Genomic DNA, 283,526 nt, shown 5'->3' on the forward strand with positions numbered 1-283,526 from the left:
GAGGCTTATCAAATAGATGAGGATTTTGTAAGGAATGGTGAAAGATATTTCATGTATTTCAGAGCAAAACTAATTCTGTGGACGGTCATACAAATTTTCATTTGCTTCTGTAGGGGGCGCTATTGCGCCTACAGTCTTGAATCTGTAGTTATGGATTCAGCCTGGGTGTGTACATGAGTGATTAAATTTTCAGCCTGATCAGACAAAGCATGTGCGAACAAGTGCACAAACAATTTTGGTGGTGAGGGAGAAAAACAAAGGCCAAATGTAATGGCCTGGTGTGACAAGGCCGTTTAATATTTTGTAAAGATTTCCACAATATTTGATGGGCTACTTGTGTAGATGATCTGGAGCCAATTTGGTGTCAGTGGGTGAAATGCCCTAGGACGAGTTCGTTCAAATAGCAGGCGTGGAAATCGCAAAAATTGACACCTTCAATTGAAGATGGCCGACTTCCTGTAGGGTTTGGGGTATGGGTCCAAGAGACTTTTTTGTACGTCTTAGTATGCTACATGAGCCTGTACATTTTCATACATGTAGATAAAACGTAGCTCCGGGGCTACTCAAAAAACATGCTATTTTAAGATATTCCGAGCTGCCACTAGGCGGCGCTCTAACGTTTATGGACTTTATGCATATGAGTGTGTTCAGGGCAGCATGCTTATCACACCACTGAAGTTTGAGCCAGATTGGGCAAGTTGGCTTTGAGTTACAGCCATTTTTGTGTTCATGGCGAATCATCAAACTTTGCCGTCCCATAAGGGTCACGCCCTTTTGTCAAAAACTCACAGTTTTGAAAACACAGTAAGTCCAACTTCTTAAGGCTTTCCAGGTGAAATTTGAGATGGTTCTGCTAAACCACCTTGGAGCTGGACCTCCAAGTGTAAAATATGACATTTCCTGTTCCCACTAGGTGGCGCTGCGACTGATATTAAATATTGTCATATGTATGTGTTCAGGGGGGCACCCTCATCCTACTGGAGAAGTTTAATGCACATTGGATCATGTAGGTATGAATGAGAGGCAATCAAAATTTCATGGCGAATGATCAAAGTTCAAAGGGGCATAAGGACCCCTCCCCCTTGGCAAAAACTCACCATTTTCGAGATTTAGATTCCCCTGGGGGTGTAGGTTAGACAAACCAAATATGAAGATGATAACGTCTAAAACCTCTGAGTTATTAGAAAAAGTGTGAGGGCTGCAAATGGCCAAATTTGCATAATTAATTCAAAATGGCGGACTTCCTGTTGGGTTTAGGGCATGGCTCCAAGAGGATTTTTTGTGCGCCTGGACATGATATACATGTGTATGAAGTTTCATTCATGTACGTGAAACACAGCGGTGGGGCTCCAGTTTAGGGGGCGCTAGCGAGCCATTTGGGCGCGCCCTTGCCCGAGCCCATTAAAATACTTAAATTTTCACCAGGTGTGACGCATGTGCAAAGTTTCATGAGTTTTTGAATATGATAAAGCCCCCAAAAAGCCAATTCATTTGCCTGAATAATAATAATAATAATAATAATAATAAAAAAAAAAAAAAAAAAAAAAAAAAAAAATAATAATAAACGAAGCAATTACAATAGGGCCTTCGCACAGTTCGTGCTCGGGCCCTAATAATAAAGGCAACAAAGGTGTAACAAACCAATAATAAATTCTGAAGCTGTATAATTCTTTACCACTAGAGGGTGACATTGCGTAAATAATCCATTACTTCGATATACAAGTTTTTCTGTGTTGTCCGCCAGCACCACCCCCCGCCACACACACACACACACACACACACACACACACACACACACACACACACTTCAATAATGTACGTTTTTAAAAGCTGAACTCTTCACTGTCCACAAATTCCAGTGTACAGTGTGTGTAAACAGTTCTTGTTGAACATGTGTTGACAGTGACCTCTTTGGTTAGGCAGGCTTAAATAGTTTAGAAAGCTGAATTTCTGTTATCATTGTTTAAGATTTGAAAACTACAAGCAACGATGTATTTGTGGTTATTCTGTCACCTAAACATACAGGTGTTGCGTTTCTATAATTGATCATTTCTGTGTTAACACTGGAATATTTTATGTGTTAGTATAAATGAGAAATGTTTCCTTTCTTCCTCTCAGTCAGTCACACATTAATTCTCTTTTTTTCTTGAAGGCTAAAAAGGGAAGAAAAACTGATACCACTTCCTTTCATCCTCCCAACACATGAAAAGATAGTTATAACTTCAGTACAACCTCACATCAAGGCTTTCACACATTCTCCTCTGAGGCTGATCACTAACAGGACACACTGCAGTCTGTTCACAGCAGCACATGTTGGGTTGTTTTTGAGGGGAAAACTTTGAAAGCTGCTGAGTGGATCAACAGAGGCTGAACAGTGAGCAATGGAAGCTGTAGTTGGACTGCTGTTGGTGTTGTTTGGAGTCTCTCATGGTGAGCTTTTCATGTTGTCCTTCATTAATACTTCATTTTTACGTGTCAGTAAGATGTTTTGTGGCTACAGGGTCCAGTTTGAAAAAAGCTAAATTCAGCTCAGGATGTGTTGAACACAAAAACAGTTTGTGAATTATATTGTTTGAATTCATGAACTTTACATTAATACCACATTCTGAGATTATTTCAACATGAAGATGCACTTGAAGTAAAGACAGGTATAACAGATGAACTGATTAAATAATATGTTCATCTGTTATAATATATAAAGCACTGATAGATTCATTTTGTTTATAGACATTATCTTAGTATAAATTTTAAATGTACTCTGTCTTTTGAATTATTTTATAATTTTATGGTCTTTTTCTTTTTTAAACAACACAATTTTATACTTTCTGGGAGAATTAAATGAATTATCACAATGTTGTAATTGTCTTATTTTACAGCAGGCATTTTTCTTTTTTGTAGAAAAACATGTGATACTTACATTTAAAACATGGACAGCAGAATCTACAGCAGCTAAATAAAATTCAAACATTAATTTTATCCTCTGTATTTGTAATTTGCCGGTTAAACATTTCAAATGTTCTTCCACAAAAATATGAACACTTAAATAAAAACTGAGCTATTAGTTAAATCCTAACTGTGTTTCGGTCAGAGTTGTATAATGCTCATGCACACTCATAAATGCTTCTTTACATAGTTTGTACTGAGACAGACAGACAGACACATTAGCAACAAAAACATTATTTCTGTTCATGGTAAACATTTTCATGTGCTGCCACAGTCCTTCTGGTGGGAACTGAACACTCAAAATTGTGAATTTTTTCTTTTGCTTACTGTTTTATTTTCAGGTGTGGAAACTCACTGTGATGGCAGACAGAACAGAACTCAGTGTTATGGAGCTTTGGGAGGAAGTGTGGACATCCAGCTGATAGACAGCAGTGCAGAAATACCTAAATATGATCTGTTAAAGAATTCATTAAGAATACTAGATGTGAGAAATAATAAGGTTATTCTTAATACCATAAAACATAGCTCTGTTTTTCCCAGTAATGGAACATTTAGGATCAATAACCTGAGCAGGAATGACAGTGATGAATATACACTTCAAACCTTTGATTCAGATGGACAAAGAACAGGCGAGCGGACTCTACATCTGTTTATTCAAGGTAATTTTTCCCCTGTTGGTAAATAAAGCTATTTATAGATATATTTTTAACATTGTTTTGGTGATCTATATATCTCATAATATATCAGATACATATATTTTGTACTTTCCATGTTATTAATTAGAGACTATAAAGAATTATAAAGATTTAATATCAGAAGTCATCGGTGTGTGTTTCTCTCAGCTCCTGTGTCCTCTGTCCTGCTGGTCTCTGAGTGTCTGTCCCAGGGAGAGATGAGGGTGTCCTGCTCCTCTGAGGGAGGGGACAGTCCTCAGTACAGCTGGACTCTGGATGGACGCACACTGACAGATGCTGAGCTCCTTTCTAGAAACAATGAGGGTAACAACATCACTCTGAAACAGCACGTCTCAGGACATCTGGTCTGCTCAGTCAGGAACAACGTCAGTGATGTCTCCAAAGGACAGAGGATATCTACCTGTGGTGAGTGAGATAATTATAAATAAAAGGTGATGATCATCACTTTGATTATTAGGGGCACTTTTGTATATTTAGGTTAATTATCTGTTTGTTGTTCATAGGCTTCATTTTCATTAACTGCACCTCAACCAATGGGACACAGATATTTGGGTGGGTGTATGAAGCCAATAACACTCTATGTGTTAAACCGACAACAAACCCTACAACAACCACACAAACTGCGGGGGGTAAGGAGACTGACAAAGTGTCAATTGAACCCACTAATATCAGCAGTGATACCCCATGGTACATTAGTAAGTGAAAAATAACTCTGCTACATTAGATCCATTGATGTTATTTTCTCCTTCTTTCATTGTCTTTATAAGAAAAAATGTGTTTCTGACACAAACGTCTGTTTTTATGCCTTTTATTTTTGAAACAGGTTATTTGCCGCTGATTGGTGGAGTTCTCTCAGCACTAATAATTTTCTTAGTTGTGGGTGTTGCAGTGATCTGTGCTCAGAGGAAAAAACAAAGCAGCAAACCTACAAAACACAAAGGTACACTTACTTTTTCCTCACTCACTTTACTCAGATTTATTTTTTGCTCTTTTTATAAATATATAGAATTACACATTTTTTAAAATTACAGCACTGTGCAAAAGTCTTGAGTCATGCTTGTCTTTATATTTTGTTGGGGAAATAGGTGATTTATTGTAACATCTGCAAACATACATGGAAATAATGCCCTAAGGCAAAAACAGAGTATGTACAATTCTAATAAGCTTGAAAGTCAATATTTGTTGTGACCACCTTCACTCTTCAACACAGCCTGAACTCTGAGGCAGCCTTCTTGTCATTTTTTTAAGTAGTCTTCAGGAATAGTTCGGGTGTTGACAGGAGAAGGGGAGGTGAAGGAGCACATCTACGATAAACTCTAAAGCTCAGTCATGAAGCATTTTACATGATCTCCAGTCTTTGTGCTGAAACTAACCATTTGTTCTTGCAGCAGACAGTGAAAATTGTTGTGAAACTTCTTTCATAATTCAGTGTTTGGTTTTAACCACCTTCTTGCTCCTCTGCAGAGGAAGACGATGACCAGGATGTAACCTACGCTGATGTCAGAATCATGAATCGTCAGGGGAAGCAAGTGGCTCAAACAGCACAGGCGGAAGTGGAGGTGGAGTACGGCCAAGTCAGGTTTTCAAAGCGATCTCGAAACTCTCAACCAATAGGAGATGATTGTATGTACGCCCAGGTGCAGAAAGTCAGGTGATTTAAGTATCAGCACTGTTATACGGACTGCACCACAGACGGTCCTTAGAGGGAGGAGCTGATGTCAAAATACATTAATGTGTTTTATTAAATGCAGTTTCCCAGAAAAACACAAACCATCGGAACTCAGAAGTATTTTTTTTTTAACAGGGTATAAATGCATCATTTCATATGAGGTTACACAGGCACAGTTAGTTTTGTAGCTGTTTAATACTTCTAAAAATTATTATTCATTTTCCACTCAGTTTTATATTTATATAATAGTTTTATATTATCTATAATTTACTCACATATTTTATTTTGCTGTTGAAACACCGATAGACTGAATTAATAACACAATTTTAATAATGCAATTTGGACTAATTTAATCCTTAAAATGATTACTTTTAATCTAATGCCATAAAGCTTAAATAATAAAAAAAATTCAGTTATGTTTAATGAATATGTAATTATTAAACAGATGTCAGTAATTATTTGAGAGACAAAATACCTCAAATAAGTTATTGGCACAGTGTGATTTGCAAAAACAGAATTATTAATAGTTGGGTGCACTGTGTGGGTGGAGGCTGTCGTCCGTTGGCTCTCCGGTCCAAAGATAAATTTACAACAAAGTGTTTCTCAGGAAGTTCACAGTAAGCAGACGTGTGAGCGGATTTGTTTCCATGATGCACTTCTGCTTTTTTTCTCAGTCGTTAGTTTTCATTCTTTTCTTTCCTGCTCAAACTATTTGGATAAGACAGAAGTGAAATATACACTAAGTGCAATAATACAGTGGAGTGTGTGTTGTGTTGTTTAATTGTGACACTGGCTGTAATATAAAATAATAATACGTTTTGTTCCAGTGTAATGAGACCATCAGTCTTTTCAATACCTGTTAGATTATGTCTCTAAATTGCCTTCAAATACAAAATGACATCATATAATAAACTTTTAAATCTACTATTTAAAGTGTATTTGTGACTACACTAAAATCTGTTCAGTAAACTAGAAGGAAGAAAGGCTGGTTGAAGGAAGAAAACTTTTTTACTGCATGTGAAATGTTTATCATTTAACAGCATCGAGTTATGTTTTCTATATTTAGTCTGATCGTACTTCCTATGTGTTTGTGGTTTCGAGTTTAATATGTACCTGTGAGAAGAGTTTCTTCAAACAGTTCATGGTTTTAATGATATTTATGTTTTAACTTTCAAGTTTGGGGGATTGCTGATATTCATTCAAATAATTTAGAGTAAAAAAAAAGGTCAACTGAACAAAAGCCTGCTGAAATAGATATTTTAGTATTAATCAACAGTTAATCTCAGGATGGAAAGTTATTTTAGCCTTGGTTAAAACCAAACTACATAAAAATAATGGTTCAAATAAATAATGATAAAAGGCGAAACACAGTCAATAATAGGATAATGTACACGTTGAGTCCAGTAACTCCTCAATTCAAGATTACAGAGATTCAGGATTCAAAGGTTTTCTTGCTGATTGAGTGTCAGACAGATGCAGCTCAGTGAACAGTGAACGTTTCACAAACAACAGGTTTTCATACCCGAGCAGAATAAGGCTGTATAGGGTCATTTACCAACACCCCTGGTGTGAGTGTGTCAGTCTGTCTCACAGGAAGTTTAGTATCATGCTCCATCCATCCATCCATCCATTCGCTTCCGCACATCCTGTTAAGGGTCACGGGGGGGGCTGGAGCCTATCCCAGTTGTCACAGGGCGAGAGGCAGGGTACACCCTGAACAGGTCGCCAGCCTGTTGCAGGGCCAACACAGAGTGACAGACAACCTTTCACACTCACATTCACGCGCTCATTCACACCTATGGGCAATTTAGAGTAGCCAATGAACCTAACCCCAGTAAGTGCATGTCTTTGGAATGTGGGAGGAAACCGGAGTACCCGGAGGAAACCCACACAAGCACGGGGAGAACATGCAAACTCCACACAGAGAGAGGGAGAGGCCTGGGCCAAGGTGGAATCGAACCCAGGCCTTCCAGATGGTATTCTAACTGTGAGGCAGCAGTGCTAACCACTGCGCCACCGTGCTGCTCTCTAACTCTGTATCATGCTCTCTAACCCTTTTATTTGTATAAACAATATTTTTTATTGAAATGATGTGCTGCTAAATTAGCTTGCCACTCTTCAGTTTACTGTAACTTCATGTCAGTTTATTTCAGTTCCTCTTTTTTAGATGTTGCTGTGGTTTTAAACTGTTTTATAAAGAAACAAATGTCCATTACAGTTGAACATTTTCACCAAAATACCGGTGATATTTTTACCACCTGAGAAATGTAGACATTTGGTTGCCAGTGTTTCAATAAAGGACAGATGTGACATGTTTGGTTCGATGGTTCATGAGGTTAAAGGTGGATTGGTGAAAGGTTGACTGCCATTATGCTGATTCATGCTGCCATAAAATTGGTGTTTATGAGCCGTTATAGTTGTCGTGTCCTCAGAATTTATTTTTTGATCATGTGATCAGTCAGCAAATGCTGTTTTGTGTGTTACAGCGTGCCAGTTTGTCCAGCATTGTTTCTACTTTTTAATGCATGTATGACATAGGAAAAGCAAAATTAAAAAAAAAACAAAACTGCTGCACTGCACTGCTGCACGAGATTAAACTCTTGTAAGTTTAACCCCGTGAACCCACATGAACCTCTGGTGATTTTATAATTGTCGTGACACATTCATGTGATGCTGCCTCGCTTTGCCAAAGCTGTTAAACTGTAAAACCAGGACTGGAGCCAGTTCAGTTTTTAAACTCATAATTGCTTTCAGGTGTAAAATTTTTTTTCAACAAAAGGAACATCTTTTAATTTGCATTTCAAATTCAGGACATTGAAAGATTTTGTGTATTTTTTTTGTATTGTACAGTTCAGATTGTTTTGTATTTTTATTGATATATTTTTTAATGTCAGACAGAGTATGTAGCACTTTGTTTTCCATAGTTATAGTCACACGTAGAAACCACATTCACACATGCACGCACACACACACACACAGACACACACACACACACACACATACAAACCTAGACCTTTAATTGGCAACTGCAGTACGCTCTGTGGTAGTAAATAATGCAAATTTACTACCACGAACCAAATAATCCTGTGCAGTGCAAAGCTATACTCTGTCTCTGTCTGTAAGGTGTGTTATATCTTGTGTAAATTATTTTCCTGGTTTCATAAACTAATTTTGAAAAATGCTTTGTTATGAGCTTGCGTGCCCTTTATTTATTATTTTTATAGTATAGTATAGTATTATTACATATACTGAAGTCATCTTAGGCCCTATTTTCATAGATTTAATGTATTAGTTATGAACACCTGTATGCAGAACTTTATGGTAATGGTATATTTCTTCATCACGAAGCCTTTCCCAGTGAAGACTGTGGTGCATGAAAAGCAGACTGACCCACAGCTTGTGAAAGTTCAGAGCAAATTCAGAGAAAAGAAACTCTAAACCAATAAACTTTCAGTGCTGAGCTGCTCGTTATGTAATGTACAGGAGCTGGTTGAAGCAGCAAAGTCAGCGTAAACATGAACACAAACACAGTAAAATTCAGAAGCGCTGAATCAGAAAATGGTGGATTTCTCACACTTTAAACAACTGCACACACTGCACAAAGTTGGTAGTTCAGACATTTATTTGGGGGGGGGGGGGGGGGGGGGCATGCTGATCCTCAGCTTATGCACATGTACTTAATTTACATATTTTTTTTGTCACATCTTTCTTTAAAATGACAGTAGATACGTATCAACGTGTGTTAATATTTCGTGCATGTGCAGTACTTTAACATTTCACATATACATACAGTGGGCTCTAAAAAACTGGAGAAACTGACTTTTTTTAAACTTCGTATACATGTATGCAGTTTCATGCCATGGCTGAATGCCGGTGCCTCAGTGACTGCAAATCAAAAGTCATGCGGTTGAGCAATCTTCAGCAGTTTTTTTCAGGATGTGGCTAAACTCTGCTGTCTGTACATCTTATACCAGGGACTCTTTTAAAAATGTTGGTCTAGCTTTGCTATTATTGTAATGCCACAGCTTAAAACTAGAGAAAAAAAATACAATCTAACCATAATCTTTCATATTATCTGTTTGCCACCTCCAATTTCCTGTAACTTCAAGTTGTCATAAAAGGGATGTTAATGCTCTGGTACTGCCTTGAAAATGAGAAGAAGGGCTGTTTTTATACACCCGGATGTTGCATTGTTCCTATTGCTGGATGCTAATGCAAGAAAAAGACAAAAAGAGAGACACTAATCTTCTTCAGTTATGCAGCAGACAACAGCTGACGATTCTTGAGCATGCACTGTAAAAACGCTATCTTGAAGTTGACAATGATTAACACAAGCAAGTGGAACAAATGAACAACAGAGTTGTGGTGGTGACGCTGTAAAAGAGAGGTGATTTTCATGTGAATCCTTTTCATTCATTCTGTGGTGAACATACACAACTGTTAAAAACACTATTTACACACCAGAAACAGTGTCAGTCCTTCAGATGAACTTCACTTAGTACTCCTCTGATATTGTATCTGACAAAACGTTCCTGCTGGGGCTGGTGGTGGCGTTGTGGGCGTCACTGGGTGCACCCAGGACAGGTGGGGTAGGTGTGGTTGTTGAAGCCTGCTGGGAATGCTGCAACTTCTTCCTGTTAATCTTCCTCTCCTTGGCACGCCTGTTCTGAAACCAGATCTTCACCTGATACACAAGCATGAGATATGGGCATCAAAAAGGAGCATCGCGGGTTGTTGAAAAAATATTAGTCAAAACTATATATGATGACATTTTCCGTTCTTCTATCATGTACATAAAAGGAAGTTGAAAATGGCAGTGACTGCACTTTATGAGGTAACTTTGCCTTCCCTTGCTTCATCTACTTCAGCTGAAGTTTAGTAATCTCCAACTTTCCCAGAATTGCTCTGGGAAATACAGCACTCAGCTGTGGTTTTAAGAAGCTGAAAGTGCAAACAATAAGAACAGCATAACGACAGCAACACTGAGGGTTTTACCATTAACACTACTTATGTGTTTGGCCACATATGTTAACATTATGGTTTACAGTTTTTTTTTTTTCTCTCTAAAGCTCGTTTCTCCAGAGGGAATTGTTCGAGAACATTATGCTCACAGGAGCTGCATTAGTATTAACCCTCCATTTAGCTGTGACAATAAGTAAAACACAGCACCATGTTCATGCATGCATTAAAGCTGCAGGGTTTTTTTTTCTAATGCATAATAACATCAACAATGTAAATACCAATTTTCACTCTTTGCAGCACAACCTTCCCTGCGATCTCACTTTACATGAGAAAAAAAAAAGGGCATAATTTTTTACCCCTACCACAAACATCTTTAATTTGTAGTCAATCACCCCCGAAAGGAGGCTATCCACTGAATATAAACCTGGACCTACAGTCCTTAAAGTGAAACTGTGGGGGATTTGAACTAAAAAAGAAAAAAATCCCACGTTCTGTTTCCTAACTTAGTTTCAAAAGGAACAAAAGTTCTTTCTCATTGCATCATGGGGTTTTTCTGCTGTGGGTTTAGATTGTCTTTATAACACAGTCATTCATTTTGAGGTTGGAGTTCACAGGAAAAACAAGATACAGCTGAAAGCTTCAGCTGAAGCTACTAAGTGTTTTTACATGTTCTCAACTAGAAGAGTCAAGGTTACACAATCTTGCTCCAAGTAACCGATAAGACTGAGGCTGACAGTTTCTGTGACACTGCACTTTCATTTGCTATATTTCCAATCTACTCACCTGCCTCTCAGAGAGGCTCAGTGCCATTGACAGCTCTGACTTCCTTCTCATCGTGATGTAGCGGTTGAACTGAAACTCCTTCTCGAGCTCCATCCTTTGGTGGTCAGTGTACACCACCCTGTACTTGTCCTTAGTGCGAGTCTTCCCTCCTGAATCACACAAAAAAATTGCTTTTTAGTAAAAAATGAATAAATAAATCAATTGGACTGTGCTTTGGGTATGTGTGTGTGTGTGTGTGTGTGTGTGTGTGTGTGTGTGTGTGTGTGTGTGTGTGTGTGTGTGTGTGTGTGTCCTACATCTTTCCTGAAATACAAACAGGAATTAATATGTCAGTGAGTCACATAATGTGTGTGCCGTGGCCAAACAGTCTGGTGCCACGTTCAAGTTCAGGCGCCACTTAAAACCTCATCAACTCTATTAATCATGTTAACTATAACTAAGGCAAAGAGTCCCCCCTGCATTGCATCAATGCTTCTCCTTATCACTGTGACTGCTGTCTACATAGATGTTTACACAGGCAGCTATTCATTGACACACATGTTCACATGGACACTTAAGAAACTGTGAGTCAGTTATTGATCAGAAAACTTGATCAAGTGACAGCATTGATCGTGGCACCCCCCCCCCCCCCCCCCCCCCCACACACACACACACACACACACACACACACACACACACACACAAATAGTAAGAGGGCGGACTTCTGCACCACCAGTGTTATCTATTCAGTTTGTCACCATCTCACACGCACCCAGTGGACAGAGAGGGCGGGGTGTGAGACTTCATGGCCTCCACTATTAGCTTTGCATTAATTTCTTACTGTGTACCACGCTTGTCCAAAGACAAGTGAACAACTTGAATGTGAGAGCAGGTTTGCTTGTAGTGTGCCTTATCAAGATGTTGCTTTTCCTGTTTGTGTCACTAGATAACATTTGACACCTCAAATATGTCATAAGGAAAAAGAAGTACTGTGTGTCTCAGAAAACAGTTATTTGCAAGCATGAAACAATAAACCACTGAGCTAAAAATGTTGCAGATGTTGCATAGAATTGTTTCATTCGTTTATGAAATTATGCATGACAGAATCAGCCCACATTCTGACCACAAAGCCCGCGGCCAGCTAATGATTAAGTAAATTCCCACCTGAAGTTGTCTGTTTAACTGGCTCATGAGATCTTTTCCTGGGGCTGAGGGGGTCCTGTCCAGAGATGAAGTTGTACGGGGTGAGCGATCCCCCTCCAGCGGCGGAGGGAGCGCTGCTCAGCTCCGGGCAGGGGAAGCTGACTTGAGCGGTGTTGGGGCTTGACCCCTGGAAGCTGTACGGGTACTCCTCCCGGGGAGTATAAAGGGGGTTCCAGGTACTCGCCGAGAAATCACCGACTCCCGTGAGGTGATGGTGGTAACTAGTGAAGTCATACGGAGGCGGAATGTACTGACTGTTCAGTGACAGTGTCTGAGCCGTTTGTCTGATCGCCGGAGAGCTGGGGTACATCCCGGTATCCTCGTTCGACAGGTAGGGGGACTCTCTGGAAGACCTGGAAAAATCAAACCTCCAAGCGCATGTTAGCCCCCCCTGTTTATCTTCAGCAGACTCTGTTTTCATTTCAGTCTAAGGTTCAGGCTACCTGTGCAGTAAGACTACACACCTTTATAGATTTACTGGCAAGGAGTTCAAAAGTATCATCCTGACGTCACGCTTTACCTGAGAACCACCTGCGTGTTGGTCAGGGCAATGGCCTTGATTTACCCAGTTCGCCCCGACGAATCGTTGAATAATGTCCATGTGTGGCCGTGCACGTATACGTACACGAATATACAGGGTTCGTATTCAGCATTGAGTTTGTAGGCCTGCATTCAAATAAGAGTCAGCTCAGAAGTGGAAAGATTTTTACAAACACATAAACAAGCAGAAAAATACACACGAGTAAAGTTAAGGAATTTAAATATTTGAAACATAAAGTACAAAAAAAAAAAAAAAAATCAGGTCATGGCTCCACATTACCAGACACAATATCAAGTGCCCATGCAAAAGATCCACAAAAGGTACATTTATTTGTTAATTAAAATTTCCTTTTTATGCATTTTAGCTCTTTATTTTTTTTTTATTCCCAACATAATTTTCATAATTGGTCTTTATAAAAAAAAAGACCAGTGACTTCCTTGGCCTCGGTGGTAGCTGTGGCTCTGTCGATGCATTTCAGTATTATTATTGTGGCTCATTTGAAGAATTGTTATATTCTTAAGTTGTTTTAATGCACGTAGTCCTTAAACTATATATGGGTTCATATTATTAAAATTACTTTTTTAATGTCTGTTTTTTTCTTCATTTCTTACAAAACAAAATTGAATATAATTCATATAATATAATATTTTTTTGTTATTCTTTGTGCTTTGAATTCAAATACTACTCCAATACTTCATGTCTGCACTGATGTTGAGACAAATGCAGAAACCGGTCAAATACAAGCAAAGTAGGGTTACTCCCGACTATGTCATGGCTTAAAACATCCACACGAGGGCAGCAAAAAGCCGATTACTGGCAAATACGTTTCTACGTCCAGAGTCTTTCAAGTTCAGTAATACAGCTGACCTGTTTCTTAACAAGATGCAAACGTTCATTCATCTTCCATCTTCAGCTGACACCGTGACTTATGCTATATATTGCACTTGTCAAGCTTGTGCATGAGATCATCTATATCTGCACCTACTAAACAATCATAAAAGATTCATACCATTATCAAAACTGGCAACAGATGCAGCAGCTATCAGCAGGAAGCAGGCTCATGTTAATGGAAATGAACATTAAGGAAAGTGCAACATAAACATCAAAACATATCATCAAACACTTGAAATACATTGATGGCGACCACAATGCAAACCAGCCTGGCTGAAAATAAACATATGTGGTTAAAGCACTTAGACTTATGAGGGTATGTCTTAATGTACAAAGTGAAGTTTGATCCTAATAGGACCATAAACATTTGGACCATAAAAAAGGCCTTATTATGTAAGCATAAGGTGCTTTTCTGTTGCTGTTTGCCAAGCATATAAATAATGATTCTGAGTTGAATATGTATCTAAATGAGTTACGAGCCCATATATAGAGACACCTTTTAAACCAGTGTTTAAACTTAACGCCTGTCTCCTTTTTTGGCTAATTAAAACTTTTCATCGCTTCAAAACGAGCGTGGCTGTAGGAAATACTTTACCCTTTTTAGTCAGCATTTTGCTTAGTTTTATATTTAGTTTGAATTTAAGCCAACCACACTCTCTAAACAGGAAACAGATAGCACATGCATTGGTGTTTTGTTGTCTGTCCCCGCTTTGTCTCCTCTCTTTTGGCATCGTGTTAGACAATATGCAGCAAAAAGCTGCCAAGATGTGAGTGTACAGAGTGGGTTTGGATGACCTCTTACTTTTTTTGGTAATTTTTCCTATTTGGCTTTTAATCTTCTTAATTCCCATAATTGTTTCTTGAAGCATCAGGTCAAAGAAACAGTTGCGTTTGAGCAGCAGCCGTAAAGCAAAAGTTTGTAAAATGACACATCTGGCAAAGAAAAGCACACTGGAGACACCGGAACGAGGGAAAGTTTGCTGTTTTTGGTTTAGTGATTAAAGTAGTTGCTGAGTCTGTTGATCAGCTAGTTGATTGTTGGACTGTTTCGACAGTGAATTTGATAAGCAGAAGAAAGTGGGTGGATGGGTGTTTCAGCATCGCCCGTGATGCTGTTTGTTTTATGTTGTATTTGTTCTGAGAGGTGATTGTTATTGTCTGTCAATTATGTCCTGTTATATTGGTTCATTTTTTAGGTCTACTCCCAAATGACATCGCCTGAATTTAGCCCTGAGGAGCTCCTGAGTCATACATCTTTTTACCAAGACAACCTAAAATGGAGGCAACTGCAGATTGCACATTTCCCTCAGTCCTCATCTATCAGAGGTGCAACAGGTTCGGTTCCAGATCTGGACCTTAGCATCCATGCTCCCTGCTTCTATAGAAGTCCCTTTGTCTCTACTCCTAGAGGCCTGAGCTTGTCAAGCACAGCAAGCTAACGTTCACCGTTTTCTGAAACACGGCAGAAAAACAAACGCAGAGCAGCATATGGCACCGCTTTGCACTCCAGCTATAGCACTAATGCAGATCAGCAGTGAGAGAAACCACTCGTTAGCTGTTAAAACAGGCTGAAGAGGCTCAGCATTGTTGAGGCAGAATATTTTGGAATCCCGTTTATTAGGGGCTGTGGCACTCTGTCAAGCTGTTGGGATAAACAAGGAATGCTGCCATATAGAGAGAAATAGACACCCTATTGTGGGCTCTCTCCAGCGTTCCTTTGTAGCAACATGCTAAAATTACACATGATAATAAAATGCGAGGACCTGGTATCTGGTATCCTGTTAGATCTGTAAATGCCTGCAGGCTGTTTTGACAGAGCGTATGTCTTATCTCCTGCTGATAAGGCATTGTGCGTGTATGAGTATTTACATATGTGACTGTAATGTGTATTATTGCCTTTTATCATTTGTGCCTTCTATTTTATTGACATTTCAAGCAATAAAATACCTACAAATAGATTCAAGGGTTCAAGTAGGTGGATTTAGAGCGAGTTTATTGCAAGGAGGTGATAATTACATAGGTAGAATTAGAAAGATGTCCTTGTGTGGTGTTGCTCCCCTCCTATCTAATAACTGGGGGGGATGGGGGGGGGGGGGGGGTGCTGGCACTCTAATTAGTGCGAGCAGCCCTTTTAGATTTACCCTCACAATTAGAGGAGAACATGGTAGTTTCCAATTTAGCCCCTGTTCCCTCCTCCCCTCTGTCTGCTCCGACCTGCCTGTTAGACAGAAAAGGCCTTTCTTCAGCTGCAGGGCTGCGTTATGAATCTCAAATCATCCCCTCATATCCTGGGAAAGGGCTGAATTAGGAAGAGAGCAAGTATTGAGAGCAAACATATTTACATGGCTTTGCTTGTGTTTATAAAAGAGAGGATAAAAGGCCAGAAAATAAAAGGAGAGAAAGAAGCGGGTAAGGATGGTGGGAAGTGTTGACTTATTTTATGCAGGAAAAATGAAAAAAAGAAAAGACATGAAACAAAAACACGATAGAGGAGGAGATGTGAGGAAACAGGCTCACTGAAGCTAAAACCACGTTTAACCACTTTTATGCCTGTTTCTAACAGCGTGATTATACAAGTGAAGTTATTCTCCTGAGAAACTGAGACTTCCATGTTTGTTTCCAAAGCAGGCTGCAATCAGCCCTGCCAAAACCTCTTTTTTTTTCTCTACTTGGACCTCTCACTCACTCTCTCACTCTTTCTCCTCCTTTTTATTGTGTTTGTTGTTTTTATGGAGGGGTTAGATGCGGTCCAGATTGCTGTTGCCAGTAGAGACCGTCTCAGTTCACCTCCAGTTTCTCTCCGCTCCATTCATAAACAAATCGGTCCTGCTCGGACATCTGAGCCACAACCTAAGAACAACAAGCAGAACTGGATCTGTGTTTTGAAGAAACTTGCCTCTCAGCTCTGTTTCAATATTCCCTCCCTCCTCTCCCTCTTCCTGCTCACTCTCAGCTTCAGCAGGGCTGGACACCGACACGCCGCTCAGTGTGTATCCGTCAGGGGTGGAGTGTGCATGTGTGTGTATGCGTGTTTCTGTTGGGAACTTTTTTTTTTTTTTTCCTTAGAGCACTCTTTCTGAGTGTGAGAGTGGAGAGAGAGAGAAAGAGATAGACACCCATGGTGCTGTGATTTGACTAAACAAACAGCCGGGCTCAGTGCGGTACCTCCTCCAACAGACTCCTGGGACAGCAGAGATTAACCTCAGAGTGAACATCAGAGGGATCTATACATTTGGAGCAGCAGCCCCTGTAGAGACAACTCGCTGGAAGTTTCTCCTTTCATTTCCCTCCGCTGGACAGCAACCTTCTTGGTAAAGGAGGAAAGACCTGCCTATGCTTCTAGGGTCCATCTGAAGGTAAGAAGTATTACTTCTTTGTCACTGTCAAGTATTTTATTATAAGTTACAGCTGTTTGGCAGCTGTTGGCAGAAGTGAAACTGGGCTGTACTGATAAAAATTCACTTATCCTGTATGGGAAGCCCACTGTGATAGATTCAGTTTTACAGCCATCAGAGACAGATGCACCTCATCCTCAACACTGGACTCAAAGTTCATACAGCTTTTTTTAAGCTAATAAGAAAATCAGATTGAATTTGGTGAGAACAGCCCTTCAGTCAGTGTGATGTTGTTGCTAGTTAATTGCACGGTGTCTCTTGGTGGTATTTGTTACCCGCATACTTGAATATGTACACAACAGGCATTGCAACGCAGTGTGAAAGAGTGTGAGGAACCTGTTCAAACATCAACATGGTGATGGTTTGCATCTCTGTACACAGACGCTGTTTGACACTTTACACAATACAACTTTAACACTGTTTATCTTCCCACTAAGAGAATGCATTTGACAAGGTGCCCTGGGGTCTAGCGTACACACAAACACACTAGGCTTTATAGTACACGCTGTTTGTATGAGCTCCACTTTGTGCTTCACTGCTAAAGAGCTTGTTTGTACAGCCCTCTTCAGTCACCCTGAGTGAACTGACGGTCCTCACCACTGAACCATCTGCCTCTTTTCCCTCCTTTGAATGGCCCTAACAGAATCAATCTTCTCTGCATGGATTCATGGAGAAGCTCATTGAAGAACCATGGCTGTGGACTGATATCAGACCCGGCATCTGTCAGTGTCAGTGGCTTCCTCTTTGGATGAGTTTTCTTTAATGTTAATACATACCAGCTTAAATTGATAGTTTTATTGCTCAGCCTCCCTTTTATAATGTAGATATCTCATAAACCGGCAACTCGGTCTCATCTCAGGAATGCAGAGACGGGCAGACATAAACAATAAGTTGAAGCATCTCTTCCTGTTCATCAGAAGATTTTAGTAGCTGGAGCGAGTTACATTATAGCACCGTGAGCCATTTCACGGCTGAGACACATGTGGCACGCATGTCTTTTCGGTATAATCCACCACATGTTTTGCACCTGAAAGCCTTCCCGCTTGACTGTTATGTAAGGTCGCTTTGGTATTTCAGTTGCTGGGTTTGTTAACTGCACATCCATCTTCCGCATACAGAAGACCTTTCTGATACAAAAGCATCTGTTGTGATCATCTGTTGATCAAAACATTGTTGGCATGTGTTTTGTGCATGCTGTTCTCCTCCTCTACAGACAGGAATGTCCTTTTGAAGTTTTTGATCTTCTCTGGCTCTGTGGATGTTTCACTCCAGGCACTGTCTAGCATTGTTGTTGTAGATGAACTGCTGGAAAACTGCATACATGTCATACTTTTACCATCAATGGTGCTAGACTGCACTGCATCATTTCCTAGTTTTAAAGTCAGCTGAATGCCTCATTTTGAATAAATTAATACCAAGTTAAAACATTATATTTGCTCTCACAAATCTTCATTGTAAAATTTGAAAAACTTAGTGAAGTTTAACTTCAGTTCTGACAAGTGGGGATTTTCCTGTTTTGCGTCAGGCTGCTGGTATGTACTGAGCAGAGCTCTTCTCCCCGGCCCCGATGCTGTGCAGCCCAGTCGGCTCCATTCCCCCTGGCCCAGACCTAATCCATCGTCATCAGCTGTTTCCTGGCTTTCTGGGCTCTCTGCATGCCAGCAGCTATGAGAAAATGTGCTTCACATTATGACCATGCACAAAACATGCCAGGAGTCTGATTCAGCTCACATGTGCAGGCAGTGCAGATATGTAACTGTTTCAGCTCAACAACAACTTTTGAAACATACTGATCCCATTCGGTACCCCTGTGATTTATCCTCAGTGACCTCAACACAAAGTTGCTGAGCAACCCTCACCTGGAAAACTTGTTTATATTTGGAGGAAATACTGAGTTAAAATACTTATCTCAAATGATACGCTCAACACACAGATGGATATATGTGTTAGTTTTTTCATATTTATAGGGCAAATTCTGACTCATCCCCTGGTGGACACTCATTGCCTGACTCATTAGCCACCATTCATATTTTTTGCCTGAGCTGTTGTTTTACTATCAGTCTCATGCCCCTCTGGTTCTTTCATACTTTATGTTTGAGTTGCACAGCTTTAATGAAAAGTGTTGAGTGGTTCTACAATAAAGCATCCTGTATGGCTGCCTGTCCATCTGGCCTCCCCCTTGCTCCTTCCCTCTTTCCCTCCCACTCGCACAGAGCTGACAGGCAGCTGCATCTCATCTTTAGCCAGGAAGTGATGTGGCTCATTGAGGAAACATTTATTTGATTTATTATATATACATTTTTTTCTTACAATAGCAAACTTTTGGAAGGGATTATTACACAAAGGTGTAATAATCACACAAAGAAAAAGAAGGTGAGTACAAATGTGAGTATAAATATAAACAATACAATAAATACAATACAACAGAATGTAGAAAACTAAGTACATCTACTTGTACCTTATTTGAATATTTTCAGTTTAATGCTGCTTTACTCCCTTGTCTAGTTGTGTACTCTTTTTGCATTTTCTGTAAGTATTTGATGGTAATTATGCTGTGTATGCATACGCACATTTCATATGAATATTTTTAAACAAAACATCTAAAAAAATAGTCTTATTACTGCTTAAAAGTGTTTTGTTAACAAATATTCATAAATTTGAATTAGAATCTAATAACAGTTGCTGAGTTGTCACTACAGGGAAATATCTGCCCACCACAAACGAATAATTAAAATGCTTTTAATTCAAATATAGGATTGTAACTTTAACCTTTAACCTAGCCTTTACTCAAGTAAAAGACTTGATAGACCTTGTATGAGTGTAATATTAGTATCGTGTTATGAGTTTCTGTCTGGATTTACTGCATAAGGATTCATTCAGACTTTCAACAGGAAGTTTTGGTCTCCATCAGATTTTTAAAGCACCAGACTTTCTGGTGTTTGCTCTGTCCTCGTTCCAACAAAAACATGTTGGAACTGGTGATGCAGTGCAGTAAGAAAAGGAGGACAAGGGAAAACACTCTTTTGTGAGATAAGAATATTTTGCACAGTTAAAAATGGATGGGTTGCATTTTGTTGAGTTATTCTGTGTACTTTAGCTTCATTCAAAGCAAGGTATAATAATAATATGGCAAAACTGCACACTGGATAAAATTTCACCAGAAAGGCACAAATAGCATAAATTGTCCACTAATATGAAATTCCCTGTAACTGTTATTCTTCCTTCCCTGTATTCTTAGTGTTTAGGAAAACAGATGGGATTTAAACCCAGTCAGTCCTAATTGTATTCAGCTGTTTCAGTTTCTTTCCTTTTGGGAGGGAGTACAGGGACTGGAAGTGTGTGTAGGCGTACTTTATTTCTCACGAGGCAGGGGGTCTTATACCGTGCAGCAAAAAGGAGGGTACCACCATGCACATGGGTGGAGACACTTTGGAGGAAAACCTTTAAAGGATGTAGCGTTCCTTAATGTCAGCAAATGTATCTGCATGAGCTGCATGCACCTGTATACCCTATGAGCAGTTTTATTGAATTAACTGTCAGTGACAAAAACATCCTGCTGATCTGAAAACTGACTTCGGTGACAGAGGCTGCTTTAGTTTTTTTTAATTGTGATCTTTTTTCCTTCTTTTGTTTCCCTAACAGGTTATTAAACTGATCTCAAACACTAGCCACATCTAAGGCTGTCATTCTACATCATTCAGTTTCACACAGAAGCTCTTTACATACCCCCCACCCCCCACTGCCACTACAGACAGCATTTACAACTCTGTTTAAAAGGCAGTGAACCAAAATCCGCAGTCTCCTAAACATGTGTTGCCTCAGCATGAGTATAGAATTACTTTGGTTTCTGTGATAAGACCTCACAAGCACTGTGTCCAAGTACCGAACAGAAGGAAACCTGTTACAGGAATACTAGGGAGATTTTTCAGTGCTGATAATGCAAACTTGATATGGCTTCAGTGCAGCTGGAGCTTTATAAGTTCCAGCATACAAGCACTTTTTGTCTAGCAGAGGACTTTTCTAATAGCCAGTGTCCTGCCGTGTATTTGTGAAATCTACTTTGAGGTCAGTACAAGTGAGTCACAAATCTGTTTTTGTCAGCCAGATATTGTCATGAGCAAGAAAAAAAAAAGCTTTGGCCTGGCATGAAAATATGTTAAAACACAAAAAGCTTTAGAGCGGAAAAACATGACATATGTTATTTGTCAGAAACTGTTAGATTCAGCAAAAGTGAAAGAATCAGAGGTTAAATTTGTCCAGCTTTTTTAAAGATGCTAAAATTAGATAGATTAGATCAACTGGAAGGACACTCAGAGAGTCCGATTATATGCTTAAAGAAAGTGATCCTTATGTGGACCAGCATTTAATGGGTTCTTCCTGTGTGCTCTATCCTTCTGCCAAGGCAAAGATGGTAGAGGGGGAGGGTGTGCAAATTTTCCAGGCAGTAAAACTCCTCTATTCACACATGGACATTACACAGACTTTAAGCTGAGGGATGATAGGATGAAGTCTTTTCAATGTCTTGTCTTATTCGCATATCATTTTTATGCAGATGATACCCAAATTTACACGCCTATAAAAAGAAATTCTATCAGCTTCTCTAAACCACTACTGGAGCATCTAAAGGAATGTCAAAGCGTGGATATTTTAAATTTATTTTATTTCAGTGAAAGTAAAACTAAGATTATTTCAGACCTGGTGGTGTCTGTGCTGCTTCTCTTTTGGATTTGTGCCTACCGCAGCGGTAAAACCCACAAAAATAAACCTTGGGGGTCAAACCTCACTGTGATTATAAACTAGATAAGCAGTTCAAGAGTCTTTTATCGAAGGTGAAATCTATCTTATCCTTTAAAAATTTGGAACGTCTTATTCATGCTTTTATCAAAATCCATTTGAAGTACTTTAGTGCACTTTACCCTGGCCTTAGCAACACTTTATTTACACGCTTGTAGTCAGCCCAAAATGGTGCTGCTCATCTTTAAACAGGTACTTGCAAACAGGAGCACTTTCCCCATCCAGACTCCTTCCACTGACTCTGTATTCACTTTTTAAAATAGTGCCAACTTACATACTGTATCTGAGCTATTGACTCCATACTTCCCCTCAAGGTCCATGGACCAACTGCTCCTGGTAATCCCAAAAATCAACTGAAAACCAGGGGTATTGTGGAACTATCTCCTTGCCCATGTTAGGATGGCCTTAAAATTGCCTGTTTTTAAAACATATCTTAAAAAAAATTTTTACTCTGCAACTTTTAACACAGATCGAGAGTGGCGTGTTCTTAACTTGTGTTTATTGCTGTGTTGATTGGTTTAGCTGTTTGGTGTATTGATGCATTGCACAAAGTGCTCTATAAATAAAATTGGCATGAAATTGGCTTTGGATTGGATTCAGACATTGTCACTCTCAGTGCTCTTCCAATGTCTTGAGGAGTTCAGGGGTGCAGTGCATGTAGGAAACATTTCTGGAATAGCTGAGTTCTTACAGATATTTAAATGTCATGGGTCACAGCCAGTATGTTCCATAAAAGTCCACTTCTAGCCAAGTACAGATCAAACAACTGGATGGCTTTTTGCTTCAGATGTTTCAATGAGGATGCTTGGCAATGGGTTGAGAGAAGGGTCTCCAGATGTCACTGAATACAGGCCAAGCTATTCTTGTTGTCAACCCAGTATTGCCAATATGTCACTTAACTATGTTTTGGTATTTTTTCAAGTGCTTTCTGAAATGTGAAGACCCTCCTCCTGGTTGATAGCAGGTCATCTCACGAGATACCCTGGTGGTCATTGTCCTCTGACATCCCTGAAAGAAGGCTCTCATTTCCTTTTTTGGTAATTTGACTCTGGATCTAATGCTTGTAGCGTTATGGTATCTTGCTTGATATGATGTATGAAGATGGTCTCAGAAATGAAATATAATGTTTTTGCTGCTAGTTAATGTGAAGTTAAACATTAATTTTTGATAACACATTGTTGCCTCTGTAGACTCTGGCTCCCTTATATGTACACATTTCACTAAAAACAAATAATGTTTTTAAATGTACATTATATATTTGTGTCTTTTGACATCTTGTCACTGTTATCAGAACACATCCTTGCTACTGGTCAGAAAGAACACTTCTGTTGTGAATGCAAATTTTCTTCCTGCCCTCATCAGCCTGGTGGAACTGCCCAAAGTGGTCAATGACATTAGTTAATTTGTATACAAATGTATGAAAAAGTATTAAGTAAACTGTTCCTGCTAAAAGTTATTTACATGTCTGAATCTTTCAGAGGCCTGCAGTGCATTATCTTTATTACACCTCCTGTAATATGCAAAGTGTGCATTAGTCATATTGGAGCATTTGGAGCTGGTGGACACTGAGGCCGCCTGGGGTGGGAACAGTGCATCATGGGTCTGCTGCAGAGAGACCAGAAGGTTTTCCTCAGGGGGGGATGATCAGTCCAAGATGAGTGATAAAAATGGAGGTTTATTTTAACAAAGAAACACTGGGTCAGTTTTTTCCCACAGAGCTTGCCAAAACCCTGTTGTTCAGAGATACATCAAGAAAATGTCGCATCCTTGTAAAAACAAAAACTAAAGAAGACAAATGTGGCATGTACAGTTATTCTGCGCTGTAGATAGTACATGTCCTATGAGCGTCTTGATTGCCAGCAATGGTTCAGATTCTGAGCTATAATTGTTTTCATTGGAAAGATGTGACTTCTAAATTGGAGAAGTTTAGTTTTTTTCATATTGTGGCTTCCTGGACACTTCAGCAGAGTAAACATCGCTGTCTGTGATGCAAGTCTGCGTGTGTGCGCCTTCTGTTGTCTCACTCTATGGTTTGATGTGGTATAACCCATAAGGTATGTTCCACATGTCTGCATGCTCCCTTTGTTGTTTATTCCACTGTCTGGTGATGTGTGTAGTTTTCTTGTGGTGTGTTAATGGTTTGTCATGCTTTGTCATTGGTCTAATTGGCCTATTCTTGCCTTTCATTGCTGTTTTCTTTCTGTGTTGTTTTTGTTTTCTCATTTCTGGTTGTGAGTTTACATCTTTTCTCTGCGAAGCTTGTGAATCAAACATGTTTTTTTCCTCCTTGCCGAAATCTTATGATAGTCATATTTCTACTCGTTGTTGTTTCTTAAAGCATTTGGTTTAGTGGTTGTGATGGTCTGCTGTGTCAGTGATGCATCATTGCTTAACACCCACACAAGGCCACAAAATTTCCCCGTACAGGAAGTCGGAGCTTTCCAGCTGCACTTTGGGAGCCTTTTCAGAAATCCTTCTCTTTTGTTATAGATTACCCCCCCCCCCTCCCTTTTTTTTTTTCCAAGTGCAAGCATACCCCCCCTTGGGAGACACTCAAGCAAACAGTTTGCTGCAAATGTGGTTCTGACAGCCTTTCCCACCTCACTGAGGACTGCTTTATCATTGCCAGATGTCTAACTGAAACATGCAGCTACAGTATATATAGATAATCCCAGGAGTGGGATTACAGGGTGCTGGGGACTGGCGTTTACACACTTAGCTGTATCCCGAGGCTGAGCGTGGGCTGCGTGCATCCCGATGAGGTTGACTTTAGCATTCTTCCTCATTAGCTGGTGACACTTTGAGTGTAGCGGGATTGTTTATGAAAACCAAGAAGGGTCAATCAGCCACCAAATTCCCAGCATCTGTGGGAAGCCTCGTGCAGAGTGATAAGAATTTATCCCCCGTTGTGATTACTATGCCATCACTAACATAAACATTGTTTGTTTGTTTTTGATTTGTTTTGGATTTTTTCAGACCTCCAAGATTACTGTAGGAATGCAATATCCCATTTCAAAGATTCAAGACACCAATAAACATCTGGATTAGAATTTTTTTTTTTTCCAGATCCCTGAAGGTCCTCTGCAGGTTCTGATTCTCAAATCGGGAACCACTTGACTTAATTTATGGACATTGTGTATATTTCTTACTGTAAATGACTCTGTTGGTTCAGACAAAGAGCTGCCCTGTGGATCGGGGATCAAACTGCTACCAAGACTTATTAACATCTTTGAAAGGTTGCCAAACATTCTTGGCAGATTCACTAGAGGCCTGACCCTTTTAAGGCTTTATAACACTATTTGTTCCAGTCTCACACAAAGATCGGACCAGGACAACAATGAGCATTAATCTCAGTGTTAAAAGTGTCTCTCTTGTGGTAGCATTCCCAAACTCCTGTATAAGTGGTCTTCTGGCTCCTTTGGCCCGAGAGCACATCCCATTTTAGGGCTCCACAGTGTAGTAGTTTACAGGTTTGTCTAACAAATGAAAGAGCACTTTTGAACCTGGGAAGAAACACAAATCCTTTTGCATTAGGAAGGGCATCCAGCATAAAAGCTACCAGATCAAACATGCAAAACTGCCTGCTGTGGCGGCTCCTTGTAACAAAGGGAGCAGCCAAAGGCCTCGGGTCATACTCTCACAATGCCCATTGATCAATGTTGCAGCAACCAAACATTATTTTTCTGTCTCTTATCAAGCCCTAAAAAAAAAAAAAATCTGGACTCTTGTTACTCTCAGCATAATGTCTGCTGTCTGATTTTAGATGTAAAGTCACATCCTGCAGTGGCTCTTAATGTACCAGTTTGTTTTGTTTTACCAAGCATATCATGAGCAGCCAGTCACAAAGACATTTGTTAGTTTTCATGCTGCCAAAAGACACATGCCTTTGGCATCTCTGCGTTTGGCTGTTGTCTCCATCATTGACACTGAGGTTACTAGTACTCGTTGAGTGCTGATGCATGGCTTCCTCAGTGGACCGGACCTTGTCGCATGTTGCTGGGGGCCCCCAGGGATGGGGTGACCCCTCCTCTCTTGCCGTCATCACTAGCAGGGTCCCAAGTGTATCAGCAGCCCTGGGAAAGTTTCAGTTTTTCTGTGGGAACATGAACTGTACACTGAAACCAGTGACAAAAAGGGGAAAAGGAGGGAGAGGTCTGTGTCTGTGTGCATGTGGAGGTAGTGTGTGTATGGCTGGTGGGCTGGACTGTAGTACAGCATGTGTTTGTGTGTACATTATATGCATCCAGCAGCCATTATGTGCCACTGAGAATGTTTACGTGCACATGTGAATGAACTCTGACACAAAAAAAGCATAAAATTTCTCTCACTCACTCACTCACTCACTCATTCACTCAGTCTTTCTGCCTGTCTGTTTCTCTTTCACCCCTTTTTATTGGAAGCAGGAGGCGGGGGAGGAAATGGACCAGTGATGTTTTTGGAGCAACTCAAGAGCTCTGAGCTTTTCGTTTTGGGAGCGGAAGTGCCAAAGGCAGTTAATTTAGAGAGACAACATGTATCTGGTTTGAGTAAATGGCTTTGGGTTAGTCACAAAACTTTTTGTACTTCACCACCACCACCAAAATGTTCAGCTCTGTCATCTTGTTTATGCCTGAAAACACCACCTTTAGTAACTTTGTACAGCTTGATGGATACAGTAAAGGTGGTATTGCCAAAGATGTTCAATTAAATTAAAACCACGAAGACTTCCTGTTCCTGATTAGATTGAGAAATGTAATCTTCAAAACATGTGTTCTATCATGTAATGTATGAAAATGATCCAATTTTTAAAAATAGAAATGGAAAATTGGTGTGCATTTTCTTATAAAGATATTAAATGAGGGTACGATTTCTCAAGATACATTTCACAATTTTTCCACTGCCTCACTCCTTCTCTTCCTCCTCCGCCCTCGCTCTTCTCAAGAATCAGTCTTCCGCCCTCTCATTCTTTTTCCCACCCTCTCACATACAGGCCTGTGATCCATCCTTAACTGTTTCCAGACGGCTGTGTGCTGCAGGCCTTAACCCCTATCCTAAACATAACAGCAAACCACCCCTCCCCTCCTCCCTTTGGCCCCTCACTGTGCTCTCACAATTAGAGCTTCAAGGTCTTTGATAACAGTCTTGATGATGGTAAGCATGAGTCCACTCTGACCTCAATAAGTGCTGAATCGATTGATGCTGATATCACTTTGGTGTACAACACGATACCCTATTAGTTTTGCAAAACCATAGCAACCTTTCAGATCTCCAAATACACTCCTTTGTCTGTGGCTTTGGTGAATGCCCTCATTTTCACTTCTGTTTTTACCAAAACCAATTAATGGCTCAGCATGGCTGTAGAACAGCTCGGATGCAGCATTGTTGCCAGTGAGCGTGTTGCAACGCTGCACACAGTGACCCATTTGTTAGTGGGCAGAAAGCTGGTGAACCAGGAACAAAAAGAGCCAGACATTGTTGCTCTGTCCTGGTGCAGCGAGGCATCAAATACCTCCAGAGAGAGCTGCATCTGTACCTCGCTTTCTCTGTGTGGGCCAGTTGCTACTAAAGAAAGCAGCATGACGACAAACTCAATACTTTTTGTTTCCATTTAATAAGAGAAGAGCATAGTTTGATGTCTTTCATTTGAAGCATTTTGTTCTGACATGCAATAAGATTTATTTTCTCACTTAACCTGACCTGCTGGAGCTTACGAGAGCAGGAACCAATCCATCATGATATGAAGCTCAGCTCACATGGACAGATGTTAACTCTGTTCCACTTATTTTAATTGAGGTGAATGCAAAACAGAATTGTGCTGTTTTGTTCATTTTCTGAGTTTTTCTTCTTTTTTTTAAACTATCAACTTAAACAATCTATGAGGCAAAATATTTCTGAAAATGATCTTTTTTTTTTTTCTTTTTTCTTTTTTGCAGAGCAAAGTGACTCGAAGGGCTCCGTGATGAGGAAGGTGACAGCATCCCCGCTCCACCTGACATTCACGTTTACAGGTGAGGACTAAGTTTCAATTTACAGACAAAAAGTGAAAGGCTGTTAAAGGAAGCAGAGGTGGTTTGCAGGGAAGCGAGAAGCTTGAAGCCAAGCTTGGGTGGAGTGTTTTACAATTAAACCAAATAGATACTGCAAGACTGGCATTCTTTCATAACTTATCAAATTCATAGTTAATATGATTTGGATATACGACATAATAATTTGGTGTAATAATTTGATAAGAATGAGTGGGCCATAACTTATAAGTTATTAAATTTGCAAGATTTGTGGTTAGGACAGGATGCTCAAAGAATAAAGGATCTTTGGTTATCTATTAGCTGTGGGATTTCGCAAGACAAATGATGCATTCACGCTCACCCCTGTCATTTTAAATACATTTATCACTGACGAGGTGTCATCATCCTCGCACTAACTTGCTGCAGACAACTCATATCCTTCATCATTTAGCGACAGAGCAGGATCTGACTTACATTGTTGATTTAACCTTTCACCTCATGCTGCAGTCTCTGTGACCTCCATCCTGACCTTTTTTTTTTTCTTGTTGTGCAAACTGCAGCTCTGCTGTATTTCTGCACCGAGTTGTGCTGCCTGGAGATCACGCCCGGTGACAAAGAGTTTGTTCTGGCCAAGGGCTCCTCTCTTACCCTTACCTGCTCCGGCTCAGGAGAGACCACCTGGGGGTTTAAGAAGGATGACGTGCCGTACTTTCAACTGGAACCACCTAAAATTGGTCATCAAAACTACAAGATTGTGCAAAGCGGTCCCACATCCAGTGTTCTGACCTTGTTCAGTGTGAGCTGGAAGCACACAGGCGTGTATCAGTGCATTGATCGACACACTAGAGAAACTGAGGAAGTGGCTGTGTTTGTCCCAGGTGGGGTCTGGTTTGCTAACCTTTTATTTAACTTCCTGATTCAGAGTTTGCAAAGCTGACTGTAAACCACAATTAAAAAAAAAAAAACTCTCTCAGTTCCATGCTGCACATAAATCAAGAACTTCTGACAACATGCCAATTTTTGAATGAGCTCTTAGTGGAGTGAAAACTCCTGGAAGGTCTCTGAGGAAGAAGAATTGAATCATTAGAAAAACATTTTGTTTGTCATATCTAATGTGGAACAGGGAGGCAGCATTTGTTAGATTCACCAGCTAAAAAAAAAAATTAAATGAGTGATGTGTCTGTCTGCAGACCCTGAAGTGTGGTTCATAGAGAGCTCTCATGGCATGGTAACAAAGACCAGTGAGGAAAGCACCATCCCCTGTGTGGTCACCAACCCAAACATTAGTGTCACCCTGCACGAGAGGGACACTGACATACCCATAAATGGGGTGTATGTTCCCAGTGAGGGCTACAAGGCACTGGTGGAGGACAGGAATTACGTGTGTCGTGGGGAGCTGAACGGGGACGTGAGAGATTCTGAGGCCTTCTATGTTATCAGCATTGTAGGTATGTGTTCAGATTGAAGAGCTTATTAGAGAAATAGTTCTTTCCAAAATACCTTTAGAACAAAATCTTTAAGTTTGATCCTCTTCAGTGTGTGCTTTTAAACAACTTAATAACTTGACCATTCTTACTGCAGACTTTATTGTTTGTTAAATTACATTACCAACTCCTTTCCTCTTCTCCCTCATGTTTTCACTTCTCATCCCAGTCCCAGAGGCCATTGACGCCTACATCAATGCTTCAAAGACAGTCCTGAAGCAGGGTGAACCACTAATAGTAAATTGCACAGTGCACGGCGTGGAGTTGGTGAATTTTTCTTGGGATATCCCCAAGAGAGAGGTGAGTAGGAGTGGAGCAAACCAAGCGCTATTGTTCATCTTTCCCTTTGTGATCACTCTAAGGCCTCCTGACCAAGCCCAAATGATATCAAGATGTAGAGACACGCCTCATAGTTTCTATTCTCCTGTGAAACTCTACTCACAAATCATATGGTGCTAGTATTGTACTAACTGGGTCTGCTTGGGTTAATTTTTGGATAACGGGGAAGTTGGATCATCTGTTTTATTTTTGCTGATGAAGTTGTATTTTTTTATATAAATGTAAATTAAAGGCATAGCTTTACCTTGGCACATTTTTCAAAACTTACTTGCAGCTTTTCCCAATAAGTCTTACTGATCAAATAAGAGCTCTCTTAAAGTCTGATGATGATCAATCATATTAAAAATATTGCATCTTGTTCTTGTCCGTCTCCCATCAAGCTTAATGATATTGAGCCACTGACTGATGTCCTGTCTGCCATGAGCATGCGGTCCTGCCTGATCTTCTCTCACACCACAGTGGACAACAGTGGAAACTATGCCTGCTACGTCCATGAGGGTGTCCAAGACCAGAGTGCCTTTGCCAGCATCAACATCACTGTTCTTGGTAAGACAAAACCCCTTTCCACACCCCCAACCTTTCTCCCACCTTCCTCCCACACACACACACGCACATAGACACAAAACTAAAACAAACTGATGCTGTGAAGATTATTATTACGTTTTGCTGACATAAGGAAGACTGCTTATTATGTCAACCTCTAGCTGTTACGGTGGGAGAGGAGTTACTTTTAAAGGAAATGAAGATCACTTCTGTTTATTTCTGTTCAAAGTGTGAAATAAACCTTTAGCACGGTGTGGCTCCCTTGAGTGATATCTTGAGAAACAGAACTTTAAATCAGTGGGTACAGCAACTTTATATTTAGACTCATAGTGTGTCTGTAACCGAGGTTTGACTTCAAATACTAACAAACAGTAAGTCAGCATCTTAGGTACTAAGGTAGGCAGGATTCACCATATGGTACTGCTCTTAATGCTCTGTCTCTTGACCATCACTGCATGCATTATAGGTCAGTTAATGCTTATTCCACCTGCAGTGAGGTGGGTTATATTTATCCTTGAATAGCTTGAACCTCCATGTTTAGTAGAGGCAGGAGGCCAGCTTAATGGTGCGCACTGGACATCTCAGTGGAAAAGACACATAGTGTCTCACTGCAGAAGTTCAAGAATGAAGAGCAGCATTGCAGAAGCAGTTTAATAAATGGTTTCATGCTAAGAAACGGTCACATAAAAAGGGCTTAGACCAAGAAAAGCAGCCTGAATAGAGACTGAAAGCTATATGCAACTTGAACATAAATTTTATGTAAAAATGCAGCGAGTGTCTAGAGCCATCTGCAAAACACGACTCTGTCATAAAACAAAAGGCAGCCAATGAAAGAGAGAAAGAAGAGCTTTGAATGTCCTTCAAGGAGCCTGGAGACTACTCATGGGGTCTTTCAAGCTCACTGGAATTGTACAAATCCTGTTTTTGCCTTACAAACTGTATTTCTATGTATGTTTGCACAGACTTCAATAAATCATTGAACCTATTTTCCATTTTCCTCCCAAACTATAAAGAGAGGAGGGGTTGCTCAAGACTTTGCACAGTACTGTAGATAATTTAAAGTTATTGTTCCAATGAAAACAATTTACTACATTTAGTAAATTGCATATATATGTGCTCCTCTTTTTCTTATTAGAACACGGCTTTGTGGACATTAAACCTGCTCAGCAGCAAAACGTTTCAGCCAATCTACAAGAGAACGTGGAGTTGAGAGTGGAGATCGAGGCCTACCCTCCCCCACAGGTTCACTGGACCAAGGATGGCGCCAGCATCAAGGGAGACAAAACCATCATCGTTAGACAAGAGCATGAAATAAGGTAGAACAGCCAGCCAGTCTTTAGTTTCATACACAAAGCACCCGATCACTTCTTAGGCCTTGCAACATTTAAACAATTAGCAGGACCTATAATAGGGTGACAGCCTCTACAGGTCATTCTGCTCTTGTCAGTCATCACCAGATAAGGCTCTCCACAGAGAGAAACACAATACTCTCTAGAGAGCTGGACTCCATCGTTCATCAAACAGGAACCATAAACACAGAATATCTGTCACAACTCACAAATCTTTCAAACAGATGTCAAATAAAGCTGCGATTAGAGGGCTGTGTTTCCACATTCTTGCCAACACACATTAAAAATCTAAGGGAAATATCAACTGCAGGGCTGATGATAGGTTAACAGAAATAAGCAACCCATGTTAACAAGTTCTACAAATGCACCACCTATAATAAAAAAAGGGAAGAAAAATATCAAGCGAAGACTTTTTTTTCTACTGGATCCCAACTAGAAAGAGCCAAAGTCACCCCCAAAGGTTCAGAGCCATGTACAGCACATGAGACAAAAGTGCTTTGCTCCTGAACTGTCATGCACCCTGATAGTGAGGTACATCATAAACGTTACATCTTCTTTCATGCTGAAAAAAAAATTAAAACAACAAATATAAACAGTAAACTTCATTCTACTGTTTTCTAGTGTAAAATCATCAGCTGGTGCCATCGCGAGTCTTCTTCTTTTCCAAAACTTACCAAATATTGTCATTTAAAACAGCCCATACTCGTTCATACAAAAATCCAAACGTGTTCCAAAAAGAACCGTTTTTCTGGGTACAACTGCATTTCCACAAATGTTGGAATGTTGTGTAAAATATAAAAACAGAATGCAATGATTTGAAAATCTCATAAATCCATATTTTATTCACAGTATGTCAGAAAACATATCAAATGGTTAAAATTTACACAGCATTCCAACTTTATTGTTGGGGTTGTAGAATAAAAGTCGATATGTAATCAGTGGAGTATTCTGTTGAATGTTTAAGTAGGTACGATCTCATTTCTGGCCTTTTGCCAATCGGCTTTGATTTGCGTTGCTCATTAACTAAATTTCTACAGACAAACATTTGGCAGCTCCTGCTCAGTGTTGGAGGAAAAGATCAATGGATAGTCACATATTTTCAAAATTCATCATATTCTCTTAATATTTCTTGTACCTCAGGTACGTAAGTATCCTCACTTTGGTGAGGGTGAGGACAGAGCAGAAGGGCCTCTACACTGTTCATGTTAGCAATGGAGATGATACAAAGCAACTGACCTTTGACCTGGAAGTCCAAGGTGAGCCATATTTGTTTTTTAAGAAACTAAATTATCCCAGTTTGCATGGCGTTTTGTGTATTTTTGACCCACTGTCTGAAAGTGGTGCTTGTGGATGGAAAAAAAGATTTAGTTTTTTCTCTAAGTCAGTAATGATTAATGGCCGCTGCCACCCTGTGTTTAGTTCCCTCTCAGATTAAAGACCTGACTGACCACAGTCTCACAGGGAAAAGACACTTGGTGACCTGTGTAGCTGAGGGAGTCCCAGCTCCAGCCATACAGTGGTACAGCTGTGACAGCATGCTCACGTAAGTCACACCAGTGCCTATTTCATCACTGGACTGTCACAGAGGGACCACTAGGGGGCTGACCAAAACACACTTTAATTTCAATGTGTCTGCTTTGACTGTAAATATTTTTCCCTCTGATTTAATCTCCTTCTGCAGGTGTAGCAACCAGACAGCGTTGTGGCAGCCACTGATGCCAGAGCCCGAGGTGCTGAGCATCCAGACAAATGTGAGCTACAATGAGACACGTAAGGTCAGCCAGGTGCGGAGCCAGGTGACCTTCCACACGCCTCAGCAGGTCACAGTTCGCTGTGAGACCAGCAACCAAGTGGGGCTCTTCAACAGAAGAGACATCAAACTCGTGTCCAGCTGTAGGTGCCCATGTGAAGAATCTCCTGTTTTATTGTTATTTTTTTAAATATATATTTTAGGTTTTAATTACATAACTATAAACTATACCACTTTATCATTAAATGAGTAATCATAATAATAATATAGGATTAAATTATATTTATTTGATTTAATCTAACTACTTCTAAATACTTAGAAATGAATTTCGAGCATGTGTAGATTTGTGTTATTTATATTGTAGCTAATGTTTTGTGTCCTCTTGCCTATTGCAGCTCTTTTCTCCCAGGTGGCAGTGTTGGCTGCTGTGTTAGCCTTAGTGGTCATTGTTATCATGTCTTTCATCATCCTCATTGCAGTTTGGAGGAAGGTGAGAAAAACTCTAAACATTTTTTGTTGCTTTTAGATTTTTCTTCATTAACAATGCTGTATGGATGCGTGCATGTATAAATATATATTTGTTCTCAGAAACCTCGCTATGAGATCAGATGGAAGGTGATAGAATCTGTGAGCCAGGATGGACATGAGTACATCTACGTGGACCCCATCCACCTGCCCTACGACCTGGCCTGGGAAATGCCCCGCGACAATCTGGTGCTGGGTGAGTGCTCATTTAAAAAAGGAGTCAGGAAACTGGTCCTGATGTAACCATGTTAAGAAAACCTAGTGTGTGGTATGTGTGAAATTTAATTGGATGTGCTGCCAGTTCATGCAAATTAGGGAAGAGTGAAACAGACTTAATGAGCCTCAGAAATTATAATCACAAAGCAATAAATGATCTGACAACTGGGAACAAAGGCAGCAACAGCATAAAATATATGTGTTGTAATAAAAATGTATGAGGCACAACCACATGCAATAAATGTGCAAAAAAAAGATTAAAACTTATTGAACTATTTTACTTAAATTCAAGTTTTGGCTAGCTTTAGCTTGTTATTGGTTTAGTAAACTGGGAACATCTAATAAATTTATTCATGTAATGTGTTTTAGTCCTTGTTTGTCTTTGATTCTGTTGTCTTGCATCATTTTTAATTTTCAGGCGTTTAAGAAAGGTGTTTTGTATCCTTTTTTTGTGTTTAGCTGCAGCTAAATTTTCAGCCTGCCTCCGTTTATTTGTCTAAAGAGACGAGTTAGCAGCCTGCTTGCTGCTTAGAGGAGAACAAACACTTCTAACCGGAGCTATTGCTCACCAGCTGTAGTGCTGTGGGTGGTTTTTGTGTTGTCCGGGCCACGATGGAATACTAAACAAACCCTGTTAAACTTCTCTTATCGGCTCCAGTGGTGCTTCATTTTTAAAGCTCTATTTATGAAAAACTTTTAAACTTTTATGTCTAATGTCATGCTGTTAATAGTCAGCTGTTCCCATACAGACAGGACACATCCCCAAGCTCAAGAAAAGCGTGCAATTTTTGTAAATATTATTTTTTTTGCTATAATCCTACCATCTTTGGAAAATAAAATATATTTACTGACACTTTTAGTTTAATGAAAAATCTTCTCCCTTCTTTTTATGGGTCTGATGTGTGCGCCATTCAGATTCTGTCCTTCTGAGCTCTTCTTTGTGTTGCAGGTCGCACTCTTGGATCAGGAGCGTTTGGCAGGGTGGTTGAGGCAACTGCATATGGTCTCACACATTCGCAGTCCAGCACAAAGGTGGCAGTGAAAATGCTGAAATGTAAGCCCTACAATATAAAAACAAAGCCGAAAGCCATGAGTGTAACTTGTGTGAACAGTACAGAGACCCCTGCTTAGCTGTCAGATGTTGTGACACCAGTGCCATATTCCTGTGGGCTCAGAGAGACCAGAGGCCCGCTGAGCTTTAGTTTGCTTGCCAGCCTGATTCAAACTGCAGCTCACAGGTCATTGAACAGTTTGGCAAAGACACAGTGTGTCCTGTTCTCGGTGTTCTTAGTTCTCTTGTTCTTGTACCTACTTCCAACTGTCCTAAGCTTATGCATCTCCTCTTTCCATCTTCCTCTTCCCTTCTCTCCCCCTCTTCCTACATCCAGCTACAGCCCGGAGGAGTGAAACTCAGGCCCTGATGTCAGAGCTGAAGATCATGAGTCACCTTGGTCCTCACCTCAACATTGTCAACTTGCTCGGAGCTTGTACCAAACATGGTGAGCGTGAATCACAATGAGCACCTATGAAATACTGCGCTACTGCACATGACTGTCTGCTCTTTTTTTTTTTTTTTTTTTAATTTGCTTAATGCTAAGAGTACCTGATATCAGTATTAAAGATGTATTCAAGGGAAGTGTGGAGTTCAGTGATATTTGTTGCTTGTTTGATCCTCTTTTTTTTTTTCGTTTTTTTTTGCCACATTTGCCATCAAAATAATCTGCAAACTAAAATGTTTAAAAAGGGGGGCTATTAGTATGGAAATATGCTTTTAAGGAAGAAAGTGCAGCTGATATAAAAGAAAACTTTTAAAATGTAGAAAAATACAGTTATTAAGTATAGCGACAAATTATTCCTTCCAGCCCCTCCCCCCGCAACCCTGAGCAGTATAAGTGGAAGAGGATGGATGGATGGATGGATGGATGGATGGAAATAAAATTAAACAAAGCTATTTTTCTTATATTGTTGCCCAGAAACAAAGTTACTTCACTGGACAAAGGACAAGGAAAGACATCTCAGCTTTCTTACATATGGTTAAACCAAAACTGCTGAAAAGTGAACATGAGGATAAAAAATGGACAGAATTAGTCTCTTTGTCCATTTACGACAGCGTGCTTTCTAAATGGCTCTTTATACAACCTCACCAGACTTTCTAAACCCTTAAGTCTAACCTCTTAAAACAGGACTTTGATTTACACTAAAATCGCATGCATGCTTCTAAGTATTAGCTAAAAAGCTACCATTCATAGCCACTGTGTTACCAAAAAAGATTGTTATGAAACAAAAATTTGTTTCATCTAATAGTGAATATATTCAGATGACCACTGACTCTACACCAATGAAAAAGGTATCATTTAGTTACTAACTCCTCAATACTTTTGGGTGATGATATAAGAGCTCCTGTTCTACAATAAAAAATTCAAAATTATGGATAATGTCTTAATGAGTGTTGGCATGTGTTGCACTTTAAGTAATTGTGGCATTTTTTTAAATGTAATGAACATAAATTAATACATAAAGTGCATTAACTAATGCATCAGAGCTTACAAGTGTTTTTTATTTTACAGCTAGAACTCTTTTTTTGCAAAGGGAAGTATCAAAAGAAAGTCACTCAGTGCTGAAAGCAAAGACCAAATGTGTGTCATTACTTTTTTATTTCTTATTCTTAGGATCTCAGTTTATAATCAGTACATATTTACTTCTCTGGGAGAGAGAGCATTTCTATGTAAAATATAAATTGGAATATATAATACAGTAACTAACAGTATTTTACCAATAATTTATTTTGTACAAATGAAAATGTATAGTTATTGTTTTTATTATTGTTATTAATTATTATTATTCAAACTATAATGATAATTACAATATAGTCTCATTTGCTATTTGTGTTGTGTCAAAAACAATTTTTTTCTTTTACTTCTTGTTCTCCAATCACAGGCCCTCTGTACCTGGTGACTGAGTACTGTCGCTATGGCGACCTGGTGGACTACCTGCACAGGAACAAGCACACCTTCCTGCAGTACTATGCTGAGAAGAACCAGGACTACAACTGCCTCATCTCCAGAGGAAGCACCCCTCTCAGCCAGAGGAAAGGGTGAGACAAGCAGACTGGAGCTTTCAGAGCTGCACAAAAGACCTTTTTAGAATAGAATAGAATAGAAGGCCTTTATTGTCATTATACAGGATGTACAATGAGATATTTTGTATAATGTGGGGGTTCTTTTTATGAAATATCTGTTCTAACATACCCAGAAGATAGGTAGATATACTTTATTGATTCCTCGAGGGACATTTTAATAGATATTTTCTCTCATAAAGCTTCAGATGATGAGGGGGCATAAATAAACAAATATGCCTTTAGGTCAGTTGAATGCATTTTTAGGTCAGTTTAGTACACTTTCTCAGACACAATATATATATATTTATCCCTCCCTCTAGCTATGTGTCTTTCGGAAGTGAGAGTGATGGCGGATACATGGACATGAGCAAAGATGAGCCCTCAATCTACGTTCCCATGCAAGAGCAGTTAGACACCATCAAATACGCAGACATCCAGCCTTCTCCGTACGAGTCTCCCTACCAGCAAGACCTCTACCAGGAACAAGGTTTGATTTAAGCCCATTTAAGTGGTGTTTTAAAATCAAATTAACCATGAAGGACGGATCATGATGAACTCTACTAATACGGGCTGCAGTTCTGTGTGAAAAGCACGACTTTAAATCAATTAATGTAAGAGTGCATTCCATAATAGATTAATGAATACTTATTATCTTATTTGATCAAATGCTGCAGAGAATGTACAGACAAATGTGGCAGCATATACTGTAAAGAGCCTGATCTCTTTTTAGCCCGCACAGTCACAGGACAGCCGGAGTTCCCCCATCATAACGAGACAATGTCTTCATTCATGAGCTGTTCATCACCTTCCTTTTTTTTCTCCTGTTGGTCTTTTCACCTTGTCATCATGTTCAGGAGGCAACAGATTAGACCTGGTGGTCAGCGACTCCCCCAGCCTCACCTACGAAGATCTTTTAGGATTCAGCTACCAAGTGGCGAAGGGGATGGAGTTCCTCGCCTCCAAGAATGTAGGATATTTTTTAAGCTTAATTTAGCATAAAGGTTAAAAAGGTGGAGGAAACAAGTGGACTGGCTCTGTCCAAAGTGAAACTAAATCCACATTAGAATACATCTTGTTTGTTTAATCAACATCCAATCTTATAACAAAAGTATAAGAAAAAGAATTTGTGGCATTTTCTGGCAACCTCATGAAGTCTGACATGTGACTGCCAGTGTTTAATGATATGTATGTTTTAATTTTATTCATTTTCATTCCACCACAGTGCGTCCATCGTGACCTTGCTGCCAGGAATGTGTTGATCTGTGAGGGAAAACTGGTGAAGATTTGTGACTTTGGCCTGGCCAGAGACATCATGCACGACTCCAACTACATCTCCAAGGGCAGCGTAAGTAGCAAAATGCACGTATGGAAAGTTACTTTGAACAAAAGCGAATTCCAAATGTAGCATGCTGCTATGCTGCAGTTTTCACCTGCTTGGCCTTTTTCAACATATGACAGAATTCTAATAGCAGCAAATAAATGCTAATTGGACTATTTTAACCTGCTGACTGTTGAATGTTTCATATATATTGAAACAATGGTTCTTTATTGACAGTGTGTTTCTTCTTTCATTCAGACCTTTCTACCTCTGAAGTGGATGGCACCTGAAAGTATTTTCCATAATTTGTACACCACCCTGAGTGATGTCTGGTCATATGGCATTCTTCTTTGGGAGATTTTCACTCTGGGTCAGTAAAAACACACACATTGACATGTATAAACACAGAAAAGACTTTTAGTTGTACTTAAAAACTGAAGTGGTGTAGTTATACTGTACAGGATAATCATTTCATTTGGAACTGATTACGTAAGACACTCTGTCCTGGTCGCAGAACGCTGAACCAGCTCTCTAGCCTATCAAAGATCTTTGAGTGTGCGTGCCAGTTTGCCCATGCAGTCTACGTGTGTTTTGTGGACTTGGAGAAAGCATTTGACTGCATCCTGTGGGGGGTGCTGCGAGAGTATGTGGTGTCCCTGTACAACTACAGTGAGAGCTTGGTCCTTAGTGTCGGCAATAAGTCAGCATCATTTCCTGTGGGTGTTGGACTTCATCAGGGCTGCCCTTTCTCACTGCTTCTGTTCATAATTTTTGGACAGAATTTCTAGGCAAAGCCAATTAGCGGAAGGCTTCCGCCTTGGTGGCCTCAGAATTCCATCTCTGCTTTTTGTAGATGATGCCGACCTGTTGGCTTCATCATGTGGTGGCCTCCAGCTCGCAGTGGAACATAGCGCATCCAAGTGGGAAGCAGCTGGCATAAGAATTAGCACCTCTAAATCTAGGCCATGGAAAAGGGTGGAGTGCCCACTCCGGCTCAGGGACCAGTTGCTGTCCCAGGTGGAGGAGTTTAAGTACAGTACCAGTTAAAAGTTTGGACACACTCACCCATGATTATGTCCAAACTTTTAACTTGGATCACAGATACAAGCAGCAGAAATGAGCTTCCACCAAAGGGTGGCTGTCCTCAGATAGGATGAGGATTGAAGCCATTGGGGAGGGGCTCAGAGTAGAGCCACTGCTCCACCACATCGAAAGGAGCCAGTTGAGGTGGTTCAGCCATCTGACTAGGATGCCTCCTAGGCCCATCTTGGGTGAGGTTTTCTGGGCATGTCCTACTGGGAGGAGACCCTGGGGCAGACCCAGGACATGCTAGAGAGATTATGTCTCTCAGCTGAGCCTGGATGAGCTGGTCTTCACTGTTTAGGCTGCTGCTCCTGTGACCTGGCCCCTGATAAGTGGAAGAGGATGGATTCAATTCAGTTTATTTCAGTTTTTTTTATAGCACCAAATCACAACAAACAGTTCCCTCAAGGCACTTTATACTGTAAGGTAAAGACCCTACAATAATTACAGAGAAAACCCAACAGTCAAAACGACTCCCTATGAGCAAGCATTTGGCAACAGTGGGAAGGAAAAACTCCCTTTTAACAGGAAGAAACCTCCAGCAGAACCAGGCTCAGGGAGGGGCAGCCACCTGCTGCGACTGGCTGGGGCTGAGGGGAGAGACAGGACAAAAGGCACACTGTGGAAGAGATTAATAATAACAAATGATTAAATGGAGAGTGGTGCATAACCAGAGTAAAAAGAGGTGATGAAAGAAACACTCAGTGCATTATGGGAATCCTCCAGCAGCCTAGGCCTATTGCAGCATAACTAAAAAAGTAAATGGTTCAGGGTCACCTGATCCAGCCCTAACAATAAACCTCATCAAAAAAGAAAGTTTTAAGCCTAATCCTAAAAATAGAGAGGGTGTCTGCCTCCAAAATCCAAACTGAGAACTGGTTCCACAGAAGAGGGACCTGAAAGCTGAAGGTTCTGCCTCCCGTTCTACTCTTAAGTATCCTAGGAACCACAAGTAAGCCAGCAGAGAGCGAAGTGCTCTATTCGGGTGATATGGTACTATGAGGATGGATGGATGGATGGATGGACTTTGTTCTGAACAATGTTCATCCTCTTGATTTTTTTTTTTTATCACTTTGTGTCACACAAGCACTCCTGGACTCCTTCTAAACTCTAAACAGATATATTATTTACGCATGATAGCAAATGAGAGAATATGAGGCCATGGCAAATTTTTGATTTTATGTCAAATTGCAAGTACGTACCAGTTTGTTTGAAGATTCATATGAGGTCAATTTTCCTATTAGGCACAGTCAAGCTTTGAAATCAGCAATTCTTTCCTCAGAGTATTGTGAGTTCTTTGTTGTTTATTTTTAAACGTCCTCCCACAAATGTTTGAAACTACCATGAAAACAAAGTAGACAGTTTGTAGCATATGTACTCATAACCCCGAGTGATGAAAAACATCCTTACAATCCACTTTTGTAAGTGAGACCCTTACAAAATTCTCTGTACTTCCTTGTCTAAATGTGAAATTAACTAGATTTTTTTGGATTAATTGTTCTCATAGATCTTGAATTCACTCAATAAGGGAAATGTCTTGTAGGCTGAAACAATGTTATTTTGTGTGCTTGATTTAATCTTAGAAATTGTGCAAGGCTAGTTTTATGTTAGATACAGATCTAAATTAGATTGCTATCCTTTGCATGGCTTCGGATTTCTAAGTTAGCATTTGAATTATCTGGAATGCGCTCTGCAGGAGGGACCCCTTATCCTGATTTGCCCATGAATGAATTGTTCTACAGTGCTTTGAAGAGAGGCTACCGAATGGCCAAACCCGCCCATGCCTCTGATGAAGTGTGAGTCTCACTGTCATTTTGATGTTTTGTTGCCTTCTCAACAAATCTTCATACCTCATATAAATAATAAGAAACATGCTTTTTAAAAATATATATATATTATGTTGTTTGTGTTGCAGTTATGAGATCATGAAGAAGTGCTGGGATGAAAAGTTTGAGAAGAGGCCCGAGTTCTCATTTCTGCTTCACAGTGTGGGGAATATGCTGACAGACAGCTATAAAAAGGTACATAATAACACTTCCTAGTGGCTGGATGAGATGCTGACAATCATTCAAGTACTGCACTTTAGTGAAGTAATTGTCCTTTACCCATGAAACTGTACTTCATTTTATGGTTCTGTTATTATGCTTGTGCTTCACCCAAATTCAAATGGAAATATACTTTTTAATTAGCTTGTTTTTCAGTCACCTTATGTCATTAGTAATAATTAGTCAATGTTTTCATTTTTTTAAATAAGGCAATTTTACAGATTATATTCTTATAACTCCAACTTTGCAATTTCTATCCAGTGACACAGCATCAAGTAGTCTAGGTAGTGTTTTACCTGAAAATTCTAAGTAAAAGTATAACATGACCATGTAATACTTTAGTTTTACAATAACTAAAGTAACTTACCCTTGTAAATCATCAGTAGCTGCACAATATTGTCACATAGTAAAACTGAAAAATATTTTCTACCCAGGATGTTGTATCTTGGGTCACTTTTCCAGCACTTAACTGCATCAGTAATTTCCATCCACCATTTGCTCTTCTGTCACCTGGAGTGTAACTATTGAGTGCTCCAGCACTGCTCGGTTGAGTCATTTATTTACATTTCGGTTGCACATCACCAGCTGTTAGCATCTCCTCCTTTGTAGCCTGGTTGTACTCAACAGTGTGTTTTTGCCTCAAGCGGTGAAACATGTTTGTTGTTTCCACCTTTAGCAGCAATTTCCTTGCAGAGTGTTGTGCTTCATTGAAAATTATTGAAGTAGATCCCTTTTTAGGTACTAAATCATCTTCAGAGGCGGACACACAGCTCTCACTGTCAGATATGCCTGGGTTTGTCTGTTGATGTGTGCACAAGGGACTGTATGGCATTGCTAAAGCAACGATATCGCGATATGACACTTTTATATCATGTATATTATATATTGATATTATCATGGACAATATGAAATATCACAGCCCTAGTTACCATTTGTTACACTTAATAAAAAACATAAATTATTGCACTTCAGATGCTCACCACTCACAAGCTCATCAGACTGTCTTTGCCACATGGGTCAGGTGATCAAACTATTCTCTCCTGACAACAGAGATACAGCCAAGTCAATGAAAACTTCATGAAGAGTGACCACCCGGCAGTCGCCCGCACCAAACCCCGACTGACCTCACCCTTTCCAATCGCCAACCCAGCATTTGGCTCTCCATCTCCTGTCACACTCTTGTCTCCACTGGATGCCTACAACCAAAACTCGAGGCCCAGAGACTTCAGACAAGAGGCAGACGCACAGGAAGTCATACCGTCATACAACGAGTACATCATTCCCATCCCAGACCCTAAGCCAGAAGATGCTTTTACTGACGTCCCACCAGAAAGTCCTGCAAGGTACAGAGTCACTGAAAGGATGCTGCAGATGTGTGCCAAGTGCAGGGGTTGAAACAAAGATGAATATGTGTTTTCTGAACAGAAGCATTTTTTCTGCCAAACACCCACTCATCCAGATGTTGAGCTGAAACAATAGCGGTATTATGGAACCAGGCATGGAGAAGTGTTTTTACTGCATATGTAAACACATACTCAGGCAAAGCATTAAATGAGAAAATAAATGTCTGAACCACAAAAGTTTCAGTTATAGTCACATTTAACTTGAACATAGGTCCTGTTTCTTGGGTTAAAAAAGGTAATCTAAACCAGTGGGGTGATTCTTTTAGTTTATATTTGGCTCATAAGTCATAACAGTTTGCTTTGCCAAGGATCACTGATAATTCTTTTAAAGATCACATTCGACAATAAAAACCAAGAATCCAACATGGAGCTGGGATATGAAAAGAGTATTCAGTAATGAGAAAAACAAAAATAGTTCTAGCTAGAGATGAAATTCTTTATGATTTAACCAGTTTGTAGACTGGCATATGGTTAATCAAGTGTGTTTAAGTAACTGACTGTCAGAAAACTTTACAAAGATAACCTGAGTAAATACAAAATGTCATTTTTAAACTGTGATTTCATTTATTTAGGGAGATAAGCAATTCAAACCTACCTGACCCTGTGTGAAAAAGTAATTGGCCCACTAAACCTAATAACTAGTTGTGCCACCCTTGGCAACAAGAACTGCAATTGAGCATTTGTGATAACTGGCAATGAGCCTTTCACATCACTGTGGAGGAATTTTGGCCCACTCTTCTTTGCAGAATTGTTTCAATTCAGCCTCATTGGAGGGTTTTCGAGCCTGAACGGCCTGTTTAAAGTCGTGCCAAAACATCTCAATCTAATTTAAATCTGGTCTTTGACACCAAAACCTTCATTCTGTTTTTTTTTTAACCATTTCGGTGAGCTTGCAGTTGTGTTTTGAATCATCACCCTGCTGCATAACTCAAGTGCACTTGAGTACAGATTTAGAGGTTCCATCAATTACGGTAAATTATTCAGGTCCTGAAGCAGCAAATCAGCCCCAGACCATCACACTACAACCACCATATTTGACTCGTGGTATGATGTTCTTTTTATGAAAGGCTGTGTTAGTTTTATGCCAGATGTAACGGGACTCAAACCTTCCACAAAGTTCAGCTTTTGCCTTGTGAGTCCACAGAATGTTTTCCCAAGTCTTGGGGATCATCAAGATGTTTTTCATCAAATGTGCGACGAGCCTTTGTGTTCTCTTTGGTCAGAAATGGTTGTCACTTTGGAACTCTCCCATGGAAGCCATTTTTATCCGGTCTCTATCTTATTGTTGAATCATGAACTGAAGCAAGTGAGGCCTACAGTTCTTTAGATGTTGTTCTGGGTTCTTTTGTGATCTTCTGGGTGACTCATTGATGACAGTCATTTTGATTGACCGGCCGCTCCTGAGAAGGTTCATCGATGTTCCAAGGTTTCTCTGTTTGTGGATAATGGCTCTCACCGTGGTCCCAAAGCCTTAGAAATGGCTTTGTAGATCTTTCCAAACTGATAGATTTGTTTCTCAGCTGTGTCTTTAGATCATGGCATGACGTGTTGCTTTTTGAGATCATTTAGCCTGCTCCACTTTGTCAGACAGGTTCGTTTTAACTTATTTCTCGATTTAACAGGTCTGGCAGTAATCAGGCCTGAGTGTGGCTAGTGAAGCTGAACTCAGCTTTCCAAAAACTGTGGTTTATCACAGTTAATTATGATTTTTTTTTCTTCACATAGGGTCAGGTAGGTTTGTATAGCTTTATTTCCCTCTAAAAATGACATTACCATTTTTGTGTAATATTAAAATTTGTTTGATAATCTGAAAACATTCAATTGTGAATATGCAATAAATAAATAAATCAGAAAGGCAGTAAATACTTTTTCACAGCACTGTACCTGCCTTGTGGTGCCAAGAAATACATTTGAAAAACACAGCGGCAAACTTCTCATACATTAATAAAAAAAATAAAAAAATAAAAAAAAACTTGTTGGTGATTAAAATTTTGGCTGAGTTTTAAACTTAAAGGATGGATTGTTTTCAAATGTTCTCAAATTACATGAGTTTTACATTTCAGTTAAAAATGTAACTTCAGCATCTAGAACAGCACCTCAGAAAGCCATGTCTGTGTGTGACTTTATGATTTTGTTTATTTTTTTCTACACTCAGCTCTGTGGGTCTGGGCGAGGAGACCGACTCCATGTCCCAGGACACAGCTGACACTCTTCCAGAGGAGGACCGGCTGGAGGAGACCAGCGAGAGAGATGCTCTGCTGGGCTCAACTGGGACGCCCGAGGTAGAAGACAGCTTCCTGTAGCCACACATAGGAGCTCTGAGAAAACAGAGTCCCTTTCTGGGGCTGAAAAGGGAACTCAACTAAAATGTAGCAAACTAGAGACTGAGATGGCAATCTCTGTATTTTCAATAAGCACACAGAAAGTTTCTTTTTTTTTTTAACTACAGTCACATTTTTTAAAAAAATGTTTCAGTTGTATTAGGAAACTTAACACGGTACCCTCCTCACATTTCTTTACACTTAGTTTACGATGTGTAGTGATGTGTTTAATAAGTTTTCCATTTTGCCTAGAGATTAAGGTGGTACTCTAACATATGCAAGGCTTATGAGGCCTTGAGAAATATGTGCTTCATTATTTGGATAACTAATCAACTACTGTTCCCCACATTTACTGTTCATGAGCAGGTTGCAGTTTTGTAAAACTATGAAATAATTAACATAACAATGAAGACTGTCAGTCATCCAGGTCATGGTATTCTTTAAGTGGTAGAGTTGGAGATGTTTCACCTCTCATCTGAAAGGCTTCAGTTCCAACAAAAACCTGATGGGGAGCAGCAGGTATCTAACCTCTAGTGTCACCTTGGAGGTGGTCCTAAGAGTTGTTGACCCACCCTGTCATCATGTGAGTTGTGAGGGTCACATGAGCCAAGTTGTGAGTCCGAGTATGAGCGTGACCCTCACGGCTCACACGATGAGGACGACCTCCAAGGTAACAACCAAACCAGAGATTAAATACCTGCTACTCCCCATCAGCTCTTTCAGACCTGAAGAAGCAGTTCAGATGAGAGGTGAAACATCCTCAAGAACCCAAAAATAAGTTCAGTTCAGTCTTTAACTGACAAAACACACAAAAGATGCACACAAAAGAACAAATGGCTATCTAAACATTATGTCCTAAATGATCAGATACGAAGTGGCGATATTTAAATTAAACCTTTGCCTTGCTTCTTTTTCCTTACCTTAGGTACAGTCAACAAGATTATTCACAGTAACTGTACAGTAAACAGGTTCCATGCACTGTTTTAAATGTGAGATATACTTTTTAGTTTTATATTCCACAGTCTCAGCGTTTTTATCTGTGTATTTTGAATATTATCTTGTATGTGTATGTAGGCTTAACTCATAGTTCTGTGCCAGATTTGCACTTTATGTAGAAACCGTGGATATTCCTAGTTAAAAAAAAAAAAATATTCATTTCATCTATGTGAACGCTAGAAAGCAGCAACTGGGAATCTTTGTAATGTTATAGTTATTATGATGTGCAGTTTCTGTGACTCTCAAGTGAAAACATTGAATACAGCATATCACTGCCTTAGCACAAAATGGCACACATGAGTGCCTTTGTATAGACTCATTGTTGTCTTGGGCTGTTGATGCTTGCATATGAAGGGCTGCTGCTCAAGAAAACTAGATAGCCATGCAGTACGTACACATCTGTTCCTTTGGATAACACTGACTGTGTTTCAGCTTAATCCACTTCAAAGAACACATTTTTATTTCCTGTATCCTTTGCTACTCTATGTAAAATGCACAAGATCACTGTTATCACAAGCTATGGTACCAAAGCTCTTCTTAACGTTTATAAATGTCTTTTTATCTGTGTCATTTTATATGCTACAAATGTGACAATAAAGTGTATTATCATAGTATTGCTCAGATAGCTTGAGTCTTTCCTTAATCTTGTGTTGTTCTTGCTGTTTACACAACTCAAACACACTTAAACAAAAAGAGAGAAAACACAGTCCTGAAAGCTTGTGAGACTAAATTTTTATCTTAGGTGATAATCTTTCTATAATTTACTTTTCTCGCTGTTCATTCTCATTCCCAAGATGGATTTGTAAAAATATTCAGAGAGTCCGTCTTTCTCCCGCATGTTGACAATTCCACTGTGATGCAGATGATTAGTCTCACCTCTGCAGATGTTTCGGGAGTATTGCGCCTTTCTGAGGCAAATTGACACGGCCCTCATTAATTTGTTGGGCATGATTTCCTGAAGCCCCTACCCCACCCGCCCTCTCTCTCTCTCTCTCTCTCACACACACACACACACACACACAGACACACGCTGTTCCTCCACCCTCTACCACTTGCTCCCCAGATGACTTTCTGTTTGCTGTGTGACTTCTGTGGCAAAGAGCCCGTAAACAAGCCGAAAGAAGAAGGAGTGCAGAGACACTGAAAGGGAACGAGGAACTGAGCTGTGTCAGCTCTGGATGCTGGAAACTTCTAACTCAGGGAAGTTATTGGATCCAAGCTGAAGACATCTGCAGGTGGGTACACTGGAAAGAAAGACTGGATGTGTCCATAATTCATAATCCTGCTGTATTTCAAGCTGAAATGACTCTTTTAAGAAACAGAAAAGGAATAATGAAATTCTTTCTCAGGGCATTCTTTAATCTGTTTTATGACCTTAATGTTTAAATATTTTAATGTTGATTATATCACACTGATAATGATAAATAAATAAATAAATAATTTGTTCAGTATTTTTAGTGTTAATTATGGACTGATGAGTCAGAAAGTTATAGAAGAGTAATATCTTTGTTTCTTGTTTTATTTTAATCCCTTACCCAACACCATAAATCTGATTTTTTTTTTCTTGCACTCATAAGTAATAATCTTCAAACTGCAGGTCTGAGTTGATCCAGGATGCAGTCCTCTTTTATGCTGTGGCTGGGGCTTGTGGTCTTTACTGCTTCAGGTAAGACCTGACAAGCACTGACTGTAGCAGTTACAGCTGCTGTGATTTTTTTCCCCTCTTATTAGATATTTTTGTTGCTCTTTCTCTTATTTTTTTTTTTTTTTTGACAGCCATTATAGAGTTACTTTTTGAATGCACAATCTGAAATAAAACCTTAGAAATGAAAGATGACCACTCTAAAAAATAATAATGATAATTGTCACATTCCCTGAAAACCTTGAGGAAAGAAAATTATTGCATGAGTTAAGTAAGTGTGATGCTCTAAAAGATTTAGTCAGTGAAATCACATTAAATCCAATTGCAATAAATAGTATGTTTATATTTTTAAATGTCAAATGTAAAAATGTCAAAAATTTCTTATTGTATTTGGAGTGACACATTTGTACTGAGAGCAGAGAAGAGCTTACAGCTCACTGTGTCTGTTGATCATTGTCAGGTTTGGGGTGATTCTTGTGATACAATTTAACAACACATCAACAGCCATCAAATTGCAATTTCATGTATTTGCAATTTAATAAATAAAAGTATCTGTTGTTTTGCTGAGTTAGGTCTGACTGAATTAGCTCTGCTTTCTGGTGGATTATTGTGTGACGTTTATATTGGGTCATATTGAGGTTGCGTGAAAAGCTCATTTAGACAGCTGAACGAGGACTTTGGGGTAAAGGTGACTGTTTACTCTGCTGTTTACATCAGGAGATCAGAAATAAAATGCTGGCTTGACACAATATTTAATTTTCAGTGTTGAACATTCTGCTCTGTGGTGAATACAAAATGCTGAACATGGAATCTCAGTTCTCCTTCAAGATTCAAAGCACACTGAAAGAAAGGAAAAATGGAAACTTTTATGACCCCTAAGGTTAGGTTAACTGGAAAGACGCTTTAGATTTCCAGTCTTGGTGATTTGCAGCTAGCCATTGATGTAATGCACTATCCAACTTTTGTTATTTCTACAAACTTCCAGATTCTCAGCAGAGCAATCAAAGAGATCAGTGTTCTTTGTTGCAAAAATATGCTTTATTAACCCCTCAGGGTTAGGCTCATTTCAAGAAATTCCTCCCTTAGAAATGTCTGATTCATATTACTCCCTATTCATGTGTAGAAAATCCTTAAATGTGTATCTAGCTTTATTTTTGTGTCAAAAAAAATGACAACAGCAATATTTGAAGTTTCCCATAGTTACAGTTTGATACTTCCACTTCTGAGATATAACAACAATGTAAAAAGAAGAAGTTTCAAGTATAGCTGGAACCAAGGGTCTTCAACGTGTTTCCTGAATCATAGTTTTAAAATAAATCTGAATCATGGAGCAGACGAGGTGATGAAAACAGAAACAGTATCTTGAATGCATTCTCTAAGAAGAAACAACACAAGAAAAAATAAAAACCCTCCGAGACCGCCAGCAACAAATTCAGTTAATTCCATTTTTTCCTATTTCTAATTTGTGCCATCTCTCATTTTCAGCTGAGTTGAGGCATCCAGTGATCAAGTTAAACTCCAAGGTGGTCAAGACATCTGAAGTGGTGGTTAAAGCAGGAAGCCCTCTGGATTTGAGGTGTGAGGGTGATGCTCCTGTAAACTGGCAAACCAGACTACCCAAACACAAACGCTACATATCCAAGTTTGATGGGACTATACGCACCTTCAAGGTGGAACGTTCCACTGCAGAATTCACTGGAACATACAAGTGTTATTACATCAACGATTCGCGTAGTGAACTGACCAACTCGTTGCATGTGTATGTAAAAGGTGAGTTTCTGTTCTACTTTAAGATTCCTAAAGTTTGTATTTAGATGGATGTTTATTAGTCTTCTGGGTAAATGTCACATTACTTTTTATAATGTGACATTTTTTATAATCTATTGCATTTTCCTTCTTCCAGATCCAAGTCGTGTTTTCTGGACCAGCAGCACAGCCCTGCAGGTGGTGGTGAAGGAGGGTGAGAGCTACCTGCTGCCCTGCCTACTGACTGACCCGCAAGCTACAGATATAAGCCTTCGCATGAGCAATGGCACCACTGTGCCACCTGCAATGAACTTCACTGTCTACAGACACCGTGGCATTCTCATCCACAGCCTCCACCCCAGCTTTACTGCTGACTACGTCTGCACAGCGAAGGTCAACGGAGTGGTGAAGACCTCTAAGGTCTTTCTCCTCAATGTCATTCAGAGTGAGAAAACCATTTACCAAAGCTATCCTAGAGCTGTCTTAACCAACACTGTTTTGACACTTAAATGGGATTTTCCTCCTGTTCTAGAGCTTCGCTTCCCTCCGTATGTCTTCTTGGAGACAGAGGAATATGTACGCATTGTTGGAGAAGAAGTCAAGATTCCTTGCACAACACACAATCCCAACTTCTTTTACAATGTCACCTGGAAATATACAACCAAATCAGTCAGTACAAGTAACTTTTCAAGAATCATTGTGTTAGTAATGATGATTTTTAGCTCCATCCTTATCTATTTGTCTTCAGATCCCAGAGGTAGATGAGAGTGTTCACTCCAATGGAGAAAATCGCCTGGACATAAAGAGCACGCTGACCATCCGTGCTGTGGACCTCGCAGACACAGGAAACATCTCCTGCATCGGTTCTAATGAAGCAGGGGTGAACATTTCAACCACATACCTGTTGGTTGTGGGTAAGCCACAAATTCACAGCCTAAAATCCCACAAGTGACAAAGAAGTGCTTGAATTATTCACTTCATTGATCATTCAATAATGACAATAAACAAAGAAAATTGTGTGTCTCTTCATTGTTTGAGCAGACAAGCCTTACATCAGACTATCGCCCCAGCTGTCACCTGAACTGGCCCACAAGGGTCTTTCAGTCGAGGTGAACGAGGGAGACGATCTGGAGCTCAGCGTGCTCATCGAAGCGTACCCCTGCATCACAAAGCACCGATGGCAGACGCCGACTTCTCCCACCACATCCACACAGGAGCGCAAGTTCATCCGATACAACAACAGGTGAACTGAAATAGTTTCATGTGAAAGAAACGCACAATACCCCTACTCATCATTCTAGCATCTCAGCAGTGCAGTTAGAAAAGTGCAAAGATCAAGTGTACTACAGGAAGAGGAAGTTTTTCTAAAGTTAAGATTTGCTGTCTTTGCATTCTGTGTAAATCTGACCACGGTCATTATTTCCTCAGGTCATGAAACTGAAAGAGGGAAGAGGGCTGTTCTCTTTTTAACTCAGCAATGATGCACAGGATCCGTCTGAATTCAAGCCACCAAATTAGTCACTTCTGGTTCTGTAGACATTCCTCTTTTTCTCCATTTTCTTTAGATACCACGCTATCCTGCAGCTGAAGAGAATGAACATACAGGAGCAGGGCCAGTACACCTTTTACGCTCAGAGTGAATTGACCAATGCATCCATTACATTTCAAGTCCAAATGTATCGTAAGTGACAGAATAAACACAAATTAAAGCTGTTTTATTTTTCCTTGCCAAATGGCTGCATATCCTGCAGTTAATCAATCTGAGAGGCCTTCCTGGCAAGTTAAGCGATGTTTTTTCCCCTCTTTTCTTTCCATTGGCAGAGAGACCTGTTGCTGTTGTGAAATGGGAAAACGTAACCACGCTTACTTGCACTTCATACGGCTATCCAGCTCCCAGAATCATCTGGTATCAGTGTTTTGGAATACGACCCTCGTAAGTGTAACTGCGCAGAAAAGAACCCACCGAATCTTCATCCTGATTGTAAACTGTAACAATGTGAATGATTTTTCCTGGAAGCTTTTTTTTTTTCTCTAACTGTGCATGATGTGACGAGGCAGGTGCAAAGAAAACACCACGGGGCTGCAGATGGCAGTCCCTCTCCAAGCTGCTACAGTGGAGATCCAGAGGGAGGAGTACGGGGCCGTGGAAGTGGAGAGCGTCCTCACTGTGGGGCTTTCCAACAGGAGGATGACAGTCGAGTGTGTCGCCTTTAACCTAGCTGGCGTCAGCAGTGACACTTTTGCCATGGATGTTAATGGTGAGAATTCAGTCATTTGTCCATTTTATATTTCTTATTTTTCTAAAGTACATTCCCTGATGTGGCTCAGGTCCAATCTGATTAAACTGTTATTTCCCTCCCAATAAACAGACTGGCCTTTTACCCCCATCCTGATTGGAGCAGCAGCCGTTTTGACCATCCTGCTTGTGCTGCTCATTTTTCTGTTTTACAAATACAAGCAGGTAGAATCAATTCTTAAACCATAACCATCTCAAAATTAACTGAAGCATGTCCAACATCCAAATACATTTAAAGAAAGCAGTCACCCTGATTTTAATTAACTTCCATTCTCATCATATTTATTTTTCAGAAGCCCAGGTATGAGATCCGCTGGAAGATCATTGAGGCAAGAGATGGCAACAATTACACCTTCATTGACCCCACACAGCTGCCCTACAATGAAAAGTGGGAGTTCCCTAGAGACAAGCTCAAACTAGGTTTGCGACATGTCACTATGTTGAATAAAATAACAATAATTGAACATTTTACTGTGAACTGCAGCGCAGGCTGAACTCAAAATGCTCCTCTTTGTATTTCCTCTACAAACAGGGAAGATCCTGGGTGCAGGCGCATTTGGAAAAGTTGTTGAGGCGACAGCTTATGGCCTGGGAAAGGAAGACAATGTGCTGCGTGTAGCTGTGAAAATGTTAAAAGGTTTGGAGCTACTGAAACATTGTTTTTTGAGATGAGCATGCCAGATGGAGAGGGGTTTTTTGTTTTGTTTTTTTTAACACAAGAAAGTCAGAGTGACCAGCAAACCTGTTGTTGCTGCTGTGTAAAATACATCATATTTAGACCTTTTTAAAAACTGTTTCTGCAGCCAGTGCGCATTCAGATGAGAGGGAGGCTCTAATGTCTGAGCTGAAGATCCTGAGCCACCTGGGACACCACAAGAACATTGTTAATCTGCTTGGAGCCTGCACCTATGGAGGTCAGAGAGCACTGATGACATTGTACTTGAAACTTTAAAGTCATCCATATAATGGAAAATCTTGTGTAACTAAGCATGCAAGCTCATTTCAAGGATCATAATATAGTGGGTTTCCTCATCAGGTCCAGTGCTTGTGATCACTGAGTTCTGCAGCCTCGGCGACCTCCTGAACTTGCTGCGCCAGAAGGCAGAGACGTTTGTGCACTTTGTCATGAATATTCCCGACATTGTGGAAAATTCTACTGACTACAAGAATATCAGCAATCAGAAGCAGTTCATTCGAAGGTAAGTCAACAAACAGGCAGCTTGACGAAAGAGGATACGTGAAATATATCCAGTCACTGACATCTCTGTAATCATCCCATTCTGTGCCTCTTTTAATGTGTGTTTTTCATTTAACAGCGATAGCGGGATCTCAAGTGAAACCTCGAGCACCTACTTGGAGATGAGACCCACCCTCTTACCGGAGTTGCCAAATATGGAATCATCTGATGGTAAGCACCATCACCAACCTGAGGTTAAATTAATAAAAAAAACAAAAGATCGGCGTTGACCCTGGGCCACTATTTCTGTCTGATTCTTTCCTAGACCCTGTGTGTGAGGAGACTGGTGACTGGCCGCTGGATATTGATGACTTGCTGAGATTTTCCTTCCAAGTAGCTCAGGGCCTTGACTTTTTGGCAGGCAAAAATGTGAGTGGGCCACGGGTCAGACTCGAACACAGGCCACTGACTTTCAGCCCTAGTGAGGTTAACTGGCAGCAGGTGTAACATGATTTCATTAAGACTTTCAGAAGTAATGATGGGTAAAATGTCATTCTAGGAATAATGTTCCTCAATTTAATATTGCAAATAATGTGGACATTTGATTATCTAGGATACATAATATCATTAAAAAAAAATACAGACTCTAGAGAAATCTTTGCACACAGGGAGCAATGGCTGATCTTTGATCCTTGAGTGGCAATAAAAACTTTAGCAGAACTTTCTTTAGTGGAAATCATTGCATGGGCTCAGGAACACTTCTGAAAACCACTGTCAGTGAACACAACTTGTTTTTAAAACAACAACATTCAATGTACATAAACCAGATTCAGAAACCAAGGCCTCATCTGTGCCTGAGCTCATTACAGATGAGTGAGCTGTGGTCAGGCAAATCAAAAATCTTCATGGAAATAATAGGTGCTTTAAAATGAGTTTAAAAAATGCAAACCCACATTAAGTATGAATTGCAACAGTATGGCTCCCCAGCAAAAGATCCCCTACTGAATAAATATGGGGCATTCTGAGATGAAAAATGTGACAGAGGAGGCGCCTGAAGTTTCCAGTAGCTGAAATCTTGTACCAGCCAAACCTGAATGTTGCAAAAGGTGAGACGACGCTCTGTGAACATGTCCCCAGCCAACTTTTTTAAAGCATGTGGCTGGCATCAAATTCAAAATGGGCATATATTCTTAATAAAACAATAAACTTTATCCACAATGCACACTACAAAGGACTGACAAAATAAAACAGAAAGAAACACCCAACAGAGACAGGCTCGACAGGACACGGGAAACAGGGAAAACTGAAACTCAAAAACTAAAACGTAAGAAACTAGAAAATCAAGCATAAACCCAAAATATCATTACAAGAACATAGTTAATTATGATTTTCTAAGACAACATAACAAACTCAAAGTGGCCAGAACTAAGAAGAGGCTAAATGCAGAAATACACAGATAAGCAAAGCAGATAAGCAAACTAAGAAACAAACTGAAGAACACTAACAATAACAGATCCTCAAAGACCAAAAAAGCACAAAACACTGGGCAAAATGCCCAGGACCAATGACAGTCTTCTGTTTTCATTTATTTTTACAGTGTACTCGGGGCGTTTGAGGGGTATTTCCCACTGCATATTTACTTGTCATCATAATTTGACATTGTGCATTATTTGATGGCGATCTTTCATGCTAAATTAAGATGTGTACTGATTTCATTGTGTTTCATTGGGCAAAGCTGTACAAGCAGAGGCAAACTGTGTGAAATGTGTGTGCAGTGTATTCACAGAGATGTGGCTGCGAGGAATGTGCTCTTAACCAGTCGCAGAGAGGCGAAGATTTGTGATTTTGGACTGGCACGGGACATCATGAATGACTCCAACTATGTGGTGAAGGGCAATGTAAGCGCTTGTACTGATAAGTGCTAAATATTACTTACACAGCATCCATTAGGAATCACTTAATTTGTATGTTGCTGTGTGTGAAGGCACGTCTGCCAGTGAAGTGGATGGCTCCTGAGAGCATCTTTGAGTGTGTGTACACTGTCCAGAGTGACGTCTGGTCTTATGGCATCCTCTTGTGGGAGATCTTCTCTTTAGGTAAGAACGTGTAAACTCATCTCCTGTGCTTACTTACGTTTATTTCATGAACTGCTTCTGAAAATTGTATCATGTTATTCACTATTAGGTAAAAGCCCCTACCCCAGCATGGCTGTGGACTCCAGGTTCTACAAGATGGTGAAACGTGGCTACCAAATGTGCCAACCAGACTTTGCTCCACCTGAGATGTAAGTTTGACACTTCAGCAGCATGAAGCCTGGTTCATTGACGGATGGGTCACTGCTCCCCCTGTTTCTCTAACACTTTATTTTGTCCAGATCAGGGTTAACATCACCTGATTATCAGTTGAGTTTTGCTGGAGTATCAAGTGACTATCAGCAGAGTTTTTATGACTAATACGTTGGTAAATCATCCCATTAAAAGTTTTGGTGCTTATTTGGCTTAGTTGACCTTCTATCAGCTGGCAGCATGTAGTAAGCCGTAGTAGGAGTAATAATGTGGTTATGCTTACTAACTGATGAGACCAGCTTTTAACTAGTAGCACTCAAGTAATTTAAGATTATGGATTCATAAATGTGGCTGATACTGAGTAGGCTGGAGTCCTGGAGTTCAAACAGTCTCATTTCCAAGTGTTCTTCATGAATGAACAAAGATCCTTTTCTCCCTCCTGCAGTCTTGCGACCTATCTAAGATCTGAAATATCTGAAAGATGAGATAACCTCATAAAGCACTGTCAGTATTTGTGAATTTACTTTGCATGTGGGTTATCTCCCAACCTCAAACTTAAAACTAAACAAATCTAAACACCATTCTTTGAGAAGATAGAGAGTGTTTTGTTGTTGTTGTTTGCTTGTATTATTTCTTTTGTTTGGTTTTTCTGTTTTATTGTTTTGGGGGTTTTTTTTGTTTCATTTTGTTTTTTTGGTTTTTTGCCATATAGCCCTAAAATCTGTCTGTGCTGATTTGCCATGGCTGTCACACTACCCAGGAATAACTGTGCTGTGGAAATGGTCTGAATCTGAGTCAGGGTCTAATCATCTGTTGCTCTGCTGTGAGTCAGGCCTCAGTTCTGCCTGTTAGCCACATGATCTTGCAGCTAGGAAGCCATGTAACTGCTATTTCATGGCAACTAAATGGGACTGGAGGGGCAAGGGTCCTTAAGAACAAGTCTCTCTTTTTAAACTGCGTCACCACCTCCATAAGCCTCTCCTTATTCATCTAATTTTGCTTGATCTAGTTTCTTGACTTTACACCACAGTATCTGAGGAGTAAAAATAGGAGTGCAAAGCTCTATTAATGTATACCACAAATTATTTTTGTGAATTGTTTCTCTGAAAGAACACTTTTTAAGTTCTTCCCATTTTGGTTTCAGCTACACCATCATGAAAATGTGCTGGAATCTGGAGCCTACACAGCGTCCAACATTTAGCAAAATCTGCCAGATGATTGAAAGGCTACTTGGGAACCAAACTGAGCAGAAACAGGTGAGTTAGTCTGAATGTCCAGCATGGTTCTAGTATCCAAGGAGAAAAACATGAAATGGTGCAGCCAAGATGCCCTCAGCAAACTCAGTTTCTTTGAATTGAGTTCTCCTTAAGAGACAACAAATTTAGCTGTGCTGCCAAACCAATTACATGAATTAGATTCTTTGCGATATAGTCTGTTTAGGTGTTGTTCCAACTGAAAATACTAAAAAAAAGTACCACTGTTTATTTTGCCATGAAAGCATCCCCTGCCATCTGTTGAATATGGAATCTGTGATCGTGCTTTGTGTAACTCTCACGAGCTTATTGGTGCCTCCCTACAGTTAATGTACCAGAATGTGCAGCAGCAGGTCACAGAGGGTGAAGGGTGTGACGAGTGCTACGATGGCCCCTGTGACCAGTCTTGTGACCACGAAGAAGCAGCACAGCCTCTGATGAAGACCAACAACTACCAGTTTTGTTGAAAAAGCTTTAAAGTCAAATCAATCCGTAAATCAATCACGTTTTAACAACCATCAGAAAACTGTGAGGATTTCTACTTTGTGGCCAAAGAGCCGCAGCTCGTTCCCACCGCCAGAGAGTCGCCTTATCAGCTATTTTTCGCCCGATGTTCCTGCTCTCCAGACAGACAAGCGGCTGCAGCAAGCATGTGACTTGCTCCTTTGCATGCAATGAAACATGAAAGGAAGAAACATGTCAACAAACCACACAAGCATTCAAAGCAGTAGTTTATTCTCAATATTACTCAGTGGCAGACTGTTTATTAGCCCTTCCTCTGTTCTCTGTTTCAGTTAAAAATGATACAGCTTCTCCAAAGAAGAGCATTTTTTTTTTCTTGTGAGCATGTTCTTAATGATCTACTGCACATTATGTTCACTATGCTTTGTATTACTGCCACAGGAGAGTCAGAATTAAGTGTGTTGTCATCAGGTTGGCTTCCTTTTCAAGAGAATAAGTGTGCCGTTTTCCTTTCTGGATTTTGGTCATGGTTGTATTTCTTGTGACACACTTAAGAGCAGCTGTTAGTGGGTTGCAGCATATGATTGTTCCACTTCAATCTAATTAGTCAGTGTGAAATAAGAACAGAGAGTACAACTGAACCAGTTGTGGAAGTGGGCAGATGTGTTACGGAGCAGAAGAACAATGTTTCATATTTGGGGGTTAGTGGAGTTAGCGAGGTGCAACTGAATCTTGTGCTTTCCTGCGGAGTTAGACGAGTGTTGATAAGTGAGCTTCATGCACATCTGTATGTAGCAGTCAGCCTACACTGCCAACTGTGTGAAGATTTCATGATTTTAACATATAAGCTATATGAGAGGTTTCTAAATGTGCTTTCACCTGAATGAAACAGAAGTGAGATGCTGAATAATGTATATAACACATGAATCAAGAATTATCTTTATTTTCACTGTAGAGTAGCTACATGGACATTTCATATATCATATGTGTGTGCAAATGAGACAATCAATTTTTAAAAAAGCTGCAAATTAATTCACTGTAAAACTGCAGAGGCGTTGATAAAAGCTTTCTCACTGAAACTCCAGGTGCGAATGTAACGTTTATATGCTATACAACTGGAATCTTATATGTTGCGCACTTATTTTTTTTCTTTGTGATATCTTATTGTGCTCATAGAAACTGTGCTGCCTTTATGCTCGTCTCTCCTCTCTTCCTGTTTTTATTGGATAGCATCCAGTCCACATTTCCCACAGTGTCTGTCAACAATTGCACAACTCTAAAATCTTTATAGGGAAGTATTAATCCTGCTGCAGTTTCTATATAAGTCTCGATTCTTTTCCTTCCCTGTGTGGGTTCAGCTAAAAACGTATTTCTTTCTCTAAAGTTTCCTGTCAGGTTCAGACAATTTTCAGAAAGTCTTTGTTTTTGTTTGTGTGTTTTTTGTTTTTACCCGGTGCTTAAATTCTGTCATAAAGCTGAGATGTAACTGATTTTGAGCATAATCATCATCATCACTCTCTCTTCTAAAGACTTGTTCTACTCTTTTTGTCAGCTGCTCTGTGTAAAACTTCAAAATGAATCTATTCTTATATACATGATGTGCCTTCTTATTGTAGCTTGAAATGTATGACAAACTGTAGAGTGTCTGTTGTGCCACTGTTTTGGTCGTGTCCCCTTGATAATGATCCTCTTTATTTTAAGTAAATATAAATATGTTTCATTGAAAAGCTGGCTCAGATTTTAATCTTATTTTTCACACAAAACTCAAGTGACTACAATGTTGTAATGGAGTAAATAACACAGCATTTCTCTTTGCACATCAGTCAAGTCCCCTGAGCCCTTAAACCCACAGTGTGACTCAATACCTCATAGATCTATGGTACATCTATGAAGCTCATGAAAACAGCTAGGGCCATAATTTTTTGGACAAAGACACAATTTTTGTAGTTTGCCTCTGTAGACCACCACAGTGGATTTTAAATCAAAGTATGACTGAAGTGCAGACTGCTGGACTGCAAAAATGTTTTATACATAGCTGCCCATTTTCAGAGGCTCAGCATTAACTGGACGTAGATATAATATCTGAAGTCGATTTAATGTGTTGAATTTGTATTTTATCATTCAACTTCACGACATCGAACCAAGTCAAGAACACTCTCGAGGAGGCAGGTGTGTTACTGTCAAAGTCTACAATCAAGATAAATGGAAACACAGAGGGTTTACAGCAGGGTTATAATAGTTTTGGATTTTACATTATAGTTTAGTTTTAGTTAGTTTTTACTTTTTTTTTCTCTAATTCAGTTAGTTTTAATTAGTTTTCAGAGTGGTTTTGCTCGTTTTTATTCGTTTTTATTTTTGGTTTCATGCTTAGTTTTAGTTAGTTTCAGTTAGTTTCAGTATTAGTTTTAGTATTTTCATACCTAATCAGGTGCAAGATTCAAGGCGCAAAAGTGACTATTGTGTAATGAAAACTTGACAAAAGATACAGTTTAAAGAAATATAGTCAACAACCAACTGTTCACAAGACATGCTAAATTTGTGTAATATTAAGGACACACATGAGCATAACCAGGGAGAAACAAAGAAAAACATGAACTCCCAAACTCAATAAATTCTACAATAAACTCCACAATAAACTTCAGCATCAGTGCAGCAGATTAATAACGCCTACATGTGGTGTTAAACAAAAACAAACTCTTTGAAGGAGTCAAAGCTCAAATCCAGCTGCATCCTGATGTTCTCACCACCTGAAGCTGCTTCTGTTTTGGAGCTAGCTTGGTTAGATGCTCGCTAATTAAACCTGCAGGGTCTTTGCGGCCTCTGTACACAACCTACAGAAGTTGCCGACCTCATGTCCGCATTTATGCTTGTGTAGCTGGATTGTGTGTGTTAATTACCTTGTGGTCGTGTGCAGGTGTTTGTACTCAAAGAACCTCCATACGGGACTCGGCAGACCGCAGCCATTACTTTGCGGACCAGCGCGGTGAGCGCACGCACATGCGCACTCACACAGTTGTCCTGTGGCGCTCCCAGCTTAAACTCGGAGAGCGGAAACAATGATTTCATATCAATCCACAAGGCTTAAAAAACCCCCCAAAAAAACAAGTAAATGAAAGTAAGTTTATCGATTATTTCAGTTAGTTTTAGTTAGTTTTGTAAACTCACAATTCAGTTTTAATTAGTTATCGTTTTTTCCTTTTAATTATAGTTTTTATTTATTTCAGTTAACGACAATGTTTTTTCAATTTCAGTTTTCGTTATTTCGTTCGTTTTCGTTAACTATAATAACCCTGGTTTACAGCAAGGTGCAAATCACTGCTTACACTAAAGAACAGGAAGGTCAGATTAGACTTTGCCAGAAAACAAATAAAATGCCTTCAATAAAAATCTTTGGACAGATGAAGCCAAGATTAACAGAGAAGAGAGAAGTATGAGAGGGGGGAAAAAAAAAACTCAGCTCATTATCCAATTATCTGTCAAACATGGTGGAGACAATGTTAAACTACAAAAATTGTGTTTTTGTGCAACAAATTTTAGACCTATTTATCATTATCACATTAATCCCTAAATTACAAATAAAAAAACTAAACAAAACACAAAAGGGGGCAATATGTAGCTCATAAAGTCAAGGAAATAATTTCAACTTTTATCCGATTCAATCTAGAAGTATTTTGCTTGCTTCCATAAATGGTGTCAGAAACCATTCCCTGGAGCTCTTTCACTTCTTTCACTTTGCAGCACTTCAGAAAACCATGCTAACGTTTGAAGGCTCTTCATGTGGTAACTGCTTGTCGTTCTGATTGTCAGCATTTCTAACAGTTTTCATAAAGAAGCAAACAAGAAAACTCTTCACAGACAACAGATTTGCAGTAGCTGACATAAAACCGCTACACGGTTATACAATATTTCCTGCAGTGAAGTCTAATTTAAGTTTTTCAGTTTCGTTTTCCATATTTACATGTTATTTAAACATAATGCAATTTATAATTCTCAGGTTTTATGACACTTTGACCACTTTGTCCCAGAAAAACTGCAAAATTATCCATTTCTTTATATTTATTCGTTACACAAGCAGTTTAATTTACAGGCTATATTTGTATATTATCACTACACATGGCTGCTTTGGATGCACTTGATCAACAGGTGTACCTATTAGCAACTCTGAAGCCTCAATGCTCATTCATTGTTAATTTTAATTGGCAGGCAAAGTGTAAGTTAGCTTTATCCCTACCAAACAAACAAAAATGGAAGCTCTCTCACATACTTCACATTGATAGATATATTACATCTTTTGTGTAGCTGTTTCTTTAACGGCTGACTGTTTCACATGAGTCAACACAACCCATTCAGTGTGATACAAATTAAAGCAAAAGCTACCAACAAGGGTACATCGCCATATTATGATACATTAAAATCAACATTTTAATAATCCCTTCCCCAAAATACACGTTAGTCCAAAAGGCAGCAGATGGCATTTGAGAGGTAAGAGTGTAAAAACATAAAGCAGAAATGGCAAAGGGTTATAAATATACCATATAATTCAAAGCTAAATATTTACATTCATGTATGAAGCAGCTGAGCGAATGAACTCCTGCTTACATTCTTTCAGTCACAGGAAAGCACCAATTTAAAACTCAAGGTTACTTCACCCTACATAGACATTTTTTTTTTTTTACACTCTTAACATCCATCCATTATGTGTTATCACAGGGATAACACAGAGAGACAGGCAACCAATCACACTCACATTCACACCTATGGGCAATTTAGAATCACCAATTAACCTGACCGCACTAACTGCATGTTTTTGGACTGTGGGAGGAAACTCCACACAGAGAGGCCCGGGCCACGGTGGAATCAAACCCAGACCTTCTAGCTGTGAAGCAGCAGTGCTAACCACCATGCCACCGTGCTGCTTAACATCCTATTGCTAAAAATATATATATATACAGAGATTACATTCTTTTAGTCACTTGAGAAGGACAGCTTTGACATTCAGTTACCATCACTCTGATGTACATCTGTAAAACCTTTTTAACAATGTTTGCTTGATCTCTGTCTTAAAAGCTTGCTCTCCTTTGTCAGGGTTAACCCTTCAATCACTACAATCACTAATAGCACCTCCATTTCTTCTTATGATACTTCTTTACCATATATTTACTTACCATTTTGCAGCCATTATACATTCAGTCCACCTCTCTGCCTGCCTGGTCATTTATCTAGCTTTCTAACCTGAACATTTTTATTGATGCAGGACAACCTCAAATGTCTCCATTCCCTCCTCCTGTGCCTGTCCCTCCACCTCGTTTCCTTCATCTCCCTCCTTGTCTGTTTTTATCTGTGCCACTCCCAGTCGGTACAGAGCATCCCTGATCACTACCTCTCCAGGCTGGCAGGCCTTTACTACTTGGTTGATCTGCTGGCTCACAATGTCTCTGCTAGTGAAAAAATCTACCATACGGTTGTATAGGTAATAATAAGCTGTGTTGTTGAAAACAATAGGTTGTTTCAGTGCACGACTCACTGAAGGAAAGTTCTCAGGATTTTCTGTTGATTCACTCTCTGATGTGTCTGATTGTTCTTTCTGTGGTGCCTCTTTATCATCGCCCTCTCCCTTCTCTGTCTCTAGCTCAGCTACCAGGCTAACATAAGGCTCCAGGTCTCTGCAGAGGATCATAGAATGATGCTCGGGAGCAGGAGGCTTCGGGGTTTCCTGTGGAGGATGAACCAGCCAGCAGGAACAAGACTTGGTGATGGGGTGGACCTGCTGGTTCTCTGCTCCTGAGGACAAGTCAGCACTGCACAGCTGATCCTGGAGCTCAGCACATGACACGAGCTAAAGAAGATAAAGGAGAGATTTTAAACTTTTTAATGCAAACTGATATAATAACAGCTTATTTAATGCTTATTTCAACCAAACAAATAAATGCTGCTAAACTCAGTAAAAACAAAAACAACACCAGCTTCTCCTCAAAGTGGACTCACGGTTCCTTAAAGTAATAAACTAAATAAACACTTTACCATTTATATTAATATTTTAAAAGATTTCTACATGATGAAAACAATTCCAATAATTAAAATAATTTCTGTGTGTGAATAAACCTGTACATTAACAGGACAGCAAGTTCAGTTGTTTTGTTTCAAATTTCCCTCCTGGATAAGTGCATTACACTGGAATCACCCACCTCTGGTTTCTCAAAAGGGTCCGAGAAGCAGCCTTGATTTCTGCCCCACATCTGTGTTGCCAGCTCTGGGTACTGTAAGTCAGTACAAAGGGCCACCTCACGAGCACAGTCGCAAACATACACTGGAGGCCAATAGCGAGAAGACAGCAGCAGGTCTACGTGGTCTCGAGCGGTCTCTCCTCTAACCAAGTACTTAGAGGCGCACACGACCTGCACACAGCCGTAGGAGAGAGGCTTTAAAATCACACAGAGGACTTCTGTGTTTTAGTTCTTTACTTGTTTAAAATCCTCGTGTATGATATTTGCAGTTGGAGCTTGAAAATGCTGAATCACTGCACTGGATGTGATACAAGGTGATGCATTGAATTTATTCATTTGTAAAAAACTGGTTCACACACAACCGGACAACAATGAAAGGGCTGCTGTTTTCACCTTGTGGGGGCAGACTTTGGACAGCTTGCCTGCAGTGAGGTGCGCAGGGGGTCGTGAGGAAGTAGAGAGGCCGCTATGAACAAGCGTGTACAAGGAGATCAGAGAGGCCAGCAGTTCATCCTAACTCATTCAGAGGGAGACAGAAAGCAGGATTTTATTGATACAAACTCTCACAAAGATATGAGAATTATGCAATAAGCACAAGAACAATACACAGTAAGAACCCAAATTATTGAGTAATGACCAAGGGAACCTCTTTTTGACTAAAGTAAACCTCATATGCAAAGCATGTTGTGGAAATACAAGACAACATGCAAGGAGCAGCAGGCAGGTGTGGGGGATTTTCTGATCTACAAAACCGAGATCTTAGAACAGTAGTAGTGTTTTGTTCTAACAGTAACACAGTCAGCAGATTCACACTCTGATGAATGCACTGAGGACAACTTGGTGTTCAGCATCTCACCCAAGGATATTTCAGCATGCAGACTGGAGTAGTCAGGGATCGAACCCCTGACCCTCCGATTGGTATACGACCCAATCTATCTCCTAACCCACAGCATCCTCATAACAGAAAAAAAAATACACACACACACACACACACACACACACACACACACACACACACACACACACACACACACACACACACACACACACCTACCTTGGTGGAGTTTGGGGTGATGCTCGCCCCACAGCAGTCCAGGACTGTTCTCAGCTCGTCCTCAGTGTGATCTTCAATTTTGTCGAGTCTCAGCTGACCATCATGAACGAGGCGTACCAAAACTGACGGATCTCCTGAAGCACATGATGAACACTGCTGTCTTAAAATATGACCTCACCCATTTTGTAATGCATTTCATTTTAAAGCACATGACTTTTATTACTTTTACCCCTTGTATCCACACTACTCCAACATTTTTAAACAGACTTCATATTCTGACCCTACCATCTGAACGTTGCAGCAAAACTCCAGGCTCAGCAGACCTGGGATCATTTTCTCCAGTCTTCTATTGTCCAATTTTAGTGAGCCTGTGTGAATTGTAGCCTCAGTTTTCTTTTCTCAGCTAACAGGAGTGGCATTCAGTGCGGACTGCTGCCCATCTGCTTCAAGGTTCGATGTGCCACGTGTTCAGAAATGCTCGTCTGCACACCTTGGCTGCAGTGAGCGATTATTTGAGGTACTGTTGCCTTCCAATCAACTCAAAGCAGTCTAGCCATTCTCCTCTGGCATCAACAGGACATTTTCACCTCTTCTTTAGACCGTTCTCTGTGGCATGTCTGCCAGCCTGTCTGGCAACCATGCCACATTCAAAGTCACTTAAATCATCACTTTGATGCTCAGTTTGAACTTCAGCAGGTGGTCTTCACCATGTCTAGATGTCTAAATGTACTGAGTTGCTGCCATGTGATTGGCTGATTAGACATTTGAATTAATGAGCAGTTGAATGGGTATATTTAATAACGTGGCCAGTGAGTATGTATTACTCTTAAATATTATCGCTAGGCTGCTTTTGAGATTTCATACTTTTTGTGTGGACATAAATTTCCCATTGCAATGACTTCCTCTAGCAATGCATAATGCTCCATATTTCCTTTATAGCCATCCCCCAATCAGTACTCACTGCCTTACATATCTGTGGTGCTCCCATGGTTCAGTAACAGCTGTTATCATCAGTCAAAGCAAAGACGTGCCTGATCTCATTTTTTGCCACTGAGATTTTTCCTGCATAGTATTCTTTTTTAACCCTCTGCTTCCTGTTTACGGACACACACGCAGCACACGTGAATGGTCATGTGACGTGTTTACTGTTAAACTGTTTAAACGATTTCCTGAAAAATAATTTTTTAAAGCTATTTTTGCGGTTGCTGCCTAAGAAGGTCTCCATTATATTTGCATCGTTATCATATTATTATTGGCCCAAACAAACAAAGAATTGAAGTTACATTTTCACATTCATTTCTAAATATTCCCTTGCATTTAGAAATGTGTGGGATCAGGGCTCGAAACAATCACATGATTTATGCATGTGAAGATTAAAGTCAGCGGTAATTTACAGGAAGAACATACCCGGGGGCTGCTCTGGGTGTGACAGGACCTTGTTCTTCTCTGTGTTGATAACAGTGGGACTCCTCATCAGAGGGGGGATGAAGGGAGCAATTATGGAAGCATCTACCCGTGTGATTGGGATGTCTGTGGGGAACGCTGCTTGCTCAATAGCCTCACTCTCCATCGTCAGCCAGAAGTCATCCACATGTACCTCATCTGATACCGAAATTTCAGGCCAGGTAAACTGCAAATAGGTCACAACAGGATGCAACAAAAGAGCATATAGTCAAACACATATCTAAGCAAAGCAGCCATTGCTAAAATTTACATTTTTTTGGCGTTAATTATGATTTTATCACCAATCTCTCACTTCCACATTCTTGAGCTCCAGGACATTGTTTGAGTATCTCTGTGCAATTTCCATCTTTGGAGCAACACCACAGATGCCACAGATCATATCGTTGTAATCTCGTACGGTAAGACACTCAAAGGCCCAGTAGCCACTCAGGAGAAGCTCTTGAATTTGAGATGATTCATCTGGATTGAGAGAATGGACTGGGGCGCAAAAGCAAAAAGAGGAAACATACTGTAAAAACCACTTAAAAGTTGCAGGCCAATACAAAGGCAGAAGGAATGTACAGTGCCCTGAAAAAGTATTTGCCCCCTTATTGATTTATTATTTTCCTGATTTCTTATATTTGTCACACTCACTTCTTTTAGATCATCTAACAAATTCTAATATTAGACCAGGATACCTCAAGTAAATATAAATTTCAGTTTTTAAATTATGATTTTATTTATTAATGGGAAAAAAGCTATCCAAACCTACCTGGCCCTGTGCAAAAAAGTAATTGCCATCTTGTTTAATGATGAATTAACTGTGATTAATCACATTTTTTAGAAAGCTGAGTTTGATATTACTAGCCACAACCAGGCCTGATTACTGCCAAACCTGTTCAATCAAGAATTCACTGACAAAGTGAAGCAGACTAAAAGATCTAAAAAAAAAAAAAAAAAAAAAAAAGCAGCACATCTAAAGAAACAGCTGACAAACAAAGTCATTGATATTTTTCAGTCTGGAAAGGGTTACAGAGCCATTTCTAAGGCTTTGGGACTCCAGAGAACCATGGTGAGAGCCATTATCCACAAATGAAGAAGATTTGGAACAGCGGTGGACCTTCCCAGCAGGGGTCAGCCCATATAAATTACTCCAAGAGCACAATGACGACCCATTCAGGAGGTCACAAAAGAACCCAGAACAACATCTAAAGACATGCAGGCCTAAGAAAGAGACTGGGCAACAAGAGCACCAGTAAGCAGGTGCCACCACTCAGGTGTGTTGGATTTGTAATGGGTTTGTAATTAACACAGCCTTTCATAGAAAGAACATCATACCAACAGTCAAATATGGTAGTGGTAGTGTGATGGTCTGAGGCTGTGTTGCTGCTTCAGGACCTGAATGATTTACTGTAATTGATGGAACCTTGATTTCTGCTCTCTACCAGAAAATCCTGAAGGAGAATGTTTGGCCATCAGTTCATGCCGTGAAGCTAAAGCTCATTTGGATTATGCAGCAGGGCAATGATCCAAAATACACAAGTCCAGATGTGAATGGCTCAGAAACAACAAAATGAAGGTTTTGGAGTGGCCCAGTCATAGTCAGGACTTAAATCAGACTGAGATGCTTTAGCATGACCTTAAACAGGCCGTCCATGCTTGAAAACCCTCTTAAAACCATTCTTCAAAGAAAAGTGGACCAAAATTCCTCCAGAGCCATGAGAAAGACTCGTTGCCAGTTATCACAAATGCTTAATTGCAGTTCTTGCTCCCAAGGGTGGCACAACCAGTTATCAGATTTATGGGGCAATTACTTTTTCACATAGCGCCAGGTAGGTTAGCATAGCTTTTTTTGCCTTAATAAATGAAATCATCATTTAAAAACTACATTTTGTATTTACTCGGGTTATCTTTGGCTAATATTAAAATGAGTTTGATGATATGAAATATGTAAGCATGACAAATATGCAAAACACTAAGAACTCAAGAAGGGAGCAAATACTTTTCACAGCACTGTATGTGGAGTGTAATAAAGGATTTACCAGGATGACTGGGGACGTGGTCTAATATAGTCTTGGCTGCCAGTGAGGGCGACTGGCCTAGTTTGATGCTTGCCCTGATCTTCAGAAACAGGTCAATGCTCACCAGCAGTCTGTTTCCAATGTTGAACAGGCCTGTTAGAATAAAAAAAGAATCATTAACTCGATTCACAAGAGAAACATGGCTGCAGGCCAAACCACAGTTTTAAAAAATGCTTCCGCAGGATAAGCTGTTTATATGCACGTAGTGCTGTTACCATGAAGACACAAGGAAAATATTATTTTCTGTGGTACTTTGCCTACAAGGAGGCAGAATAAGAAGCTGAAACTAATATCTACCTGTTTTTTGTACTATTAAAAGTTACTATGGGAATAAAAGATGATGACAACAGCAGTTTTTGAAAATAATAGCAATGTGCAATATTGCTGTTATCTAGTTTAAAAATAGAGAAGCACCATTTACTGGAATATTATATGTTATGTATATATAATTCATAGCTGTGGTGCCCCTTTTAATGTTGGTAACCAGTAAATGCAACATTATTTTAATCTCTGTCTGACACAGAGATGGTTTTCACTGCAGGAACTTGACGGCTGATTTTAAGGTAATCCACAGTACCAGTCAAAGGTTTGGACACACCTTCTCATTCAATGGTTTTTCATTATTTTAAAAGTGTCTACATTGTAGATTAATACTAAAGTCATCCAAACTATGAAGAAATACATATGGAATTATTTTGTCAACAAAAAAGTGTTAAACAAACCAGAATATGTTTTAGATTTTAGATTCTTCAAAGCAGGCGCCTCTTGCTTAGATGGCATCTTTGCACATCCTGATATTTTCTCAGTTATGTTTCTCAGATGTGCCTCAAGAGTTAATTGTGTTTGAGACCATCAGTTGTGTTGTGAAGAGGTAGAGTTGGTATACAGTGTATAAATCTATATGAGTAATGTTTTAATCCATATTATGGCAAGAACTACTCAAGTAAAGAAAAACAATCGTCCATCATTACTTTAAGAAATGAAGGTCAGTCAATCCGAAAACTTTCAAGAACTTTGAAAGTATCCTCAAGTGCAGCTGCAAAGACCATCAAACGTTATGATGAAACTGGCTCTCATCAGGACCGCCCCAGGAAAGGAAGACCAAGAGTTACCAGGTTCATCAGAGTTACCAGGCTCAGAAACCGCAAGTTAACAGCACCACAGTGTTCAAGTAGCACACACATCCCAACATCTACTGTTCAGAGAAGACTGCGTGAATCTGGACTTTATGGTCAAATTGCTGCAAAGAAGCCACTTCTAAGGAAGAACAACAAGAGGAAGAGAATGGCTTGGGCCAAGGAACACATGGAACGGATGTTAGACCAGTGGAAATCTGTCCTTTGGTCTGATGAGTACAAATGTTTTTTTGTTTTGTTTTTTTATTTAACCTGTCCTGTCCGGCAGCTTAAGCAAGCAAAACTATAGCCTGCGTGCTGTGTTTGATGAGATTTTGATATTTTTGGTTCCAAATGAAGCCACGAGAATGCCAAGACTGTGCAAAACTGTAATCAAAGATAAAGGTGCCCGATTTGAAGCATCTAAAATCTAAAACACATTTTGGTTTGTTTAAGAGGAAAATCTGGAGCTTCTTTGTTTGAATGTCTCTACTTACCTGGATGCAGGTCGGTGAAGCTGTGCAGGGCCAGGCACTGAACATTGAGACACACTTTGAGCTGGAGAGAGACTGTCTGCATCAGAGTTTCAGTGAGCAGCCAGCAGTCCTCCTGTCCTGCAACAGTACTAGAATGTACAAAAAATGAACACGCACACGACAGCACACATAAGGGACCAGATATCAAAAATACATACCAGCACTGAACATACAACAAATCTTGTCATGCATCTTCTCACCTCTGGCCTCCTTTGAAGAGAGGGTAGTTACACAAGCCACAGTGAGTAGCTGCTGACTCGTAGTACTGAGGCCACCTCGACTGAAACAGGGTCTCTGCCTCGGTGCTGTTTTCCTGTTCCTGATCACCCACTTGAACAAAGACAATTTGGAAAGTGTTGAGCTCCTGGATGAGGGTTAACGTTTCCTGAAGTTCAGTCTCACTCTCAGGAATCTGCAAACAACTGCGCAGTAACTGCACCGTATTTTGACGCTGGATGTCTTTTTGAGCAGGAGTAAGAGGATGGTACGGATACAGCAGAGACTCAGACTGAAAAAGGGAAATAAAGAAATCATGAGAGCAATGTTACTGCTAAGGCTCATAAATGTGATTTTAAAAAAGGTAAAAAAAAAAAAAAAGGAAAGGAAAAAAAAACAGCTGGGGGACAGAAGGTTCACCACACTTTTGCTGCCTTGGTATTCTTCTGGGTCAGCTCGCAGCCACATTTCGGGCACACTGCAGGTTTGTGCCTGTTCTTATAAATATAGTCACAAGATGGGTTTTTACACCGACCCCTGCCTCGTGCTGTGGACAGTCCCAAGTCCTTAGAGAATAAACAAGTAATAATTTACTCAAATATCAAGAAACAAGCAATCTCCAGGGACAAAAGTACACATTTTTTTACACAATTAGAGCAGACTAAATTGCAAGCAATATACTCACAAAGCTGGAAACTGTTTGCTGTTTGAAAGGCATAACTGACAGGACATTCACTCTCCTGTCAGTCAGAGACGACGTGGGCTGGCTTTTCTCTGCTGAGCCGGGAAAATCCTATGGAAACGCATGCAGACAATTAGAAAGAAGATTAAATCTGCCTTTTTGGAGTTGTTACAAATCTGTGTGTGTGTGTGTGTGTGTGTGTGTGTGTGTGTGTGTGTGTGTGTGTGTGTGTGTGTGTGTGTGTGTGTGTGTGTGTAACCATATGTCTGTGTTAACCTGTTTGGCTGTGGTTGTTGGGACCGTCTGTCCGAGCTGCTTTAAAGTGCTGGGTTTGAGACCTGAGAAACTCTCTCGTGGCACTGCGGTTAAAAAAAAAACCAACCACATCAACTGGGAGCTGAAACCTCAGACAGTACAGATAAAAGCAGTCTGCATATGCCAACAATAAGCACAGAGCAAACATGTAATAACAGCATGCAAGCTACAAAGCTGATGATTACATGGAATAAAGATTATTTACAAATACAGTCAAATGAACATTACCAGTCGGTGAATTATTGTTGTGTGAATATTGAAATTTCTCTTTGTCAGGTGGAACAGTTATGATCTGAAACAGAGCCCGACCTAAAACACAAACATAAAGCACAGATGCTGATGCTGTGAGAACCTAATTTAACACAGGCAACAAATCGTTACTGGTGGGTTTGCTTTATTTTACTTGTGTTGTAGCAGGCAGGAAGGATGGGTCTCACAGGCCTCTTCTGCACAGTGGCACTGCTCCGTTGCTGACCCTGGATTATGGCACTTTTAGGATTGTCTTTCACTTGTCTAGTAATGAGACAGTAAGTATGTCAAGTCAGATGCGCCCTAGTGTCAAAACATAATGGGGAATAAACAGCTCAGCCACAGTTTCAGATTTAAAAAAGGTCTTTGTACCACAAGTTTTTTGCCGCTCTTCTGATTAAGAGAAATATAGTAAACAGCAAAAAAAAAAATAGGTGTGTATTTGTAACAATAAACAGACACATTAGTGTACGTACAGTGCTGTGCAAAATTCTTGAGCTACCCCTAATTTCTTTAGATTTTACTAGGAAGATGGGAAATAAGTGCAGCGATTGGTTGAAACATCCATGGAAATACAGTATATGAGGCAAAAAGAGAGTTTGTACAATTCTAATTAGCGTGAAAGTCAATATTTGGTATGACCACCTTTATTCTTCATCGTAGCCTCTTTTAGCCAATTTTCTTGTCATTTTTTAAGTAGTCTTCAGGAATAGTTCCTTGAAGGACATTCAAAGCACTAGTTTGGATGCTGGATGCATTTTGTTCCATTCCCTATCGAGATGATCCCACACTGCTTCAGTGATGTTGAGGTCCGGGCTCTGGGGAGGTCAATCCACAACTGATCATATGTGTTCCATTGTGTTTTTTTCCCATCCAGGGATGCTTTTACTGCATTGGCAGTGTGGTTGCGATCATTGTCAAGCTGGAAAATGAAGCCGTTGCCAATCAGACCCTTTCCAGATATTACTGCATAGTGGATCAAAATCTGATGGTACTTTTCTGTGTTCATAATTCCATCAGATTTGGCAATTTCCCAAACACCACTGGCTGAAATGCAGCCCCAAACCATGACAGAGCCTCCACTTTGTTTTACAGGTGCCCATCGACGCTGTTGTGCCTCTCTCCTGACCTCCTCCATACAAACTAGTTCAAACATCAAATTTGTATTCATCACTCCACATGACCTGAGGCCACAGAGTTTCAGTCCAGTTCTTGTGTAATTTGGCATACCTCAGCCTTTTCTCCCTGTTTCACTTTCTTAAGAATGGCTTCTTGGCAGCCACCCTTCCATTGAGACAATTTCTGAGAAGGATTCAATGAACAGCAGAAGGATCAGCTGAAGGTCCTGTGTCAGGGCTTTGCTACATTTTTTTCCTTTTTCTTGAGGACATGACTTTCACATATTGTTTACCCACTACAGAAAGTTTTTTTTAGGCCTGACACTTCTTCTTTTGTCCTTCGATTCTCTAATTTCCTAAATTGTTTTCAAGGATAGGCTGCACACCATGCCGAGATATGCCGTTATTAGCTCTTTGTGAATCACCTGGACGGCTATTTGTTTTATCTTTGACATTTTTTATAGATTCAACTAAAGAAATGGGTAAAATGATGTGTTTAATGCTAACAACTCTCTGAAAAATCACCTTGTTGGTGCAAAAATTCAATTTTATGCCTGTTAAACTGTGTTATTTTTGGCATATTTCCATAGATTTAACTAAAGAAATTTGAATAAATTATGCTGGCCTAAAAAAAAAAAAAAAAAAAAAAAAAAAAAGCAGCCAATGACCAAAAAAAACATTTGACAACACTGGCTCATCCCTTGGGTTAGCTGCCTTTTTTATGCTTGTTATGCTTGAATGATTCAGGGGTCAGTGCTAAGCGACTTAACAAACAAAAAACATATTCTTCTGAAAATGTCAGGCACAAGGACTGGACTGAAAATAAGTGGAAAAAGCACCCAATGTCCAAAGAAAGCTTTGAAAAACCTTCAGAAAGCCTGAAGAACTATTGCTCAAAAACCCTTCAAAAAACTTACAAGAAAGTCTGGCTCCTTTGAAGCAAAACATAAAGAAATGACAGTCTATACTAAAAGAAGTGATCCTAAGACTTTTGCACTGTACTGTATACACTGTTTACCTTCTACAGCTAAAGCATAATGCATCCATATTTAAATCGAGTCCCTTCAATCACGAGTTAAACCATGCAGTCAACTTGCTTCATTAAAAGACTGAACACACTTAATATCCAACTGAATGGCCTCGGGGACTCGGCTCTCGAACAGTAACAACCTGTAGGAACAGCACTTACTTTGCTCGAGTTGTTGGCTTGGTGCTGCTGCCCTCTTGTGGCACTCCAGCTGAAGCTGCACGCTGCTTTCTGGAGCACCTCAGAACCTGACCTTCTTTGTTGCCTGCAGTAATATTTGTTTTCCTGACATCAGCAGCCCCCTCCTGAGCTGTTGCCTGTGTAGCTTGAAGGCTTTCATTTGGTTTGGTTTCAGCTGTATGTTGTAATTGCTTGGAAGCAGCTTGTTTCTCATGTGACCTTTTTGCCTATTATGAAAATTGAAGCCAAAGCTAACTGATTAGAACCACAAAAAAATACTGAATATTTTTTCATATAGTTAACTGACACTTACAGCGGGTATCCATTTACCACCCAAGTGGCTCCCACAGTCGGGGCAAGTTGGTGGCTTGTGACGAGTGACATAGATAAATGAACAGCCAGGATTCAGACACCTCCCTCGACCTCTCCTAGTGTACGTCTTCACAGACTGATGAGAAGAGGAAAATATGTAAGTTCAGGTCTTTCAAGTCCCACTGATCAAATTTATACTTTTCCAGATTCTGGGTTTTTTTTTTTTTTTTAAGTTTGACAAATATTGTACATGTTTACCATTTTATATGAAGGTTTGGCACTTTGCTCTATGCTGGCTCCCACAGGGACCATCACCACTGGGCCCACAGAGCTCACAGCTGCCAAAGACTTGGGCTCCAGCAGGTTCTTAAAGCAAAAGAAATCAGCAAAACACATCTTGTGGTGAAAATGACATGACTATGTAAGTGAATTAACATCATTCTGCTACCTAGCAGAAGGTGAAGGACATTTAGGTCGTACCTGAGTGGGTATGATGGCCACCACCTGTGTGGTTTGTCCCTGTGTCTGCTGCACCATTGTGGCACTGTAACTAGTAGTGCCAGCTCTTGCCTCATTTCCTTTCAGTGTGACCCCATTTGCTAAACAGTCAGCAGAGCCCTGTGAGACACTGGAGTCTGCAGAGACTGTTGCTTTGGGTGAGATGGAGCAGGAAGAACAGGGTGCAATTCCTTGGAGGGCAGGAGACACCGCTGCTGTTTCCTCTGCTATTTCCTCAACAACAATGGGGGGCTCCAAAAGTTCCACTTCACCAGCCATCCCAAGAGGTGTCAACCGGGTTTCCTGAATAAGGGAGACTGAGGGCAAGCCGCCTTCAGCTGGATTGTCCACAGAATCAACACTGAGCTCTGACTGAGAGCTTCCTGGCTGGTGATCTGAAGAGCAGCCTTTGGACAAAACAAAGTAACTGGCTCTAGGTAGGATTTTGCGGAAGCCTGGCAGGTCTTTGGAAGGGCTAAGAGATGACTGAGAAAGAAGCACAATCAACAAAATGTTTTATGGCCAAAAGCATTCACAAAGGAAATAAATAAATAAAACTGACAGGAGGAATGGCTCTTTACTCAACATCCTATACCAAAAGAAGCGCTCTATCAGTGGAAACATTCTTAAAGGATGAGCTTTTCTTTTAAAAGATAAAATATTAGCTTGGGTTGACTCTGTGGAGATAAAAGCAGCTGTCAGGTTGCCAACCAGTTCCACTGCACAGAAAACCTAAACATGCATTACTGTAATAACCATTGTTTAATAAACCACATCTCTGTAACGCTTAAAACATTTACTTGTCATGATGTGACTGTGTGCAGCAATGGGACACTCCTACAATATTAAGAATATTATACTATCATAGTGAGTCTATCATCTTGGAGATGACTTGTATAATTCTAAGGATGATTGCATGTGTGCATATTAACAACAGTGAGATTAGAAACCTGGACTTCACATAGTTAGCTGCAGGTAGTTTTGAATGTGTTCTGACACTATTTCATGTAGAAATATATATACACACTTTGAAATATAGTAAAACACTGTTGAGGAAGCTCTTAATTTTTTTTTCATTGACTGAAATAACTGATCAGCTCTTCTTTAAAAACTAAAAAAAATAAAATAAAAATCTGGAGGCTCTCAGAGTTGAGGGTTAGACTCAGAGTGTGTTAAACCTGCTCTCTGGAATAAGTTTCTGAACATGAATAATAGCCTAAAGGAGCAGCACCCTGATATTTTTTTTATTTGCAACTCGCTGATATTTCCTTGAAAGTGTGCCAGATCCTAATTTTAAAATAATTATTTGAAAAAACTTTTATTCTACAGATGAATGGCTTAAAATATAAAATGGGCTTCTCAGCTAATCTGATCTGCTGGTTTGCTTATGTAAAAAAGTTGAGAATGTGGCTTACTGTATCTATTCCCTCCTTCTCCAGCTTGGCTTTCTCCAGGTAGTAGCTTTTCTCGGCTACGCTGAGTCGTTTCCAGCTCTCGCTGATACGCTTGTTGATCTCGGACTGTGGCATATTAGAGACTCCAAGTTGCATAATCTGGTGAACATCAAAGTAGTACAGCAGATAGGCAGACCTAAGGCAGACAACAGATTCCAAGTCTACAATTAGAACATGACGATTTTTATACATTTCTGATTTCTTTGAAGCTCGGCCAGTGATGAAAGAACCGTTGAAAACCATTTGATTAATTTTACCTAGGTTTCTTAGGCTTCTCTGCACTGTCATCTTGAGCTTTGCTCTTCCTCTTTTTGAGGGATCCCACCTCTGTTTGGCTGTAGGCACTCTCCACCTCTTCCGTCACTTTAACAACCTCAAAAAGCTCCACTTTGTCCATGTTCCCAAAGATCTAGGACAAAAATGACACACAGCAGGGGATCCATGTTTGAACTGTCAAGAAGGTGGAATTTATTACAGGGGTGTCAGAGCATAGCCATCTCCACTTCACTTCTAAAAAGGAAACACCAAAAATAGAAACTATATGGATAGAATACATTTTTCTTACATTTTTTCTTTCAAAAAATTAAAAAGAAAAAAATAAAAGCTACTTTATTTAACCAAGCAAAGGTCTCAATGAGACTAAAAGTCTCTTCTTCAGTTCAAGAGGATGGCAAACGTGGTTGCAAATATAAACAAAAACACTAAGAACAGACAAACATACACAACACATAAAATAATAAAGGTCAAAATGGGCACAATTTGCAAATTTTCTGGAAACATTCCTGTGAAAATTTGTATTTCTTGATCATTTCATGCTTAATAACACAAACATGCAATTAAGACGCAAAGACATGTTTGAACAGCAGGGCAGGTATGATATTACAGAGTAATCCTGCAGTGCTTTTAACTGGGTTTATTTCAGCTCCTTTTCTCGGGTGAAGAGAGAAAAGCAGAGACGCTCATAAAGGCTATAGCTAATTTAAAAAAAAATATTAAAAGTAGTGCAGTATGACTCAAGGCTGTTACCTGAATATAGCACTGCAAAAAAATATGATGCACTGTCATGCACATTCCTAAGGGAGAGCCACTAAACCAAACCAACATGTTAAAACCACTGCTCCTTCCTTGTTTTAAAAGTATGTTTAATGGCGTGTGTTAATACTGCCTGCACGGTCAGTGGGTTATCCAATGAAATGCCTTCTTATTGAAGCCTTACCTACGACGGCCCGAGGTACTACAAACTGCCTGAACAACGTTTAGAAGTCGCCGGAAAAGTCAGACATTGTGTTAATGTGGTACAAAGTGCAACAGATCGCCTGTTCTTTCCATTAGATCAAGAAATTGACGATGCTAGGAAAGCTGTAAAGCAGCTTCATTGCTAGTCGTCATAAAAAAAAAGATGGCGGTTTGTTGCCATGGTCATTGACCAATCACATTCCAGAATGTATACATTAAACCAATCACGCAAGACGTTTTTGACACGTGGAAGTGTAGTGTGCGTCCCACGGAGTAGTGCTTGCGGATGCGGGCAGGCGTAGTTGTTTTCCGGTTAAATGCCTCTAGAGAAGGGGTGTCAAATAAAAGATCCGCGGACCAGAATCGGCCCAGCAAAGTGGGCTGCATGTTTCCCACGATGTGAAATGAGTTTGATTTACGTCCCTGCTCTAGAGGTGCTGCAGTATAATAACAGAGTAGTAGGCGTTAGACGGAGTCCGTAAGAATAGGAATGAATGACCAAACAGTCATGGTTGGGCTGATTAGGCAACAATATAAAATCAGTGACAATCTCAATAAATTAAGTATGGGTGTAATTACATGAGCCTTAATAGAGACGCTTAAAGGCGCTCGTACAGTTTAGACTTTAAAGTTATGAACATCCTTCAAGGAAAATATTTCAGTCTATATTTTAGCTCTCTGCTCATTTTGTGAAACCAATACTGAAACTATAGACTACTAAAGATTTTTTCTTCATGAACTGGAAAATTGGAACACACAAGCTACAATTATATTTATTATTATTTACAAATGGATGAAACAAACAAAACCTCATAATTTCGTTATAGAGGAAATCCAATTTTGCAAAGCAAAATTATTGCTTCCAGTGTTTTGTTTTTCTTTGCAAAGTGTTTCATACAAAACAAAATCATGTCCAGAGACATGCTTTTTCATGATGCACTAACACTATGGAAGTGTTTTTATTCATCAATATTCTAAATATTCAATAATCTAAATAAAGGTGAAAAAACATTTTTCTTTTCTCTCTCTCTCTCTCTTTTAAGATACTTTATAATATGCTAACAGCAGCAGCTTTCCGTTTCTAGATCGTATTTATTACATTGTATTTCAGGCCGTCCTAATCGAGCCGAAACTAAAAACCAGCTGCAGCACAGGCTTATTAGCCGAACACTGATCAGCCCACTGAGCCAAAATGGCGGATGACAAGGTTAGTGAGTGTGTGTGTGGTTTAGCTTAAAAATGTTTTAATTTTACGCGCTTCATCGCACGATGGCTTCTTCTAGAAGAGGACGATAAAAAGTGTTTCTCTCAGTAACGTTTTTACGTCGATATTAACGTTTAATTTCCTTGGCAGGCATCACGTTTAAATGAAAATGGTCGGCTTTAGTTTTGCCGATGAGAAAACTTGGACAGAAGTGTGGAGTTTGGTTAAATAACTTGCGATGCTCGTTTTAAGACCGCTGTAGACACGTTTTGTTTAGCAAGATAAATGAACTTTGAACTATCACATCGTTTCTAGTCTTAATTCCATTACCTGCTGTTCTTCTAGGATCCTCTGAAACAGTTGAAAGATCTAACGCAGCTCAAAAATCAGCTGGAGGACATCCAGAGACGAGTGGAGCGTGAAGTATCCGCAGGAATTCCCCAGGTGAGTTATTACAGGTGTCCCAGATAAGTGGAAGCATGTTCTCTGCGGATCTACTGCAGCAATATGCAGTCACTGGCCACTTTATTAGGTACAGCGTGCTATCACTTCAAGTCAGCTTTCTTAATGAATCGCCAAATCACAACAGTCACCGTTCAGTCACACGTTTTGATCCACGGGCTTTTAGATCAGTTTGAGTTAACCAGTAATCTTGCTGGCTGGATTCTGAACTTCCTAACTAACAGAGCACAGAGAGTTAAAGGAAATGGAGTTCAGTTTGACCAAATCATATCCACTGGTTTACCACAAGGGTGCGTCCTTGCTGTTTATTCTATGTACTAACGTGTGTCAGGCCATGTTTGATGGTAGAACCATTTTAAAGCATGCAGATGACACGGTCATTGTTAGTCTTTTGTGAGGCCAAAAAACAAAACAAAACAAAAAAGCCATGGAGCTGTTGCTGAACATTTTGTCAGGTGGTGTGAAGAGTCTTATTTCCAGCTCAACATGTCAAAAACAAAGGACATGATTGTGGCTTTCAGGGGGAAAAAAATTAGTTGTAAAGTGTGGCTGGGTGGCAGGAAGTTATCCCAACTGGGTTTTACTCAAATCAGCAAAGATGCACAGAAAGAAGGTCAGACACCACCTAGGGAGAAAGAGAATGACAAACGATACAACGTTGTCATCCCTTATGTAGCAGGTTTGTTAGAGAAACTAACAAACCTGCTACATAAGGATTCTTGGAGAAACTTAGGAGAATTTTCTCCAAGAATCCCAGTATACCTCAGACCCAGCCACACTCTAAGACAAAAACTGGTTCATCCCAAGGACAAAACTCCCAAACAAAAACTAACCAACGTAGTGTATGCTGTCCAGTGCAGCGAGGAGTGTGGACCTCTACATTGAAAAAACCAAACAGCCACTGCACAAACGCATGGCACAATATAGAAGAGCCGGCTCGACAGGACAAGAGTCAGCTCTACGTCTGCACCTAGAGGAGAAAGGGCACTCTTTGAGGATGCCAGTGTTCACATTTTGACCTGAACAGGCTGTTTAAAAGAGGAGTAAAATATCTGTCAACTGTGAATGACCATCACTGAACAGAGGTGGTGGTTTTGTTGGAGTTATGGTATAAATTCCATTCTGTTTATTATAAATTATCATATCTTCTGTTTGTATATTTTCTATAAGTTGTTTTATGTGCATATGATACTGTTGTTTTTATGTTTGAAATGGGAACACGTGGTGGTATTTCTTACAAAGGAAGTTGTAGTTATCTGCAGGCTGAGAGCAGCCTGCAGAGAACACATATAGGATACGTGTCTCGTATACGCCATGTTACATGCGCACATGTCACAGTATGCTTACGACCATATATGGTAAGGAAAAAGCCAAGAATGTTGTTTATTACATGCTGTAAACTGTGTTTGATGTAACCCACGTGATCTTATTGTGAAAATCAGAATAAAAGCGCTGCGCAGGAAGCAGTTCGCAGGACAGATAACTTCCGCTCAGCTGAGAGCTGAGTTCAAGGAACGGATCTCTCCTCCTTGCGCAAGTTCAAAAGAGTTGTGTGTTTGTTCTCTGAGTTTTTAAAATGATCTGAACCTATCAGTTTACGATACAACTGTCCCCCATCTACAATGCAGTCCTGAGCGCCCTTTTCAGGAACCTCAATCCCCATTCACACCTCAATAGATTATGTGATAGAGTGGGTGGGGTGGTCCCCACATTGGTTTCACACGAAACCACTGATTGCAATGACCCACGCCTTTTTTCACACCTTGGCTCATGTAATTATTCACATGATCAATAGTGGGTCAATGACCACCTCCAGGGGACACCCCCACTCGGGTTTAATACCTAGGACTCTCCACCATTTATCTTTAGAACTGAATAAGCCTTTCGGATGAGAGTTGAAACATCTTCTAAAAGTCCAATCGTGTTTATTCAAGCTCCAGAAACTGCAATGACCTGGATGACCTACACAGACATCTTGATTGTAATGAGCAATTATTTGAATTACCGTTGCCTTCCCATCAGTCTCCTGTGGCATCAGCAAAGCATTTTCTTCCAGAGAAATGCCACTTACTGAATATCTTCTCTCTTTCTAACCATTCTCTGTGGGAAAATCTCAGTAGATCAGCAATGTCTGAAATACTCAGACCAGCCCGTATGGCATCAACAACCATTCCACCCTCAGTCACTTAAATCACCTTTCCTCCCCATTCTGATTCTCAGTTTGAACTTACATGGTTATGTTGACCATGTCTACATGCATAAATGCAACGACTGGCTCAGTAGATATTTGCGGTCTTAAGCAGCTGGACCTAATGAAGTGGCCAGCGAGTGTATATAATTTCTATTAGGAGTTGTATTTTGACTGATGGCTGTAAATGAACACTAGTCGCTCATTCAGACTGATGAAAGTGAAATCATGATTAGAAAATGTTAAAAAGTCTGTACAGTATGTACAGTACCAGTCAAATGATAGGACACACTCACCCATTCATATGAATGGGTGAGTGTGTCCAAACTTTATGTAGTTCTAATTAAATATCTGTGTTTTGCCTTGTAGGGCGGCTCAGTGCTGGGATCGCCGTTTTTGAAAGGCTTTTTGGCTGGATATGTGGTGGCAAGACTACGTTCATCTGCCTTCCTGGGAGTCCTGCTGGGAACAGTCACTGGCATGTACGCAGCACAGAATTATCAAGTGCCCAACATAGAGAGGACCTTTAAAGAGTACATGAACAACTTGAAAAAAGGACCAAAGTAATCTGGAGTGTCTTTCTGGTGACTTTAAAGACTTTTAAGAATAAATAATCCTGGAGTGCCTGGCTCATGATAGATCAGGATTCTTGTCTAGACTGGCTTATGGATGTCATCGTTTAACTTGAGTTTTACTGGGGTCTGAATATATGCTTCTTTTTTTTCGCGCATTTTTGTTTTGAATGATGTTACATGCTGCTGTTTCATTTCCACACTTGCATTTGTCCAGTGTTAACACTCTGAATCTTTGGATTTCATCACCTTAGTTTTGTTGCAGCTGTCCATCAGATTTTTAACTGATAATGTGTAAAATAGGCTAGAAATCTTTCCTGCACCTTTGTTGTTTAGCTAAAATACATATCTACGCAGAGAAAGATCTAAGTGTTATGAATTACCAATCAAATGTTGTAATTCATTTCTTTTCATTTTAAAGTATCTTAAGTGGGGGAGGGAGGGGGGGGGGGGGGGGGGGGGTTGTTGCACTTTAGCAAGGATTGAAGGTGTTAGAAAATAAGTATTTATTGTGTGTCATCAGTTATGATTGTGATTCAGAATGTGGGGTCCAGTTCCCCAGCAAGGATTAAGAGACAGTGGGTGAAAAGGATTAAGTGGGGTGTTCTCCTGGGGCTGATGGTCCTCATCTATGGCTCTCATGCACCACTCATCACTCTCACCAAGGTAGATGGTCAAGTCCCTTTTAACCCTTCCTCATGCGTTGTAATGATCGAGTTAGCTAAGCTGCTCGTGTCTCTCTTGACTCTTGTTCTAACTGGTGGTACATCAGCCTCACGTGCTGCTTCACGCCTTGCCTTTGTGGCACCCTATGCGGTCCCTGCCATTCTCTATGCCCTCAACAACAACTTGGTTGTTCTGATGCAGGCCTACATGGACCCCAGTTCATTCCAGGTACTGTCAAATCTTAAAATTGCCTCCACTGCCCTGCTTTACTCCTTCTGTTTGGGCAAGAGGCTCCAGCCTGCTCAGTGGTTAGGCCTGGGACTCCTCATGCTTGCAGGAGTGTGCCACAGTTACAGCAGCCTGGATCTGGAGCTCCCTGACAGGGTTGAAGCTGAGGAAGTTCAAAGGCTTCATATCACAGCCTGGGGGCTTTTCCTTGTGCTGATGTACTGCTCTGTTTCAGGGCTGGCAGCAGTTTACACAGAGGGGATACTGAAGAGCCAGAAGCTTCCCCTAAGCCTTCAGAACCTCTACCTCTATATGTTTGGTGTTGCCATCAATGGACTGTCATCTTTCTTTTCTGTAGCAAGTGACAAGGGCTTTCTGGAGGGCTACTCCTGGGTGGTTTGGATCATCATAGCAGGACAAGCGGCAAATGGACTCCTGATGTCTGTGGTTCTCAAGCATGGCAGTGGGATCACCAGACTGTTTGTCATTTCCTGTTCCATGCTGGTTAATGCGCTGTTGTCTTGGGCTATCTTAGGTTTGCAGCTGACTCCTTTGTTCCCAGTACCTGTTGCTATGATTGGACTGGCAGCTTACCTGTATTACAGATAGTGCAATCTCTATCAAAGGAACCGCCAGCACAGTTTACCATACTTCAGTTTGTTTTTGTTTGTTTGTTTTTTTAAAGCCTTATCTTCTTACTGACACTTGAAACTGGACTTTTTTATTTGGAATCCAACATTTCATTTGTGACCATACTGCCGTACGTCACGTTAAGTCATGTTGCCTAATTTGACAATTTGAATCATGTTCAGATGTTGACTTTATAATTGTTACACTGTTGCAGTGGATTCAGATCAATCCATAAGCAAATGTTATATGTGGAGTGAATTATTTCAGAGTGCTGCTATTTTATTTTCTGTTTCTTTTTTTTTTTTTAACTTCTCTGCCAAGAACAACATCAATGTGTTATTAGTGTTTTAATAACCAATAAATTGTGGGGGAAAACCAGTTTATTTGACATTTATTTCTCGTGATTTACAATCAGCACACTTCGTCGTAAAGATATGAGTCACATATTCAGCGTTGACGGGAGATCAGCCACAGCATCACCTCGCACAGATAGAGTATCCTTCAGTTCTCCCAGTGCTGTTTTTAAAAACAAAACAGACTTTTTAAAACATTTAAGTTTCATCATCCAACCACATGTCTAGACGAGCTAATGTAATTTACACTGACCTCTACAGAGTTGCTTATTGTCAGCCTGCAGTTGCTGGTTCTGTGCAGACAAGTAGATGGCATCCTGCACCGCTTCCAGCAGCACGCTTCTGTATCTGCCTTCTGAAATCTTCCTCTGCTCTTCGCTTACCTGACGAAACACTCTGAACACCTGGGGAGATAACAGCATAGGGGTGATGCGGGAAGGATATGATTTAGAAAAGCTTTATATAAGTATTTTTACCAAGCAGCTAGATAGAAATGATAGGTTTGTGTGTATATACATACACACACACACACAGCATCAGTCTGCAAAATATTTGATGTGTGTAAATAATTTAGAAGTGCAGATGAGCTGAAGACAGTTAAAAATTTACACATCGTACTGATCTCCAAGTCTGAGTCAGAAATTCTGATCATTCTTAGGATGAAAAAAATTTTTACTTTGGTGTTTTGAATTTCAGAGGTAATTCAGATTTACATGAACTTGCTAAATCTGCCGTTCAGAGAGCCTAGTCAATGTACTAAGAAACTAATAAAATGTAATTTTGTCCTATTATTTGAATCATAGTTCTCTCACTAACGTAACAAACTCCCACCTGCAGGCTCTCCTCCCTGAGACAGTGTAGCTCTGCTCGGTGTCTCTCATATTGATCCTGTAGGTCTTTTTCAGTCTGCTGGGCCTCGGCACGAAGGGCTTCTATCTGCAGTACCAGGACCTGTCTCTCTCTGGTCAGTACCAGCAGCTCTCTCTGAGGACCTTCTCTCTAACAGAGGAATGCATAAACCATAAAAATATGCAAGAAAATGACATAATTGTGCAGTGAATTCCACTGACTGCCATAAATCCAGCCTTGCATTAATTTAAACTGACTCAGCATCCTCAGCTAAGATAGATCACAAACAGAATAATGTTAGTGTATCTCATTATCTCACCGGCAGGTTTTCCTGTGCCAAGTCTCTCTCCATCTTCTCCACCTCCTCCTGAATTAATCTCCCATGATCCTCCTTAAGTTGCCTCCTCCGTTCCTCTGCCTTTTTGTATTCCAACTGAGACTAATCATTAAATTGGCAAAATAAATGCCTTTGTGTGGGCTTCCCACTCTTGTACACATTGTACACATTAATTATTTTTAGATGTTGAAAAGACTATTGATTCAGCCTTGTTACTGCATTATCCAACCACACGTAAGGCTTTGGAAAATACCCAAACCCCTTTTGCTCTTGCACATTTTACTGTGTTGTCAGAAAACTGAATCTGGATGAAGGGGTTGAAACCTAAAAGTCCAAGAGATCCGCTGTAGAGTTGTATCGATCAGGGCACGAGTGTAGACCATTTTCTAAAGCTTTGACTGTTACCAGGAGCCAAGTTTAAAACTTCCATTAGATGCTGTTCCAGCCAAACTGAGCTCAAGGTCAGCTTCACTCCATCATCGGGCCTGTAGAGAGGCTAGCTGGAATCCGGTCTTGCATAAAAGACAAACACTAATATGCTTGGAGCTCACTAATCCATACTGAAAGGACTTGGTTCAGAAGAGAGAAAAAACTAACACCAATTGCCTGCTATTATCATCCCCAAGTTAAAGCATTTCAATGGCAGCATCATGCTATGTGGGTGTTTCACTGCAGCAGGTGTGGGGCTATATTTCCCATCTACAACAGAGGGTGAAGGGGTCTGAGTATTTTCTAAATTAGCTGTAATCATTCAGCGTTTGTGGTGCCAAATAATGTGCATTACTTGTTGACAGAGAGGAGAATTCCCAGTTACGGCTCCACTCTTGAGTGTCTCCTCCCGGAGAGCCTCCTTTAGCTGCTGGATTCTTGTTACGCTCTCCTGGACTTTTTCTACATTCCCTATTCCTTCTGTGAATATTAGAAACACACAGAATACACTAGTTATGGTTGGCCATGTGGAACTGTGACTTTTGAATCAGAGCATTTTACCTCTAATATGTTCCTCCATTTCCTGTCTCAGCTGGTCCTGCAGATATTTCACTGTGTCTGTGCCCTGTGTGTTGCTGGTGTGAGGATCCCCAGAAAACAGCAAATTGCTATTTGAGGTCTTGCGAGTCTGCCAGATATAAAACATGGAGCTCATTTTGTTATGTTGTAAACACTTTGTGTTATATTTTTTGCTGCACTGCACTTGTGAATAAATGTAAGCAATTGTGGTGTAAACCTTTATTTTCACTTTTATCTTCTCTGATTCCTCTCTTCTCTTCTCCCATGATTGATTTTTCAGCATCTGTTGAGGAGATCACAGGAAACATTTTCAGCTAAACCCACATGTTCACCACACATGGTGTGAAAGCATTATTTTCCATGAGGCTGATTTTAGGAATTACCAGCAGGTTTTGAGTGAGCTCGGCCAGCCTGTAGATGCTGTGAACTTCGCTTTCCCCCTGTGACATTATCACGCTTCTTAGATCAGTGATGCTGTCACGAATCTTTTGCTCAGTTGCCCTTGGACTCCAGCGAGTAATGGTGGCCTTACTTGTACAACTTCTCACTTTCTGGGCCAATTGTAAAGCAGATGGTGTCTCATTATCTAGAAGACCTGAAAGGAGGAGGATTAGGTTTGTTTAATAAATTTAACACCTGTATTTATTTCTATGCACGTTGATGTGGTTGGGCTCAGTACCTCGAGGGTTAATGCAGTAGATGAGGACTGTCTTGCTATTTCCTGTTAAGGCATCATTAAGCAAATGTGGGAGGAGGTCCACGCTGATATTAGCAGCAGGATTTGGGATTTGGTCCAGAACCTTCAGCAGTGGGTTCACTCTGAAAAATATCAATATCAAATATCAACTATCACCACCAAGACCAAAACACAGTGGATATGCCATCCAATCATCTCTGCTTTTTTTTGCCGCTTATCTGGATTCTGGTTGCAAAGATACCCAGACCTCCCTCTCCCCGGCCACCTACTTCAGCTCATCCGAGAGGACATTCACAGACCAGCCGAGAGACATAATCGTTCCAGAGTGTCCTGGGTCTGCCCCAGGGCCTTCTCCTGCTAGGACATGCTCAAAACACCTCACCTAGGAGGCATGCAGGATGCATCTGAACCACCTCAACTGGCACTTTTTGATGTGGAGGAGTAGCAGCTCTACTCTGAGTCCCTCCCAAATGACTGAGCTCTGCATCCCATCTCTAAGGGCGAGCCCAGCCAACAATTCCAAATTACATGCTGAGATTGAAAAGGCTGTTTGTGTTATGTTCATGGTGTAGCACACCGAAATAAGAAACTATATTGTAAAATGTATGTTTAATCATTTTTTAGTTTGAATAAAGCTCCTGGTCATTAAGCGACTTGATAACAAAAATATTACATTTAGGAGGCAAATGGTGTCCTCCCTGTTGATTTGAATTAACAGGTCTATATAGCTGCAGACATTCTGACTCATCACTGCAACAAAAGTACATGTGTTACTAATGAGGTGGAGACTGCAAGATACTTCAGGCAATCACTCTAGTGTACTGCGGCACTCACATGGCATACTTCCCTCGCATATCCAATACCATTTTAATCATGCTGGTATAAGCTGTCAGTTCACTGCTCATTCTTTCACTGCCTGTGCACACTGCTTCCCCAAAAGCTATGATGCTTTTTGCTGCCATTGTTGCTGAACATATTTCAAAAGGCCATCCCCCACCCCAGCATCTACCTGTAGGCTCAGAGTCTAGATTCATTCCTGGTTGGGTTGGAGATGTTTCCTTGCAGGCATGAACAAGATCTGAAGCTAGTTTGCTGAGTGAAATAACATTAGTGCCATATAGCTTCTTGGCTGCTATGGTGATGGACAGACTGACAGATGAGATCAGGCAGGAGTCTCTGTGGACTGTGATGTTGACAGACGACACTGTGATCTACATTGAGAGTAGGGAGCAGGTGGAAGGGGGGGCTGGAGAGGTGGAGGTATGCTCTAGAGAGAAGAGGAATAGAATTAGAAATGAGTACATGAGAGGGACAGTTTGAAGACAAAGTTAAAGAGGCAAAGCTGAGGTGGGTTGGATATGTGCAGAGGAGGGATATTGAATATATTGGACAAAGGATGTTGAAGATGGAGCTGCCAAGCAGGAGGAAAAGAGGAAGACCACAGAGAAGATTCATGGATGTAGCGAAGAAGGACATGCAGAGGATTGGTGTGACAGAGGAGCATGCTACGGGATAGGGTGAAATGGGGTCAAATGATATACTGTGGTGACCCCTAAAGGGAGCAGCCAAAAGAAGAAGAAGAAGCTGGTCCATAGGACAGGCATAACCTTTGACCAGTATATATTTGGCTTCATCACTCTTGCTCTTTAGCTCATTAGGAAGACACCTACTCAGAAATGGATTAGCGATAGTTTCCTCAACCACAACAATCCATCGAATAATGCAATTGTTCCTATTAAAAACAAATGGATTTTCTTCATAAATAGCAATACATACTAATCTCCTATAAGATGTGCCTACGCTTTTAAATCTCTTAAATAACTGCTGTGAGAACCAGAGGGGAAAGAAGTGGTATCAAGCCTTCTTCCAGATGATGTAATGTGACTCCTGGATGACCACAATCAGAATAATGCTTTATCAGTTAGTGGAACATTGGTAGGCATTTTAAGTCCCACTTGCTCATGTAATGGATATCTCAGTGGCTATGTCACTGACCCTCTGAGGTCAGTCCTACTGGCTCCTCCTGCCAGGGTGAACAGCTGAAATCTGCTGCGGCAGACATCTGACTCCACCTCTTGTGGATGGAGTTTCCACTCAACAGCCAGCATGAACAGGGAACTACATCTGAGAGAAACACACAACATAAACACCATAAACATCAAGTTCATGTGGAGATTTCAGGAAAAGGGCAAGCTGTCTGACACCGTGCAGAACAACTCAATCATAAAAGCCAGAAATAAATCTGTTATCACTCAAGCACTTGGTTTTATTATGATTAACCAATTTAATGAATTCATCCAAAGTAATTTTGTAAATGGATTAGAGTTTATGAAAACTGTGCTTTGAATGATCTACCGGCTGGAAATGGAGCCTGCATTGGTCCTCAGTGTCTCCCTGCATGTTTTGTACAGATTATAGGCTTCTTCAGCTGAATGCACACACACCTCACATAAACCTCCTATGAGACTGAGGGAGAGAAAAGTAAAGTGCATGAGATATATCTGTAGCATATACAGTACAGTTTCAGTTTGTATATGTTTTATGTGACGTCTTCATTTATCTTCGGGATGCGCAATTGTAACACACCTTCCAAGCACTGGATGAGTTACAGGTTGTAGAGTCTGTTTGTCGAGGCCCAAGAGATCCACTGCACTGCCGTCTGGATAAAACTGACATTGAAAAACATTAGTTGTCATGGTGTGTTTTATTGTGTCTACTATGCTTTGTGGCTCTGCCACTGAATAGAAGGATAAACCTGAAGAAACGAGACAGAGATGAATAACTCATCTTCCTCTCTTGACTCTATACAGCTGAACAGGTTAGCCATGACCTAGAAGAGAATGAAGGGTGTGATTAAAAATATTTAAAAAAAAACATAAAATCTGCAAGCATTAAGTGCAGTTTTCCTTTTGAGCTCCACCTGTCTGATGAGGCTGTTGTCAACAAGAGCTCTTTCTGTGTCTGTGGAGGCTCCACATATCAACAATGTTCCATTATACCCACTGGATATGCACTCAGTGAGAGGCTGCAGGAGCTCAGGGTGGAAACGCTGCAGATTTAGAGTCAGTCGTTCAGGTTCCAGCCATCAAACTATCAGGTAGTGAATATGTGCAGTGAAGCAGAAAAAGGTTAAAATAAGAGGTCGGGAGCTGTTTTCTACCTCTATGCTGTCAGCAGTCACGACTTGGTCAAATGTGAAGGCCTTTGCATCCTGATTGAGAGACAGAAATTTAAGCAATGAGATCTTCTAGAGAGCAAATTAGCAAATGCTTTCTGAAGCATGCATATGAATTCAAAGGTTTTACCTCATCATTTGTTGGTTTGTAGTAAACGCCACGTCCTTCTTCATCAACAACACATTTTTTATTTTCTGTGCATTAAAAGTGGAGTTAAAGTAATTCCCCAGCAACATAATGGCAAATATACTGATATTTGTCCTAGCTTTACCTGGGTTTGTGGTAAGTACAACTCCCACTCTTACTGTTTCAGCTCCCTGAAACATAAAGATCAATGAAAGAAATTATGAGATACGCCGATAAGCCAGTCTCCATTCCTTTAAATTCTGCATTATTCTGATATAATTATACCCCTCCTTTAAAAATATGCTACATATACTCACAGGTGCATCCATATTCACAGTGGCCATCCTGTGTCTGACAGCCACTGGCTCACCTGGATTTCATTACAGATGGATGAATTATTAAAGACCCAGAAGCTATTTTCACTGGTCTGAGTGAGCAGAGTACTGTTACCAAGATGGACAGACAGGTCGGGAATCGGGTTATCGATGAGCAATTCTGTTTTTAAATAGAAAAAGATAAAGGATGAGGCACACAGGTTTATTACATTATCACACACTGGTGAAATACAAAAGTTAATGGTGAGTGGACTGGATGAGCACTCTGGAAACAACAAGGATGCTTGCATGCAGACTGGAGCAGCCAGGAATCAAACCACCAACCAGATCGCCCTTTTGTGGTTTCTCATCTCTCTCTCTCTCTCTCTCTCTCGTAATATAACCTATATACTAGGCCAAGACAGGAAGTACACTTGGTGAAACAGTGGTATTGTGGTTTGTACTGTTGCCTCACAACAAGAAAGCTCCTGGTTTGAACCCCAGCTGAGGTCTTCCTCTGTGGACTGTGCACGTGTGGATTTCCTCTAGGTACTCTGGCTTCCTCCCACAGTCCAAAGACATGTGCATAATAATTCTTAAACAACTGGGAGAGTAAAAAAGCTCCACAAACTTTTTAATAAATGATTCATAAGTTATCAATGAATGTACTCCTCTGCTCTTCAAAGCTAAATAGACATACCTTCAAAGGAATTCTTCACTTATAGCTGATTTATTTATTAACTATGAAACCACTAATTAGACCCTTTACAGAAGTGGAAAGATGAACCCAAACAAGGATGAGTGCTGCAAATATGAGCAAAAATAAATAGTGTCAAAAATCAAGTGTGATGCTGCATCCTGCTGCTCGGCTTCACATGCTTCAAGACACAAATTCATTATCAGAGTCTCCCGCTGGTCTGCTGGTGTGTCGCATACAAGTTCTCAGGCAAGTCCTCCACATACACACTTGTCTGTGTTATACAGGAAGATGATGACATCCCACTAATGGGGCTACTGCTGGCATAAAGAATATCATTCTGCTCCAGTTCACGCAAAGCTCCAAAGCCTGGTAATAAATACACTTTGTGGGCTTCACAACCGAGTCTTATCCTTGCTTAAAAAGCAAACTGAAGTGGCTGTTCTTAATGTGGTAATGAGCCTCAAATGAAACAGAGGGCTCAGTGACTCAGCAGAAGATAAAAATGCCAGATCTGGGAAAGATATATCATAGTTTCAGTGTTTGGATATATGGTTTCAAATACAACAAAAATGGTTTCAATAAAGGAAAAGAATTCATGTTAATATTAAAAAGGAACTGGAACAAAAAAAAAAACCCTCCACTTTAATATCAGTGATTTCTGACACACAATTAAATTATAATACACTTTTGCTTTAGTTTAGAGTTTGAAATTGCTGTTTGAAGCAGACATGTTTTGTTGTATAATAAATGCAGAATGATAAAATCTTAATGGCCACTTTTTACAGCTTAAGAACTTTTGGGTTCCAAATACAGAAGAAAAGCCCTGCGATGGACTGGACACTCTGTGGCAGCTGATGGATGGATGGATGGATGGATGGATGGATGCAACAAATCTATTCTAAGAACAAATCTATTCTTTTCCTCACATCTTTTTTTAAAGGAGGAATTCCCAAGAACACTCCTAACAAATGTTTTGTACATTTTCACTACTAAGCAAGAGCAAGAGAAATACACAGCTTTGCACCCATCATGCCTGATATGCATGCCTCAACAAATATAAGTAAGTAACTTTACAGTCCCAACATGATTTTGGAGAACTATGGAAACAGCAGGGACTCTGAGAGGAGCAGCTTTCAGCTTTGCCTGTTAGATCATGTTAATATGACTGAAAATAAGACCGGTGCTTAAAAATGAACTGGGTGCAAGCTTTGAATTATTTGCATGAGTATTTTTTAGAAAGTTAGAGACACGTAAATTGCTAAAGGATCATTCAGTTCACTTCTGTATGTTTCAGGTTCTTCAACAGGAAAAGTCTTGAGTGCAGAACTTCTAATTAAAAAAAAAAACAATGCCACAAAATCCAGGACTAAGTGAGCAGTGTCACGACATCTAATCAGGTTAAAGTTTATTCAGGCCTTATTTTGATTACAGCTTAAGCAGTGATTTCTCTTACCTGTAGATAATGTGAAAGATGTAATGCAAGCGGTGTTGTTAGGAAAACTTTATTCAGCTTTCTTAAAATAAACACTTCCAAAAAGAGTAACTTTATCATATTCACATCCTCTGAAGGATGGGTTCACCCAAGGCTATGGTGTGCATGGTCTGTAGAACAGATTTATACTAGCTAGATTTCTAGTTGTAAATCAAAATTTATAATCTATATGTAAAATAGCAACATCTCTTTCCAGAAACAATATTTCCAGCTTTTTGTTTGTTTGTTTCTTTTCAGGGCACTACTTTCTAGTAATAGTACTGATGAAAAACTGGCTTCTGTGAGGTTTGGCTTATCAGACCAGCAGGGGAAGAAATTAAACCATTTACATTGTTAAGTTCATTTTTTTTTCGATGCTGTAAGAAACCAAAACAAGCTTTAATTTTCCTGCATTGTTTATAAGAGGAGGAGATGTGGGTGAACCGACCCTTTAAGCCTTTATCAGAAACAAACATATTTAACACTCACATACTTTAATGTACTTAATGTAGATCTGCATAGACCCCAAATAAATCTGCCATTAAGACAAAAATTTAAAAAAGAGAAAAAAAAATTAAATGCACCAAATGCACCAAGGTGTAACAGGCCTCTACTGATCTGATTTCAAGCAGCCACCAAAATGGTTAAAATCACAACATTACACGCAAAAGGAGTTCATCAGGGATTGAAGCATTAATAATCGAACTACAGCATCAAGTTTATCATTTGCAGAGATTGCTCGATGAAAAGAAACATCTGGCTTCACGCTTTGCTTCATTTGGCATTTTCATCTGGAAAAAAAACAAAACAAAAATGTGACGATGATGATGATGATGATCACAAAAATGCTCACAAGTGAAAAACCATCAAAAACTAGGAAACTAATCTGAGGCACTCACCATCCATGCTGTAGGTCTTCTGCATCAGCCTGGGGGCGACCATCATGCGACGAGGAAAGTAGCCTAAAATAAACAGGAAGAAAAAAAAAAAATCAGCTGTCATTCACAACAACCTCACCAAAATTACACATATACCAACAGACACTTTAATCCGTGCCCTCTACCTCTCTGACAGTCTGGACGGCCACGCATGGTGGTTCCCTCGATGGGATTGCCATCTGTATCCACACACCAGCAATAGCCAGTGGCATGCCAGCACTGCATTGGCTTGTAGTGGCCCTGCTCGTCACACTGGGGCTTGTACGAACCGATCTTGCTGCCTCCGGGTGATGCCTCCATCTGGCATTTGGTCTTGATCAAAGTCGCTGAGCGAAGGGAAGAGTTGAGAATATTTAGACACGTTTGGCTTTGTTTACCAGCGACTGTGCTGCATAATTAAAAACGTTAATAAAGACTGCAGAAAAAGAAAGCATTTTGACATTTTAATGAGAGCTGTATCTGCTGTTAAAGCAACTATCAGGAGGAAGAAAAGAAAGTTGAGCTAACCTGACTGAGGTGTGGGGGTTGCAGGCTGCTGCTGGGCCATCTTGAAGATGAGCCAGTAGCGCATCCAGGTCTCAAAGCTCTACAATACAGAAAGTGTTAGATAAGCATGGCTGGAAAGATCATTATCCATTTTCTATTTTAGCTACGTTAGTAATCAAACCGCTGTGTGTGAGGCTTCACCTTCCACTCGCTGTCGTTCATCTGCTGCTTCAGGGTTTGCAGGTTGGTCAGGAAGGTCTCGTTGAACTGAGGCAGCTCGGCGTCCTGCTCAGAACATTTTTGAGAGCTTAGCAACAGCAACGTATCGACACACAGCATGAGAAATGTGAGGATCGATAGTGAGCACAACCCACCTGCATGAGGTCCATCAGCTGTTTCTCCACACTGACAATGGCAATGTCCTGCACCTTCTGAAGGAAACGAACATCAAAGTTGAAATGCATGATTCCAGTCTCAAATTCAAGCATTAGCAATTCATTTCAAGTCCTAAATGAATGCCAGCTGCACACATATGTAAAGTTATTCCAAGAAGCAGGTGTAAACTTACTGTCAAAGGTGTCTTGGGTGTCTTGGAGTCCTCAGTGAAGTCCATGAGGAGGGGCAGGCTGTTCATGGGCATGGCCATTCTCACTGGAGACACGGCTGAAAAAACAAAACAAATCAGATTTTAAAAGGAAAAAAAAAAATCCACCACAACTACAGCAACAAAACATTTAAATGAGCCATAATGATGAAAGTAGTGCAGTGCACAAATAATTAATGATCAGCAGGAACAAATTGAAAAGTTGAGCTAAATAATAAATAGAACCAAAAATAAGAATTTAACAACCTTTAAAAAGGCACAACTCCAGATGCCACTGTTTGAAATCTTGTCTTAATAATATTATCACCATAAAAATATCACACAGATCATTTCTTCCCCCATGAGTCACCATAAACTTTCCATTTTTCAGTCCGGTGTCCAAACCAGCTTTTTAAAGTAAACTCACTTCCCTCTCTCCCGCTTCAGCCCTCCTCCGCTTCCTCCTGCCTGATTAAGACTATCGCTCAAAATGACTCATCCCCTTAAGACTCTGCCTGACCATTAAGGTTTTAGTGTTCCACTTTACCATGGGATGAGCGGGTCAGCTGTTTGCCCATTCTGTCCGAGTTCTTCTGGAGAGTGTGGATCTGCTGCTTTTGGTTAAACACCGTGTAGGCAGTGAAGACTTGGCTGGCTACCAGCAGGCACGCCAAGGTCGTCAGACCCGCTATCTTCAAGGCGCGACTGTTAGAGCCTCTGTTAGAAACAGAAAAGTGTGTGTCACTTGAAGGTCATTTGGGAATAAACCAGGAGGTGGGGAGACCACATGAAACACAGCAAAAAGTCCAAGAAACAAAAAGTAGAACTATAACAAAAAAATTTCTTGGTATTAAAGTGACGTGAGGGGATTTTTAGAAGTACATTGTGTGGTATCCACCACACAGATCCACACAAAAATACAGCAACAACAAAAAGGAAGCTGACAGTTCTGCAGAAATGACCGTGAACGCCATATAGCAAAATATGGCAAGAAATTATGCTAAATTTTATAATGCGAGAAACAAATCTGTGAAGAAAGCAAGGAGGGGTTTTGTCTCTATCCTGCTTTTGCATCTTTCTTTAAGATTTTTTTATTTTTTAATACATTTTTAAGATATTTGTCTTGTAAACAATCATTTATCAATACTGTAAAGATAAACAACTCAATGTATGTCTATAAAGCTAGAAAAAATGTGTATAAAATTACTGAAATTACATTTTTTTAAAAGCCCAGAGACCTAAATCTAACCACCGCTCCTTCTTTTACTTCAACCAATAGAATGTGAGCGTCACTAGTTACTAGGCAGAAGCCTTCTTCTGGCCCTAGCAGGAAGTACATATTCAACTATGATTTTAGCGAGTAAATAGGTATAAAAGGATTTTTTTTCCACTGATACAAAGGTGTGTGGCCAACTTTACTTTCATTTATTTCATTATCAGCTGGACACAATGAAAAGTGAAAGCGGGAAATTAATTTTTACATAATATAATGCATGTAAACATTTCGGCTTTTTACATTCATTTATTTGTCTGTTAGTTCTAACTTATGAAAACAATATTTTTAAACATACATTTATTGATACTAACAATGTAATCTATGTTATGAAGGAACTGCAAAGTTTGTGCATCTATTATTTCCGTACCCAACAGTTTTCATAAAATAGAGGCAACTCCTTGATTCTTGAATGCTTACAAACTTTTTATTTTTCTGGCTTTAAATGTTTTAGTTTTTAAAAAAGCATTTTTTTTTCTCTCACTATGAACCAATAACCAATGGCTGCATCATCAGTTACTAGGCAGACATCTTGTCCTGGTTCAAAAGGGAGTGCTTGTTCATTGCAGTTTGAAGAAAATAAACATAGTAAAAGTAAATGTTTTACATGTATATTATGTTATGACAATTAACGTACACAATAATATATGATATAATAGATAATAATTACATAATTTTATTGCTGCATGAACTAAAAGGAATGAGTGCTAATCTAAAACAGATAGGCCTACCAAGTTTAAAAATTATAGAATGTATGTTTGGTATTGCTAAATAAAAATTAATAAAATAAACTGCTGCATGTTAGCAACTAAACTTTGGTAAAAACAAACAAAAAACAAACAAAAAACACATAAAAAGTAAAATTTTTAGTCTGCTCTATGAGCTAAATAAAACAGGTGCATAAATAAAAATAACATTTTAAATATGCTTCTGCGCAAACAGCTGTTCTGGATAAAACACACTCTTCTCACCCTCTTGGTGCTGCAGGGCGAAGAAGGGTCTCCTCACTGCCTGCCAGGCTTCCCCTCTCCAGGGGAGCATCTTCTGGAGATTGGGCCATTTGTGCTGGGAGCTTCTTTCCGTTTCTTCAAGCAACAAACTGGAGAAAGTCAGACAGGTCTGTGGCATAAATTGCCTGCAAAATGAGGAAAAGAATACCAGACAGGTTCCACAGAAAGGTCCACTCTTAGAAAAAAGTTGTGGGATGGATCAGTAGAGCGAGCTCTGATTGGCTGATTTAACATCATCACTTGTTGAGAGAGGCAGACAGCAGAGAAGTGAACTGTATCAGATCTAGAATTGACTCATATTTGTTTGATTGTGTGGTTTTTCAACTGCCTAACATGGATTAATTCATTTGTGAACATAGTCAATACTCTAATAATAATAATAATACCACATTATGATGTTTAGATCATTGAATTCATACATCATTGAATAGTATACATACTCTATGTTTCATAACTAAATACTGCACGTTGTCAGATTTGAGTACTTATATTAGTAAATAATACAGTAAATATTTAGCAATAGAATTAAAGATAAATATTAATATTACTACCATAACTAAAACTATGATGAAACAAGGACTATAATAATAATAATAATAATAATGTGCGCTTTTCTTCTGACATGTTTTAGATGTTATAATTCCAACAGTATTAACAATGAATAAATACATGTTTGTTTGTTTTTTTTAATTCAATAATTCATCTTTTTTTTTTTAATGTTGGCCTCTCTCAGGAACAAGATGAGACTTCCTGTAAGCTTTAAGGTGTTTAAGGTCCCCAACCAGGAAGTAAAATGAAAAATCATGAGCTGTGAGTAAATCTAATCAGCACTAAAATAAAAGAATTTTATAAAAATGTAAGTTTACACTCTCAAGGGATTTGGTTGGTCTGCTTCACCTTTCCATAAAGTGAAACGGAAAGACAAACGCAGTTTGATTTTCAGTACAAACCAGATGTCAGGAAACTGGGAAGTTTCTAGAAATCTCTGCACAAAAGCCATCATCACACTACCCCTGAAATAATCAGAGGCTCAGAACGTGTTACAAAGTTACAAACCCTCGAAGTACATAGGGTTAAACTTAGGAGCTTTTTAAGCCACCTAATTATATCCAACATTTTTCAGCCCTCATATAGCCACATGACATTTTCAGGGCTGAAAAACACACTTACACTCCGTTAAAAACTGCAGCAGTTTCTTTTTTCTATTTTCTCTCTTTTTTTCTTCTTCTTCTTCCTCTTTCTCTCTCCCTTTCTCTTTTCTTTCTTTTCTCTTTTCTTTTTCCTAAGCCTGTCAGCTCCAGCACAATTTGTCACATAGCATGTTAAAAATAATTCAAATAAAATAAAGGGTCACACACTAACAAGAGGAGCCTATAGAGAACCTATAGAGCTCATCTTGAAATAGCAAATATGTTTGGCACGACAATGCATTCAGATCACAGCTCTGTTTGCAAAATCTGCCAGACATGACAGGCTTAAAAAAAAACAAACAAACCTGCAGCCACATCCAATTTACTTCCACTTTGTGTTGCAATTTAAAGCCAAAGTCTTCATAATTCACTAGTAAAAAACTTTGAAAAGTACATTTTAGGGAAATTTTCAAGGGTCATGTGTGGGAAAGATGACTAGATAGCATCTGAAAGGTCTCCATTCACAGTCGTGAAAAAGAAAGTACAAAGTACAGCCAACATTCAATAACTAGTAGAACCACCTTTAGCAGCAGTAATTTGAAGCAATCATTTTCACTATGACTTTATCTCCCCTCTTCTTTACAATGTTACTTCTGTTCATTGAAGTTTGCTGGCATTAGTTCCACCACAGCATTTCGATGAGTTTGAGGTGTGGACTTTGACCGGGCCATTGCAACACCTTGATTCTTTTCTTTTTGAGCCGTTCTGTTGCAGATTTTCTGTTGTGCTTGGGATAACTGTGCTGTTGTTTGACCCATTTTTTTGCCAAGTTTAAGCTGTCAGACAGATGGCCTCACATTTGACTCTAGAATACTTTGGTATACAGAGGAGCTCACGGCTGACTCCGTGACTGCAAGGTGCCAAGGTCCTGTTGTTGCAAAACAAGCCCAAATCCTCATACCAACTGTGCTCGACAGCTGGTATGAGGGGTTTGTGCCGATATGTTGTGTTTGCGTTTCACCAAATGTGATGCTGTGCATTAAGGCCAGACAGCCCCACTTTGTCCTGTAGACAGACAAGACTGTCCCAGAAGTCTTGATGTTTGTTCAGATGTAACTTTGCAAACCTAAGCTGTCGTGACATGTTCTTTTTAGAGAGAAGAGGCTTTCTGCTGGTAAACCTTTACACAAGCCATACTGGTTTGATCTTTTTCTAATTGTACTCATGAACTTTAACATTTAACACGCTAATTGAGGCCCGTAGGGTCTGAGATGTAGCTCTTATGCTTTTCTTTGTTTTTGCAATTTCTGAGCATTGTACGGTCTGACCTTTTGGGAGAATTCGATGGGACTTTCACTCCTGGGAAGATTGTGGTAATGTGTTAATGTGCCCGACCAGGAAACTACCAAAACTTCTGCTTTTATAAAGGTGCTCAGGCTTGCTGATGATAAACTAATCAAGTGCATTTGATTAGAAGCAACTAACTGCTACTTGCTCTCTTAATTCCTGTAGAAGTTCATCCAATCTTGTGAAAACTTCCTTTTTCATGACTGCATTTTGACACTAGGTTCATCTAACCACGATTCCTTCAAAACATTTTCTTATATAATCGTAGAATTAAGGTAAAATTTTGCATGACTTTATACAATAAAAGAGCTGTAAAAACAGCTGGGGTGAGGTGGAAGGCAACCTATAAGCAGATGAGAAAGGAGAGGCAAAAAAAAAAGATCAACTACTGAAAAATACAGTGGTGTTTTATTTGCAAATTAAAAAGCACCGACAATATTAGTTACACTGTAAAAATTATTGACAACAATTACAAATCTTTATCATACAGTCCAGGAGATTAGTACCATCGTTGCTGTTATGTATTATCACTTAATACTTTATATGGAGAGACTCAGTACCTTTGTACAACAGTTGGCAGTGAGAGGACATGAGAGGAAACAATCTCAGCGACACACCTCTGCACAATGAGGAAAAAAAAAAAATAAAGATTTCAAACTCTCCTCAGTACAGCACTGACATTTCACACTATGACAATGGGCCGATGGAGAGCGTAAACCCAAACACATTCAATAATTTAGGTCTACAGAGGGTTTTTCGCATTATGTACATTATAAAGTCAGGAAATCAAATACCATCATGTGCATTGTTATAACATCAGAACATCGTACAAAACTATTGCAAGAAGAGCAGCTTTTTGTTACCTACGTTTCACGTCTAGTTGCAGTGGTAACACCTTGACCGACAACCGAATGTCTGCGTGGTCTCTCTGGGCGCGCAGTTGGTGTGCCCGGTGACTTTACGTGTTCGTTATGTCTTAAGTAACCAGAGCCAGCGTTTAACTTCCTGAACAAAACCTCTTCTAGTGAGTGAGTGAAATAAAATCTGAGACGACATAAACAGTTATGATAAAAAAAAAAAAAAAAAAACATCGGTGAAACCAGATTTTTGAGATGCACGATCTTCTGAATCTACTGGACCAGAGTGCGTAGTTAACATACAGTAGCTAGCTTATGATCTTCTTCACAGATTGTAGTAGGAACAGTTTTGTTAGTGTGCTTTCCAGTAACCTGTACGTTTCAAACTTGATCCTCAAACGATGTGCTTTCATCGCCTTTCCTGTGTTCCTGCTGTAGCTGATCAAATGGCCGTAAAACTGACTTTAGAGAGCATGCTGAGCTGAAAACAGTGTACGCAACTGTACTGTACATCCGGCCTATATGAAACCAATGGCGCCAAAGTGTTTAGTTTTGGTACATTCTATAACAATGCATTGCCATCAGCATTACAGAAACGTTAAGATCAAAGTAAAGAAAACAAAAAATAAAATAAGATTTTAAAAAAGAGAGCCATGAAAAGTTCATGTGGTAATAGTTTAAGGAAGATTCTTGTCCTGGCACTTGAAATGTGATAACTAGATTCTACCAAGGCCTATCAAGTAAGGCTACAACATGCAGCCTAAGTCAAGACTCCAGACGTCCCATTCTCCTTTCATACAAACACGTGCATCAAAGGCATTTGGAACCAATGTCTCTCTGTCGATCGGATATGATAAGCCTGCTTTAATGTGCTCTGAACATCAAAACTCGCCGCTGGGGACACAGGTGATAGTCTCCGTCACCTGTTTCCCCACAACTGAAGCCTCAGACTTTATTCCCTTCCTCTGATTTCCAGGAAGAAGTTCATGAGTTGATAAGACAGTTTGATTGAGGAGAACAGGCATATGATTATCAAACACCGACAGTCCCTCGTGTGCATCCTCTGAGTATTCCCCGTCTCTTCTTCAGTGCACACCATTAAGGCTTCCATATTCCTGGTCTGCCCACTGTTGCCCTTTTTGGGAAGATCACAGCTAAGTCTTGAGTTCTAGGTGGATGTCTTCAAATCTCAGTCAAAACTAATTGGGATCTTCAACATTTCAGGCCACGAGGCCAGTGAGCCCCCAGCAGGGAAGATTAGTGGTTCAGTATGAGGAGGTGTGGTTTTCCCCTGTGGTGCTGCTACCTGGTGTGGACCAGCTCTTCTCTGAGCCAGCTGGGCAGCGGCTGTCCCATCCTGTAGAGCAACTTAGACAGCTCTATGTTGTGATCCCTATAGTAATCCCTGAGGAACGCCTGGGACTGAAGAATGCAATAAAAAAAGAAAGAAAAAGATTAATCTAAAGCACAGGAAATAAAAAGATCATACATGCTACTTTTTAAACGAGTGATAATGCATCATACCTCAGGGTCCATGTCAGGGTACCTGCGTCCTTTACTCTTTCCTAAACACTTTGTCTTCCCTCCCTCCAGCAGCTGACACCAGAAGCCTTTTTTAGGGTCAAACCTGGACATAAAAGATACAAGAGTCCACTGAGAACTACAAAACACAATTTTTGAATTCAAATGCTGAAAATCTACCCCCCCCCCCCCCCCCCCCCCCCCCAGTTACTGTATTTAGACCATATTTTCTTTGCTCATATGTCCTTGTGCTGTTTTCTAGCACGTTCTGAGCACGTTTGACAACTCCACAAAAAAAAAAAATCCCAATCCAATGAGCAACTTACAGAAGTGTGATGTTCACACTTAGAACTTCCAGCACATATTTTAGGGAGAGTGGGAGAAATCTGACAAACCTTCAAATTAGCGATGAGACAAATGCGTTTTTCAAAGCAAGGTGATTTTTTTGTGTAATTGATTTTTTTAAATGTCTCAATGCTTTACTAGAGAGAACTGTCAATAGCTGTTTTTTTTTAAAAATATGAGCTGATGATTTCATTTTTTTTTTATTGCTATTACAGATGACAGAAAACAAGGCAGAGGTATAAGAAAACTCCCTAAATCAGTGTCTTTACCTCCAAGTCCCCCCAAAACAGACTATTTAATTTACTGAACATCATCAGAATCTGATGCCTGCCAGGTGAAAACCTTTTAGTGGACCATATCTGACTTTGAACACTGCTAAAAAAAAAACAGATCTCAATGTGGGAAAAAAAATCATGCTGAATATCTATACTGATATGGACTGGGTAATGTGTTAGGAAGGAAAGGATGCCACATCATTTGATGGAAATGAAAATGATCAAAAATGGAAAAAAATGATGCCGCAGGCTAGCCTACTTTGGTGAAATTTCATTGCAGCAACTCAAAATGGTACACAGTAGTTTGTATGGCCCACACGTGCTTGTATGCATTCCTGACACCATTGGGGGAATGCTCCTAATGAGACAACGGATGGTGTCCAGGGGGATCTCCCAGATCTCGATTAGCATCACTGAACTCCTAGACAGTCTGAGGTGCAACCTGGTGGAGTTGTATGGACTGAAACATAATGTCCCAGAGGTGTTCTATTGTATTTAGATCAGGAAAGCATGGGGGGCCAGTAAATGGTATGAAGTCTTTCATTCTCAACGAACTGCCTGCATACTCTCACCACCGAGCATTGTTGTGCACCAGGAGGAACCCAGGGCCCACTGCACCAGCGTAGGGTCTGACAGTGGGTCCAAGGATGTCATCCTGATACCTAATGACAGTCAGGGTGCCGTTGCCTAGCCTGTAGAGGTCTGTTCGTCCCTCCACGGATATGTCTCCCCAGAGCATCGGTGATCCACGACCAAACCGGTTGTGCTGAGCAATGTTACATGCAGAAAAACGTTCTCCACGACTTCTCCAGACCCTTTCACATCTGTCACATGTGCTCAGGTTCATCTGTGAAAAGCACAGGGGGCCAGTGGTGGACCTGCCAATTCTGCTAGTCTTTGGCAAATGCCAATCTGGCTCCACGGTGCCAGGCAGTGAGCACAGGGCCCAATAGAGGATGGTGGGCCCTCGGACCACCCTCATGAAGTCTGTTTCTGATTGCTGAGTCAGAGACATTCACACCAGTGGCCTGCTGGAGGTCACTTTGTAGGGCTCTGGCAGTGCTCATCCTGTTCCTTCTTGCACAAAGCTGCAGATACCGGTCCTACTGATGGGTTAAGGACCTTCTACAGGCATGTCCAGCTCTCTTGGAGTACCTGCCTGTCTCCTGGAATATCCTCCATGCTCTCCTCCAGGAGTTACCAGGATTTTCCTGGAATACCTGTGCAACCTCTGTATGATCCAGGTATTGCCATGCTACCAGTAGTGACACTGACCCTAGCTAAAAGCAAAATTTGTGAAAAAACAGCCAGAAAAAATAAAGATGGGAAAAATGTCAGTGGCCTCCACCTGTAAAACCATTCCTGTTTTGGGGGTTTTCTTACTGCTACCCCTCTAGTGCACCTGAAAAAAAGCAGCTGAAACTGATTAACAACCCCTCTCCTACTTAACTAACCAGATCAATATCCCAGAGGTTTAACTGACTTGATGCTACGCTCTGATTAAAAAGTGTTCCTTTAGTTTTTTTGAGCAGTGTATTTGCATTTGAAGCCAGGAAAGCTATTAATGAAGCTGCAAATTAATCTATAAATTTGGCAGTGATACGCTGGGATGGGGATACTTACGCTAAGATCTTGTGGTAATTGATAATGTTAGTGAGGCCAAGAAACTTCTGGATTTTATCCATGACTGAGGCAGGCTCGGTTTTCAGCATCTGTCCATCCAAAACTAACACCTGGGAAAGATACAAACAGTATGAGAAGAGGAACAAGATGGCTGTGTATGCACAGAGCTGTAATATAACCTCAAATAAATAATAAATACAGCTGACATTTAAAATGGATACCAATACTGATATTTAATCTGATATCAGTTGATACATGAAACATAAGCAAACAGATTTTCCTAACTTTTGTTATGTGTAGTTATTTATGAGTCCTTATCAAGATAATGATGATACTTTATTGATCCCACAATGGGGAAATTACAGTTAACAATGCAATAAAAAAAATATTTTTTTAATGTCACAGGAAGTCATGGATTACTTGTTTACAGCCTGATTCTGTTTGGATCAGCTGGTTGCTGCATTTTTGGCTTCTAAACACATGTTGCAGACAGGGAAGTTGTTGAGTGTCCTCTAGTGGGCAAACTATGCAACCTCAACACTCATAGCATGGTTGAAGGGTGTCTCTCTCGTCTATTCTTTACTTTTTAAATTTCCATTTATTGGCCAGTGTATCAGTATCGGCCAAATGCAGATACTGGTATATAGGCAAATAGATAATATTGGCTGATATATTGGCCTGGCTCGAATATTATGGCAGTTTTTAAAGTATAACTTGATATAAATGCTCATATTTCAAAACTTTCAAAAACTTTCAAAAGTTTGAAAAACTCAAGTTTGAATAAAATGACCTGCTGATAGAATCCACTGGAGCAGATTCTTATTGACATTCTTGTTCAGTAATGCTGCTCACACTTAATCCTAACTCGCTGGTGCAGCTTACAATTTTTGAGCAACAAGTGCTCGTTTTGCTGTTGAGAATTGTCCCTAAAGAGCAGCTCCCTTCCCTCAAGGTCCTTGGATTTAAAACACAGACTACGAGGAATACAAAAGAGAGAACAAGCTGCCCTTACAATAAATTATTTACCATACATAAATTTATACACCCTGACATACACACATTTAAATTGTTGCAGAGTTATTATAGTTTTGTATTTTATAATTTTTATTTCATTTTGATTCTTTGTTTCTTCTGTATTCTGCTTTTATTTAAGTTCACAAAATCGTTTCAGTTTTTACAGTTGTAGTTTAGTTAACAAAAATGCCCCCCCCCAACATCTAGTTTTGTTTTAAATTACTATAATAACCGTGGTTTTAACTATACATTGCCCACCACTAAGCACATCAAGCCCTGCATGGTACCTGGCTGGAATGGTAAAAATTGAGCCAGCGCTCCAGGTGGATGGCATACCAGCCCGGCACCAGACAGCGATTCTGTAGGACCCGTAGTTTGACAGGAGTGTCACGACCCGCAGTGATGACGTCGTGGAAGGAGTATTTCAGTGCCACTGGGTCGTCGTGGGCTCTTTGGTGCTGTGGGCAGATGCAAAAAGTAAAGAGAGAGTCATTTACTTTGTATAAAACAATTCCCTAACTGCAGTGATTAGTGGAGTAGCGGGTGACCAACCTGGTACCAAGAGTAAGCTCTGTCTGCTGGGTTGATGAGGATGGTGATGATCTTGGCTTTGGGCAGGAGAGCTGCAGCCCTCTGGGCTGCCACCTCAGAGTCAAAGTAGTTAGCACTCTTCTCAAAGTAGTAGTCTGAGCTAGTATTGGAGGGCAGAGGGAAGTATTCCATATACCTAAAGCACAAAAAAAATGCACAAACACAGAAAAACATTATGAGCAGCCAGAGTTGATCTGATCCAATTTGCACTCTGCAGATAAGGATAATTTCTGTGTTTACTGTGTGGGTGACTGACCATGCACAACAGCTTGGCACCCCACATACAAAAAAAAACCAACAAAAAAAAAACATCTAACACTATAGTGTTATACAATGTTAATATTTGGGCAGCCCACTCACAGAAATTTCCAGTCTGCCAAGTACATTTTGCATTGGTTTGTTTTCAGATTGTGTGCATTGATGCGTGAAGTGTTGCTTTAATGCCGCTCGAAGTCAATTAAACCTACAGGAAACTCAAAACAGTGACTCTTTAGATGAATAGGTGTTAATTGTGTTGCTCTCAGGAATGTCACAAACGAGCAAATTTGCTGTTTTGAGGTCCTGGCATCGTTTGCATTTTTCTTTTTAAATAACAAAGTGCGAATAAATTATTAACTGCTGCTGGCAGTTTGTTTTTTTCTTTTGCTTTAAATGCAAATGGTCTGCACTCCTACCTAAACATATGGGGAAACGTAACTCCAGATGCAGACGCAGCAAAGTTGTGAAGCAACTGCGACTATAATTACAAGTGAAAACTGCCTTTTTCCACTCACAGTCTAGTTTATATGCTAACATGCTGAAGAGAGATGTTAAAATAAGAGCACTGTGAACAGTTACTGTCAGTCGCTTCGATGCTGCAGCATCAACACCAAACAAGAGGACAAAAAAAAATGTGAACATCAATTATATTATGGGGATAATTTTGGCATGTAAAGTGTTTCTTTACCACTGCACAAAAATGAGGCGAGTGTAAAAATAATTACCAGTCGATGCCTCTGTGGTAATTATGCCCATTGAAGAACTGGATCTCCTCAAAAGTCTCCTTGCTCGGGTAGTTACTGGTCAGGTCAGGGTGCATGCCAAGAAACAGATAGAGAGCTGTTGTCCCTGAGTGAAGAAGAGCACAGCAAGTGTCACTGACATGACTGAGATGGTGAGAACAAGAAAGAGGATGTCTCTAGTAATAGCTCTAATAATAGAATTTTATACATAAAAGGCAACTACAGCCAACCACGATAACAACCTCTCGTGCTGTGACTTCTGCTTTCGAGCCGAATGGCGACTGTCACATTTTATCATTTCTAACTACGCCCTGTAGAGGGTGTTGAAGTACTGCTTCTCACCTGTCTTCTGAGGGCCAATGACGAGCAGTTTGGGAAAGCGGTCACATGTTTTCTCTTTGGACCAGATGTCCTTGTGCCTTTTGTCCTCACAAGGATCCTGTAGCCACCACAAAACACATAAACAACCCTGTGTTACAAAATTCTAACAGATACGAGAGCAACCGAACAGTGTAGTGGTCATAATCAAAGCGTCGCACACATTTTGCTTGATTTATGGCACTGCGTAACTTGTCGAAATCTCACTACACATTGTCGTGATGCGGATCTCAACAACTGCGATAGGTCTGTGTGGCAGTGATATACGGTGTATACTGATTACAACAAGGATGATACTTCTGTAATGGGCTGTAATTGTATCTAGCTTGCTCGTTATGCTGTGCAATAGCTTGTATTCTGCCAGTGTGAGCATATGCTGTTTTTCTCATTTTCATAACTCGTGTGCAGAATACGTGTGCAGACTCAGAGCAGGTTCTGAAATGTTCCCTCCTCGCTGAGTTTCAGTAAAGTATAGAAATAAGTAATATTACGCTCAGTATGTTCTTTTTACCTGCCAGAGGGGATCTCTCTCAGATGGGAACAGGCTGAAGTACTTCTGAGCCAGTTGGACAGGTGGCAGGGTCTGCATCTTCAGGTTGGTCCATGTGTTGACGAACGTCACCAGGCTTTTAAAGGTGTACAGGCCGAGGCGGTCGTTCCCATAGTTGGACAAATGGGTCATGAAAATGCTAATCTGTGGGCAGAAAGGGAAAAAGCACAGAGATACTCATAATGTTTTCACTTTCTGTTTGCTTGTTTCTCTGTGTGTCTGTCACCAATAATATAACTCAGAAGGTTTTGAACCAAAATTGATGAAAATCTGTGGAAATATTCCTTAGGGGCCTAAGAACATATGGTTTTATCTTCAAGGTCAAAGGTCAAGGTCACCACACCCCCAATTGGCAAAATTTTAAAGTTCATATCTCAGTGAATTTTTCATCTGTCACGATGAAATTTGTCACTCAGGTATAAAAAATTACTCTTGATAATTATTGTCTTTTTTTTATTTTAAATTAAAATACTCACAGTAGTGCAAAGTGAACTACAAACCCTAATAAAAGTTACAGAGTCAATTCACATCTCTGCAAATGTTTGTTTTATATTTGTTTTGTTTTTTTAAAGGATGCTATTAGGGTACATACAGATAAAATATATCCAGACTATATATGCCATCATCTGTTCAAGTGGATCTAATTTCTTTTAAAACAAATATAAAATCATATTTTACAGTTTTTAAAAGCCACTAAAATACATTTCTAGTCTTTGAGATCTAGTAATTTATGATGGATTATAACAACATTGGGTGGTACCTATACTACAGTATATACCCTATAGTATCAGCGAGGTATGAGGTGTGTGTGCCCTTCTAGTTTCTTTATGTTTTGCTGCTTTTGAGCAATAGTTCTCCAGTCTTTCTGAAGGTATTTCAAAGCTTTTCTTTGGACATTGGCTGCTTTTCCACTCATTTTCAGTCCAGTCCTTGTACCTGATCATTCTCAGAAGAATATGTTTTTTGTTTGTTAAGTCCCTTAACACTGACCCCTGAATTATTCAAGCATAAAAAAGGCAGCTAACTCAAGGGATGAGCGAGTTTTGAGTCTTCACATAACAAACAACTTAGAGAAGAACCAATTTTAAACTGTATCTTTACACAAACAGTTACTGGCACCCTGTCATAAAAAACACAACTTGTTCCTATTTGAGTTGAATCTATAAAAATGTCAAATCATGTCAGTTTGACAGACATAAAATAGTATTTCTGTACCAACACTGTGATTTCCAAATGAAAAACTTGGCATATCTCAGCATGGTATCCTTAAATTTTTTTTAGGAAACTGGACAAGTGGAGGACAAAAGAAGACGAGTGTCAGGCCTAAAAAAAATACTATCTATGGCAGGTGAAAAATATCTGAAAGTCATGTCCTTAAGGAATAGGAAAAAAAATCCAGCAAAGGCCTGAAACAGGACCTGAGAGATACATCTGGCCCTTCAGCTGATCCATCTACTCTTCACTGAAGCCTCATCAGAAAGGGTCTCAGTGGAAGGGGGTCTGCCAAGAAGTCATTCTTAAGGAAGGGAAACAGGCTGAGGTATGCCAGATTACACAAAAACTGGACTGAAAAGCAGTGAAAACAGATATGATGGAGTGATGAATCCAAATCGGAAATTTTTGGATCAAATTGTCATCAAGACATATGTCAGCAGAGTGGTCCAACAGTGAGTGTCTCCAGCCATCAGTGGAGTGGAAAAAAAGGTGGAGGTTCTGTCCTGGTTTGGGGCTGTATTTCAGGCAGGGGTGTTGGAGACCTTGTTAAAATTGATGGAATTATGAACACAGAAAAGTACAGACAGAATTTGCTCCACCAAGCAGTAACAGCTGGAAAGCATCTGACAGGCTTCAGTTTCCAGCCTGACAATGATCCCAAACACACTGCCAATGCAGTAACAGCATACAACATAATGGAACACTATCATTCATGGATTGGCCTCCCCAGAGCCCGGACCTCAACGTCACTGAAGCACTGTGGGGTCATCTTGACAGAAAACACAAGAAAAAGCAGCCAACATCCAAAGAAGAGCTCTGAATGTGTTTCAAGAACTATTCCTGAAGCCTACTTAAAGAAATGAGAAGAAAGCTGCCTCAGAGAGTTCAGGCTGTGGTGGTCACTACAAATTTTGACATTGAAGCTCATTAGAATTGTACAAACTGTGGTTTTGGCCTTCGAGCCCCCCATTTCCCATTTTCCTAGCAAAATATAAATGAGGGGTGGCTCAAGACTTTTGCACATTGAAATGATAAACCGATTAGCTCAAGAAAACAAGCAGATGAATCAATAATGAAAATAGCTAATAGTTGGTGCTGTACATTTGGCTCTGCCATTCATTACTGTCACTGTAAAGTATAATGGAATTTATCAGTCTCAGTATTAGAGCATCGCTGTCCCTGTTCTCAATAAGCCACACAGATGAATGTTTCCCCATTCGGGGTTAATCATACACAGTATGAGAAAAAGTTCTAGAGAAATGGAAACTAGTAAACTTCTAGTAAAAATTGGAAACGGCAGTTTTAAAACAAAAAAACTGCTGAAACAAAGCTTTATGATTACTCGGTTTAAAAAAAGTCTTGGTTAAAAAGTAAAGCTTTGCAAAAAAAAAAAAATCCAATTATCTGCAGACCTGAGTAACCCATTTATATCATCTCAAAGCAAACATGCTGACAAATAGAAGGAATTCTCAACACTGTTTTGGCTCCAGCAACAGAAGCTTTCACAGCAGAGTAAAAAGAGCGCGCTTGATGCAGACATCTCTGTGTGACTCACCGACTAGTCATTGTCCTGTTCCTCATTTAAATTTCAATTTACACCATCAGTTAAATGGCTTTCCAAGCGCACAAGACAATTGAGGTGTTGTGAGGATGTGTAATTGACTCACGGGGTTCAGGAGAACAGTGAGGAAGAGTTCTCCCCCATTGATGAGTTTGTCCAGCTCGTTCGGACTGCCTGGGTAGTCTTTGTAGAAGATAGTGTGCGTGAAAAGACCACACGTCTGCCTTGGCAGCACCTGAGACATAAACAAACACAAAGTCACCAAACCAGCAACAAGGAAAAAAAAAAGGGAATGAAATTACACACTCGCGTAAAAAAGATCACGAGAGAACTGCATTGTCACAAATAAACACACACCATCAGCCCTCCGCTGAGAGCCGAGCGAAGCTGTCAGTACTCCAGGCAGTTACCCCACACATTGTTTGCTTTCAATAACATTCATATTATGCAGCTCATCTAGCCAAAGCAAACCTCTTATTCACTCAGAGTCTATATGGAAATTCATGGAAATGCGTTTACAGTTTGGAGTGTCTGGGGAACTGAATATCAATCATCAGTAAGCAGTGGAGACTGTCCACTCAGATTGCTCTATCTCAAGGACAGGAACAGAGTTGTGGGACCACACAGGCCGACTGAATGCCAGCACTACAAAGCAACTGGACCGAGGCTGCACTGCTTCTTATCAGCACTGAAGGTCAACCTGGGAAAGAAATGGATAAGATTTTTTTTTTTCCCTTTTGAACCTCTTGAATGTATTCCATTCAACTTTAATTTTACTCTCTTCAGCACCAACTAGGATGTGAAGCTGAATAAAGTGCGGGGTGGGGGGGGGGGGGGGGGGGGGGGGGGGGGGGGGGGGGGGGGGCACGACCCAGACAGGTGTCTCATGCAAGACTGGTTCACTTGACTACATTATCATTTGGCACTCGACAGGAAATACAACCAAACAGGACTGGCCTTTTACAGCGCTTCTGATTCCTTAGACGAAAAATAATAACACTGTCATCATGATCATCATCTTTAGGTACGAGACGAGAAAAGCAGACATGCTGAGAAATGCAGGATGATGGAAAAAGAGCAGGATGAAAAGAAAGTGCCGGTCATAAGAGAGGAATAAATACAAAGGAGGTGGAGGAGGAGGGGGCGATAAAATATGTAGATGGTGGGAAAGACCCCTGAAAGGGATTACTGGCTCAGAAGGTAATGGATGTTGAGGAGCCAAGTGGAGAGAAAGCTAACAAGCCAGCGGTAAGAAGATAACGAGGCCTTTTGAATGCCTGGGTGTACGAAAAGTTGCCTTACACTAATGCCGCTATGGATGAAACCTCGCCGGAAGCGAGCTGGCTTTAGATGTGGATATTCCTCTGTGCTGGTCACCTTGATGCCCCACACTTTCTTCCAGGCGTCGTACAGCTGCATGTGTACAGGGTAGACACCTGAGTGGTGAGGAGCCACCGCGTAGCCCATGTTAGTGGGGATCCCGTGCTCCTGGGGACAAAAAAAGAAATGGAAATGTATCAAAATGAGGCATAGTGTGACAGCCCCTGTCAGGCTCTGTGGGTGTTAAGAATCCTCCGAAATCAAGGAAGTGGTCTGCGTCTTCTTTGCTGTATTCACACTGACTGTATAAGCAGGAAAACAATGCAGCGCGTGCAAATATATGCAACTAATAACGGCCTCAATGTTCTGTTGCCCATATTACACCATTTAAGAGCTCTACCAAACCTATAATTTCCTGTTGCTGCTCTGCAGTTAAATCTTTAAGATATTTTTTTTTTTTTTACTGTGAAAGGGGTCACAGAAAATGCCCCACGTATGCTAACACAATTAGAGTGGACGGAAATCATTCCTCATCAAAATGTGTGCGCAAAACTTAATTCTTACAAGTCTTTGTTTACGGACTAAGTGAGCGAGCAATGAGACGAGAAGGAGCAGCCACAGTGAGATATTAGATAAGAGCTTAACAACGCCTCAGCAAGCCCACTCCCACAGCATCCTCTTATATGGAGAACATGCAGGTCTAAATCATCACATCTGATTGAAATCGCACTATTTTTGCATTCTTAATCAAAACAATGCAAGATTTATGGCTACAGGCAAGCAGATGCAGAAGATTCCCTCTTGTATTACAGACAAAATAGCTGCTCAAGGCAGGTGTGCTGCTAAATCAACCAAGCTTCAATCTCTCTCTCTTTTTTTTTTTTTCAACTTGCAAAAATGTGAACAGCTTGCCCGAGACTGTCTATTTAAATCAAAACAACAGGCTAAGCAAATATAAGCCTGATCAGCGTGTTTACTCAAAACTGTGATGTGACCTTTGCCCCCCGTTGACTCACCATGGCAAATTTCTTGTTGAGCAACATCTGCTCGGCCAGCACGGACTGGTTATGAAATAGATGGGGCTGCATGTGGCTCCACATGTGAGGAAACCACCAGAAATCCTTCACATAGGAAAGCAGCAGGTCATCTCCCAGGTCCTCCTCATCAGATCCTGGACATGAGAGATAATCGGATGGGAGAGGAAGAGGAGAAGATGGAGGGAGAAGAAGGGGGTTGGCAGAAAAATGGGGGTCGATGGGTTATGAGGAAATTGAAGATATAAAAATGGGAGATGACAAAGAAGAGGCAAAGGTAAAATAGAGCCAGTGATGACAAAGAGAGGAAATGAAAGTCAGCGAGGCAAAAGGGAAGACAAAGTTCAAATATAAGAAGGAAGCATTTGAGAAATGAGAAGCAGGAAATAGAGACAGCCAGGGCATGACAGAGAAAAAAGATGATATGTGAACTTAAAGAATATGAATCACAACTTTCCCAACTTGAAGAATTATTTATTTCAGTTTATCTCAGCATGAGTTAATGACCAAAAGTTCTCTCCGGGTTGCGTCTTACCAGCGTGAAAGAATTTCCCTGAGAAGCCCAGATTGAAGGTGAAGTTGGGCACATGGGTGCGCAGCTCCCTCTGCGTCTCCAGCAGGGCCTGAAAAAGTAGGAGGAGAGCAGCATGAGTCAATACACGATGCGCTCAAAATGGTGCACGAGCGCATTAATGAGAAAGCGTGAACACCCGGTCGGTCGTGTGCCCACATACATATTTTATTCTGCAAGTTTCTTTCGGTAAACATCCAACATCCACTCCCAGTTGCCTCACTCCTCTCCTCCATTCTGTTTGATATTTTGCTCTCCTCTGATTCGGGTGTTTGTTTCATTTGATCTCCGTGCTGGATGAGACTCCCAGCACATACCCCTTCTCACTCTCTCAGATTTCTCCATCATGTCAGGGTGTGATGCGTCTCTACAAGCAAGCTGCTGTGCTGCCAGTAAGGAGGCCTTGATGCTTCTTCCATAACTTTTTCTCATACCCTCTGCCTCCACATGTGAGGCGAGTCTGTTCTGCTCTGAGGGGACGCAAGCAAGGAGCTTTTCAACATTCTTTGTATGTCTCTGGGCCCCTGAAATATTCATTGCTGTGGAGCTTCTGTGACAGTGTGAGCAGTGGGGCCTGTCAGCTTTGAGCAGCCTACTGGGACGAATGCATTCAAAAGGAGTGGAGGAGCGAGAAGAAGGGGTTTCTGTATGACTGGCAGAGGGTAGAACATGCTATGTGTGAGGCAATTTTTTTTTTATATTTCAGCAAAGGGCTGTTGAAAACATCAGTTGATGAATAGATAAGTGGGTTCAGTTTCTATTCTGAGCATCTTTTTTTCACTGTGAAACATAAACTCACCTTTACATCAGGCACCTTCATGCGGGTGCCCTCCCTGCCCACAAAGATGTCATCTATATCCACAAGGATGTAGCGCTCCAGGGACAGCGAGAGCCGCTTCCCCGTCAAAAAGGCCACAGCATCCACAAACACCAGCTTGTGCAGCCAGAAGGCCAGGTTGTTGCCGAACAGGACCCTCTGGATGCCATCGTGAAGCCCCAGATCCTGCACCACTGACGGCAGCAGAGCAGCATTCTGCCCCATCGATGCGACGCTCTCAGCCGATTGGGTCTTGGCCAGTAACACAGGTTCGTATGTCGAGTGGTTGGACTGAAAAACAGTCCAGTCATCTCCGGGGAGAGGACCTGGCAGCGGCTGCCCGGATCGAGTGATAAAGAGAAGCGGGGACTTGGGGTTGACTGTGCAGTCCTTGAGACCCAAGTTAGAGTGAAGAAAGAGGGGGAAGCCTTTCAGCTGTGCACTGAGCAAACTGTTTTCATTGGCCTGATCAACACAGAGAGACAGAGACAAGAGAGAAATCACACAGATTCATCATACACCGGAGTGATGAAGACAGAAATGTATTGGAAATAATTCCCCAATTTCTCCAGTCATGTGTGAAATAAGGAATGTCAGGCCTGCTCAAACGTGAAGGCATGAGGCAGCTTCTACCTGCTATGCTCAATCTGGTATGCCCTGAGATTGCAGTCAAAATGAATAACCTCCTGCTGTGTTCTCAAAGACTCTGAGACTGAGGCTTCAGTGAAGGCTCAATGAAATTTCCCCACCCAAACTTGTAATTCCCCAATTGACTCTTACTTCATCTTGCACTTCATCTTAAGTCTTCCTTGGAATTTATTACCACGTGTGGGTGTTAGTGAGAAAGGTTAATTAGCATACACTGTGTGGTGTCCGCATGATGGTTACCAGTGTTGCTCTATTCATGTGTGCGAACTATAGGCTGCATATTTGACAGCTGAAAGAAATTCATTAAAAACAAATCAGCTGATATTCTTTAAGCAGGGCCATTTGTTAATACAGGCTTTATTTTCACATTGCTTGGAGTTCCATTACCTCAAGGCTGTGGATGTAGATAAAAATAATTGCAATGATTACCTATGTAACTGAATGTATTTCTAATATGTAGAAAAGCATACAAGTACACATACAAGCACACTCTCCTTTCCCACAGATCATGAGAGGGAGCCCAACTGATAAAGGATTTCTTTAGACTGAATCAAATGTTGATATTTGATGATTTAAAAATGTGATATATATTCTTTCAGACACACAAAATATAAACAGATTTCCCTAACATTTGTTATGTGTAGTTATTTATGTGCCCTTATTAAGATAATATGTGAAAACAGTTAATATAATCTTGTTTTGCTGTCACAACAAATCATGGATTACTCGTTTACGCTCTGCCCGACCAGCTAGCTGTCAGTTTGTGACTGATACTGATATATCGGCAAATGGCTAATATCCGCCAATATATCAGTCAGGCTCTAATTTCATTTAAAAAGAGCCACTTCATTCTCCATAAACTACATTTGACCAAATATGTATTCATTTTGTTTGCTGTGAGGTTATTTACATCCAGTCCTACAACATGTAAAACGATGTTACTTATGTTTGCAATCAAGTAAACCCTGTAGAGTTTTATGTGTAATGGGCAAAGTGTTGTAAATCACCAGTAACAGAAATCTAAATAAACTTAGCAGGGCTACATTAAAAAGTACTGTCAGAGCCAATTACAGATATAGAGCAGATGTAAGTCCATTGTTGTACAGCTGGAGTCTAATTAGAAGCAGTGCATCTGCTTCTGCAGAGGACCTCTGAAATTTGTATGAAACAAATATGCTGATGTGCTTTGGGGGGGAAAGCCAGAACAGGACAGTGATATTAATTGGGCAGATATATAAATGCACTGATTGGTTTCTCCTTTCTCCTCATGCTAAATTCCACCAGGAAACCATGATTTAACTCCCTAACATCTCCGTATCACCACCCATGCCTCCACAACTCCTTGTATATTCTTTACATGGCTCAGAGATGGTGATTAAAACTATAAGACCTAAAAAAAAAACTGGCCTTGGGCAAACATGAGCATCTAGGGATTTACTGATATAGAGAAAAAAGGAGAACATACAAGAGAAACACAGAGGGAGAAGAAGGTTGGGAACTGCATGGCTAGATTAAAACAAAGCAGAGAAATAAGACGCTGAGGAAGAAAAGAGAAGAAGGCCAGATTGCAGAATAAAGAAAAAACAGAGATACAGAGAACATAAGAGAGACAGAAGACACTGCAGTGGGACTGAATGATATTGAACCAGGCAGGTCTTTCCAACTCTGTGAATCCCATCTCCTTAGAGACGGTGGAGCCAGATGGACAGGGCAGAAGGTGTGAGTGAGAGAGGGGAGAGAAATGAGGGAGGCAGAAGGAGTGTGGTGTTGTCCTAACCTTGAAGAAGCCAATGATGCCCACTCCATATTCCACACAGTATTTGTCCAGCAGCTCTCGGTTCCAGGCGTCCAAGTTAACATACTTGAGAATGTTCTCATAAATAACAAGTGTAAAACGCCCTTTTTCTTTGTCTGTCAATGTGGGCATGTCCCCTTTACCAGGAGAGATCTCAGTCCGGTACCTGAAACGGCCAGACTCCAAAATGGCCACAATCTCCTGCCCCAGTTGAGAATATTGGCTTTCCACAAACACCAGAACAACAGGATCTGTCCTTGCCCCTCCGGGATCTGCCCCGGGGCCCCCTGAGACGCTCCGCAAAGGCAGCAGTCGGGACGGAGTGACCCGTGGGTCGTCGGAGTCGGCGGACGCTCCCTCGGCTCCGGATACACCCCCTCCTGACGGCTCCAGCTCCCGCTTGACGCCATATAGGAAGTAGGCAGAGATGAAGACGCTGACGGTGCAGAAGAGGAAGAGTAGTAGCAGCGAGGTCTGCAGGGGGAGGAGACGGACCTGCCGACGGAGGCGGGTCACACATCCCAGCATCGTCTCACGCCACACCGCTCTGCCGCGCCGGCTCAGCAGCACACCTTGGGGACAGTCTCTCTCGGTGTGGGTAGAAAACAGCGAGCAGGGGTTATTCAGAACAAGGTCAGTCTTGTTATGGAGCTAAATACAAGAAGCATTAAGATAGCAGCTGCAGCAGCTACTGGAGAAAGAAATGAGGCAGTTTTGGCTCTCCCTCATATTGCAGCACTGCTTATGTCACCATGGCAAAACAAATAGGGGGCCTTGGACTGCTGGTACACACTTATGCCTCGCGGGGAGAGCTGGCAGGCCGAGTCACTGGTGGAGAAAGATGATGGAAGACTCCATCACCTGTCCATCATGTAAACCTGTCAACCATGTCCTGGCTCGATTTTGCTCCACTCTTTTGATTGGAGAATAATCTCTTGAGGAAACAAAGGCCACGCAGGTCATCTCAACAGCATTCCCCCAGGATTAAATCCTGACCTAGAAAAACGGCAAGACAAAAGGAAATAGTGTTAAAATCTAACAGCACAGCATCAGCTCCTATAGAACAAATAGCATATCACATTCTTTTGTTGAGTGGGATTAGCGGTGTGTGGGAGATGTTGTACACTGCCAGTGCCAGCACTCCAAAAGTTCGCTCCAAAGTAGTCCTTGCACTCACCTACACAAAGTAAGAGCTGCCAGTTTCCCCCTACACACACACACACACACACACACACACACACCACACACATACACCTAACCCCTGTGTGTGCAAACATAACACACACACACACACACACACACACACACACACACACACACACACACACAAATTGCCCGCTCACGCAGCCTTCACACAATCAATAGGCAGAATTTGAGTGACAAAGCTTCAGGGTGAGCCAACTCCCAATTCAGCACAGTAGAATTGTGTGACTGCACGCAAGTGAAGCCATCACCCATGGGGACACTCGCCTTCTATTTCTCTCAAATCCTCACAGTATCGGAACCAAAATGGAGAGAAGGAAGAAAAACAAGCTGATGGAAGGGAAGCAATCCAAGAGCAGAGGAGTGGATGACAGTGACAGACAGACCTGGCAACAAAAGGATCCTTTACTCTTGGAGAAAATCCCTTATCACACTCTCTATACATTTCCATACCCTCGGCAGACCTAACATAATATACCAGCCCTTTAGGCAACCTCCATCAAGCCAAGTGTGAAAAGTAAAGCATACAGCATGAGAATGGTGTGAGCGAGTCACTTACAAAAACATCATTTCTCCATTAAGACTCCTGGTGGAGAAATGAGACGGAGCATCATTACCTTTGCATGGAAATGGTCTGACCATTAAGCTGGAGAGCTATTGCAGCGTGCATGCAATCCTGTATAAAAACCATAGATGCTGCATTAGAGACACATACCCCTCAACCCAAAGACATTAAACAGTGACCACGAAACCCAGCGAGACACAAAGTGGACATAAAATAGATGTAATAATGCCATCAAAGGGTTTATTAGTAACCCAATAAACCTAGGTTTAATTAAAGGTAAGCAGTAACATCAAAAATACACAAGTGGCCACACTGAGCTCATCTCAAACAGAAATCAAAAGTGGAGAAAAATCAAGTGCATCCTGTGTCCTTTTAATGAAATCAAGGTCAGCATTCTGGCAAGTGTCTCTGCCCCAGCTATCCTTCCAGCTAAGCTTAACAGGATGCCTTAAATCTCCCTCCTGCAAGAGCAGTGGAAGAAATCGCACTTCTTTTTCTCTGAGTCGTGTCCAACTTCCCTCTTCATGGGGATGCAGAGACTAATGTAAAGAGAGGCCATGAAAAAAAACAGTGGGTGTTCAGAGAATATATCACAGTGGAGCAGACAAAAACCAACAGAGCTGGTTGCTTGAAGATCCCCGGGTACCTTGTTTGTTCCTTTCTTAGGGAGCCAGGGTTCGTGCCACAGCATATCAAAGTATGATTAGCCACAGGAAGTGACTCCTGATGGAAACAGTGAAGCAGAGGACATGACCAGGGTTACAACTATTACCAATACAAAGAAGCACAGTTTTTTTCTTTTTTGGGTTTCTTAGCCAAAGTACCTCAAACCACTTCAAAAATGGACATAGCTCCAATAATGAGAGGCAGAATATTATTCAACAACATCATTCACTTGCGCTCAGTGAACTCATACCATGATGATGTTATTGTTCACCGAGGTGGTGTTTCAGAGTTTGACGTTGAGTAGACACAAATGGCTGAAGTGATTTTGACCAACCTTGTCACACTGATTGATACATAAGGTTGCAAACATAAGGTACACCTGTTCAAATGCTCCTTAACACAAATATCTAATCAGCCAATCCCACGTCAGCAAGTCAATGCAATTTGGTGGGTAGACATGATCAAGACAACCTGCTGAAGTTCACACCGAGCATCAGAACGGGGAAGTAAGGTGACTTAAGTGACTTTCAGGGTGATGATTCAAATAGTCAAAATTTGGTGAATTAGGTGACTGAGGCCAAATCTGACTATTTCAGAACCTGCTGAACTGCAGGGATTTCCCCACACAGCTATATCTAGGGTTTCCAATGAATAGTCAGAAAAAGAGGAACCAAAAAAACTGCAGTTCTAGGAAATGAACAGTAACCAGAATAACCACTCATTACAACCAGGGTATGCAAAAGAAAATCTCTGAATGCAGAGCACATTGAACCTTGAAGCAGATGGACTACAGCAGCTGAAGACCTCACTGGGTGTCACTCCCATCAGCTAAGAACAGGGCAAAAAATAAATAAATAAATAAACAAAAAACACTGCCAGAATTTTGTGAAAACAACAGGAAAGCATGGATCCATCCTGCCTTGTATTGGTTCAGTCTGCTGATGGTGGTGTAACAGTGTGGAGATATTTTCTTGGCACACCTCGGGCCCGTTAGTATCAGCTGAGCATCGTCTAAACACCACAGCCTACACGAATATTGTTGTTGACCATATCTATCCCTTTATGACCACAGTGTGCCCATCTTCTGATGGTTGCTACTAGCAGGGTGCTGCACCAAAGCTCAAATCCTCTCAAACTGGTTTCTTGAACATGACAATGAGCTCACTGCACTCAAATGGCCTCCACAGTCACTGGAGCTCAATCCAGCAGAGCACCTTTGGGATGTGGTGGAACAGGAGATTCACATAATGGATGTGCAGCTGACAAATCTGCAGCGACTGTGTGATGCTCTCTTGTCAATATGGACTGAAATCTCTGAGGAATATTTCCAGCACCTTCCTGAGTCTGACATGAATAATTAAGGCAGTTCTGAAGGCAAAAGGGGGGTCCAACCTGGTACTAATGAAGTGCCCGGTGAGTGTACATCAGCAGATATGCAGCAAGGATTGAAATACAGGACTGGAGAAAATTTCATGAAACTAAAGATGCATTTAGTGTCCTGTTTTTTTTTTTTTGACAAACAGTCAAAAGCACAAAGATCTGTTTTTAAAACAGGAAGAAACAGAGAAGAGCGCCAAATGAATCCTAACACTGAACACACTGGAGGAATTGTTTTGGTTCAACGTTAATTAGTGAAATGTTTTTATTCCCAATTGAGTAACCTTTTAATTATGTATACATTTCAGATTTTTCTATTTTCAGCCATAGTGCCCTGCCCTGATTGGAGCTATGCTAAAGTCAATTCCTGTTAATGTGTAATCAGACTGAAGGCATGCTATCTTTGGCCGTGTCTGCAGGGAGACAATAAGCACTGCTGTTACTCTAATGACACTGTTAACATGACTTGGAAGCAGATCTAATGGCAACACAAGACTGAGCAAAGTCACAGGAAACCACACTTCTTGCCCAAATCACAGTAGAGATGACCGCCTCCCAACGTTGACCTTCACACTGTGATGCAGCAAGCTACAGCTGAGGGAGGGAGAGAGAACGAGAAGGTGATGGCCTGAGAGGCGGAGTGAGAGAGCAGCTGACACAAATAAAGGGAAATCTCAGGGCCTTGAGTGTGAAGCAGTGAGGTCAGGCCTGTTAAATAGAGAGCACAATACATTAGACTATGATGGGGCTGACGATAAAGCACCTAAACAGAATAATGGCTAATGGATCTCAAACGTCTGCATGCCCATCTCACCTAATGTGCTATGTATACCTTGGAAGAGGCCAAGCTACAGCTGGAAACGTGTCTGTACTCCTTTCTCCAAAATAATAGATTCAAAAATGCAGAGTGGGGGGGGCAAGGGGAGCATGAATATTTCATGCTTTGCAGAAGCTGATGAGAGGTATAGCCAGCAGACATATTGGTAAGGTGAAGAGAAGGCAAAAGGTTCGCAGACACCACAGTGTTCCAGTCTGCGCAAGAGTCAGAGTCTTAACTCATGCATAAAGGAGAGGCAGAAGGAGACTAATGCAGATCCCATAGCCAACCTTTTCATTCTCAGTGATGGAAAGAGCTCAGACCAAATGTGAACTCTGTAATTGCACATGCGGACTAAAGTCTCCCTAAATAGAGGTGGGCAGGCGGACCAGCGAGAGGAAAAAGACTCGAGTGGAAAGAAAGACAATAGCAAAAGAAAGGACAAGTTGGTCAACTTGGAAAGAAAAAAAAAAAAAGAAGAAAAATTAGCAAGAAATTTATCCTAAAGTACCACCATTAATCTCAACGCTTTGAAAACTACAATTAAAACACTTGGCTCATTATTTTATAGCAGCTGAAACCGAGTGAAATGTAGGCATAAACAATAGCAGGTGACGGCTGAGGGGACAGACTAATGCTTTTCCTCAGGGTGGGTGGTCACTTAAACCTGCTCGCTCTACATCACTGGAAACAGGCCAGAGCCATACTGATAGATTAATGAGAGACAAAGAGGAGCAGGGGGATGGAGCCTAGTCCTCAGCTGTAACAACTCTCTGGATAAACAATGCTACGGATGACCATATGCGGCTTCACACGTCTCACCCCCCCCGTCCCTCCCCGACACTGCTGTTGCACTTCTTTTAAAGTGTGAATAGGACTAAGCGTTTAGGGGATTTGCGAGGACAGTCAGTACATTAACACCAACGACCAGTGTCAGACTCCCTGTAGGTGATCCCTTGGACAAATAAACTTTTAAAGGAGCTCTAGGCCCTCCACATCCCCTCAGGACCCAGCAGTGACCGATCTTGTCCCCCTGCTGCTCCCCTCTCCAATCTGTCCCCTTTGCTCCTGACTGACAGAAATAAACGATGACCCTCTGTGCTCAATCGCCACAGGCCTTGGCAACTGCACGTTTCCCATGGAAACGCTGGAGTTAGGTTGAGTTCAGAGGCACGGAAACTGTGCCGAAGGAAATACAGTGAGAGGAGTAATCCGCAGGACGCTCATCGAAAGGCTGCTGGTTTGACCACAGCTGGGACAGACATGAGAGACTTGACAGAATATCTGCTTGTTTGTCTTTATTCCTGGGCAATATTCCCGAGCATTGTGTTCAAACACTAACACTAAATTTGTTCTTGTGTTTGCAAGGCCGTAAATGTCTCAGTGGGGCATGCGTCAAGGTTAAATGGGGAAGAATGACACAAGTGTAATCCATAATCTGTAATCCTGTTAATCTGCAAACAGTACCAAATGTGCTTATGGCAGCTCTGTTACTGTGTGAGATGCCTTGAAGGGATTAAGAAATGAGACACAATAGAGCCAATATGGTGAAGTTTGAGCAGTATATGAGGAGGGAGGCTAGAATGGCATCCATCTTTCTTTTTTTTTTTTCCATTTGAGAACGGAGATGTGCACGAAGCTCACTTAGAAGGCTCACTCAAAGCCTGACATTTTAGAGATGCTGACGGTCCGCGGCTACAAGATGCCCAAGTCTCAAGCAGAAAATAGCAAAGCTGAAGCAAATTTCTGCATTTGCATTCTGCCTCCTACCCTTTCTTGAGAAGAGATTAAACTTCAAAAAGCAAGAATTTTCATATTTTGTTTGAAGCACATCTAAAAGCAACAAACAGGCACATGAGAGCAGCAAGGACTCGCCTTCTTAAAGAGGTTACATTTTAAAAAGCCACAGTCACAGTTTGTTGTTTTTTTTCCCCCCCTTAAGCCAGCCTTGGCATTCATCAATATAAAATCAATCAATCTGAAATTTGAATTCCATTTTATGCATTCATTGTGGTTGCTGCGATTAAAGGCTTAGGCCGTGAAATAGTGTGAAGCGGAGCACCATATCCTCACTCCGGCTACCGCCTCTCACCCTTCAGCCAATCTGAATGCACAAGCAGGCAGCTTCATTTTAGCTGCAAACATTTACACCGACACTTCCCTCTCCCTCCATCTCATCAATTCATTTCATGCCACTGCGTGAAGGACAGAGGACTCGGGAGGGAAATGTAGTTTTGCCTTCTAATTCTCCAGAAAGTGCCTTTCAGACAATTTCCCCTAGCAAACCATGTGGCTGAATTATCACATCATTTTTCAGCACCTCAATTTACTGTCCCCAAGACTGAGGCAATTTCGCAGAAGAAAAATGCCTTTCCTCGGTTCGCCCATGCCCTTCCAATTACTTCTCGAGGCCCTACTCGAAGACCTCGATCCCTGTGCTGTCATAATTGAAATGATTGCAATGCTATTCTTTGACATAGTAACGGGACAAAGCGGGAATTATCTTCAAATACGCACGAGGTAGTGCAATCTTTACCTAAGAGCAATTATGGTGAGAATGGGAAGACGGTAACGACTATCACATAGAACCACTGCAGGACCCTGCCCTTAGACGTCTATTTAAGAGATCGTGTCAGATCCCATCAACACACAAATCATCATCAAGGAAGATAACCTAAGCAGGCACTAGCATAATGGCATGATTACACATTTATAACTTGTGAGCATGATTAAGCCTGAGATGACTAAAAAACAGGAGGAGCAGAGACTAAAATATACATGGCACTCGTGAATCATTTTCATCTTAGAGGCTCGCAAACCTGCAACCTTCTTTAGTTTTCGAGCAAGGATCTGAGAGCATCAGGAAGTGTAAAATGGACCGCCTCACACTGGGAAAAGCTGTGTGGAGTTGGGAGCTATGGGAAAACTGTGCCTGAGTGGAGACGGAGTGGAGAAGGATCATTAGGGAACAGTCTAACTGAGATGTGAAATGGTATTACACCTCTGGGCAGCTAGATAGAGGGGCACCGGCAGAGTGGAATCGACACCCTCATCAATAGCCTCGATCGCTTCCACGGAACATGTGAAAAGCAGCATATACGCACGCACACACACGTACAAACACACACACACACACACACACACACACACACACACACACACACACACACACACACACTCAAAACTTTACTCCTGTTGATAACTACCAGCAGGTTGGTGCCACAGTATATCTGTTTATAGACACTGTGTCCCATTTACAGGCACAGGGGGACACTGGATCAGAAAAAAAGAATCATAAAGAGCTGAACTTCTATTAACGTGAGCAGACAAACTGTTGCTGATCCAAAATGTCATGTATGCATGAGCTACAATCTAACTCGTGTAATTTACACAGGGGACAAATTAACCAGATAATAATTAGATAATGAGACAATGGTCTGATTAAGCCAAAGAGAAGGAAATAATTGACATCCTTTAGGAAACTGTGCATATGATTACTTCTTTAAGTGACACAGCAGACTATTAGATGCAGTAGCCACAGGGAGAAGTGATCCTACACTGTCTGCCATTGAAATACATATTAATTTCCTTCATTTGTCTTCCTTGATGGTCTGACATCACGGATATGGATGTCCTGCAGGGTTGAAATTATACCAGTGACATGTTTATGTGCGGAAATTATAGCAAAAATCTGTAGCGGTGAACAACCTGCACACTGGCAAAAAGTACACTTCAGAGAAAAAGGCAAGCACACTCTATTGGATTTCTGAGGGTAGAAAATAGGCTTGTAGAGCCTCGGACAGCCAACGTGAGGCAGAGGGAGGTGGCGGCAGAGGGAGGAAGGGGTTGGTCATTTATCATTTTTGTCAGTCCTGGTAGAAAAGGAAGGTGGGGCGGTGTGGGGTGGGGGGGCTTCATATAAATTGAGTGTAGGTGGAATCAATGTGGCGTTGTTGGTGAAAGCAGGGAGGGGTGAGCGAGCCAGATCAATGCTAGTGGGAGTGACTGTTTGTTCCCATTGTTTATCTACTGTCATCTCAGGACGCTAGTGAAGGACAAGGGAGCATGGCGGGCAACCCGATGTCTCCATTGGGGACTGAAGATTCGTTATGGGTCTCTCTTTACACAGACAATACACATCACTCAGAGGTCAAAGTCACGCTGTTCGTGAATGAGGCACGTCTACATGAATGCGAGTGTGGGAGTTGGGGTTTCTGAGTGGAAGGGGCAAATAAGATAACAGCACTTAAGAGTCAGTGTGGTTTCATGCTGCAGGGTCTGCTGACCAAATGCCCGTTCAGCTGAGAAAACCCTATGTAGAGCCCCACAGAATGTCTGACTAAAGCACAACAGTTTTATTAGGACTTTCACACCTGCAGCAGAACAGCAATAACAGATTTGCTGACCTGACATGAACCAGAGATGCTATCAAACAACAACAGTGCTCGTGATGGCCGCAGACGAATAAAAAGAAAACTATCAAACTAATAATAAAATCCCCAGGCATGCTGTAACAGGAGCCGTGGCACTCACATAAACAATATAACTGTCTAATCTGCTCAATCTGTGAGAAACCGGGGGGAAAGCAGCCGAGGTGAGCTTGTATCCTGGGCTGCAAAGAGGAGAAGTACAATACCTGCTCATGAAACGATGATGAGCTAGATTCAAGAGCCCCCCCCCCCCCCCCCCCCCCCCCCCCCCCCCCCGCCCTGAATTTCAGGTATTGCGATTCCCAGGGGACCTCTTCCTCTCCTTTCCTCCCTCTCTCTCCCTCACTTTTACACCTTCCCTCTTCCATCTTCCCGTCTTTCATGTCCAGATAAGAACCGGCCCGCACTGATCTGTCTGTGATTCGCGCAGCAGAAATGCGTTCCCATGGGAATATCGCAGCACGGAAGAATAGCTGACACAAGAGATGAGATTCTGTTGTGCTGCCCATATTTTTGCCTGCAAGATCAAATAGATAGGATTCCCCCTCCCCGTATGAAAACACACTCATAATCATCAGCTCGCTTTCAGCGCACAATCAAGAACAACAGATAAATGGAGGGAAGTGGAAATTTGTCTACAGTATATTTTACATAAACAAACAGCGCACAGTTGACACATCCAACTGCAGAGAAATACCGAGCCTCGTGATTGGCTTATCACAATAACAATAATTACACACCCAACTGTAGGCCCAGCCATGAATCTTATTACAAATCCTATGTGTTGCTTGAAACTGAGCCTCGACTTTTTTCTCTTCTCTCTCTTTCTCCGTCTCATTCTTTCTTCCACAGCAGCGGTTTGAAAAAACACAACCGCAGTTGAGCTCAGCTATACTTCCAGATTTTCCAACGTGGCAGCACGAGCCCCCACAAGTGTCCTTTCCATTTTCTTAATTGAAATAAAAATGTGAACAATTGTAAGAAATGTAATTGCATTTGGATGCAACTGCATGACATGTTTGTATTAGCTCCACTTGATATTAATGTAAAAAAAAAAAAAAACCCACATGAAGAACTCATAATTTTTAAGTGTTTAGATGAGGTAGAAAAGGTGCAGGCAGAGTCAGAAAGTTGCATTACATACTGAACGGTAAGCAACAGTGAAAATGCTAAAAAAAAAAAAAAAAAAAAAAAAAGGAAAACAGTGAACAAGCAAGGTCAGCGACTGAAAAAAGGAGTTAATTCACCACAGCTGAGGAGGCCGCCTTCAAAAACAGAGCATCTCTGCATTGAAAGACACTACTTTGAGGCCCACCAGGAGGTCTGCAGTACCTCTGAAGAACCTGCAAGGTTTCATGGCTGAGAGATGAGAGACAATGTGGCCAGGTGGTTTACCAGCTAGTTTTATGGCAGACTGGAAAATCACTGTTAAAACTGATGACATCTCAGCTAGTGTGTGCCAGAAGGCATGTGGGAGAATTTGGAACAAAGCTGAAATAGTTTTTGGAATAGAGAGAAAAATGAGCTTTTTTTTTTTTTCTGTCACACTAAACGCTATGTTTGGTGTAAATGAAAAAGTGTGATGTCATCATAACTCATCCTGCCACCACAAAGCCTGGTTGCTGCAGAATCACGCTTGGAGAGGCTTCCTTGCAACAAAACTTGGGTTTCAGCAAGACATTAATCCTAAACACAGGCCAACAGCTACACAGGAGTGGCTTTAACACAACTATGTTATTGTCTTGAAGTGGCCAAGTCAGGTTTCAGACCTCAGTGCGATGCAGACAGTCCCAACATTAGCTCATAACTTCTAGCAGACTTAAGCTACAAAATCCATCCCATCCGTCCATTTTCTTCCGCTTATCCAATACAGGGTCATGGGCAGGGCTGGAGCCTAACACAGCTGCTATAGAGCAAGAGGTAGGGCACACCCTGGACAGGTGTCCAGCAAAAATTGATATAGTTAAATCCTGCTTCTTTCTGTGAATCTGTCGATCCGTGTTAACAAAAGTAGGCAAGCATCTGCACAGCACTACCACACCTCTGCCACAGCTTTGGCCTTAACCATTTGCCCCTCACTGAAACGCTCTAGCTGCACCCTGACACGCTGCTTTCCCTTCCTCTGGTCTTCATCCTGGAGGAGAGTGTGAGGCATGTGTGGGTGTCACAGAGCTGACAGGTCTATCTGGGCTCTGTCTACTGTGCTGGCTATTCCCATTTCCCCTCTTCACTGCCTCCTCTACAGCTGCTGTGTATCCGACTGTGACACCACGGGTGCACACGTGCACGCACGCACAGACACACACACACACACACACACACACAAACTGATATCAGTTTACAAAAGGGGGAGGATGGGGGCTATGCACGAGGTCAAGCCATTACTGGGCTAATGCACTCTGTGTATCCTGCAAAACACCTTTAAAATCAAAACTATATTTTAGCATTCGTGAGAAAAGAGAGAAGCAGGGCAAAGTACATGCATTTAAGTACAAAGGTACACTTTTCCTTGTACTTTTAACTAAAGCCTGCCAGACCTATGAATTAAACACCACCTTGCAGTGTCCCATACACACACATACTGTATCTACTGCTTGACAGTTTAATGATGTGTATATGCATGTGTGTGCTCATGAGTGCAAAAGTGTGCTGATTGGCAGTGGGTTCCGGGTCCTAGCACCCAATCGGAAAAGCAGACTGTCACGTAGTGTGTTAGCCCCGTAAAAATCTAAAATCTGTCTCCTGCCACGCATCCATAACAGTCCAGCAGCTGCCGAAGTCAATGGGGTTCAAGCACACGCTGTCACCATAAACCCTATGTAACACATTTCTCATTTGATACGCCTCTCAGCCGTGTGCTCTCCTGAGCACACAAGCAGCCGCTTGCACAGACACATGCGGATTTGCACGCACAGATGGGCAGCGTGGTTTGTGTTCTTGCTAGCTGTAGCAGGTGTGGGGACGGAACCGGGGGTAAGAAGGAGTAAGCTGATCCATCCGTGAAAACCCACTCATAATCCCACTGCTATCCTATAACTCCTAAAGGAAAACTTCCAATCAGCTGGGCAGATCAATACACCCAAGCTTCAGGATATGAGGCTCGAAAGCTAACTAGAAGCACTTAAGGTGAGAGGAAACGTATTGATTACAAAGGGTTAATGAGACCTTATGTGCTCAATACTTTTTTTGTCTTCCTACAAATGTATGGCTTGGTCAGCTTATTGATACAAATTGGTATTGCTTTACTCTTCAGTCTGCGGCCTTGTGTTTTGATACTTAAAAGTACATCCATCCATCCAGCTGTCATAGGGCGGGAGGGTACACCCTGTACAGGCTGTCAATCTGTTGTAGGGCTCTTAAAAATACAAATGGGTGAAATTAAGCTGAATGATAAAAAAAATAAAATAAATAAATAAATTCTAAGAGCTCCTCAGTCAGAGAATAGCACGTGTCACAATGAATCACTGCCAACTGAAGTAGATGACCAGAAAGCAAACTGGTAAATCTTTTATCTGCGCTGCAAGTTAAAATACTGAGCACAATGAAGATCAGGATGCCATGACATCTTTGCTCCAATATCAATTATTCAGCATTGCCTTTTCTAACCCTTTAATTATACATCAATGTTAGAATAACAAAGGCTAAAGACGCTCACTGTGTTTCTGCTTACAAAGGCCCTGACAATGAAACCGGATGGGGAAACTTTAGCCCTTAGTTAAGGGCCGGAGGAAGGCGGAAGCAAAACGGCCTCCAGGCTGCTTCTCCCTGCTGTCGAGCTGTCATTTAAGATGTGTCCACCTCACCCACTGTATGATCAGAGATCAAAGGGTTAAATGAAACTCTGGCCTATAGCCCTGTGCTTACATTATTCAGCAGCTTGTTGCAACAGCCTGTTCACTGATCTCACACACAGGGAGACAGAGCTGGAAACTCCAGGGAGGGGAACACTAGGGACGAACAGCCAGATTTAACAAAAAAGGGATGACAAGAGAAACCAGGAGGCTGGAGAGAAGAAAGAATAGAATGAGGGGTGGACCTGAGGGATGTCTAAAAAAAAAAAAAGGGTGAGCTGTGGTGAAAAAGGAGGACTTACTAGGATGAAAAGAGGTATTGAGAAAAGGGACGGATGAGAAAGTGGTGAAAGATTGTAAGCACAGGTGGATGATCTGCCTGTTGCCAGGGGGAGAACCTCTGAATATGGATTTTTAACCTTTGACCAGAATTTGTTAGCTTTGCTCAACATCTATTTATGCACATCTCAAATATGTTGAAACATAATGGCAATGGAAGGTATTCTGAGCTCTCCTGACAAAAATGTTCAATTTCTTCCCCTTCTTTCACGTCTCATCCTCAATAATAGACAGCAGAGTTTTGTCTGGCTGGCAGTGTGTTCAAACAGATAACAGTATCCATTTGCTTTAGACTGCTCTGAAATAGTCCTCTCAGACGTGCACTTACACGCGCGCAAAGCAACAAAGCAAAACAACATCCATCAGTTGAGCGCTGAACTGACAGTGACCATGTTTTGGGAGCGCCCTGTTTATAGTCCCAGACTTGCGCTGCTGCTCAGCGAGCGGTCTCCTTTGTTCATTAATTGATTGGCCTCCCCTGCTGGGCCTCAGTAACTAGGTTACACAGATCCATGAAAAGAGGAGGACTGGCCCCCCCGGTGAAAGGCGGAGGATAGACAGACAACTCCAGGGCAGGAATCTGTGTGTTAATATAACTAATGGAGTGAGGACGACGGTAACTTTATTGAAATCACCCTCATCTAATTAGAGCAAGCAGCTGATGAGAGTGAAGAGGGACTGCAAGGAAGGCTGGATTCCATTATGCAAAGGGTGATGTCACCATCAATCGAAAGAGTGAGGCTGAGGAAAGGTAAAGTGATGGCTGAGAGAGAGAGAGAGAGAGAGAAAGCACAGACAGGACATGGAAGGATTTTTGGGGAGAAGGCAGGGGTGATGTTTGAACTTCCCTCCCACATCCCACATTACTCTGACTGAAGTACCAGACCTTTGGTAGCATTATCTGAAAACAGGCGACCTCTGTGGCAGGATGAAAATCTCAGCAGCAAGAAACACGATGTACCGGTTTAGGCAGGAAAGCTGGCAAAATATTAAGTTTTGCCTTCTCTATTCCGAGGTCATGATTAAAAAAAAAAAAAAAACACTGGAGAAACATTTCTCTTTGAAGCTCTTAAAATATTAGCAGGCCTTATACAGAAAAGGACACGGTGCCAGTGAGTAGCAGATTGCATTCCTTTAACTCACTCTGTATACTCTATACTGTCGCGTAGAGTAACAAATGTAGTGCTGTGACTCCTTGCTCATAATTAGCTCATTCTCTGTGATGTAATGTATAAAAAATATATTTTTGGTAATTAGTCTTTAGATAAAATATAACTAAGTCTAGAGTTTAAGGTAGTTTTTAAAAAAAAAGGAAGGAAGGAAGGAAAAACTGGCACCCTGCCGTCAGCAGTACAAGCAGGCTGACCTCAGACCAGCCGCTATAGCCATCAAAATCCTAACCACTAACAAATGTTTTTGAAAAACTCAGTCACAAGACATTAAAGTCAGAGCTGTTTAGGGCAAGTTGATTTTTTTGCTGTTTTTTTGTTTTGTTTTGTTTTTGGTGGGGGAAAAAAAGACCAATGCAAATGAAATAATACACAAGTTAAATAAAAGCGCCCCTGCAAAAGGCCCGCCATGACCCAATTTTAGATTTAAAGAGGCGTGAAAACCTCCTTGCAAACAGTAAATGTCTCACCCAGCCCCGTAACTCCTCCAATAACAGAGACGCAGGCGTGCTTTGCCCTCCCTGTCTGCACAAGGCACGACAGCTGAACCAAATGAGGGTCTGCATCTACCCTGCATACCTCAGAGGATACAAGTTTCCACCACACAGTTTATCCCTCAGGTGACAGGCCTGAGCTCCCTCCACGAGCGGAGAGGAGCGCAGACAGATGGGGTGGTGGGGAATGTGGCAAACACTGCCACTATCAGCCTGATGAATATGGGCGCTCTGTGTGCTAGTGGCGGTCAATATGGAGGGGGGAGGGTGGGGAGGGGATAAGTGGTGTGGATGTCACTGGCAATAGGTTGGAATCTAAAATAAAATCAAACAGGGCCTAAGGCAGCCTTTGAAATAAGGCCTCATCAGAGTATGACTCTGCAGAAAAATTGTGCTAACGTAGCGCTTCTCAACCCAAGCTCGCAACATAATATTAATATATTATTTGATCCGCCCACCCCCGAGCGATGGAGTCACAAAGCATTACGAGCTTCAGAGGCTCGAGACCCTGAGCAGCAGAACAGTTGACCGCTTCTCACAAGGGATGACTTCCAGGTCACATGAGTCCCATGCAGCAGAGAGGAGGTTAATATCACTGTCACTGGTAGCTGGAGGGAGAAAGAGAGGGGAAGAAGCAGAGAAAGGGAAATACAAAGCACGCTACTGGTATTTCCTTTGATTCCAAATTACCTGCTTGGCAAATTGAAAAGATGGTGGGGGAGAAAAAAAAAAACCCTGTCCAGCTTCTCCTCAGAGCTCCTCTAATGGTGTTGTCTTTAAAACCTTTATCACTAATTCATTGCTTCTGATTTCCCAGCAGCAAGAGTTGAAGCTTTGTCTTCTGTCTAATTGAGAGCCAGAGGCTTCAGGCCCTAATCAGTCAAAGGTACTAACAGCTTTTCTTGGGTGAGGATGAAGTCAAACAGAATTATTGCAGCAGCGTGTGTAACTTCAAATGACTTTAGTTTCAAGTTCTCCAAAATGGTGCTCTGGCAAGAAGTAAAAATGTCAGGCTGTAACGAACACAGGGGATTTTTTTATTTTTATTTTTGGTTCTTGTCAGAATTTGAATTCTATCACTGAGCGACATTCAAAGCATATGCCCCACATACCAGCCAGAAGTTTGGAGCAACTTTAAGTACACGTTGAATGAATAAAAACTTCCAAAACCCACCCCCCACCCCCCCCCACCCCCTTGCTTTTTTGCTAGACCTCACTTCACCCCCACCTTTCCCCTTGCTTATGGAAGAGTACACTAGTCTAATTAGCTGAGCCATATCCCTTGATGACTCCGCCATTTCCTCTCACTGGGAAGATTAACCACCACAACACTCCTATCAGCCTCCACATCAACACAATTAGGTGAAGAGTGAAATGTGAGGCATGTCGTCACATTTCCCCAGCTTCATTAGGGCAAAAGACGGCTCGACGACAGACAGGCTGCTGCATCTGCAGACTGGGCAGGCGCTCGAGCAGGTGTACTTAGCAACCCGATCGACGTGGGATGCGGTTAGACCTTGTATTACATTTGACTGGCCAGGTTTATTGTTGATATCAGAGATAAATATTAACATTAAAGTCAACTGCTTTAGTTTTCACCTGCCTTACAGCTGATTAGAGCACAGCAGTGCCAGCAGATCAGCACATTATTAAAATCTACTCATGGGCTCAAAAAGGTATCATTTCCTCTAGAGATGCATTGATGGACTGTCCATGTCCAATTACAAGTCGGTCCATTTTATGTGTGTGAAGTGGCACAGGCAAGCAGTCACGCACACGCTCAGAGTGAGCGAAGACACAAAGCTTGCCACCACGAAAATGTTCATAACAACAAACCTAGTCCAACACATAAATCACCCTCACCCAGCTAAACATGGACATTTTACAGAATCTAACAAAGGCAAAGTGGCTAAAGCTAGAGATACACAGCACTCAGAGCCAGAGGGCTCACTCATATGGGATTATATAAATTTGGGGGTTTTCTTTCTACTACTGTAGAGTCTTAACTAGGGCTGCAACGATTCATCGGGTAACTCGAATAATTCGATTATAAAAAATCCTCGACACAAACTTGCTGCTTCGTTTAAACTCTGCAGCGCTCAGGTATCTTCGTATTTTTCTTCTCGTGGGTGTAATGGCGGTAGACAAACCAGCTTAGAGCTGCTTTACCGCCACCTACTGGACTGTAGTGTGAATCAGGCGTTTTAAAAAAAAAACTTAGATTCTAAAAAAACTCTCACTCGCTGCGACGGATTCCCTTTGACACTTAAAGTGGATCATCGCTGACATGGTTTTCCACGCCTCCACCGCTCTCTACCATGTTTGTGTGTTCAGCTTCCAGTTTAACCGCGGTTTACTAGCGAGGGCCGCCATTAAGCACAAGCGATCGTCAGGTACCGGAAGGACCCCGTCCCCCATCATAATTTAATCGATGATCAGTAATTAAATATAGACCTGCAGTAGAAACGTGTCTAGGATAATGCTAGTGAATACAAAGCATTACAACACTGCGCTCTTGCAGCCCCCAGTTTTTTTCAACATAAACACTGATAATAAACAGCAGTCAGCTGTTCTAAATGCAGTCTGCACAAGCGCAAAGAGGTGGAGCCGGTGCTGGACGGCGAGCTCAGATGGAAAGAAGCTTCCAAAAGAAGCTTTTTCGCCCCTGTAACCACCATTAAACCTTTACTGGGAAACGGCTGGAGGTCCTTCATCAACCACCTGATCAGTAAGTGAAGAAAAGAGAACTTTATAGTTGCTCCATCCACCCTGTTTGTTTCACACAGGGAAAAACTGCAGTACAGAAGTTAAAATATGCAGATGAACTGTTAATACGAAAAAAGTATTTCTTATCCGATTACTCGAGTAATAATGGAATAATCGATAGAATACTCAATTACTAAAATAATCGATAGCTGCAGCAGTAGTCTTAAACTTACAATATACAGCACCTTGGGGTAATGGAATTAATTGAAAATTGGAATCTACCAAAATCAGTATAAGCAGGTCACACAAATACATATTTTCCATTAATCTGTGTTACTTCCTGATAATCTTTACAGGGGTGTGTCAGGCTGGGCTGCACCTATATTCTATATCTTAAGTTTTGTAGATATGCATCTTTGTAGATTTTATGCACACTTAAATTGCACATGACTGGAATGTGTTTTTACTCTGTCAGGTTTGGGTAAAATCTGCAAAGATTCCTATCTGTCAAACCACCAAAACTATTCCAGCATGCACGAGGATGATGATTTTTGAGACGAATATCAAATTAAAGCATAATAAATCAATCACTAGCATTGTCTAAGATCCCCCAAAGTTGTCTCAAGAGGCCCAAAACTTAAGAATGTCAGGAAAGAGAAGCATTTATGCAGTCTGACAAGGAGCCTCCTAAAGACAATCCATTGTTTCAAATTGCTTCCAGATGCTCGGTTACTTTAAACTGTTGCATTTTCTGGCTATGACTTGTCATTCTTCCAGTCAATACTGGGGCTTCCTGTTAGCCAAGCCACCACCCAAAGCATCCACAGAGAGCAAGTGAACTCCAGGGACATTTGGGTGCATTTGTATTTGCTTTTGTAACAAAGCATGTTTCAATTTAATACAAAGAACACAACAATACTCTGAAACAAAACGAAAGGAACACCCACTCCCCGCAGTCGACTTGCTGCTAAACAGACAGCCTTTTCAATACTAAGAAAACATTTCTGGGAGAAAACTGAGTATTTGTCGTTTCATGGCAGGTTAACTGTCAAAACAAAACGAGACTTAGAAACAAAAGTATAAAAGTCATAAAGAAACTTAAGCTGTATCATATTACTCCACAGCCAGCATGCTATATTATACAAATCCAGACAGTTGTTCTAATGATGCCATTAATTAAAAGCCCCATTTGTCATCCGAATGTAAACCAACTCCATCATTAAAACTCAAAACACTGAACGGGAGCCTACTATCATTCATTAACTAACGAGACACACAAAAATACACACGGCAGCAATTCAGTCTCACAATTTCCCGCGTGTATTGAAAGATTTGCTTTTCTTTGTCACATGGTAGATGTTTGGGACACAATGAAGAGCTCAACTGTGAGGCTGCAGCGCAACACCACATTTCACATTTACTGACTTTATAATTGGGAGGTTAAGTATTTTGTGAATACTAATCCACACCAGCTGACCAACACACACAGCAGCACTGAACAAACCATTAAACCACATTGAAGAATTTTATACAGGATCGTTCAGTATTCTTCAATGTTGATGAAATTACCTTAACTACCACAATTAATTAATTTATAAAAGCTACATATCCTCAAATACCTTTTCTCTGCCTTTTCTGTTAAAAAATTCTCAATTGCAGCTCAGTGGGCAAAGGATAGGAGTCAGTGGTTTGGCACAGAATGAACAGCCTGTGGTACAAGCCAAACTAAAAATGCCACCCTTTCTTTCAGTGAATCAAATTTTGTTTTGAAATAAGAATAAATTCTGAATTGGAGTCAAATCGGTAGACTGCCAATGATTACCATCCTTATGTAACAGGCATTTTTGACTCTTTTGTAATGCTTTATAGACCAACTAAAAAAAAAAAAGCAAAAAAGATTAAACAAAAATAACAGTTACTCACAACTGTGATATTATCCTTTGAGTCGCAACACAGGCTTTTATTTATTGAGTGCCCTAAAGTCAAATCAGATGATTTATGCTGTCTCTTTCGCATTTTAGCAAAGTGACACAAGCACATGCTGCAGTGCTAACATGCAGTCACCGGCCACTTTATTAGGTACTTAACTGCACAATAATGTAAATATCTAATCAGTCAATAATAATAGCAGCAACTGCATCCATTTAGGCAGGTAGACATGGTCAAGATGACTTGTTGCTGATGTTCGAACTGAGCAACAGAAAGGAGAAGAAAGGAACTTTCAGTGACTTGGCATTATTGTTAGTGTCAGACAGGCTGGTCTGAGTATTTTAGAAACTTCTCTCTCTTTTTTTTTTTTTTTTTTAGAAATTTCTCTTTAGTGTGTACAGAAAATGATCTGAAAAAAGAAGATTCAGAGAACCAGAGAACGTCTCTGGAAATGCCTTGTTGATCCCAGAGGTCAGAGAGTAGACAGACTGCTTTGAGCTAATAGGAAGGCGACAGTAACTCAAATAACACTTATTACAACCAAGATATGCAGAAGAGAATGTCTGAATGCACAATACATCAAATGTCAAAGCAGATGGGCTACAGGAGCCGAAGACCATACCAGGTGCCACTACTGTCAGAATACTGAGGCTACAGTTCACATGGACTCACCAAAATTGAACAATGGAAGATCAGAAAAATGCTGCCTGGTCTCATGAGTCTTGATTTTTGCTATAACATTTTGATTGTAGGGTCAGAATTAGGTATAAACATCATGAAAGCATGGACCCATCCTGCCTTGCATCAGCAGTTCAGGCTGCTGCTGGTGTAATGGTGATATTTTCTTGGCACACTTTGGGCTCTTTGGTACTACTTTATATGCCACAGCTGACCTGACCATGTTCATCCCTTTATGACCTTCTGATGGCTGCTTCCAGCAGGATAACACACCATGTCACAAAGCTCAAATCATGTCAAACTAGTTTCTTAAACAATGAGTTTAATTTACTCAAATGGCCTCCACAGTCACCAGATCTCAATCCAACAGCGCTCCTTTGGGACATGGTTAAACAGGACATTAGTATCATGGATACGCAGCCAACAAATCTGCATCAATTGTGTGATGCTATCATGTCAATATGGACTGAAATCTCTGAGGAATGTTTCCAGGACTTTATTGAATAGCTGTCGCAAAGAATTAAGGCGGTCCTGAAGGCAAAAAGGGGGTCAAACCCGGTAACAAAGTAGCCAGTAAAGTGTATGTTAACAAAAGTATCTTTGCACAGTGTTTTTATTTAAACGTTTGGACCACTGAAAAACTTTTTCACTGCATGCAAAACAGTCAAGGACAAAAAGAGCCAGACATCCTCGTGATCAGACATGCTTCCAACTGACATAAGAGTACACGGAACATATGTGCCGCTTTCTGGAAACATCTGTAGGCTCACAGAAGTCTGTCAGGCAGGCAGAGTAAACAACATGGTTACTAGCATCTCACACCCCCATGCTAGCCAGGCCTGTCAATCACATGAATCAAACTAGTGGCTGCAATTCATGTGGATGAAAGAGGCCTGATGCCATAGGACACACGAAACACAATATAGCAATTTATTTTAAAAAGTCAAGTTTGAGGTTTAAAGAAAACCCCAAAACACAACAAATGTGTAACTAAATGAGATGTTTAGCTCAAAGAAGTGCTGCGGTGATCGCTGGAGCAGCAGGTTCAAAAATATGTAACAGAAGAAGAAAGAGAAAGCGAAATCTGCCACTGAACAGAAGAGGACACAAACGAGCAGAGAAGGAAAACATGCAAAAGGAGGAAGAAGAGAGCTAGAACAGAGGAACTCTAACAAAAGACAACAGAACACAGTCGGAACACAGCGAAGCCGAGCACAACACACCAGAACAGGCTGTAATTGTGTTGTGCGGGACTGACCCCAGCGCATCCCAGCAGGCACTGCATGATGAATGGGCCTGGCGATGACTACATCCCACCCCCCCACCCCCCCTCACCTCCTCCTTCTCACATGCTCTTTTCTCTCTCTTCTCTGTCGCCACTGTTAGCCCTTCTTCTGTCCCTCCCTTCTCTCCCCTCCTTTCCCAAAACCACACTCTATTCAGCTGCTGCCATCCCACAAGATTAATTTGCATTCAGTGCACTTAGTCCTCGTATTGTGCTCTGACACAATGACATATTACAGTGCACAGCACACCTATTAAACATATAGTCTAGCTTGAGGGACGATGCTTTTTCTGCTCGATGGTTATGATAAAGTACAAATGTGTAAAAGCGAGAAGCGTGAGGGTAGAGCTTGATTGGTTACAAACACTGAGAGGCTCTGACACACGAGTCACAGCGGAATCATTACAGGAACAGTTAGATAACCTCAATTAATGATTCACTAGACCCAAACTAATAAACTGGGTCAGATTGTGTTAGCGGTGGTAGCAAGAGCAGAGAGACCTTCAGGTTAGGCCGCGTGAGAATGAACACCAGCAGTAAGAGCGAACTAAAAAAGGAAAATTACAGAGGGAGAGAGAGAGAGAAAAAAAAGGGTGATAGAGGTGTTGGTGTTACTCCATTGTAGACCCTAAGGACAGAGACAGTAATGCATGGGAAATGGGCTTTTTTCCTTCTAGCTTTCCTAGCTCCTGTTCTCCTTCTGCTGTTCCATCTTACCCGTGTCCTGGGAGCAAAAAAGGGATACAAAATTTAATTTGCTACACTGTCTCTAGCCATCACCCACTGTGCCTGGGGGCAAAAGAAATGGATTCTGGAATTTATAAAGATGAGTAAAATAAAGAAATAAAACAGGGCACTCAGGAGAAGGCATCAGAGACAATAGCACAGAGGGTGGCAGGGAGAAATGAGAGCAGAGTTTGAGGGAAGCGGAGGGGCGGGCAAGAAACTGGGAGAGTGTTATATAGGCCAGACATTAACTGTATGGTTATCATAAACCAGCACTGAGGCCGGGCCATCTGGAGACCACGGGGTTACTCAAAACAATCAGATGAGGGTGGTGATAGCTGCCGTTCCTGACGCTATCATGGCTAAACATGGAGGTGGCTGAGGGGTTAACAAGCCATTACCTCACCCTGTTGCACTCCCAGGGGAGACACGGTATAGAGTTGTGGTAGCTGTGTGTGTGTGTGTTTTCCTCAAAGCCTGAAGCGCACCTTTGAGCTATTACTCAACAAAGGGGAGCTCAGCGGAGTGACGTCAGTACGGGGATGAAGCCTGTGTGCGGGAAGAAAATGGGAGACAAGGGCGTGGAAGATGGCGACCGGGGAGGTTTCGGACTATATAGCGGAGTCACATTACTCCCCTGCAGCTCTGCTCTACCTGTCACATAAGCACTTTGAGGACTCAACACAAAAGCCAGAGCCTTCACAACTTCAAATGCCTTCTCTGCTGGGGCAGATCACAGGCATTGGAGGGATAAAGGAAAGAATAAAGGAAGACATAGGAATCTGAAAAAATGCCAGGCTTGCTCAATGTATAGCCACAGAATCCCAGTCATGAATTTCATTATCAGATTCTTCACTCTATTTCATCCACTACCCAGTCCCACAGTTGAGGGGGAAAAAAAGGGGGGGGGGTCCATCTCGGCCCATTGAGAGCCAATGAGCTCGGTCAAGCTGCAGCAGAGAGTTGGAGGCCATTACCAAGAGAAAACAAACACAGACCTCTGGCCGGGCACATACAGCCCGGCCCAGACACCTGTGTCCCATTCACCAAACATATCCGGCCACTTAACACTTCACAGAGGGGGTAGGGTTGTGTTTGTGTTTGCAGGCTTGCACACCCCACTAAAGTTCCTTTAGTTTAGTTTCTTTACCCAAACAGCCTCCAAGCCTCTCTGTAAGGACCAAATGCTTGCTGCTGTACGCTTTCCACTGGGAGCAGCCAGCCGTTACGCCACCTGACTGTCACAACTGACCCCACTCGAAGCTGCGCCCTTTGAATAAAACTGGCCAAAACCTGGCAAAACAAAGCTCATTCATCCTGCTGTCATTTGCAGGCTCCAGCTGTCCTTCTGTCTAGGTGCCCCAGCTGTGTCTGGACCAACCTCCGGGCCGCCAACACCTGTCCTGCACAAACAGGGACTGCTACACACACACACACACACACACACACACACACACACATAGGCACATACCTCTCTGCCACCCAGGATGGATGAGAGACAGCGGGCTGGGCAGACGTGGCACCGCCTCGGATCAGTGGAGGGGTGCACACAGAGCTGCCAGAAGCTAAACCTGGGGTCGGCACCATCACAATTCTTTCCACCTCAGCAATTCAAAACGGAATATGGGTGTGTCATCAGCTGTGGTCGCTTTGTAAAGCTGTATTCTGATTTTATGAACTGATATGGGGATGACCCATAACCCTGACAATGACTCATAGTTTCCAAACAAAGATGAGAGGGGGGAAAAAAAGCTGGGCTAAGCTGTTTAGATGTATTAGTGGCCGTTTGCATGCTAGAATGTTTTGTTTGCACTGAAGTCAAATACACTCACAGATGGGAGCCGACTGGACACCAGATGACTTGCTGTGATGTGGTAAAATTGTCTGCTTTGGGGCCAAGAGACGGGGGAGAGAGGGAAAGAGAAGAGAACAGGGGCACTGGGCACCAGATGCCCTACTAAAGTCAATGCAGTCCTGGTGGGATGCCACCACTCTGGCGTGGTCTACTCTCAAGCAACTGGACAGAGAACAGAAAGAGTGTGCCACAGATCTGCCTGCTCTCATGTTGTATCGCTCTCCTAGCTAACAACAAACTACCATTACAGACTAACAAAGGAAAACTGAAACCTCTACCTGACTTTGTGTAGGTGTTTGCTCCCAGCTTTTCTTTTTTCTTTCTTTTCACAGTATCATGGCTCATCATGACAGTGCTGTAAACATGAGTTGGCAAACAGAAAACACGAGGTCAAAGCTGTGATCTTGTTTAGGCTCGAGGAAGAGCCATCAAACAGCATAAGCACAAGCTTAAACGCTGCACAAATACGGACAGTGATTACACTGCCAGTTATCTGCAAATAGGTACGCGCAAGTCAATCTGACACAATCTAATACAGCAGTTCTCCTTCCTTTGTGAAGGTCACAACATTCAGTATTTGTCTGAGCTACTTCAGAGAATTAACTTATGGCTGTGTTAGAGGCTGGAGTCTGTGGTGCTGCTGAATATGGAAAGGTTATTCTCAATTTATTTTAACTGCATATCATTAAGAAATGATGGGATCTCTGTACTTGTGTGGCATGTGTGTTCTTTATTTTTCTTGAAAGCGACTTCATTGAATCCGTTTCACACTTGGTGGGCGGATTACTAGAGACCCAAAACAATGCAGAGCAGAGAATGAAGTAGTTTCTATGGCCTGTAGTCAGAGAAACATAAAAGAGGAGCACTTTATAATGACAGCGAGTGACTATGTTAGGGGCGGTGCAAGTCATCAATGTAATCAAAGCCTGGGCAATGCATTCCAATGACTGGAGAACAAGCTGCAGCTTAAAAAAAAACTCACTCATGATAACTTATAGTGAGTACTAAGACAGAGACCCAACAACGTGGCGCTCTACAAGCACTGCAAATTGGAAATGGCTTATCACAAGTAGGACTGCTATGCACAGGCACTTGAAGAAAAAGCATCCCAGAGTGCTTTGTCAAGACTGCAGCGAGAACAAGACACAATATTGTTTACTTTCTGTCCTCATCCTAGCACGGTATATTATGATTATAAACACAACCACTCGTATTCGTAGCAGACACTTAAAATTGATTTTGAGAAACTGGCTTAAGCTAACGACTGTTGGTAGAGTATGTAAATCATTTCTGTTATTTTCCTTGCCTACAGATTATTTTATCTGCATATTACTTCAGTAATTAAATTAATGACAACAGTTTTTTTATGACAACAGGTAGGCCAAGCAGTAAAGTAAACAAACAAAAAAAAAAAAACCAAGGAGAGGGCTGCTGTGGCATAAATTAATCAATGTGTCACAGAAATACTTTTGAATTTCAGGTCCAATTTAAGGTCTAATCAGGCCTATTTATTATGGCTAATTTATTATTATTATTATTAATGTCCTAACAGTGAAGTTAGTGAAATTAGATGATGAATAAATAACTGAATGCAATATTTACGTGGGTAAATTGTCATATCAATAATGGAACAACTATTATATGAATTGACCTATTAATAAACAATTATTAGTTTGATCAAAACAATGCATAATTGTTAAGAATACATGACAAGAGCAGCACAGCAGATTCTAGAAATGACCACAAATTTGAAAAATCTCTCTAATTTATAAAAAGTATATATTTTATAAAAGTACATTTAAAAAGCAGTTTTCATTGAAGGGTTTCATTAATTTTGGCATGGTTGCAAATAAAGTGGCCAAGTGTATATTTGGTGCTAAACTCGTCATATGTTATTATGTAATCTTGCAAACCCTGCAATTCCTCTTTAACTTTAAATTCACCCACTTACTGTTTACTCCTTAGTGACAGCCGTGTAAATAGCTTGAACTTCTCCATTTACGGGATATCTGCTGGATGCTATTTCCAACTAAACTGTATACAACGTGAGACATGCACGGGTGAGGGCGTACACACACGCTAGTTCTACAAGAGGTGAGCGCACGTGTGTGGTATGCGTAGTGCAGCCACACTCGGCCGAGGCCACGACAACTGACTAAACATAACCCCCACCACCACCACCACCACCACCACCTGTCTTCCCTCAGTGTTCATATCAATGAACTCAACAATGTAAGAAAACACTTCAAGATGTAATCAACCTAGATTTCCAGTATAACACGTATTACAAGTTTAAATTTTTAAATACCTGGATGCAGTAAATGCATTTCTCAATGCAACACTAAGACACTGACACAGCTCTAACTCAGTCTGATAAAGAGCAAACCAAACAGCTAAATGGACAAAGGAGGAAAAGAATCTAATCATATCCAATGACTGATAGCACTTATGATGAGGACGGGGTTAGAATATCCGGCAGTGAAGTGGTGCGTTCCCATTACGGCATCGCTCCATCTCTGAAAATGGCTTCATTAACAGGCCAGTGCCGAGAGCTCCCTCGCCGAGCGTATGAACGCGCAGTACCCCGAGGGTCCACCGGAAAGGCTGAGGTGAAGTCCATTAACACCCGACAGCTTGTTTTTTGACCACTAAATAAAACAGGCTGCTTTTTTCTGTGTCTGCAGTATAAATAGCCTTTAAGCTTAGGGGCTGGAGAGCACAAAATTCTCCACTCAAAGCAGAAAATTAAACCCATTGATTTAGTGGTGTTGATCTAGAGGAAAGTGAAGTTGTAAAAAGCCCATATGTAGAGCAAGGTCATGCAATATTCAGAAGCCTATGGACCTTAAAAACAGCTTCTTATCAAAATTTATATAGCGAGTAGCCAAGCGAGGCTCTTTTGTCATTCATTAGAAGCAATTTAACAGCCAATCTTTGTTCAGTATAACTCCTGCTGTGGGCCTAATCAGAACACAATTGAGTTTAATGTACTAAAGACAACTGATGGTTTTCCTACCACGTCATTCATTGTATCTTGTTCTGGATGAGCGTGCCAACTAAATGGCCTAAAGAGATGTAAATGTCTCTATCTTAACAGTGGTAAAGGGGAATGGGTGTGATAAGACGAAGAGCAAAAAAAAAGAAAAAAGAAACAGTGTTCTGCCATATCTCATAACCTGTCCTGCCCTTCTGGCATACATTCTGACCCCTCAGGCAACCAGAGCTAGCTAACTCTGAGCCTATGACATAGGTCTTAATTTCCCAGCACTTATGCCCCAGTCATGTGTCATTTGATGAAACACAACACCCCCAGTTACCATTATTCGTCTGGATACAGGATCCTCTGGAATGTATCGGATTCCTGCCTCAGGGGGTATGCACCTCGGAAACATGGGTCCTACCTCCACCAGCTAGTCTCTCTTCCACCCAGCCCTCCACCCCCACTCCCTGCTTTCCATTCAGTAAAATTCCACTAGAGGCCTGCTTGATTCTCACTGCCTCATCACCCATCAGCCTAGGACGCACCACAATAGAGGAACAGTACATTGTTTTGGTGACAGGTTTCCTCCTTTGCAGCACACTGTCAGCTGAAGTGTAAACACCACACTGAACTCTACCTTTCAGGCAACCAAAGTTGATGCCGGGTCACCACTGCCATCTGTGCTTGAAAGCAGGTCTCAGAGCTCATAAAGAAACTCAAAATAAAAAAAATATATATATTGTGGTCTAGTGCAACGGGGGTCATAACATATCTCGCCTCTCCAGTTATACCATGCAGTACTCAGGCCTGTAGTATTGAGTATCTCTGAGTCACTGGCCTGCGTAATTCAGTCTAGGGAATTATGACAGTGGAAAATCATTTCCCCGGGCCGGGGATGGGAGGCCATGGCTAATAGTTCAGTAATCTGATCTGCCTGCATACTGTAGCATTCAGCCGCGCCGCTAACCTAGCCAGCCACTCACACATGTGGACACCCCTACTGCCTGCCAACTGTCTGACGGAGGCAAGCACTATTCAAAGACAACTCTCCAGGTTTTCCTGAGGATTACAGATGCTATCGGATCATTTGCTAATACTCAGTTGCGCTGTGCTGTTTGAAATGTATTTACTCTGCTCTTGCTCTCCAATAACCATCATGATAGCACAGCCTAAGCCCGAAAATGCCACCGCCACATCCCGGCCAGAAAACACACTTAAATGCAAACTACTTTAGAGGCAACAGTGGGACAATCTGCCTCTTGAACTCTGGCATATTAATCCAAAAGCTTCATTTTAATGAGGAAACATCTGACTTTGTCTGTCAAACAGCAGGCTACAGTGGGTATACTTCCAATTGCAGATTCCAGTATCTAGTGGAACCAGTGGTGTTGTAGTAATATGTGAGTAAAAACCATAGAGAGCAGCTCTGTGGCACAAAGCAGTGTTTATAACCAGCAGAGAAGGTTGGGGGGGTGGTTCAAGTTTGGAAAGATGCCTGGCTTCGGCCTCACACTAAAGAGAGGTCTGCCCCCCACACACTGAGTGGAGCTACAAGGAGCAGTGACATGGAAAAATACAAGCGCTGGCAAGTTGTCGGGCCCTGCAGCTCCCAACAATTACCGTGCGTAGCTTTAAATGTGATGGTAGTTACTGCATACAATTAAATTTACATCCGCCTCTATGCGGAGATAAGCAACAACGAAGCAGTGAAGGCTCTGATCGACAGCCTTTCTCTCTCTGCTCCTTGTTAAAACCTAAAATCTACAATGACAAACCGCCTGTGATCATGCCTCATCCTGATAAATGCTCAGACGCGGCTCGGTGACGCGATCTGTCATACAGCATCATACCCGCGCTATTTTATCAACCACTGTGTGTAGGCATTGTAACCCAGCCGCGCCGTTTCACAGGTATATCTAAGTGAAAAGATGCTGATATATGATCAAATGGATGCGGCAGCAGTGGCAGCCTTCATCAGCTGAAAGCGCTAGATCACAGCATGGTTGGCAGCCAGTGGGAGCAGTCAGATGGAGGGTTAGAACAACCAGACAAACAGTTGGCACGGATAAATAGAACACAACTTAGGATTCAGCTTTCCACAAAATTTGACAAACAAATGACAGCAACCTCACTCCTTTTTTTAAAAAAAAAAAAATATAATCTGCAAATGGAATAAGCCCCACTTTTTTTCTTTTTTTCCCACAGATGCAGGGTGGGACATGTGATAAACAACACATGGCTTGGGAATAGCAAAAGAAAAAAAAAAAGTGAAGCAATGGTCAAATAAATCTCTTGATACATAAAATCAGCAGGACACCACTTTTCACTTGCAAGAATGTGTTCTGCAGCTGAGGCGAAATGCAGGGAAAGTCCTTGTGACTTTGCCAAATACATTCTGAGCGTGAGTCACTGTTCTTTAGTAATCTCTTAGTCACTTGAGGTGCACACTTGCATGCTCCAACGCCCAAAGGCAACAGATTTCAGGCAGGTCTGGACTACCTCCCTCCCTTTTTTTTTTTTTTTTTGTTAAAGAGCACAGTCAAGTGTTTATAGTATTTAATAGATGCAGCTCTTGGTGGAGACATGCATTTGCTCTCTTTTTACACCAGACGGAGCAACAAAGCAACCTCACAGAGAGAAGACACAAATCTTACTTGAGTCTTCACTCTGTGCATGGCTGGAGCCCTTTACAACAGCCACCAAGCCACATGTAAACATATTAAAACTGGGTGTCTCTCTTGGCCTCTTGGTTATGTTTGAAACTGCCCCAGTTTTCCAAAAAGAATCCCTTTGGTTAATAATTTGACCTAATCAGTTTCACGTTATTTGTTGTAAGCAGTTAGTAAATTAGAAGAAAAAGAACAGTCTTTAGATGGACTCCTACAGGTATCTATATGACAATCTGATGCATGCCATATGAGCTGTTTTTAATAAACAAGTTTGAAAAACAAAACAAAACACTGAAATCAAATTAAGTCATATTAAAGCACTAGTTACATTCTGGTGCTAATCTTTTGTCCACCTCTGCCATGTGCAGCAGACAATCGCATTAACCTGTATTTTTATTTACGCACAGCACCGTTTGCCCCTTTAACTATATCACTGTAACAGGTCTGTTGTTACGCTGCGGCCGGATCGTGCAAACTTGGGGCAGTAATTTCATAACCCTCTGCACACCGACGCTGCTACAAAGTTCCAAAAACCAGTCACTCGGCGGCCGCTGGTGCCGAGCTGTATTGTCGGATCCGACTCGATAAAGGAATTCCAATTAAATCACAGAGCGGAGCAACCGGACGCAGCTCTATCCTGAGCACAAACTTCGACCCGACCCGCTCCACAACAATAACGTTAGCTCCCGATCTCCGCTGCTACGTGGACGAGCTGAAAGCTGAGCCGGGCCGCCACTATAACGCCGGGGCTTTATGTTTCCAGCCGGGGGGGGAGAGAGAGAGGGAGACCAGGCCGAAAAAAACTGGCCTCATCTCCGTCTGCACCAGACAACTAGCCTGGCCTGGGAGACCGAGCGACGAGGCTTTCGGTCGCGTACCAAACACCGCGACGGTCCTTGTGCTTGCGTCGATTTTACTCACCTTGTCCGGTTGTAGTTAGGTGTGGATTTTGTGCACACGAGGCCGGCTGGGTTGAATGTGGGATTTAAGCGCGCTGGGCGCGCGTCGTCTCGGTCTGCTGTCGCCCGTGATGTGGAAGCGGCAGAGCGGACTAGGCTGGGAGAGATCGGGAAATGTGAGAAAGACCCTCTCTTCTGCAGCTCTGTGCACCGGCAGTAGCCCATAACTGTCGTCAGGAGGCGCCAGCGCGGCGCATTTTTCTCTGATATGCGCATGCATGCATACTACAGAACTCAAAGAAATCACTGTGCGATCATATTCCTGCAGGAGCTTACTGCGGGACCGTCCCTGCTCTACAATGCTGATATTATTTAACTTAGTATTTCTTGTGCTACGACGCTTGTCGACATCTGTTAGAAACTGCACTTAAAGTTTTGATATTTTGAGGGAAAAGAGCTGAGGGAAAGCCATGCTGTGCGCAACAAGGAGCCAACATTTAGGTTATTTAACTGGTTTTGCATCAGTCTCTGTTTCCTAATAAAAATCACTTACACGGTGTTGAGTCATACTGGCTTTATCACTGTATTACTACACTTTCCCTCTTTAACTAGTTTTACAGAGTGTTTTCATTATCTCTTGAAGGGTATATCTAATATATGTAAATTTTAATTACATTTATGCTGTTGCTTATTAATACAAAATATTTCACAGCTAGCATCAGCATTTTTGAATGATCTGCATTAAAACTGGTAACAACAGTCCAAAATCTACCTAAATGACAGCTAATGTCTTATATGCCACACAAATTCATCCAGCAACAAGACAATCATTTCTTGAATCAGCTCTGCAACATGAATCATTTGTGATGTGGTAGCACACCTACATGACCTCTGACCTTGTGACTCTTGCGGTTTGTGAGTTTAATTACAGGCTGGCTAAATCTGAGACAAAGCTGTCCTTCAAAACAACTTTGGCTCACATGATCGAGGAGAAAGGGTCACCCAACTCATTAGGACAAAAGGGCTGTGCCCAGAAGGTTTGCTTTGTTGTGCTATAGGGCAAGAGACTGGCTGTCCACCCAGTTTAACAAAAAACAACCGGAGAAGGCCAGTGGAAATTTCCATCTGCTCCGCTGTTATGTACATGATTACTAGAACACTCAATGATTAACAATTAGAGTCACAAATCTGATAAACACAATGCATAAATCTAAGTAAGACATCTAAAGGAAAGGAGGCAATTATGGATATTTTCCACTTGGAGGTGGACTAAAAGCATTCCAGACTCTTCACTTTGGCTTGCTGAATGGCAGCTGCACACTGAAAGATTCACCAGTTCTCCAGACCTGCATCTAATCCCTGCCCTCTGACTCCACAACCTCGCTCTGACCTTAAATAAACATTAGGGACTTAGTTTCCATCTGTAATCTTCAACATCCTTTGGCCCACTAATTGGAGTTTCACACTGCAAAGACACCCTGACCTCAATCGGAGCAGGTGGATAGATAAACTGTGCGTGGAGGACACAATTGGCTTACACAAGCTCTCACACATCAGCCAACTGGCCTGTCTGTCTTCTCTCTTTCCCTCTCTCTGGAAATAGCACTTGCAGCCTTTGTTTACTACGAATATCTCTGCATTAGTACCTCAGTTAAGCAAATAAAGTATTAAAGTCATTATAATGTCTCCCCTTTCTCTCTCTCTCTCTCGCTCTACAAGCTGTGAAAGATATATCACACCACTGATTTTTTTAAGACCTACTCAAAAACACCAAATCATAATGAAATTAATATTTTTCTCTGTTTTTAACATACATTACTCACAGGGAATATGATACAGCATAAAAACAGTCAGGATTACACCTAAGCTGCACATGGAGGAGTTAGGTGCAGCATTTCTACAATACTCGTAGTTATTCTCTGATGTTTATGTTTCTACTGTATTGTAAGATTTCTATGTTTCTATTGTAAGCCTGATAGTTTCTTGAAATAGAGCGACACCCTTGGGTGAAACGTGGCTCTCTGCCCCGTTGCATTGTGGGCTTTTGTAGTCTCGCAGGCTACACAACATGCCTGCATCCCGCTAAATCAAAAATCACGATTTAACCAATACTAATCTAACCAAAAACCTAAAAGTGAAAACATATATTTACTTTTCCCTAGAAGTGTCGCTATTTGCTAAGTGCGGCTGGGGTCTGCAAGGTTGCCAGGTCTGTGGTTTTCCGGAAACTGGGCTACAATGTTTTATTTTTTTCCTTGCGGGTTGAGTAGCCACATTTTAAAGGAAATTACTAGTACATCAATAAATAAAAACACATATCTGAAGTAAAACAATTCATACATGATTGTGTAGTTACACACATCTTCACCAATCCCACCAAACCGAGTGTAGCTCACATGTCATCCACGCACACGTATTCCCTGTCAGCTGCTGCCTGCCTTGCTACCAGCTTTGGGTGCCGTGGGACATGTTTAGAGGCGAATATTGATTGGCTATGTAGGTGGGTTTTCTTTCACATACCTGGCAACCCTTTCCGGTTGGCCCACAGTCTGCAAAATGGCGACTTCCCTGGGCTCCAACACCTACAACAGACAGAATTGGGAAGACGCGGTACGTTTAATCGGCGCTATGCGTTATCAAGCGGTTACTATGACTGGAGCACTGTATGTTCTAGCTACATTTCATGAATTAATAAAATCGTAAATCGTGCCAGTTTTCTACTAAACTGCCGGGTTTTCTTGGTAGTTAGCCTTCCGTTAGCTAGCATTAGCTAGTTGTAAAAGCGTGGCTGCTGGCTTCTTTAGCTCGCCTTTAGCTACCGATATTGTACCTTAGTCATGAAACATACCTGTTTCCGCTGGATCCAACCCGAGCAATTGACAGATGACAGACAAAAACGTCCGAGACTGAGATCAAACTATCATTATTAATGTAACCTAAACCTGGGCTGTGTGAAAGTTAGCTGCCTACAGCTGGAAAGGCTAGCACCAGCAGGCTAGCAATGCTAAAACGATAGGCGGGTGAGAAGTTTGCTTTAAAAATGGAACCGAAAAAGCCGCACCATCCTGGGTGGCGCCGCTCTCTTGCAAACACGTACAGGGAAGATGAAACTGTAGCTTTAATAAAGTACAGGAAGCCCAAAACTGGCTGTCTAGCAGGATTGACAGCGGGCTGGTGAAAACGTCAGAAGAAATTTGGTCTGTAAAATAAGTCTGTAACAAAATTAAAGTTCTGTACATAACTGTGATAATTCTACGGTGATTGATTGTTATATAAGGATATTCACAGGTCGGTCCTTAGTTGCGCATCAAGATGAGTTACCCTATAAGGCAACAAACCAGTTTCCCTAATTGAGCTATGACACAACAGGGCATTTGTCCAATGTTAGTTTTGTTAAGACACTAGACTATAGACTTTGCAACCCTAGATTATGGAGATGACGTTTCAGCCACAAGATCTGCTTATATTTAGATGTTTGTCTGATGCTGTCTGGGAGATGGATTAGGGCAAGGTCGTTTTCAGCAGCCAGCACTTGGACTGAAACAGCATCCTTAAACAGATGGCAAAATAGGTCTCATAGCGCTCCCTGTATTCATTCACACGTGTACGTTTGCCAAGGTACCCGCAGCAGAAGGTGAAGCAGAGATGGAGGCCGAGTCGCGTTAGGTAACTTACACCAATTTATTTATTTTCCTTACTGTTCTCCTTTCTCCTCAGGATTTTCCCATTTTGTGTCAGACATGTTTAGGAGAAAATCCTTACATCCGTATGGTGAGTGAGCATCCCTGTGTCTTCATAGTGAATTCAAAATTATTTGCTTGTAGTGTTAATACCAGGCGCAAATCCATTCATGCTTTGTTTTACAGACCAAGGAAAAATATGGGAAAGAATGCAAGGTATTTTTTGTTTTATTAGTTGTTTAAATGATGTTTGTGCAGCCCAGATTGTACTTTACCTCATATTACATGGAGGTATTTGTAAATTTCATTTTTTTGCCTATCAGATTTGTGCTCGGCCCTTTACTGTGTTCCGATGGTGTCCAGGAACACGAATGCGTTTCAAGAAGACAGAAGTCTGTCAGACATGCAGCAAAATGAAAAATGTTTGTCAAACATGTCTGCTGGACCTGGAGTATGGTGAGTTTCTCGGATTAGCTCTTCTGGGTTTTGCCGGTGTGCAGCTTTTGTGAGCCCCTTTCTCGTGTGTCTCTGAGCATAAACCTCTTGTATCTCGTGTTTGACAGGTTTGCCTATCCAAGTCCGAGACACCGGACTCTCCATTAAAGATGAGGTTCCCAAGTCAGATGTGAATAAAGAGTACTACACACAGAACATGGAGAGAGAGGTATAATTGCTTTATTACCGTAAAAAAAAAAAAAATAATAATAATTTTTCCAGTTTCTTTCAATTGCAGTAACATACACTGGTTTTAATTTTTGCACAATCTTTCATTGCACCTGAAAATTCTATTTACTGGTCCAATATTTGATCCTGTGTTAAATTCTTTTTTTTTTTTTTTTTTTTTTTTTTAAAAAAGAGAGATTTTTCATCCATCCCGTCTCTTTGGACCTCTGTGTTTACAGATAGCCAATTCCGATGGCACTCGGCCAGTGGGCCAGCTTGGTAAGGCTACAAGTTCCAGTGATATGTTGCTGAAACTGGCTCGGACCACACCATATTACAAGAGGAACCGGCCACATATCTGCTCCTTCTGGGTGAAGGGAGAGTGTAAGAGAGGGGAGGAATGTCCCTATAGGTAAGTTCAAGGATGGCAGTTTTTCAGTGTCTTGGTGCTTTGAGTTCAGCATTGTAAGGTGGCGCTGATTGTTTCTAATCTTTAAATATAGACTTACATATATTATTCATCATTATGGTCTGCTTTAACTTTCATTTATGAGTGTCATCTCTCTGGTGGGGAAGGAGCCTGAGCTAGTACGTGAGGTTGAGAAATACCGGCTAGATGTAGTCGGGCTCACCTCAATGCATGACTTAGGCTCTGGAACCAGTCTCCTGAAGAGGGGCTGGACTCTGTTCCAGTCTGGAGTTTCCCTCAGTCTTGATGTCTTTTGTGGACCTGGAGAAGCCATTCGATCGCTTCCCTCGGGGTATCCTGTGGGGGGTATGGGCTGTCTGGCCTGTAGTTACCGAGCCATGCAGCCCCTGTACAACTGCAGCGAGAGTTTGGCATTTATTGCCGGCAATAAATTGGACTCATTCTTGGTGGGTGTTGGACTCCACCAGGGCCGATTCTGTTCGTAATTTTTATGGGCAGAGTTTCTAGGCGGTGCCAAGTGGCGGAAGGCTTTCGCCTTGGTGGGCTCAGAATCTCATGTCTGCTTATTGTGGATGATGGAGGTGGTGGCCTCCAGCTCACAATGGAGCTGTTCACAGCTGAGTGAAGCGGCAGGTATGAGAATTATCACCTCCAAGTCTGAGGCCATCAGCCAGAAAAGGGTGGCGTGCCCACTCCATGTCAAATATGAGTTGCTGCCCCAAGTGGAGTAGTTTAAGTATCTTGGGGTTTTGTTCGCAAGTGAGGGAAACGGGAGATTGACAAATTGGAGATGCAGCTGCAGTGATGCGAATGCTGGACCAGTCTGTTGTGGTGAATAGAGAAATGAGCGTAAAAGCAAAGCTGTTGATTTACCGGTCGATCTACATCCCTTGCACCTTCTGAGTGAGGTGGTCTGAGCACGTCCTACCAGGACGAGGCCCTGAGGCGGACCCAGGACATGTTGGAGACATAATGTCTCTCAGCTGGCCTGGAAATGCCTCAACGTTCTCCCGAATAAGCTGGAGGAGGTGGTAGGGGAGAGGGAGGTCAGGGTTTCGCTGCTTAGGCTGCTGTCCCAGCGACCCAGCCCCGGATAAGCGGAAGAAGATGGATGAATGTTATCTGTGATATTGTCATTCAGTCTGTTTGCCTTCTTCACATAGGCACGAGAAGCCCACAGATCCTGATGACCCACTTGCAGACCAGAACATAAAGGACCGTTATTATGGCATCAATGACCCAGTAGCGGACAAGCTACTAAAGCGGGCTTCAACTATGCCCCGACTGGACCCACCAGAGGACAAATCCATCACCACTCTCTACATTGGGGGGTTGGGAGATACTGTTACAGATGGAGACCTCAAGTAAGCATTTCTTCCTCATAACAACCTCTTTTACAACTTGCTGTGATAATTTATTGTTATGCCTCGATGCCAGGACAGCCATTGCTCGGGGCATTGTGTTTTTGGCTGTCTGCTCATCCATCTGTCCCATTCTTATCTTATCTCTCTTGTCACTCTTTAAATGTGGCACAAACAAAGATGAGCTGATTAGAATATTACAAAACATGTCTAATATAAAATGATTCTGGGATGATCTGCAAGAACAATTTGCTGACTGTTACTCAGGGAAATAACTCAAGAAATGAAGACATGGTGGTTATATGTCATGTTTGGTCAGATACTGAATTAGTGACACTAATTGTTCGTGCCCAAAAATTAATTCTGCAAAAGTCTTCACTGCATGTATTATTAGGCTGGACAGAGGGTTACAACCATATGGTGGTTATTCCAATTTATACTAATTTTATAAATTTGCTGTGTTGTTTGGAAACGTTTAATTTCACTATTTTGGGTCTGATGAGCTCATATCGGTGTCATTGCAGGAGTCACTTCTATCAATTTGGCGAAATCCGAACCATTACCATAGTCCAGAGGCAGCAGTGCGCATTCATCCAGTTTGCCACGCGGCAGTCGGCTGAAATGGCTGCTGAAAAGTCCTTCAACAAACTCATTATTAACGGACGAAGACTCACTGTCAAGTGGGGAAGGTAAGAATCTGATCAAAAGGTCAATGTTGTCCAGCTTTGTGAGCGTCACCAACAACACTACTGGATACTGAAACCATTAGAGTGCTCATAATGACATGGATTGTAAAGAAAACCATCCTGCAATCTGACTTTGAAACTTAACCCCCATATAGCCCCACCAAGGAGAGCCGTTTAGGTGAAGATGTGAATTTACAGTGATAATATGCCGTTTGTTTAAAAATAACAGGCTGACTAATAATGCTAGATGCAAAATATAAATACTTCTCTTATATTAGGAGTTTAATCATATTATTGCTAGGCAGGAGACTTAAAATTATCTCTCCTGGACAGTATTCTGCTGCTGACACGTTTCAGTGACGGTGAACGTGGCAATGTCATTAGTATATCTGACTTGTGCTGTGTGCCCATTTAGGTCTCAGGCAGCAAGAGGAAAGGAGGGAATCAAAGATGGTGTCAGCGAGATGGGTACCAGACTTGATCCTGTGCCTGGACTGCCTGGAGGTGAGTCTGGGAGAGTTGGAGAATGAGGGTGTGGGTGTGTGTATCTGTGTGTGTGTATCTGTGTGTGTGTGTGTGTGTGTGTGTGCGCTTCAGGGTTAGAGCTGTCTGAAAGTTTGAGAACATTTGGAGTTGGTCTTGCGCTGCTGAGGGTTTTTGATTGATTATGGGCAGCATTTCAGCTGTGCTTGATTCACAGTTGAAAATATCCCTTATTTATCTTGTATTGGGCCCTTCAGTTTATCTTCTGTCTCAAACAAGTCGTTTTAAGTTCTCTGCCTTTAAGACTTTGGATCTCAAGAGCGTGTGTGTGTGTGTGGGTGGAGGGGGTTTGAGGAGGTGGAAAATATAGAGTAAAGCTAAGCTGAATGAATGTGACTTTTGTAGTCAAAACCAAAAGTCTACCATTCATTTTTTCCTGAATGTTTCAAGGCAGTTACACTCTAGAGCACAAATAAGATTATGTGCAGCTCCACACAACCCTGGAGGAAGGTGCCACTCTTCCAGATTTTGTGTGAATGCAAGTGGAACAGACATTTCATCTGCCGCGTCTGCTTAGCTGTCTGCGTATGTGCTGTAGCTCGAGTTCAACCGTCAGTCACAGAGAGCAGAGAAGAAAGCTGGTCGACGTATGCTGTTTGATGTTTACGCCTAATTTTTAGTTGTTGTTTTTAACCATTTCTCAATAAATATGACATCTGTGAATGTAGAATTCAGGCTTGAGAGAAGCCTAAAATGGCAAAAATCAAACATTTCACTGCTCTCTGGTTATTTTCTACTTAGTTTGTGAAACTTTGCTCTTCTTTGCTTCTTTTCTTCTAGCTCTCCCCCCACCGCCAGCTCTAGATGAAGAGGCTCCTGCCAACTACTTCAACCTTGACCCCAGCTCCTCTCCTGCTGTCATGAACATTGCATTACCCCCACCTCCAGGCATCAATCCACCTCCTCCAGGTAAAATTAAGATTTTTATGTCTTGCAATCTATACTAAGCTTATTAATGTGTATTTTTATAGTACAGTTTATCAAAATAAAATTAAAAACAAGCCTTAATTCTTGGTTTAGTCTCTTACAGAGGCTTACACAGTTTTTAATAGTCGATACTTAGCATGCTCATTTCTTTCGTTCCCGTAGGTTTTGGCCCTCCAATGTTTCACCCGATGGGTCCTATGGCCCCACCTATGCCCCCTCCAATGAGCATGAGACCTCCTGGTCAAATCCACTACCCCTCTCAGGATCCTCAGCGCATGGGAGCTCATGCTGCACACGGCTCGCGTCACGGCGATTAGCCGCCAGAGGGAAATCGTGCTGTGTTAGACCTGGTCAGATGCTCTCACATCGAAAACTGGGCCCGAAGGCGACGTCTGTAAGCGAGACATCGCATAGAAACCAATTTTTTTTTTTTTTTTTTGAATGATTCACCTTCAGAGCAGTGAATGATGTGAACAAGAGCCTTCTGTGTTTGGAGAGGGGACAACCAGGATCTTACAGAACCCGAAAAGTACCCGAACAGCATCTGAACAGTGGAGCTGAACGTTTTAAGACTTTAAACTCAAGAGCACACAAGGGTTTAAAAGGCTCCTGTGGTAGGAACCATCGTGTGTATATACAAAAATGTTTTTCCTTAGGTTAAACTTGTATTTGTCACATTGTGCGTAGTGTAACGTAAAGTTGGATTCTAAGAAAACACCTGTTAATTTCAGTTGACTTTATTTTTTTTATTCTACATCATCTGAGTATCCCACAGCATAACGACTTACTTTATCGTAAGATTTTCTTTGAATGTTGTTTTCACTTGTCATTAAAACAACTCACTTTTTTTCCATCCATCATCTCTGTGCGTTATTCATCATTACTTATACAACAGCATATGGCAGCTTCTTATTAGTAGAGAAGAAGATGTAAAGCTGCAGAGTGAAAGGAAAGGAGAGGGCAGGCAGGCATTGAGACATTGATGGGATCAGATACTGCTCGAGGTGACAAACAGGAACAATAGGTAGGACTGATCAGCCTGTGGCAGCATTGTCCTGAACTTGACTGAGTGTGTAATGAACTCGAGAGTTCGACTCAGCTCATCAATCCACTCAGCAGTAGAAAACCACTTTGTATATCATGCAGGAGTATTTATTTTTTCCTCCTCCTCCCCTGCAATGTGCTATCATTAACAGGCTTCATCTTCGTAGGAGGAGGGGAGGGAGCACAGGCCAGCGTTTCAGTCTTTAGCTTGTCAGCTTGTTTTTATAGTTCATTAGATTCGGGGCAGTAATCGAGTCCCCATCCCCTGGGCGCTCTGTTGAAGTTGGGGCGACGGCACATGCGCTCCAGAGCGATGCCAGGAAGTTGCTGGGATTCCACCGCCTCAAAGCCAATCACTGGGATCACCCGTTTGCTCGCCGTAGCGCCCCCAAATGGCATTGGAGATCTGCGAAACAAAGACGAGTCCTTACTGAGCAGGCTAAATGCTCTGTGATAGAACACGATGACCTAGAAGTCTTAGCTTACACTCCTTCCCATAAAGTGGATATCTTTCACATGATACATGATATGACTTTGGGCATCCCTGCTTTCAACAGAAGACTCTTAACAGTTAAAAAATAACCAACAGGCACTGAGGAGAAACTGGGTGTGTGGTGAACATGACCTCCTTTGCTCACACTGCTGCTCTGACCATTAGTTGAGTTCAGATTTAATTAAGGCCTCATAATTTCATAATCATAAGCGTGTAAAGAGATCCTTCCACGTGAGCTCTAGTTTCAGACTGGCTGCCATAATGTGTTTAACTGACAGCTTTAAGTGAGTAAAGTCAGTTTGTCTTTCATATATTCCCTATTCGTCCATCTGCCCAAGCGTAACCTTTGTCCTGCCTCGCTTGTGTGATGCAATTCCTTGTGTGCCATGAGAAACGTGATTCCCTTTCGTGTGCAGTTTGTCTTGTGGGGCCATTAAAAGCTTGCAGCCGCTCAGTAGATCATTTTTCAAGAGCCAGTGTTCAAAATAGCCATCACAGAACGTCACCCCAAGGAAGTGCAAGCCAGAGACTGGATTAATTTTCAAACCATGGAAACATGGAGCGGAGCCGAGGGAAGATTTGATAGTGATGGATAAGGTAGTGAGGTCATCTGCGGGTCTATTTGTAGAAAGGCGGGCTTCCAACGGAACAAGATTCACTGCCTGATGATTTATTTGGTGTGGAAAGGCAGATTTACCTGTTGAAGCACCTGTAGTTGGCAGGTTGTCGTCTTTGTGGGGGCTGAGGCAGCTGGGTGTTGAGGGTGTTCAGGAGCTCCTCGTCGTTTCCCAAAGCTTCCCTCCACGGGGAGCAGTAGGATTTGGGGATTACTGTTGTGTTGAACTTCTCACGAGGAATTTCCTTCAGAGGGCCAGAATATCCTGACATGAACAAAAATTTAATAACAGTGGATAAAAATAGCATACCGCTTTGGGCAAAGTGAAAAGTGCGACTTCAGTTTTGAGTGTGTTCTAAATTCTATGTAGATCGGCTCAACTGCAAACTCAGAACCCACTAGATAAAATTAAAAAAAAGCTCTTCCTATCAAAGCACACGCAGATCTAATATAAATATGTTTGATATCACCCCTGTCAATAGGAAATAGGAACTACAGTAATTAGATCTCAGTGTGAATCCCTGATAATAAACAGTGCTTATCTCGCTGTCAGTCAGAGTGTAAGCGGTGCCTTCTGTCAGGCCAAATACACAACAACACCCAGCAAAGATGCTCACACTTAATTGCTTTCTACAAACTGCCAACTCTCCTGGCACAAATAACGATAAAACAAATCCATGTGCTCAATGCATTTCCAAAACAAAGGTGAGCACTTGCAAATCAAATGCGATACAATGCCCATGCATTGCTTAAGCGTTCTCTTTATCCAGGCACTGGCATTACAAAGAGCAAGCCTTATAGCTTGTGCTTTTGCCAGTCCTTGGCCATCCTTTCTCCGTCATGTATTACCTGGAGCCAGGACATCAGGACTGCCCTTCTTTGCTACAGTCTTCTGAAGGTTCATGACCAGGCTATGCTTACCAGGGATGGAGAAAGCCTGGTTCTCTTTTCCTGCCTGCAGCTCAGGGATGATTTGCTGGGTAGGAATGGGCTCTGCATAAACCTAGGAAATACACTGGATTAATTTATTTACCCTCCAAACAAGAGGCCCCCTTGTTATGTTGATATGGCAATATTTCATCATAATGTGAGAAACCACATAACTCTGGGATGGATTTGTTTGTTTTAAAATGTGGTAGAATGGCCTCTTGCTATACTAGAACTAAACAGCAAATGCTAAGAAAGGTCAGACTTTTTTTTTTTTTTTTTGCTGTTTGATACATCCAGCACACCAAGCTGTTATAAGTGAACACACCTGAGAAACATTTTCTTAATTTTACATGTAGATCACTGCGTGGCGAGCTCCATCTCTCGCTTTCTTACATTGCTGGTGTCGGCAGCACTCTCCACTGTGAATCTCTCAGCCCTCCTCTGTCTCTCCTGAAACATGCGAGACCCCCGATTAGAGAGAAGATTGAGCTCCTCCATCATCACGTCTTTCGGGACGCTGATCTTCTTCCCCAGGTTCAGACCTTTGGCAGAACACAAAACTTAAATGGAGCCTGTTTTTTTTTTTGTTTTTTTAAAATAACTGATTACATGTGGCATCCTTGAGTTACAGTTCATGCTACAGAAAATTATTTGCTCCAAGAATTTGTGCAGTGTGGCAGTGTGGATCTGACCCTCTATAAACACACTGATGAGATTTAGTTGTTAGTGCTAATTTGGAAAGAGAAGGGCAGTAACAACAGGCTATTAAGGACCTTTGGCAAATCATAAAGTCTCCTCTGACCCTCTCATTTCTGTCAGCATTAAACAGCTGAGAGGGACGTACGTATAAAAGTAAAAGCATGGGAAGCCTCACTAAGTTGATATCCTCAGAGCTTTCACTCAGGGTCTCTTCTTGTGTGATATCCCAGCACTCTGGAGGGTCTGAAATAGCCTCAAGGTGATGTCAAGAGGTGTGTAATGTCTGTTGTGGTCCAAGGTTGCATGGGTAACCGGGCATATAAATAGGATCTTTGGATGAAAGACTCATGTAAGAGCAGCTCTCTTACTTGCACATGATAAATGTTCAGGGAGGTTTGGGCATGTGCCATCCTCGAGGAGCTGCCTTTGATCAGCTTGTGTAAAATTCAGTGGTGGGAGTCACATTTTGCTGAGTTTAGGAGACTTAGTTTCAAAGCCTTGCTGGCGGCCAGGACTGGAAAACAAACAGTGCAACTGGGATGGTCCCTGCTGGAATGTGCAGAGAAATTCAACAGCACATTGGCACTCCTGGGATTTGGGTATACCACAGACCACTCCAGGCAGTGGGCTAGCATGCATTGATGTTTAGCTTGGTTACATCTTATGGTCCCAGCTATGAGCTCATACTGTATGTCAGACAGAATATAAATCCACACAAGTTATTTTATCAAATATGAGGAACTGCGGTACTGCATGAAGAAGTCAGGAGTGGCAGAGAAGTATGTGAGGGTGGTGCAGGACATGTATGAGGACAGCAAGACAGTGGTGACGTGTGTGGCAGGAGTGACAGTCGGGTTCAAGGTGGGGGTGGGATTACATCAGTGATTGGCTCTGAGCTCCTTTTTGTTTGCAGTAGTGATGGACAGGCTGATAGATCAGGTCGGGCAGGAGTCTCAGTGGACTATGATGTTCATGGCGGACATTGTGATCTGTAGTGAGAGCAGGGAGAAGGTGGAAGAGACCCTGGAGAGGTGAAGGCATGCTCTGGAGAGAAGAGGAATAAAAGTCAGTGGAAGCAAGACAGAATACATGTGTGTGAATGAGAGGGAGACAGGTGTAGCAGTGAAGATGCTAGGAGCAGAGGTAGTGAAGGTGGATGAATTTAATTTTACCTGCAGTCAACCATCCAAAGCAATGAACAGTGCACAAGAGAGTTTAAGAAGAAAGTGCAGGCAGGGTGGAGTGGGGGGAGATGTGTGCAAGGGCAAGAGTGAAAGGGAAGGTAGTGAGACCTGCTGTGATGTATGGTTTAGAGATGGTGGCACTGACAAAAAGGCAGGAGATGGAGCTGGAGGTGGCAGAGTTGAAATTTTTAAGATCTTCACTGGAAGTGACCAGACCCGACAAGATTAGGAATAAGTTTGGACATGTGCAGAAGAAAGATAGTGGATGTATTTGATAAAGGATATTGAATAAAGGATTTTGAATATAGAACTGCCAGGCAGGAGGATAAGAAGACCACAGAGAAGATGAGAGAGAAGAGGAGAGGGTTGGTGTGACAGAGGAGGATGGTAGGGATAGGGTGAGATGCAGGCAGATGATCTGCTGTCAGACCACTAAAGGGACCAACCAAAAGAAGAAGAAGAGGCAGACCAATGTCAGTTCTATTTCCTGATGTTTGGAGGCAGCAAGTAACAAAACTAATACATCTAATATACACTCACCTCTACTGGCCTCCTTAGACAGAGCCTTAGCCTGCAACATCCTCTGCTGAGTCATGTGATTCATGCCTGACTGCATCATCATTCACAGCTTCCTCTATTGGACACAGAAATATTCATAATTAGTATAAGGACTAATGTATGTTGTCATTTTGTTATACAGCATAAACACAGAATATTTTAACTGCTTCTGATATAGTGACACCATAGGGATGCCACTATATCAGAACTGATGTTGATAAATGCAGCCAAAACAAAACAAAACAAAACAAAACAAAACAAAACAAAACAAAACAAAACAAAACAAAACAAAACAAAACAAAACAAAACAAAACAAAACAAAACAAAACAAAACTTTGTTTAAAATGCAAGAAAATGCAAATTTTAAAAATTGACAAAGATTGAAACCCTCTATTAAATATATCTGTCCTGTGGTCAGATGAATGAAACATTTATTTGTAGAAACTGTCCACATCCTGCTAAAGAAGAAAGGGAGTATCTGTGTTATGCAAATTTGGAGAGGCACTGTTGATGCTGAACATTACATGCAATGACAGTGTGTTTTGTAGTTGTGCCTCTTTACACCACTGGAGTGGATTTTAAAATCACACAGTCAAGATGTGATTGAAGTGAAGACTTTCAACTTTAAGTTGAGGGGTTTAAAATTTTTTTACACTGACTTTCTGGGAATTACAGCCATTTTTATGCATAGTTATCAAAGGTAATTGGACAAACTAACATAATTTTAAGTATAAGGACTGTTTTTAATTCTTGGATGAAAATCAAATTCTTGCCTGAACCCATGAACATCATCAAATGTTGTATTTCCTCCCTTAAGATGCACTGCCAGGCCTGGCAGCCATACGTGCCCATGCCACAACATTAACTCCACCATGTTTGATAGATAATGTGGTGTGCTTTGGGTCACAAACTGTATCTCTCCTCTATAAATTTCTCCTACGATCATTTTTGGTTTCATCTGTCTTCTTGTTCTTGAGTCTAACCGGTGGGTTGCACCTTGTTGTGAACCTGCTAATGAAGGTATCTCTTGATTGTCGACCTTGATGGCGATACAAACGCCTCCTTGAACGTGTTCTTCACTGTAGATGGTGTGAAGTTGTTTTTCTTAACCATGGAAATAATTCTGTCATCATGTAACTTATTTATCTTCTTTGGGTGGTCAGTACATTCATTCTTTTTAAGAATGAACCAGATTGTTGATTTGGACACTCCTAAATTTTTTACTATCTTTCTGATAGACTTATTTTGATTTTTCAGCCTAACGATGGCCTCATTCTCTTACACTGGCATCCTTTTGGGCCTCATAATAAAATTACAGCGAAAAGCTGATAAGCCACTTCAACTTCAAGCTACTTCAACACTTGAAATCAACTTCGGATCTTTTATCTGCTTCATCATGGAAAACAAATGATAGGCCTCACCTGGCCATGGAACTGTTTGCCAGTCAGCTGTCCGATTAATTTGGATCCTTTGAAAATGAGGAACTGTGAATGAAAATGGCTTTAATTCCTAAACAATTATGTAAAAAAAAAAAAAAAAGCAAACCCCTTGAATTAAAGCAGAAAGTCTGCATTTCAGTAACATCTTTATTGTTCTGCTTTTGTGCTGCACAGAGGCAAAGTTACAAAACTTGTGTCACTGTCCAAATACTTATGGACCCAAGTGTATACAACCATTCAGATTATGTCTTTTTTAGGGCAGGCTTTAATTATTTCAGCAAGACCAAACCCCATTCTGCATGTATTGTGGCATGATGGCTATAAAGTTAAAGAGCCTGGTTTCTAAACTTGCATGCCTGCAATCCAGGCCTGCCAGTCGCTGAGAGCATTAAACCCAAATTATGATAAGAGAGACCACACGCAGTTAAGCAGCTGAAATCCTATATCGATGAGAAGAGGAAAACATTTCACTTTAACCTGGCCAGTAAAGTCCTCAAACCTACAGAGTGTTATTCAAAGAAGAGGCGACAGAACATGCCTTTATTTTTTGAACAGTTTTTGTTGAAACACATGTAAAATTCAACAAAAATCTACCAGTGCCAACATTTAATATGCTCTTTGCACTAATTTCAAGCACGTACATCATTTTTAATGATTTGCAAATGACTGCGCTCTGTTTTTAATGACTTTTTACCAGGTGTCCCGACTGTTTTGGAAAAAGTTATGAGCTGCAGTTTTTTTTTTTTTTGTGTGTGTCTAGATGACTGCAATCACGTGTTTTACCCCCATGGGTCTGAACAATGCAGACAGATTACTTCTCTAAAATACTAATTTACTTGTTCAGTCATGTCTTTTATAACTAGGAAAATCAAAAGTCACGCTACAGTTAAACGCACCTTTAAATTTTATATGAGCTTTTTCTGCATCATAAAAATATATGATTTTCCCTGTTTAACAGTCATTTATGAATGCAGTGATTTCCGTACCTAACAGTGCCTTATATCACTGCTTATTTGGATCATATAAAGGTCTACACTTGCCTGATTTTAGTCCTTACCTGCTTCTCCTGCCTGCCTGTATGCCGGGTGTTTTAGCTGCTTGGGGTGGTCGTATGTTTGCTCCTTTACTGTTGCTGGGATGCTTCCACACTCCACTCTGACACTCCTCAGCACAGACGGAGCAGTCTGTATAAAACTCATCCCAAGATGCCTCCAGTGCTTACCTCACTGAGTTTATTTTAGCAAGAGGGGGTAAGAGAGTGAGGATGGATCAAGGGAGTGTTTGAGAAAGGGGTGGGTTGGGGGTATAAGCGATTTAGGGAAAGGGACAGGCACAAAGATTTACATCCTGACCTCAAGCTTCTGTGATGATAAAAATTGGATCCCGTCAGCGCGTGTGTTTGATAAGAGCAGCTGTCCTGACACTGGCGCACGGAGGCCGAGTACCCAACTGCAAACTTGGACACCAGCACACACAACGCAGCTCCACAGAAACAGCTTTCATGCTGATGAGCCGAGGTTGTGAGTTTCTAAAAGTGGGAGACCTTTCACAGCTTTCCTTATTCAAACTGCTCTGAGGTATTGTGAGTTATTCACTCGTCTAAATGACTGCAGTAAGCAGCCATGCAGTGTTTTTACTATCATGATTTCATTTATTTGCTGGTTTACCAACTGCAGAGAAACTCTGGTAATGACTTCTACATAAATTCTTTTTGTCTTGCTCTATAATGTAGGTAATGACCTTTAACTTTATATTTGGTTGCCCTTTTTGAACTCAAGTTAATTTTATCAAGCAGTTTTCCCCCCACAAATTGATTCATTGAGCTCAGCAGGAGTCTGTACGGGGGAAAAAAACAAAACATTTTCTTTATCCCTGCTGAGATTGGATATCGATTTCGCACTTGCCCTGCTCCACAATACCACTATCTCCCAGTGGGAAGCCTCCCGGCCTCTGAAAGAAAATGTGAAGTCATCCTGAGTCACAGAAAATCAGCTGCAGGCACACAATAAAAGCTGAAGAGTTGCTGCCCATTACAGGTTTATTTAAGAATGTTTGTTTAGTAGAAAAAAAAGCAATTTTGATTTAAAAAAAAAAAGCCCAAGAAGGTTTAAACACCGAAAGAAAAAAATAAATCTACTTTTGTGTGGTTCAGTCACATGTAGGGAACAAATGAAAACAACTCATGACTCAAGTCTATTCTGAGATAGATAAATGAATAAATAAATAAAAAACACACACATTTAGATTCTGGGCACTGATAATTTTAGTACGAACAAGAGGATAACAAAATGAAGGTGGAAATTTCTCATATTGGTGTCATCTGTGCACAAGAGGCTTCTTCCGCAGTATGTTTGTGTCACATTGAGAGGTGCAAAGCCAACAGGCACTGACAGCTGACACAAGAACAAAGGAGTCCCATTCAGACTTGAGAGTTTGCATAATTAAGGCACCTTTAAAACCGTTTGCCCCGCTGGCCTTCAGATGAATCCTTATTGGCAGAGCGAAGAGCCAGAGAAAGCAAAGGCAAAAGCTGCAATATAAGTACATGTCTTTTTATAGCTTCACGCTGAAAGCTAAATGCATTAATATTCAGCTTACAGCCCTGAAAAAGTCATCATTCTGAACTTTTCTTATCGCTTGCAGGTGCCTTGGGGAGGACTGTTGCAAGTCAATCAGCTGGGGAGCAGTTTTGCTAGTGTTAGTCAGTCTGAGCTTCAATCCGGTGAGAAATAATGTATGGGCTGCTGTGTGAAAGTCTTCATGACTTCATCAAGGAGTCGTACGGAGATGATGTGTGGAAGCTGGTCAGAGAGAGAGCTGATGTCAGGTTACACTCTTTTGTCACCCACCAGGTACAGTGGCATGCCTTCATACTTTATACTTATCCATATATGTGAGGTCTAAGTGAGAGTGTTTGCATTTGCAGGTTTATAGTGAGAGTGTTATTCCCCGTATTGCAAAGGCAGCCAGCGGAGTGACAGGCACACCCTACAATGAGCTGATGAATTCCTGGGGTGTCTACTTCCTGGGTTTTGTTGGGAAATATGGGTATGACAGGATCCTCAAGGTGAGAAAAGACACAGATGACAAAACTGTCACAACTGTGGATGTAGCACTGCAGATGTTGAGTGTTACAGTGGGTTCTCTTAGTGGGTGTTACATGAATTTAAACCACGTAGCTTCTCCCAAACTCAGAGGATGTGAGTGGGCTGTTTGGACTGGTTCATGCACCAGCTGTATAAATGTAATAAAGGACTAATTACACTTTCACACAAATGGAAGACTAAAAACTGGACTGTTAAATGAAAGCTATCCAGACATAAGCTGAGATAATATTATGAAATATACTGTGTTATTTTTGGCATGGGTGAAATATGACAAATATGATTTAAACAGCACTGTTTGTGTATAATTACTATACTTAGCAAAGTCACTGTGACAGAGTAAACTCGGCAGGTTCTCTGTGTCTCTGCCTCCAGGTTCTGGGCCGACACGTACGTGACTTTGTCAACGGCCTTGATAACCTTCACGAATACCTGCGCTTCAGCTACCCCAAGGTGCAGCCTCCGACCTTCTTCTGCCAGGAGGAGTCTGCAACCGGAGTGACCCTCCACTACAGGTCTGCAACAGCAGGGGTGGGGGAGGTGGTCAGGGATTGACTACAGCATTGGACTGTGGCAGAGAGGACAAAACATCAGACATAAAAGCTGAAATAGTGACAAGAGAAACGGAGGGAAAGCTGTGTGGTTAATCTCTTTAGAAAGACATTAAATTTTCCTTGTATGGCCCCTGCAGGAGTAAGCGAAAGGGCTACCTGCACTATGCTATGGGCCAGCTGAGGCAGATGGGAAAACAATTCTACGACACTGACATCCACGTGGAGGTCCTCTCTGAGCAGATGATTGGGGACTACTCCCATGTCACCATGAGGTATGCACACAGAGAAAGTGATGGAAGGTACACTTTGTTTTTATTTTATGCTATTTCATACTGTTGCTCCATTTATTTTGCAGCAACACTTTTCAGGTAAAGATATGTAACATAAAAGCATGAAATCAGGTTACCAAACCCTTTTGGTTCATTACCTCCTGCCCAAAGTTAAAATCATTTTACTTCTTTCACTATGTTTTTTAAACTAAACTTTTGAAATATGCGTTCATCTGCATCTCTACTCAGGCTGAACTTTGACAACTCAGCCTACCGGTACATCATGAAAGAGGATGAAGAGGAGCAGGAAATTTTGCCCATTACCTCTGACTTCTTCTTTGAGGTCTTCCCCTTTAACATCGTCTTCAGACAGGTAATTATTTTAAATTGCCCCCTTTATATAACCCATGGCAGTGGGAGAATGAAATGAAGACACACTCACTGATCCTTTAAATGATTTAGGACATGGTGGTGCACAATGTAGGCTCAGGCCTGGCTACAGTCTTCCCTGATCTGGATGGAAAGAAGATCAATGACGCCTTCTTGCTGGCTCGCCCCCTGGTGGAGTTCACCTGGAACATGGTCAGAAATTTCAAACTGCAACAATGCTCATGTTACTTGCCAGTTAAGTTCAGACTAGAGGCTCGTTAAACTACACTACAGTCTTTGAAATATGAGCTTTAAACAGGGTGCCGATGAGTGTTCAGAATACTGATCTAGTATTCTGTAAACAGATTATCTCCCATCCCAACAATCTGTTTGAGATCATATCCAAGGAGCCAGTGAAGAGAGAGAGGAACCTTCAAAACCGCGTCCAGAGTAAGAGTGGAAGCCATGTAAACAGTCACAGGGGTGTGTGTCTGATGGAGAGGACTTGTGGTCTAATCAAATTTACTGCAGTCAGACACAAAAGAATTTATTATATTTATTTTTATTTCATTCTTTATTGTTCTTGTACGAGGGAATAAACATTGCACCTGTGTGTGTTTCACACCTGTGTAGAGTGGCATTAAAGTTTTCGAGGTCCTGCAGTTGCAGAAATCCGAATGTTTGATGTTTTCATTCACCTTCGGTTGACTGAATTTCTTGTAACTGATCCGAGCCTGGGTGAAACACGTTTATGAGTCTTGATGATTCACCTTGTTTATCCACAGATTCTGACTACGAAAATGCCAACCGCTCTGCTGACGTAGATGTGGAGCTCATGGCTTTCCAGTCCATCATTGGAGATGATTATAAAGGTCAAGTCCTCTCTCTTATTCACAAAGACACACAGCAAGACTTGCACAAACCAAAGTAGCCTGGTTCTTCAAAATATTTATATATTTTCGGTGCCTCTTTCATGTCTATTCAACATGAAACTGGAGCCAGCAGCAAGATTTTGAAGTCCAAAAGCAGCCCAGAACAAAACCCAGTCACGCTAGCCTTTTCTTTTTTCACTTCCTAAGCCAAGCTGCTGAATCCAGCTTCACTCTGAACACACAGATATGTGGTATCTATGTTTTCATCAAACTACCATCAAGAAAATGAATAAAACTATTTCCCCAAATGTCAAATTAGACTTTTAAAAAATGCTCAGTCCATTAGGATGACGTTATTATCACAGCGTGCAGCCATTATCGCCTGCTGAAATGTACTGCTGAGTATCTACAGTTAAAATCTAACCTAAAACACCTCTCTGACTGTTTGTCTTCTCGGCATTTGATTGCCCCTCTTTCAGACGGTAACAGTGCTAATGCAATGGAGAGCTGGGGTGATGGGAGCCGCTGCCTCAAACTAAAAGGACAAATGAGATACATGCCAGAGTGGGAGTCCATCATCTTCCTGGGAACCCCTGTGTAAAATCCCCAAATACACACACGCACACACACACACACACACACACACACACACACACACACATACAAGCACGGAAAGAGAACTTTATTAAAAGGCTGCAGTTGAAAAGTAAAACATTCTAAAAAAGCAGCAAGAGCTAAAGTGAATTACGAGCGAGAAATAAAAGCCTGGGCAGTGAATCAAATCAGGGGCCCATTCTAACAGCACTTACCATGCATGAAATGAGCTGCTAATTAGCTTGTAATCAGACAGTGCAGCTCTTGTGAGCCTAATGGGAACCCATTTGCAACTGAGAGTGTTTTCCACAGAGTACATTACAAAAACATCTCCCTCCTCTTCTAAAACATTTTGTTTTGCAAGCAAAATGCCCTTATAAGCTAGTGAAATATATAATAAATATCAAATGCCACACCGCACTGCTTACATTATCGATCTTGCAGGAAACTAAAAATAATGCGTCCCATGATTATAGTCTTTAAATTCTACAATTTTATACATAACGATAATCTAATTTGACTTTATTACAACTAACTACAGTTATCGTTGTTAATTTCTGTCTCTTCCCCCGCCACTGTTGTTAACTGTGCGTGTAGGATGGAGAGCCTCAGTGCGATGTTTAAGACAGGCCTGTACATCAATGACCTGAGCATGCACGACTCGAGCAGAGACCTGGTGCTGGCGGGAACACAACAATCAGAGGAGCTAAAGAGAGCTCTCATACAGGTACTCTGTGCTAAAGTGCAGCTGCATTATATGTGAGTGATCAGCTCCCTTGTCAACCTGAATTATGCAAAGTTGTTCTGAGGCCCTTCTTTCAGCCGTGCAGCCCCAGATTACCTTCTGCAAAGCCCAGATACAAACTAAACAATCCCTTTCTCTCTTTCTTCCCATTGGGAAGTCCAGGAGCAAAAGAAGTCTAGTAAGCTGGAAGAGAGCATGAAGATGCTGGACTATGAGATGAAGAAGACTGACGACCTTCTTTACAGGATGATCCCCAAGCCAGTGGCTAAAAGGCTGCGCAAAGGAGAACCGGCTGTAAACACTTGCGAGGTTAGGCTTATAGAAAGTGTTATATACAGCTTGTACTGCTGATTTTCTACTCTGTGTACTAAGCTAAGCCGAACATTACTGTGCACAGGGTGGTACTGTCTTTCTACAGCATGCAGGGAAGAAGCCTTGAAGATAAAAAGGTCATTTACTCACAAATGTTCTGGTAAAGAATGTGGTTCCCTGTCAAAACACGTTTCTTCTTATTACACAGAAAAATGCAAGTGATTTTAGATTATCAGTGTACCTTTGATAAATTATATAATGTTGTCTTCAGTGGACTCAGCTTTCCTCATCAACATTAGGATACAGACTCTGCCCTTAAATGCTCCACTTTAATTGGCTCTAATTAACTCTAAAAGAAATTGAGATCAAAGAAAATGGTCCATCCATAATGGAGATGGGAGTACTGAGGGTAGTTGTCATAGCAGCATGATTTGCTGTGGCTGCACTAGGGAGTAAAGAATGCCCCGAGACTCGTGTGCTCTGTACTCGGTGCTTACTTTAACTCACATGCTTGTACTGAAGCACTTAAAAAACACAGTTTTTGGATTACATCTTTAATCTTGCATTTACTAAAGCATAAACTGAGATGTTAATGTTGTAAAGAGTTCCTGGGAACTTAAACAGAAGTGCATACATTTATTGAAAGCATTTTCATTCGCCTGGTAATGTATTTTGTTAAAAATGGCCCATGAATTTCTTCCTTTACTGCCGTGTATACCAATCAGCCTGCTCGTCAATGCTCTGGTCACTTTTCTCCCAGGTCTTCCCAGATGTGACCATTCTCTTCAGTGACGTGGTGGGATTTACGCGCATTTGCAGCCACATCACTCCAATGCAGGTGGTCTCCATGCTCAACACCATGTACACATTATTTGACACGCTCAGTGAGAAGCACCGCGTCTTTAAGGTTACTGTGCTTTTTTTTTTTTTTTTTTTTTCTCCCTTATTGTACGACACGTTATGTGCAAGTGTGTTTGGGTAACAATGCTTGTCCTTGTATTATCCAGGTTGAGACCATTGGAGATGCATACATGGTGGTTGCTGGAGCTCCAGAGAAGACTAAGTATCACGCCCATAACATCTGTGACATGGCCTTAGACATGGTGCGCTCCATAGATCACCTCAAAGATCCGTCTAATGGCAATAACATACAGATTCGTGTTGGTGGGTAGAAGCTGTACTGACCTGCAGGTGTGTTTATGTCAGTGTTTGACAAATTACATTTACATGCTGTTTTTGGTTGCAGGGATACACTCTGGGATGGTTGTAGCAGGTGTGGTAGGACACAAGATGCCACGTTATGGCCTGCACGGTGACACAGTTCACACAGCTTCGGCTATGGAGAGCAATGGCAAAGTGGGTAAAATGATACGTGGCAAAACTTTTGAAAGCTTAAAAATAGGAAAAATATGTAAACTTACTGATATGGAAATATTTACATTTGCCTACTTGAGATAGTGAGTTAGAATAACTTGTTGGTTTTGAGTAAGCAACTGTTAAATTTAGTAGAAGAACAATTAACAATAAAAGATAAGTCACACGAGCCTAAGCTGGTGTTTCGAAATAAGTCACCCTTACTTAATTTTAGGTTAAATTAAATTAAATAGGACACCATGAGGCAGAATAAAAGTCCAAGAATCCAAATCATGCTCATGCACAGAAAAACGGGGAGGGGGGGCAAACAAATCCAGTAAAATGCAGGCAAACACAAAAATCCAGAAACCAGTCCGAAAGGTCATACACAACGCCATATATTAAACACAAGAAAACAATGAACACTATGAAATGCCAGGAATGCTTAACTCAGGAAAACAGTGATCTGGCTCATGATTCTGACTAATGAAGGTGGGGCAAATAATCGAAAGAAACCTTAACTCACCATAGTTACACTAATTTAAATAAAATAAATAAATTCAGAAATATGATTATGAATACTTAACTTATATATTTTAGGAAGCTGAGAGTACTGAGAGAGTAGGAAACAACTGAAAATGGATCACTGGCTGGAAGTAATTAATTGCTGTAGGCATCCCAGTCATAGTGAGCCCGTTACTAACGAAATCTTAAAACAAATCCACAACAATAAACATCTATAAAAGAAAGAAAAAGAAAGAAACAACAAAACAGTACCAGACCCAGACTTGCCAGTGAGGAAATGTTCCTTGCTCAGTATTTATGGTCAGAATGTCTCTACTCAGTTACAGTTGGTGATTTTGGGAATTTTCTTGTGACCGCTGACTCTGTGTCAATCAGGAGATGCACATTCAGCTGAGCAGTGCCACCTACGAGCACCTGAAAGGAAGCCACTTCATCTTCGAAAGGAGGGGCATCATTACCATCAAGGTCAATGATCGAAACTCTCACCATAGCAACTGCATCCACTTCATTCATTGCATGTAATCAGCCGTCACAGAAAGATGTAATCAATTATCCATTGCTGTAGAACAAATAAGTATTACAGTTTAAATCAATTCCGTTGGATTTGCTTCAAGAACTCGTTTAAAGCAGCACATGGTACATGGCACACATACGAACACACAAAAAACACTGGATGAGCCGATGGAGCAAAATAAAATCATTTGGATGTTTAGAAAAGTATAAAGTGCATATCTGCATACTGTGGATGGGCCTTATGAGACCAAAAGTCTGAGGCTTTCATTTGTGTTAATGGATGCCTAACAGCAAACAGACAGGATAAACATTTATGAACCTCAGAATCATATGAAATAATAATAACTGACAATGTTTTGGCTCTAGGGAGTCAGCACACTCAGTATTCACAGCTGGTAATTGCAGCTTGCTTGTTGATTTACCGCTTTATCAGGAGGCCTGACTTTGAGGCTGTACATTTAGTGATAATGCCAGCAAAGTGACTCCCAAAGGTTTTTGAGGCACCTAATTACATGCGCCAATCTCAAGAAAGCAACAGTGGCTCATTTTTCATCAGGGAACTGAAAAGCTGGCAGCTGCCATTTTAACTTCCAAAGCAGAAATTGTGCCTCTGAATCTCTGTCTTTGAATATTAGTGCATATATTTTGCATATTTATGCAAAAAAAACCCCAAAAAACAAAACACACACACATCAAATCTTTCCTCTGCTTTTTTCTTCCCTTTGTACATTTACAGGGAAATGTTGAAATTGAAACCTACTGGCTGAAAGGAAAAAGGGACAAGGATGGTAATGCTCAGGCAGCGTGTCCTCAGTTTGAGACTCAGACCATCAGTAAAGCTATCAGCAAGGCCACCATATCGGACCCCGAGGCCACCGGGGACGAGGAGGGACCGGTAAAGGTTCAGCTGAGATACGCTTGAATGGTCTCCACTCTCATTTGCTTTATTGCCACCGTCATTATCTCTGATTCCTCGAGGCTCCTTCTGTTTCTGTGCCCAGGTTTTCCCGCTCGTAGCAGGGGAGGACGAGGATGATGTCAAGTCTGTTCACTCTCATCGTATCAAAATGGAAGTTTCAGGCCATTCTCTGGAGGAATCGGTAGAGGAGTGTGGGGTGGAGGAGATGACTGTTCATAAGGTGAGAGAAAAAATTGTGGTGCAGGGGTTTTTAAATTTCCTCACTAAACTAAAAAATTTTTTTTTTCTTTTCACATACACACAGTTGAATCACACTTGCTCTTTTGTTATTGGTTCGATAAAATGACCTCTCCCTTCTCCAGTCTCCAGTCTCACTATAAGGATGCTTTTGCAGGATGGTCTCCAGGACTCTCACCTTGAACTGGACTCACCTGGGTCAGAGGACAGAGACTCCACCGTGGAGTCCCATGACAGCTCCTGTGATTCCCGCTCCTCCAAAAGTGCCATGTGCTCGCTGTCATGAATCAAGAAGTGGTAATGTCGTCCAAGCTGATACTGTAGCTTATTCATATGTATAACTGTATCTTAAGTGCCTTGTGTACAGCTAACTAGTGTATTAAATGTTAGCCTATAAATGGCAGGTAGAAAAGGAATTTTGCTGTTTTTTTTTTTTTTTTTGCTTTTTCGATGGCATTCTTGTGTTGATGTTGATGCTCAGAATTGTGTTAAATGTTATATATAAAAATAATTCATTTAGCTCCAAAAACAGAAATCAATTTCTATTATTAGCGCTGATTTAAACAGGGCTTTTGCTTCACGAGTGAACACACAATTCTCTTTTTCAGCCACTGCAAAGCAATTGCCTCTGAAGCTCTGCAGTGTATCGACAGTGTTGTCTTTCAGCAAGACACAAGCTCAGTAATTTCCTGCACTCATTGTTTTGCTCCAAATGTGATATCTCGGTTCACTCTTTAAATGACCTATCTCCCCCCCCTTTCCTTTTCCTTTTCTGCCTTTCATTTGTTAGAAATACACAGCCACGGCACAATGAAATCACCTGTCACCTCAGTGAAAATAAAGCGAGACTGCTGCTGAGCTGCGTGTCCATGCATTCGTTATTGTTTTTCTTGTCATTCAGTTGTGGTGGCATTCAGTACATACATTTATATATATTCAACAGATTTTTATTGAACACAGTAGATGTATATTACAAGTGTATTTGGATTCATCTTACTTAAATTCTAATGAAATTAAGAGGAACTCGACTAAAAATACTTTTATGGAATTATGCTTTTAGTTCAAAATGCATCTTAACCTTAATATAGTTTTCCTGTTACTGCAGACAATCCCTAAGGAAGCTGAATCATAACCACACAGTTATCTTGGTTCAGCATCACATTCAGACAACATTCCCGACTGACTGGTTATCAGATGAACTGCATTTGTATGTGGCATCCTCATGATCTAGGCTGCATCCGTTAGCTGCATGTGAGTCTTTAAGTGATGAACCGATGGAGCAATGGAAGCAGAAGGCATAAAAAAAGGCCAACAGGAGCAGGAAAAAGACCACGCAAAAAATGACGACAATCAGGATGGTGAATCCTTCTATGTGAAATCTCTCACGTGGCAGAAGTGTTGTGGTTGTCAGGAGGGTGAAAGCTGTCGGGCTCACATCAAAACTGGGCTGGGGAGTGAGTGCTGGGAAGGGTGGCTTCATGGAAGACAGGTAGGCGACTTCTGGCATGATGGATGTGTTCCCTTTAGTGGGTTTTGGAAGATTTTTTTGTGGCCTTAAAGAGAAAAACATTTTATAACATTCTTTCTTTTCTTTTTTTTTCTTTCTTTCTTTCTTAAGATAAGCATATAGATTGCAATGATAAACCAACCTGCTAAAACAAAAACATTTAGGTTAAAACAGTTATTCTAAATCACTATTAACATAATCATATTTAGTCATTTATTAACCTACTCAAACAAAATGTGTGATTATTAATTTCAGCATCATCTTTCTGTTCTGTATATTTAAACCAGCAGGTTAATGAACTTTCACTCAGACAGCCAAGTGCAGAAAAGGGCCTTTTGTTCTTACCTGCTGTGTGAAGTTGCAGCGGTCCGGTCTCTGTGCTGGATTCAGGGTTTTTGGGTAAGCCGAGCTTTGGAAAATGAAAGAAATGGAAGACAAGAGGGAGCGAGAGAGAAAAAGGGCTGTACTGAGGAAGATTGGAGGCTGCTGCTGGACCACGGATAACAGGGAGGGTTGCTATGGCAACATTTGCTGAGGGGCCACTTGCACGAGAGTGACATCATACCTCTGTAAGATTAAAATATGTTTTTGTCTTATAGAAGTTGAGATTTTGAACCATTTTGAAATGAATGCAGAACTAAAGCCACTAAAGTGTTGCCCAATCACCTGAATGAAGTGCATAATTTATTGGTACTTACAGGCAGGAATAAAAGCATATGCTCAGTCACACCTGACCTTTCAAACTGCAAACAAAATTAGAGGAATTAGAGAGTGTCAGACCACTTATGTGCAAATAGAAGACTCCTTGTCTGCGGTGAGATTGATCTGACCCTCTAATGCCGCCACCTGTAGGTGACAGAAGCAGCACTGAAAAGCCCATTTCAAACCTCATCTTATCACCAAAGACTGCATATAAAGAGCTCACCGCCCTCCCAGCCCCTGCGCTGTCTGGTCTCTTTCAGACTGCCATAAGGTTCTTTAGTACAACTTGTAATTGGTCCCACACACCCCTGCTGTGCTCCCTCAAAAGGCATTGAAGCCTAAAAATGTTTTAGGGCTTGCTCCAGTATTAATCACCATGGAGATGACTCACTTAATCAACCAATATCAAGCATTTTATTAACACTTACCAAGTAAACAAACATACATTTACAGTTTTCAGAACTACTCACAAATGTCAGACAAAAAAAAAGGGGGGGGAAATATTAATTTGCATAATTTAATGCAGAGCAGAACACAGAATAAAGCCTGCCAGCTGATGTGATTTTAGAGTGCTTTCAGATGGCTAATTACAGCTCCAAACAATAGAAACAAAAGATCCATTAAATCCAACTGCAGCAAAGCAGGGCCAAAATGGCTGAATGGAGGACTTAGCCTACACCAAGGTCAGAGTAAAGGACAAATATGTGGAGAATGACCACAGGGGTGTGTGGGCCTGTAGCTGCTGGAGCACCAGGAGAGATGAACTCACTCGGCAAGCACACATCTCAAGACAGAAAGTGAAGATTAGACTATTTAGATTTCTGCTTGAACACATTGCATTCACAGCTGGATGTGAGATGTGTCATATGGCCAACTACCACCATAAAGCTGCAAGTCAGGTTGCATATTAGTGCAAAAGACTTAGAATTAACATATAAAACATCTGAGAAAAAAGTGTCCCTGCTGAACATTTAGTCAACCCCTCTCTGTGTAATTTCCTTCTTTGTTCTGCTCTGCCTTGAAGATTTGATATCTTCTTCTGCCACGCAATGTGAGTGCGTAATTGTGAACCCTTTTCCCTGCAACTTTTTGCGTTTCAATTAGTCCCTCGCTCCCTCTATAGTGTAAGTGCTTGTCATCGTAGTGTGGAAATAAAAGCAAGATGACAGCCGAGCAGGAGGAGATCGGCTCGTTATTGTTCCTCTTGTCACTCAGCAGTTGATTTACAGTCACATTTGTGTGTTTCTGTCACTGACAACTATTACTTGACCAGTCAGTGTGCTTGCCTTTATTGTTTGTGCATGCACGTATGAATATCTGAACAATCTGATTATTGATGACTACATTTGATTTGAAAGCAACACGACGGAGACACGACGGCAGAAATGACTAATTGGTTTAATTGTCAAAAATCTCATAACACATACGTTACACTCATACTGAACTGGTGTTTATGTAACTGACAGATCACTACATGGCTACACACACCAGCTTTTTCTCCTCTGAGAAAACAAACAGGTTGAAGAAATGTGAACACAAGGAACAAAATTATGCTTGTAAAGGACAGAAGAATGATTAATAAATACCTAAGTCACTCTCTGGGGCTAAAACGATTCTTTATATCAGCTACCTGTGCAAAATCTTCATAAAAATGTCACAAATTGTAAAAACAAACGTATTCTTTAAATCTGTAATGGGCCCTGAATCTGTTAGAAGTGATGTCTGGGGATATTACATGAAATGAAAGTAACATTATTTTTTAAAATTCCCTCGTGTGTTGCCTGCACTGTTTCACTCCAGTCAGTGTTGCTTGGGATGATGGTTCACTTCTTCTTATTCACAATGTTGTTGCAAATCCAGTTCATCCCATCCTATTGGAAAAATGAAAAAAGAAAAATCATCCAAACAGTCTGAGCATGGAAAATAGTGAAAACCATCCAACTAAGCAAGTTAAAGACCTCACTGAAAGCAACAGAGCCTCAGTTTAAACTGATTGTCAGCACAGTACTCTATAAAGCAGGGACACACAAAGCATTGTTGGCTAATTAGGTTCCATCTGAAGGAGAAATCGATGAATCAAAGTCGGGCCTTACCTGAACTCCCTCGCCAGAAACAGCAGAGCAGGCCTGAATCTGCCACTCACGGTCCCGGTATGTATGCAGGTTGAGCCCCTCAGCGATCTCACTGGCCGGTGATGCTGTGGCCAGATCCTGCTTATTGGCAAAGATGAGCAGTGGAACGCCTTTCAAATTCTCCTCATCAATCAGCTCAGACAGCTCCTGCACATGCATACGTGCATATGCAACTTTTGTTGTAACTGCATTCATTCTATTAATGCAATTTTTTTTTGTGTGTGTGTGTGTGTGTGTGTGTGTGTGTGTGTGGGGGGGGGGGGGGGGGGGGGGGGGGGGTCTCAGAATGGAATTGCACACTCACCAGCCCTGTCTCCTCAAAGCGCTTCTTGTCTGCACTGTCAATAACATAAATCTAAAAGAAGAGCCAGATTACAATGTTATCATATCCAAATTTACTGTCATTGTTATTTAACAATAGAAAACGCTGTGGTTACATCACGTCAAAAAACAAAAAATATCTACATTAATCTATGCTTATATGTGGGATAGTGTCCTAAGGGTTAAGAAGATATTAACATAACATAAAACTTACGTACTTTGCTATGCATTAATTTGAAATGGCTTTAAGTAAATTAAACCACTCACCAACAAGTCTGTGTTTTCCAGGTACTTTTTCCAGAAGGGCCTGATCTTCCTCTGTCCTCCAATGTCCCAGACGTTAAGTTTCATCCCGTGAGAGGCAACGCTCTTTATGTTGAAGCCCTGAAGTAAAATCACAAAGCTAGAGTCACTGTGCTACCTTTGATTTAAAATCCATTTCCACCAGGAAAGTCTTGCAAATGGCTAACAGGTAATTCATTAAGTGGCACTGTACTTGATCGCTGTTTACTCATTGTCGAGACTTTGTTATGCCTCAGTGGGAGTGTGTAGGAGTGCTTCGGTTATTTATAAGGATATAGTCGCTCTTCATAACACAGCTCCTCTGTTTCAGTTGGCAAAGTTGTATAACAACTTTATCCTGAGGGCCATCTGAGGAGCAAATCTGAGGATAAGACTTGAAGGATCAAGGGAAGTGTATGTGTTCATGTGTCACGTCTGATTTAGCTCTGTGCTGACTATTGCCGCACCGGGCCGCATCCTCTCTCTGTGTCTGATGAGCTTTCACACTTGCCCAGGACCGGACCTGGCAGTACATCAACTCAGTGTTGTCTTGTCTTGGTAAAGGAATACAAGGTCGTTAGATAATGACATTAGAGCTTAGATAATTGCATCAGAGGAAGATGAGGAAAAAAAAAAAAGAGCCAGTCATAACGCCGGCCAGGATGTTCTCAGAAAATGTGTTGAGAGCGTACAAATCAACAAGGTCATGTGGGGCAACAGTTTATCTCCCCATGAACGGTTATTTAACAGTGTAACAGCATGATCTGACAAATCTGGTTAAATCATGTTTGGTGTGAGGCCAATGATTTCATTTCACTGTGTGTGGCAGGAAACCCAGGGGCCATCTGAGTCCCATTATTTTAAATGTGCTCTGATTTAGGTGATTTTACAAGATTAGACACAATCCACTCACCTGTTATGATGCTGGGTCACAGTATCACAAACATACAAACTATGTTCTGGCAGTTTTAATTAAAAAAAAGAGAAATCTATTATCATAAAATGTGTTTTTGAGAAAGTATTCAGAAGAGCATTAATGGTAAATTACTTGTTAACAAACTGATTGCAGATTTTTTATTTGATATACACTTAATACTAAAATCAGGTAATTAAGTTAAAAAGTGGCTTGAACTATTTATGTTATGTTAAAATATACTTAATCATAATAAGGAGATGAAAACACCACAATCATCATGTGTTATAATGTTATATAAAGTGGACACACATGTGCCTTTAAACTCACACAACTTCCTCTCACCTGTGTTGGTGTGATAGTGTTGACATCCTCAGAGGCGAGGCTTTTCAGTAGGGTGGTCTTTCCAGCATTGTCCAACCCCAGAAGCACTATCCTGACCTCCTGCTCTGTGGATCCCTTCAGTTTCTCTATGACAGAGAGTAAGCCCTGTAGAGAGGCGGGGGCAGGAGGGGGAGGTGGAGCAATAAGGCAAAGAAAGGTGTCATCTTTCAATACTTAAATAATAATTTTATGGAACTCAAGTATTAATAAGTATAAGTATAAAACCACTCCACTGCATATCTAAATTTGAGTAATTAATACAGTCACAGGCTCACCCAACTTACTGAGACCTAAAGACACTGGTTTGTAGTTTAAAGAAAGCGATCTAGAACCAGACCAAAGTTCTTCATTTCCCCACTTTTCTTTATACCAATTTTGTTAAAATTCAGCCGCACTTTCACTGTTTTTTTTTTGCTGACAAACAGGAAAACAAATGATGAAAGGCAGTCATCACATTACTTTGTCCCAGCTCTAACCTTAGGAGGTAAACAGAAAACACATCTTTATTTTTCTCTTGGGTGCTTTCTCTCATAAACATACTGTTACTATCCAAAAAACTATTAAAAGTTAAATCAACAGACAAAAATAGCTTTAGCCTCAAAAATAAAATCCCACTGACTTCTTTCTGATTTGAGGTCAAAGCTCCCCTCACAGGGCCCTATCACGCTGTGGAGCTCAGAGGCCTACCCATTTTTTGATTCTCCAAATCTCATGTTTTGAAGATACTGTATTACTACCACAGCCATCCTGTAAGAATCAGTGTTTTGCTTCATTTAGAGAAGAACTGCTGTAGAAAAGAGCTCCATTCATATGACTGTACACTGCTTAATGTGATTAGTCTGCAGGATTGCACAACTGCAGACTGTGCACTAAGACTGCCATGTTGTTGTCTACCGGCGCCATAGCTTTCAACATCCGATTTGTATTTCTGTTTAACTGTACAATAAAAGAGACCCCATTCAATAATCTTGATTATTATTCTGTATTAACACAAGGAATTCAGATAATCTATCATGGCTCAGTCAGAGTTGCATAGACACACAAAATAACTGTCTCATAGCCTACTGTTCAAATTATAGCTATTTGTAAGAAATTCTTTGTCCCGCAGACCCTAAAGGTTCACATTTGATTGTGCAAGACATGCTGCTCCAGATCGGGTCACCTACCTTTTGAACTTCTCCCATGTTGGTGTGTTTCCTGTGGCTTGGCTGGAGGGCTACAGCTACATTCTCCAGTGAAGCTCACACAGGTGTGTTATCCAGGCCACCCAGGTTAGCTGTCCAGAAAAGGTACTAACAGCCTCCGCCTTTTCTCCCTTCCTTCTCAGTAAACTTGGGTGGGTTAAATGAGGTGTGTATGTAATAGTAATGTCTACCTGGACATAAACTGCTCCTCAGTGTAACTGTACAGTTACAAGAAGGAAGAGGGGGAGGGTGTATGGGACTGGGATTAGGAGGCTAGAATTAGCCCTAGTCATCCATGCAAAGGCAACCCCACCCCACCCCACCCCGCCCCAGCCTTCCCCTTCCTCTGCCCATCCCTCCATCTCCACTTTGCAGTGGCTTTACCTGGATTATCCCTTAGCCACCTGTTATAAAAGGAAACTGAATAAACAGTCCTTCCTGACCCACTCATGCATGCGGATAAATACGTTTTTGCCATATGGCTGGGAGAAAAAAAAAACAACCTCACTGCTAATGCAAGACACTGAAGACTGAGCTTAACACATAAACTTCAAAAAGGATTGCATTATGTCATTGAATCAGGGCACCTAACGGTATTACTATGTTCAAAAGTCAACCTTCAAATCCCGCATGCATCCCTCTCATGGAGAGGGGTAGACGGCATTACTGTCCCATATATCCATTACATGCAGGCTGCTGTAAAGCTGTGTAGTGTGCACTCCTGTGAGTAGAGCATTCAGCAGGATTAGTGTGAGCATGCTGGTCCTGAGTCTGGATTAAAACATTTCGAGGTTCTTTTTCTCAACTGAGCGAACTGACAAATGCCATGTTACACTGTGTAACAGGTAGACACACGTACACACGCACGCACACAAAAACAGAGATTAAAGGATATTTATTGAGTTTTTTTAGGCATGAAAAAGTCTGTATATATTATATTAAAGCATTTATTATATTAAATATGAGATAATGTTTCTTTGTTAGGTCTCCCTGGGTGCGTATGGAAATGGCCCACCAGCCTGCCCAGCCTGTACCCTCTGCCTCATCCTCTCCTTGTGTTTCTCTGCAGAAAGAAAATTTAAATCAGTAAATCTGTAAATCTAAGATCTGAAGAGTGCACAGATTCAATATCATCACCAATATCCCACAAATGTGTGACCTGAGTCACCGGCCTGTTAGCTTAGCTTAGCACAAATACTTGGAATTAAGTGAAAAAGCTGACCCAAAGGTATACAATTCACCCGAATAATCATCATCTCTTGTTTATGTAGTTTGGAATATTGATTGCAATAATGACTTCAGGCTCTAGTTTTCTGTTGAATCCTGTTGAAAGGCTAATGGAGTTCACATTTAATTTAACTTGTAGTGAATTTTTTGTTTAATTTCACAAACAACTTAAAATGAGCTCTTACCATTGTCTCTTTTCAGCTTACACTTCATAATCAGTCCCATGATCAATACAAGGGCCAAAGCTGAAATACCACAGATCACCAAGATGATCACATTGTTGCCTGGACAGTGGTACACAAACAAATACACAGACAATGAAGACACGTGCTTTCAAGGGTCGTTGAAATGTGGAAGCATGTTATTATACATATGTCTAAAATCATAACATATAACAGATTCTTCAATTTTGAAATTCTGAGAAATAACATTTTGAGGTCCACTGAATGGATGCTTACTGTCCACGGAGAGCTTGTATGGCGCAGACTCACAGCAGAAACACGAGCTGTTCACAAAGCAGACGTAGTCGCCATTATCAGCTGTAGTCACACTACTGAAAACAAGCACGCTTGTGTTTTTTCCTGTCATTACCACCCCATTCTTCTTCCACTGAAATGTCACATTGCTACAGGTTACTTGGCATGTTAGAGTGACATTTTTACCCTCCTCTGGTTTGGATGATGAGGGGATGATGGTCACATTGCCTGTTGGAGCAGGGTAAACATTAAAGGGAAGGGAACCAGCAGTGATAGTGTTAGATAATCAAGATACGGTCTTTGTTTTAATGCATGGCTTCAGACAAAGATACGGTTAGATTGCTGCACTGTTCCTAAAGAGAATAAACATGCAGAAGAATGAATACTGTCACATTTAGCATTATAAAAAAAAAAGTATACATGAAAAGTTTATTTTTAGGTCAGTATCATATGTATGTATACTTTTTTCTGAAGTATCCATACTTGAGCCTATCCCAGCTGTCATAGTCGCACCTATGGCTCACCAATTAATCTAATCCCACTAAATGTCTTTGGACCCACCCAGGGAAAACCCACGCAAACACAGGGAGAACATGCAAACTCCACACAGAAAGGCCCCAGCTATGGTGGATTCGAACCAGGACCTTCTTGCTGTGAGACAACAGTGCTAACCACCACACGTCACTGTGCCACCATACAATAAAGGGTAATAAAATGTATGAATATTTACTTTATATTTAATTTTAGTGCGTGATACAACCTTAGGCTCATACCACACCTCAAACAAAGAAATAAAAAGAAAGTGAGGACTAACCATCGCACCCAAGGCTGTTTGTGCATAGCACAGAAGTATCTATGGGGAAAACAGATGGAAAAAAATAACATCAGGAACATTTTTCCGATGCATCTCATCTCGCATTTTATTGGCAGGCAATGTTCAGGCACATTAGCTGCGACATAACATTTCCAGATGTAGACTATAACCCCAAACCCCCCACCCCCACCCCCAGACCCCGTCTGCCACAGTATACCCTGTAATGATACATTTCAAAAACTCAACAGCAACACAGGCAGTCACACAGCTCTAATATCAGAATATAGAGTGGATTGTTTAGAGCTAAACTGGCATATACACTAATACAAAATAAGAAAATATACAAATACATAATTTATACATGAATTTAGGTGGCTCCTTACCTGTGAGGAGACAACCAAGCAGAAAATATATGATAACCATCCTCTACAATAACAGACTGGGTTTATAACCAGTAAGAACAGTCTGAGAAATTAATGGCATGAATACCTAAAAATATAGAGTATTTAAAAAAATTAGGAACAGCAAGTTTCATGTCAATAAAATACTTTAAACCTTCTATGATATTTAAAGCATTAAATATCACTTTAAAGTTATACCTATAGTACTGCAATGCTCTAACCTGGGTTGCCTCTTGTCACCAACACCAGAGTGATGAACTGCTCTGCTTTGCTTAACCGAACAGTCTTTTCATTGAAAGAGGCAGGACCGAACTGATTCTAAACACTGATAGCAATGCAAATAAGTCCCTGGGAAATTATAGCATAAACAGTGCAGCTGTTTGTTTTGGAGGTGGACGTGATGGCAACAATGACGGTAAAGCTGCTGCTTCTGCTGGTTCCATGTAAAGTTAGTAACTTTTAAGTTAAAATGATGGAATTTCTAAAGCTGTGATCAAAACATTAAGACACAGGGATGCATGCTGAGAGGCTGCTGTGCTGTAGCACAGCAGCCTCTCAGCATGCATCCCTAATAAAGGCTGATAACAGGCTATATTACAATATAGCCTGTTATCAGGAAAACATTGGTTTACTTAGGCAAACTACCCTCTGCCTCTGCCCACACTGTTTATTATGACATATACTAAGACTAACTTTGCTTAGAATTTGGAGGATTATGGTCCAAATGACTGAGTTTTAAGAGCAGCTTAAAAATACATTACTGTCTTTTACTGAAATCATGCGTGGCTCTATACACAGAAACATATTCAAAAAGTGGCCACTAGAGAGTGCTGCTGATCACTGAATATTTTTCCCCTTTTTCTTAGGCCCTCCCATTCAAGTAGATAGAAGACTGAAACTTCTCCTGACATGTCAAAACACATCACAGTGTTAAGGCTAAGAGATTCTAAGCATATTCAGAGTTTGAATTTAATGAAACCTCTTTGTATTTTGGAAAGCACACACACACACACACACACACACACACACACACACACACACACGCATACGTGTTTTTCCTCAAACGTGGGGACTCTCTTTAGGCCCCTGACTAGGTGGTTACACGTGGGGACCCAACTTTCTAAACGATCTAGAGGCTTGGTTTTAGGTTAATTTTAGTCTTCTATTTTTTTGAACATGAAATATCATCTTTAATATAAAAAATAATCAAATTTAGAAAATTTTAATCTTTCAGGTTTTTGGCTCCACATGGGGACCTGCTCATTTGACTTATCCACCAGGTGGCACTGTTAAGTTTTAGGGACCACTGAGATATATGAGGATGTCAAATATAAGCAATAAATAAGTCAATAAACCACATTATATTTGATTCTTTTTTGTTAAAAATTATTTTTAAGTACTGGTAACCTGTTTACTGCCAACCATCAATACTGGACTCTCCTTTCTGGTTTTATGCAAACCATTTTATTGCACAGTTTATAATATTTCAATCTTGTGGCAAAAAAAATATACATAAAAGCCAACATGTAAAACAAATGAAAAAATAAAAATTTATGTATTCATCAATACGTATTCATAAACATGAACATGCAATATGTATACATACTTCTATTACAAAACCTGACTGCAGCTGTCCCAAAACTTCAAAACTTTCAATCTCCAAACAGAACTGGCGTGGTTATGGTACTAACAAATGGCCCGTTTCCATTCACTTTAATAAAAGGTCAACGCTTACCTTTTTGTGAAAGTCTCTCGTTTTAATGCATCTATGCGATTTTTCACATAGAACTTAACCGCTTGCCATGTCCTGTTCTCAAGGGCCACTGGTGAGGCTTCAATGCACTTCATACACTGGGCTTTCCCAGGAACCGTTCCAGAGTCAATACAGTCCATGAGCGTTTTCTCCACCGCCTGGATTTCTTCTTGGCTCCACTTCACTCTCTTCCTATGTGATGGCCCTGTAAAATGATTAGAGGGCGTAAGCATTCTTCAGTGAAAAAAAAGGTTTCAATCTTTGTGACAGGGCAAGTTATATGCTATTATGAAAACATTTCTTCACCACAGCAGCAGCACACTGCAGTAAAAGTATTATTGGGGGTGGGTGTATTACTTGTTGAAGCTGACAACTGGTAATAAATCAAGACACAAGTTTCACCAGCACTTATAAAAGCATCAGCAGGTACAGGAGAGAAATAATTGTTCAAAGTACATCACAAGAATAAATGATTAAGGTCAGGGGCATGTTAAAAAAAACAAAATTGCTTAATATATCAGACATTTCCAAAGGATTTCACCAAAAGAAAGGTTTTGAGTGATTTGATGGTGGCTAGAGACTCTGTGGACTTGAGTTAAGAGAGCATCAACATAAGTGGGGCACTCTAATGGATGAAGCCCAAATTTCCCTTTTTCACAGAGTCCAGCCTGGGAAAACTCAGCAGGGCCTGCGCAGTTTTAACACTACAGTGGAAAAAAAGTGGTGTTGAAAATGTTATTGGTGCAGTTAAACAAAAAGATTAAGCTAATCATCCAAACTACCTTGGATGATGCTAGTTAGTTTGCTGTTCCAAGACAGTTCAAGGCGAAATTAGTGGGGAAGAAGGGGAGAAGAAATAAAACCAAACTATTGCTTGAGGGTATGCAGTCAAATGAAAAAAAAAAGCTATTCTAAAGTTTTATGTGTAGAGACATCATCTGGTCTTCACCAGGCTGCAAAACGAAGAAACCTCAGATTAACACCACACAGAAAGTGTTGTGAACTGTTAATAAATTTCCCATTGGTTTAGTTCAATAACAGATGGAGGAAATATTGGAAATAGGTTTACACCTGTTAATGTGAAGTATTCATTGAACAGTGACAGTAAATGCTTGTAAAAAATAAGTAAAAGTTTACGTGTTTTCAAGCCTGGCTTACAGGAGGAAAATTCAGTTATCAAGACATTGGACCCAATGGGTATTATTCTTTTTATGATAACAATTAGAAGTCAAGTAAATTCTTCGGTTTGAAAGATGTCTGTCTGGCAACATTTTTAACGCTTCTGCCCATTTATAATCTCCAAGTTTGAAGACAAACTACCTTTAGTTGTGTTGGAGTTGCCAGAGACTTCCATGGCCACCGGTACCTTGTCATTTGATCTCTCTATGAAACAAAACAAAACTCAGAATATATGCAACTTTGAGAAAATCATCAGGTACAGAATAAATTGAAAAACTTAGAAGCCAAAAAGAACATGCATGAAGAAGAGTAAGGATACAGGACAGTGGCCTCTAAAGGTCCAATATTTATCAGAAATCTGCAATCTCATTTTCTTTCCACTTAGAAATATTCTTACCTTTGGCTGAAGGCAGATCTTTGTTTTGTCCACCTTCAGTGGTGCATCTCCTGGTCACCCCAAATTGATCTAAATAAAGCAGGTCTATTAAGTACATGAGTATTAAACAGTAAGCAGTCAGTGTGTTTGCTTTATACAAGCATCTTAAATGACTAGTTTAACAGCTGACCTTCTTAGGAATTCTTAAGAGCACTAAATCAGAAGCTGCTGACATTGTAATCTAATTTTCACCATCAACATTTAGTTTTGCGCTGTTAGCAACAGTTTTTAAAACAGTCTTCCTTTTATGGATGAAACTGTCAATCATTAGACAGGTTTCCATGATCCCTGGATTTGCGTAAAACCAAATATCAAAAAAAGAAATCCTGTAATGGAAACTGCACTAATTTTTTTTTTTCAAAACACTCCTCAATATCGAATTAACCTTTTTATGCTTCCAGGAGGTGGGTTTTCAGGCGATTTGAAAAATGTTAAAAGTGTTATAGAAACACTTTTTTCACATGTCCACATCTCTGGCAGACCTGGATGTGACATAGTCAATCTAAAGTCATCAAAATCTAGTTTCCAACTGTTTTTGGCCTAATTAATACGATGTAGTTGTCCTGTAACACGACCTAATCATTAGTCCATTTTCTTCAATGTTAAGATTTTGTTTTTCATTGTTTTGAAGAGAAGTCTCACAGGACAAGATACAGAGAGTTACAAGAATTACACACACACTCGAAAAACAGCGATCAGTGGAAACACTGACCCCCTGCAGCACTGTCTTTATCGAACTTTCAGAGATAGAGGGACAAACAGAGACTACAGCGCGTTGTGCACTCTGCTGAGAAGGTGATTGGCTGTAACCTCCCATCTCTCCAGGACCTGTACACCTCCAGGACACTGGGGCGTGCAGGTCGGATCACAGCCGACCACTCTCACCCTGGGCACAGACTTTTTGACCCTCTCCCCTCAGGCAGGAGGCTACGGTCCATACGGACCAGAACCTCCCGCCATAAGAACAGTTTCTTCCCCTCTGCTGTTGGACTCATGAACAATAACCCTAAGACTGTTACCACCACCCTCCACAAACGCTGATGACCCTATGTCTATGCACCTGTCTGACTGCACTGATGTACATATTAGTGGAATATAGTCTACATTCTTTTATCTTTTAATTAGTCTCTGCACTGTATATTTTGTAATTTTGTAATATTGTGCTATAGTTATAGCTCTAATATCTCTGTATATTTGCAATTTGTATACTTGTATATTGTCTTATAGTTTTTATACTTATTTGTTTTTTTTTTCTGTAAGCACGAAGTACCGCAGCAATTTCCTAATGCTGTGAACCTGTTCACCCATATGGCAATAAAAACCTTCTGATTCTGATTCTGATTCTGATATGATTTTCTTTTGTGCAAAAGTGTCATGAAAATACAGTTATCGTTAATTGACAATTTCATCCATACCTGGTGATCTGGAAGATGAAGTTGCAGGATCCCTCTCAGCTGAGTCAACCTCCTCTTCAGTGTCTGATCCACTGTCCACAGACATTTTCTCTGAAAAACAAAGTAACATCATCCATCATATTAAACTATTAGATGTCTAAAGCCACTTTAAGCAAAACTAAAAAGGCCAAAAGAAGGAGTAATGATAGAGCTAGTACTAAGCAACTAATAATGAAATATATATATGCTGCCATCAAAAAGTTAGCGCTATTCCTTGTTTTATTACCATTCAAGTGAGCAATTTGCAATGGGAAATTATGTGGTAAATTGACCAAAGGTTAAAACAAACAAAACAATAACAAAAAACTTACCAAAGACTACAAGAATTAGACTATATAATATGTAAAAGTGCCCACTGGGCTACTTGTTCCTACAGGTGTCAATTTCTCACATGCAATTCATTTATAAAAAGTATTGTTATAATTCACCAAATTCAAAAAAAAAAAAAAAATTTCAAAGAGGAAAAAAAAAAAACATCATTAAAATAAAAATCTGCCATGCCAGGAGGTCAACTTAAATCTTCACTAATAAATCACACCAATTTACCTTGTGGATCAATGCTGATCTCATCCAGATTTCTTCCTTTGAAGTTGGAGAGCTGTCCTCTTTCCAGCGCCAGCAACACTTTACTGATTTTTGCAAGCTGTAATGTACCTTCAGGCAATCTGTAGAACTGACGATGGACTCTAATGTCATGGCCTAGGAAGTCAGCCAGGTCATTCATTTCATTGTCCTTTAGGTTAAGAACCTTTGACATGGTGGCCATATGCTTCCTGAGTTTGGTTGAGGACAATGCTTCTGGGTGTTTTGCTCCACAGCTTTGAGCTATCTCACGAATAATATCAGATCCTCTGAAGTGATTGAGAGTCTGGTCTGCCAAACATGTACGGATTTTCATCCAACACATCACAATGATGACGATTTTGTACAAGCAACTCCATCGATGAAGCCATATCAGGAGTGAGGAGAATGGGAACCTTTCGGCCGCGTTTGCCTTTTATCTCAATTCGCTGGAAGTGCTTACACAGCTTCTTCTCAAGTTCTGACAAAGCAAGCTCCACATCTGGATGGGTGACAGAAGTATCTCTCAAGGTAAAAGCATTCTGAGGCATCTTGGATACTTCTCCCTCTCTTCTCCGGTTGAATATTATCACCTCACACAGTGTGATCTTGGCAAGTTCAGCCCAGTTCTTCTTTACTGCTTCTTCCTTCAGGTTTCTCTGGCACTCAATCCTTTTTGTGTCAAGATACTGATGCATTTTTCTGACATCATCAGCAAAGGGAATAAGCTGAGGAGCATTCCATTTAGCCTCATTCAAAGTCCTAAGGGCATGGGAAGAGACACACTCACTCCATCTGGTCTCACAGATCTGTTTGAAAACTCGCACATTCTGAATGGTATTCTCATCGCCTGAGATCATAGCCTCACATTCAAGAATACTGGCCACTTTGTTGAGGTTGTGACCCAACTTGAGTGCTAAAGATGGTGTTTTGAAGACTTTTGTTCTCTCGTCCAAGCCAGCCACCTTCTGAACGGCATCTATGACGTGAGGGAAGTTAGCTGGCACAAAGAAATCTGACAGCATCTCCAACTTGCCATCTTTCTGTCCTTGCAGAACAACTCGTGCGGTCTCACGCATCTTCTGTCGGATGTATTCGTGTCTTGTAACATCTTGGCCATGTTTATTGAACAAATGTTCTCCTAATTTCAAGATGCACTTCTCACTGCGGACAACCTTTGTTATGTCATCATGGTGCATGTTAAGTACTAGTTTCCAAAATTGTGCATTGACACTGTCAGGTACTGGCTCTGCATATTTACAAAGGGCTTGGACTCGAGATGTTCCTGGCTTAAGTCCTTTGACTTTTTGACTGAGGTTACACCTCCGCATATGACTCCACAAGGATTTCCGCTTGAAGTAACCCTCACAGTAGATGCAATGCAAGTAATCAGCAGCTTTTGCAGGTTTGGTGGATTGTTGACGGGGTATGACCATTCCTTTTCCCTCTTTAATCACTTTATTATTATGGGCACGGTTTCCTTTGTTTCTCAATAAAGAGAACTGCAGCCATCGCTCTTTAGAGCCTTTGGGGCATTTCAGTGCATTTGCCACTTCTGGTTTATCACTGTGTTTTGCTTCTAGATGGCGTGACATTTTGCTATAAGGTTTATTACAAAATACACAATAATACCTTTTATTGTAAACCCTACTGCCATCTTCCTTCTTCTTCAGGGTCATGACTGTCACATCAGGTGAAGAAGATTCTCCATGGTCATTCATATCAGCTGAAGAAGATTCTCCAGGGTCATTCACATCAGCTGAAGAAGATTCTCCAGGGTCTTTTGCAGCCAAGGAACAAGAAGTGGTCACACGCCTTCTCTTAAGTGGTTGGACTTCCAGAGAAGAAGCTGAAGTTGTTTTCTGGGCTCTTTTCTTCCTCCCCTTAAGCTGTTTAACATCTACTGAACTGTCACTGTCAGATTCAGGAACATACTCTTCCTCACTGATCTCAGAACTTGATGGAGCCTCTTCTGTGTATCCAAGCATTTGTTCGTGTAACTAAAAGGATTAAAAAAAAAAAAAAAAGAATACTTTAAGATACTCTCTCAAATATAAAACCAAATCATAAGAATCTAAAAATTTACAACTAGTATTTAAAGAAAGTTGAATAAAAAGAAAAACTCCCAATACTGGTATGATTTTTTTATTTTTCGGTGCTTGGAGCTCAAATGTTTTTTCAACTTTTTTAAGCATCCCCTGAACTTTGTTTTCAACCATCCATAAAATCATAAAGAGACTAGCTAAACTGGAAGTTGCTGAATGTTTTACAGCAATATGTCCTATAAAGAAGCTTAGATTTTAAATGCTACAGTTTTCCCTCCATTAAAACTTTTTTTTGTGTGTGTGTGTAAAATTAACTTGATTTTGTATCTCTAAATCTGTGACTAGGAAAGCTCTTTGGGAGTAAATGTCTTACGCTAAAAACAAGCTTAGGTTATTCTTATGGTACAAATAATTTTAATTTCTTTGGAAAGAGAGTCAAAAATAGAGGACATATTAAAAAAATAATGGGTTCCTTTGATTTATTAATTTTCTTCACTTTTTTAAAAAAATTGTCTTTTTTTTTTCAGGAAAATGCATCACAATCCATATTTAGAGAAATGAAATTAACTTACTAATCATAATCAAATCATGAGTAAAGATTCCCACCAACAAACAAGGTTACCCCAAAAAGTGACAGATTTACCAGCACATGGCCACTAACTGAGTTAGACAATTTGTTTTTAAATAGTGTAATAAAACAATACAATAATCCAGGAAAAATAGAATTTCTAACCCAAGTGAGTTTTAATATTAGGGTAAAATAGTGATACCAGTTAAAATAACAAACCAAGTACCTCCTAGGTTAGACTATGATGCTTGTAGATAAACTTACAATCACACTGTTGGTTCTGGCGAGCTCAGGCACACATGTCCTGGATTACTGCAGCTGGTGTTGGACCAAGGATGATGGTATCGTCACTCTCACTGGATGACTGTTGTGATTGCTAAAAATTGAGAAGTTTAACACTTAAATTAGTCCACCCCAAAATGAAATGCAATGCTTCAATACAGAGCTAACTTTAACTGTATCAAGGTATTTAAAAATTCCAAAGATGTCAGTTCTCAACAGCACCAAAAATGCAAAGGGTCCTTCAGATTAAACTTGAGTTTCTGAATCTTATGGTGTACAATATCACAATGCACAGTACTTTTTTACAAAGTGGAGAAATAAAGCAATGCCTCCAGAAGGGGGGCAGCAGGGCCACAGTTCACCTATCACCCACACAGGAGGTAGGCACTGACCACTGCCAAATACTTCTGGATTTTGGTATTCATTGCCGACTAATCCTACCCACCAAGTTTAGGTTAAAAGACACTGAAACTATGTAAATTGATTTTATAGTTTAATTTGACAGGCCATGAAAATTTCATAGACTGGCAGATAATAAATCCTTCAGAGTGTTTTGAGTTTAGTCCTGATTAGTCCATGTTTGTATTGTAATGGACGCTATATAAATAAAATTAATTGAATGACAAAGGTGGGTCCCCCTCAAAGAAAGCTCCTGTGCACGTTCTCAAATTTCATGTTGCAGAGATTCATCTGCAACGTGATTTTGCTCAGCTGCCACCACCACATGCATTTCTTCTGATAACCACAGTGTCTGCATCATGATGTTGGCCATTTGAAGTCTTGTAATGGATAACTGAATGCAATTTTTGTTTAATGAAAGTTTTAAAGTTGAAAAGACTGTTTTATCAAACATTAATTATGGCTGTTTAAATTTGAGTTGATTTCATAATTATAGCAGGTACTAAGAAATTTGCAACTCCATTTTACAAAATATTTTTACAAAACTAAGTCAAAACAGCTCAAGCCATACATACTCTGGTACATTTACTGATGACACACCCATAACAGTTCTCATCTCTGGGATGTAAATCAGAAAAACGGTGAAGCAAAACTAACCATTAAACCCTTCTCATGTAGACAAGACGTCCTCTCCTTCTCTTCATTTGCCATCTTTACACAGGCTGCCTTGTAATGAGCCTCACATTTATCATGATGGGCTTTGAGTTTCTTGAGGTGACAAGTGTGACGTGTTTGATCCTATAAAACAGAAAACAAGCATTTGTAAATGTCCACATTTGTGAGGTGAAACAGACCGGAAACACAGTAAAAGACATCGGATGGAACTGAAACCTGACCACAATGATGCATCCAGTTGAAACTTTAAGTCAAGGATCAGCAACTCTTGTCCTGCAGCAGCACACCTGATTCAAATCAAATGGTTCTCCACTAGCTTGTTATCACACATTTGTTAAAGATCAATTTTGGTCAAGTGCAGTGGAGCAGGCAAACATCTAAAACAAGCAGGAAACCAGCCTTCGGAGACCTGAGCTGCAGATCCCTGTTTTAGGCATTTATCTACTTGACAGTTTGAACACAGATAGTGATCTCATGTGTCTCAAACTTCTTGTGATCAATTTTTAAAAAAGCCAAAAAAAGTGAAGCAGTGTGGCTTTAAAAAAAATTCACATTATTTTCAAAATCAGAGACATCTTAACGGGCCTGATTTCAGTGGTCATCTATGATTCAGACATAACATCTGCTTTACACCTGAAATGTCAGCTTGGTTGGAGGCATATTTTCAAGATATAGCTTACTCCCAAACTCAATACCACAAGCTTATATCACAAGTCAGGGACTTTAGACATCACCTTTTACTCCAGTTTATCTTTTTTAGGCATTTCTCTACATAACAATATAGGCAACCTCTCTACAGTGAAAATAGATATCACCACTGTAGGATTTGAAAAGTATTATTGAAAATACTGATGAATACTTTGGTCAAGTTCAGTGGTTAAGACTAGAAAGCAACCTTTCCAAACTTAAATTTAGAATAAGATTTAAATCAACTTTGCAGTATGTAGAGTACAAGTGAGCTAGAATTAAACTGAAATAGTGTCACATCATTTGGACCTCTTCATAGGCACACTTACCTTTTGCCTCTGTTCAGGATCAAGCTCATTTGTCTCATCAGTGGCTGAAATTTAAAAAAAAAAAAAAGAGAAAAAAGTTAATTGATTTAATAACTGGTCACCTTGAAGCCATTCAGAGGTTGTGCATCTAGATTTGTTCTTCTCAAAATAGTTCTGGGCCTTATCCCTAGGTCACGAATGCTAAATTTGGGATTAGAAATTAATACCCTCCCTTAAGGATTCAATAATTCAGGTAATGCTTTAAGATTTCTCACTTTATCCATTTAATATTAAAGGTTGGCAACTATGAAGGACTGAAACTGACAATATAAAATAAAAGCAGAAATATATATATTTTGTTTTGCCTTTTCCTTATTCAAGCATTTGTGCGTTTTACATTTCCTTGTCTCTTCTTTTTACTTTGCCATCTGCATTTCTGCCTCATTATGCAAAGGAGGAGGGCTGCCTTCTTGGTCCAACTCCTCTACTATTGGTTAATAAACGGGAAGGAGCAGGATCCATGTACAGATCAATTGTGTATCCCTAGTTTTTGGCCGTTTCAGGACAATGCCTTATTTGAGAGGAACTGAAGTCCTCGCACTATACTTAGGTTGCCTAACTGAAGTCAAGGGCGCAGGCATGCACAATCGATCTGCACATGGATCCTGCTCCTTCCTGTTTATTGACCAATAGTAGAGGAGCTGGACCAAGAAGGCACCCCTCCTCATTTGCATAATGAGTCAGAAATGCATAAGGTCAAGTAAAAAGAGGAGACAAGGAAAGGTAAAAAGTACAACTCATATAAAGAAAAAAAACATACATTTCTGCTTTTATTTTTAAATATGTCAGTTTCAGTCCTCCATAGACAACAACTAGACTAAGCCTAATTAAATAAAATTTGCAAAGCCATGACAAATCAACAATGGAAGCATGCAAAAAGTAAAGCAGTTGAGCTGGGTCCTAACAAAACATTATTCCCCCGTCAGAGATGACATCACTAATCTTTATTTCCTCTGATATTCATAAACAATTGGCATTTGAAATAAAACTGTTGAAGGACAGATGTGCTGAGTCTTTTCTGGTTTGACAAGAAAAACTTGAGAACTCTTAAACATTAACTGATATTAGTGGTACCTTCTTCTAGGCAACTAAAACCATGTGAATAAAAATTATAATTTTATTAGACTTCTTGTTACACCTCCCTTCTCTCACCTGTCCAATTATAAGTCACATTATATTAATTTAGCATAAACGTTTATGCAAAACAACTTACAAGTGAGAAACATATTGTGGGCTAATGTATCTTTCCCTAGGATAATTCACCTTTTGAACTGGGACAGCTGGGTGTAGACTCGTCAAACCTCTCCCACGCTACCGGCACTTCCATCATATGATCTAAAACTCTGGTTGGCATTCTTTGAAGAAAAAAAAAGTGTAATGATTAGAAGTCAGTGTCAAAGCCCTGAAATTCATTTTTCTAAAACAGGTGCCCCTGCCCCCAAGTTATAATGCTGAAGTTAGTTCCCAATTCACAGCTCCTGATTCACAATAACCCCCCAAAAGACAAAAAACAAAAAAAAACTTAACCTTTATCATTCTACAAATAATGTAGGGTCTGGTGTAATGTGGTCTGCAGGCCCCACCCCAGCATAATCAACCTTTATGCACAATGAGTCATCCATTAACTTCAGCCTCATGTTTTAGCATGCCATGTCTATCATCTCTCCATTCAGAATACATGCAAAAATTTATAACCCTTTTCAATAACACAAGTGGGCTGACTGAAATAACTTGTATATTTCATGATTTCTATTCTATTAGCTTTGCAGCTGTCAAACCTTTTTTTATTTTACATTCAAGCCCTTTTTGAGAGCAGTCATATTTAACTAATTTAACCTTTTTTAGGTTAATTGTCACTTTCATTTCTATTTATTTGCTGGACCTCATTAAATGGAAAGTAAAACATGCATGCGTCTCAATAGCTGTAGCTCAGGTAATTTCAGCTAGCCATCCTAGCGAAACTCGATTGAAATATAGCTTTTATGGATCAATACGTATAAACAACATTTAAAAGTATATCTAACTGGTACTATGACATATAGATAATAAATAGGAGCTTGTTAAAATAAGAAGAACCTTACCATTTTCTTCAGTGTGGCACAGCTAGAATGCTCCTCATTCCTCAGACATTAGCATGAAGGTCTGAATGCCGTCGTTGGTGCAGGTGTGAGGCAGTGATAAAGGAGCGCTTGATTTAGGCTCCGGCACAAACCGGAGTTCCTGCTTGGATACAAAAAGCAGCTAGCTGAGGCTGACGGCTCAGCCCTGTGTAAACAACTAATGACACTTTAACTCAGCCTTCACAACGTTACCACGCATCAATTAAGTAATAAAACTATGAAATTAATTAATAAAATTCGATAATCTCCCACAGTAATGCTTCAGGAGACAAAGTTATTCGTTATAATGGACATTTTGTAGGTTTCGCACCAGTCAAATCTGCAAGATTTGAGAGTTTCAGCAAGCCATGGAGGGAGTGTTGAGGGGGGATGGGCGTGGGTGCGGTGGGGACGTCAAATCTCAGGATGCGTGTGAGATGGCAGCCATTACAGAGACTGGGTGGAGGGGCTACAGAGAGTGGGGGCTCCACTGAATTATAAAGGGGGGTTCTGAGGTTTTATAAGGGGGTACAAAACATTTTTTACACCTCCTATCTCTCACCTGGCCAGTTATGACTCACATTACATTTATTTAGCATAAACGTTTATGCAAAACAACTTACAAGTGAGAAACGTTGTGGGCTAATGTAGCTTTCCCTGGGATAATTCACCTTTTAAACTAGTACAGCTAGGTTAACTCAGCCTTCACAACTTTAACACAGATCAATTAAATAATAAAACTATAAAATGAATTAATAATATTCTGTAATCTCGCACAGTAATGCCTCAGGAGACAAAGTTATTCATTGTAATGGAGATTTTGTAGGTTTCACACCAGTCAAATCTGCAAGGTTTGAGAGTTTCAGCAAGCCATGGAGGGAGTGTTGAGGGGGGATGGGCGTGGGTGCAGTGGGGACGTCAAATCTCAGGATGTGTGTGAGATGGCAGCCATTACAGAGACTGGGTGGAGGGGCTACAGAGAGTGGGAGCTCTACTGAATTACAAAGGGGGGTCCTGAGGTTTTATAAGGGGCCCAAAAAAATCTTGATGCAAAATAAAACAGGAAGTGACCAACATAACATGCAGACCTTGACACTGAAAACATTACACAAAGAAAGAGGAAGGGCACTAAATACAGAAGGGCCACACACAGACAATGCACACAGGTTCTGGTTCTGGGGATGCAGAGTAGACCAGAACCAAAAGACCTGAGTGGTCTTGAAGGTTGATACAATAACAGGTCTGTAATGTATTTTGGTGCTAAGCCATTCAGTGATTTATAGACTAAGAAGTATTTTAAAGTCTATTATCTGAGCTACAGGTAGCCAGTGGCAGGACTTTAGAACTGGGGTGATGTGCTCCATCTTCCTGGTCTTAGTGAGAATATGAGCAGCAGCATTTTGGATCAGCTGCAGCTGTATCTGTAATGGTCCAGGGCCCTTTTAACCCTGTGTGTTATTGTTTTATTTTTTCTGTTCTGGGTTTCTTTTGGTTGTCGGGTTTAGTTGTTGCATCACCTGTGATCCCACCTGTTTCCATTCCCTCGTTATCCCTCTGTGTATATATTGTCTGTGTTCTCACTCGTTCCTTGTTGCATCCTCATCTCTGGTCAGTGTTGTCATCCCTGCCCTGCTGTGTGCTTCGTGATTCATGCCATGTTATGTTCATAGCTATGTTGAAGTTTAGTATTGTGTACTGCTGGCACCCGACTAGCCCCACTTTGGTTCAACGTTATAAAGTTTAAGCTTAAGTATAAGCTCTGCCTCTGAGTCCTGCTTTGGGGTCTTCTGCTTTGCCTGCACCAGCAGAACGTGACAGTAGCACTGTGACGAAGACGTTTTTCATTATTTGTTTTTTATTCATTTGTATGGTTTGGGTATTAAATGTTGGAACACATTTACACTTTATTAGCACTCAGCACTTTTTGACAGACTCAAAATGAGGGCTCCTAAATATTTATTGATTCTTTATTGAGTATTTTACTTAGTATGGTTCTGTCTTCCAGGCACTTGAGCAGCTACTTGGTGTGTGGCAGACAGATGCTGTAAAATAAACTAGTGTTAGCCACAAATGTAATTGACATGTGGTTAAGAAAAGTTTGGGTATTTACAGTTGTGTTCAAAATAGCAGTCCAACATGAGTAACTAGATCAGTCATTTTACTACATGGCAAACAATTTACCAGTAAGTGTAGTAGAGTCATAGAAAACCAATAGACCCAACATTCATGATATGCATGCTCCTGAGTCTGTAATTGAATAATTAATTGAAAAAGGTGTGTTCAAAATAGCAGTGTAGAGTCCAATCGGTGGTCATTCATACTGTGAAAAAACAGGTGTCAATCAGGTGGCCCTTATTTAAGGATGAAGCCAATACATGTTGTACATGCATTTCTCACTGAAAACCTGAGAAAAATGGGCCGTTCCAGACACTGTTCAAAAGTAAAGCGTTCTTTAAAATGTTGACTGAAAAGGAGAAAACAAAGTGCAGAAAACGATAGGCTGCTCAGCTAAAATGATCTCCTGTGCTCTAAACTGGAAAGCAAAGCCAGAGAGAAATGGATGAAAATGGAAGACTACCAATTCATTGGCTCGAATAGCCAGGATGGCAAAGACTCAGCCAATGATCAGCTCCAGGGTGATCAGAGACAGTCTGATGTTACCTGTGAGTACTCTGACAATTAGAAGACACCTGTGTGAAGCTAATCTGTCACCTAGAGGCCCCCATAAAGTCCCACTGTGTAAAAAAAATAAATAAATAAAAGGCATATGCTAAGAGGTTACAGTTTGCCAAAGAACACATTGACTGACCTGTAGAGAAATGTAGAAACATTTTGTGGACTGATCTCTGGAGCTTGAAAAAGGCGACTGGACTTCTTTTTGTTTCTTGAAGACGTTTCACCTCTCATCCGAAAGGCTTCTTCAGTTCTCAACCAAATGGTGGAGAGACCCAGGTATTTAAACCCCTGTGGGCGTAGTCCCCTGGAGGTGGTTATGACCCTCTATTGATCATGTGCTTGAACACATGTGCCCAGGTGTGAAGGGGGCGTGGGTCATATTTAATCAGTGGTTTCAGTTGAAACCAACTTAGGACTCCGCTCCATTGTTTCCTGTGGCCTATTGAGGTCACTGGAACAAAGGTGTGAATGGGGGTTGAGACGTCTGGGAAGGGAGCTCAGGACAGCACTGTAAGCGGGGGAAAGTTGGTGACGTAATCCACCTCCTCTGTTCAATGATGGTTGTTCACAGTGGACATAGATGGCTTCTTTCACTCCTCTTTCAAACCATCTGTTTTCCCTGTCCAAAATGTGGACATTGGCATCCTCAAAAGAGTGCCCTTTTTCCTTCAGATGCAGATGTACTGCTGAATCTTGTCCTGTCGAAGTGGCTCTTCTATGTTGTGCCATTCGTTTGTGAAGAGGCTGTTTGGTTTCACCAATGTAGAGGTCCGAGCACTCTTCACTGCACTGAACAGCATACACTACATCGCTGATCTTGTGTTTGGCGGGTTTGTCCTTGGGATGAACCAGTTTTTGTCTTAGGGTGTGACTTGGTTTGAAGTATACTGAGATGTCATGCTTGGAGAAAATTCTTCTGAGTTTCTCTGACAAGCCTGACACATATGGGATGACAATGTTGTTCCTCTTGTCCTTCCTATTCTCTGTAGTTTGTGTTTGGCCTTCATTCCTGTGCATCTTAGCTGATTTGATGAAGGCCCAGTTGGGGTAACCGCATGTTTTGAGGGCTTTCTTAATGTGTGTGTGTTCCTTATGCTTCCCTTCTGCCTTAGAGGGAACACTTTCCGCACGGTGTTGTAGGGTCCTGAGGCTCCAGAGACTACTATGACCTGGATAACTGAGAATCTACACAGACATATTGTGGACTGATGAAATTAAGATTCTTTTTTTGGTCCAAGGGCCCCTTACAGTTTATCAGATGAACCACAAGCACCGAATTCAAGCCACAGTATGCTCTGAAGACAGTGAAGCATGGTGGCGCAAGCATCATGATATTCAAATGTTTCTCTTACTATGGTGTTGGGCCAATTTATTGCATACCAGGGATCATGGATCAGTTTGCATATATCAAAATCCTTGAAGAGGTCATGCTGCCTTACGCTGAAGAGGAAATGCCCTTGAAATGGGTGTTTCAACAAGACAACCCCAACCACACCAGTAAGTGAGCATCATCTTTGTTCCAAACCAACAAAATTAAAGTTATGGAGTGGTCAGCCCAATCCCTGGACCTTAATCCAATAGAAAACTTGTGGGGTGCCATAAAAAATGCTGTTATTAAGGCAAAACCAACAAATGCAGAGGAATTGTGGAAAGTTGTCACATCCTCCTGGGCTGGAATACCTGTTCACAAGTGCTAGAAATTGGTTGACTCCATGCAACACAGTTAAGAAGTTCTAAAAAACAGTGGTTATACAATTAAATATTAGTTTAGTGATTCACAGGAATGCTAATCAGAATCAGAAGGTTTTTATTGCCATATGGGTGAACAGGTTGACAGCATTAGGAAATTGCTGCAGTACTTTGTGCTTACATAAAAAACAAATAAGTATAAAAACTATAAAACAATATACAAATTACAAATATACAGAGATATTAGAACTATAACTATAACACAATATTACAAAATATACAGTGCAGAGAATAATTAAAAGATAAAATGTAAACTATAGTCCAGTATTATACACATTAGTGCAATTCCTAAAGATTTGTCAGTTCATAAAGTGAAATTTGAGTTTATAAAGAAAAATGCAGACACTGCTATTTTTTTGAACAACCCAACATTCATTTTTTATTTCCTGTTAAGTAATTGGAAAAATTATACATTTTTCTTCTTGTTTTGATTTAGAATATAATGTGCAGTGTTCCCAATGCCTGTAAATAAAAACAATTTAAAGATTCCAAGCTTTACTCATGCTTTTAAATGCACTGCTATCATTTTGAATACAACTGTAACTTGTGCAGTGATTGGATGCGGATATAGTGCAAGTGGGTTTGTGGTATAGCAATTACTCACCTGTTTCTTCTTTTGTCTTTCCAGGGTGTGTTCAGGCAAAAATGTTTCCTAGGCTGTCTGAACACAATTTAAAGGTTCCGGGAGAGACCAAGGAGGAAATTGGGTGGGGAAGTTGCTTGGGATTTTTTGGGTATTTTTGTAGATGTTTTGTAGGGGTATCTGGTTTTATTGTAGATAATGGTTTATGGAGATGTTTGGGTGATGGTTTTAATTATAAATGCTGTTGTCTAACTGTTCGTGTATTTTTATTGTTGTAGGGAAAATGTGTGATTCTCCTGCAAGATGTGTAGCAAGGTGTGGCTCATAAACAGCTGGGTATGAAAGGGGGTGCTAATTGCCCAATTGGCAACTTCTGCTTTACTTGGCTTGGGGTTGCTGAAAAGCTTACGCCTGCCTCACGAGGCAGCTGAGTTAATGGTTTATATTAAGCCTTGAGAAATAAAATGGAAAAAATGTGGTACAGAAAATAAAGTCTGCCTGCAATGATTTAAAGCCTTGCCGCTCATGGTCTTCTCTGCGTCACAATCACCAATCACCTTTAAGAGCTTGTGGAGAAAACCACTGGAAGAAGATAAGGGAAGTTGAGCAAGATGTAATACTAATTTGTGCAATTATGTTAAGCATATGTTATTGAAATATTCATAAGAGCCTGTTGATTGATGTAAATATGAAGTGCTTCATGTGGTGTCAGTCACAGCTCAGTTCACTTTTATAGATAATTTCTTCAATCAAGGAGGATATTAAAGGCAACTATGAGATCTCAGTTGGGTTAGCTGTCTTTGATGTGTTGTTTGATGGCCATTAACAATGGCCAAAAATTTTGGGGGACCAGGCATGATATATTTTTGACTGACAATGCCTACTAAGCAGAAACGCAGTCTGTCAGCTCTGAAATTAGATTTTTGTTTATGTGAAATTTTGTTTTGGTGAGCCGCGCAAAGCTGCAGTATATAACTTTCATAAAAACAATATTTTTCTACATATTTATTGAAATTGTCACTATTTCATGACAGTAAGGTAGGAGACAGATAATCTGTGTCTCAGGGAGGAGGTGGAGGAGATTGATCTTTTTACAGGTTATCTGTCTCATAACATATTGTCACAGCATGGTGATAGTGAAATATGTGGAATTTAGAGCCAAACGTATTGCAATGGCATGACATCTGACTTCGCCACGCCACCACGGCCAAGCCCTCTAGTGAAAACCTTTTGTGCTTTAAAGCAAGTGAGACCAACTTGTTATCTGTCTTCTGACTCAGGATCATCTTGATTAGGTCAAGGGGATGAGATGGAGCATTCCAGGAAAAAAAAAATAGACTTCCTGTTCTGAGGGAGCAGGTCTTTGATAATGTCAGCATATGACCACATAGTATCGTTGGGGATCCCACATAGATGACTCATACCAAGATTGGTGTAAATCAGTCTTTCTTTATGAAAGTTATAGTGTTTCGAAATTTGTGGCGTGTACGTCAATTTTGAGACCTGGCCACGCCCCTTTAACTTGCACGAAAGTTCATTGTTTTGATAGCTATTACTATCTAATGTCTTAAGAACGTATTGACCAACTTTGAAGCTCAAAATCCCTAGGAGGAGTTCATTAAAGTTTAACATTTAAGAAAAGTCAAAATAGCTTAAAGAAAGCCCTTTGACCCAAAAAGGCTGACTTCCTGTTGGGGTTAGTGCATACTTCCAAGAAACTTTTTTTTAATTGTTTCAGTGCATTCTACCTACATACCAAATTTCAGCTCTGTATGACTTACCAGTTGGCCTTGCTCATGTTAGGGGGTGCTGTAAAGCCATTTGGCGACACCCACTTTCAATTCCATCAGTTTTGGGACAAGTTTAGTGAGTTTTCAATTATGTTTAGTCCCCCAAATTAGTGCTTATTTTCAGAGGAGAATCATAATAATAAACATTTGAATAACAATAAGCCTTTACAATAATTTTGTTAAAATAAAAAAGTAAATATTCAATTTAAATAAAAATAAAATAAGCTAAATGAAAAATACTGTATTAACCCCAGACTGTAAGAAATAAAGGTAAAAAGTTAATTATAAAAGTTAAAGTTTAATTTGACCATTAAATTGCAATACCCTTTCTGACCAATAGGTCAGAAGGGCGCTAGAGAGTGAGCAGGCAGTTACGCACACTTCCCGCACACCAACCTAATGGGGACTGCAGTACTCGTGTGTGACCACAAGGAGCGCATGCCTATACACTTCACACAAATTTTGTCTTGAAATGACGTTCATGGGGACTTTCTAGAAAATTGCATGGGGCATATCTACACACTATTTTCTGCTTGAAAATGGGGTTGTGCCGGTGGGGACCTCAAATGTGGTCCCCACGGGCAAACAGGTCCCCATGTGTATGTATAGAGTCAGGCCAAAGTCCCCACGAATGAGGAAAAACGAGTACACACACACACACACACACACACACACACACACACACACACACACACACACACACTGGACATGCAAATGCCACACAAAAATAGAAATACCAGTTTTGCATTCAAATATTCTCTGAGTTGCCTTAACCAAAGTGACCAGGTGGGAAATAAGGTGAACAAGGCTGAATAATGTGGTCTGTTGTTGTTTACCATTTGATTTGTATGGAGTATCACCTTAGGATCAACCAAAAATGTTCCTTACTGTTGTGACCAGTCACCTCAGAGATACCGGAGCACAACTTACAGAAGACAGAGAGCAACAGTTCAGTGAAGGATGACACAGGCCTCTCTCTAATTTCCTTGGCCTTCTGACAACTGATTAAAGAGAAGAGTGATTTGTTAAAAAGAAGAGATGTAAGGTGAATGAATGTGAGCAAACTGGTGTTTTCCCAAATGTGCTCAGGCTGCTCCCATTTAAGCAAAGCAAACCCAGTCTACTTGGACCTCAATGACCTTTCAAAGCAAACAGCTTTAGAAATAGTTTTGAATGAATTTAAAGTGTTCTTGAGGCAAATATCAGCTTGCAATCTGTGCTCACTAAAGCACCTAGGCAGCTCTAGTTAAAGTTAGAACTTTCTATTTTTAAGTGTAATGACTGCAAATTCATGTTAGAAACTAGCAGAGCCCTCTCCAACCCCCAAATTACATGGTGAGACCATACATAGGTTTTACACCTTGGATTCAGAAATGTTTATATTTCATTTCATTTTCAATTCCTCCACCAATCAGCCTTGCTTAATACATTTCTATTGACGCTGATCCTTTACTTTTCATATATCAAATATTCAATTAGAATACTTAACATTATCTGGCTACAGTAAAATGCTTAACATTAGAATAAGCATGATACAATGGTAAACTTTAGGAAAATTAGATAAAATTTGCATGTTAGAATAGATTTCACACTTGCTCCTTAAAAACAAATTATTAAAAAATAAATACAAATATCTCCCTCTCACCTCTTGGCACAACCTCTGATGTTGTGCCTGGAATATCTTCCAGTTTGGGGGTTACAGCTCCTAACGCTCCTATTACCACTGAGAACACTTGGGACTTTAAGTTCCACATCTGCTCCAGTTGTTCCTTCAGCCCCTGGTACCTCTCTATTCTCTCCTGCTTATTCTTCCAGATGTTGCTGTCCTTTGGGATTGCCATATCCATTGCAACTGCAGTCTTCTGTTCCTTGTCAGACACCATGTTGGCCAGCAGCTACATGTATGTCTGGAACTGGAAGTCCAACAGGATATATAAATACTTTGCACAAAAAGTAAGGGAATTTGTGTTTGGTTGATTATTTCTTTGTTGTAACGATGCTTTTTTGGAATAAATCTTATACTGCTAGAAAGCCTGTTTATTTCTGCTTACATGGTGCCACATTTATAAGGAAAATGAATTTGTGGGTTGAGCAGCAGAGTTGAGTATGTGGGTTGAGCCCATGAAAAATTTGCCAAATCCTCTGCCATTGTCAAACAGCTCACCGTGCTATTGACTCTTGTTTTGAACTTCTGGTACCCCAGGTGCTGACAGTCAGGCTTGTCATCATTGGAGGCAGAGAGATATCAGGATGAGATTCTGCAACCAGTGGCAAACCTACATCTCTACAGTCTGGGACCAGACCCCGTCCTCCAAGATGACACAATGCTCGCCCCCCAAAATAAATCAGCCTCCACAATTTGGAGAGGATGGAGTAGTCTGCCTGCAGTCCTGACCCCAACCCCACTGAAAACTTAAGGGATCAGTTTGGATATGCTATTTGTGCCAGAGTGACCAACACAACCACACTGGCTGACTCGCAACAAATGCTGGTGTAAGAATGAGATGCCATCCCACAGCAGTGTGTGACCAAGCTCTTGACCAGCATGAGGAGGAGGTGCCAGGGTGCTGTGACTGTGTATGGTTCTTCCACATGCTGCTGAGGCCCCTGTTTATTAAATTAACACATTGTTGAAATACCAATATATCTTGTTTCTTCAGACTTCAATCATCCAATCCAATAAAGGCTAGCAAACAAGAGTCAATAACAGGATAAGCTGTTTGGGGTCGGCACAGATGTTTTTCATGGGTGCGCCACATAAATGCATTTTCCTTACAAATGTGGCCCCATTTAAGGGGAAATAAAAAGGCTTTCCAACCGTATAAAATGTATTGCCAGGAAGCATTGTTGCAACACAGAAATATTCCACCAAACACAAATTTCTGTACTATTTATTTAAAGCAGAATTTCTCCAGGCCTAGCTTACCGCTAGACTGCTTGTGCGCATGCCCGGCCTTCATTAGTTCTCACCTGTTAAATAGCATTTTGCTGTATGCTATTGATGCCTTCTTCTGCTTTGTGTTTCATAGTATCGTAGACCATGGTCACTTTTAGCGGAGTGTATAACAGGTTTTCTCGCCTGGCAAAGGCTGCAACACAAAAGCAGCAAAGGAAATATAGCAAACTGTGTACCATAACCAGCAGCATTTTTACCAACAACAGGAAGGTATGCCAGACGCACTGAAAGCTTTCGGGGTGTGCGTGACTCTGCAGTTCAGCTTGAACTTTATCTAGATTGATTTGTTTGTTATAGCGAGAGAGGTACTCTCGTGGTGATCTTTATCTTTTATCTTTTTATTTTAATCTGCACAAAACCACATGTAGCAAGTTTTGCTTTTAAACGATCCAGAACAGTGGTAAATGATAGCCTTTAGCGCAATTGTACGTTGGCGAAGACAGGCGTCCTTCACAGGCTTGTTTTGAAGACTTTAAATGTGTGTACCTCCAGGCCTCACTGACTTAAAAGTCAAACTGAGCCATTTTAAAACAAAAAGTCTGAGTTTAAAACTGAAGCTATCACTTTTATTTATAATGGCAGAAAGCTGAAATAAGTAACTTGTTCATTGACTGCGTATAAAAAGCACAATGACGCCTGCGTTCCCACATCACAGCGTTTCTCAAGATGTAGGCTGAGAACAGTTTGATCATAGTAACCATACTTCCTCTTTTGTGGCTTGTTGCTATGGTAAGACTTCCCTTCCAGGCAGGAAGTGACAGGAAGACCCAAGTGATGAGTTTTTTGTGTGTGAGTGTGTGTGAGGAGTGTGCATCAAGTTTGGGTGGAGCACTCTGCTGCGTCCCCTGACAGTGCGCACATCGTAAGACTTCAGCTTTGAAACTGGTGTCTGGGCCACCATGGCGAAGAACAGCAATTCTTTAGGGGTCCCTATTGGCCACATGGTGAGTTGGCACCATTCTTGTTGGGTCTGATTTGGTTTTGTGGCTGTGCTGTGGATCCAGTAGTTCTTTCATGAACTTGTTATGTATACAAGTAGGCTTTGTCAGGCCTGACACAGTGAATATTAAAGGAATTTTAGTGTTGATTACCTCATTTTGTAGCCGTGCAATGACTCTGAATACTCTTTTGAATTTTGCCCCCCCCCCCCCCCATATCCTGTTTTGATCTGCTTTTTATTTATTTTTTTATTAATACTATTAAGCTGACTACCAATCCAGAGTATCAAGAGTGCGGTTGAGCAGTTGTCTTGTGCTGGCTTGGGTTCTGTCTCCAGTCTACGGTAGTGCCAGAACCAGCCTGTGTAGCTACACTTGGTTGCTACTGAGAACAGGCTGGGCTATTCTGAGCCAGAAGGAGAAACTGAGCCATGCATGTTGGCCAATCTGTCATGTGTAGGCTGAGTTGGCTTCAGTGTACTTAGTGTGAGACCATTACGTTTCTTGAAATAGTTCAGTTCTGCAAAAAAAGGTGTGAAAATGTATCAACGGAAATTAAGTCACAAGTGCAGGATGTTGCTATAAGTCTAAAAAGGGTGCTTTCAGTGCCTTGCATTTTATGAGTCAAAAAGTCCCCATAATTTCTGCTGCACAGGAGTCTTCTCTTGCATACAGTATTTCTGTATATCTATATCTCTGCGTTAAATGATTTTCAGAGAATCAAAAGTGCAGTTTCCAAGAATGCAAGGTGCACAAATAAGACAACGCCAAATCATTTGTTTTCATCGCCGTGTCTCGAAAGTGTACTGCTGTCTTTGGAGTATTTGCATAGCACAGCAAGTAATCGAAGAGGTGGAGTCACAGAGAGGGTCACACCTGCAGAAACAGACAGCCCATTTTCATCCATATATGGTTAGAATTTAACTATAGACAAAAGCTGTTGTCAAGAATAGTCATTATTAGTTACAATGACGCACACACTGCATGCAGCAAATGTAAACCAAATGAAAGATTGTATCAAATGTCAAGCGTAAATAAAAATAGTGATGTATGAAAGAGGAAGAATTAGGCATAATTTTCTATGGTACAGACCGCATGAGGAGCTTTAGAAGTGACATTCACCCACTGATTCTGTTTCAGGAATTCAAATGGATCATTTGCCCTTCTTCATCAGCCACCGTCACCTCATTTCTCTGCCTACATTTCACTGGTGTAACTATCTGTTACTATGTAGAAGATGGTTTTGGTTTCCTGTGGGTTGACCTAAAGTAGCTGGGTGACCTTGCAAATTGTGTATTGCAGGACTTCCTAATCGACGCTGGTTTTAGGGCCTCAGTTTTTGGCATTGCTTTTTGTGAGATCAAGATTAGCTGGACGTTTATTATTTATTTTTTTAACTTGGCCTTCATGTAGTTAGTAAGTAAGTAAGTAAGTAAATAAATAAATAAGCAAGCAAGCAATCAGGAAGCCTAAGTCTGCGTCCATGACTGGAAAAGTTGGGACATCAAGCAGCCATCAGGTCACAAAGAAAGCTCTATTAAACACAGAGAACGAAAATGAAAGTCATGTATTTTTTTAAAAAGGCAATAACCTCTACCCTAAAACAAAACGAAAGTCACAGTAACCGTACAGGTTTGTGACTTGAACTCAGTGAAGGTTTTTGTTGTTTGCTGTAATGTAAATGATTCGGTTACTTCAGTAGTATCAGTGGAAAAACAGAGTGTGCTGTTTACTTAATTTTGCACTGACTAATATGGCACTCACAGCTACCAGTTATGATGACACTGATACAGTATTCATAAACCTCGCATCCCCACACTCTCTGGGCTTGTTACTCCACACAAGGTGTCTAGACATACAGACACACTCACAATCACACCTCTGGGCAATTTTAGAATGAGAGCCCACACGTCTGTGGACTGTGGGAGGAAACCAGAGCATGTAGAGGAAGCCTTGACGAGTACATAAAATTATCAATCGATGTTCCTCTATGGACTGTCGATTTTGATAAGTACCAAAAATTCTGCTGTGAGCCCTGTTTAAACAATATTTCCATAGCACTGGATTCTTTTTATTTAATTTTTTTAAGCTGAAGCTTTTCTGTGTTTACATAAGATCAGTATCAAGTTGTCTTCATAGCTGGGTGATGTGAAAATTTGTCATCACAGGTTTTAGGTTACAGGTGTATAAATAGTTTGCAGAGTTCAGTTACTGCAAAAATGTGTCAATTGAAACACAGCATTTAAAAGATGTGCCTTTTCTGAGCTCTGAAAGCTGAATGAGGGTTATTGTCACCAGTGTTGCAACCACTTCCTGTAAAAACAGCTTTGGCTGATTGCGCTACACAGTTACACTGCGGTAGAAAAAACAAAAAGAGAAAAATCATGTGCAGCTGCTGTTCATGTTTCTCTTCCTAAATGTATGCTTTCTTTCTGGTGCCTTATAGTTGTTGCAGTAATATTGAAATGTAGTATCTGAACATGGCCAAAGTAAACTTTACTTTCATTTTGACTGTGGAACCTTAGATAATATATTTGGCATAGTTTTGAATCAAACCATCAATGTCATAGTCAGTCCATAACAGTATCAATGAAGAGTATTCAGTGTTCAGCTTTTTAAAGTTTTAGTTTTAAGTCTTGTAGTAAAGTTCCTTGACATATTCCTCTCTCTGTTCACAGAGCCAGGCAGTGTCAGATGGAGGTAAGCATGAGCAGCCAGCCTGCATGCTGCTAATCCTGTTACATAGCTCAGTTCTACAATGTGAACATGTCTGTGCATGAAGATATCTGATTCACCTTCACTCTTGGTCATGCTTTTGGGTGCTGATAAATGGGTGTGTTTGCGCCTGGATGTGCTTTAGATTTGAACATGTCCACACGCGGCTGTGGAGGCAGCAGCTCCAGCCTTCCTGGGACTCCAGCCGGAGAGCACGGTCCAGCCAACAGTGTCATGAGCTGGGCCGTATCATTTGAGAAACTGTTGGAGGACCCTTGTGGTGTCCGCTACTTTACGGTGAGACAACCTGAGGTAGACAAGTTCAGGCAGAATTCAAGTGCTGATGTTTGCTAATGTCGTCAGAGTAAGTGTGGTGTATATTTTCATACAGTGTGCATGTTTGTTTGTCTGCAGGACTTCTTAAAGTCTGAGGTGAGTGCAGAGAACATTTTATTCTGGCAAGCTTGTGAAAAGTTCAAGAAGATTCCGGCCACTTCATTGGTTGAGGTACAAACTATTTTTTTAATGAATACTTTTTTAATGAGCTACTGCAGGACCAGGTGTAAAGTACAAAGTAAAACTAAGTCAACTAAACTATAAATTTGATTCTTGAAGGGTTCGCTCATGCTTTTGTGATGACCTTTATTAAAATTTGATTTGGATCATGTTTTTAGTTTGGTTTTTTTTTTCTGTGTGGTGGGTCTGGCGTGTGAGCTTTTCTGACTTCTGAAATGGGATATGCCAGGAAAACCTCTGTAAACCCCTGCCCTGATAGCACACACTTTTCTTAAAACATATTTGATGTAGAAAAGAAGTCAAATGCTTAGTGAGGACAGGGTTACCTTGTTGCTGTAACTGTAGGTGTCTGCAGCTATCCTTACATGGCCATGCATCAGTATTTCAGTAATGTTTTAGCTGCTTTTCAAGTATCATTAACCAATATTTGGCACATATACGCTAGTTTTTATGATAGTTTCTGCAGCTTTGTCATCTTGTGAAATTTAGTATTCACAATTACCAAAAAAGAGGCAATTTTGAACCAGTAGATTTTTCCTTTTGCAAACACTGCAGAATGGTTCTCACATTTACCAGCTGTCTGGCATAATTCCATAAAACAGCTCAAAATGTTTCTCATGTATGCATATTTAAGTGTTATATATAAGCCTGTATGATATCTGTCACCGTTATGGACACTACCACCTGCAACATGCTGCACCAAAGTCATCACACAAGCATGTAACATAACTTGTTGTTTAGCCTGCTGCAATGTCTCATGCATGGGATATATAGAAGTTCTAAATACCCCCCCATCCCCTTCCAGTATTAAACATGTATTTGAAAACTGGTATTAGAGGAAATGCAAATGAGTTCCCACAAAGTCGGGAGCATAAAATTGTCCAAAATGTCTTGGTATGCTGAAGCATTAACTTCACTGGAACTAAGGGGCCGAGCCCAACTCCTGAAAAACAACCCCACACCATGATACCGCCTCTCCCACCAAACTTTACACACCTCCACTGCTCTGGCTTGGATACAGCTGCTCAGCCATGGAAACCCGTTCCATGAAGCTCTCTATGCACTGTTCTTGAGCTAATCTTAAGACCACATGAAGTTTGGAGGTCTGTAGTGATTGACTCTGCGGGAAGTTGATGACCTCTGTGCACTATGCACCTCAGCATCCGCTGACCCCATTCTAGTAATGAGGAAATTTCATGACTGGACTTGTTACACAGGTGGCATCCTATCATTGTACCATGCTAGGATTCACTGAGCTCCTGAGAGCGACCCATTCTTTCACAAATGTTTGTAGAAGCAGTCTGCATGCCTAGGTGCTTGATTTATACACCTGTTGCCATGGAAGTGATTGGCACACCTCAATTCAATATTTGGATGGGGGAGTGAATACTTTTGGCAGTATAGTGCATGTTGTACCTCCTGTGGAGATGAACAATGTTGGAGATGGGCTGAGGAAATTTTGGGGGGGGGGGTCGACCGGATCCACGTCTATCCATACATCAGCCTAGTTTCTGGAAGATGACCTTTACCCTTGTCCTTTAGAAAACTGTATGATTTGCATCATGGAAACTTGGAAGGGGTTAATTTAATTTATGCTACAGGAAGTGCACTTAATACCACCGTATCATTTGGGAGCTTTGCAAACACTGAGTGGATTACTAGATGATTAGAAAACCTAAATGTTATGAAATCCACAGGGAAATTAACAGAGTGTCTGATCTTACTTATGCCTAAACACTTTATAAACAGTAATTAAGAAACAAAGTTTTAAGTGATAGCTGATAAGCAGAATGGTTCATTCTGATGGAGCGCCTGCTGTTGTTTCCAGCTGAAAGCAGAAGCTCGCTCCATCTACAACACTTACCTGTCTGAGAGTGCTCCCTACTGTGTTAACATTGATGATACAGCAAAGACAGAGGAGAAGGACCTTGAGCAGCCCACACCTGACATGTTTAACAAAGCTCAAGCGCAGGTTGGTATGAATCAACCCAACTATTTCATCTCGGTAATAGTGTTTCATTTTTGGTACCTTAGATGACCGTGTCCCCCCCTCCCCAAACCCTTGCTTCATTTCAGATATTTAAGCTGATGAAAATGGACAGCTACAGGCGCTTTGTACGCTCTCCTCTTTATCAGAGCTGCACCTTGGCAACAGTAGAAGGCAAAGGTCTACCTCAGCTCTCTAATGAGCCTTCCCGCATAGGATCCTGGGAGGATGTGGCTTCCAAAAGTCTCTTAAGGGATAAGAAGGTAGATGGACTGCAAGGTGGGAAAAAGAAAAACATGTTGATTCTTGTTTGACTTTGTCAATAATGGCTTTTATCTCAACACTGTTTCAGGGCAAGAAGTCAGACTCGAACAGCTTTCAGGGTGGTAAGAGTGCCTCAGAGAAACACCGACAGAAAAGAGGATCCTGGGGAGGTAGTCTGCCAAATGACACATCTTGTGCTTTTGTGATGTCTGACCTATATCTTCTGACTTCATTCTGCAGTTTACCACTGTCTTACTGTCTCTTATTTTTATTTTATTTTTTCCATCTCATCAATAACAATAATGATTCCAACTCCTATGGCATGGTTCCCTGGAAAGAGACCCAAATGTCAATCAAGTCGACCAGTAGTGTGGAGCTTGGCTCCCTCTACAGGCAGTTAGAGGTCAGTACATTCACAAAACATTTGGAGCTTATTGGAATTATGGTAAATGGTAATTTAAAGTTTTTATGATTGGAGGCGTACAACTAGCAAAACTAATCTTTGAGGTGGCAGTCTTAGTTTAGAGGAAAATGTGTAATTGGGACCATATTTTAAATCTTAGGTCCTTTTTCTTGCTTCTCTATCTGATGTAGAATGGCTGCTCGAGTCCCCGCTCCCCCGAGCAGGGTGGTGGAGGTGGGAGTCGTATAGGATTGGAGGGGGGATACTGCTGTGTCTTCCTGCCCGATGGCAGTGCCTCCTTGGCACCCACGCGTAATGGCCAACCAATCAAAGACATGTTGGCTAGCCTGTGTGAGAAAAGAGGCTTCCCACTGAAAGATGTTATCATTTACCTTCATGGCAAGGACAAGGTGAGGACTTCTGCTGTGCATCGGCTGCAGCTTTAAATCAAGGTGTTCAAAAATACCTCCTGGGTCACCCTGTAAAGTTGTTTGCAACAGGGAGTGTGACAGATGACTGCCTTCCCCCTCTTCTGACATTTTCACACTGTCTTATCTCACCCTCTTCATTTCTGAATCTTAAAGTATTCCCTGTTGATGTTCACATTTATAAAAATCCCTCTTGTTTTTTCCTGCAGCAACCCTTATCACTGGACCAGGACTGCTCCGTACTGAGAGATCAGCAGGTCTCTTTAGAGCTCAGAGTGACGTTTGCGTGAGTCAACCGAATCACTTCCTTCACAGCTCATTTTTTTTTTTCCTGTCTTTGTCACGCTAGCAGGCTTTCACACCCCCACTACAACATGTTACTTCTCATCATATTAGAGGGAAGTCTTTGTGTTAATATGCAACATAAAGTCTAGCTCTCCGAGCAGTAGTCATTGTAGTCATCCTTTGCATTGAATAAGTAAATTGTCAACTGAAAGCAGAATTAGATCTCCTGCTAAGTTACTGCCTGTCTGGTATTTTTGTGGCTGCAGACTTCGCCTGACAGTGATGCTGTATTTCTGTTCCACTGCATTTGATTCAGTTTGAGACACAGGGTGAGGGGGAAGTTATAGAGAGATGTGTGCATTTCAGGTTGGAGATTGCCTTCACTGATAAAACCATGGGGATTATGGCAAAGTCTAGTAAGACACTGCAGGATGCCCTCTCGGTGGTGCTGCAGAAGCATCATATTAAGCCACAAGAGGCCTTGGTCACCATGGTGAGTGTTGCATATGAGTCAGATTATAATATGCTGCCTTTTACTTGAGCAGTTTCCAAATAAAGATTAACAGTGTTCTTAGTTTTAAAGGAATGATTAAATTTCTTTAGTATAATTATACAACCAAAGCATTTCTGAAAAGCTTTTTAACCTTTAAATATTTAGAAAAATCACTGCATATTTATTTGTTCAGACCTGTAATTGTTACAGCTGTGGTTCTTTTCAATAATGAACCCTATTTTACATATTTTTCAGCCTGTATAGTCTAGGATTATTTTGAACTATGAATCATGCAACGCTACATGTGTAGCTGAAAATGAGCGAGTGGGGAACCTTTAAGGATGAACTTTGAAATCTGTCGCTAAATTAATGGTGAACCATTTTTGACAGCATCGTTGTAGTTGCGCTGAGATGAGTCTCTAAGTTGAATGTAAAATTCTGTGAAAACTGCTGCGCTTCACTGAGGACCGTTGTTATTCTCAGTAACAGGGATCCAGCTGCACTGATCAAACCTTTTCCACTCTTTCATTTCTTATAACAGAAATAAAGGCTCACACAAACATGTAGACCACTTTGTCCTGTTTTCTCAGCTGCTGCATTTCAGTGGCTCATTTTCTTGATTTGTCATAAATAGACAAAATATGTTTTGGTTTATATTGTTTTGATTTTAAATTATTGCAGTGTACTTGTGTTAAGAATTATGCATTATTTGGATTATTAAGCTATCAGCTTGAAACAAATGTAAGCGCCTCCTGCAGTATTCCCAAGTTACTGACGCTGCTGTTTAGGAAACATTACACTACATTGCAGTGAGTAATGAGATTATTTTAGTAATGTATTAATACCTTTTCTGAGTTATGCAAGTCTTATCTACTGCAGGGATTATTGATTCCTATAGGACTTTTCATCTGAGTCTGTCTGCATGTATCCTTTTGTTTCAGGTTGGAAGTGATGAGCCCGTGAGCATGAGCAGCACTGTGTTCAAACTGGCCAATAAGACACTCCGACTTGACAAAATCAAAGGTTAATATACTTGACCTTTTTAGAAACCCATTCATTTACTTCAGTGTGAAACAGGAAGAGTCATGTTTATAACATTTAATCGAATACAGCGCGCAGCTACCAGAAAAGCACAATCAGCCACAGGATGAAAACAAACCTACTTAGCTGATAAGTAAATGAGAACAAACCTCAGTCAAATCTGATAAAGGCACATTTTAGCTTTCCATCAGCTGATTATGTGGGTGATACAGACCATTATTGTGTGTTCTCTGGTGCTGTCTGTGCCTCCTTATTGATTTAATTGTTTCTTAATGGCTCCTAGAAAGTGTTCTTCGTTTCATGATGCTCTCACCCTTGAGGCTAAGCCGAAGAGTCTTTTCACTGTCCATTTTACTGTCATGGTTTTTCTGCATCACTGTCTGCATGTTCCTCTTACTTTGATTTCTCTTTTGTGTGTTTCTTTTTCCAGCCTCTCTTTTTTTTTAAATACAGTTGAAATGTCTGAGTCCATTTGGTTTGTTGAATGTTGTGCCACTTTCACTTCACTCACTACTTTTGCCCAACTGCTGAGTCCAGATCCCACTTCAGTTTAGATCAGTCCTCTCAGCCTCAGCTCCCTTTTATTCTGTTCAGGATGAGCAAAGTAGATTCAATTAGAGTGGTTGTGTCCCAGGAGGACCAGTTTAATTCTTCTCAAGATGTTTTATCTGACTAATATCAGTGTTTAACATAATGGGTAGGTGAAAGTTCTGTAGGATCATCAGCTGCTTGCTGGCTGCTTTTATATTGAAAGTAGAAGTTCTGTTAGAAACTGATTTCCATCTTTGTGTGGATGCAGGGAAAGAGCAGACCAGCATCTCCAGAGGCAGTGCTTCTTCTGCAGCCAACCAGGTGAGGCAGTGTTTATGGAAACATCACAACACAAATCATTTTGCCATCTGTGATTCTGAGAAAGTCATACATGTTATTTGATGATGGCGATGATGTTTTGGAACAATTTAAAAAAAAAAAAAAAAGGGGGCTCTAGATTTGAAAGAGTTTGTGTATTTCTCTATTTTTAAATAAATCCAGTCAAACCTTTTGTTTGAAGGCTAAATATGAACCATTTTGAACAGCCTTCATTATATTCTTATTTGTAAAGAGTATATATCACTATATTGTCTTTTATGTTTGAAAATTATAGGGACTGTAGATCAGTTTCCTTTATATGTCATATTCTATAAATCTAATAGGAGTGGTATGTTGCGTTGTAACAGTGGGCCTCTTTCACAAACACTACGTACAAATCTATATAAACTGTGTGCAAATGTTTAATATGTTGGTGCTGCCTGATGATGACCAGATGGTCTTAGAAAATGTCAATGTACATCTTTGAATTCAAGATAAGATAAAATGTCAGAAATTAAATGTTTACTTATAGTTTTCCAAAACAGTGTTAGCAAAATGCTTATAAAATTGAATTAAAAATAAGGACTTCGCCTGCGTTTATAACCCATTCACTATGAGGTGTCACCAACATAAGGACAAAACAAAAGACAAAGTTTGAATACAGCATTCACACTGCTGTGCATGAAATGTCTCATTTATTCATTTGTATGAATAAATGAATGCAATGAATAGAACTTCCTTCCAGGATTCCCTGCTAACCACATCAAGGTCATTGTGTTTCCTTATTTGCATAGGGTGAGAACATTCTCACACACACATTAGTGAATGAGGCTCCCAGTCTATAGAAAGTGATGTGCACATAATTAATGCTACTCTTTTGTCCAATCGTAGAAGTTGAGTGCAGTACACACAAATTCTGTATGCAATGATCTGACAATTATAGTGCACTTTGTTTATTAAAAAAAAAGATGAGATCACACAGTTTTCCATCTCTGCAAATAAAACTCAGAAACCATGTTGGGTGTTTTTAAAATTTGAACTCCCCTTTAGGTGGTCTTCTTGTGCACCTCTGGACTGTTTTTGGTTCTGATGCTATTTTAAAATTGCTCCCTAGAAGTCTTTATGTAACCACTCCACCCATATGCTTCAAATTGAACCATAAATATGCCACAAACGTTTACAGAAATACAAACCTCAACTCCTGTGTCAAGCCAACCTAACTTTTTATGTTGAGGATCATCCCTAATAAGAGTTGGGTTTCTGTGAACACCCCCCCCCCCCCCCCCCCCCCCCAACACACACACACACACCTTTTCTTCAAAATGAAATTCAAATTTTGAGGGTGACACACTGCAGGAGATTCAGTGTCTACTGCAGTCGTGCAGGTGCTTGAGTCAGAATAGAGGAGCGATGTAAAAATAAGTCATGCTGGAAATGGTCCACTGTTGCACAAGAAAGCAACCTTGAAAGAAAATTTGTATGGTATTTGGTGTTAATTTGCTAGGCAGAGTTGCACAACACACTGATTGCAATCTTGGCTAATGAGTGGATTTGGATCCAACTCGAGGGTTTCTGATATCATCAGATTCAGTGACGAAAAGTTTTCTTTGTTGGCTAGAAATGATTCAAATCACTCGGCGTTACTGAGATTTAAAACCTGTGAACTGAGAATTTGTATGTTGATGGTGCTGAAATATGTTTTGGTTTCAGGCAGGAGCAGCGAGTACATCGGGCCAAGACAGGGCCAAGGCTCAGCCCAGGCCTAAGAACCGTGAAATGGATGGTAGGATGACCTGGCAGTAGTTAGTGTGGTTTGGTGTACAATTACTGAATTAAATTAAATTAGTGAAATAATTTTCAGTCATATCACAGTTTTTATCAGCATGAACAATGGAAAGAAATATACTTGTTGGTATTACTTCATATTAGAATATACATAACTGTTGCACTATAAAGATGTATGACTTTAGATGGGCTGGATGATACAGATAGACAGGATGGGGATTTTTATGAGGAATACGCTGCTTAGCTTTAGGACTTGTTTTATATTATTACTGAAATGTTGTTCTTTACTGTAATATATCTAGACTGTTGTCTACATATTATCAACTATTATTGAGATAATATAGCACAGTATTATTTTGATCTGTTTATCAGAAAGAGAAAACAGAAATAACATAATACTTTGCCCACGTCAGGTTTGTTGGACATGCTGACGAGGGTTCAGAACTCCAGGGTGGATGATCAGCGAGGTCTTCTCACCAAAGAGCAGCTGGCGGTTCCTTCCTTCCTGCAGCTGCCTGCAGAGCGGGCGCAGGACTCAGAGGATCCCAGTACAGCCAGCTCTTCCTCTACTGACTCCAAAGCAAAGTCTGAGAACCAGAAATCGTTAACTGAGAACTCAGCCGGAGCAGTGAAGAAAGCCCCTGACTCTGCTAAATCTGAATCTCCAGACATGAAGGAAACAACCGTTTGAAAGACAGTCAAGAAGATGGGAAGATGTGGTCAAAAACTACGATGAATATTTCAAAAAACTGTGATGTGACTAATTGAAAAAAAAACAAAACAAAACAACCCTGCAATAAATCATTAGTCCAGTAGCACTTTTTTCTAATTGTATAAGCTCTGAGAAAGCATTGTGCTACCACACACTGCTGTATGCTTATGAATGGCCTTTTTTTTTTATTAGTAAATAAGGCAGATCATGGCAAGCATTTAGTGTCGTCCTGAAACACTACACATCCTTATGGGAAAAATGTTTGCTATGAAATGATTAATGCACCCTTATATGAAAAAGTTCAAGTGTGACCCTGAAACTTATTTAAACTTTTTGGTATCGTTTTCCCCCCGATGCTGTACAGTTCGATTTATCATTCTGTTGCTTCTGTTTTTTCACAGCCGTAATTTAGTCATTTTTTTCCCCCCCTTTAAACTAAAACTGGTCTGCACAGGAACTTGTGAATGTCCAAAATGGGTTTAAATGTGTTTTGCACTATTGTTTATTTGCTTGAACTTTTATTGAATATTTTATGCTGATTAGTATTTAATATTTTAGATTTATTTTTTTTGTGTGTGTGTGTGTGTGTGTTAGCATGCTTCCTTTTTCTTAAAATCCAAATGTTTGCTGTGATGGCACTTTGCAAAGCCCTGGGCATGTCCCGTATTCCTGTTGCTTACATCTTAGAGTACAGATCAAAATCCAGCTTATTAATGAGTAATGGGATTTTTTATTTTATTTTTTAACTGAAACAGTTGCTGTGTCGCTAAAAATAATCCACAGGGTGTATCTAAAGAATTAAAGTGTTCTATGATAAATTGTTATCCCTCTGTCTGCATTTTTTTTTTTCTTTTTTGATTGATATCAGGTGTTATCTTGAGTGTTTTTTGGAATCACTGAGGTCAGTTTCCAGCTTGACAAATGCTATGTGGTTGGAATTTATATGCAGTGCAGTCAGACCTCACATCTCCCATGAACCAACTGTGTGACTCATGCAGGGTAAAATAAGTCTGTGTATATATATATATATAAAACATACTTTGATTACATTATTCATTCCTAAATCTTTTGGTGAGTTCTGGTTAAAGGAAAACTCCCTTTGAAAGCGCTGTCATATAATGATGTCATTTTTTTTGTTTTTTTTGGTTTTTTTGGCCCCCCAGAACCAATCACAGCACTGCAATGCTATGATTGGCTCTTCAATTTGGTTTTGTGGCCAATGACCTGCTTAATCTGTCTCCAGACTTGTTGCTGGAAGGTGATTTCCTGTTGTATTTGCCTATTGTATGGGTTACAAAACTATTTGGATGAGTCATAGATGGTCTCATCAACATGAATGCTGTCAGCATTGTGCATGTTTCAGAGTATATGTGGTTTGGAAAGACACTCAATCAAGCCAATTTGTATGCACCATTATCTGGTGGATGTGATTGTCATTGAAATAACCTAAAGTAATGATCAGAGCTATGGATGTCAGCATTGATCTGCAGTGTACAATACCTGTCTGTCACACCAACAGCATCCCACTGTCAGGCTGGAGACATTAGCATACAGAGCTTTCAGTGACACACCTGGTGGTGGTGTGTGTGTGTGTGTGTGTGTGTGTGTGTGTGTGTGGCTTCATCCATCCGTGAGTGGTGCGTCGGCGGAACTATGAATGGGCAGAGAGGGGTGTTTTCTCACAGACACCATAGCAGCAGTGAGATGAGGAGTGCCATTTACCCCACTGCACGTCTACTGTACTGAGAGGAGAAAAAGAGAGGGAAGGAGGTGAGTGTCTGAATTAACCCTAAGCATGTCATTTGTCTCATTTCTGATGATCGCTGGGCTCGTTCAGTCAGTAGATGTGCTTGCTTTGTTGCCTTTTTCTTTTCTTTTTTTTTCCCCCTCTGTGTCACCCACATCATTCATCCTCCACTCCCGTCTGTCACTCAGTGCTTTACTGTGCTTGATGAAAAGTCTTATGCCTCCTTCATCTCATTCACAGAATAGCATATTTTCATTCAGACTGTGCCAGTGCTGTCTCCTGTCTCTGTTTTCCTATTTACATCTTTCTGAGCATCATGAATTCGTCCATTTTTTTTTTAAACATCTGGATGGATAACAAAGAGGTGCTGGATATCTAAGAGTTTATTTATAGTCCTGCTAATGGGAGCTCTGAATAATCCTCACTATGCCTTTGAGAGTCCTGCAAGGAATACATAAGTGCTGTAAAACAAAACCTATTCATCCGATCAATGCAAGCACATTAATGTGGATTGAAAGATTCTGTTCAGCAAGTGAAGGGCAGAGTCTTTCTTCAGTAGGTTAAGAATGAAATGATTATGGAGTCAATAACTCCGACTTGGGTAATAGGTGAAGATGCACATGGCTCAGATGTTATTTGGACAGGGAGCAGCTGTGCTGGGCAACTACTGACTAAATTCATCCAGCTGGGGGTAGTTGGGATGTGTGCATGTCACACCTGAATGTGCCAGAACAGGCAGCACATCATCAATTACACAACATAATGTCCTTGAGACTGAGACATCTTCATGTGCTCTCTGCTCAGCTTACATCTCCCACTGCTGCTGGTCATATCCTGACCTTGGTGCTCCAAACATCTCTATGCAGACGTGTGCGGCAAAATGGCCCATTTTATTATACATGGACTGGGCATGTGAAGATCTGTGATCAGCATGTTTACAGACACAGACACAAATGTCAGACCAAGGCACTGATTTTATCTTCTGTTTTGAATTCCCCCAAAGACTAGAAACTATCAACACATGGCTGAAGCGATGTTGGCTGCTAGTATCATCACTGTTTGACTAAATCAGTGAATGCAACTAATGACTAATAATTATGTCTTCAGCAGTCATTTGGCAGATGGCCAGGCATTTTAGGGTGAGCAGGAGGAAAGCAGGAATGATGACATAGAGGCAACACACACACACACACACACACACACACACACACACACACACACACACACACACACACACACACACACACACACACACACACACACACACACACACACACACACACAAACCAACTTAAGCTTAAGGAGTTCTTGTTCTGTTTCTCAGTTAGGGAGTTAATTAGTGTTGACCCAACACGCAGAGATAGGCCAGTGTCAGGCTCTGCCAGAGTAATGGATCCAACCCTCCAGAATAGATTTGGTTCTTATGTAATGCAGCTGTTAACAGCAGCATTTTATTAGGGATTGTAAAGGCTAAGTACTCATTAAACTTCTCTGCCTTATCTTCCTTCTTGTGCTGCATCTCAAATTGAGGCTGTTTGCCCATCCCTGCAGACAAAAGTTATTGACTAGCTTTAAACAGTAAAGCTTGTTTTGCATGTGGATGCTCTTTCCTGTATGAGCATTTTGTGGCTTTGTGCAAGTGCATATCTTTGGCTTGCTCGTGTGGATAAATGGATGGAGAAGTGTTTCTCAAAGCCACGGGGCTTTTGCATTTCCTCTGCAAAGGCGATGAACTTCCACCCGCCTCAGTCTAACCTATGTGGTTCTCCGCTCCTTGGCTTCATCTACAATGGAAGAATTTCTCATCTAGACAAAGAAGAACAGACAGTAACAGAGGAAACTGGGGTATAGACAGAGTGAGACAAGCAAGCAAATCATTCACATTTAGGTCATTTCCTTGAGTAGGTTGGTCAGAAAGAGCACTCAGGACTCACTGAATGCCTGCCCAGCCATCAATGCTCAGATTATCCTCAGCTGTCCCTCAAAGGGCTATAATACACATTTTAGAGTAAGTGCAGGGAGTTCAGCATCCCTTGTACTCCTCCTGGCTGTGCCTGCTGAACAAACATGTCTGTTATGTGGTAATGGAGTTTGTATGAAAGAAACTGGAAACTCTACCAGTACTGACCTAGTGGAGTGCTTCTGCCTTTGTTGAATAGCACATATATTCCACTCCAAGTAGGACTTTATGCTAGAGTTTCCTGCAGCATCAAAAGTGATGCCACCATGATGTCAGCCATCACAGTGAGTGAGCGAGCTCCCGTTGATCATCTCCCATTCATTCTTTATGAGCCCTGGGCTAAATGCTTCCTGTAAGCTTAAGACTGAACTGGAGCCCAGAATAGTAGACAATTTGACTTCAGTCAGAGTTGATCTTTTTTATTTTAATTTGGCATTTTAGTCCCATCAGGCTGGACCTTTAACAGATTAATTTATTAATTCATTTGTAAAAACATACATCTTGGGAAGAGATATATTGCCAGATAAATGATGCACTGCATTGCTTTAAAGGCTCTGAAACAGACAAACATAGCTTTTTTTTTTTTTTTTTTTGTAAAATGACTCAGTTACACAATAGTAATGTCACATACTTCTGTGCATCAATCAGGATTTAGGAACAGGTATTTATGTTCATATAGAAACATCAAGAATACGATGTCAGGTGGTGGTGGTGGGGATTTCAAATACTTTCAGGCCATTTTGTATATTTATTAGGTTGGTATTTATATAGTACCAATTCACAACAACAGTTTCCTCGAGGTGCTTTATATTTTAAGGTAAAGGCCCTACAATATCAGAGACCCCAATCACATGACCCTTTGAATAAGCACTTGGCAACAGTAGGAAGGAAGAACTCCCTTTTAACAGGAAGAAACCGCCGGTAGAACTGGGCTGAGGGAGGGGCGGCCATCTGCCATGACTGGCTGGGGGTGAGGGAGGAGAAGAGAAGAGAGCAGAGAGAGGCAGGACAAAAAGCAACTATGGAGGGAGGGAGAGTCAGAGTTTTATACCAATCTTTAAAAAAATGAATACATACTGGCAAAAGCAAGAGGGCCCCTTACATGATGCTTCTGAGGCTTTTGCAGCTATTCTCTGCAAATAGCATCCAGTAGTCACACCACTGTTGATGGCCAAGGATGCAGATAAAAGCTTCAGAAAACTATAATAACTTGACCTTCTGTTAAGATTTTTGTTTTCAAAAATGTGGCTTCCATGTTCAAGCAAGAGCCTTTAAGCTCAAGTCCTTTGTTTGAAATACCTATAAAATATTTCATTTCTTCTTATTGAAGAATTTTTGTGCCTGACAGCGAGAAGCAGACATCAACAGGGAGCACTGAGGCTGATGGACTGTTAAAAAAAGAAAAGGAAAAAAAAATCAGTCCCTTGTTCACTGAACCAACCCCAGAGGTGTTTTGTCCCTTGGCCAACAGGGCTCATGACTCCAGCTGTGGCTCTGGCTGTGACTGTTGCCTTGTATTCTCTGTGGCCTTTCAGTTCTCTAGGAATCACCGTTTGTGTAACTGTGTGTGTCCTCGCTGAGAGTGTGTCCCCTCTTTTCATGATTTTATTCAGTTATTTGCTGCTTCCTTCTTTTTCCCCAGCTAATGTTGAATTTAGGGCCCACGCAAGCACATTTTTTACACTAACTTTTTATATTTGATGAAATCATGTGTAATCAAACAAGGTCACAAGAAACACCATCAAGCACAACCCTTTTTTTAGAGTGCTTGTAATCTGCCAATAAAGCAAAAATTGAGCCAAGCTGACCTGCAATCAGTTATATTTTTCTTTCTAGTGAAAACCAATAATTGGAAAAGCAGTGTGAAAATCACAGCATGACAAATGGCACCGAGCTCATGTGAATCCCAGAGCCAAAAACAAGCAGCAAGACATTTAAATGAGCAGCGCTGTATCTGAGTCTGAGACGCCCTCTAGTGAGAAGAGCTCATAACTGCACACTTGCTTCAGTTTCCCTGGGATCGCTTGTGGTGGATCAGACTGCTTAGGGGGAGATTAATTAGGGATCAGTTTAACTTTCATTTGTATTTCAGTGGAAATATAAATGACTTTCCCTTGACTGTTGTTGTTGCATGCAGTCATGTGGTTTGAAAGTTTCTTTCTTTCTTTCACCTAACCTTTTTAGCTGTACAGCCAAGAAGTCTGCAAGAGAACAGAGTGATCCATCCTAAAGCCCCAGCAGACCTGAACTTCTGAGAAAAACCTTCAAGTCAGCTATGGAGCAAAAGACAAATGAGGTACGTGAGAACCCGAAACTCATGGCGATTTTAAACATTCTCTGTCTCATGCGGTCCTTCCCTCTGTCTAGTGTCCCACCACCACCTCCCCTCAGAAGCACATGAAAAACAGGTCTAAATCCACAGAGGAGGTGCAACAGTCGAAGAAGGTGAGCCCACAGCAGCCTGACATTCATCCTAGCACAGTGTTTCTTTCTTCACCCAGTGTGACGACATGTACAATCTTACCTCACAGGCCTTTTCCTCACAAAAATCCCTGCCAGGCAGGCCAGAGCTGGAGAAAGTGAAGGTGAGATGTATCACTGTACCACTGTGTTGCCAGTAAAGCCTAAAGTTGTATTTAAAATCTCAAATGTAAGCTGAATATGAGTTTGACTTTATGTGTTGCAGGAGTGTCCCGATGGCTCTGACACACCATCATCCTCCAGTGAAGAACTAAAATGATAAACAACACCGATAACATGCCATAAAGCAGCAACATCATCGTAAACACGAGACATTAAATGTACACAGGGGAACATACAGAATAGTGAGGTAGACAGAAAACTGGAATATGAAACATGCAACCATGAACTGATGAGTTTAAGAAAATTTATAAAAGGAGAGAATTGAACTAAAACACACACACACACACACACGCACACACACTAATTTACTACTGAAGCAACATGTATGTAAACAGGAGGACACTTGTGATATAGTTTCATTGTACCGTGAGTGGTGTATACATGCCAACTGAATGTGCAGTGACATTAAAGTGATGATGTTGAATAAATCTGTATCTACTAACCTCTGATTCAAACCAAAATTAGTGCCAAATAATGCATAAAGAGCCTTATTAGGGTACAGTTTAATAAAACAACCATATAAGGTCTTGGAAAGAAGACAGACAGATGGTGGTGTGCAGCAGAGGGTGAAAGAAGCACCGTTTCTTTCTTTTTAAGCAAAATGATTAACGGTCTTAACTCTAAATCTTTGTGAAATCACCAGTCATTGCAATCAGCTGCAGCCCCAGTGTAATTATAAAACCAGACTTCTGATCAGGGAGAAATGCTCAGGCTAACATATAAATACTATTAAAGTAAGAATAAAGGTGCTAATGTGCAGGGAGAGGAGCTCACTCAGCATACTGTAAATATATATATACAGTAGCATTAAACGCAGCTGTTTCAGGTTTCTTTTTTTAAAAATTGCTTTTATTCCAGGGTACCTTCTCGTGCAGTTATTTCCAGACTTACAAAGTCTGAGGCCAAATTTAAAATCTGGCAGTCTTCTGCAGCCCACTTGATCCTTTAATCATAACTCTGATTACTACACAAAACTACCGTGAAGTGTTTTCTTCTTTGTGATTTATTTTGATTTGCTTGTTGAAGGTCTGTTGATTTATTGAAGGCTGATTCTCTCTTAAGAGCTTTACGTCTGCCACCTACAATAAGATGTAATTTAAATTTATTTATTTTTTTAAAAACAAATTATGACCCCTCATGGCCTGCCTGCAGTAACTTGAGGACCCACTAGGGGGCCACAGCCGCCTCTTTGGGAATCAAATAATCTGAAACTGACCCGACGAGTTGCGTATTTGAGTGATTATTTCAGCTCTACTTCAAACTGACAAAATATGAAGCTTCAGTTGAGGGTTCAGCTCCTGTGGCATCAACTCACACGAACAAAGACACAAATATAAAAAATCTGAATGCTTCAGATTTTTTTTAACTTGTGCCAGTGAACAAGGTGAAAGAGAGGTATTAAATGGAATGATTTTCTCTGCAGAGTGCCAATAAATATCACCTAGTCAGCCTAAGCAAGAAGAAAGTCATTAGACTAAGGCACACACATGTCCAGAGATAATTACCTCCCATATGTTTTCATATTGTTATGGTCCCCTTTGTTAAAAACACAGTCGTTTGGTATCTGTTTGGTGTAAGATTAACACAGGCTTTGAGGGGCAGAGCACCGGCAGGATGCCTTCATGGCAGGATGTAGCCTCTATGGTTCATCCACAGGCTGTGCAGTGGCAGCAGCCATCCTGTGACTTGCACATCTGGAGATGGGATTAACTGCAACGTGGAGTGCTTTTCACCAAAGAGCTGTAGAGCCGCTCCGTGTGTGTATAAATGATTACGCGTGTGTCCATGTGCGCGTGTACATCTGTGTTTCTCCTTTTCTCTGCTTAATTCTGCACCAAATCTCAAGGATTTCTCCTCCAGTGACCACTGACTCAGCTCCAGGCCTTCTCCCTGAAAAACAACAAGACTGTTATTTCTCTCTGGCTCCCAGCTCTCGTAACAGATTGGAAAGCAACAACTTAGACTAAAGGGTTATTAAGTTCATGGATGCAAGTCTGAGGTCAGCAGGCTTGGGAGATTTGGTTGAGAGCACTGCTGATATGACAGAACCGTGGCTACACTAATTATTAACAATTACCCCACAACGCAGGCCAATGCTGCGTGTGGAAAGTGGTGCATGCGTGTTAAGAGTCTCTTGGAAATCTCCTTGATAGCATATTTCCAATCAAAACAGGCTTGATGTTGAGTGCTGGCAAAGCACCTAAGCACCTGAACACTCTGTACAAGTCAAGCAGATTACACTTTGCGTGTTTGCAATACTTCCACTGACTTATCTCGTGGAAGAAGTGATCATTTAATACCCTGGCTTTAATCTTTGCCAGACTAGAAAACGTGATGAAAACAGCTGCATGAGAATGTGAGTGGACTTAAGAAAACAGAAGTAATCTCTGAGGTTTATCTGAAGTACACCACTAGATGTCAGCTTTCTCCTGCACGTCGGCCTAAAACGGGGAGAAACTCAAACAACAAGGGGTGATAAATCACATCAAACAGGCCACTTCATCTTGTAATATTTATCTGGCCCCAAATCAAGTGAAAAATAGCTGGTTGAACAAACATCATTTATTACCTAATACACAACAGGCATTTCAAACTTATGCATCATTAACTTAAGACATTGTGTAACTGATTAACAATGCCATCTCTGATGATAGAGCAAGTTAATAACCAAGAGATCACATAGATGTTCCTCCTGACACCTCCAGACTCGGTCTATTTAAAGATGTTTTAGTGTTCAGTTCGACACTTTCCTTTATGGGGTCATAAGCAACACCCAAGACTGTTTCAGACAAGGTAAGAGGCACCACTATCAAATCCTTTCAAACATCATCTCGGTGCTTATACATGAATTGAAAGCCTCTGTTGTTAATACGGCAGCTTACTGAATTAATCGTCTATTTCAAATTGAATTCTGGCTTTTTAGTTTTCGTGTGTCCATTAGAAAATGCTGCCACGTAAGCCGACGCTCACTGACAATATTAACCAAATGCTTCAGTATTCAGTGCTTCAGTTTTTCTACAAGTGAAACTCAATTGCAGCAGCGTTAATCAGGAAAACATCCACGTGAGTCACAGCGACAGACTTAAACACAAACTTGCAAAACCGCAAGAGCTGAGACAGAAACGGTGGCAGACTGACAAACAGATGAGTGCAGGGCAGCTAGATTAGAGGATGACATTCAGTACACACACTCACAAAATACATTCAGAGTTTGTCCTGCTGCAGCCTGAGGAAGCAGTTTCACATGCTCCCACATACGGACAGATGTACATATGTTAACAGGGCCTCTGCGCACATCTCAACCTGCAGGAGGAAGACACGCCGAATGAGGATGATGCAGTGACTGTAATCACTGTAATTTTGGCTGCTGTAATTACTTCCATCCTCTTTGCTTTTAAGAGACACATTAGTACTCCCTCCTCCACTGGAGTCCCCAAAGTGTCTGACAGAAAGAAGGGGGGAAAAAACGGTCTCTTTAAATCGAGAACATGAAAGCCTTTGAAGGGAGTTGCAGCTCTATAGATGATGGAGAGTCCCTTGAAGAGCTGGCTTACAGCTGTGGGAAATGGGGGACAGGATAAGCTACATGGATCCTAATGTTTTCTTCATGATCTGATAAGGGTTTTATTTACTGGGAGGTGAGATGCCTCCCGGTGTGTGCGATTTAAGTGTGCGGTCTGACCTCACATCAAGGATAGCTGCCAATTACAGACCATGTGGGCTGCCTTTGTTGTCTTCTAATTGCTTGTCTGTTGATCACAGTACTTCTGTGAGAGATGGACTCATGTACACATTTGTTGGTCTCTGTTGGCTTCTTTTTTACTGCTGCAGGTGGCTGATAAATACATTCAGATCTGTTCCCTCTACAGTGGTGGCATCTTTTGATTTTAATTGCTTATGTATTTTCACACAGCACTCAGAGCGCCATGTCCTCTCGATCCATAACCATAGTGTCCTCTGGACGGAGCACAGAGCTCAGCTTCAGTGGTAATTTACTAGTTTAAATTCCCATCATTCTAGCTTTAGGTCTTTAAAATGCCTGACTTTTTTTCTTTACTACCAGGGGTGAGGATGCACTCTACTCAGCTCCCCTCACAGCCCAAACTCCCACTGGAGGAGGACAGGGAGTCTGGCATTGGCTCAACCCTTGACCTCACCGGCAGCTTTGAGGGCTGCAGCCAACATACCAATCACCACTCCAGCAAACCTTCACTAATGGAGACAGGCACATTCCCCAGGGAGAAAGGTACAAGAGAGGCATAAAGAGGAGAGTGACACATACATCTCCTGCTCTGGCAGCAGGTTTGACCTCTTTGAGGAGGCAAATTACAACAGCAGAAGCGAGCCGCATGCTCATTAGATAAGGGTATGCTCAGAAGACACAGAATGCCGGTGGGATCATGTGGCCTCTCACTCAGCAGTGTTTGGCTGCATATGGGTTATGAATGTACCATGTCAGATGGCTTTGCTCTCTACATGTGAGAGGACACAGACATCACAGAGAGGCGTGCAGTGGCCAGAAATCTGCCACAGTTTTGTTTTATCAGTTAAAATCTCTTGAAAAGATTCCAGTCTTACCCGCTCCTTGCTGTTTTGAACAGACAGATGTACTCAGCCCTCAGGAGAAAGTCCAAACAACATCAAGAAGGCCCTTATCAGTCTATCCAAGATCCCTCTCCTTTTCATCCTCCTCTTCCTCTTTGTTTGCTCCTTGGACACTCTGAGCTCTGCCTTCCAGTTAGCAGGGGGTAAGTACAATGACCCTTAATGCCCCATCAGCGGGTTGATGGCGACTCAGCCCGTTGATGTTTGACAAATAAGTGACACTGAACACCAGTTCACGCCGTCCTGCTGGACTGTGCTGCTGCATAATATACTGCAGAATCTGATCTGGTGACCTTCTTGAAATTGGGGAGACAAACTATTTGATTTTTGCTTAACATTGCTCTTGGTAATCAAATCAAATTAAAAAAATAATTAAAAACATTGCTCTCGGTAACCTCTTGATCCCTTAGACTGTTTTCCCTCATGTGCTTCTGTGTTTCTGTGTATGTGGGCGGCATGTCTAACCAGGTAAAGTGGCAGGGGACATTTTCCAGGACAATGCAGTGCTGTCTAACCCCGTGGCAGGGCTGGTGGTGGGCATCTTAGTTACTGTGCTGGTTCAGAGCTCGTCAACCTCCACCTCCATTGTGGTCAGTCTGGTGGCCTCAGGACGTGAGTAGGCACATAAAAGCGTGTGTAAATGTGTGAGTGCCAGTGTACGACTGTGTGCATATGTGTTTACTGTACTGTATGCATAGTAGGTTTATTTGTCTGCATACATGCATAGAAACGTCAATGAACAGAAAAAAACCCATTACCATAGCAATAAAAGCAGAGAATATAAAACTCCCATGGTGCTTTATTGGCAGTGAAATCAATTTGCGGTCTATAGTTCAAATCAAAATTTTCTCCCTCAAAGTCCAGTACCAAGCTATATTCCCTGTAGAGCCTAGAATCCATTATGCTTGGCTTGCTATTGAGCATTAAGGGTTAAACTGGCAAATACAGTTTGTATTACATTTCTAAATGTTACCAGATGACTGTTCTTTAGAATGCAGGAAGATTTACTTGCGTGCATTCATCCGGCAGTTAAATGCAAACTAGCAGATAAAGAGCCGAGAGCCATGTTTCCCATCATCTCACATAATTCAAACAACCCACTGAAAAAAGCCTAAAACAAGCATTGTGTTGACTCATCTCTCCGTAATTCACATTTTCATTTTTATTAATCTCCTGAAACTGCTAGGCAATCCAGTAAAAGTGTGTTGTAAATTATTTATTTGTTGGGTGCTACTCTTGGCTGCAGATTAATGCACTGTTGTTGCTATTGTTGTTTTTCTATCTTTCCACCGGATTTTCTTATCGTAAGAATAATGTAAAAAAAAAAAAAAAAAATCTTTTTTTTACATTTTATAATGAAAACATGGTACATGAAAAGTCTTGAGTTACCCCTTGTTTTTTTTTTTTTTATATTTTGCTTCAAATGAGCCAGACTTTATTATAATTTGTTGAAATGATGTTGAGCAATAGTTCTCCAGGCTTTCTGAAGGTCCTTTAAAGTTTTTCATTGCTTTTTCACTCATTTTCAGTCCAGTCCTCATACTGGACCATTTGCAGAGGAATTTTTTTTTTTTTTTTTTGAATGCTTAACACTGACCTGTCAATCATTCAAGCATTAAAATAGGCCCCTAACTCAATGGATGAATCAGTATTTTGGTGTTTTGACATTTTTAGTTCAATGGAGGAGGTCAGGAGAAAGGTACAACAGTGAGTGCCTACAGCCATCTGTAAAATATAGTTGAAGCTCTGTCATGGAGCTGCATTTCAGCCAGTGTTGTTGGAGATCTTGTCAAAGCTGACAGAATAATGAACACAGGAAAGTACAGTCAGACTTTGATCCACCATGCAGTACCATCTGGGAAGACTCTGATTGGCAACAGTTTCATTTTTCACCATGACAATGATCCCAAACACACTGCCAATGCAGTAAAAGATAGAAAAACAAACAATGGAACACCATCAGCCTCCCAGAACTGCAACTTTATTGCAGTGTGGGATCATCTTGAAGGAAAATGCAACAAAAGGCAGCCAACATCCAAAGAAGATCTTCAAGAAGCCTAGAGAACTATTCCTGAAGACTACTTCAAGAAATAACTTAAAATTGACCAAGAGAGTTTAGACTGCACTGAAGAATAAAGCTGGTCACACCAAATATTGACTTTCAAGCTCATCAGAACTGTATAAACTCTGTCTTTGTGTTATATATTGCAGTTTCATCTATGTTCCTACACGTTTCAATACATTGTTGCACCTATTACACATGTTCCTAGCAAAATATAAAGAAATCAGGGGTGGCTCAAGACTTTTGCACAATACTGTTATTCTTTCCTTTGTGTGTCTGTTACTGCGCACTAACTGACTGACCTAAAACAGACATTTTGAGAATGCAGTACTGCAGTTGCAATTTGTAAAAACAATGTAAAATAACTGAAGTCTAAGAGGGTGAACAGAGATTAGGGGCAATCAAATCCACCCCTTGTTACTCCGGGTAATATCCCATCATCTCAGTTAGTCTTGTTTAAGACCATTAAATGGTAAGGTTATAAAAATGTTGAGGCTTCTACATGTAGGTCTTCCACCTTTGCTCTAAGTGAATTCCATCAGTATGCAGGAGTTGCCTCTCTGCTTCCAAAGATTTGTTTTAAATACAAAAGCCATGAGGATGATTATAGGTAATTACTAAAGATTGAAAGATATGGAAAGGCATAAATGTTTGTCTTCCTGATGTCTGCCCTCTAGGTCATCACCATTAAAGGCTTATTTAAAAAATAGCCCATCTCCAAAGCTGTCCCCACTTAGCCTAGAATTACAATCACCTCTCATCACCATTAAAACACATGTTGCATCCAGAAAAAGGAAGGTCATTCTGTGTGTGTGTGTGTGTGTATACATTTACAGTGTGTTTTTTTTGTAACATGCAACTTTCATTGTGGTCTTATCTCATAGTGTTAGAAGTGAGGTTGGCTGTTCCAGTCATCATGGGGTCCAATATTGGGACTTCAGTCACAAACACCATAGTGGCCATGATGCAAGCAGCAGAGCGAACTGAGTTTCAACGGTGAGTGAGAAAACACGGCAAGACCGAGGAGCAGAGTGGAGGTCGAATGGAGTGGGAGGTTCAAGGAAGAAGACACTGAAATGGAAAAGTGAAGTGGATAAGTGGTTAGATGGAGGGAAGGGAGGAGGGTGTTAAGAGAGCAGAGGAGAAAGTAGAGGAGGATGATGAGAAAGCATCTGCAGCTGTAGCAGCAACTCCAGACTATAATAATGGCACCAGTCCACACTAATCCCATACCAGTAACTGCTGCGCCAAACAGATGGCACTTTAATCTATTCTTGCTAAAATAAATATAATTTATTAACCTTTCATAATATACACACATCAAAATGGAAATATTCATTACATCACAGCCAAAAAAAAAAAAGTTGAGCAGTGAAAAGGAGATTAACAGGCAATCACTCTGAGTAGTTTATGATGCCGGGGGTGCCCTTGGATAACTAACACAGAAAATTATTGTGATCCATGATAGTGCTTTTGCTGGAGCAACAATCCATGACTGCTTCAACTGGCTGTCAGTCCTGGTTCTGTTACCCCTGGAGGTGGCGAGCGGGTTCATGACTCGGCTGTCTCACCTGCTGGTCACCAGCTTGAGGCTCCAGCCGGGGGAGGAAGCACCTGAGCTACTCAAGGTTATCACAGAGCCAGTCACAAAGCTTGTAATACAGGTAAAACCATCCATCACCATTTTTGTCGTCACCAGTAAATACTGGTTGCTAAACCCCTCCATTAGACAGCAGCTCTCTATAATCATAGCTTATTAACTTTGATGTTGCTCACAGCAGGTCAGCAATATTTAATTTTTTTGTCCATCCAAAACCAAAAATCACAGGAGCAAAAAATGTAAGAAACACAATATGCTACAAGGTAATCCTTCGCACATGAGTAAGAATACATTACTTTCCAGTTTATAACAAGTGGGCCATTGTAAGTTGTGTAAGTTGATCCTACGATTTCTGACACTAAACTGCTCCTTTTTGACTTTGTGGAAGTTCACTCCCCAGAAACCCCAGAAATGTAACCAGATGTGGTGAATTTGGCAAACACAGTGGCTAGTCATGTATTTTATTGGCCAAGCAGAACACTGTGAAAAGCTAGGCAGCGAATGGCTTTGTTTGAACCAAACAATCTGATCCTGCAATTTTGAATTCTTTTACTTATAATGCTTGGACTGTCGCGCTACAGAGCCAAGCAAGTGTAAAGTTATTCCTTTCCTTTCATTTCTTTTACATAGATCCACAAACGGTAAGGCATAAAATAAATGATGCAAGCATCGACTTCATATTTAGTATTTAGGGCAAATTTTCAAGGAAATATTAATGTTATTTTCAATCATCTAATATAGCAGTTACCTCAATTAGCACATAAGCTAAAGCTGATACTTGGTGTACACTGTCTATAAATAAAGGGCCTGTTGTTGTTTATCTTTATCTGAAGCACTGCTTGTTGTAAAAGAAAACACATTTAATTTTAAAAGTTATGTCTGCTGTCCTTAGATGGTAAATCTGAGGGATGGGGCCCATGTCAAAGTGACCAGTCAGTTGTTTTTTGCTTTCTGCTCTTCCACAGAGTGCATCATGTGGTGAAAAATTACATCTGCTATGAGAAGAAAGTGAACCCTTAAAAATATTTCTTTTTTCATCCTCAGCTGGATAAGTGTGTGATCACAGGGATCGCCATGGGAAAGGAGGGCATGAGGAACAGGAGCTTGGTGAAAGAATGGTGCCAGACTGACCTTATTATGGTAATGTCTCATCTCTAGCTCTGTCTCCTTCACATGCAGACACACTCTGTCACTGAGTACTGGCGCCAAATGGAGCCTGTCACAGATGCCAGTGAAAATGGTCTGGCTAATCTATCTATCTATCTATCTATCTATCTATCTATCTATCTATCTATCTATCTATCTATCTATCTATCTATCTATCTATCTATCTATCTATCTATCTATCTATCTATCTATCTATCTATCTATCTATCTATCTATCTATCTATCTATCTATCTATCTATCTATCTATCTATCTATCTCTTTCTTTCTTTCTTTCTTCTTCTTTTCTTTCTTTCTTTCTTTCTTTCTTTCTCTTTCTTTTCTTTCTTTCTTTCTTTCTTCTTTCTTCTTTCTTTCTTTCATCAATCCATAGTCTGATCACAACTTGACCACTGAAAACTGTGACCTCAGCCACAACTTGTCATCACATGTGAAGTGTGAGTTAAAACTCATTCCTATCTGAATCTGAATTAATTATACAGTGAGCTGGAACTATTCTATGCAACCTCCAAGGAAGCTGGCTATGCAAAATGGTAGTAAACTGAAACTAAAATAGGTAGTGAAAGTAGTGAACTAAAATGATTTGCATGAAATGATTGCATTCTGTTTAATTTGCATTTGCACAGTGTCTCAACTCATGTCTTGGTCATGGCAAAAAAGCAATGAAATTATTATTGTGGCTCTCTCTGTAGGTAGACATTTGTTTGCATCTACTGAGATGTCAGACCTCACAGTGGGCCTTATCCTACTAGCAGCCTCCCTGGCTGTTCTTTGCACATGTTTGCTGCTTCTCGTCAAGCTGCTCAATTCTCTTCTTAAAGGCCAGTTAGCAAAGGTCATCCACAAAGTCATTAACACAGGTCAGTATAATTTTGAGCTTCTAATTTTTGTTTATTTTATTTATTTTTTGTACAAATGATTATATGAAATTAGTCTGCAAGTGACCTTAAAAAAGGAATATCCTGACTAGTTTCTCTATAGTTCTTTCTGGAGTTAAACGAGAGCCTGTATTTTTGCATGTAAGTGGTAACAGTGGAAAACAGCTGGATTAATTTTAAGGTAGCAATACATTATTTGGTTTATTTGGTGCTGTGTGCAGTTTCTGGAAGTACTGAACATGAAAACAACCAGTGCTGAGTGCCAGTGCAACCACTGCTCTCAAAATAGGAATGGATAACACATTACTTGCTTTTTGTTTGTTTGTTTTTTTAATGCATTATGTTAGGAGAAAGTAATTGTCTATCCTACTCAGGACACACGCAAGATCTTTCTTTTGCTGTTTGCATTTGAATCCAAAGAAAAGGTGAAAACCAGCCCACATGGCACCTCACAGCTATTACCAATCATATTCTACTTTAGAAACATTTACAGGTAGAAATGTAGGCTAAAATGCTCACTGCTTTTTTAACTGTTGAAAATCTGGCTCAGGTGACTGGGCTGGGGTCTGCATACACACAGCCATATTGCCACTCCTCAAATGTTGGAGACACACCACCATTTTTCTCCTCCCTGCAGAAATTGCATGTTTGATGATGTGTTCTGTCACCCAACCAACATAATTGTAACTACAATGAGATTACTGGTTTTATTACACTAATACATCCCATTAATGCATTACAGGAAAATATAATGTGATTTCAGAAAGGCCTTATTTTACAACACTCATAATAGCAAAGCTTAAACAGACATCGGGCCAGTGTTACTAAGCTGAAAGAAACTGGAGTGAGACAACAATGGGAGTGGAAAGCTCTGCGGGGATATGCTAACAATGGAATAATTTACCTATGTAGATGGAACAGGTTCAATTCCATAATGACCAAAAACTCTACCAAGAGAAGCGCAAATTAGAAATGCAAATGTTTGTCCAGATTGCTGATGGAGCTGAGAAACTCCATCAGCAATCTGGGCAAACACTGTGAGCTGTCCGTGTAACTGAACTGGCAAACACAATGGTGAATTTGATTTTTTTTTTTTTTTTTTTTTAAATGTGGCAATATATTATATATAGAGTTTTTTATGTGTTGGGGATTCCATGAAGCCTCACAGAATTTATATGTTTTCATACACAGTCTTCCAAATGAATTAACATGTTCTCCCCTCTATCATGTTCTTGGTGGTTCCTCTGCTTACCTTCAACTTTTGCATCCATGTCAAGCACAAAATGGGTTAGGATGTGCAAAATTAGTAAAGTGGCCACTGCAAATGATAATAAGTCACACTGTATGAAAGCTCCAAATATACATGTTTCCATGCCTCTTAACCCATAAGAGGCTGTTTCTGATGAGCTTTAGGGGTGCTGGTAGGTGATTGGGATTGCCTTTGACTGCCAATTGCAAATTGGCAGTCAAAGTCAATCGACAGACAGATGACTGTAAAATTGATTTTCTAATTAAACTCTTCACCAGGACTCCTGAATTATGGGCTATGTGGAAGGTTTAAGTGTTATATTCTTAATAGGGGTGGGACTTGATTAAAAAAATTAATCGAATTAATTACAAGCTTTGTAATTAATTAATCGAAATTAATCGCATTTTAATCGCATTTCAATATTTGACATGAGAAATATTAATTTAAGTTTAGTTGATGAATAAATCAATATACATAAGCTTAAACTTCAAAATTTTGTTTATTTTCCCACCAGTCTACTACACAGACCAACAAAGGGTGGAAGTGCTCCTGTGATAAGCAAACTCCTGAAATTAAAGTTAAGCATCATAACTGGATAGTTTTATTCAACATTAATGTCTCACTTGTTATAGTTGGAAATTAATCATTAGCTCAGCTGTATTCCTTTATGTTGAAATGTGTTATGCTTGTTTTAACAGCTTATTTTGAATTAAAGACTTAAAATTAAACCACAAAAAGGAGAAAAAGTTCGTTCTCCGTTTAACCAGCTGCTTTTACACAGCTGTGCTTCACACTCACGGTTGCTAGGCGACATGAGCTACGCAGAGGTGACGGCAGCTGATATGAAGGCTAGCCGCTCACTTCCGGCCTTTGTGGTGTTCGTGGGCTGCGAAAGACGTGGGCCGGGTCCTTCGCAGGATGCGGCCCCTAATTTGGACATTGTGCGTCGATATAATCTGTATGCCTGGAACTCGTGCACTGAGAAACGTTCCACGGTGCAAAGTGCGATTAAAATGCGTTAAAATTTTTAACGCGTTAATTTCCCCATAATTAATTAATCGAAATTAACGCGTTAAAGTCCCACCCCTAATTCTTAATAATTTCTGTTTCTCTTGTACATCACTGCAGACCTTCCCTATCCATTTGGGTGGCTGGCAGGATACATCGCCATGTTTGTGGGTGCAGGTGTGACATTTGTAGTGCAGAGTAGCTCTGTCTTTACATCAGCCATGACTCCACTGGTAGGTGAGTAATTCATGCTTTTGTTGTTTTGAAAGTCAAAATCTTCACCACCTGTGAATTAAAATGAAGACCGTGCGCACAAATCGCATGCACATTGTTTCATTTGGTGCCACCCATCATGGAGATTACTTCTTTATTCTTTATAACTTTAGTCCCATCAGTGTATGGTGTCAGTCAGGGCTGCATAATTATGGCCAAAATGATAATCATGATTATTTTGTTCAGTGCTGGGACTGATATTAAGATGTGATTATTTGTCAGGATTATTCACTGATTTTAGTGACAAATATGTTTTTAAGGGAGTGCTTGGGAGGCCAAAATTATGATTCAGTTTAAAATGGGGTTAATTGTGCAGTCCTAGTGTCCCATTAATAATAATAATAATAATAATTTTATTTATATAACATCTTTAAGAACAGTGCTTACAAAGCAGAACATTATAGGTTTAGTGGCTTAAAGGCCATTCAGGGGTCAAAATTTGTGCATATTTACCAGCCATATCCTATTGGAAAAGCTTCCTTTTTTGCCAGCTAATGCAGAGGCCAAGCAATGCCCACAAATCCTCTTACAAAGCTCCTATAATAAGAGGCTTGGCCTGCGTAGCTCTAAAGTTCCAGCTGATTTGTTGGAACAGGCCACTCTTAAATTGTCTCCCTTTGCAGAGATGACGTGGTCTGGATAATAGACTTGCATGGAAAAAAAATGTCCTGCAGAGATTGTTTAGGTTCAGCTCATTCTGACCTGCAATGGACCACTTGTTTAGTTTAATTGGATGTTATACTTGTATTTGGTCATACTTTATACATAGAGTATACTTATAAAGACTGGCTTATCGTTAAGGGATCAGCTTTAGCCTCCGAGGAGCTGCTGGCTAAATTAAGTGCTGAGGAGCAGTATAACTAATGCCTTAAAGTCCATTAATCCTAGAAGGGGGGCATACGTGTTTACCAGTAATCATCATTGTGTTTCCTCTAGATGATGCAAAAAAACAAGTTCTACTCCATTACTTTGACACAAAAAAACCACTGAGTACTTAAAGGACAAATTATGACAATGGAAAGCATGTGCTTTAAATTATTAGTCACTTACTGCTGTATCTTAATTGATGTTGCACTGATCTCAATCTCACTGTCAAGTAAATCCTGCCTAAGTCAGTCTCACCTTAACCCTGGTGCAATAACTGTGTGTGGCTCAAAAATATATCAGCAAGGTTACGTAATGTTTCTCCATCCACTATCTGCTCACTGCTCTACCTCATTCTCCACCTCAGTGTGAGTGAGAGTGTGCACGCCTTCATTCTGCTTTTCAGCGTTAGGGGATCAAGCGTTTGGGGTCTTCAAATGTGTTATGGGGTGTTATGCTTGCCATTCTCACCCTAGCGAAAAGGCATCCTGCAACAAAAGTGACATCACATCCTCTGGCTCAATCCGCCACTTTGGTGTTATTTTGGCCAGTTGTGCGTCTCTCAATTTTTGTAACTTCGTGCGTTGTGCTGCTGTAACTGCAGCCAGGTTGAAGACACGAGTGTATGAGTTTTTACCACCATTATAATGATATATCAGTACAGAAGCTCAGAGATTCACAGATTATACAGAGGTCCATGTTGCAACACTGTGAACAGATGAGGCCTTCTGGAATAAAGCTAAACGCTGAAATAAATGGTAAGGAGCTGCGGTGACGTCACCGTCACCGTCGGCGTGCAAAGTGATCAGTGCAGCAGGTATCATGGGGCCCTTCGGCTTAGCAGTTTGTGGTCTCCAATTCCAACATGTGTTGACCAGTGGTTTAAGTTTCATAGGCTATCAAATTTCCAAACAGCATACCTCTCAACCTCTGTGTGACCAAAGAAGGTTCATAAATTTTAATCTCAATATTGACATCATCTAGTGGCTCAGCCCAGTCTGACCACTCCTGCCCTGTGCCAGAAGGTTTCTGATTTGAATTGGCTCAGGAGGTATAGGCTGACTAGCAGATGAGTACACATGTGTCTGACTTGTGCCTTCCTCTGGACTGTACTGGATTATTTTCAGGCTGCGATATTTTGAGCTATTCTGCCACTGCTGCTGCCATTGTAATAAATGTGGGTTCTGCTATTGGCAAGAATTTTGCTTTTAAAGTTTGATCCTTTATATCATCAGCATGAACATAGATTTATTTACAAAAACAGTTATTTATTATACACAATCACCTATTCATGGAGCTAAGAAAAATGATCTATCATAGGAAGATCATTAACATTCTCCAGAACAATCAATACCTTCGTGTAAGTTAATGCTGCTGCAACCCACACACAAGGCTAGACTGGATACTTGCACATGGCTAATCACTCCAAAATCTAAACCTCCCCCATGTAGAGGAGTGTAATTAACCTATGCAATATAAGAGAATCTGTAAAGTTGTCCCTCCTGTTAAATTACATTCCCAGTTATCATTCTTCCATAGATATTAAAACATATGCACATAGTATATAGCTAGGGTAACATGCGGATACAATGATAGACAACAGGAGAGCAATACAGGCAGCCTTTGTGGCCATAACTATTTTCAGGAGGCAACAGATCTCCCTACCTAACATTGGTCCTAAACAGCTGAGAACAGCACAATCCCTCCATGCCTCTCGAACGACCCGCTTTTATCTCTTTTCACCATCTCCCCTCACCCTTAATTGTACACATCTGTTCCCCATCAGATTCTCTCACTCATGAAACCAATCATCTCGTATCTGGCAAGTTCTGGCCATCAGTAATACCACAGTGCTTATGCCATATTGTGTACAGATTAAATTGTGTATAGAAAAAAAGCTGAAACACTCAAAAATACCAGTATTTCAGGGCAGATTTATTACTTTAACTTCAGTAATTTTGACCATTTGGAGGTCAGGATAAACAAGCACCTCTGAGATTGATTTCTGAATTTCTAAATCTTTCTTTTGAGGTGGGTGTTGAGCAATAAAATCACAATTCAGAGGTTTTTGAGCATAGCTAACTCCGTTTAACATCTGCACAACTTTTCTTAACCTCCAAAATAGTGAAACAGCACAACATTTTCCATCTGGCTGACACACAAACAAATCTGATCCAACCACATCTTCTGTGGTGTTAATTCAGGCCAAATCTAGATGGTATTTCCTCCAAGTGGAGCTGCCTTCAGTGGAGCTTGAACAAGAAGTATCCTCAGAGTAAAGGTCTGCACTCAGACAGTTTTCTTTTACCCAGACCGCATCACTCTAAACATTGAAATTTTATTATAAATACTAAATACATTAAATACATGATGCAAGGCAGGATTAGAACTGATTGAAGTTTCTCAGTTTGGGTCTTTGTTTTTTAGATTGAGTAACTGCTGAAAATCAGTTCTTATCCTTGAATATGACAGCACAGTGTATCAGTGAAAGACTTCAAGTTACTTTTCAGTTCTTACAAGGGGGCACACACACGCACACACACAGAGAGAACTGCAGTACAGCGTCTCTAATGTCAACCAAACCTGAGAGAATTATTGTTGTGGTCTGGCAGCTCATAAACCGCACTCCCCACCCCCCCAAGGCCACTGGTTTCTGCTCTAAGATATAAATTCTAACACCACAACCTCTAAATAGACATTTACTGTAAACCCGAGAAATTATTAACAGATGGACCAAAGGTTTGCTGTGTTTCTGTTTCATTTAGTTAATAATTAATATACTTGTGCGCTCATGCTGATGAGAAAATACCATAAAACAGCTGGGCTGGTGTCTCATTCCATATGTACGGGGTAACTCTTTAAGACACCACGAGAGGAGATGGTGCAGCCCAATAGCCCAACCACCACAGCTTAAGTAAACAAACTATGCACAAATGTATATATTTACATGCCAACTAGGCCAGGACCCTACAAGATGCAAAAGCCAAGCCTGAGAGGCAGAGGGGCTATCAGTCTGCAAAAAACAAGACCAAGAAGACCCTACAAGATGCAGAGGGAAAATCCATAATGGTGTAAGCACTCTGATTGGTCCACAAGACGCTAGATCGACCGTGGAGACATTGCCCAGTTGGCTACCACTGAAATGCACCCAGCACCCACTCTCTGAAGAAGGGACTGGCTGCCACATTGAGGTGGTAGAATCGTGGACTCACACGACCATGTCACAGCTGCACAAATGGCCCTCCACAAGGTCCATGAAGTGGCCACAGCTCGGATTGAATGGCACCTTATTTTGGATGGGAGGACAGTACCCGAAAATGTATACGCCTGCTGAATCGCCTCTACATCCCAGTGGGACAGTCTATGCTTTGACAAGGATCTGCCCAAGACCCCGGGGTTAAAGCAGACTAAAAGCTGGTCTGTCTTGCTAAAAGTCTGTGTGCACCTGATATACTCTGCCGAGATCCGGCCAGGTCACAGAGCAGCCTGGCGCAGAGCTACCTCCTGATCTAAGCCACAAGTGGGAAGCATCCATAGCTCAACAGACTGGGACAGGTGGATAGAGCCTTTGGTAGAAATGCAGAGTTAGACCGAAGGATAACCTCTGATCCTTCAGGCAAAATCCTGCAGCAATTCCTGTGAACTGACAGCATCCTTGAGGGGATCAAAGAGGGAATCCTGAAGAGTGCCAAGGGCTATGGGGGTTCCATGGGGGAACCAAGTTCCTGACATGTGAACTGTAAGCCTCTGGGCACCTTTAAGAAACTGGGAGATCAGAGATGATTCATCCTGATTAAGTGCTGAGTGACCAACATGAACTGCCTGATTCGCTGCCACCATACCACACAGGGTAACTGTAGATTTGCCCACCTCCAGCTGGGACTGCAGAAATTGCCGGGATTTCAGGGCGGCTGATCTGACGGTCTGCACACCAGGAGGCAAACAGTACCCAGCGGTATACATAGCGAGCCCTAGTGGATGATGTAAAATCTTGGACATTTGCACTATCTTGTACAGAATCCTCTCTGTCTTAGTCCTGTTGCGTACAAGGATTAGGTATCAAAGTACATAAAGATGTCCATTACAATTGACATTTATTCAAAGACCATTATTTCAAAACAAACAAACATAATCATATATGATAACCATGATTAAAACAACCAAAAAGTAACAATATTTGACTTACTTCTCCTCTTTCCATAAAATGTGCTTGCTGCAATACCAGCCATTTTGAATTGGGAACAAAATAAAGTTCCCAACATGCCAGCCTGTCATATGACATATCCCCAGAAAGTACAACAGGATTTAACTGAATTTCTTGAAAAACTGCATTTTCATGCACATTACATTGTGCACGAAAATCTAATGTCCACTACAGAGGACAAAAGTCAATGGCCGGGTCCCAGGAGGTTAAAGATGTTTATCACTGCTACAAAGATGACATTCAGTTACATATCTCTTTTACTCCAAGATGTTTCTAAATTACAGATCTTGTTCTGGTGCTTGAACTTTGTTAAAAGTTGGATGGCAGACAGTTTTCTCCAATTAAGTCCTTGTTTCTGCTCCAGATAGATTTGTGTCTAAGTTAATGGAAATTCTGGGTTATCTGGTCACTTTCAGTTTGGACACTCACATTAAATCTCTGGTTCACTCTTGATTTGATTGCTTTTATCAAGAAATATTGCCAAGCTGAGTACCATTGTGTCATGCACTGATTTGGAAATTGTTATTCATGCCTTTATTTTATCAAATCTGGATTATTGAAATCCATTGTTCAAAACCTCCCCGGAATGTTTGCAGATTTTTCGGAATGCTGCTGTGGGGCTTCTAGGTCTTCCGAGTACTTGCATATCATGTTGCTAATTCAGTTACACTGGCTTTCCTGTAAAATCAGAGCCCACTTTAACTTTCTGCTTTTGACTTTAAGAGCTCTGTGTGGCCAAACACGAGCATACATCAGTGAACTTTTAGTGAGGTAATGTGAGCAGGAGACAGAGATTTTGCAACAATGGCCCCCAAACTCTGGAACGCTCTCCCTCTGAACTTGGGAACTGGTCTCTTTTAAAAACCAGCTAAAAAGTCATCTTTTAAAGCTGCTTTTGGGTAATTTTTTGCTTTTATGTTTTTAACATTTTTGCTGTGAAGCACTTTGTGATATTTATCTTGAAAGGTGCTATACTGTAGAAATATAAATGCACTTACTTTACTTATATAAATAATAAGAGATGTGGTTTCCTTCTTTTCAGTTGTCAGTTGCAACCTCTTTTTTAACAGTCACTAGCCATCTTATCTGCCAAAGATATATTTTAATCTCTATAACTTGGCTTAAATAATTATTAGGGGCTGCTAAAAGACTGTCTGGTGTTCATCTTAAACACCACATATAAAAATAATTCCTATTTTGTCTCTTTATCTGTGATGTCTTCCATTGAATACCTCAAATTAAAGTCACCTGGAGACCAGTTTTCAAAACTCCCAGCAGGGTTCTCATAATATTTACCTTGCTTATAATTACAACTGGATGCATTGGGGTAATTTTTGAGATTTATTATCAATGACGTTTGCATTTGTCACAAAAACATCTTAAGAGCTTTCAGTGCAGCTTAGTGATGAGCTATAAATATTTCAAGAGGAATACAACCTAACAGTAGTTATCTTTTTGTGTAAACCATCACTGTATGCTGTATACATGTTTTCTTGTTTCATTTGACGTAGCCATCTGTCATCTTCATCAGGTATTGGTGTCATCAGTTTGGAGCGGGCCTATCCTCTAACCCTTGGGTCCAACATTGGCACAACCGCCACAGCCCTGCTGGCAGCTTTGGCCAGTCCTGGGGACAAACTTGCAGCTGCTATACAGGTATTTATTTTATTTTTTAAATTAGATACAAAGAACATCCATTGATCCATTTTCTTAATTTCTTGTTGCCTAACAAATGGGAGCATTTTGAAAGCTGTAACCAACACATAGCAAGTGATAGCTCGGCTTCAGAAAAATTCCACACAGTGAGTTTATTTATAATACAGTGTTACAACGAAGCCACCCATGAAAGGTACATTGCATAATTGGAATATGTTTATTAAATAAATGTTACATTATAATAAAACCATAGACTCTTCCTGCTGATATAACATTGAATTAACATCAACATACATTACAGTAAGCATTTGAATTCTTATTTACTGGATCTCTTTTTCTTCTGTGCACATAGATTGCTCTGTGTCACCTCTTCTTCAATGTTTCTGGCATTCTGCTGTGGTATCCGCTGCCATTTATGCGTCTACCGATACGGATGGCTCGTGTTCTCGGTGAGCGCACCGCCAAGTACCGCTGGTTTGCAATCTTGTACCTCCTCCTCTGCTTCCTGCTCCTTCCATCACTGGTGCTGGGTCTATCACTGGCTGGTTGGCATGTTATGGCTGGAGTTGGGGCTCCTTTCTTGAGTGTTACCATTTTCATTACCATGGTAAATGTAATGCAGGCCCACAGCCCCCATCACCTGCCTACCAAGCTCCAGACCTGGGACTTCCTGCCCAAGTGGATGCACTCTCTCAAACCACTGGACCACCTGATCGCCAAAGCAACAATCTGCTGCAGCTTCTCCTGTGAACGGAGACAAGGAGAAGAAGAAGACGAAGAAGAAGAAGAAGAAGAAGAAGAAGAAGAAGAGGTGCACATATCGCCAAGCACAACTTCTTGCAACACACACACAGAGTTTGCATACGACAACCCAGTCATAGACTGCCTGGATGAGAGAAGACCAGGTGTACCAGTTCTTAAATTAAAAGGTTTAGAGAGGTGCAACAGCACTCCTCTATAATTCATCCAATAATGAGGCTGTTTATTCAATTTGGTTAATGACAATGGCTTTTAGAAAAATAATAATTTTTTTTTTTTTTAAATAAACAGATTCAGACTGACTGATCATTTGCAATGGAAAGCCAAGGGAAATATTACAAGTTCTGGATGAGATCTGAGTTCAGAAAACACCACCTATGATCACTGAGCTCTGTATCAGTCTGTGCTTCACATATTAAAGTAACATGTGATCTCTTAAGACCAGTGAAACTCACAGTGATGCTCCATTGTGTGGCTATACCAAAGCTAATAAAAAACAGTTGGCACCATAGGGTGACTGTTCTGTCAGCTTCTGTTTATATGTTCAAGAATAAACTTATAACTCATAACTCATCATTATCTACTTAATCAGTACACAAAATCAAGACCAGGCTCCAGTAACAACACTGCAAAGCACTGCAAAATGCTTTGCAACCCACCTCCTATTTTTGATTTTGGACTTAAATAATGTAATCATTATTTAAGTCCAAAATCAAAAATAGGAGGTGGGTTAAATAATGATTACATTATTTAAGTCCAAAATCAAAAATAGGAGGTGGGTTGCAAAGCACTTTGCAGTGAGAATAGCAAGTGTAAACAGGCTAAAGCAACGTATGGTATTTGCTAACAAGGTGTGCTGAAGGGTGTCATCTGAGCCATAAGCTTGATGTGGGCTGGCACTGAGCGCTGTTATCACCTTATATAATGTGTAGGCTCATTAAGAATCAGTGGTCTGCCTGAACTAATCTTATAACAGTTCAGAAACACTGAAGAAGAAATGGCCACTCGGTAAAGATTAATCGAAACAGTGCGGGTGACATTTTGAAAACACAGCTTGTTTTAATGATGAAGGAAATGCATTTAACCCCTGCATACTGCTCATATTTCATACCATCACAGTACGGTCCAAGTCAATTTTGTGCCGGTCCAACAATCCCTTCTTAATAAGTGTCTATACTGATTTTTAACTATAAATCTATTTAGAATGTATAAATATCCTATCTGACATTAATAAAGGAATTATTAGTCCTTAATGTTTCAGAGCACAGAAAGAATATTTTTCTTTTAGATTTTACAACACTCATTTTGGAAAAAAACAGCTGTTCCCAAACAATATCATGTCCTGTTTTCTGTAAAACCTGAAAACATCAACATATTTTATTGAACGCAATAATGGCAAGATCATTCAGGAACTGTTGGTTTATTATATAACCCCGTATAACCATTACATCCATTAAACACTGTCCTCACTGCTATATCATAAAAAAAAATCATTTTATAATATTTATAGTTATTGATGATAATTAAACATTAATATAACAGAACACAAAATCTAAAAAATTGCTTATTGCAAACTAGTCTGTGCAGTGGCAGTGGCAGGAAACCTGCACATGTGTTTCCCACACTCACTGAAATGGCACCTCAGGTTTTGTTTTGTTGCAGGTGCTTGTAGGTGCAAACATCATGTAAAGTTCTCACATTTATGTAGTACGTTCCTAGATTTATTAACCACTAAAAGCATCTTTAACTGCAATTCACATTTTAACCAAGTATACATAGAGGTCATTATTCTATATACATCCAAAGCCAATTAGCCTAACATGCACAGGGGGGAACATTCAAACTCAACACAGAAAGCCCCCAGCGTGGCGTTTTCTAGCCAGGAATCTTCTTGCTGTGATGTGACAGTCCAAACCACTCCACCATGGTGCAACCCTATTACAGATCTTGTTTCTGTGTCCTCGTATGATCATTCCTATGCTGTTTTACTATTTGGCTGTTTAGAAATTCCACCATGATCCTTCAAAGACCAGCAAGTCCCTGTCTCTAAAGGAACCTTGAAAAATGTGGTGGGAATACAGAAACTGTCAAAATTCCCTTTTAACTCTGTCACAACTGTCCCATAAAAAAATACACACAGACATGGCACGTACAGTTTCACAGCTTCAGGATCCCCTAAAGCCAACATTTTTCTTGATTTTTACACACATTGTTGCATCTAAAATCCATTTCAATAGATACAGGTCAAATTAGACCCCAAATAGCCTCAATGTAGCACCTGTACAACAGTATGAAATTTTAAAAATATTTTCATTTTTGTGTATTTTGGGGTCACTTTAGGAAAAGTCATCAGATTTCAGGCTAAATTAAATTACTTTTTTTTTTTTTTTTTTTTTTTTATTGCTGTCAAACATCAAAACGGGTGAAATTTGACCCAAACAGTATGTGAGGGTTAACACACAGACCTGTAGGTTAAAATGTGTTTTGATGAAAAAAAAAAAGTGAAGGTAAACACAACTTTTGTTTATTTACAAGAAAATTACAAAGTTTTACCTTTTTTTTTCTGCAAAGAAAAGAAAGTTTTTTGTTTTTTTTTCCAGCTTAAGAAGCATTAATAAAGTCCAAAGAGCAGTCATTAAATAAATATCCTCATGTGTAGGAGTGTTAGAGTGAGTTTAAAACAATAATAATTATTAGATCTTATTTCCCACAGAATACACAAATGCTTGGGAAATGTTCATCCATTTATTTTATCCACTAATGTTTGGAGAAAAAGACCCAAAAAGAAACGAGCACTGTTTAGTCCAGAGTTTAATAAAACAATCGTATTACCAAATGGAGAAATGTTTGATCATTAAGTGAAAATACCATGTACTCACTGGTTATATAAGTCTTAGTGGGCGACTGGATACACACAGACTCTACAAGGAATTCAAAGAATCACCACATTAGCTGCTTGATGTTATCTACAAAGAAGTGTATGAATGTGTTGCAGGCTCTGTGCGTTGTAGTGTGTGTGTGTGTGTGTGTGTATGTGTGTGTGTGTGTGCTTTTCCAAGTGGGTGAGTATGCACACTCGGGAGGTGTTGCTGAAAGTGTGAATATGTGCTGTTTTCTCTGCTGCACTTAACAATTGATAAAGAAAGAAAAAAATAAAGAAATATTGACTCCCTGGAGACCGCTGATGTAATGAGAGAACAAAGTCACACACATTCACTTGTAAGGTGACAGACAATATCAAGACAAACTGAAGAGCAACTGTTTGCCTAGTGGTAAACTTGTGTTCAGAACGGTCAAAATAAGACTTCCTTCATTAAGATTTGTCTTCTTTGTACTTTTCTGTTAGCCTCCCAGCTCCTGGTTCAAAGTTCAGAGACCTTTTCTTTCATCAAAAGGATCTTTTTGTCTTCATATCCCTCTGATTTTGCTATAGTATTTAGTTAAGATCTTCTAAATAGGATTCAAAAGTCACCACCACACACAGCAGTCTGGGTGGTTTGCATCACCTTGCTGAGTTTGATTTGAACCTTGAAGGCATCTGAGCATTATGAGAGGAGAAAGTCCTTGAACCTCACTCTTGCATGCACTCATAAAAATAGATACCCAGCTCTGTTCCATCTCGTGAGAGGTGATGTGAGTACTGACAATCATTTACGGTATATGGGTGCAGTTTGGATCAATGCTGGAGTCCAGCAGGGCAGGATCACACTCGAGCCAAGCCTTTTTGAGTCCAAGGATTCACAGTGAGGACCAGGAGCTGCCGGGGCTTCCTGCTGTTGTTTCTGTGCTGTCTCTGCGATATTAGAAAGTAGCACGATGATCCACACATTCACGCCTCTAAGTGCCCTTTTTCTTCATGTATCTGAAATGTGTAAAGTGTTTCAGTTGTTTTTTCCATTTCTCCCAGTGTGATCATTGTGATTCCATTAACGTGAAATCTGTTACTTCCCCCTTATGCTCTCTCGCACTTATTTACTCTACATTGCATTCCAGGTGGTGTGAAGCTCTATGTGCACAACACAGAGAAAATCCCTAAGTCTTCCTAGTCCTCAAGACCCATAAAAGTAATTTGTGTAAGGCTGAAATCATTCTGCATTTGTTTTCATGAACCCTTTCAACCCTCGGTCCTTCAAATGTTGATTCCAGGGCATTATGCTTCACCACCCAAGTGCTGATTTAGCAATAATCTCTATCAGCCTTTTCTCACCGTGTTGGATGTTGATTATTTCTCAGAGGCATTACAACATACTTAATCCACATAATCGTCTAGGGACATCATTACAGAAGAAGTAAGGGCAGAAGAGGTCCTTAGGTTTCATGGTGTTTTGGATTTAGAAGTCATTAATCAATACATTTGTGTTTGAGTGAATTTTTTGATTCCATGAGATTCCTGGTGGTGTTATAATTGGCTCTTTGATTACTGACTATCAGTTTTGCAAGCCCTTGCTTTGGTACATGCTTTGAGTTCTTTTTTAAAGTACTGTCCTGTCTGGCAGCTTTTTTAAAATGAGAATGATGATCCGAATGCACTGTTGTGTCAAACTCTTTATGGGTCCTCTTGTTAGTTTTTTCTTTTTCTTGTATTTATTTATTCATATTTATTATCATTCACATGTATATATGTACAACAAACACCAGAGCTGACAGGCCAAAAAAAACAAAAAGAAAGAAAAAGTGAAAAGAGAAATGGGGAGAAAATAAGTAAATCATCAACTGCTGCACCTGCAAAAAACCACACACACACACACACACACACACACACACACACACACACACACACACACACACACACACACAAACACACACAAAAAAAAAAACAGACCTTGATAATGAGGGTAAGAAGCCACAATAATGCCCCCCGGGAGCCAGAGACAGACAGAGAAAGACCCAAGAGACCTGGGGAAGCCACAGCCCCCCAGGAGCACTGAAGACCCGAGGCCACACATCCCAATGGCAACAGCATGTGCACCCCAGAAGAGGAAGGAGTGAGGCCCTAGATTCAGTTCAGTTCAATTTTATTTATATAGCACCAAATCACAACAAACAGTCGCCTCAAGGCACTTCATATTGTAAGGTTAAAAACCCTACAATAATTACAGAGAAAATCCAACAGTCAAAACAATCCCCTATGAGCAGCACTTGGCAACAGTGGGAAGGAAAAACTCCTTTTTAACAGGAAGAAACCTCCAGCAGAACCAGGCTCAGGGATGGGCAGTCATCTGCTGCGACCGGTTGGGGCTGAGGGGAGAGAGACAGGACAATAGACACACTGTGGAAGAGAGCCAGAGGTTAATAATAACTAATGATTAAATGCATAGTGGTGTATAAACAGAGTAAAAAGAGGTGAATGAAAAGAAATACCATAAACTATAAGCTTTATCAAAAAGGAAAGGATTAAGCTTAATCTTAAAAATAGAGAGGGTGTCTGTCTCCTGAATCCAAGCTGGGAGCTGGTTCTACAGAAGAGGGGCCTGAAAGCTGAAGGCTCTGCCTTTCATTCTACTCTTAAGGAACCACAAGTAAGCCAGCAGTCTGAGAACAAAGTGCTCTATTGGGGTGATATGGGACTATGAGGTCTTATGCAAAATAACAGCCATCCTAGACTATCAGTCATCACTAACTTCAACATTGTCCTGAAACCAAACATATGCACATACAGCGTGTTTAATACAAAGGCTTATGGAACTACCAGTCATGTGAGTACTGTATGCCCAACAGCACTTAATGATAAAGAATAAACATTCAAAGTAAGAACAAAATGTATTATGCATGGGAAAACAACAACAACAAAAGAACAGATCTGGCTCCATATATCCTGCTTTTGTCAAAAATTGGTTGAATGTATTTATTTATTTATGTAATTTTAAAAAGCCTTTTGCTTAGATTTGTGTATTCCTACTTACTGAGAGATTTCACAAGGTGATTTGATGTTATCAAAAAGCTGCTACTACCTTGTAGACTAAAGGATTTCGATGTTTATTAGGGCACTCAAATTCAACGGATTCCACTGGAGCTCAATTAAAAAGCAAAATTACTGCATAGTTTTACTAAATCTCTTTCCAGTCAATTTTTGACTGCAACAACAACAACAAAAAAATGATACAGTAACAAAAAAGCCCCAAATCCTTTATTGTTCAGCCTGTCATAAGAAAACAAACTGATCTTTCATGGCCCGTGGCTGTTGGTAAGTCAGTACAGTGTGGGCCTGTTGGGATTACATGTTCATCCAAACATGCAGAAGCTTCTACACACACACAGTTTACAGATCTCTTTTAAAACAAAAATATTCTTACCTCACTATTATTTTACCATGATTCCAGTTGGCATCTAACATAATTTAATAAAACACATGCTGTGTTTAATTACTTTGCTGTTGTAACAACTAAATGTTTTCACGAATTGGTATCACGAGGATAATTTTTTTTCGTTGTTTGTAGTTGTTGTTGTGTTAGCCTGCAAATGAATCACTGAAATAATGAATCAAAATATAGTCAAAATGCAGGGATGCTGTAATATCTATGACCCCGTAGTGCTTTATGGGGAAGCACATTAATAGGTGTCACATAGGAGAGAAGAGTCACTTCAGCATTACAGTGCAATCCAGGCCACCTTCCACTTCTCCAGCAACTGCGAATAATGAGAAATGTTCGACAACATCCAGAACTTAATTATCACTGAAACCTTAATTTCAAGTAACTGTGTTAATAAAAGAACTGCTCACCTTTAGACTGCAAAGGTGCGCACATTTTCAAACTGTGCAAATTAGGTATTTTTGCATTGTGTTGGAAAAGTTCACAAACACTGTAACCCACTGCCATAGGCAGATAAATACAGTAGTCTAATGGTACTCTAACGGGAAGAAGTGGTTCTGGATCTGTATCTGTTTAGGGAGCCCCCTGGGTGTAAAGTGGACAACCAGCCTGTGCCATTTAGAAACATTAGCATACAGTTTTGACTCCATACCCTTTAAATTTAAAAATGGCCCTTGGATTTTCACATTTTTCCTCTCCCCTCCTCAGAGAAATAGGGAGAGAGAGCGAGAGAGAGAGGCAGATGGGAGTGTTTGGGGGTAAAACTGGCTCTTTTGCTGCTGGGTAAGGTGGGTGGTTGATTTGAAATATTCAGTGCTTTCAGTGCTGATGCTGATATTGTGTACGAGCTTGTTGTGAAAGCTGTTTATACAGCACGTTGGGTGTTACTGAATGCTGGCTGATGCAATGATACTTCACTTCAGTTTCCTAGCATGCACAGAATATGTAAATTATTCTTGTTTAAACAGGAAACCAAACAGTATTATTATCCTTATTCAGGGCCATTTGTGGCCATCATTTTACATGATGGAGCATTTTAATGACTGCAATTTCTCAAATGTTTTGATACGTTGGTTTGCTTTTTTTGATAAGTTACAACAACATGTATGTGTGTGGTTGGAATTATACTAAACTCGAGGTCATGCTCTATTTGTATTGTGTTCTGGAATAATTCAAGCTCCACAGGTTCACAATAAATCTTGCCTTATGTGCTTTATGTGTTGATATTTTCCATTAACTCCAGCTGGGCTAGGGTTTCCACCATCACCCAGCATAATAATGCACATGACATGATTTTGCAATGCTGCATAGATAGACTTGTATACCAAAAAGTCTTGTATACCACTGTGAAATGGATGCATCTAATAGCATGATACGAGGCAATGAAACCAGAATTTATAGAACAAGAATAAGAATGAGCTGAAAAGTAAATAAGTGCAATAAAAAAGAAGGGCTTGAAATCTGAAGTCTATAAGGCAAGGTGGTTTCTATTTTTAATCAGCCAAAAGCTATGTGTTGCCTGGTCCTCATGACATGCATAAAGAATATAAACACAGCTGAATGTAAATTGCAAGATTGGAGGGAAAAGTAGAAAACAGCATCTGACAAGCGGGAACATTTCCAGACAACGAGACAGAAGCAAGAACAGGAGGACAAACAAGACTCTTTGACGTCATGCAGTGCAAGTTGGAATCTAAAATTGCATATGGATCCCGACTTTCAGTACATTTAGCTTAATGTAGATTTGCTAAAATGACACACACACACACACACACACACACACACACACACACACACACACACACACACACACACACACTGAAAAGTATATTTTGTATAACAGTTAACATTTAACAGTGTTATAGAATATTACTACACTTTTGATTCATTCATGATGCATGACCTAATATGTCCATATATGTAATATCAGTATGTCAATGGCGTTCTGTATAGTTTCATAATTTAAATTCTCATGGACATCATTACAGGCTTATCTGATCTAATTCAATCTAATTTTAACATTTTTTTTAAATTATTATATATTACATCACATTTTCAATGTTATATTTCATACCTGTTACATTTTTTTTTCAAGTAAACTTAGCGTCCGCCTGGAGGATGCATGCATAGTTGTTGCATAATTGTATAGTATCTGCACAAGCATAGTTACAAAAATCTGGAGGGGACATGGACATCTGTTTGGAGGCTCACATTCATTTAAATTTGTGTCACTCTGACCCAAGTGGACCCCAGCATATGTGTGGACATGAAAACTATAAGCTTCCTTTAAGAATGAAATAGTGATATTAAAATAAAACCAGAGTGAAGTTGACAAAAAGCTCAATGTGTTAATGGACTTATCAGTATCATGGTCTCATCACTGAGATGTGGGAAGATGAGACTCTGAGTACAACTCTGAATTCTGTTAATTTACTGATTTGCTTAAATTTATTGCATTTTATGTCACCCCTGTTCTTCAAATGCAACCATCTGACAGCAAGTAAAAATATAAAAACATAATTTTTTGAGCAGGATTACTCACAAGTTTTATATAAGGTCAACAAGTAACGGCTTAGGTACCCTGTTTTAGAATCTTATTGCTCTATTCAAGCTTATAGAACAGTGAAATTGCTTTGTGGTTTTGCTGATCTCTTATTTCAAACATAACTTAGTCCAGAGCTGCTTAGATCTGCAGTATAAGTTACTGTAGTGATCCTGGTAAAAAGCGAACCACTTTCATAACCCTGAAAACCCAGGGTGAACCTGAATTTATCTTTCTAATCCCCAAATCCTGCTTCATAGCACAGACCACTATAATCCCCTGGTTTACTATCGCTTGGCCTCCCTTCACTTCTGTTGGGTGCAGCTGATAGTGTCATTCAGTGCATACCTAGTCGAGTGCCTTGTTGTTGGCTGACTTCTGCCAGAACCCCATTGTTGTCCTGTCTATTTACTGGTTCCCAAAAGTGGTCAATTAAGTAACAACATTTAAAGTACATAGACAGCAGAAAGGTGGACCCTAACTAGTATTTGTTTCCTTTTATGGAGTCACTGATGCAGTTTTGCTTTAGTGTTTTGCCTTATTCTATCTTGTTTTCTCCTGTTTTGCTGTAATTATTATTACTATCTTATGTTTATCTTAGTTTGGGTTTTGCCATCTTGGGTTTTCATGCTTTTCATACATCCCGACTGTATGTGTCCGGATGTACAGCATCCTCCGGCCCTTCACCTTGTCTATGAGAGGAAAAGTTAATTAGATGTTAGTCAGGTGTGCCACTCTCTACAGTTGCTGGCACTGCTCCCAAACCACTCCACCCCACCTCTCCCTCCTACAGCTGAGCCAGAAAACCACACCCTGCTGCCAGAGTAGATTACACCATTTCGTGTGCATTGAGGATTGCAGTGGAGCACTTGTGCTGAGTAGTTGGTAGCACTCCTGGGCTGTCATCAGTGTAGGCAGTTCTTCAAATGGTCTCCACCTCTAGGCTGTTGGTTTTAGCTCTTTTAGTGGCCATGCTTTTAGATTTTGTGCTTATTTTTAATCATAACTTCAGTAAAATAGGATTTTAAATCCTTATTATTATTTTTGCAACTTTTTGTTTTTCGAACTGTTGCTTTTCTTCTCCAGCAGTCCTGTCCCCTACCCATTTGATTTATCATAAACTATCATAATTAATTTGACATCACGTCTCTGTCTCAACAGTAATGAATCCTTATGTCTCTGTTAATCTGCAATATAACTGAAAGTTGTTATAGTTAAGTTAATATTTCCTAGGGTGCAATTCCCTGGTGTTATTGCTGGCCTCCTTCCTACTTTCCTATCATTTCTCCTCCCTACATAATGTTTTTGGTCTTAACTCATCAACCTCGTGCTTTTACTGGTAGCAGGTGGCAATTATTAACCTTGTTATTAAAAATTAAGATGACTCTGACTTAACAGATAATAACAAACTGGTTCCTATTGCGCCAAACTTTAGCAGTAATTAAAAATGCTGGCTGCAACACGGTGAGTCACATTTAACTTCATAAGTACTTTCTGAGACATTAATTGAACTGAACACATACAACATACAACTTAGACGTTTTCTTCCTGAGACAGGAAGGAGAAGCGGGGGGATATTAGAGAAAACATAAAAAAAAAAAAAAAAAGGCATGAAAATTTTGTTATCCCTCTGCAACATAAAACAAAACACATGCATGTCACAGCAAAAATAAATAAGCAAGTAAAGAAAAAGATAAATAAAAGGTAAGTACAGGCATCAAAGTTTGTTAATTTGAAACGACACAAAATTAATCCATTAAATGAGCTCTAACTAATTACCTCAGCGTGCACTCATCTTCACTGTGCCCCAGCTGCAGTGACTATGAACTATGAACCCTTCATAAAGCATTTGGCTGGGGTTATTTGAGAGGTTTTTTTTTTTGTTTTAATTGAACTGTAATTCATTTAAAAATGCCTGTCTGTTAGTGTACACCCCCCCCCTTCCCAAAAAAAAAAGAAGAAAAAAAAATTAGTCAGTGTCTGGAAGTCTGTTGTTTTTCCAATACATGAAGGGGCATATACTGTATCTATTGTATCTCAGCCAAAACTTTTCAGCAGATGAGATAGCAGTCAGTTAGCTACAGCTGACAAACAAACATAGTCTCTGGTTTATTGTTTTGTCTTTGGACCAACAGCAAATACTTAACCAGCATAATGAAGCAATAATAAGCAAACAGAGCTGAGCCACAGGACCGGTGCTACTGTAACTTCCAGTGTGTGCTGTTTATTTTGTTAGGATTTATTTACCAAAGCAGGCTGGAAGCTTAAAGCATCGGCCTCATATATAAAAATATATGACAATAACACAAAGCAGCAGAAGTAGAAATGTGTTCAGTTACTGATGATTTACAGTGACATGTGTATCAGCCAAAAAATGTGCAATGTAATCAAGGTTTTAACCAGAACTGAGGCGCGTCACACAAGTAAGGCTAGATTAACAAGTTACTTTTCAGTCACAAGGTGGTTCTCTCTCTTTCAGCCTGGCTGCATCACTGTAGTAACTTATGCTGAGCTAGAGCAGGCCATTGTTGCTGCCCATCACGGCAGAGTTACAGAAACATTTCCAGACAATTTGAAGTTCATCATTTTACAGTGAGAAAAGTATTCACAAGTGGAAAACATTCAAGACATTAGCAAATCTTCCCAGCAGTGAACGTCCCAGCAAATTCACCCTGTCGTCAGACTGTGCAGTCCCCAGAGAAACTGCAGAAAACCTAAGAGACATCTCAGACTCTACAGGCCTCAGTTAGCATGATAAATGTTAAAGTTCAGGACAGTACAATTAGAAAAAGACTGAACAAGAATGGCTTATTTGGAAGGGCTGCCAGGAGAAAGCTACTTTTCTCTAAAAGTAACATGGCTGCACAGCTTAGGTTTGCAAAGCTGCATCTGAACAAACGGCAAGATTTTTTGGAACAATGTCCTTTATGACCAAAGTGCAGCTGCTTGGCCATAATGCACAGCACATATCAGCACAAACACCTCATAGCAACTATCAAGCATGGTGGTGGAGGGCTGATGACTTGAGTTTGTTTTGCAGCCACAGGACCTGGGTACCTTGCACTCATTGACTCATTAGACACACCTGTTCCAGATCTCATCAAGGCTTCTATTTAAACTGGTGTGCTGCCATTAGTCTTTGCTGGATTGTTGACCGGATAACAGTTAGCGCTGCTGGCTCCTGCACTATGCTTGCTATTGTTTTGTTCATTTCACCTGACCACATTTCTTGTGCCCAGAACCCCTGAAGTTGGAGAGGACAGCTGAAGGAGAGACGTTATGGATTCCTTTGTCTGGACCAGAGCAAGGATTCCTGTGCCACTGAAAGACACCTGCATATTCTGTTAACCCTGAACTCTGTAAATAAACATTGCCAACTTTTCTCCAGAGTCCATCTGTCCACTAGTCATGACATTTTATTATGCCCTAATATGTAAAACCTTACCATGATAATAAATGGTAGCACTGAGGGTACACAAAATAACTAACTACACAAACTACACAGTCAAGAGGAACAGTTCATTTCATGCAGAAGAAGAGAAAAAAGACGAGACTGTCGTAATAGCTCTGATTGGGGTTTTGGGTCAAGGTAGCAAACAAACAAGTTATGAGAAACTTTGGTAGATTCAAAAGCAAAATGCTGGACACAGAAACAGAGTTCAAAAAGTTTATTATCTAAACACAAAGAACTGTGAGGTGATGTTTTGGAGGAAAGCAGAGGTCGAGGTGGTGATACACTGTGGCTGAAGATGGCAGCTGGTTACGCGTTTCCCTCTAGAGAGAGCGAGCCGGCTGGCTGGAGATGTGATGAGCACTGGAGCACAAATTGAAAGAAATTGTTTCACCAAAGTAATGAAAGAGTTTACTAAACAAAATGTTCCAGCTATGACTGGAAAAATGTGGCAGAAAGTGGATGAAAAAGCTGGACAATATAATGAAGATGGAGGTGATTAGATTATGATGATCAGATGCATCAGCCAGGAATCCGGTGGGAACTGGTGAGAAGCCTCACCTCCAAGACCTCACAAACATGACACACACACACACACACACACACACACACACACACACACACACACACACACACACACACACACACACACACACACACACACACACAGAGTAATGTGGTAGGTGAGAGATGATGGCCCCATTAGAGGCATGACGGGTCAATGATAAATAATCAAATTTTCCTTTTACAGATTTTTTTCAAAAGCAATGTTCGTAAAGCAAAGCTGTTATTAGTGTATAGAGCTGAGTAACTGGTTTGTTAGTGGACTACTTCATGAAGTTCTGTAAAAAAAAAGAAAATGGCATGTTTGAAAAATGACTGCAGTATAATAGGGGTGGCTGTCAGCACAAGAATAAAAATCTTGGCAAAACAATAAAGTGCACAGGACATTTTGCCAACATGTGATAACAAAAGCATCAACAAATTCCAAATCTTGTCAAGGAAAGATTGCAAAATTACAATCTTGTTAGCTTGAAGATATTCTGATGTCTTCTGTTAGTTTCAGAATAAAGTTATCATTTTTAAATCAGGTTCTTGTATGATTGTAATACCACCCACTTTTCTGCTTTTGTCCCCCCCTACCTTTATTTGGTGTTGTAATCAGAGGTTATGGAAATCTTTGCCTGAGCCCATTTGTTTTTGTTGATAGCCTTCTAATCACATGCACATGCTCACAATCAAGCATAACCAAACATGGAGAAAAAAGTAATACACACACACTCATGCAACACAGCCCAAATGATCCATTAAAATACTGAAAGGGGAGCATTGCATGTGTTTGTTTATCCTCAGGATCTTAAAGGGAAACAGAGGGCAATTAAGAGCAATAAATAATTAGTTCGGTCCAAGGATATTTCCAGAGGTTTTTCAATAGGTGGCACAGAGGGTTAAGAGCAAGGTACGGAGATGATGATCAGGTTTATGTGCAGCACTGAGTCCTCATACAGATTTATCACAAAAGTTTACACATCTTTTTTTTTTCTATGAAGTAATGAAACAAGTATTTATTCATTGTGTAAGTAAAAGTACAAGCCTAATTAAGTAATACAAATGTTTAAGCATCAAAATAAAGTACCCAAAGGTAATGTAGTCATTATGAAGAATCATATACTTGATACTACTGGATCATAATAATTGATTAATTAATGTCGATGTCACTTTAATGTTGTAGTTGGAGATTATTTTAATTACTTATATACTCATGGGTAACTCGTATTATTTATAATACAGTTACATTGTAAATTCTGCAAAATGTTTAGTAAGTAAAGCTTTAAAATGTGATTTGGAGTACAGATTATGATATTTCCATCTAAAATATAAGTAGGAGTAGAAAATAACATAACATAGAAATACTTAAATAAAGTACAAGTGAAAGTAAAACTGTGCTTCAGTAACTGTATTGGAGTCCATGCTGACATCCAGTGGTGTAAGATTACCAGTAAACAACATTCATCCCGGACGGGCAAAAACTTTGCAAATGATACTGCAGTGTGATCGTGACAGTTGGGTGATTTAAAAAAAGAATGAATTTACTAAAGTGGAATTTTATAATAAACAGCATTTTCTAACGCCCCATATCAATGTGATTCTACTCAAGATATTAGAAATAAAATTTGAAACTTGCCTCATGTTGCATGTCTTCCAGCACACTGACAGAAGCATACTGATAAATAATTTTATTTTGCAAACTTCAAAAGACTGTTTACTTTCAACTTTTTATTTCTATGCAAAGCATTATGTAAAAATATACAATTAAATGGAACCGTGGTAATTTCTGCAAGCTGGCCAATTTACACAGCTGATTACCATAAAGACATAATTTCTTTCCGTACACACTGATTGCTTTTAAGACAGTTTAAAGTCCCTATGCGATGTTCCACACAAATAATTGTGTCCTCATCTCTAACATTTCTCTAAATCAGACTGTTTAAAAAGATGGATACAGCCACCTGTGATGCCTCTTGTTGATTTGCATTGGAGCAGGTGTGGAGCTGAGAGTTTGCAGTTTATTGTTAGCGCCATCATTTTCTGTTAGGTGACTGGTTGGGGTTGAGGGGAGAGAGACAGGACAAAAGACATGCTGTGGAAGAGAGCGAGAGATTAATAATAATTATTGATTAAAGGCAGAGTGGGGCATAAACAGAGTAAAAAGAGGTGAATGAAAGAAACACTGCATCATGGGACCCCCCCAGCAGTCTAGGCCTATTGCAGCTTAACTAAGGGATGGTTCAGGGTCACCTGATCCAGCCCTAACTTTAAGCTTTATCAAAAAGGAAAGTTTTAAGCTTAATCTTAAAAATAGAGAGTGTCTGTCTCCTGAAGAGGGGCCTGAAAACTGAAGGCTCTGCCTCCCATTCTACTCTTAAGTATCCTAGGAACCACAAGTAAGCCAGCAGTCTGAGAGCGAAGTGCTCTATTGGGGTGATTTGGTACTATGAGGTCTTTGAGATAAGGTGGGGCCTGATTATTCAAGACCTTGAATATGAGAAGAAGAATTTTAAATTCTATTCTGGATTTAACAGGGAGCCAATGAAGAGAAGCCAATATGGGAGAAATCTGCTCTCTCTTTCTAGTCCCTGTCAGTACTCTAGCTGCAGCATTTTGGATCAGCTGAAGGCTTTTCAGGGAGCTTTTAGGACAGCCTGATAATAATGAATTACAATAGTCCAGCCTAGAAGTAATAAATGCATGAATTAGCTTTTCAGCACCAGTCTGAGGCAAGATTCTAATTTTAGAAATATCGCGCAAATGCAAAAAAAAGCAGTCCTACATATTTGTTTAATATATACATTGAAGGACATACAGTATCCTGGTCAAAAATGACTCCAAGATTTCTCGCAGTGTTACTGGAGGCCAAAGTAATGCCATCCAGAGTAAGTATCTGGTTAGACACCATGTTTCTAAGAACTGTGAGGCCGAGTTCAAGAACTTCAGTTTTATCTGAATTTAGAAGCAGGAAATTAGAGGTCATCCAGGTCTTTATATTTCTGCAGTTTAACTAATTGATGTGTGTCATCTGGCTCCATGGATAGAATAAAGTACAATAACTTCAGTTTTATCTGAAGGTTTATCAACATGTAGCTGATAAACAGGCAATTTAAATAGCTGTGGACACAATATAATGTAATAATAACTCAGCGATCATTACAAGCTGCTTTACCTACATTCCATTTTAAATGGAAAGGTGTGTATAAATTTTGTTGACAGGATTTTTTGAGCTGTCCTTTATTTGGTAAAATGTGGTTTGCTGTATCACTAAATTCTACACAATTTATAATTTTATCACTCTTTACAATGTATCCTCTTGCTGCATTCTCTTATTGTTACCCAGCTTTAATAGTATAATTTTCTTTGTCAATATAATTTTTTTTGAAGACATTTAGTTTGAAAATAATCTTTCAGATACCATCTACTATGTGCTGTTATTAGAAGATATGATCATAAATTACCAAGCCTAAACATCGCTCTGAGTCAGTACTTACCTTGTTTGTTCTGTAATTTTGCATTTTTTTCCTTGTTTTTTTCTTTTCTTTTTTATGGTTGGAATTTGGGAAGGTCACCTCCTTAATTTGTAAGTTTTGCACTAATACGTACAAACTGTTCTGTGGAGCTTCTGAACTAGGAAAAATCTGCATTATTCTGCATTAATGTGCCCCATTTATACATTTAGAAAATATATATTCCACTTGAATAACCAATTATTGAAAAGTAATAAAATTATTATTGGCAATTTAAATGCTCTTTGGCTGTAAATTGTGTCGCTTTCTACGAGCTTAAGTGCTGTTTTTCTAGCACTTTGTGAAGCGCTGTTATGTCATCCCGTGTCTATCAGTGGCTCTATAAAGAGAACACTCTTCATTCAAATGGACCAGAGGTGAGACCACATGTTTTTGATCTTATCTTAAAGTCAAGAGGCTCTGTCTGCGGCTCTCACTCACTCATTTCATCCAGATTCAAAGAAAACTCTTTCATGCTTTACAACTGGTACTGAAGCTGAAGCTGTTTAAACATTAAATGGCGAGGCATCTTATGTAGGTCTGAATTTATTTCAGATACCCACTATGGTTTTTACACTCACTAGCAATTTCATTAAATACACCCGTTCATCTGCCTTTTAATGCAAATATATAATCAGCCAGTCTCATGACAGCAATTCAATGCATTTAGGCATGCAAACATGGTCAAGATGGCATGCTGAAGTTCAAAGAGAGCACCAGAATGAGGAAGAAAGGTCATTTAATAGAGAACATGTGAAACCTTTGAGCAAATGGGGTACAGCAGCAGAAGATCACCTTGGGTGCTCTTCTGCAGCACAGCTTATCTGAGTATCGTGCCTGATTATGTGAATCCCTTTATGACCATGGTGAACCCAGATGGTTGCTTCGGGCAGGATAACGGACAATGTCACAAAGCTCAAATCATCTCAAACTGATTTCTTGAACATGACAATGAGGTCACTGTACTCAAATGGCCTCCACAGTGCTATTGGATCTCAATCCAATAGCTGACAGTTGGTCAATATACCGTCACCCACACTGAGACAAGCAGTGTGAGATAATCCATTTGGATCTCACTAGTATCCATTGACTGGGCAGTCACTGGTGTTATTTTCATAAGGAGAACAGCACTACACAAAGGGCCTTGAAGGATTATTTTTATTATTTCTATCATTATTATTTTTGGCGATGAGAGGAACAAGCTGCAAGGGAAAAAATGTTTTTGTAAACACATTGGATTTTGATAACTTTTGACTTGGCCAGCTTAACAGAGACTGAAATCTACTGAACATATATTAAGAGTGAGCTCCAAAGTAACTTTTTACAAAAGTTCACTTTTTGGTCATTCAGTAAAGCAGTTTGCACATCACAGCTTAATAACCAATATGACATGTTGTCTAAAAACAGTAGGGTAATTTTTTCTGTGTTAGGACAACTTTTGCGTTTAAGGTTTAAGGCTTTGAGTGTGAACATCACTGATTTGACACATTTGGTCCGTCAGCTTCATGGGCTCCAGCGTCTTAAAAGAATGGCTCATCACTAAGAGAATCCATGCCAGTCAAATTCAGGTTGTGATGCTGCCTCCACTTAATTACAAATGAAGACAGACTGCAGACAGGTTGCTGCTGCCTTTGTGTCTGCGATTGCCATGCAGATATGCAAACAGACAGATGGAGAGAGAGATGTGAGCTTTTCAGTCCAAGCATGTTGCTTTTCTGGGTCCCTCTTTCCCTGTTGTTGACAGTTTTTTGGCAGTCCTGACTTAACAGGGAATTTCATTAATTTTGCCAAAAAAAAGAGCAACACAGATGTCACAGGAGAAAGTTTCTCACTATTTGGCTAGACTGAAATGATCTCCCATTGATGGAAATTATTTTTGATACACATCTAACATTTTTTTTTCCACTCATCAAAAAAAAAAAAACAAAACAACTTTTTCTGTTTCATTTTCAAAGTATTTTCCCACACTTGGGGTGGCGACTACAACACTTCATTAAACTTGTGATTGTTGAGAATAAAAGCTGTTATGCCAGAGCATAATTCTGATGAAATTATTAACAACTTCTGATTCACCAATAACTGTACATATGCATGTTGCCAAGAATGGTCTAGAGTCATAAAAATACACTGTTTGATGTTTTGCTTACTATAAACACACATTAGGAACATAATTTTGAGATTTCTAGACAAATGGTATTCAGGTAAAATCATTTAAACCTCATTTCAGGGGTGGCTGTGGCTCAGGAGGTAGAGCAGGTCATCTGCTAATTTGATGGTTGATGGTTCAATCCAATTTTGCTCCAGTCTGCATGCCAAAGTATCCTTGGGCAAGATACTGAACCCTGAATTTCTCCTGATGTGTTCACTGAAGTGTGACTAAGTGTGTGAATGGGTGAATGATATGCTATATAAAGCACTTGAGTGTTCATGTAGGGTAGAAAAGCACCATCCTACTGACACATTTAACACATATGGAGGACCAACTGGGGACGCCAAGAGCAATTTAGCAATCCGTATTTCCACTCAAAGCATTAAAATTACAATTAATTTACATATTTTGTAAAATGAAAATCTACAAATTTCTTTACTGCAACTTGCAGCTTTTATCCCAAATTCAATCCATATTATTATTTAAGAACTTTTATGATCTCATGATTTTGGTACCACTTAGTTTTCAGTAATATTAAGTAAACATTATTTGTCATGTATTTATATGATGAAACCAGTCTGGGTCATTTTGACCCTAATATAAAATAATTTAAATGAAGATGCAGCCCGCCAGCCTAAGGATGTAATCTCTCTGGTGGGTCTGGTATGTCCCGGCAGGACATGCCTGGAACACCTCACGCAGGAGGCCTCCAGAAGGCATCCTGCCAGATGTCCAAACCACCTCAACTGGCTCCTTTTGATGTGGAGGAGTGGAGGCTCTACTCTGAGCCCCTCTCCTGAATGACTGAGCTCCTCAATCTATCTCTAAAGGAAACTCAATTCTGTCTCTTGCATCCGTGATCTCATTTTTTCAGTCATGACACAGAGGTCCTGACCATAGGGGAGGGAAGGAATGCAGATCAGCCGGTAAAACAACAGATTTACTTCAATGCTCAGCTCTCTTCACCACAACAGGCTGGTGCAGCATCTGTATCACTTCCAAAGCCACACCAATCTGTCTGTCAATGTTCTCCTCACTTGTGAACAAACCTTAAGATACTTAAACTCCACTTGGGGCAGCAACTTGTTCTGAACCCAGAGTTGGCACTTTCCAGCTGAGAACCATGGCCAGTGCAAGCTGGAGGTTATGGCTCAATGAAGCCAACAGAAGCACATCATACGTATGTGATAACCTGATACCCTCTACCCTTCACCATCTGAGGAACCCAGACCTCCCTCTCCCCAGCCACCTCCTCCAACTTTACCAGGGGAACAACAGGCCAGCCAAGAGATGTGATCTCTCCACCATGTCCTGGCTCTACCTCTGGGCCTCCTCCTGGTGGGAAATTCCTGGAACACCTCAACCAAGAGGCACCCTAGTCAGATGCCCAAACCACCTCATCTGGCTCCTTTCGATGTGGAGGAGTAGCGGCTCTACTCTGAGCCCCTTGCAAATGACTGCACTTTTCACCCTATCTATAAAGGAGAGGCCGCCAACCCTTGGGAGGAAGCTTATTTCTGCCATTTGTATCCGCAATCTTGTTCTTTTGGTCACTAACCACTAACTGGTCACTAACCATAGGTGAAGTTAGGGGAGGCCTGTTCTGTTGATTGGCATGGATTGCTGTTGTTGGTTCAAAGCAGGAGAATTCTGTGGCTGGCAGGTGTGGCTGAAGCTCTCCAGCCAAGAGCCATTCATTGCACAAAGGGAACTTGCTGGGGTCCATTACGTTGCTCTAGGACCTTGTACGCTTGGATGATGTCTCTTCCTAACAGAAGCAAAATCTTAGCCTTGGCATCAAATGGGAGCATCTTAGTAGCTAGAGACCTGAGATGACGAAGGTGCTTTGCAGCTGCTGGTGTGGGAATCTCAGGCAGGCCACACCAGATAAGTGCAGGGAGGGCCATACTGGTTTTCTTGTTGGCCGATTCCACAGCGACCCCCCTTGCTCTTCGGCCGGCAGTCTCTGACACCACCGCACACATTTTGAGTGTGTAAGGAGAGGTGCCATTGCCAGTGTCAAACATCTCGAAGAAGGCTGATCTGGCCAAAGTACGGTGGCCGGGAGGTGCAAACCAAAATTACAAAATCTGAAACACTTTTACAAGTGGCAAAACAAATTTACATTTTAGAAACAAAATCACATTTTAGAAAACAAATTAACAATACGAGAAACACTTTTACAAGTTCAGAAGAAATTAACATTTCAGAAAACAAATTAACATTTCAGAAAACAAATTAACATCACTCGAAACACTTTTACAAGTGGCAAAATCAACCGGAAAGGGTAGGTACTAATTCCAAGGCTGACCCGGAAGTGATAACGGAAGCGGGCATTTCAACCCAAGATGGACAGCAGTTCAGTGGCGTTTTGCCCGTTTTGCGGGGCACATATGAGTAGATTAACGCGGTTTTGTTTTTCTTGTGGACGGTCCTTAGAGTTTTTAAATGGGACAGAACAGACGGAAGGTCCAGAGGCACAGGGGATATGTCAACAGCCGGATAATGCTAAACAAAGTAAGTGCAGCATAGCGCTCGCTATCTGAAGTAGCCAATACGAATGAAAGCTATTAGTGTCATTGGTTAGCTCATTTTGTTTTTTGAGACAGAGCTTTGTTAATTTCAGCAGAAAAACCTTGCTCGTCATATAAACAGTTCCTGGAATACCGAAGCTCGAAGTCCAAAGAGCGTCAGTCTTTTAACTACGGGCCTAGAGGAAGACACCGGGCTAAAGAACAAAAACACGTCCAGGTAAGTTGTATAGTACTGATCGTGTAATCAGTACTGGACTGTCTGATTCGGCTCACTGTGAAACTGTGGTGGCACAAATTAGCTATTGAAGCTATTAGAAACTGCTGATAAATTTATGCACTTTCCTCACAGGTTTTTGAACTCCCAAAGATAAGTCTGAAAATGAAAGGTAAGTAGATTTTTGCATCTAGCCTTTTTCACAGAGAGAGAACCTTTCTAATGATTTATCAACCAAGAGGAATCTGTCATGTACTTGTTTACATTCTTATATGACTATTGTGGTAATCATTTTATTATTTTCATTGTGTTTAAGAGATGCACTGGGACATCAAGCTACAATTCAGCCAGGACAGGTAATGTCATTTTCAGACGTTCATCATATTCTGAAAACTGTGACATGCTGGTCAGATTTACCGATGATGCAGGTGTTTATGAGGAAGGGATTGACACAGGTGGTCCAAGATGAGAATTTTTTAACTCTGCTAATGAAGCACCTGAAAGACCGGCCAATTTTTGATGGACCAGAGGGACATCGGTTCTTGGTCTATAATGCAAATGGTATGCATAGGGTTAGATATGTGCTATACTAATGGATGGTTATTAGTAAACAGATATGTGACACAGAATATGTTTTTTTTTTTTTTTTTCCCCAATATCTTAAAGTAAATAATGTATGTTTTCATTTTACAATATGAATTCATTCACAGCTGTTAGGGAGGATGAATACTTCCTGGCAGGACAGATGATTGCAGTTTCAGTTGTACATGGAGGTCCGGGACCCCATTTCCTGTCAGAAGATCTTGTACAGTATCTTGCTGGCCAGCCTTCATTCAAACCAACAGTTAATTTAATAACTGATGAAGAAATAGGGAAAGCTTTGCGAGAGGTGGGGATAACATAAATCCAGTGTGGTAGGACAGAGTTTAACATAGTTCCTGCACTGTTCAATGATGATGTTTAGTTCCCACACATATACATTTGCAGAATTATGAATTTATGGTATTGTAGGGTTACAGCATGCTATATATGTCACTAAATAAAAATGGTCAAGATTAACACATAGTTATTTAATGTGTTGGGTATGTCTCTTTGTCTTTCAGATTGAGAATGCTGCTACATTGGATGCTCTACAAGAATGTATCATGAGACACAGCACAATGTTGCAGACAGCAGGCTGTCTTAGACATGTGGCTGCTGTGGACGAAAAGACAGAAATTGTGGCCAACTACCTCCAGTGGTATATTTTTGACCGCAACTCATCTGTAATTGACAGGTAAGATATTTTTAATGATGTAATTTTCTTTTTTTTTTAATGTAGGAATGTTTAGTTTGTAATGCTCCATGGCACGTGTATCTGTTATCAGTCACTGTGACAAACAATTTTGCCTTAGTGTGCAACATCTACATATCTGTGTAACAGTGTGTTCACTTTGTAGATTGAAAGATGGTCTTTCAGCTCTTCAGTTCCTGACTGCACTACAGCAACACCCTACTTTGCTGACCCCTGTCCTGTGCCACTGTGAAAAGCGACTGACTGCCTTTGAGCTTGAGAGACTCTTCAAACCTCAACTCAGCCCTTCAGGGAGTAATAGGAGACTGAAAGAAAGCCAAACCTTGGCCTGCTGGGCAGACTATCTCCTTGATTGTGAAGGTTTGTAAGGTTTTATTTGTACCTACTTGGAAAACCACGTTAGCCTGGTATATTTGAACATTTATTTCTTTGCAGAAGGCGAGGCTGCTGTGTCTGTGGAAGACATTTTGATGTTTGCAACTGGGCTGACATCACTTCCCCCATCTGGCTTGGAACCACTGCCACAAATAGAGTTCCTGGATGACGTTCCACTCCCAATGGCAAATACATGTTCAAACTTGTTGAAATTACCATTTCTGGATTCATATAGTGTGTTTAAGTCACAAATGGACTTTGGAATTCAAAATAGTCCAGGATTTGGTTGTCTATAAACTATATAGCTAGATAACCATTAGAGTAGTGTTTTTCAAACCTGGTCATCCAGGCACAATGCCCTGCACGTTTTAGATCAGAGATCCTAATCCTGAATAACTGATTAACAGGCTTTTTTTTTTTTTAAACTGCAATCATCTGAATCAGGTATGTTAAAGCAGGAAAACTTGGACTCAAAATGTTTTTTGTTCTTTGTTGGTATTATGTGCATTTAAAGGTGCAGTTACTTTTGTTAAAATACTTTAAAATTGCGGTAAGCAAGCATGTCTTTTTTTTTTTTTTCCCCTCAGACAGCATTTGGACAATTGTTTTTCATTCATTTATTTCCAAATTTTAAATACTGAAACTGTGGGTGACAAGTTGTGTACATGTTCCACCATCATTACAATAAACTTCCCTTCAATTCATAGCTGAGCAATTTCTTTTAGTTTCAGATATAGTTCAGTTGAAGACTGCCACTGTTCTGGCTTCTGTAAATGATTGTGCTCCACTGCAAAGTCCAAGTATTCTTGCATGTTTGGGTCCCCACATGGAGCTCTTGTCAGATGAACGTCAGGAAAGGCATCCAGTTCAGTCATTTCGATTTTAAATCCACAGTCTCTGGAGCCAAACCTATATTACAGAGAAGATATGATTACATTTAAATTTATGATAAAATGGAAAATACCATCTATCACCAAAGTATTACCTGTGTGGTAAGTAGTAGAGCTCATTTGGCACTCCTCCTGGACATGATGCTGTTCTGGAGGGGCGGATCCTGTGACTGTTCCACAGTCTCATACACTCATCCAAGTCCCTCTGAATAACATCACCAAAGCAATATCTCAGCAGACACTGATGCTCGTGACTCCCATTTAAGTATCCAGCTTCTCTAAGGTCTGCAAATAGCTCCATCCAGAACTGACACCTATAAAAAAATCAGTAATATAGTGTTATAATTTTCATATCCATGTTTAAACGATGGTCACTCAAAATGAATTTAAAGTATGAATACCACTTACCTTCCCTTTCTGAATATGGACCACCAGAACTCAATCCTCTGGTTGGTTGTGGATGAGCCATACATGTGGCTGGACGCTCCAGAGTAGTAGTCATTGTGGTGGTGGCGTAGCGTGCACTGAATTGCGGCCATGGTCCCGTTCTCCGTGCCGCAATCGGTTCTCAGTCTCATGGGGATGACACCGAGGTTTCGCACACATGACAGGAAATAGTGAGCGATCACAGATGGGTCATTATTTGTTGCGCCACATATAAGCCACAGTACTTTACGGGAAAATCCATCGATGCACCCTGAAAGTGCCAGACCGAATGGCTTGAGTTTATCATAACCATCCACGTGCCACATATAGTTCGGTCCCATGGAGTGGTAGATTCTTCTTATAAACCTTCTGCGTGCTCTCCTCTCGCACCCTTGAGGATTAAGCTCCCGGAGCAAATTCATTACATGATCCCTCCTCACTCGCAGATTGTACTTTTGTCTGAGTACCTGCCACATCATGCGGTAGCCAAACAGCTGTCCAGGTCCACGAAGTTCCACTCGTATTGCTCTAGTTATGACGTCGGTAGAGGACAAATCCTTTCTGCGATATAACCCGGCATCATTCAGTTTGCTTTTCAGCGACCTTAAGCTGATGTGTACACCGTGTAAACATGCCATCATGTCTACGATTACAGCGTATGAGTGACCCTCATTAAAATATCGTATGCACTGCTGCAGCATATCTGGTCGTTCTGTCTGTTCTGTGCCGTTTAAAAACTCTAAGGACCGTCCACAAGAAAAACAAAACCGCGTTAATCTACTCATATGTGCCCCGCAAAACGGGCAAAACGCCACTCGACTGCTGTCCATCTTGGGTTGAAATGCCCGCTTCCGTTATCACTTCCGGGTCAGCCTTGGAATTAGTACCTACCCTTTCCGGTTGATTTTGCCACTTGTAAAAGTGTTTCGAGTGATGTTAATTTGTTTTCTGAAATGTTAATTTGTTTTCTGAAATGTTAATTTCTTCTGAACTTGTAAAAGTGTTTCTCGTATTGTTAATTTGTTTTCTAAAATGTGATTTTGTTTCTAAAATGTAAATTTGTTTTGCCACTTGTAAAAGTGTTTCAGATTTTGTAATTTTGATTTGCACCTCCCGGCCACCGTACCAAAGAGCTATTGCTTCGATCATCTGGAATGACATAAAAAAAAGAAAAATGGCCACCTACAGGATGCAGAGGGTAAGTAATGATACCCATAATACATAAAATGGAATAGGCACCACCTAGTGGCCACTGAATGAAGTAAACATCTCTTTCAATTCCTTTAATGTATTTTGTCATGATTCCTGTACTCTAAAACTACTCTGAGTGCCTCTTTAACACAAAACATAATGAGCTCACATTTTAAAGAAACAAAACTAAACATTACACTTCACATGCAGACAATAGTATTTGTCTCCACATATATTTTTAAAACAATGTCCTTAAACTAATTTTTTCTGTCTCTTTTTTTTTTTACACTTTTTTTAGAGAAACCAGCCACCTTGATGTGTATTTGAATTCAGAGCAGTCACTGATGTCATGTCAAGTGAAACAAGTTGGCAATTTTAATTGGGTAGCCTCTTCTGGGGGTGTGGTGAAAGCTATCAACCTCAAGGACTGATGGAAATCAACTTCACTTCTGAGAAGGATGACTCCAAGATTTTCAGACCATGTAAGTGAATCCACGTCCAACATTTTACGTGATGAATAATGAATTTCTTCGAAAAGGTCCATAAACACAGTGATAACTGATCATATTTTAAATGAAAGTAGTCACATGACTACTATTGCTTGCATAATGTAAAAATGAACTAGAAACTTAATTTAATCACATTAACATGATAGGCATTCAGAGGGGAAAAAAATCCCATTCCCATTCTTGGTAATTTAACTTCACAGAAATATATTTAGAAACATATACTCAAAGACCAAAGGGATGTGTTTTGTACCCACAACCTCAGTATTTTTAAAATCTTGCTGGGGTAAAGCTCCTAAACCACATGACTGACATGGTTGAGATAAGGAAAAAAGAACAAGTACTGAGAATAACCACAACAGGCACAATGATTAGAGAATCTTCAAATGCATGCGTGCACGCACGCGCGCACACGCACACACACACACACCTACTTCTATTTCCAGTTTCAATCCCACTCACTTCCCAAGACAGAGGAAGTTTTTGATTTTAAGAAGGTGTGTGTTTGTCCATCCAAGTGTGTGTGTCTATGTGCGTGTAAAAAACCCCAAGAAACAGAATTGGGCATTAAAATTCCATTTATTATTTATTATTTGGTTTTTCAGCATGTCTAATCTTTTGTTAAAGCCAACAGAAGATTATTGTTGTTTCATTCATTTCATTTAGTGATCCAGAGAGAGAGATGGTCAAGTTGTGAATAAAGAAACTGGAAAATGTTGTGTGTAGAAATTATTGTTGGAATTAATGGGGTGCTCATATTAAATCAATAAACAGAAGGCAGGTAATGATGGATGGGGGCAGGGTCAGAGCTTGGGCCCAATGGGAGTCATGCTCTGTGAACAAAGCCCCTTTCAAACATGCACTCCTTTCCACTAATGTGATGGGATCTCAGTCCATCAGCTTCATGTCTGAATGAGCAATCTGGTCATTTTTCCATGGTTTGAAGAACAGGACCTAGTTCTTTCCTTAAAAGGAAGGGGTTCACTAGTCTCACTCGTGTGGTCAATGTCCTGTGACTCTCATCTCGACTTTCTCAGGTGTTACTGAAAGAAGCAGAACGATGCTGCTTTCCAATGATATATGTAGTCCATGCCTGAAAAGGGCTTTGGTTTTAAATCCACAACACATGCAGCCACACTGCTACACATGCATACATTACAGTATGTGGGTCTGTGACCTAGTGAATAGCTGCGATTGTTTTTCTATGTGCTCATGAGGACATTATATAAAAACTCTCTCCCCTCTTCTCCTGTCCTGTTAGCTCTTCTAATCCCCAGACCTCTCCCTTCTCCACCTTTTGGAGTTGAAGGAGGTGCACAATGGCCATAATGAAATCATTTTAATTGACAGGTTGCTGTTGCACTGTGGTGTGGCTATGTGCAATGGGTAATGCATGAGAGACCTGCCTGGTTTGGTTTCCAATGAGAAATGACACATTTAGGCAGTGTGTGTGTGTCTCAGCTAATCCAGCACTGGCTGAGCCAAATGTCCATCAGATGACAGCTTGCATGTTAGAATCTGTGTATGGATTCATTTGGCTTTTATTGTGTGCTTCAGTGGGCAGGGGTCATGAATAACATCATTTGTGGAGGCACGATGCTTTGTATCTGGAAATGGTTTCCAAATCATGGTCTTCATCAGTGGAATACAAATAGATTACAGATAAGCAGATTTTAAGTGAGGCATTCATCTGTTCTCTACCACCAAGGGAATCACAATATTAAATCACCATCTATTTAAATATACAGGAAGACATGAAAAAGGATTTTAGGATAAGAAGGAGTACAATGAACAGAATCACACTATTTAAACACAATTTAAAAAGATAAACTGGATGTAGGTAAGACCTGAGTGCCCTTTTCTCTTTAAGCTATATGTCAATTTGTTCCTTATTCATGAAAATTCATTGGCATTGTGGGAAAACAAGATGGCGGGGTCATGTGAAGTGTAGTTATTCCAACAAAACAATGAGAAAATAATAATGAAAACTGCTGAAAACAAATTTAAAAAAGGCACCAACAAAAGACAATAATGCAGCTGAAGAAGAGCTGGAGGAGATTAGAAAATCTCTGAACTTCATGTCAGAAAAGTGGCTAAACAAGATGCACTGATTGAAGAAAAAGACAAGATAATCACTGAGCTGGATTATACCAAAACAAAGTTTATAATATTTAGTAACAGGCAAATGTAAATTAAGTCAAAACTATGAGGAATAATGTTGAATTAGAAGGAGTAAATGTTTGTGAGTTTGTGGAAACACCTACAAAACAAACATTAATCTAGCTAATGTGCTACAGATCGGATTATTATGAACCAACCTATTCATTGATTTAGTTGATTTCAACACTGTAGTCATAATGTACAAATTACAAACTTACAAACTGTCAAAGGTGTAAACTTTTGTAATAATTGTGACAAGAAACTGAGATTATGCAATTCACTGTGTACATTAAAATCAGATGGTAAATAAATATAAAATGAAGGTATGGTTATTGATATAAAACATTAATGTTTTTGCCCTTGTTTAATATCCATCCGTCCATCCATCCATCCATCCATCCATCCATCCATCCATCCATTCATCAATTCTCTTCCCGCTTATCACGTTCAGGGTCGCCCATCTAGAATATGCTGTATGTAAAAAGGGTAGGTGTAATAAGGTGTATCTTTTCAATTATTAACTTGTGTTTTTTTTTTAAATTTATTTTATTTTTTGTTTTGCCCCATTTAATTTAATTATTTGTTGTCAGCATTTACTTTATGGGTATTTTTTATTTCCTGTAGCAGTTTGTAAAAATAATGACCGAAATAAATCATCATTCAGTTATTCAAAAGAAATACATTAGAAGTATCAGCACCACATCACACCACTGGGCTATGCCTTGGAATACAGTCGCAAAAAATCATTTGCACAAGCAAAAGAAAATTATGAATTAAAGATAAGCTGATTGTGAGGAAGGAATCAGAGCTGTTGAAACTAAACTCATGTTACATCATTTTCTAGATTTACTTAGGCTTTGTTTGCAGGTTTGGAGGTTATCATAAGCTGCTTGCATAAGTTGGTGTTGAAATAAGCAATGATGGGGGTTTGAATCACAGCATTTCACATTTTCCTGTATACCTAATCATACCATCATCTCTCAGCCTGTGGTTCACCCACATCTTATACAGCATCTTAGTTGAAGAATAAGCTGAGGTTTATTGGGCTGTCAGCTCTGAGCTCGCAGAGGACTGCTGATAGAGACATGAGATACAATACAAGGGCTAGAAGTGCACTGCTGGGAGAGAGAAATGCTTTAAAAAAGTAGGATATAGAGGTCGATGGTTAGGAGATTTAATGACACACACAGTGTGAAGTGCCGTTTCTCCCTTAAAATGAGATTTCTTTCAAAAGTAAGAGCCCTGATTGCAATGGGGATTTCTTTATTGTGTGTTTTATTGGGTTTTCATTCATTACATCAGAGGTTTTGTAGAGTGAGCCTACTCTTTTTTTCGTCGCATTCAGAAACAAACTGGGACCGCTGCAGAATGCGGTAACTTCACTTTTATTGCCTGAACTACTCTGTTTAAATCTCATTCATATGAAATCAACCGCGTGCACCACACGAAGGTTCACATTTATTTTAAAAATGCTTTGGACACAGGCAAGTCTTTTTCATGTAATTTGAAGAGGTACTGCAAAGAGGGAGACACATGAAACTCAGACATGCATTCACACTTTCTGGGCCATTATTTCATATGTTTCATTTTAAAGTCCCCCTCTCCCTCTCCCTCTCCCTCACCTTACACAATACGCAAGCCTTACACTGTGTGTTGCTCATCTTGAATCATCTGGTCTGCCTTCAGTCCATCATGAGCAGAACAAGTAGTACTGAGCAGACATGAGATTTTTATTTTATACACTTACGGATTCTCATCTTTTGCCATTTATGTTGAAGAACCGCAGTGGACGGATAAAAGAGTAAAAACAGTGATGTCAGTATGACCAAGGACCACTGTAGAGCAGAATCAACAAGAGATGACTCTGTTGTTAGCCATATGCTTTCACTTTCACATTGGTTAAGAAAAAAAACAAAAACAAAATTAGTATTATGTCTGCATAAGGCATAGGGCTGTATAACATAGATTTAATACATCAGTAATTCCAGAAACAGGTGATAGAAAGTCAAGCAACCCATTCTGTGTGCTTATATCTAAATATCCTCATTCTTCAAGTATATTTTGCAAACAAATGAAGCTGTAATCAGTCATCTGCCTGCTCCTGGGTGTTTGGCTGCTAATCTGTTCTTACTTCCACTTCCCATACTGTCATACTCGATGCTGACATTACTGCTCTAGTCCAATCATTTTCTTGCCTGCCTTTTCCAATCCAATCAGCCTCCATTCTCTGTGCTTTAAATCTCAGCGCTCTTCTGTCAGTCCGCTTTTCAGAGGCCCATTTGTGAAATCCGAATCACCCCTATGTCCTCCTCACCCTAGTGACTCAGAGCCCCGCCCAAGCACCCATCTTGATATACACCAACACCAGCATCATGAATCCAGAGGGTCCTGTCCTAATTCCTATCTGGGATTCTGTTCTGGTATGATGGGTCATCGCAGTCTAATTGCTAAACAGCTTAAATGGATTCTGTAGCTCAATAAATCATGTTCTTCCAAATGATTTACTTACTGTACTTTCTGTACTTTACCCTGTCTGTTTGTAGAGATGGCATCATTGACCATGCATTCAGCCATTACAGATCAGCAAGACCAATATTTTAAGCACATGGTTGCCCTTTAACTTCCATTTCATCAGGACACTCACACTAACAACTCAAAGAATAGAATAGAATAGAAAAGAATAGAATACCTTCATTTATCATTTTACGGAATGTACAATCATTGTACTCCAATCTCATTGTACATTCTGTATAATGACAAATTAAGGCATTCTATTCTATTCTATTCTATTCTATTTTTATTGTCATGTTCTGAGTTCTCTGGGTGTGACTTGAGTCACTTTTCAGAGTTGCTACTTTTAAATTACTTGGCAGTGAGTTGCTTGGTTGTGTTCCTGTTATAAGAACATAGAGGTGTCATGTGTTTACTGTACAGAAAAATAGAACTTTAAAAAAAAAAAAATCACATTCATTTTCACAGAGAACATTACTGTGCATCAATTTTGTTTGTACAAAACCTGACTTCTGCCTTGGGTATTTATGCAGTGATACAGTATTTGCTCAAACTTTAGCTGCATAAGAAAACACTGCAAATGCCACCAAAAATGAAAATACTGTTTAGGTATGCTGCTGAGAAAATTAAAATCATTCTCCTTTCATTGCCAGTGTGATACAGGACTAAAGGAAATTGTATCCCTTTAGCAAAAACAACAGCACCGGCTTAACACCTGACTCCCAAACTGTCTCTGAATATGACACAGATATACACACAGACACAAACACACAATGATGTCCTGCTTGTTTCCCTTCTCGTGTTTACAAATCAGCTTTCCCAGAAGAAGAAGTGTTTCAGCACGGCTGCCTTTGTGCGACGTGCGCCGTGGCCTCCACTTCAGTGTAATGTGATCATTTTGACCTTTTCTGCTTCGTGGGATAGGGACCGAGCTTTCATAACCAGGTCTCCTGTCTTAAAGATTACGACAATGTGGATCTGTATAATAGTTATAGTGGATAATATAAATAATAATATGAATTTCAAATATAACACCAATCTGCTGAAAACTGCATCTAAAAATTGTGCAACAATGTAAGAATAATGCTTCTCAACATAAAATTGTGAGGACTTTGAATATCTCATCATCTACACTGTCCAAAGATTCTGAGAATGAAGACTGAAAATCAGTAATGGACGCCTGTGATCTTTGGGCCTTCAAGCAGCACGGCATTAAAAACAGGCTGGATTCTGTTATTGAAATCACTGAATGGGCTCAGAAACTCTTCCAGAAATCATTGTCAGTGAACAGAGTTTGCCCTGCCATCCACAAAATGCAAAAAAGAAGCCATATGTGAACATAATCCAGAAATGCTGCAGACTTCTCTGGCCTGAGTCAACGTGGAAAACTGTTATGTGCTCAGACAACTCGAAATTTGAAATTATTTTGGGAAAACATGGACCCTGCATCATCCCTAGACTAAAGAGGGGAGAGACCACATGGCTTGTTAGCAGTGCTTAGTTCAAAAGCCTGCATCTCTGATGGTATGGAGGTGCATCACTGCCTGTGGAATTGTCAGCTTGTGTAACCCAGGTGACAGTGTGCATGAGGTAAAAACCTGATTAAAATTTATTTTTGTTTATTATTTCATCTGGAAAAAAACTGGTTTAAAAATATTAAAAACAAACATTCAATCCATGGATGATTATTGGTTGGTTAAAAATATGTATGGTTGAAATTTTAAATAGGCAAGCTTTTATTCTGAAAGTGTCCCAGCGTGGCCCATGTGACTGGTAGTAGCCAACCGGATTCTTTTCGGTTCTGACCAAGATCGCTGCAGACACACAGACGTCGAGCTGCCGTTATTAAACAAAGGAAACTTATCTAAAAGAATATCTTTAATTTTTTGAGAAATTGTTTTGTTTTTCCACTTTATCCTGCCCTTCAGACGTGTGTACATTGCTGAATGGGACTTGGTGAGTTCGTAAAAATGTATTTTATTTCTTTTGAGAATTGTGTTACGTTGAATGTATTATTTGGGAAACAGTATAAGCTAAGATGTCAGATTTATGTTTTTTGTGTTTTAAAACTTGATATTATGATGCCCATGTGTGAAATTGAAGTGCAAGTGTTGTGTTTCCACTTATCTCCGCTCCGCCATTTTGGCAGGTGTGCAGCTTAATCAGCATCTATTAAGCAAAACGCTGACTCTTGGCTAATGTCTTAAGCAGCCAACGCTTTATTTTGTTTATTTATTGATATTTTATGTTGCTTACATTAGGCCATTTAAGTTGGAGTGGAGAAAAGTTGAGCTAGTACTGAAGTGGGACTTCATACGCGGTGAAACGAGATGGCGAGCCACCGGACCTGATGAACTGTGAATTTGCTGATCTGTGCATGTGGAGCAACATGCTGTCTGCGGAGTGTTGACCGTTTTCATCCGAACTGGTAGGATTTATCCTTGACTGCTAACAGCAGTGGATTCAAGACTAGCGCAGAACACAGACAATAGAGGGATCAACAGCAGGACAAAAGAAAAGAGACTCTCATGTGCATCGCACCTTGTTCAGCCTTTTGCTGGATTATTTTGAGTTGTCTTTTGGTTCAATATTTTTATTTTAATATTGAATGACCCTGTGTGGTACTGCTGTGATATTATTGAGATTGCAAACTATTTTGTTGGTTAAACCTAACATAACATTGAGTCTGCCGAATCTGAATACAGAGCCTAATTTTGTATTAATTTTGGAAAAAAAAATAATAAAATAGATAAATAGATTTTGAAGCTAGAGAACTAAACTAGGTTTAGTGACTACTGAGTTAACTCAAACAGACAAACCAAAGGGAACTGAACAAATAACCCTAAGTTGAAGTTATTTCTTTTGGTTAAGATAACAAAAAGAGGGATTATACACCAGGAAGGTGTATGCTGTTGTGTTTTCTGTTGTCAAAGTCTTTTATGGTTTTTGTTGTGTGTAAATAAATCTTGCCGGCTAATTTAAATTTATTCTCTTGGTCTGTGGTCCTTAATTGTGGTGACACTAACTCTACTCTCCATAGCCGAACCTGTCATCTGGTCCAAACCCTGTAACGACTAAGGTGTTACACTTGCACATCTGGAACGGCACCATCATTGCTGAAAGGTATATACAGCTTTTAGAGCAGCATGTGTTCCCATCTAGACAGCGTCTTTTTTTCAGGAAAGGCCTTGCGTATTTCAGCAAGACAATGCTAAACGACATACTGCATCTATTACAACAGCATGCCTTCATCTTAGAAGAGTCCGTATGGTAAACTGGTCTGCCTGTATTCCAGACCTTTCACCAAGTGAAAAGGGCTCATCGTGAAAATAAAAATACAACAAAGAAGACCCAGGACTGTTGAGTAGCTAGAATCCTCTATCAATGGGACAATATTCCTTTCCCACAAGTCCACCAACTGGTCTCCTCAGATGTTTACAGACTGTTGTTAAAATAAGATGGGATGCTAAACAGCGGTAAACATGGATCAGCCCCAACTTTTCGCACATGTGTTGGTGCCATTTAATTCAAAATGAGTAAATATAGAATATTTTCTCAGTTTAAACATTTGATATGTTGATGTGTTCTACTGTGAATAAAATATTTGCTAATTATTGTTTTTATTTACATTTTACATAGCACTCCAACATTTTTGGAGCTGGAATTGTAATAAGATGTAAGTTACAATGCAATTTTCAGGTTTTTTTCTTGCACTCTTTTTATTTACTTCAAAAATAACTTCGATATTTGATCTTCACTGACTCACTTGGTTGTTTTTGAAGGACTTAGAATGCATTTTCTCCAAAAAGCTTGTGCCCTTTGCATCAGTTCCTCTCTTCCACCACCATTAGATTAGTTTTGTGTTGGGAAACTCACTTAAAAGAATGAAGGTATGGATATCTTACCTTTTGTCATGAATGATAGTTGACTGGATGGGCAGCCAACTTTGCCTGGGGGGCATTATTTTTTATTATTTCATTAAACTCTGCCAAATCAAAAATGCAGAGTTACCCACTGTGGCAACCCCCTGAGAATAAGGGAGCAGCCAAAAGTGGTTTCTATTTCATCAATAAATAAATAAATATGAGGAGAGGACGGTATATTCATACACACACTGCCCACAAAGCAGAGGGGGGGAAAAAAGTAAGTTCAGAAAATCTTCAACACATTTTCATTTGTTTTTCAACTTTTGAGTGAGCTCATACTAGCCTCACAAGCTGATGAATTACCGATTTTTAGTTACAAAGAGACATGAAAGGGATTTTTCAAAGTCTGACTTGCATAGGTCCGTGCAAGCCCTCCTCAATCACGCTACATGCTTGCTGCAGCTGCACTAAGCTCCTATTAAGCAAATAACAAACTTGAGCCTATTTATTACTGGAAAAGCTTATCGTAAATTGGTTAACCTTGTCATTACCGTACTACATGGCTTAATTTTAATTATAATTGTAAAAGTATGTCAGGAGAATTTGGCCGAGGGGGAACAGTGATATTTTGGATGGGCCTGGACACCCGCAGACTCTGCTTTGGCATTTTGTATGTACAGGAATGGGTCACAGCTGCAGTCACAGTCAAGCATCAATGTTATTTCTGTTGGTATACTGCTCAAAACAATTAAGGGAATACTCTGAAAACACATCTCACTGGGAAAAAAAATCATGCTGCATATCTATACTGATATGGGCTGGGTAATGTGTTAAGAATAAAAGGATAAAACATTGTTTGATGTCAATGAATTCAAAGACACCCCGAAAATCAAAGTGAAAAAATGATGTGGCAGACTAGCCATTTTGCTGAAATTTCATTGCAGCAACTTAAAATGGAACTCAGCAGTTTGTATGGCTCCACATGCTCGTATTCATGCCTGACAACATCGGGGCATGCTTCTAATGAGGCAACGGATGGTGTCCTGGGGGATCAGTGTAATGTTCTCCATGGCTTCTCCAGACCTTTTCATGTCTGTCACATGTGCTCAGGGTGAACCTGCTTTCATCTGTGTCACTGGTGGACCTGCCAGTACTGGTATTCTATGGTAAATGCCATGCAGTCAGGCTTGACGGTGCCAGGCAGTGAACACAGAGCCCACTAGAGGACAGCAGGCCCTCAGGTCACCCTTATGAAGTCTGCTTTGGATTGTTTGGTCAGAGACATTCACACCAGTGTCCTGCTGAAGGTCCTTTTGTAGGGCTCTGGCAGTGCTCATCCTGTTCCTCCTTGCACAAAAGACCAGATACTGCTCCTGCTGATGGGTTAAGGACCTTCTACGGCCTTGTTCAGCTCTCCTAGAGTAACTGCCTGTCTCCTGGAATCTCTTCCATGCTCTTGACCATGGGAGACACATCAAACCTTCTGGCAATGGCACATATCAATGTGCGTGGATTAGTGCAAGCTCTGTAGGGTCCAGGTATCGCCTCCTGCTATGCCTCCACCTGTAAAAAACATTCCTGTTTTTTTTTGTTTTTTTTTTTTGTTTTGTTTTTTTTTTGGGGGGGGGGGGGGGGGGGGGGGGGGGTCTCATTGTTGCCCCTCTAGTGCACCTGGTGTTAATTTGATTAACACCACCTGGAAGCTTAATTGGCTTACTATACTGTGATTAAAAAGTGTTGCTTTAATTTTTTGAGCAGTATATTTTACTAGTGACAATAATAGCAAGTTTGTAAACTAAGGTTACCCAGAAAGCTACTGCTGTAGGTAGCAAGTTGCTCATGTTACCAAGTGAGTCAACATTACCAGAAAGAAAGCCAGTATTGTCCATACAATGTGAAGATGGATGCAGCTGGAAGAGTGAAGAATGAGTGTTGCTTTACATGGGTTTCCTGAGGTATTTGTGTACCTCACTGTACAGAATTTGCCTGAAATCTTTTCATTCTTCTATTGTGGCATAGCAAAGATTTTTAGGTTACCATCAAAGATCTTTTTGGTAGTTCTGTTTTTGTCCTGTAAAAACTTGATTCAGTATCTGTCAGACAAAGATCATCTCCTTTTGTTTTGTCTTGCTTAAAATATTGTGGTGAGCTATGACTCACTCTCAATGGCCCTGAGCAAAACAGCTCCCTTTAACCTCAGAAGAAACCAAGAGGCAATAATTTATATTTTTCCCATGACACTCACAATACACATACTCACCTGTCCCCTCTGAACCGTATGAACTGCACACACCGGCATCAGACAGTAGCCGCAGCCGAATTATCATGTCCATGTGGGAGTGCACTCAGTATGAGAAGGTCTATACCCTGATCTAAGCTCCTCTTTGCTCCAGTCTGCTGAACCTGCTGCTTTGTGGCTCTGTTCACTTCCACATCCACAGCCAACAAGCAGAGCATAAGCTGATATACAAGCTTTACTGTTAGATGCAGAGACTGACATGTTTATGAAGTCACTGAGATGCAGTTTTAAAATATTTGGCTTTCTTTTCCTATGAATGAATCAAAAGTCTGTGTTCCAAAATCAGAAGTTTAACATTTCTATAAAAGACCACAATCAAATAAGTACAGATTTTAATGAACTGGTGCTGTGTTTCATAGGTATAATATATTAATTATCATGTTGAACAGAAAGACTTGAAGAGCTGAATTTGTTTTAACTGTCTACAATCATAACAATATTTTCATTTCTTTTTCTTCAGCTGATATGTTATGACAGATGGAGCATGATAAATAATAAATTGGCCGCCAGCACTCATCCTCAAACCTTGTGTCATGGTCCGGGGTCCACAGGACCCCGTGTGTTTTTGTTTTGCTTCGTTTTGTCTGTTCTGTTTGGGATTTCTTTTGGTTGTGAGGTTTAATTATTTCTAGTCCCTGGTGTTCTCTCTATATTGTGTCAGGTCTGCGTTTTTGTTCCATCGTGTTACTTCCTGTTTTATTTTGATAGTTGTCCAGTCCCAGTCTCTTGTGTTTAGTTTTGCTTCCCCTGGTCTAGTCAGTATTATCAGCGTCACCTGTGTTACCACCTGTTTCCACCTCCCTCTTTAGCCCTCCTGTGTATTTAAGTCTTGTGTTTCCAGTGCCTGTTGTCGCGTCGTGGTCCCGTATTCGTCTATGTCTCCTGCTGTGTATCCTGTTCAGCCTTCATATTTTGCTCGGTGTTTTGCCACTAGCTCTGCCTAGTCCGGCCTTTTGTTTGCACCTGAAAATAAAGTTGAAATTCCTTTTACCTGTGCCTGGCGTGTCCTGCATTGGGGTCTCTCCTTCCTGCCTGCCACACAGACGATACATGACAGAACGACGCGACCAGAATGGACCCCGCGGATATGGAGGTGTACAGCGGCTCTCGCCTGGCTCTGGGGGGACCCGAATATTGGAAGGGTCCCCGACAACGCCGCTCACCTCTACAGCCTAAGCCGCAGGTTTATCGTGGGGACGGACTGTTTTTGGCTCCAGCCGCTCCCGCACCTGCCTCTCCGCTCACTCGCCCCTCTTCCCTCTCGCAGTCAGAGCAACAACGGAGGAAGAGGAATTCTCGGCGGCAGCGGAGGGAGTTTTCTCCGGAGCCAAGTGGGATGACGCCAGAGGAAGCGTTTTCCCGGTACCTGGGATATAAAGGTCCCTGGCCACCCAGTTCACTCTCTTCACTGCCGCCTCAGCCTGTTCCGGAGGGCAGGCAGCTAGACTCCCAGCAGCGGTGGAGAGGATCCCCTCCGGCGCCGTGCGGTATAAAGCCGCGGATTTCATCGCCACCATCGCTGCCGCAGGTTTCCCCGCCGTCTGCACCACCAGTATCTCAGCCCACCAACACAGTGAGTCAGTCTGTTTTGGGTTCAAAAGGAACTATTAAACCACAAACTGTTAGCAAGGCTCACATGGACAAACCTGAAACCATATCATACCGTGAAGCTATGGACTCAGCGGCTCTTGCCCTATTTGAGGAAAAGAAAACAATAATCATTCGGAGAGTGGACACTCTGTGTTTTGAACTGTTGTCTGACCCGTGTGAGGAAGAACAGAAAGCCATTGCAGCCAAGCTTCAAGGGCTGGTTGATAACTCTCCTTGGCTTCTGGATTCCTTACACGGGTTAGTAAAGGACTTTCTGGTCACCACCCTTCGCCTTCAGCCGTCCACACCTGCAGCAGCAGAGCATCTGCCCCAGCTTCAGTCTCCGTCGCCTGCATCAGCAGAGCCCCCGCTGCCACAGCCTGCATCAGCAGAGCCCCCGCTGCCACAGCCACGCACCAAGCCGCCTGCAGCAGCAGGCCCCAAGCCACAGCCACGCACCAAGCCGCCTGCAGCAGCAGGCCCCAAGCCACAGCCACGCACCAAGCCGCCTGCAGCAGCAGCTGCAGCTCTTCCTCTGTCTCAGTCAGCTGTAGCTCCAGCCTCCCTCCAGTCTCTGTCAGCTGTAGCTCCAGCCTCCCTCCAGTCTCTGTCAGCTGTAGCTCCAGCCTCCCTCCAGTCTCTGTCAGCTGTAGCTCCAGCCTCCCTCCAGTCTCTGTCAGCTGTAGCTCCAGCCTCCCTCCAGTCTCTGTCAGCCCCTGCTCCAGCCGCTCTGCCTCGCACTCTGTCAGCCCCTGCTCCAGCCGCTCTGCCTCGCACTCTGTCAGCCCCTGCTCCAGTCGCTCTGCCTCGCACTCAGTCAGCCCCTGCTCCAGTCGCTCTGCCTCGCACTCAGTCAGCCCCTGCTCCAGTCGCTCTGCCTCGCACTCAGTCAGCCCCTGCTCCAGTCGCTCTGCCTCGCACTCAGTCAGCCCCTGCTCCAGTCGCTCTGCCTCGCACTCAGTCAGCCCCTGCTCCTTCTGTACCTCCGGTCACGTCAGCTTCCCCAGTGTCAGCACTACCAGGTACCTCACAGTTTTCAATGTTAGCTGTAGCAGTCTCCCCTCAGTCTCGGTCAGCTGCAACTACCCCTCAGCTTCTGCCAGCACCTCTGGTGTCAGTCTCAGTAGCTTCCCTGTCTCAGCCCCAGCCTCTCCCGTCAGCTGCTGTAGAGTCCCTAGTCTCCCAGTCAGAGTCCCAGTCAGCTCCCCTGTCACCATCAACCTCACCATCGGACTCACCCAAACAATGCCCTAAGCAGACCCAGCCGTCGGAGGAGACGACTGCGCGCCCTGCAAAGCAGCCCCAGCCTGCACATCCAGAGCCCACGCTGGAGGGTCCCGCTCAGTCCGAGCCTCCAGTCCTGTCTCTTCGCCGCCGCCGCCGCTGGGAGCGCGGCCGGCCTCCAGTCCTGTGTCTTCGCCGCCGCCGCCGCTGGGAGCGCGGCCGGCCTCCAGTCCTGTGTCTTCGCCGCCGCCG

At 40.7% G+C, this 283,526-nt stretch overlaps 19 protein-coding genes and 1 long non-coding RNA gene across 33 annotated transcripts; 11 read left to right on the plus strand and 9 right to left on the minus strand.

The window, feature by feature from the left end:
• The first annotated feature begins 2,221 nt into the window (after window positions 1-2,221).
• LOC115787364 (T-cell surface antigen CD2) lies at window positions 2,222-7,009 on the plus strand. Of its 2 annotated transcripts, none has more exons than XM_030740042.1 (6): window positions 2,222-2,430; window positions 3,285-3,602; window positions 3,786-4,043; window positions 4,142-4,333; window positions 4,462-4,578; window positions 5,103-7,009. In XM_030740042.1, exons 1-6 carry the CDS (start codon window positions 2,382-2,384, stop codon window positions 5,291-5,293), a joined length of 1,125 nt encoding a protein of 374 aa, XP_030595902.1. In that variant the 5' UTR covers window positions 2,222-2,381; the 3' UTR covers window positions 5,294-7,009. The 2 variants fall into 2 exon arrangements, with proteins under 2 accessions (XP_030595902.1, XP_030595903.1); XM_030740043.1 differs by having other exon boundaries at window positions 4,142-4,267.
• A 2,641-nt stretch (window positions 7,010-9,650) lies between these two features.
• On the minus strand, window positions 9,651-12,655 carry cdx1a (caudal type homeobox 1a). Its single transcript, XM_030740252.1, has 3 exons — window positions 12,196-12,655; window positions 11,053-11,201; window positions 9,651-9,991 (listed from the first exon to the last, which is right to left on the minus strand). The coding sequence occupies exons 1-3, from the start codon at window positions 12,653-12,655 to the stop codon at window positions 9,803-9,805; spliced, it is 798 nt and encodes a 265-aa protein (XP_030596112.1). The 3' UTR covers window positions 9,651-9,802.
• Window positions 12,656-16,544: 3,889 nt separating this feature from the next.
• pdgfrb (platelet-derived growth factor receptor, beta polypeptide) lies at window positions 16,545-46,950 on the plus strand. Of its 4 annotated transcripts, XM_030738853.1 has the most exons (24): window positions 16,545-17,022; window positions 27,541-27,627; window positions 27,768-27,842; window positions 28,400-28,717; window positions 29,030-29,287; window positions 29,493-29,623; window positions 30,043-30,208; window positions 31,341-31,521; window positions 32,695-32,810; window positions 32,974-33,097; window positions 33,236-33,447; window positions 33,700-33,794; window positions 33,893-34,025; window positions 34,995-35,099; window positions 35,434-35,544; window positions 36,983-37,139; window positions 37,484-37,650; window positions 38,018-38,130; window positions 38,386-38,508; window positions 38,740-38,851; window positions 41,261-41,360; window positions 41,480-41,585; window positions 42,660-42,952; window positions 45,168-46,950. In XM_030738853.1, exons 3-24 carry the CDS (start codon window positions 27,794-27,796, stop codon window positions 45,313-45,315), a joined length of 3,318 nt encoding a protein of 1,105 aa, XP_030594713.1. In that variant the 5' UTR covers window positions 16,545-17,022; window positions 27,541-27,627; window positions 27,768-27,793; the 3' UTR covers window positions 45,316-46,950. The 4 variants fall into 4 exon arrangements, with proteins under 4 accessions (XP_030594713.1, XP_030594711.1, XP_030594714.1 ...); XM_030738851.1 differs by lacking the exon at window positions 27,541-27,627 and having other exon boundaries at window positions 16,546-17,022; XM_030738854.1 differs by lacking the exons at window positions 16,545-17,022; window positions 27,541-27,627 and adding an exon at window positions 22,813-22,892.
• Window positions 46,951-47,369: 419 nt separating this feature from the next.
• Window positions 47,370-58,917, plus strand: csf1ra (colony stimulating factor 1 receptor, a). 2 transcript variants are annotated; one of them, XM_030739071.1, is made up of 22 exons: window positions 47,370-47,564; window positions 47,927-47,995; window positions 49,457-49,741; window positions 49,875-50,162; window positions 50,250-50,386; window positions 50,466-50,631; window positions 50,759-50,960; window positions 51,283-51,398; window positions 51,539-51,650; window positions 51,776-51,975; window positions 52,087-52,178; window positions 52,307-52,433; window positions 52,546-52,650; window positions 52,817-52,927; window positions 53,050-53,212; window positions 53,330-53,421; window positions 53,516-53,619; window positions 54,966-55,088; window positions 55,175-55,286; window positions 55,375-55,474; window positions 56,620-56,731; window positions 57,055-58,917. In XM_030739071.1, the coding sequence occupies exons 2-22, from the start codon at window positions 47,944-47,946 to the stop codon at window positions 57,193-57,195; spliced, it is 2,940 nt and encodes a 979-aa protein (XP_030594931.1). In that variant the 5' UTR covers window positions 47,370-47,564; window positions 47,927-47,943; the 3' UTR covers window positions 57,196-58,917. The 2 variants fall into 2 exon arrangements, with proteins under 2 accessions (XP_030594931.1, XP_030594932.1); XM_030739072.1 differs by having other exon boundaries at window positions 50,466-50,571; window positions 50,876-50,960.
• A 3,124-nt stretch (window positions 58,918-62,041) lies between these two features.
• On the minus strand, window positions 62,042-78,665 carry hmgxb3 (HMG box domain containing 3). Of its 3 annotated transcripts, none has more exons than XM_030738555.1 (21): window positions 78,465-78,665; window positions 75,952-76,103; window positions 75,656-75,830; window positions 74,223-74,726; window positions 74,001-74,108; window positions 73,744-73,878; window positions 73,413-73,657; window positions 71,260-71,369; window positions 71,085-71,165; window positions 70,818-70,900; window positions 70,545-70,652; window positions 70,285-70,425; window positions 69,844-70,151; window positions 69,605-69,732; window positions 67,954-68,085; window positions 66,225-66,409; window positions 65,876-66,098; window positions 64,469-64,602; window positions 63,808-63,927; window positions 63,376-63,585; window positions 62,042-63,026 (listed from the first exon to the last, which is right to left on the minus strand). In XM_030738555.1, exons 2-21 carry the CDS (start codon window positions 76,089-76,091, stop codon window positions 62,433-62,435), a joined length of 3,864 nt encoding a protein of 1,287 aa, XP_030594415.1. In that variant the 5' UTR covers window positions 76,092-76,103; window positions 78,465-78,665; the 3' UTR covers window positions 62,042-62,432. The 3 variants fall into 3 exon arrangements, with proteins under 3 accessions (XP_030594415.1, XP_030594414.1, XP_030594412.1); XM_030738554.1 differs by lacking the exon at window positions 78,465-78,665 and adding an exon at window positions 76,911-77,070; XM_030738552.1 differs by lacking the exon at window positions 78,465-78,665 and adding an exon at window positions 76,721-76,818.
• LOC115786421 (SLC35A4 upstream open reading frame protein-like) lies at window positions 78,099-81,769 on the plus strand. The gene is made up of 3 exons (XM_030738556.1): window positions 78,099-78,137; window positions 78,480-78,578; window positions 81,154-81,769. The coding sequence occupies exons 1-3, from the start codon at window positions 78,123-78,125 to the stop codon at window positions 81,349-81,351; spliced, it is 312 nt and encodes a 103-aa protein (XP_030594416.1). The 5' UTR covers window positions 78,099-78,122; the 3' UTR covers window positions 81,352-81,769.
• A 45-nt stretch (window positions 81,770-81,814) lies between these two features.
• On the plus strand, window positions 81,815-83,244 carry LOC115787018 (probable UDP-sugar transporter protein SLC35A4). Its single transcript, XM_030739577.1, has one exon. The coding sequence runs from the start codon at window positions 81,882-81,884 to the stop codon at window positions 82,857-82,859; it is 978 nt and encodes a 325-aa protein (XP_030595437.1). The 5' UTR covers window positions 81,815-81,881; the 3' UTR covers window positions 82,860-83,244.
• An 8,584-nt stretch (window positions 83,245-91,828) lies between these two features.
• On the minus strand, window positions 91,829-96,334 carry cd74a (CD74 molecule, major histocompatibility complex, class II invariant chain a). Its single transcript, XM_030739185.1, has 9 exons — window positions 96,163-96,334; window positions 94,466-94,635; window positions 93,904-93,998; window positions 93,710-93,766; window positions 93,537-93,620; window positions 93,357-93,435; window positions 92,975-93,175; window positions 92,811-92,873; window positions 91,829-92,702 (listed from the first exon to the last, which is right to left on the minus strand). Exons 1-9 carry the CDS (start codon window positions 96,249-96,251, stop codon window positions 92,686-92,688), a joined length of 855 nt encoding a protein of 284 aa, XP_030595045.1. The 5' UTR covers window positions 96,252-96,334; the 3' UTR covers window positions 91,829-92,685.
• A 2,730-nt stretch (window positions 96,335-99,064) lies between these two features.
• ndst1a (N-deacetylase/N-sulfotransferase (heparan glucosaminyl) 1a) lies at window positions 99,065-146,547 on the minus strand. The gene is made up of 15 exons (XM_030739038.1): window positions 146,395-146,547; window positions 115,777-116,790; window positions 113,334-113,816; window positions 112,499-112,586; window positions 111,946-112,100; window positions 110,912-111,097; window positions 109,716-109,844; window positions 106,795-106,977; window positions 106,248-106,344; window positions 105,888-106,011; window positions 104,866-105,040; window positions 104,601-104,771; window positions 103,300-103,409; window positions 101,060-101,162; window positions 99,065-100,957 (listed from the first exon to the last, which is right to left on the minus strand). The coding sequence occupies exons 2-15, from the start codon at window positions 116,320-116,322 to the stop codon at window positions 100,838-100,840; spliced, it is 2,670 nt and encodes an 889-aa protein (XP_030594898.1). The 5' UTR covers window positions 116,323-116,790; window positions 146,395-146,547; the 3' UTR covers window positions 99,065-100,837.
• A 2,338-nt stretch (window positions 146,548-148,885) lies between these two features.
• Window positions 148,886-155,517, plus strand: rbm22 (RNA binding motif protein 22). Its single transcript, XM_030740134.1, has 11 exons — window positions 148,886-148,982; window positions 150,090-150,143; window positions 150,239-150,268; window positions 150,376-150,508; window positions 150,616-150,716; window positions 150,955-151,127; window positions 152,309-152,509; window positions 153,031-153,195; window positions 153,608-153,696; window positions 154,516-154,644; window positions 154,825-155,517. The coding sequence occupies exons 1-11, from the start codon at window positions 148,929-148,931 to the stop codon at window positions 154,977-154,979; spliced, it is 1,284 nt and encodes a 427-aa protein (XP_030595994.1). The 5' UTR covers window positions 148,886-148,928; the 3' UTR covers window positions 154,980-155,517.
• Window positions 155,518-155,605: 88 nt separating this feature from the next.
• Window positions 155,606-162,774, minus strand: LOC115787393 (myozenin-2). Of its 2 annotated transcripts, XM_030740082.1 has the most exons (6): window positions 162,683-162,774; window positions 160,169-160,262; window positions 158,139-158,287; window positions 157,737-157,818; window positions 156,897-157,080; window positions 155,606-156,112 (listed from the first exon to the last, which is right to left on the minus strand). In XM_030740082.1, the coding sequence occupies exons 2-6, from the start codon at window positions 160,248-160,250 to the stop codon at window positions 155,929-155,931; spliced, it is 681 nt and encodes a 226-aa protein (XP_030595942.1). In that variant the 5' UTR covers window positions 160,251-160,262; window positions 162,683-162,774; the 3' UTR covers window positions 155,606-155,928. The 2 variants fall into 2 exon arrangements, with proteins under 2 accessions (XP_030595942.1, XP_030595943.1); XM_030740083.1 differs by lacking the exon at window positions 162,683-162,774 and having other exon boundaries at window positions 160,169-160,278.
• Window positions 162,775-164,357: 1,583 nt separating this feature from the next.
• Window positions 164,358-172,411, plus strand: LOC115787400 (soluble guanylate cyclase 88E-like). The gene is made up of 18 exons (XM_030740091.1): window positions 164,358-164,477; window positions 164,552-164,692; window positions 165,105-165,244; window positions 165,421-165,555; window positions 165,802-165,925; window positions 166,015-166,134; window positions 166,287-166,364; window positions 166,591-166,607; window positions 167,283-167,390; window positions 167,985-168,114; window positions 168,295-168,441; window positions 169,205-169,351; window positions 169,452-169,608; window positions 169,691-169,800; window positions 170,698-170,787; window positions 171,572-171,730; window positions 171,837-171,974; window positions 172,149-172,411. The coding sequence occupies exons 1-18, from the start codon at window positions 164,358-164,360 to the stop codon at window positions 172,275-172,277; spliced, it is 2,190 nt and encodes a 729-aa protein (XP_030595951.1). The 3' UTR covers window positions 172,278-172,411.
• A 3,168-nt stretch (window positions 172,412-175,579) lies between these two features.
• Window positions 175,580-179,672, minus strand: arl3l1 (ADP ribosylation factor like GTPase 3, like 1). Its single transcript, XM_030739103.1, has 6 exons — window positions 179,399-179,672; window positions 178,194-178,337; window positions 176,921-177,037; window positions 176,637-176,687; window positions 176,294-176,479; window positions 175,580-176,071 (listed from the first exon to the last, which is right to left on the minus strand). Exons 1-6 carry the CDS (start codon window positions 179,414-179,416, stop codon window positions 176,024-176,026), a joined length of 564 nt encoding a protein of 187 aa, XP_030594963.1. The 5' UTR covers window positions 179,417-179,672; the 3' UTR covers window positions 175,580-176,023.
• A 3,724-nt stretch (window positions 179,673-183,396) lies between these two features.
• On the minus strand, window positions 183,397-187,913 carry LOC115787186 (uncharacterized). Its single transcript, XM_030739770.1, has 5 exons — window positions 187,703-187,913; window positions 187,118-187,207; window positions 185,664-185,732; window positions 185,408-185,470; window positions 183,397-184,292 (listed from the first exon to the last, which is right to left on the minus strand). Exons 1-5 carry the CDS (start codon window positions 187,911-187,913, stop codon window positions 184,066-184,068), a joined length of 660 nt encoding a protein of 219 aa, XP_030595630.1. The 3' UTR covers window positions 183,397-184,065.
• An 85-nt stretch (window positions 187,914-187,998) lies between these two features.
• Window positions 187,999-195,493, minus strand: LOC115787188 (uncharacterized). The gene is made up of 6 exons (XM_030739772.1): window positions 194,823-195,493; window positions 194,005-194,096; window positions 192,703-192,746; window positions 191,669-191,809; window positions 190,595-190,706; window positions 187,999-189,717 (listed from the first exon to the last, which is right to left on the minus strand). Exon 6 carries the CDS (start codon window positions 189,703-189,705, stop codon window positions 187,999-188,001), a length of 1,707 nt encoding a protein of 568 aa, XP_030595632.1. The 5' UTR covers window positions 189,706-189,717; window positions 190,595-190,706; window positions 191,669-191,809; window positions 192,703-192,746; window positions 194,005-194,096; window positions 194,823-195,493.
• A 9,861-nt stretch (window positions 195,494-205,354) lies between these two features.
• rgs14b (regulator of G protein signaling 14b) lies at window positions 205,355-217,834 on the plus strand. The gene is made up of 15 exons (XM_030739511.1): window positions 205,355-205,538; window positions 208,211-208,232; window positions 208,393-208,544; window positions 208,662-208,754; window positions 210,592-210,735; window positions 210,840-211,013; window positions 211,103-211,184; window positions 211,353-211,417; window positions 211,609-211,827; window positions 212,055-212,131; window positions 212,497-212,623; window positions 213,565-213,646; window positions 214,464-214,516; window positions 216,224-216,296; window positions 216,712-217,834. Exons 1-15 carry the CDS (start codon window positions 205,494-205,496, stop codon window positions 216,987-216,989), a joined length of 1,686 nt encoding a protein of 561 aa, XP_030595371.1. The 5' UTR covers window positions 205,355-205,493; the 3' UTR covers window positions 216,990-217,834.
• Window positions 217,835-218,650: 816 nt separating this feature from the next.
• Window positions 218,651-223,764, plus strand: LOC115787344 (uncharacterized). Its single transcript, XR_004020495.1, has 5 exons — window positions 218,651-218,780; window positions 222,902-223,013; window positions 223,085-223,162; window positions 223,249-223,302; window positions 223,404-223,764. It is a non-coding gene; the product is annotated as an uncharacterized LOC115787344 (long non-coding RNA).
• Window positions 223,765-227,269: 3,505 nt separating this feature from the next.
• Window positions 227,270-244,049, plus strand: slc34a1b (solute carrier family 34 member 1b). The gene is made up of 12 exons (XM_030739506.1): window positions 227,270-227,347; window positions 227,424-227,606; window positions 227,962-228,108; window positions 228,434-228,577; window positions 230,912-231,023; window positions 231,496-231,691; window positions 232,672-232,767; window positions 233,166-233,229; window positions 233,485-233,652; window positions 236,048-236,164; window positions 242,800-242,924; window positions 243,277-244,049. The coding sequence occupies exons 1-12, from the start codon at window positions 227,287-227,289 to the stop codon at window positions 243,883-243,885; spliced, it is 2,022 nt and encodes a 673-aa protein (XP_030595366.1). The 5' UTR covers window positions 227,270-227,286; the 3' UTR covers window positions 243,886-244,049.
• Window positions 244,050-264,368: 20,319 nt separating this feature from the next.
• On the plus strand, window positions 264,369-267,189 carry LOC115786521 (G2/M phase-specific E3 ubiquitin-protein ligase-like). 6 transcript variants are annotated; one of them, XM_030738699.1, is made up of 8 exons: window positions 264,369-264,711; window positions 264,821-264,945; window positions 265,078-265,114; window positions 265,259-265,503; window positions 265,653-265,831; window positions 266,046-266,218; window positions 266,382-266,596; window positions 266,672-267,189. In XM_030738699.1, the coding sequence occupies exons 4-8, from the start codon at window positions 265,302-265,304 to the stop codon at window positions 266,905-266,907; spliced, it is 1,005 nt and encodes a 334-aa protein (XP_030594559.1). In that variant the 5' UTR covers window positions 264,369-264,711; window positions 264,821-264,945; window positions 265,078-265,114; window positions 265,259-265,301; the 3' UTR covers window positions 266,908-267,189. The 6 variants fall into 6 exon arrangements, 5 of the variants coding, with proteins under 5 accessions (XP_030594559.1, XP_030594561.1, XP_030594562.1 ...); XM_030738701.1 differs by having other exon boundaries at window positions 264,824-264,945; XM_030738702.1 differs by having other exon boundaries at window positions 264,850-264,945.
• Window positions 267,118-268,931, minus strand: LOC115786520 (uncharacterized). Its single transcript, XM_030738698.1, has 3 exons — window positions 267,910-268,931; window positions 267,597-267,815; window positions 267,118-267,520 (listed from the first exon to the last, which is right to left on the minus strand). The coding sequence occupies exons 1-3, from the start codon at window positions 268,755-268,757 to the stop codon at window positions 267,313-267,315; spliced, it is 1,275 nt and encodes a 424-aa protein (XP_030594558.1). The 5' UTR covers window positions 268,758-268,931; the 3' UTR covers window positions 267,118-267,312.
• Between the last annotated feature and the right edge of the window lie 14,595 nt (window positions 268,932-283,526).

Source organism: Archocentrus centrarchus, chromosome 10, assembly GCF_007364275.1.
Source record: "Archocentrus centrarchus isolate MPI-CPG fArcCen1 chromosome 10, fArcCen1, whole genome shotgun sequence".
Lineage (NCBI taxonomy): Eukaryota > Metazoa > Chordata > Actinopteri > Cichliformes > Cichlidae > Archocentrus > Archocentrus centrarchus.

Bases quoted from the DNA above. Each gene is read 5' to 3' on its own strand.
- cd74a (XM_030739185.1), bottom strand. From the start codon at position 96,251: ATGGCCCAATCTCCAGAAGATGCTCCCCTGGAGAGGGGAAGCCTGGCA. The intron at 94,636-96,162 runs GTGAGAAGAGTG...TGTTTCTAACAG, and splicing joins CGCCCTGCAGCACCAAGAGG to AGGCTCTAACAGTCGCGCCT. The intron at 93,176-93,356 runs GTTAGCTCAACT...CCCTTCGCTCAG, and splicing joins AACCCCCACACCTCAGTCAG to CGACTTTGATCAAGACCAAA.
- LOC115787186 (XM_030739770.1), bottom strand. From the start codon at position 187,913: ATGTCAAAGGTTCTTAACCTAAAGGACAATGAAATGAATGACCTGGCT. The intron at 187,208-187,702 runs GTAAATTGGTGT...TTTGTTTTTCAG, and splicing joins GATCAGCATTGATCCACAAG to AGAAAATGTCTGTGGACAGT. The intron at 184,293-185,407 runs GTAGTTTGTCTT...ATCATTTTACAG, and splicing joins CAACTCCAACACAACTAAAG to GGCCATCACATAGGAAGAGA.
- LOC115786421 (XM_030738556.1), top strand. The intron at 78,579-81,153 runs GTGAGTTATTAC...TTTGCCTTGTAG, and splicing joins TATCCGCAGGAATTCCCCAG to GGCGGCTCAGTGCTGGGATC.
- LOC115786520 (XM_030738698.1), bottom strand. From the start codon at position 268,757: ATGGACAGCAGTCGAGTGGCGTTTTGCCCGTTTTGCGGGGCACATATG. The intron at 267,816-267,909 runs GTAAGTGGTATT...ATTTTTTTATAG, and splicing joins TCCATATTCAGAAAGGGAAG to GTGTCAGTTCTGGATGGAGC. The intron at 267,521-267,596 runs GTAATACTTTGG...TCTGTAATATAG, and splicing joins CTCTACTACTTACCACACAG to GTTTGGCTCCAGAGACTGTG.
- LOC115786521 (XM_030738699.1), top strand. From the start codon at position 265,302: ATGTCATTTTCAGACGTTCATCATATTCTGAAAACTGTGACATGCTGG. The intron at 265,504-265,652 runs GTATGCATAGGG...ATTCATTCACAG, and splicing joins CTTGGTCTATAATGCAAATG to CTGTTAGGGAGGATGAATAC. The intron at 266,597-266,671 runs GTTTGTAAGGTT...ATTTCTTTGCAG, and splicing joins CTATCTCCTTGATTGTGAAG to AAGGCGAGGCTGCTGTGTCT.
- LOC115787188 (XM_030739772.1), bottom strand. From the start codon at position 189,705: ATGCTTGGATACACAGAAGAGGCTCCATCAAGTTCTGAGATCAGTGAG.
- hmgxb3 (XM_030738552.1), bottom strand. From the start codon at position 76,798: ATGTTGGTTTGGTTTAGTGGCTCTCCCTTAGGAATGTGCATGACAGTG. The intron at 66,099-66,224 runs GTGAGAGATTGG...ACCTATTTGCAG, and splicing joins TGGAGCTCAAGAATGTGGAA to TTTACCTGGCCTGAAATTTC. The intron at 63,027-63,375 runs GTGGGTGATTCC...TATCTTCTTTAG, and splicing joins ACCCTTTTGAGAAACCAGAG to CTCGTGTCATGTGCTGAGCT.
- slc34a1b (XM_030739506.1), top strand. From the start codon at position 227,287: ATGTCCTCTCGATCCATAACCATAGTGTCCTCTGGACGGAGCACAGAG. The intron at 228,578-230,911 runs GTGAGTAGGCAC...CTTATCTCATAG, and splicing joins CAGTCTGGTGGCCTCAGGAC to TGTTAGAAGTGAGGTTGGCT. The intron at 231,692-232,671 runs GTAAAACCATCC...TTTCATCCTCAG, and splicing joins TCACAAAGCTTGTAATACAG to CTGGATAAGTGTGTGATCAC.
- cdx1a (XM_030740252.1), bottom strand. From the start codon at position 12,655: ATGAAAACAGAGTCTGCTGAAGATAAACAGGGGGGGCTAACATGCGCT. The intron at 11,202-12,195 runs GTGGGAATTTAC...TGTGTGATTCAG, and splicing joins AGTTAAACAGACAACTTCAG to GAGGGAAGACTCGCACTAAG. The intron at 9,992-11,052 runs GTGAGTAGATTG...CTTGTGTATCAG, and splicing joins TGAGCCTCTCTGAGAGGCAG to GTGAAGATCTGGTTTCAGAA.
- rgs14b (XM_030739511.1), top strand. From the start codon at position 205,494: ATGGCGAAGAACAGCAATTCTTTAGGGGTCCCTATTGGCCACATG. The intron at 210,736-210,839 runs GTTGGTATGAAT...GCTTCATTTCAG, and splicing joins TTAACAAAGCTCAAGCGCAG to ATATTTAAGCTGATGAAAAT. The intron at 214,517-216,223 runs GTGAGGCAGTGT...TTTTGGTTTCAG, and splicing joins CTTCTTCTGCAGCCAACCAG to GCAGGAGCAGCGAGTACATC.
- arl3l1 (XM_030739103.1), bottom strand. The intron at 176,480-176,636 runs GTGAGTGTGCAA...ATGCATGTGCAG, and splicing joins GCTTTGAGGAGACAGGGCTG to GAGCTGTCTGAGCTGATTGA. The intron at 176,072-176,293 runs GTAAGGCCCGAC...TTTTTCCAATAG, and splicing joins TTTCTGGCGAGGGAGTTCAG to GATGGGATGAACTGGATTTG.
- LOC115787400 (XM_030740091.1), top strand. From the start codon at position 164,358: ATGTATGGGCTGCTGTGTGAAAGTCTTCATGACTTCATCAAGGAGTCG. The intron at 169,352-169,451 runs GTTACTGTGCTT...TGTATTATCCAG, and splicing joins AGAAGCACCGCGTCTTTAAG to GTTGAGACCATTGGAGATGC. The intron at 169,801-170,697 runs GTGGGTAAAATG...TGTGTCAATCAG, and splicing joins CTATGGAGAGCAATGGCAAA to GAGATGCACATTCAGCTGAG.
- csf1ra (XM_030739071.1), top strand. From the start codon at position 47,944: ATGCAGTCCTCTTTTATGCTGTGGCTGGGGCTTGTGGTCTTTACTGCT. The intron at 47,996-49,456 runs GTAAGACCTGAC...TCTCATTTTCAG, and splicing joins TGTGGTCTTTACTGCTTCAG to CTGAGTTGAGGCATCCAGTG. The intron at 51,976-52,086 runs GTGAGAATTCAG...CCCAATAAACAG, and splicing joins TTTTGCCATGGATGTTAATG to ACTGGCCTTTTACCCCCATC.
- LOC115787393 (XM_030740082.1), bottom strand. From the start codon at position 160,250: ATGATGATGCAGTCAGGCATGAATCACATGACTCAGCAGAGGATGTTG. The intron at 157,819-158,138 runs GTAAGAAAGCGA...TGTATTTCCTAG, and splicing joins GTGCTGCCGACACCAGCAAT to GTTTATGCAGAGCCCATTCC. The intron at 157,081-157,736 runs GTAAGCATAGCC...TGTTCATGTCAG, and splicing joins CCAGGCTTTCTCCATCCCTG to GATATTCTGGCCCTCTGAAG.
- LOC115787364 (XM_030740042.1), top strand. From the start codon at position 2,382: ATGGAAGCTGTAGTTGGACTGCTGTTGGTGTTGTTTGGAGTCTCTCAT. The intron at 2,431-3,284 runs GTGAGCTTTTCA...TTTTATTTTCAG, and splicing joins GTTGTTTGGAGTCTCTCATG to GTGTGGAAACTCACTGTGAT. The intron at 3,603-3,785 runs GTAATTTTTCCC...TGTTTCTCTCAG, and splicing joins TCTACATCTGTTTATTCAAG to CTCCTGTGTCCTCTGTCCTG.
- LOC115787018 (XM_030739577.1), top strand. From the start codon at position 81,882: ATGATTGTGATTCAGAATGTGGGGTCCAGTTCCCCAGCAAGGATTAAG.
- pdgfrb (XM_030738853.1), top strand. From the start codon at position 27,794: ATGAGGAAGGTGACAGCATCCCCGCTCCACCTGACATTCACGTTTACA. The intron at 33,448-33,699 runs GTAGGTGCCCAT...TGCCTATTGCAG, and splicing joins CATCAAACTCGTGTCCAGCT to CTCTTTTCTCCCAGGTGGCA. The intron at 33,795-33,892 runs GTGAGAAAAACT...ATTTGTTCTCAG, and splicing joins TCATTGCAGTTTGGAGGAAG to AAACCTCGCTATGAGATCAG.
- rbm22 (XM_030740134.1), top strand. From the start codon at position 148,929: ATGGCGACTTCCCTGGGCTCCAACACCTACAACAGACAGAATTGGGAA. The intron at 150,269-150,375 runs GTATTTTTTGTT...TTTGCCTATCAG, and splicing joins AATATGGGAAAGAATGCAAG to ATTTGTGCTCGGCCCTTTAC. The intron at 150,509-150,615 runs GTGAGTTTCTCG...CGTGTTTGACAG, and splicing joins TCTGCTGGACCTGGAGTATG to GTTTGCCTATCCAAGTCCGA.
- ndst1a (XM_030739038.1), bottom strand. From the start codon at position 116,322: ATGCTGGGATGTGTGACCCGCCTCCGTCGGCAGGTCCGTCTCCTCCCC. The intron at 109,845-110,911 runs GTAAGGCAACTT...TTTATGTCTCAG, and splicing joins TCATCCATAGCGGCATTAGT to GTGCTGCCAAGGCAGACGTG. The intron at 100,958-101,059 runs GTATGATGCATT...TGCATTCTTCAG, and splicing joins ACCCTGACATGGACCCTGAG to TCCCAGGCGTTCCTCAGGGA.